The sequence below is a fragment of the Vicugna pacos genome, chromosome 15 (assembly GCF_048564905.1).
Source record: "Vicugna pacos chromosome 15, VicPac4, whole genome shotgun sequence".
Taxonomy (NCBI): domain Eukaryota; kingdom Metazoa; phylum Chordata; class Mammalia; order Artiodactyla; family Camelidae; genus Vicugna; species Vicugna pacos.
Window position 1 is genome coordinate 16,302,284 of NC_133001.1, and position 243,793 is coordinate 16,546,076.

General features: G+C 34.6%; 2 protein-coding genes and 2 non-coding genes across 6 annotated transcripts; 2 read left to right on the top strand and 2 right to left on the bottom strand.

Annotated features, from left to right (window-relative positions):
* Positions 1-12,862: 12,862 nt before the first annotated feature.
* Positions 12,863-12,938, bottom strand: TRNAN-AUU (transfer RNA asparagine (anticodon AUU)). Its single transcript is given in 2 exon segments — positions 12,863-12,898; positions 12,902-12,938. It is a non-coding gene; the product is annotated as a tRNA-Asn (tRNA).
* A 4,703-nt stretch (positions 12,939-17,641) lies between these two features.
* Positions 17,642-221,442, top strand: USP34 (ubiquitin specific peptidase 34). Of its 2 annotated transcripts, XM_072937674.1 has the most exons (81): positions 18,091-18,148; positions 33,569-33,632; positions 51,010-51,097; positions 58,748-59,165; positions 64,500-64,550; positions 64,702-64,851; positions 71,051-71,118; positions 73,706-73,898; positions 74,982-75,043; positions 83,208-83,289; positions 83,377-83,469; positions 93,121-93,246; positions 93,424-93,553; positions 94,242-94,277; positions 94,639-94,769; positions 95,056-95,666; positions 97,636-97,850; positions 101,144-101,259; positions 101,351-101,478; positions 108,109-108,198; positions 110,434-110,529; positions 114,826-114,908; positions 117,601-117,755; positions 118,896-119,009; positions 120,764-120,863; positions 120,998-121,157; positions 123,854-123,980; positions 124,077-124,224; positions 131,008-131,108; positions 131,323-131,532; positions 134,790-134,915; positions 136,090-136,212; positions 136,339-136,422; positions 136,916-137,002; positions 141,094-141,294; positions 143,729-143,811; positions 147,666-147,706; positions 147,844-147,968; positions 149,015-149,167; positions 150,082-150,186; positions 152,097-152,152; positions 152,237-152,357; positions 159,788-159,971; positions 160,406-160,566; positions 163,181-163,246; positions 164,570-164,716; positions 164,811-164,867; positions 164,960-165,037; positions 165,418-165,512; positions 168,274-168,446; positions 171,082-171,235; positions 174,701-174,779; positions 176,233-176,286; positions 176,417-176,512; positions 180,364-180,428; positions 180,522-180,597; positions 180,684-180,731; positions 180,822-180,887; positions 182,610-182,690; positions 184,571-184,656; positions 185,050-185,218; positions 185,318-185,392; positions 186,544-186,695; positions 190,259-190,307; positions 190,392-190,496; positions 190,575-190,619; positions 191,377-191,481; positions 192,516-192,663; positions 196,932-197,566; positions 199,536-199,693; positions 202,893-202,971; positions 204,530-204,656; positions 205,279-205,386; positions 206,565-206,669; positions 206,784-206,908; positions 207,917-208,040; positions 216,317-216,396; positions 218,576-218,716; positions 218,829-218,972; positions 219,851-220,010; positions 220,205-221,442. In XM_072937674.1, the coding sequence occupies exons 1-81, from the start codon at positions 18,143-18,145 to the stop codon at positions 220,810-220,812; spliced, it is 10,665 nt and encodes a 3,554-aa protein (XP_072793775.1). In that variant the 5' UTR covers positions 18,091-18,142; the 3' UTR covers positions 220,813-221,442. The 2 variants fall into 2 exon arrangements, with proteins under 2 accessions (XP_072793776.1, XP_072793775.1); XM_072937675.1 differs by lacking the exon at positions 33,569-33,632 and having other exon boundaries at positions 17,642-18,148.
* Positions 68,762-68,863, top strand: LOC116279441 (U6 spliceosomal RNA). The gene has a single exon (XR_004188805.2). It is a non-coding gene; the product is annotated as a U6 spliceosomal RNA (small nuclear RNA).
* Positions 220,078-238,725, bottom strand: AHSA2P (activator of HSP90 ATPase homolog 2). Of its 2 annotated transcripts, none has more exons than XM_072937678.1 (9): positions 238,509-238,725; positions 237,046-237,236; positions 227,297-227,382; positions 225,314-225,428; positions 224,316-224,404; positions 223,549-223,659; positions 223,055-223,156; positions 222,429-222,480; positions 220,078-222,291 (listed from the first exon to the last, which is right to left on the bottom strand). In XM_072937678.1, the coding sequence occupies exons 1-9, from the start codon at positions 238,586-238,588 to the stop codon at positions 222,119-222,121; spliced, it is 999 nt and encodes a 332-aa protein (XP_072793779.1). In that variant the 5' UTR covers positions 238,589-238,725; the 3' UTR covers positions 220,078-222,118. The 2 variants fall into 2 exon arrangements, with proteins under 2 accessions (XP_072793779.1, XP_072793777.1); XM_072937676.1 differs by having other exon boundaries at positions 223,549-223,665.
* Positions 238,726-243,793: the final 5,068 nt, after the last annotated feature.

A 243,793-nucleotide genomic window follows, 5' to 3' on the forward strand; every position in this document is an offset into this window, starting at 1 on the left:
AAAAGTAACACTGACGGGAAAGTATAGGTCAGTGGTAGAGTGCATGCTTAGCATGTGAGAGTTCCTGTAAAATAAAAATAAATAAACAAACTGAATCACCTCACCCGCTCCTCCAAAAAAGATAACATCAACAATTTCTAGAAATCAACGAAAAACCTGGTAGTTATAAGAACAATCTGATGAGCAATTTGTGCTCTAACTTCACAATGTTTATAATACATGTATTTTTAGTTTAGGGAGTAAAAAGTAATATGTTTAATTACATTTATATATTAATTTTGAATATCATTTCTGAATGTCATAAAGATTGTATATTTTTTCTTTATTTTCCTTCACAAGCAATATATGAGAATGCTTGTTTCTCTTTTTTTAAAAAAGTGTGTTGGTGGCTAGGATGTTTTGAGAATTTTCAAGGACAGAAGGTAAGTCAGATAGAGAATACTGATTAACTTACTTTCATTTAGTGCTTTATCCATTTGGCTCAGCTGCAAAGGTACTTTTTTTTTAGATAGTGCATTTTCATCTTTCATATGCTTCTTTGCTATTTATTTCAGTTTGGTGGGGATCCTGCTAATCAGTTGAATTATCTAATAGTGTGCACATGTCAAAAGTGAATTCACAGTGTCATGTTATCTTCTAAACTTCTCAGTGGACTGCAAGTTATTGTCATTCTTTGCTACCCAAAAGGGGGTCGGTGGTCTTGTGGTAGCCAGACCACCATGGCAGCATTATGAGCCAGAGCCCCTGGGATTCCTGAGAAGGTAAAATTTAGGAAAATGCTCTGTGAGTAAATGTTTTTCAATTCTACAAATGCTGAGTCTGCTTATTATGTGCTGGTTGGCTGTGTTAGTTGCTGCACTTGCAATGATGAGTAAAATATCTAGGGCTCTCTCTTCCACCAGAGATACAGAAAAAAATATTGAAGTGGTCACTACTATAATAATAGGAGTGTGCTCAAGTTGTGATGGGGTATGAAAGAGGGGCACCTAACCCAGAATTGACTGGGCATGTTGGTGAAGGCAAAGAACACTGATTTGAGTAGCCTTAAAGAACCAGGGAGTCGGCTTCGTGGAGAAGGCAGAGAGGGCAAACGAGGCAGAGAAAACAGCAAGAGTGAATGCCCCAAAGCATAGAGTGGTGTGATGTGTCTGCAGAACCCAGAAGTGAACAAACAGAGGCAGACAGTGGCTCTTCTCTCCCTTGTTAGCAATCTACTGTGTACAAAGGTAGAGTTATTGGGGATACAATGATGACTAATAATAACCTGCTGTAATACTTAATCCCCTCAAGAACCTTGTCAGATGTCATCATCCCTGTTGTACAGATGAAGGAATCTGGGCAGGGCAAGTTTTCACTTGTCCATGGTGACAGAATTAAGGAGTGACAGAGCAGCTAGGATACAAATCCAGGCCTTCTGGTTCCATGTATTCTTTCCACCATTGTTAGGAAGGCATAACACAGTCCAGTGAAGGAGGACAGGGATCTGTAAATATCAGACAGGAATACAAATATGGTATTATAATAATGCTTTAATGTCAGAGGGAGAATCCTGTCTGAAAGTAATGGCGTTAGGTCTTTTAAGAATGATCTATTGCTCAATCTCAGTAGTAATCTTGAAAGTACAACTTAAAACAATGAGATAGCATTTCACACAAAGATTAAAAAGGTCTGGTAAAACCAAGTTTGAGGAGGATATGAAGAAACAGGAAATCTCATGCCTGATGTCAGGAGTATAAATTATCACATCCACTTTGGAGAGCAATTTAGCAATATCTAGAAAAGTTTAAGAGGTATATATCCTCAATCCAGCAATTCCAATTCTGGATATATAATTCTGAGATTCCTTCACACACATATCCAAGGATGTTTATTGCACCATTGTCTCTAACACAAAAAACTGGAAATAAGCTACATGTCCAACAGGAGAATGGACAAATTGTGATATAGTCATACAATGGGTATCATGTATAGTTATAATGAATAGACCGATATATTTCAAAAATATGTGGAGTGAAGATACCAATTTGCAAAATACATATGGTATACCATCTATATTGGAAGTTTGAAAATTATGCCAAATTTTTATGCTACTTTTTTTTTCTTATTTTAATTGAAGTATAGTTAGTTACAATGTGTCAGTCTCTGGTATACAGCATAATATGTGCTGTATTTTTAAATTAATACAATCTAATGTATTAATATTATGAAGATGTGTGTAGGTATGGAAAAATGCCCAATTTAGATAAGAGATAATGATTCCTTGGGAAAGTGGGGGTGTAAAAGGGCTGTTGGGAATAGGGAGGCACAAGTTTTATTTAAGAAAAATGGAGCAAATATGGATGAAGGATTTAATAGAGCAGACTAGTTGATAAAATGGTGTTTGTGTTTTTGTTTATTGAAGTATTTTACAAAAATTTTGCAAAAAAGAAAACTGGCAGCTTAATTATCAGTAAAGTGAAGGTGTTGTCTTATCAGTGTTTTTCAGTTTAAAAACCACTGTAACCCATTAGAAGGTTGTGAAATCAGTTTAGTATTTTTTAAATGACTACTTTTTTTATTTAACATTTAACATTGTAAATTTAAGGTACACAACATGTTGATTTGATACATTTATATATTGTAATATGATTCCCATTGTAGTGAACACATCTTATAATTATCATTTCTTTTTTTGTGGTTGGAATAATTAAGATCTAGTCTCTTAGTAAGTTTGATGATTATATAACATCATTGTCTATGTTCACTATACTGTGCATTAGATCTCTAGTACTTATTTACTACTAGTTGCAAGTTTGTACCCTTAACATCTCTCCTATTCTCCACCTTCCCAGGCCCTGGTTACTACTATTTTACTGTTTTTATGAGTTTGGCTTTTTTAGATTACATGTAGAAATGATACATGGTATTTACCTTTCTCTGTGCAGCTTATCTCACTTAGTGTAATTTCCTCAAGGGCCATCCATGTTGTTGCAAAAGATAGGATTTCCTTATCTATCATGGCTGAATAATATTCCATTATGTGTGTGTGTGTGTGTGGATTTATATATATATCTATATAGATATCTATATCTCTATATCTATCGGTATGTCATCTTTATCCATTCATATGTTGATGGACAATTAGGTTGTTTCCATATCTTGGCTGTTGTGAATAATGCTGCAGTAAACATGGGAGTGCATATATCTCTTTGATATCCAATTTTCATTTCCTTTGGGTGATTACTGAGAAGTAGAATTGCTGTGTCATGTGGTAGGTCTATTTTTGACTTTTTGAGGAATCCCACACTGTTTTCCTTAGTGATTGAACCAATTTACATCCCACCAGTAGGGTACAAAATTTCCCTTTTCTCCACATCTTCACCAACACTTGTTTTCTCTTGCCTTCTTGATGATAACCATTGAAACAGGTGTGAGGTGTTATCTCCTTGTGGTTTTGATTTGCATTTCCCTGGTTATTTGGGATGTTGAGCATCTCTTCGTTCATCTCTCGGCCATTTGGATGTCTTCTTTGGAAAAATATCTACTTAGTTCTTCTGCCCATTTTTAAAGTGAATGTTTGTTTTTTTTGTTACTGATTTGGATAAGTTCTTTATATATTTTGGATACTAACCCCTTATCCAGTATACGATTTGCAAAAAGTTTTTCCTGTTTTGTAGGTTACGTTTTCATTTTGTTGTTTCTCTTGCTGTGCAGAAGCTTTAAGTTTGATGGAGTCTTCAGAAATGTGGTCTTGCCTGCCTCTTTGTTTCCATTCATCCACCCAATCCCCCAAGACAAACACAAACAAGTGATGGCATTTGAGAAACATTTTTGGATAATCTTTTGAAAGCAGTTGTTTAAAGGAATATAAATTAAGCTTCTAATAGAGCCAAAGGAAAAAAAGGAAAAATAGTCTTATATCTGTGGAGGCTCAAGAAAACTTTGGTTATGCTCACATGAAGAAAATACTTATTAAGGCTTCAATTAAAGAAAAGAATATACAGAGAATTGGGGGGAGTCATAGGGTGAGAGCACAAAGGGTAGAATTAAATTAAGACAAAAGGTGAAGGAAAGAAGAGAGAGATGGAAGGAAAGGGAACAGGTTGACCATACAGCAAATTCTAGGGCAAACGTTAGTTTGTGGTAAAGTTTAATTCATGGAACGTGCTCTGCAGTTCACTTGGGTTGTGGTAAATAAGTTAACACCTGTCATAAATGGTCTTCAGAATGTTGATCAGCAGTGAGATATACTTATTAAAGTTGGTCAGTTGTTCCATGCCCATACTGAAAGATCCATTATTTTTATCTTGCAGTGGCTGCTGCCAGGACACCTTCTAGTAAGGTCAAGTGAAATAATACTGAAGTCTTGTTTGCTGAATCACAGATGAATTTTGACACATATTAGCCTCTCTTGGACACCAACCAAATGGATTAATTTCTAGAAGTACCTCACATAATAAACTTGTTTTCTAGCATGGATTGAGGGGCAAAATTACAGGTAGGTACCACATCTTGGTATAAAAGTGTAGTATATGTTAATTTTATATTCTGCCTTATTCGGAATTTAAGTTACCAAAGATAGCTCTGCTTCATACTGCATATAAATTATGACTTTATAGAAAATAGGTAAGATACATCAGTTAGTTCAGAACATTTATGCTGGAGGATTCTTCATAATTCAGAATCAGAGACTTTAAGGAAAGTACCCAGGAAAGCATCTCCCTTCTGAGACATTTCAGCTAACTGGTCATTTAGTCACTACACTCTTGCATGTTTAGCTGATGCATTAACCTACTGGCACTGTATAGCACAGGGACAAGTGGTGCTCCTGGATCACTACTTCAAACTGATGAGATTCCTGAGAAACATTTTCCATAAGCATGAACTGTTAAATCACCTGGAAAGGGCAGGGAGGAATAATTCTTTTACCTAAGGGAGGGCAGGGTAGTAAATATTGAGAACAATAATGCAATTTATCAATAGCAGTATGTTGACACTAGTTCACTAAATGAGCTTTTTTCAATATACTACTTGAAGAGCATATGGAGTTTTTTCAAAATACCAGTATGTATCTATCTGCTATGTATCAGATACCTGAGATACAGATTAACAAGATATATTTCTTGCAGTTGATAAACTCTCACTTCATTGAGGGAAGGTGGATGTGGAAAAAGATATGCAACAAGGGATATGAAGAAAATATTATGGGAGCTACATGAATTCTATCGGAGATATGTTTCCCAAAGGAAGTGACATATAACTGTGTCATAAGCTTGCAACTGAAAATGAGGAAACATTTTTTCATCACTACTAGAAAATTAATTTGCCTCATATTATTCTGATACACCAGCTGGTATAGTGAGATTTAGCAGTAGCCCTAGTGCATCAGTCTATGCACTATAATACTTAGGTTTTTAAAACAGCTGTGATGATACAGTTTACACTCAAGAGTTCCTTGCTTGACTTTTAATTTCAGGTTATTTTTCCCAGTTAGAAATTTCCCCTAAAACTTACTGTTTCACAGTAATCTTAATTATTATTCCACCATCAGATGATTAAGAGTATTTGAAATAAGAGTTTGAATGACAGATTCAGGCTCAAAATACAAAACAACAACAACAATAACAACAACAACAACAACAAAAGCCTTGCCAGATAAGGTAAGTAAGACAAACAATTAAACAAACAAAAATTCCATTTTCACCCATCAGATGGGCAAAAATTTTAAAAGACTATATAGCCAGTATAGTCAAAATATAAGGAAATGGGAGCTCATTGCTGCTGACAGGAGTATAAAGTGATACCACCTTTGTATTCATTAATTTGACAGATGTTAATGAGTGCTTACTGTGTGCTCAGGATACAACAAGGCACAAAACAAAGGTCCAGTTCTCATGGAGGAGAAGACAGATAATCAAATATTCGTAACACAGGTATAGTGGGTGACTGTGGGAATTTCACATAGGGTAGGCAGGGTAGGCTTCTCTGATAAAGTGAGCAGGAAGGAAGCACACCATGTGATTGACTACCAGAGGAAAGAGCACTCATGGCAGAGGGAGCAGTGAATGCAAAGGTCGTAAAATGGAACATCCTTGGTGTATTAGAGCAAGATTCCTCAACCTCAGCACTACTGTCATTTTGGACAGGGTAGTTCTTTGTTGTGGGGACCTGTCCAGTGCATTGTAAGCTATTTAGCAGCATCTCTGGCCTCCAACTACTAGATGCTAGTAAAATGGCCACCTCCTCTGTTGTGACAACCAAAAATGTCTCCTGACGCTGACAAATGTCCCCTGGGGATAAAATGTCTCCAGCTGAAAATCATTGTGTCAGAGGAACAACAAGGGGGTTAGTGGGGTAAGAGTGAAATGAGTGAGGAGGAAGTGGTGAAGAACTAAGGTCAGAGAGGGATGGAGGGTCAGATCATGCAGGGACTTAAAGGTCATAGTAAGAACTAGGCATTTTATTTCAGATAAAAACAGAAGCTATTGGAGGCTTTGATCAGAGAACTGGCATTATTCAAATTATAATCCAGGCTGGAAGTGATTGTGGCTTGTATTAGGTGGGAGTATTGTGAAGAGGCCAGATTGTGGATATATTCTGAAATACCAGCCAACAAGATTTGTATTGTAGATGGAACATGAGAGAAAGGAGTCAAGATTTCTGGTCCAAACAATTAGTTAAATGAAGTTGCCATTTACTGAAATGTGGGTAGACCAGAAAAGGAACAGGTTTGGCAGAGATAACTGAAAGTTCAAATGGGGACCTGTTAAGTTTGAAATACATGTTAAGTAGAGATTTCAAACCAGCATTTAGATTCAGGGCAGAGGATGGGTTGGAGATATGAATTTAGTAGTTGTTAAGTGGTATTTAAAATCATGGGTCTGAATGTTATCCAGAAAATAAATGAGAAGAGGTTGAGCCCTGAACCCTGGGCACTCCAGTGTTCAGAGATGAAAAAAAGCCAATAAGGAAGATTGAAAACTAACATCCAGGACACAGAGGGTCTATCTGAAGACAGTCAGAAGCAATAACTTCATTTTTAAGAATTTATCCTAAGAAAATAAATGAAACCGTACACAGAAATGTACATATTACTGTGTTGCTCAAGAGGAAAAACTTGGGGGTGGGGAGGGTGTATCTCAGAGGTAGAGTGCACGCTAAGCATGCATGAGGTCCTGGGTTCAATTCCCAGTCCCTCCACTAAACAAACAAACAAACAAACAAACAAACCTAATTACCTCCCCACAACAAGAAAAAAAAAAGAGGAAAAACTTGGCAGACGATTTAAATTTTCACCAGATAGATCCAGTTTAATGAAATTGTGAATCTATACAGTGAAATGCTATACTAAGGACAACAAAAGCATTAAATAACTATACATGTTAATAAAAAATACTTGTCTCATTTAAACATTTTAGTCTTACTTTAATAAAAAAGATTTACATGCCTATTAAAGAATGAAAAGACATGTATTAAGATATTGATAGTGTCTATGACTGGGCATTGGATAATGGTATTTAGTTTCTTCAGATTTTTCTGTAGCTTTTACAATGAGTAATATTACTTTTATTTATTTATTTATATATTTTTAATGGAGGTACTGAGGATTGAACCCAGAATCTTGTGAATGCTAAGCATGCACTCTACCACTGAGATATACCCACCCCGCCAATATTACTTTTGTAAACAGAAGAAAGGTTACAATAATCATAATTGCAAAATATTACAAGTAGGGTTAAAAAAAACCAATTGCACAAATATAGGGGAAGATTTGGCAGCAGGACACGTGAAAAAGACCTAAATATTTTAATTAACTGTGGTTTAGAATTGCCAAATATTATGTGGCTACATCAACTGGAGTTATGTTGTCTACAACAAGAGATCATAATTTTATGCTACTCTGTGCTGCCAGACTCTATTTCTAGATACATATTTTATGAAAACATTGCTATTCTCTAGACAAGGCTTAATTTCTCAATCAGGATCATGTACAGACCTGAAATCATATTACATGTGAAAGAGGTCAAAGAGCTCTGGATGTCCTGGGCCAAAGAAAGGTCACTCACAATGGAAACCAGACTCCCTGCTTCCAAATGTAGGCAGGAGTATGTTGAAGAAATGGGACTATCACAGACAGGGTCAGACAAGGACCACCTGCACCAGAGTTACTTGGAATTCTTGTGAAAATAGTTGACTTCTGGCCCCAACTCAGGTCTACAGAACTAGAATTTCTGGGAAATAGGCAAGGAATATGCTCCCCCAACCGCCAGCCCCCCAAGAGAAACAAGGCACTCTAAACTATTCTCATGAGAACCAAATTTAAAGAATTACTGCAAACAATTTGAGAGTAACTCACCAGACAGCAAAATTTCTGAGGCAATTTTTTCCTCTCTCTCAAATAATAGAAGATCACATTTAATTCCGTGCTTATTATGAGTCAAACACTGTTCTACACATTTCATCTGCATTAATTCATTTAATCCTTACAACCTTGCGGTAGGTACTATCATTAATCCTCATTGCATAGTTAAACAGAGGCATGGAGAGATTAAGTAACATGATCAAGTATACGTAGTGGTGGTTATACAAAAAATTCTTTAGATGAAATGAACCCCCTCTGGTCTGTAACATCAGGACTGTAAACTAAGGATCAAACCCTGTGCATGTCTGGAATCTTTATGCCTCAATTAGGCAACAATGCAGAGATTTCAGAGCAGTGGTTTTCAGACTAGAGTACAGATACTGGGTTATATGAATGCTTTCCAAAGGGCCATAGCAGCTTTAAGGGCATCAGTTTCCAGATCTTCAACTTTTATGTTCATTACAATGAGGCATTGCCCTAATGTAAAAACCTAAAGGCGGGTAGGGAACAAAAGGACAATTCAGATTGGTTTTGGGAAAGTCTCCTATATGATTAGTTAAATCACCACATGCTTTTATAGGATCTTTTCTCTGTTACACATTTTTTTTATTAAAAATTCAAGCACTGGTCTGTAATCAGGTAATACATACTTTGGAGATACTGTGGGTTGGGTCCCAGGCCACTGCAATAAATAAGATATTATAACAAAACAAGTTATACAAATTTTTTGTTTCCCAGTGCATATAAAAGGTATGTTTCCACTATACTGGAGTGCACAAAAGCATTATGCCTAAAAAAAAAAAAGTACATACCTTAATTCAAAAATAGCTAATTGCTAAAAAAATTGCTAACCATCATCTGAGCCTTCAGTGAGTGGTAATCCTTCTGCTGCTGGAGAGTCTTGCCTCGATGTTGATGGCTGCTAACTGCTCTATCAGGTTGGTGGTTGCTGTGGTGGCACTGGCAATTTCTTACAATAAGACAATAGTGAAGTTTGCCTCATGGATTGACTCTTCATCTCATGAATGATTTCTCTGTAGCATGTAATGCTGTTTGATAGCCTTTTACCCCCAGTAGGACTTCTTTCAAAATTGGAGTCAATCCTCTCAAACCCTGCTGCCACTTTATTAACTAAGTTTATATAATCTTCTGACCCCTTTGTTATTTCAACAATTAAGTCCGCCATCTTACAAGGGTGCAGTTTGTGGCACCACAAAGAAGTAATTTAACAGTAACATCCAAGATCACTGGTCACAGATCATCATTACAAATATAATAATGAAAAAGTCTGGAATATTGTGAGAATTACCAAAATGTGACACAGAGATATGAAGTGAGCAAGTGGCATTGGAAAAATGGTGCCAGTAGACTTGCTTGATGCAGTGTTGCCATAAACCTTCAATTTATTAAAAAAAAAAAAAGGGCAGTATCTGCGAAGCGCAATAAAAATAAGGTACGCCTGTGTGTAGACTGGGCTGGTCAGTGACTTGTATCTTTCATTCCCAACAACTGTCAAAGAATGAATAGCTCTTGAGTGACCCTTGTACGCAAAGAAAGCATCAAATACAAAAGAATGGCTCCTCCCCCATGCTTAAAGGTATGCAATTTTTTTCTAGCTACTCAATTACTTATTTCTAAGATATACTGTTGGCTGGAAGGAAAATCACATTTGAAAAGCAGAAGCAGTATATTTGCTGATGGTCTTTCAATTTGGGGGGATTATTGGATACAATAAATAAAAATCAAGGTTAAATATTTGATAGAATTCCTTTTAGGTAAGGTGTAAATAAGTCAAGAAGGTATTTACAACTTATTTGTCAAATCATATAACATCTTTATTCAAATTATAGTCAATTCTTATCTTATTTCATCTTATTAAATGCTTTATTTCCTACTTCCATTAACAAAATAAATTATCTGCTAGTTACCAGGCCAGTTAGATTTTAGCAATATATACTTTTCTGTTTCACTAAATAGGTAGGAAGAGTTTGATCAGGATCTCTGGCAAAATTACTGTATTTGTTTCTGATTTTTATATATATTCTTAACAATCTGCAAAGCCTGATACCAATATTTGAAACATGCAAACATATCCAGTAGTCCCCCCTTGTCCACACTTGCTTTCTGCAGTTTCAGTTGCCTGAAGTCAACTGTGGTCAAAAAATATTAAGTGGAAAATTCCAGATATAAACCAATGATTTTGCCTTTTATTTCAGGAAAAAACCCAGGTCATCTGATGGGAACCCCCTCAACTCTTGATCATCAAATGTACACATGTGGGTACCCATCCCTTCCTTCTTCCTTATTATCAAAGGTCAATCTTTCCATCTGTGCAATGGATTCCATCTCCTCTCACTTTCTTTAGAAGACATAGCAACCACTCTGACTTTTCTGTTCTGGTATCATCACCCACTGTCTCTGGGACAAGTTGGCTCTCTGAGCCTTTTTATTCTCTTAGGAAACAGATCAATAGAACATTCCACACAAGGTGGTTGAGAATTAAAGGACTGCTGAAATTAGTATCTGTTACATAGCATGCACAATAAAAGTTACCTACTATTATTTTTGTTTCTATTAGCATTTATACATAATAGTCTTCTTCCTCATCTAGTTACCCTACCTTCTCTTTAGAGCTCAAAGTCTTAAAATAGTTTTCTTTTGGGGGGGTGGCAGAGAAGGTAATTAGGTTTATTTATTTATTTGCACCCTAGTGTATTTTATCTTTCCCATTTTTTAAATTATTCAAGTATAGTTGATTTACAATTAGTTTCTGATGTATAGCATAGTGATTCAGTTATATATTCTTTTTCATTACAGGTTACCACAGCCATTGAATATAGTTGCCTATGCTATATAGGATGACCTTGTTTATCTATTCTGTACTTAGTAGTTTGTATCTGCCAACCCCAAACTCCCAGTTTATCCCTCCCTCCCTCCCCGCTTCCCCCTTTAGTAACTATAAGCTTATTTTCTATCTGAGTCTCTGTTTTGTAAATAAGTTTGTTTGTGTCATTTTTAAAGATCCCACATATAAATGATACATGATATTTGTCTTTCTCTGACTTAGTATGATAATCTCTAGGTCCATCCGTGTTGCTGCCAGTGACATTTTTTAAATGGAGGTACCGGGGATTGAACCCTCATACATGCTAAGCACACATTCTACCACTGAGCTATACCCCCGCCCTCCAGGCTCTCTTTGGTCTTTTTATCTTCCCGTATTCCCTTCCCTCTCCCTGTAGGATCTCATGGTTTCATCTACCACTTGCAGCAGATACTGTAAACTCACTTTATAACCACTGCCAGCTAGCTTTTCCTTCTACCATAGAGGCTTAAAAGCAAAACGCTGGGTTTCCCAGCTTTCTTTGAGGCTTAAAGGAGGCCAAGTGACAGACTTTTGGGTAATGAGACCAAATGTAAAGTCAGCTGTAGGGATTTCTGATAAGTTTTTGCTATCCTGATAAGAGGACACTTGAAGGAACTGGTTCTTTCCTTCTTCATGCCTGGAACTTGTAATGCTAAACACTTAGCATTATCTTTTCCCCGTCAGGCAGAGGAGGCATAGTAAGGATTATTTTCATATTAACATTTCTCGTCCAGAACTTTATTCTCAGCTTTGGCTTTTTTAAAATTTTTTTTCCAGCTTTAGTTTTTTAAACAACTGCCTAATCAACAACTCCTTTTGGTCAACTCTCAGGTACCTGAAGCTGAGTACTTCTGAAAGTACCTGTCACTACTGACCACATTTCCCTCTGGTCCTCCTTTAAGAGATCTCTGTATCTTGGTGAATGGCATGGCACCACCATTACTCAGTTGTGCAAATCACAAATCTAGAGATACCATCTTTTCTCCCTATACCCATCAACCAAGTCTCGTTTTTTTTAACACCTCTAAAATATTCTTAGACTGGATTCTCTCCTCCATTTCTTTACTATTCCCCTAGTCCAAGCTATCATCATCTTTCTGGATTAATAACCCTCAGCTGTCTCTACCTCCAATCTATTCTCTACAGATTAGTCAGAGTATTTAAAATACAAATCTGATTGTGTTGCTTCCACACTTAAAAACTTTCCATTGCTTTTGGGATCTAGGCTAAAATCTTAGTAAGATTTGCAGTGCTCTGCTGTCTGGCACAGGCCCTCACCCCCAACTATGTTCTAGTTATACTGACTTTATTTCTGCTCTTAGAAGCAGCCAAGGAATCTAACATTTTAGAGGTTTTGCATAAGCTGTTCCCTAGATCTGCATGCAATTTATATTAATTTTTTTATTTCTGCTGTAACATATATTACCAAACATTTTGTGGTAACAAACATTTTAGTTCTGTAAGTTAGTAGTCCAATGTGGGTCTTACTGGGCTAAATCAAAGTGTCAGCAAGACTGTTCCTTTCTGGAGGCGAAAGGGGAGAATCTGTTTCCTTGTCCTTTTTAGCTTCTGGAGGCCCCATCTTTCTTGGCTCATTGCCCCTTCCTCCATCTTTTTTTTTGGGGGGGGGTAATTAGGTTTATTTATTTTTTTAATGGAGGTACTGGGGATTGAACCCAGGACCTCATGCTTGCTAATAAGCATGTGCTCTACCACTGAGCTACACCCTCCCCCCACCATCCTCCATCTTCAAAGCCAGGAATGTTGCATCTCTCTGGCCCTTCTTATGTAGTCATAGTTCCCTCTGAATAAAGTGAGAAAGAGTCTCTAATTTTAAACCCCATGTAATTAATTGAGCCTATATGAGTAGTTTAAAATAGGCTTCCCATCTTAAGATCCTTATCTGCAAAGTCCCTTTTGCTATGAAAGGTACCACGTTCTGGGGATTAGGACATAGACATCGTTGGGGGTGGGGAACGTTATTCTGCCTATCACAGAATTTTTAATGACTGCATTTGCCTACAAAAACCCCACTAGTGGCTTTAGGGTTTTATTTCTGTTAGATAACCAAATGTCTTACATAATAACGAGCAAGCAGTTGCCAGCACTGACTCAGCTTTTAAACAATGCCACCAAATACCCAGACCTTTTCTTTCTACTGTCATCTTCAATGCTTTGGCTTTTGCTTCTTGCCCATAGGCTTGTTTCAGGATTGCTGCAGCTTCTCCAGGTATCATAACTGTATTCAAGGCAGACAGAAGAGTGAAGTGTGGGTGTAGAAGATACTGTCAGTGCTCTGCCTATATTCCCTAGTTCTTACCATTTCATGCTCAGTGGCCAAACTTCCAACTACTAGCACCTGCATTTCTATGAGGGTTTTCTTTGGCTACCTGAGCAAAGAGAAGCCTGTTTTGCTGCCTACAAGCCCTCCCTCCTAACAACACTCAATGACTAAAGAGAGATAGAAATACAAAGCTTGTCTGTCAGGTAGGATGGTTTTAAGGCACATGTTTTATACTGGTTTGTAGTCTCCCAGTGGAATGAAGCTCCAGTTACTCTCAGGAGTAAAGAGCTTGATTAATCCTTTACTGATTAAACCCTACCTCCCTCCCATTTCCTGTCTCACTTTTCCACTATCCTACAGGTGTTTCTTAATTTGACACCAAAATAAACTATCTCTATTTGTGTCCTTTGTCTCAGGGCCTGCTTTGGGGGGAATCCAGCCCAAGATAGGCCATCATCACCTTTCTTCTTCTTCTTGTCTTTAAAGCAGACAGTAGGTGCTGTAGTGTAAAGTTGGTGCTCCAGTGGCTATCTTATAACTAGGGTGTGACAAGCCAATATGCGGAGGGTGGAAAGAATCAAAGAATTTGGGCCCATATCCTTGAGCCACTGTACCAGCCTTGGACTGTCTACTGTCTGTTACAAGAGAAAAATAAGCCATATTTGTTTAAGTCATTCTTATTGAAAATATTTTTGACTTGCAGTCCAGTGCATCCTTAATACAAATAAATTAATCATAGGAAGAGCTATAGTGGAAATAAATAAGAGTGCTGTGATAAAATACTAGAGGGGAGGGGAGTTATTTTTTGAGATGTTTAAGTTGAAACCTTGAGGATGAGAGTTAAGCTATTTCAAAATTAGAGAGCATGTCCGAGGAGGAAACAACATTCATCAAGACCCAGGGCAGGAAGTTGTTAGAAAGCATACCAGTGTGGTTGGAATGTAGTAACAGTGACATTAAAAACTGGAGAGGCTGGGGAAGGCCCAAGTAGAGTTTATTCTAAACCTAACAGGAAACACTGAAAGGATTTAAGCCAGGAAGTGATACAGTCCAATTTATCATAGCAATTTGAGAACCAAACAGCAATTTGCTGAGTTTATGTACAAAGCACTGAACTAGGTGCTGTGGAGAGAATAAAACAGCATACCTGCCTTCTAATAATGGCCCTAAGTTTCACAAGTCGATGAATGTGGGTGTGAGGGAGAAGAGTAAATTCTGCAGTAACTCTGGCTTTTCATAGTAACACCAGGCTTTAACCCCAAACTCCAGAGACAAAAATCTATATTCAATAAATGCAATCAGAATGCTAAGAGGGGCAAATAATTCCCATGGCAATATTGACTTTCCAAAGTTGTCTATGTGGGCTGTTTTTCAGGCAAGTACCTAGGAATATACTACAAATACTACAAACTCGAGAATTAGAGATTTCAAAGTAGATTGTCTAATTTTACTTAAAGCATAATTCTACCACTAGATGGTGACATGTATACAAAATATTGACAGTCATCTTTAACAATCTCCTAGCTATAGATGATTGCTGATTACTGGTTTGAAAATTGAGATTTTTAAGAGAAATTTAGGGGATATTTAACCAGAGATTATTCTTTTGGAATACACACCTTTCAAGTATATTAGAAGATCTCTATTGACACACACACCAAGTCAGAGTGAAGATTCTAGAGTTAGAGGTAGGCAACCTTGTTTTTGTTGGCTTCTCTACTGTTATCTGTTAACAAGCAGTTGAAAAAGATAAAGCGTTGGTAAATTGCAACCCATAGGCCAAACCTGGCCAGTTTTACATTTCTGTATGGCCTGTGGGCTAAAAATGGCTTTTACATTTATATATGGTTGAAAAATTCAAAATATGAATACCAAATTTCAGTGTCCATTAAACAACAAATTATATTGGAACAAGGCCACACTTACTCCATCATGTACCATCTATTGCTGTTTTTGTGCTAACGGAGTTCAGTCCTAGTGATGAGAGACTTGAACTGCTTATAACACCTAAAATATTTACTGTTTGGCTCTTCACAGAAAGTTTTTTGAGCCCTAAAGTGATGACTGAATGCCATGGTCATTTATGACAGTAATTCTCTAGGTTCTTAAAGCATTTCAAACTAAGCATCATTTCCACAGAATTTTTTAAAGTAGGAGGCAAGTGATTGTTAAGAAAATAATTCTTTAAAGATCAGAGTGTGTCTTCTATACATTCTAGTACTCCACATTTATGTAGTAGTTCTCATACGGGTTCTCTCTGGTCTTAAAATTATTTATTAAAAGAGTATCTGTTATCAGTTAGGAATGTGTTTGGTGACAAGTACTTGAAATCTAAGAGTAGCTTAAGGAACAAAGGCTTTATTTTTCTTGCAGCTCAAGGATGCATCAAGGTTCTACATCTTATTATCAACTTTATGGTTGGCTTTTACCCTGTTTGTGGTTTTACTGTTGTTTTGTTTTTTTTTTTTAACGGAGGTGCTGGGGGTTGAACCCAGGACCTCGTACATGCTAAGCACGCTCTCTTCCACTGAGCTATATACCTTCCCCTCCTCACTGATTGGAAAAAAAAATATCACAAACTGGATGCTATGTTGCGTTGAGTATCAAGACCATGCTTGACAGAAAGAAAAAAGTTAAGGGGCATGTCTAGTGAATGTCTTTTTACTAGGAACGGGAAATTCTTTCCCAAAGACCCACTCTGCAGATTTCTGCTTACATTTCATTGGCAAGAACTCAACAATATGGCCAACCCTAAGGAAACCATACAATGATGTTTTAAACCAAACACAAATATTCCTTTAGGCATTCCTTTCGGAGACTGAGCTTCCTAACCGTAGCTGCCACCTGAAAAACAAACAAACTTGGGTTTGGCAAGTTTCCCTGCAGGAAGAGAAGAGGGGTGGGTGGGAATGGATGCTGATGGACAATGCTGTTAACAGATCTGCAGAAACCCAAGTTCTGCGGGAAATATGGTAAGACGATGGCACAATAGCTACAGCTCCCAAGGATCACCTGCTCAGATGGAACAACTTAAAACAGGTTTAGCAGAAACTTCATAGCATCAACTTCAACCGGCAGAGAACCAAAGAATACCGGGAAGGTGGTCCTGGCGTGGCGAGCTGGTGAGACTTAACCTTGAAAAACTTGTAAAAGAATTACTATAAGGCTTCATAGCTGCTCTGGCTACAGTTCTAAAAATATTATGTACACTACTTTTGGACTTCTCGGTCACATCTCTCTATAAACGTATTGGATATAGAAATCAGTGAGGAAGGTATCAGTGCAGGTGTGAGGAAAATTTTCCCGAAGCTAACTAGTTGTTAGCGAGGCACCAAATTTCAGCTGAGCGAGCGTCCCCTTTCCTCCACCTGTTCTTCATTTTCCGTTCACCGTCTTAATTTTGCTCTTCGCGGAGAAGCATAATAAGCTGTTTCAGGTGAAGATTAGTAGCTGGGCAATTCGTAGGGGGCCCTCTTGCGTAAAAAGGAAGCGATGCCAAGCAAACACCCTTCATGCCGCCATTTCTGGTCGGATCAAGGTGTCTCACAGCTCGAGGACAGATGAGCCGTATTGAGTAGGGGCTCGTGAGAAATGCGCCTGCAGGTTAAGCCGGCCCGGGGCTCTTCCATTCTGATAAAACCTCGCGCGGGTAGAGAGGGCCGTGTGCTCCAACCTGCGCTGCGGCGTCGCCCCGGCCGGCTTCCCCCAGCCCTAGCCTCCCCAACTCCAAAACGCCGAGCACGGGGAGGGGGGGAAACAAATCAGCACCAAGTCCCCCTCGGGGACCCGGAGGAAAAATGGCGAAGCACAGGGGAGGGGACAGGGCGGCGCGAGTGACCCAGTGCTCGCTGGGCCTCGGAGCCCACGGAGTGGCCGTGGTGGGCGACGCCGCGCAACCGCGACCCGTTCGGTGCTCCGCCATCTTCTCCTACTCACCCGGACTCCCCCCGCGGCCGCGCTGGCTTCGCGTTTCCCTTCCGGCCGCTGACAGAGATCCGGGCTGGGCGGGGTGGGCGAGCGCGCGGAGGGGGTGGACCGAGGGCGGGGAGGCCGGACGGAAGAGGAAAGGGAGGGCGGCGAGCCAGCCGCGGCGGGGTGTGGGGCGTGCGGCGTGTGTGCAGAGCGAAAGGTGGGAGGGCGGGAGGCGAAGAGAGGGCGGGAGGCGGAGGAATGAGAGCGCTAGTCGCTTCTCGTCGGCTCCTTCGCCCGGACGGAAAGAGCCGAGCGCAGCCCGAACGCTCTATTAAAATGGCGGCGGCGTCGGCGGCGGCCGCGGCGTCTGGTCGGTGAAGTGACTCTGCTGCTTCTCTCCCCACCCGCCCCTCCCCCTTCTCCCCTCCCCCCGTCCTTCCCCCCCTTCCCCGCCGCCGGCGCCTCCGCGCCCCTCCGGCCTGCGCACCTCCCCTCGCCCCCCTTCTCTCCCCCGCCCGCTCCGGGGACCGCCGGCCCCCTCCCCCATTCTCTTGCTCCCCGCCCCGTCCCCGCCGCCGCCCGCCCTCGTCGCCTCCCCGCCCGGCCGGCCGGCCCCCTCCTCCGCCTCTCTCCCCTCCCCCCCGCCGGTCGGGATCAGTCAGTGCGATCCGAAGCGGGGGAGGGGGGGGCGGCGGCCGAACGATGTGCGAGAACTGCGCAGACCTGGTGGAGGTGTTAAATGAAAGTAAGTAGCCGCGGCGGCGGCCTGTCTGGGTTCACGGTTTGGGGTCCCCGCGCCGCTCCCCGGCCTCCCTGGGCTGCCGCGGCCTGCCGGAGGCGACCGCCGAGCCGGGCTGCGTGCGGGCCTAGCGCCCCGGGAAGGTGCGCGGTGGCGCGGCCGCCGCTGCGTCTTGGGCCCAGCCCGACCCGGTTACCTGGGCGCCCGAGAAAGGGCCGCCGCGGAGCTCTGGCCAGGCCGGGTCTGAGCGGTCTCAGCTCTCGGAAAGTTTCCTCATTACAGGTGTCAATTAACGAAGGAACTAATGAACCTTCGCCGCCTACGCCCTCCGGAATAGGTGAGGGGAGCTGGGGTCGGAGGACGCGGCTCTCCTCTGCAGTCTGAACCCTTCGACCCTCCGGCCGCCCTGTTTGAATTTTCGGCGTGCTGCCGAGGCCTCTCTTACCTGCTAATTTTCATTAAACTCCCTGGGAGGTGGTCGGTGGTTCTCCCCTCCCTTGGGGGTGTGTGGGTATATTAAACCTTTCTGCCAGTCCTTAATTAGCTGAAAATGAGCTGTAATAGTGATGATTGGAACCCTTATGCCTATTTTTTATATTAGTTAATGTTTCTTTTTTAGTGTGTACCATTCGTCGTTTTAATGATAAATTCTGTTATATTAAGGAGAGCACTGTACTACAGCTACCATCCCGGGATAGTCATGGCCTATCTTCTGGAATGAAGGGTCTTATACTTTTGATTATTAAAGGCTGTACCTTGATCTTTTTTAGTTAGATCTCTTTATTTTATTCCATACCCTTGTAAGATGGTATTCTAGCTTAAAGAAACAAGACATACTGCAAGTTAACTACTTCTGGGCCCAAAGGCCTAGTTGGACGAGGTGAATTAGATAAAAGATTAATTTACAAAAAGTTGATGGTTGAGAAGATGCTCATTTACGAACAGCTTTTATGGATTTTGGATTTGAGTTTTGTGTGTCATATTTCGAAAGACTTCCAGATTACCTATTTTCTAATACGATTCTTTAAAACAAATTGAGTATAAAATGTATCGTCTTGTTTGTGTTTGAATATTTACTTTATGTGTTTGAATTTCACTTTAATGATCAAAGACAATAGTAAAAAGCAGAATAAAAGTGGAAGGGTTCTAGTTTACTTTCAGCTCTGTGTTTACTTCCTGACAGGTGGAAGCAGGCTTTTGCACAAATTCAAACTATACTTTCCAATATTTGTGTCATTCTAGATTATTCTAGAATTTTGTTATTTGTACTTATTTTGAGGTAGTTTTATTTTTGATGTAGGTGGTTTATGATATGGTGATAAACTTAAGTCCTTAGTACTTTTCAGTGAACCATACTTTAAATATCTCAGATGTAAGTTGTGTGATTATGGCCTTGTTATTCTGAAATTGGAAAATGAATAGCTTTGCTACCTAATATATTAGGAAAAACTGCTTATAAGAATTTTGTTGGTGTTTAAAAATTTAAACTTTAACTATGAAAGTTAGTTTTAAACATAATATCTAAAGAAACTAAACTTTGTTCATCTTTATTTTTTGAAAAGAGACATAAAGAAAGGTTCAGTTGAGGATTATTTGGAAAACCCCCTAGAGCTTTGTTTGGAAGCACTCAAAAATGCAGTGTATATATAGAGTTAGAAATGTGGAAAATTGAAGTAGAAGTTAGCTTTTGTTACCATAAATATGGTTATTTGAACCAGGTTCACAAAATCTGCTCGTGCAGACCCTCTAAGAAACCTGTTTTAATGAACAGATAGCAAAGATTTTCTATTTGTGTATAAGCTTTTGGTCTCTGAAAATACTTAGTTTCTTAATATTTCTTATAAAGCTCAGTTTAAAAATTTGCCTTTCAAGTACTAATCTGACAATGATGTTTCATTTAAAAAAAAATTACTTAAGCAGTTTTATTTGTAGCTTATACCAAGTTGTGACAAGTTGCTTTCCCCCTCTTCATAGTTGTTTTACAATTGTTTTCATTTTTCCTTTGTGTAGTTCTTGTATCTCAAACATAAGACGCTTAAATTCCTTGAGAGCAGAGGGTATTACTACGTCTCATTATAGTAGCATTTATCCATGGCTGGGTAGGAACCTGGTGGTTGGAACTTGATAAAACTTGTTGAATTAAAGTAGGTTATATTTAAGTCTTTCATGTAATCTCACTCAGAATAATTATGTGTTAAGTCTGTCCTTTTTTCCCCCCATAGATTTTCTAGAGATGAGCTTTATTCATCCTTGATTGGAAATTCAGAGTTGAAGTCCTAAAATAATGAGCTTAGAATTCATCTCAATATAACTCCTCATAGCAATAAACTAAGAGAATAAATAAAATTAGAATGTTTTTAGGTGGTGTGTTTCACATTAATATCAGAAAGATAGAATTATTTTTTAGCTAAAGGCATTTTTTAAAATTTAATTTTTTTGTTTTGTTTTGGGGGCAAGTTAATTAGGTTTATTTATTTATTTATTTTAATGGAAGTACTAGGAATTGAACCCAGGACCTCTAGCATGCTAAGCATGCACTCTACTACTCAACTATACCCTCCCCCCCAGAATTGTTTTTTAAAAACACAGAAAAGATATTTCTTGTCAAATTTACAAACACTGATCAAACTTAAAGAAGTCTGCCTGGACAAACCAATAAATGTATAACCTAAACATTTTGTTTTTTAAATGAAAAGGTAGACTTAATGTGGATAGTATAGCTTTATATCTGATATGCACAGAGTTTTGATAAGGGTAAGCGCTTCCAATGAAACATTTATTTTAAAATCTGGCAGAATGTAATATATTTAAAAATCAAAACTGATAACAAAAGCTAATAAATAGCTTCCTTTTGTTACCAGTTTTTGATGAGAGTGTAAAATTACCAGTTATACCTCTAGTCCTGCTGAGAATCTGAAGCTCTGGGCATGGAAACACAGGTATATAGACAATTTTGCCGGCAGGTTAAGGGCTCATTGATCAGGCTCATTGATCAGTATGGTCTTGACAGGTATCCTAAAGCTTGAAATTGTATTTCCAAATAGCATTTTGTTTTAGTGTTAGAATTACCAGTCTGAACAACAGTAACATTTGAGTTTTCATATTCTTTTCAGTGCTTCTTTGTGGAAGACATTTTAAAAGCATGGAGTGTATTGAGTGAATTTTGCTACTATCACTTTGTGGGGTTGCATTCAGCTTAGAAGATGATTTTAAGTTTATATTCCTTTGTTCTGTTGAGTTTTATGTATTTGCTGCTTTTATAGGTTCTTTTGTGAACTAGTTTACTAAGTCTAAAGCATTTCTTGATGTTGATGAGAAGCTGGAGGCCTGAAGTTACGTTTTGAGTCATCCCCATAGCTAGCTTAGTAGTAAATTGAGGTCACTTTTTGCCTTGGTGAGGTAAATTTCACTGAGAGCAGAGGGAAAATGGCTTTAAACGTGCACCCATCTTTTAAACCATTTGTATGTTGTGGATTTTATTCTACGTGTGTGTTTAGTGAATTACACTTTACCAGATGTCTTAAATGGGAAATTCATTTCTTTCCTAACTATCCTTTGAGATGGACAGGAGCAAGTTATTAGTACCTCAATTTTAAAGGTGAAGAAATTGAACATCAGAAAGACTAAGTGGTTTGCTGAAGATCACCTGTCACCTGCTTAGTAGTCACGCCAAGCTAGATATTCTGATATCAGTATTTGCAGAATAATCCTGTCTGCATTTTTTTTTAAAGAATACTTTATTGAGCAATTGTGTTGGGAACTTTATCAATTCTTTTAGATAGATACTCTGTCACCCTTTTTAGATAAGAGAACCAAGGCTTGGAGTTTACATAACTTGTTTAGCGTCACATTTTATTTGGTGGAGTCAGGATTTGAACAGAACTTAATCCCAGGTCAAGCTAAGAGCCTTTGCTTTTTAACAGTTGTGTTATGCTATATAAACTTTGTGATGTTCTATTCAAATAGAACATATTATGGGTACACTGGTAAAATAAAAAATTACTAAATTTTTGTGTATTTTCACAAACTAGAGCATAATTCTTCGGTAATTTGTAGGAAGAATTTAGAGTGATGGTAGATGTAGCTGAATGGGAATCTATCGAAGTATCTTAATATTGTCAACAGTGACCTCTTGACACATTTCTAGGGTTTAAGATATAAGTATGTAGGTACGAAATAATCGTTTGTAATATAACTTTTTTAGGTAGACATTTAATACTAAAATTTGAACTAATGTTTTTTTTTTTTTTTTTTTTTGGTTACTGGAGGTCCTAGGGATTGAACCCAGGACTTCGTGCATGCTAAACATGTACTCTACCTCTGAGCTATACCCTCTATTCCCCTGAACTGATTCTTAAAATTAGAAATTTGATTTTACTACAAAACAAAGTCCCAAATTATGGTTTTTTACTTGTTAAATCTTGCTAAGTCTGTATTCTCTTAAAACAGGTAATATTTCACATAATGTTTTTCAAAGATAATAGCATTCACAATTTCAACTCATATCTTTATAAAGTAACTGATAAGCCATCAAGCCCTACAGTGCGTAGATTATTAACATGCAGACTGTCAAATGGAAAGTAACCTTTAAAAATTATGTAAAAATTTTAAAAATACGCAGTTTATCTACATTATCAATGATAACAATTGATACCTACCTTTAGCAATATATTCATAAAACATGTTAATTTTTTATAAGTTTAATAATAGTAATATCTGTGTATCTACAAGTATTTCTTATGTGTGGATTGAATATGTATTAATAAGAATTGGTATTTTTCCAGAAAGAGGAAGTCAGAAACTTTTCAATAATGATTTGACTAGGGTGTGACAGACCATTGCCAAATGGGATGGGCTACCTTTCTCTTTTTCACTTACTTTAATTTTTCCTAATTATAAAGGTTTCATATTTTTATCATAGATGTATTAAGAACTGTTGAAGTTTAAGTCACCCATAATCTTACCATCCAGTGGTGATTCCTGTTGATGCTTTGAAGTATTTTTCCATTTTACTTTTGTGTGCACATTTACATTTTTAAAATTGAGATAAATGTGCTTTAATGTCTAACTTGTTTCACCTAACATTGTTTGATCATTTCCCTTAACTTTTAAAAAAAAACATATTTTTGTCTGTATAGTATTCCAATTTGTGTACAACTTAATATTTCCCTATTGTATGTTTGTTTCCAGTTCTTCCGTATTATAAATAATGCTGCAAATGAACATCCTGGTGTATAAATCTTGTAATTACATCACTGGTTCTTTGAGACAGATTTCTAGAACTGATTACTGTTTCAAAAATATAGATATTTTGGAGGGGAGCGTATAGCTCAGTGGTTGAGTGCCTGCTTAGCATGCATGAGCTCCTGGGTTCACTCCCCAATACCTCCATTAAAATAAATAAATCTAATTACACTCCCCCAAATATGTATATATATATATATATATGGGTATTTTTGTTTATATTGTCAAATTACCTTCCAGGAAAGATACACTGATTTCCATTCTTTCAGCAGCACTCTTACTTGTGTTGAATATTTTGGCAAAAAAAATGTAATAACAGTTACTAGTAAGTTTAAACACTCATATTTTTATTGGCTATTTGCATTTCTTATTTAATGCAGTGCCTGTTTTCTTTTCCCACTCTTTAGGTTTTAATGTTTTGTATTATAAATACATTGTTCACTTTTTAAGTTTATCAATCCTGGCTTGTATTCATCACGTACTTTTTTTTCCTACTTTTTTGTTTGCTTTTTCATTTTGGTATTTTTGATTATAGATTTTTCAGAGATGCAGCTTCTTCAGAGTTGTCTGTCTAAAACACTATATGTGATTATCATATTGCCTGCTTAACCCGTCATAGCTTTTCATTGCCTGAAGAATTAAGTCCTAATTTCATAGCCTGGCATATACTCTGTATCATAGCACAGTTTGGCTCAAACCCATCTTTCTAGCTTCACCTTTCACTTTTTTGTTGAAGCTTTCCCAAATCTTTTCCAGTCTCTTGTAAAATGACTTTATACCCTTTAGTTTAGAATACATACTTAGGTTATAGTTACCATTCCCCCCCCCCCTTTTTTTTTTAAACAACAGCCTCCCTTGCTGGATGGTGAATTTCTTAGTCAGGGGCTGTATTTTGGTTATTCTTTTCCTAGTCCTAATACAGTGTCTTGTAGAGAGTAGGTGCTCAGTAAACATTGCAGTTAATGAAAAGTTTTTGTAGAAGAATGTGATTACCTAGTTAAGTCAGTGTTCTTGGGCCTATAGTAGTAGTGATTTAGATATGAGAGTTTCTGGATGAATTATGCTATAGCTGCAAATTGTATATTGCTTTTTTTATAAATCAGTAAGTATATGCTTACAAAAAAATCCACCCTATGTTTTAAAGTAATAGGCAGTGCAAAAAGGCAAAAACTTTTCTACTTAGTTGGTGAGATTTGGGTCTGTGGGATAAAATTTGGCTAAATGACTTTTATTCAGGACTTTATATACCAGGAAAATAATTGGACTTTTAATCTTTTAATATGATTAACTACTGTTAATGTTATTTTTCTCTCAAATTCCATAGAAATTAAAAACAGTCTCCAAATATATGTTACTCAGTTGAGAATTGATATAGTATAAACCTGGCTTCTTCTTGCACTTTCTTTGCTGTGATGAGACAGGTATCTCTTTCTGTCCTGGCCATAACCTCTTCTAGAGACCTTATCTAGCTTACATCCCTGAAAGGCCTTCTCTCTAGCCATTTATTGCTGATTGGATTCCACACAGACTCCTGACCTGGTGGATTGGTGGGGCTGTTGTCCATCAATCAGATTTTTCCTGTCGTTTGAACTAAAGAGTCAGGTAGCTGTGAGAAGCTAAACTAGAGTGAGTGCTTTGGCAAGCTGATGTGAAGGAGTAGAAACATGGAGCAAGTGGAGGAGGCTGTTCGCAAAAGAGAACTGGGGCAAATTTATGGGAAGAGTTGACATTGAAACTCTGTAAAGAGATAGAAGGCAATACTCTGGTGGCTTTCTAAGGGTCAACCTAGAGCTCATTTTGAACTGTCTCCCCTGTACATACCATTTGAATTAATGTGCAACCAAAAGAGTTTTGATTCCAGTGTTGCCCCATTGAGCTTTCCTGTATTGGAGATTAGGTATAATCTTTAGCTGTGAGTGCTTCATTATAATCCGGCTTACTGTCTTGCAACGTGTTGGGCAAGGGTCATCTGTAGTGTCTGGTGACAGGAAAAAACTTAGGAACCCCTGTTGTTGCTTACTCATCTCCTTACCCGGGTGTTCTTTTCAAAAGAATGAAAATAGCTTTGTTCTTTCTCATTTTAAAAGGGATACTTGCTTTTATAGAAAAAAATCAGATAGTACAGAAAATAATAAAGAAGAAAATTAAGGTAACCTGAAATTCTGCTCACCAAAGAAATCGTTCAGGTTTTGGTGAAAATCTCTTAAATCATTCTTTTCTCCCTTTCCTTAGACACACTATTTTATGTAAATAAACTAAGTACATGTTATTCTATATCGTTTTTATTAATAAGATGTAGGTGCCTTTCAATGGTAATAGGCATTTATATTATCATTTTCAGTGGCTTCAGTGTAGTATTCCATTATTTGGTCATACTGTAACTTAACCAGTCCTCTGTTGATGGGCATTTGGGTTATATAACTTTGTGTAATTGTTTATTACCTTGAATATATGTATAGTCTCTGAAATCAGATGCTGAGTAGCTCATACTGGCAATATGTTAAAATTTAAAAAATTACCCTTCTAACATCAGAGCATGAGTGTAGAGGCTTCATAATCTTAAAGTGTTTATTTTGACTCCTAAGTCTGTTGGGGCTGTTTTAGCAATATACTGATTCTAAACCACCAGAAGACAAAATAGGCAGGTACTTTTTATTCTAGGGAACTTTGCTCCCAGACTCATGAACCTTATTCTGATTATGGAGAAAGGCTCAGAAACCAGTGGTGAATGTAGAAGTGTAAGAGCTCAGAATAAATTGAGACTTAAGAAAATGCTTAAGACAGTAGGACTTTTCAGGTTGTGTTCAAAGTAAGATAAATAAGGATACAGTGGACCCACTGCTTGGTAGAGTGGTATAACAGAGGGTGGTGGTCAGCAGAATGTTGTTTTATTCACCCAATACTTTGTTACCATTTTGCTTTCTAAGAGGATCCCTAAACCCTCATGATAAAGCATATATTAAAAGGGACTCTAACCTCCAGATTGATGAGGAATACGAGAGCTTTGTTAGTGGTGATAAGAGTCAAAAATCTTCAGGTCTGGGCAGATTCCTTCCAGCGAAGGTGATAGAACTATGGTTGTGTGTGATTATAAACCTTTACCTTTTAAGTTTCCTGAAAAACAGAAATTGGCAAGTATTGTCTTAGGTTAGCTCCCCCAACCCCTCATCAGTTTGGGAACTCTAAGAGAAACTTGACCACTATTAATCAGTAAAGAATGAAGGGATAGTGAAAAATTGATGTGGCACTTGTAAATAACTTATGTTAAGTCAGTCTCATTTTTTTTTCTTTGATCTAGAAATCAAAATGTGGAGATGGTATTTTGATTACAGCAAGGCACTTGACAGAATCAGAAGCTGTCCTTGTGGGAAAAATGAGATGTGGGTTTTTTTTTGTTTGTTTTGTTTTTTTGGATCAACTTGGAGGACATCACTAGTGGCATGCCACAGGATCTTGTCCGTAATTCTTTTCCTCTTCGAGATTTTCAGCAATGGTCTTTGATTTATAAATGATTCCTTGGAATGAAATTGTTCCTGTTTCAGTGGAGTGAATGCGACTTTGGAATCTCTTTCCTTGTTTTGGAATGAAAAACTCATTTTGATTTGTTTTGCAAATTGGGGTTCACGTAAGATTTCTTCTGAGGAGAGAAGGGTATAGCAGCTTTATAAATAGCTTGAAAGCTGTTGACAATACTGATGCTCAAAAAGCCAACACAAAGTGAAACTCTCTTCAAGTATTCTAAGTATCATGCTCAGATTACAGGAGGTAGTAGTGCATTGCTCATGCAGTTGAAACACTGTGTTGAATTATCTATAACACAATGGTAATCTCCTTCTAAGTTATTTGAATACTGTGCAATTTCACATTTCTTCTTGGGACCTCACAAAAATCTGAGAAATCATGAGAAATAACGATGATTTGGCCAAGGTTACACAGCTAATAAGTAGTAGAGCTAGGACTACTAGACTTTAGTTCTTATTTCTACTCAGTATACTTTATACTGTTTTTGTTTTTTATTTCATTCTTTTTTTTTTTTTAAAGAGGAGTTTGACTATGGGAGTTGGGAATCTCATGAAAAACTGTTAAAGAAAGTATAGGGAAATTAATTCTGGCTAAAGTGAGTTAGGCAAGGTTTCAAGGAAAATGGAAGGTTGAACTGGGCCTTTACCTGGAACAGTTGCTAGGAATGAGGGGAGTAGAATAGTTTACCATGATTTGTGGAACTCTGCATGACACATAGCCACTGCTAACCTCATTCCTTGCTTGCTTTGCTTTCTTTCAGTAATGTTCTTTATTGCCTCTGAGCCTTTATTTATGCCTGGAGCTTAAATCACCTTGCCTTTGTTTTTTTCAGAGTGGCTTTTTTTGAACATCCAATCAAGAGTAGTTCTGATTCTTACCCTTCATAGCACTTATCATAGTTTATTTTCTTGTTTAATGTCTTTTTGTTATGTAAGACTACAATACAAGTTCTATGGTTGCAACTATCTTATATTAACTAAGTTTCACTGTGCCTGCATACACTAGGGTCACTACGTATCTGTTAAAATATCTGAAAAATCTTAAGATCACTGTTGGGGGGTAATGGAACAGAAGATGAGGATAGGCTGAAGGTGGTGGTTTTTCCTGTTTTCTCAGTTTTTTGGGGGATATTTCAACTACTGTCAATCACTGCTTTTGTGATGTCTGCTCACCACCTCCCTTCATAAAAAGGTGCTTCATTGATTTTTATTTTTTAAAAAAACCTTACTTTATCAAGTTTTTTTTTTTAAATGTTTGAGTGTCCATTGATATTAACACCTATGGATTGAAAATTTAAGATTGGGAGTTAACTTTTTGAACCCAAGTTAGAACTCTGTTGCAAGGACTAGAAAGAAGAAACATCCTATTTGGCAGAAACAAAATGGATTTTTTTTAAAGCTATAACTAAGCAGTCCAGATATGGATTATCTTTGGGTGTGGTCTGTTCTTAATCTACAGATTTGTAAAATCATTTTCTGTGGCTTGCTTTGCTCTGCTTTTGACCTTAGTTTGTCCCTTCTTATAGTAGCGGAAATGGCTACTGCACACTATCTTTCTACCACACCATTTGAAAGTCACATATTTATACTATGCAGAGAAGAAAAGAGACTCTTCTGAAACCTACTGTACAAAAACAAAGAAGCTTCTTTTTCCAAAACCTTGTTAGCAGATGGCACTTTGTAGATCATTGGCCCATATATCATTTGCCTTATTCCTAAAATAGAGTTCAAAGAGGATGGATTTTGCTTGGCTTAAACTAATGACCTATTCCTGAAGCTGATCCCACTCAAACCTCATAGCTAAAAAAAAGTTAGGTGTTTCCCAAAAAGAAATTTGGCATGTTGTGGTTATGAAGAAGGAAAGATTGTTTTTGGACAGCAAGCACACAGCTATGTAGTACATGGTGCTATATTGAGAGCCCCCCCCTTTTTTGCAGTTGTCTAATTTTATTTCACAGTCAGCAGTTAGTTCTCATCCACATTGACTGTAAATTTTTTGAAGTGGTGACAGATACCTAGATAACCAACATAAAGAGTTCATTCATTGAGTCTTTATCCTTTTGTGTTTTCTGGATAACCGCACACACATACAGTATGGGACATTCCTTGTTCCTTTGGCCCATACTGCTTTGGTGTTAAATGTGCACATCTAGAAATCCCATCTCCTTCATGGCAGATTTCAGGATCTCTTTCAGTGTTTGAAAGGCACACCTCTTGAAGCTCATTCTGTGGATGCACTTGTGCATGTTGATTGTGTAGTCTCTGTTCCCTAACCAGGATGGCTGAATGGCCCTGGTTCCCTCCAACCTTCTCTGTGGGAGCCATTCTGCTGGGCCCAGGTTGGAAAATTGAAAGCCATTTCTTAGCATATTTACTGAATTGATTATTATTTTTGTGTCTTACCTTAACTCTTTATGTTTAAATACCTTTTTCAGTATATAACAAATATATTGAATGTTTAATATGTGTAAAGCATTGTGCTGGACGCTGTCAGGTGTAGAAATAAATTCATTTAGATGTCTATCTACCGTTAAGGTTAGAGTACAATACAGATGAGGCCGTAGGATGGTAGTTGAGAGAGTGAACTCTGTAACTGGACAGACCTCAGTTCAATTCCTGTTTCTGTCATTTATTAAATCTCTAGCTTTGTTTAAGTTCCCTAATCTCTTAGTGCCTTTTTTCTTGGAAATGAGGCTGATAATGCCTTAAATAATACTTTACAGGGATTTTGTGAAGATTAAATAAGAAAATGCATATCAACTCTTAACACAGTGCCAGCCTATGAAATATACAAAAACCAATGGTATGGGAAGAAAAGTGGTAAATTCCATTAAAATATATATATAGCTGAAGTGCAGTGGGAGCAACTTAGTCTTCAAAGATTGGAGAAGGCTTCATGAAATTGATAGAATTTAAGTTGATCTTTGAGCAATTTTTGAATGATTGGATTTGGAGAAATGGTTATTTTTTGCTTTTAACATTTTTTAATTGAGTTACAGTCATTTTACAATGTTGTGTCAAATTCCAATGTAGAGCACAATTTTTCAGTTATACGGATAGATATACATAACATGAACATTCATATATTCATTGTCACATTTTTTTTTCACTGTGAGAGAAACGGTTATTTAAGGAAAAATAATTTTGTGATAATAGTAAACATAGTTGGTCTTTCTTGAAACTTCACAAAGAGTTGCCTCTGGTTTTATTTCCTTCTATTTCCTCCAGGGTCTTGCTCTTCAGCTCTTTTTCTTCTTCAGTGTCTTAAGCTCTCAAGCTTCACAGGTCACCAGTGTCCTCCTGTTTATCAAAGAAAACGGAGAGATTTTCTTTGACCAGGGCTTTCTCTTTCTATTTCACTTTCTTTTTTCCTGCTTATGGATGTAATGTATATGATCATTGTAGAAAGCTTCGGGAATAGACAAGTAAAAACATTCATAATTACATTGTTAAAACTTTGGTATATATCATTCCAGCTAATTTTCTGTGAATATAAAAAAATTGAGGTCATATGTACTGTCTATGAGCATTTTCTCATATCCTTGTGTATATCTATCTGAGAACAGAATTTAGTGGCAGCCTACTTTTAGTGTTTTGAATGTAACACATATTTAACTAGTGTTTTTCTGTGAATAAAAAAAAGTTAAGTATCCTTTAGCATAGAAATATGGGTCATGTCCAGGATCAAAAGGTAAAAACTTCTAAGACTTCTGATTGCTAAATTGTCTTCCAGAAGGGTTATACTAATTTATACTCCAACAGCAGTATTTGAGAGTGCCTGTTTATTTGGATTAGATATTTTTGAAAATCCATATAGTAGGGAAAAAAAGGATATAGTCACTATCCTAAACTGGTTCTTGCAAGAGTTCAGATATTGAGGATTATTGCATTATTTGTATTGACATTTGATTCCTGAGTTCTAATAATGAATAGTTTGTTGTTATTTAGAAAGACTTTTCCCACTCTGAGATCAGATATGCAATTTATTTTTTTCTAGTTTTTATGATTTAATTTTTAATTCACCTGGAATTTATTTTGGTGTAAGTTATGAAGTGGATCTAACATTAGTTTTCCAAGTGGATCTAACATTAGTTTTCTGAACTATTACTCATTGATCTTAGCATCCATCTTTTTTCCTCACTGTTTTGATATGCCACCTCTGTCTTACACAGAATTCTTTTTTTTAAATATACAGTTCTTGAATATATTCCTGGAGGTTTGTCTGTAAGGTTTTTATTGTTTAATTAATCGTTTGGCTTTAATTTAGTCGTTTGATATATTTTAGTACCTAATGCTATTAAACCAAATAGCTAGTGAAGAATGCTATTAAACCCAACAGCTAGTGAAGAGTTATTTATTCCTTGAAATAAAACTTCAGAATCCTTTGGTGTTGCCCTTTTCTTCCCTCATTCTATTGTAATTTTTATTGAAGTTACATGATGTTTATCAGAGCATGAGTTGACATCTTACGGTATGGATTCTGCCACTTCAGGAAGCATACTGTGTTTTCCCATTCACGTAATCTTCTCTGTTTCTCTGTGAAATTTTGTAGATTTTTTCCTTTATGTGGATTCTGCACGTTTCCTTAATATTTATTTCTAAGGATTTAAAATTTTTGTTCTTACTGTAAGTGGATTTTCACACACATTTATCATTATTTATTTTACTTTATTTTTGGTTTTATTGAGTTACATACCTTGGAACTCACCCATTGAAACTGTACAACTCAATGGCTTTCAGTGTATTCACAGAATTATTCAGTCTTCACTACAGTCAATTTTAGAATATTCATCACCTCAAAAAGAAGCCCTGCATCTTTTAAGTATCTAATTCTCTGTCGTCCCAGCCCTAAGCAACAATCTTCCTTCTCTATGTATTTGCCTATTTGAACCTTTTATATAAATGGAATTATATTGTCTTTTGTGACTGACTGACTTTCAGTTAGCACATTTTTAGGATTCATCCATGTTGGAGCATGTATCAATATTTCATTCCTTTCTGTGGCTGAATAATATGCCATTGTATGAACATGAACATACCACATTTTGTTAATCCACTCATCAGTTGATGGACATTTGGATTGTTTTCTATCTTTTGGCTATTGTGAGTAATGCTTCTCTGAGCATTTGTGTAAAAGTTTTTCATGGACTTAATTTGCATTTCTGACAGGTATATATTTAGGAGTGGAATTACTGGGTCAAATGATAACTCATTTTTACTTTTTCAAAAAAGTCAGACTGTTTTCCAAAGTGCTGCAAAATATTATATTCCTTTCAGCAGTGTATGAGGGTTCCAGTTCTTGGACATCCTCACCAACACTTGTTATTTTGACTGTTCTAGCCATCCTAGTGAGTGTAAAGTGATATCTCATTGTGGTTTTGATTTACATTTCCCTGCTGAATAATGATGATGAATATCTTTTCATATACTCATTTGTCATTTATACATACCTTCTTTGGAGGAATACCCATTCAGATCCCTTGCTCACTTTTTAATTGGGTTACTTATTTTTTATTACTGAGTTATAAGAGTCCTTTATATATTCTAGACATAAGTCCCTTATCAAATAAATGATTAGCAATTTTTTTTCTCCCATACTGTGGATTGTCTTTTCACTTCATCAGTAGTGTTCTTTGAAGCACAGAAGTTTTTAATGTTGACAAAGTTCAATTTATTTCTTTTGTTGCTTCTGCTTTTGGTGTCATATCTATTGTCAGAATCCATTGCTGAATCCAAAAGCATGAAGATTTACCCCCTGTGTTTTCTTCTAAGAGTTTTATAGTTTTGGTTCTTATGTTTAGATCTTTGATCCATTTTTGAGTCAATTTTTTGTACATGATGTGAGCTGAGGGTCCGACTTCATTCTTTTGCATGAGGCTATTCAGTTGTTTTAGCACTATTTGTAGAAAAAGACATTTCCCATTGAGTGGTCTTGGCACGTTTGTTGGAAATCAGTTGACCATGGATACCTGGATTTGTTTCTGGGCTCTCATTTTGGTTCCATTGATTTATATATCTGTCCTTCTGCCAGTACTACACTGTCTTGATTACTGTAGCTTTGTAGTAAGATTTGAAATTGGAAAGTATGAATCTTTGTTCTTTTTGAAAATTGTTTGGCTGTTCTGGGTCTCCTGAGATTCTATGTGAATTTTAGGATCAGCTTGCCAATTTCTTCGAATAAGCCAGCTGGGATTCTGATAGGGTGTGGTAAATTTATAGATAAAGCTGAAGAGTATTACTATTTTAATAATATTAGGTCTTTTGATCCATGAACATGGAATGTCTTTCCCTGTATTTAGATCATCTTTAACATTTTTCAACAGTGTTTTGTGGTTTACAGGGTGTAAGTTTTGCATCTCTTCTTATTAAATACATTCCCAAGAATTTGTCTTTTTGATGCTATTTCAAATGACATTGCTTTCTAAGTTTAATTTTTGCATTGCTTGTTGCTAGTGTATAGAAGTACAGTTGATCTTGTATATTGATCTTGTATCTTGCATTCTTGTTAAACTTGTTTATTAATTTTCTTTAGGGAGTCTTTAGGATTTATACAAGATCATGTCACCTGTGAATAGAAAGTTTCACTTCTTTTCAATTGGGATACCTTTTATTTCATGTAATTCTTTATTAATAAAGCTGTATCTTCATTTGGCTCCATCAGTGGTTCTCAAAGTTTGATATGTGGACCCTGGATGTTCCAGAGAGCCTTTCAAGGGGTCTGAGAGGTAAGAAATCATTCATAGTGCAAGGGTGTGGTGGATTAAACTCCTGGTCACATTGCAGAAAATAAGGCAGTGGCACTAAGTAGTTAATGTAATCTTTATTGCCACACACATGCTATTTAAAAAAAAATCAGTTGATGCCTTTGAAGCAATGAAAATTTTATTAAATCTCAGAAGCTTGTGTACATGTCTTTAATATTCTGTGATGAAATGAGAAACGCATATAAGCATTTCTTCTGTATACTGCAGTATGATGGTTGTATTAAGAAAGTGCAATCATGTGATTGAGTTATAAGTTGAACCAACTGCTTTTTTCATGAAACACCATTTTTATTTGAAAGAATGATTTACTCAGAGGTTATCCAGATTTGGGTATTTGGCGGGCATTTTCTGGAATGAATGAGGCAAGCATGTCACTTCAAAGAAGACTGGCAGTATTAGTTGCCAGTAATAAAACTGAGCTTTCAAGAAAAATTTACAGTTTGGAAAACTTGTACTGTCACTGTGAATTTGACAGCTGCCCAGTACTTACAAATTTTTAATGAATTTGATGGGAATATTGATGATAGAATTTTTTGTATTGTCTATTCAGAGAACAAAATGGATGAATTTTAATGTAACAGTACCAATAAGGTTTTAGATTTCACATTGCAGCTTATCCATAAGAAGATAACACTCTGAGTTTTGGTGTAATAACAAAGAAGAATACCCAAAATTATCTGTCAGGGCTATTAAAATACTCTTTCCATTTCCATGTTCAGACCTTTTAAGGACGGTTTTTTTTTTTTTTACATGCTTCACCAAAAGTACATGGCAACACATAGAATGCAGAAGTAATTAATGAGAATCCAACTGTTTTCTATTAAGCCAGATCCTAAAGATATTTTCAAAAATTTAAAACAGCACCAGTCAAATCACTGATTTGTTAAAATGGAAAACGTAATAATTTGTCATAAACTGATGAGCAAATAATTAAACGTTTTTGAGTTTTAATTTAGAACACAATAAATATTGATAAACATAAATCACCTTTTTTTAAGTCTTCAGTTTTTAAGTGTGTAAAGTAGATTGAAAAACAAAATTTGAGGACTGCTGAGCTGCATAATCTTAAAATTTTCCCATTCTTCTTCGTTATTCAGGGTTTTGTTACTCTAATCTCTTAAGAATGGAGATTACTCAAGGTTTAGTCCTTTGCTGTGTATATTATGAAGAAGTCGAATTAAGGATTCAATGTATTCCCATGACTTCATTATCTTTCAGACACTTTGAGAGTGTTTCTAACCCTGACCAATTTTCCAAGTGTCAGTCTAATGTTCTTAACTTAGGTCTAGAGGTTTCTACTTAAATATCATTCTTTGTCCTCAGATTCAACAAAAGTAAAACTGAGTCCTTCATCTTGTACTCATTTATTTTCTTGCTTGCTTTTTTACTTGAATCTTGGTTAACTGTGAATTTCTCACAGTGGAAGTTACTTCAGTATTTGTTCTACTTTCCAGACCTTAGAATAGTACCTCTGAAACTTTAATGTATATATGAATCGCCTGGAGATTTTCTTTAAAATTCAGATTAACTCAAGCAGTTTGAAGTTTTTCTTGAAATTGTTCCTTCTAACAGCTTCCGGATGATGCTGATGATGTTGGTCCTTAGAACACACTTTCAGTAGCAGAGCCTTAGAATACTTTAATTCTATTTATTCTGCTCCTGTCTTTTATACTCCTATTGTAGTCTTTTTTAATTACTTTTGTTTTTAAAGTTCTAGAAGACATTATTATTATAAAGTCAATATTCATTTAGATTTACCCACATTTACCCTTTCTTTTATTCTCCATTCTCTATTACATCTCTGGGCTTTCATAAGGGATCATTTTTCTTTTAGCATTTCCTATAGTGTGATTCTCCTGTGGATGATCTTTTCCAGGATTTACTTGTCTTTTGAAATGAAGATAAAATGTTTTCAGGCAAACAAACACTGAAATAGGATTTTCAATTAGATTGACAGGTACTATTTATTGCTTCTTTCAATAAGTCATTCCACTTTTTAGTATTTAATTTTTTTTGGAAGGGAGAATTAGGTTTATTTATTTATGTTTAGAGAGGGTACTGGGGATTGAACCCAGGACCTCCTGCATGCTAAGCATGTACTCTACCACTTGAGCTATACCCTTCCCCAGGTTATTCCATTTAAAAAATTTTTTTTGGCTTAAATAGTTAATACTGAGAAGTCAGCCATCAGTTTTACTATTGCTTCTTCAAAGGTAAGTTTTTTATTTGTCTGTCTGATTTTAAGACTCTTGTCTTAGGTCTTCAGTTTTACTGTGATAAGTCTACATCTGTTTTTGTATTTATTTGCTTGGGAGTCATTCTTGAATCTGGTTTGAGTTTTGAAAAATTAGTTTTGTATTCATTATCTCTTCAAATGTAGGTCCTGCCTCATGCTTTCATAGTCTTTTGGAACTCCGTTTATCTTTCATTATCTTCCTTGTCTCTTTAGCTCTCTTCTATATTTTCCATTCTTTTGTCTTTTGTGTCTCTCTACTTCAGACTAGATGCTTATTTTTGACCTATCTTCTTTACCTTAATCCTCTCTTAAATTCTATGTAATCTAATATTAAAGCCATCTTTTGAGATCTTCATTCCAGTTACTGTATATTTTAACTGTAAAGCTTTTAGTTCTCACATTTCAGTATTTTAAAATTTTGCTGAAATTATTTTTTTTCTTTTTCTTTCTTTCTTCCTTTTTTTTAATGGAGGTACAGGAGATTGAATCCAGGACCTCATGTGTGCTAAGCATGTGCTCTGCCACTGAGCTATATCTCTCCCCCTGAAATTCTTGATCTTAACATCTAATATCTTGAACATATTTACTACTGTTAAGTTCAGGTCTGATAACTACAATATCTGATTTTTTGTCTTACTATTCTTTTTTTTCACTCTTTGTTTTTGATTCTGTGGTTTATGGTCTTGTTTTTTGGTATGTTTGGTAATTTTTTTATTTTATTATAGAAAAACTAAAACATACAGAGTCATGTGTAGAAGTATAAGAAAGTTCATGGCAATGATAGTTATGAACCAGCAACCCAATCAGTAATTGCCAACTTAGACAATTTTGTTTCATTTCTATCCTGTCCATTCTCTTTCCCCCACCCATTGGATGACTTTCAAGTAAATTCAGATATCATATGTTACCTGTATATAAATTTCAACATAGTTCTAAAAGACATAGTTTAGAAATACATAACCATAATATCCTTAAAACTATAAAATTGAGTAATTTCTTAATACAAAATATCTAGTGGTCAAATTTCCCTCATACTCTAAGTTAAAAAAAATTGTTTTTAGAATTTGTATCAAGATTCAGATGAGATCTACTGAAGTTACTGATTTTTTTAAAAAAAATTTGGAATCATTGATGTGTAATTTGTATGCAATAAGCTGCATCTGTCTTCAGTGTATGGTTCCATTCATCTTGACAAAACGTGTACACCTATGTAAGCACCACCACAGTTGAATATTATCACCAACCTACCATCCTTGTAACTGCTGATGTGCTTTTTTTCCCCAGCTTTGTTGAGATATAATTGACATATAACATTGTGTAAGTTTAAAGTGTATAACATGATGAGTTGTTGCATGTGTATATTACAAAATGATTACCCCAATAAAGTTAGTTAAAATATCCATCACCTCACATAATTACCTTTTTTGGGGGTGGTGGTGAAAACATTAAGATTTATTCTCTTAGCAACTTTAAAGTATGTAATGCAGTGTTGTTAATTATGGTCACCATGCTGTCATCATGGTCCCAAGAACTTAATCATCTTATAATTGCAAGTTGGTACCCTTTGACCAATATCTTTCCATTTCTCCCACCCCCTACTCCTCTGGCATTACCATTTTATTCTTTTTTATGAGTTCAGCTTTTTTAGATTTCACATGTAATTGGGACCATACAGTATTTACCTTTCTCTGACTAACTTCACTTAGCATAATTTCCTCAAGGCCCATCCATGTTGTCACAGATGGCTAAATTTATTCCATTGTGTATATGTACCACATCTCCCTTATCCATTCATCCCTGGACACTTAGGTTGCTTCTGTTCCTTGGCTCTTTATTGTACATATTGCTGCATTGAACATGGGCGTATGGATATCTCTTTGAGATAGTAATCCACTTCCTTTGGATATTTTGAGATAGTAATCCGTTTCATTTGGATATGTACCCATAGGTGGGAGTGTAAGATTATGTAGTGGTTCTATTTTGCATTTTTTCAGGAATTTTTTATACTGTTTTGCACTGTGGCTGTACCAATTTATATTCTCACTTAACAGTGCATCAGGGTTCCCTTTTCTCCACATCATCACAAATACTTGTTATCATTTGTCTTTTTGATAATGGGCATTCTAACACATGGTGAAGTGATAGCTCATTGTAGTTAATTTGTATTTACCTAATGATTAGTGATGTTGAACATCTTTTATGCACCTATTGACTATCTATGTTGTCTTTGGAAGAATGTCTATTAAGGTCCTTTGGAATTTTTTAATTGTTTTTGTTTTGCTATTGAGGTGTGTGAGTTTCTTATGTATTTTGGTTATCAAAAACCTTTTAAATATTTTGGGAATCAACCTTTATAAGTGGTTTGCAAATATTTTCTTCCATTTCATAGATTGGTTGTTTCTTTTGCTGTGCAGAAGCTTCTTAAGTTTGATGTAGTACTACCTGTATATTTTTGTTTTTGTTGCTTGTGCTTTTGGTTGTTATAGCAAAAAAATCATTGCCAAGACCAATGTCAAGGAGTTTTTCCACTGTGTGTTTGGTTTCAGGTCTTAACTTTGAATCTTTAATCCATTTTGAGTTAATTTTTGTGTATGGTGTTACGTAAGGGCCCAGTTTCATTCTGTGGATAGCTCAACACTATATTGAAGGCTCTTTCCCTATTGAATATTCTTGGCTCACTTGCCAAATTTATTAGTAACCATTTATGCATGGGTTTATTTCTGACCTTTTCATTCTGTTCCATTGGTCTCTGTGTCTTTTTGTGCCAGTACTGTACAGTTTTGATTATTATTATTTTGTAATGTAATTTGAAATCAGGAAATGTGATGCCTCCAGCTTTGTTCTTTCTCAGGATTGCTTTGACTGTTTGGAGTCTTTTTTGGTTTCATGTGAATTTTAGGGTTCTTTTTTCTATTTCTGTGAAAAATGCAGTTGGAATTTTGGAGGATTGCATTGAATCTTTAAATGGTTTTGGGTAGTATGGACATTCTAGCAATATTCTTCTGATTATGAACACAAAGTATATTTCCATTTATTTGTGTCTTTAGTTTCTTTCATCATTGTCTTAAGTTTTCAATGTACAGATCTTTTTCACCTTCTTCCTTAGGTTTATTCTTAAGTATTTTATTGTTGTTGATGTTGTAAATGGGATTGTCGTCTTTCTTTTTAGGATAGCTCATTGTTAGTGTATTAAAATGTAACTGACTTTTGTATGTTGTTACTGTATTCTGCAACTTTACTGAACTTACGTATTCTAACATTTTTTTGTTTTGGAGACAGTCTTTAGGACTTTCTCCACGTGAGATCATGTCATCTGCGAACATGATACTCATCCAAGGGATGAATCCCACTTGATGATGGTTTATAATCCTTTTAGTTTGCTGTTGAATTTGGTTTGTTAATATTTTGTTGAAAAACTTTTGCGTGTATGTTCATCAGGGATATTGGCCTGTAGTTTTTTTTTTTTTCCTTTTAGCCTTATTGGGCTTTGCTATCAAAACAATTCTGACCTTTACTGTAAAAATGAGTTTGGGAGTGTTCCCTTTTCAGTTTTTTTTGAAGAATCTGAAAAGGCTTGGTGTTAATTATTCTTTTTATGTTTGGTAGAATTCACCAGTGAAGTCATCTGATCTTTGGCTTTTCTTTGTTGGAAAGTTTTTGATTACTAATTTGGTTCTCTAACTCATTATTGGTCTGTTCACATTTTCTATTTCTTTTTCTAGGTCGTCTAATTTGTCATCTTATAATTGTTTATAGTAGTCTCTAATACCTCACTTGTCTTGTCTTTCATTTTTGATTTAACTTTTCTCTTTTTTTTCTTAGTCTAGCTAAAGATTTGTCCTTATTTTTATCATCTCACAGAACCGGCTGTTAGTTTCATTGATTTCTTTTTCTTTTCTATTTTCCTAGTTTTTATTTCATTTATTTCTGCTCTGATATTTGTTATTTCCTCCTTTCTGCTAACTTTGGGCTTAGTTTGTTCTTTCTCTAGTTTCTTGAGGTATAAAGTTAGGTTGTTTATTTGAGAGGGTCCCCCCCCCCCTTATTGTACCATTTATCACTGTAAGTTTCCCTCTTAGGACTATGTTTGCTGTGTTCCCTAAGTTTTGGTATATTGTGTTTCCACTTCTGTTTGTCTCAAGATATTTTTTGATTTCTCTTTTGACTACTTTGGTTGTTCAGAAGTGTGTTGTTTAATGTCCATGTATTTGGATTTTCCAGCTTTCCTTCTGTTACTGATTTCTATTTGATATCACTGTGCTTGGGAAAGAGAACTTGATATGATTTCTGTGTTCTTAAATTTGCTAAGACTTGTTTTGTGACCTAACTTATGACCTGGAGAATGCTTCATGTGCACTTGAAGAGAATATGTGTTCTGCTGATGTTGAGTGGAATGTTCTGTTAGGCCCATTTGTTGTATAGTTCTAGTTCAGTGTTTCCTTATTTTCTGTCTGATACATCCATTGCTGAGAGTAGGATATTGAAGTTCCTTAATATTATTGTATTATTATCTCTTTCTTTCTTCAGATCTGGTAGTATTGGCTTAATATATTTAGATACACTGATGTTGGCTGTATGTATATTTACTATTTTTGTATCCTCTTAATGAACTGCCCCATTTATTATTGTATAATGACTTTCTTTGTCTCTTGTTACAATCTTTAGTTTAAAGTCTATTTTGTGGGATATAAATGTAGCTACCTCTTCTTTCTGTTTGCATTTGCTTGGAATGTGTTTTTCCATCTCTTCACTTTGAGTCTGTGTGTGTAAAGTTGTAATGAGTATCTTTCAGGCCACATTTAGTTGGATCTTTTTTTTTTTTTTAAATCCATGCAGCCAGGCAGTGCCTTTGATTGGAGAATTTAATTTATTCACATTTAGAGTGATTATTGATAGGTAACGACTGGCTACGGCCATTTTATTGTTTATTGGCTGTTTTTTAATTTCATTTTTCCTTTCTTTCTCTCACTGTTTTTTGTGAACTGATGATTTTCCTAGTGGTATGCTTTGATTTCTTTTCCTGTCTTTTGTATATTTACTACAGATTTTTGCTTTGAGATTACCATGAAACTTATGTAAAACATCTTGTAATTGTCCATTTTAAGCTGTTAACAACTTCAATCCATGCAATAGACTCTGTCCTTCTGTCTCAGAGTCCCAATTTTTGTTTTTGATGTCACAGTTTATGTCTTTTTATATTGCATATCCATTAACAAATTATTTTAGCTGTACTTATTTTTAGTAGTTTGTTTTCTAGCCTTTATGCTAGAGTTAACTGATTGACATGCCACCATATTACAGTAAGACTATCCTAAATTTGACTGTATACTACCTTTACAATGTGTTACATTTTCATGTACTAATTAGCATCCTTTCCTTTCAATTTGAAGAATTTCTGTCAGTAATTATTTTAAGGCTGGTGTACTGATGATAAACCCTATCAGTTTTTGTTTGTTTGGGAAAGTCTTTCTCCTTCATTTTTGAAGGACAACTTTTCTGGGTAAGGTATTCCTGATTGGCTTTTTCTTTTGGCACTTTGAATATATCATCCCATTCTTTCTGGGCTTGTAAGATTTCTGCTGAGAAATCCACGAATAGCCTTGTGAGGGGGTTCCTTTGTGAGGATTTTTTTTTTCCCCTCTTTTATATAGTTTCATTATAATGTGTATTGGAGAAGTTTGTTTTTTGTTTTTTGTTTTTTTTTTTTTGAGTTAAAATTATTTGGGGAACTGTGAGCTTCATGAACTTGGATGTCCAAATATCTTTACAAATTTGGAGAGTTTTCAGCTATTTCTTTAAACTTTTGCTCCTTTTCTCTTTTTTCTTTCTGGAATTTCAGTAATGCATAGATTGTTTCTCTTAATTGTATTCCATAGATTCTGTGGGCTTCCTTTACTCTTTTTCATTTTTTTTTCTTTGTTCTCCTCTGAGTGGATAGTTTGAATTGACCTGTCTTCTAGAATCTTTCTTCTGCTTTCTCAAGTCTACTGTTGAGTATCCCTGTCGTATTTTTATTTCATTCATTGTATTATTCAGCTCCAGAATTTCTACTTGGTTCTCTTCTGTGGTTTCTCTTTTTTTAACTTCTCATATTATTTGTGTACTTTTTATTTCACTAATTGTCTTTCTATGTTTTCTTGTAGCTCACTGAGCTTCCTGAAAACACTATTTTGAATTATTTATTGAACAGATTACAGATCTCCATTTCTTTGGGGTTGATTACTGGAAAACTATTGTGTTCCTTTTGTGATTTAATGTGATCTTTATTTTTAATGTTCCATGATGTCTTGATTTGCTGTTTCAGCGTTTGCAGTCATCTCCTCTAGTTTTTACTGACTGGCTTTGGGAGAGACATATCTTTTGTTAGCTCTGTTAGGGATTCTGAGGGTTCCTCAGACCTTTTCTGTGGCTATGCTTGCTCTTCATTTCTTGTTCTCTTTTGGGGCTTAATTCTTAAGGTTGTATGCCCTCTCCTGATCACGGACAGCTGGATTGAGTGCTAATAGCCCCCCATTTGCTTTCTCTACAGTGGTGCTGAATTCTCAAGTTTGTGTGCTTTCTCCCACTTACTCATTAACTGTTTGTGAAGGCTTGCTCATGCTGCCCTTAGGAGTGCAGGTAGGAAGCCATCCACAGGTGGATGTATGTGTGAGTGAGGTATGTGGAGAGTTGGGAGTGCCTCTTCGGAATTTGGGGTATCCTCAGGTAAGATTTCTCCTGGCACTGTGCTGTACTGTCTTCAGGGGAAGGTTGTTACAGATAAAGTGAAACTGCTCCTTTACTCTCTTCAGTGTTTCCAGTCTTGGATTTTGTGTGTGTGTGTGTGTGTGCTGGAACTTCTCTGCTGTACTCTCAGACTTCCACAAAGGCACTGACTTGTTACTCATGGGTGATTGTCATATCAGTGTTCTTTGGAAGGATTACAGTGGAAAACTTCTATTTTGATATCCTCACTCTCTACTGGTGTGTGTTACACGACCCAAACTAAGATTTGTTTTTTGTATATTTTTGTTAAAATGGAAATAAACTTTATGTACTATTTGTATCTGGCATTTTTTTGGCTTATATCATTGTAAGTTCTGTGTTGCTTATTAGTGTGTCAGTAGTCTGTTGGTTTTTATAGCTGAATAGAATTCCATGTGTAGATACATTATGATTTTTTTTTAATCAGTCCACTCTTTGGACACTTGGTTTGTTTCTGATTTGAAGCCTTTTGAAAAATTTGTTTTGCTTAATTTGCTTTTTGTTTTTGGTTTTCTGCTTGGACTAATTCTATAGATTCTGCCTGCCCTGCCACTTGTACCTCTGATGTGTTCTTTTAAAAAATATGTATATATGTGTGTGTGTGTATATATGTATTAATATGTGTTACATTATTATATATACATACACACACATAATCCTTTTTTTTTTCTTATTTTAAGGATAGCTTTCTAGGAGTCATTCCTCAGTTAGGATACCTTAGTGGTTTGCTTCTTAAGACTGTTTTAATCTCTAGGTACCTCTTCCTCCTTTTTTTCCCCCTTACTGGTTATTTTTTGAAGAAACTGCTGATTCCATGGATCATTTAGTCCACAGAGGTTTTTCATTCTGGATTGTATTGTATCCTTGTGGAATTATTTAACTTGTTTCTGTCTCCTCTATTTCTGTACTTTGATTATTAGATTTAGAAGCTTGATCAGATTTAGATTAGATTTCTTGGGAAGACTGTATTATATTCTTCCATCAGAGAGCAAATAATGTCATGTTGTTGCTTTTTTTGTAATACTGGCAGCCATCATCTAGATGTTGTATTTCATTACCAGTTGCAAAATGGTGATATTCTAATCCTATCATTTTTCTTTATTAGCTGGATTATCTGTATAAGGAGAAACTTCCTTTTATTAACTGTTTAGTACCTTGAATTACCATTATTACAAGAAGGCAGGATAAATGTCTGATTTTTCCCTTCTGATTACCACTTTTCAAACAGTGAGTTCTTTAACATTTGATCAGTGATCAGTCTTTTTTTTTTTTTGAGGATCATCATTAAATTATGTAATTAAAAATGTTTTTACCTTTATTCATCTAACTTTCAGGGGATTATTTCATATCAGCTCATAAATAGCATCTTCCCCTCACCCCTCATCCCTTTTTCTGATGCATAGTTTTCCACTGTCAGGATGAATTTAACTTGTCTTATGTTCTAGACATTTGGGTTGCTTCCAGCTGTCTGGTATTATGAACAGTGCTGTGTTGAATATCATTGACCATTATTTTGGATGAGAAAAAATGTGTAGGAAAAGATGCTTAATAATAGAGGATCAGTATATTTTTGATAAATATTGTCAAGTTGTTTTTACTGATGTATGAAAGTGCTTGAGTTTGTTTTCTCTTGCGTTTATAAACACTAGGTGTTATTTAAACTTCTTGCAAACTTGGTAAGAAAAATACAGCATTTCAGTAGTATGTTTGAGCCACACATGTATCATTTTTTCTTTCTTTATTGGCCCATTTTTCCTTGATTTTTTTCCCCTAACCTTTTTGTTTGAGCTTAGAGAGATTACCCTTTTGCAAAGACTTTTCCTAGTTTGTAGTTCTTTGAAGTTTGCCTTTTTGTTGTTTTTGCCTATAAACTTTAAACTTTATATATGATCAAATATATGATTCAGAACAATTTAAGAATGCCGTTCTTTATTTCTGCCATCTTCTATGTTGTTGCCTAGTATTTCTGTTGACTTTTAAAAGTCCCAAACTACAGATGGTCTCTGACTTAGGATGGTTTGGCTTACAATTTTTCAACTTTATGATGGTGAGAAATTACCATGCATTTGCTAGAAACCATAACTTGAATTTTGAATTTTGGTCTTTCCTGGGCTAGCCATATGGGTATGATATTCTTGGGTGATGGTAGGCAGCAGTAGTAAGCTGTAGCTCCCAGTCAACCTCATAATCATGAAGGTAAGTAACTGATACACTTAACAACCATTCTGTACCCATACAACCATTCTGTTTTTTCACTTTCAGTATAGTACTTAAATCACATGAGATATCCAACACTTTATTATAAAACAGACTTAAAAAAAAAGACATAAATGAACTTATTTACAAAACAGAAACAGACTTAGACATAGAAAACAAACTTACAGTTACCAGTGGGTAAAGTGGGTAGGAAGGGATAAATGGGGAGCTCAAGGTTTGCAGATACTAACTACTGTATATAAAATAGATAAACAACAAGTTTCTTCTGTATAGCACAGAGAACTATATTCAATATCTTGTAGAAACTATAATGAAAAAGAATATGAAAAGGAATATATATATATATACATGACTGAAGTATTACTCTGTACACCGGAAATTGACAAAACATTGTAAACTGACTATACTTCAATTAAAAAATAAGAAATAAATAAAACAGGCTTTGTGTTAAATGATTTTGCCCAACTGTAGGCTAATCTAAGTGTCCAGAACATGTTTAAGGTAGGCTAGGCTAAGCTATGGTGGTTGGTAGGTTAGGTGTGATAAATACATTTTCAGCTTAAGGTATTTTCAGCTTATAATGGATTTATTGGGACATAATCCCGATGTAAATTGAGGAGGATCTGTAATGAGTATTTTATTTTGTTAATTTTTCATCAGTTTGCTTATTTAAGTTTACCCACATGTTTATTTCTTTCTTTTCCCTTTTTTTCTTCATTCTTGCTCCTAGATTCATTTCCTTTTTCCTTTTTTTCCCCCTTTGAGGTACCTCTTAATCTTCTTTAAGTTTAATTTTCTATTCATGGCCCGTCAGTGGTATACATATATATTTGTCCAAAATTTTATTTCACCCTTTCTCTTGAGGTTTATCCTAGGTATCAAATTCTAGATTGAGGTTTACCTGGGTGTAAAATTCTGGATTAGCCCTTATTTTAATGTTTTGAAGATTTTAGTCTGTTCTTTTGATCAGAAGTCTGCCTCTCAATCTGTATTATTGTTACTCTGTGTAGTTTTTTATTAAACCTTTCATGACAAATTTCAAATATGTACAAAAGAATAATACACTTAGGATATAAAAGGTAAATTTTCTCAGTAGTTCATCCAAGTTCATAACTATGTAGTATCTTTCCTTAATGTTTGTTTAATTAACCCTTTGACTAGTCTTTTAAATGTGCTTGTAACTCCAGATCTAGGAATAGATCATTTCACACTTGACCTTCAAGGCGGCAGATTTTAAAGTATTTATGACTTGTGGCTGTTGATAGAATTTTCTGTCTGCATCTTGTTACATTAGTGAATCAAGCCTTAGCTGCTTCAACAACTTTATTTGATCTTCCCATTGCCTTATTTAGCAATTAATCTAGTACATTATGTTTCTCAGTTTTCTCTATCTTTGCAGGTGATGATCCTCTGACTAGGATTCCATCACCTTTGGGCTTCTTTGTCATCACCCCTTCTTCCTGTCCTTTTCCTACTGCGCTTCTTGCTTCCCCCTTTCCTAACTCCTGTCTTTCAGCTAAATTGTTCCTGCTTTTAGGAAATTTTTCTTAACTCTTTGTAAGACTGTGTTTTCATGTCCTGCTTTTTAGGTTAAAAAAAAAAAAGAGTTGATGAGTTGTATTTAAAAAAAAAGTTCTCTTCAGTTACGTGTGGTTGAAACAAAGATTTGGAAAATTAAAAATCTGTAAGGTGTTCTGCATTTAGATTGCTTTTCAGGTTGAGTAAGTGTTCAAACCTACTGTAATAGAAAGCTAGAATGGAAACTATAGCCAGTGAACTGCTTTTGTTTCTTTTTAAATGTAAGATAAGATGCAGACCTCCAGTCAGTGGACTGAAACCCTAAGGAAAGGCCCTATCTCAAAAGATAGGTGAATATGTATTAATAAGTTTTAAAATCAAACATTAGTCTAGTAATTTCTGTATACCCAGGTAACAACTTGAGCTGGGAGTGCTGGCCAGTACGTTTCCTGGAGCTGTTTTTACTCTAGCCATTTCACCCATCTGGGTTGACCTTAGTAGCTAACATTAGTGCTGGCTAAGGTTCTTGATAGGGCCCAGCTTCTTTGTAGTTCATGTTCTTTTGAGACTTTGCTGGTGGTACCTTTCTTACTGGCTTTTAAGAGATTATATTAGGTTGTGTTCAGCACCTTTGGCCTGGTCATTGGTCATGAATTTTTTCATCCAATGAGTTGTGAGATTTTATATGGGAATACTTAACCTTTGCTTAGGGTAAGATCTGGGTCATACTTACCAATGGTTTCTCAGTAGACTCCTGGGTTTTGCCCCCTATCTTCTCATATTTCCTCTTGAGGTTGTACTTGCCATCATAAAATCCATTTCCAATCTTGACGTTTTTATGAGCATTTTTAAAACCTAAGTGGTGAGACTCATTTACTTTTCACCCTATTTTCACCTTCTACCTCATGCTTTTTGTCAGTTGGGTACATTTCGTTTACTGTATTTCCTTTTCTTGCTTTTGGGGGATGACATCTCTGGTACCCTCCCTTGGGTATTACGCAGCCTTAATGTTCCCAATTCTACTTTGATCTCATCTGTTGGGAAATTTTTGGTGTTCTTTAAATCTGTGTCACAGTTCCCCCACCTTGCTTGCCCTCTTCCCTGGTCAGTTGGTTAGCCCTTTAGAGTTGGAATACAGTTCTTCCTCTATAGAGAACAGTGGAAGGATTTCTTGAAGTTGCCATCCTTCCTTCATTTATTTTACTGTGAACTTTAATGGATCTCTGATTTGTAAAGAAAAGTGGCTTCTGTGAAACTGCAGTCTGGGCTTCCATATCTCCTTTTTTAAATTAAAGTTTGTTTTTAATTGTAAAAAACACAAATTTTCTCATCTTAGCCATTTTTAAATGTACATTTCACTAGTGTTGAGAATACTCACTTTGTTATGAAACAGATCTTAAGAACTTTTTCATCTTAAACTCTGTACTCATTAAACAACTCACCATTTCCCTCTCCCCCTGACAGCCACCAGTTTACTTTGTTTCTATGAATTTGATTACTCAAGATAGCTCATTGAAGTAGAATCATACAGTATTTGTCTTTTTGTGACTGGCTTATTAGCATGATGTCCTCAAGGCTCATTCCTGTTGTAGCATGTGACAGGATTTCCTTCCTTTTTTAGGGTGAATAGTATTATTTTCTATGTGTACACCAGTTTTTGTTTATTCATCTGTTATTGTACATTTGGGTTACTTCTGCCTTTTGCCTATTGTAAATAATGCTATGAACATAGGTGTACAAATATATCTTTGAGATCCTGCTTTGAATCCTTTTTTAATGTATATATGTATGTATTATATATATACCTAAAAATGGAATTGCCAAATCCTATGGTAATCTTTTAAAAAATTTTTTGAGGAACTGCTGTACTCTTTTCCATAGCATTTGCACCATTTAGTATTCCCACCAACAGTGCAGAAGGGTTCTGATTTGTCCTCATCCTTGTCTACACTTGTTTTATGATTTTTTTTAACATTTGCCGTCCTAATGGGTGTGAAGTGATACCTCATTGTAGTTTTTATTTGTGTACTTAGCTTTGAAGTCATGAAGTATGAGTCTTCCAACTTTGTTCTTGTTTTTCTATATGGTTTTGGTTATTTGGGGGTCCCTTTAAATTCCTTATGGGCTTAAGGGGTGGAGTTTTCTATTTCTGCAGAAAACATTGGGATTTTGGTAGGGATTGTACAGACTCTGTAGATCACTTTGGGCAGTTTTGACATTTAACAGAATTAAATCTTCCATGAATATGAGTTTTCTGTTTATTTGCATCTGGTTTCTTTCTGCAGCTTTTTGTAGTTGTCAGTTTGCAAGTCTTTCGCCTCCTTGGTTTAGTTTATTCCTCAGTCTTTTATTCTTTTTGATGCTATTGTAACTGGAATTATGTTCATGATTTCTTTTCCAGACTGTTTATTGTTAGTATATAGAAATGCAGTGGATTTTTGTGTATTGATTTTGTGTCCTGTTACTTTACTGAATTCATTTATTCTGACAGTTTTGGGAGTATGTGTATGTGGACTCCAGAGTTTTCTACATGTAAGATTATGACATCCATGAACAGAGATAATTTTCCTCTTCCTTTCCAATTTCTCCTTGCCTAATTGCTTGGGCTAGAACTTTCAAAACTATGTTGAATAGAAGTTGTAAAGGGAGCTACTTTGTCTTGTACCTAATCTTAGAAGAGAAGCTTTCAGTCTTTCACCATTGAGTATAATGTTCGCTATCTGTCTGGAGAGGTCTGGCCCTGATAAGATGACTTTCCCTTCCCTTTCTGGTTATGAGGTAGATAAAATGAAATAAGTAAGCTTGTGCTGGTGAGCAGTTAGGTTGCCATATTGGCCTCAGGTGGAATAGGTGTTTCTGACCATACATATGCTTTTTCCAGAATTGTGCCATTTGTGTTTTGTGTTAAGAGAAGGATTTAATTCGTGTATCCCCTCTGTTCCCTCTGTTTTCAGGCTGGGAAAGAAAACTGGCAATGTGTACCATGATCTCTTCTTGGTAAAATCATGCAAACCAAGAGCTTAGTAGTTCTCTTAACTCATTCCCCACTACATCTTACTCTGACATGGTTGCTAGGTTTTGTGGTCAGGATCTTCTGCCTGATGGGCATTAGTGTCTCTGACATCCAGGGCCACAGGTGCCATTACCTTGTTACCCATTTGTTTGGCATATACTTTTTTTTTTAATGATTATTTTTAAACTTTTGTTTTATTGTTTTGTTTTTTGTTGTTTGGGGGGAGGTAATTAAGTTTATTTACTTATTTTTTGTTTTTAATGGAGGTACTGGGGATTGAACCCAGGACCTCTTGCATGCTAAGTAGGCACTCTGTCAATTGAACTATATCCTTCCCCCCTTGTTTGGCATATACTTTTGCCCTATGATTTTTCCTTCTCTCCCTGGCCAAGAGGATTTTTTTTTACCCTTCTAGTCAGTTGTATCAGAGAGGATTCTTCTAACCTCCTACTTGGACTTCAGGCATTTCTGGAGGTGAGTAGGTGAAGAATGTGGTGAGTTGCAACATTGAGTGTATAGTCTGGTCTAGAACAAGGTGGTTTGTTTGTTTTTAATGAACATTAAGCCATACACAGTTGGTAAACAGAGGAGTGATATTAGTATAATGGAACATCTTACTGATTCATATGGGATTTTCCTCCATCACATTAATGTTTTACAGTGATTGATGCAGTTTCTTGTGATTAAGAGAAGACTCTACTAATATATATATAACAAAGCTGACAGTCCTCAGAAACGCCTTCTTTTTGTGCATATAGTGATAGGGGTCCTTAAAGCCAATGTAATCTCCTTTGTAGATATATGTGGAGAAGGTGAAGTAGGTGGAAAGTCATCAAAATGATGGCTTCATGAGAATGGTTATTTGATCTTTAATTTTGGGGGAATGATCTTTATTACAATTGAGTGTCCTCAGGCACCTTTATGTCAAAAGGTGAAGCATGAACCTCATGGTTCAAAGCTGCAGAAGGGTTGATTGACACTGGTTTGGTGCAAACTGTGATAGTCTTTTTTAAAAATTTTAAATCAGACTAGTTACTGGTTTTGTCAGTGCTCTGGTTATAAAGTTTCATAGGTTTTGAACACTCTTCTTCTGATGTTGCTTTATTGTTAGTCTCATTTTCTTTATTGCAAGATGTGCTGCTCAGCAGTGCCTGGCATGACATAGTAGGAAATGCTTGTACAGAGGCAAATTCAGTGTTTTCAGTATGATACTCCTGGCTTTTCAGCTGATTTTCTAAAGCCCAGCTCTCTCTGGTTCAACATTTCCAGAGAGGAAACAGTCTTTTGGAGATGGGTGGGGGCGGTGCAGTGCAGAGTGAGGAGGTGTTTGTTTTTTAATAAGATTTTAGTATTTTTTAGCCTCACCTGTATTCCTGCTTTCTGAGGTACTCAATGTTTCCAATTCGTGGACCTTTCTGAGATTTTGGGGGACAAAATTAGCCTCAAATTAGTCATTATTTAAATAAACCAAGATTTAATTTCTTTGGCGAAAACAAGAAAAAATTATCCAAAATATTTGTATTTGTAAGTACAAAGGCTTTTAAGTATTGGCTTTAATTTTGGTTTAGTATTATTTATTCATAATTAAATTTTTTTCTACTTTATTTCAGTATCAGATATAGAAGTTGGTGATGGACTGCAGCTCAGAAAGGAACATACTCTCAAAATATTTGCTTATATCAATTCCTGGACACAGAGGTATGCATCTTTTAAGTATTTTGGAGACTAACTTTGTGAGTTGTGTTTTAAATTAGCGTAGTCATCAAATTTTCCTCAAGATGTTGGTTTATATACCTTTAGTCATTAAATGACAGTTTATCAATATTGAATCTTCCTCTTCTCCTTACTCATGGAGTCATTCTTGCTTTTGTTTTTAAACATGAAAATCAGTTTCTTTCTTTACCCCTTCATTATTTAGAAGTATACGATTGCTTGAAATTATAAAAATAATGATGATTTTGGAAATTATAAAAATAATTATTTTTAGAGATTAAAAAATCATTATGGCATAGCAGGAGATGTGTAACAAATTTAATCCTTTAAAAAAATCAGTATTATGGTAGAGGGCACTTTGACCTTTCTGGAAGCCACTTGCTGTTTGTTCCTTTTCCATAATAATTAGTATATTAGGTTGATTTTTAAAAATAATACATGTATTGAGAATATGGAGAATAAAATTTTAGGGAATACAATTATTAATATAACCAAAGTTTGTAAGAGAAATTTGCAAATTTCTGTTCCTCAACATGATTTTAGCTGGTCATGGCTAAAAATTTTCACTTGTGTACCTATTTGTTTAAACTTTAGCCCTTCTGAAATTTTTATGAGTAATAATGTTTGAAGCACTGTGTGATTATGATTAATGAACATTTTAAATGTATAGTAACATAAATGAATGTCCTGAGGTACACACTCTAGATGATCATAGAGTTTTATCAGGATAGTTTAATTTCAGATAGTTTGCCCCAAACTGTAGAGACCCTCTGCCTTTATCTCACGCTGTTCCAAAATGTCATGGTTTAAAGTGTGACCTTGGAGCTCGATAGATGTGGCTTCTAGTCCTGCTTTATCACCTGTGTACTAGGTGATTGTGACAAGTTCCATAACTTCTGTAAACTCTTACTTCCCCATTTGTGAATGGAGAATAATAATAAAGCTACTACTATCTTAATGAGGTTGTGAAGAAACAAAGTACTTAGCACAGTATCTGACAAAAGAACTTAATAAGTACCTACTTTATGATACAGATAAACTTGTTTATAAAACAGAAACAGATTCATAGGCATAGAAAACAAGTTTATGGTTACCAAAGGGGAAAGGGGAGAAAGGGATAAATTAGGAGATTGGGATTAGCAGATAAAAACTACTGTTTCTAAAATAGATAAACCAAGGTCTATAGCAGAGGGCACTATATCCAATACCTTGTAATAACCTGTAATGAAAAGGAATGAGAAAGAATATATACATATGTATAACTGAATCACTATGCTGTACAGCAAAAACTAACACGACATTATAAATCAACTATATGTCAATAAAAAAATTTGTTTTAAATACCTATTTTAACTAAAGTAAAATTTATTTCAGAAAATATATATTGAAGTATATGTAAGCTAAAGCATGAAAAGCAGAACTGGAAAACAGTTTGTAATACTTAATGATTCTTTTCACAATGTCAAAAAGTATTAACAGTTTTTAACTGATAGAAGTACCAAAAAGTAGAATGTTATACTCTTAATTGTTCATTCTGATACAAGAGAGAAGTGACAATAAAATACCCAGTTGGATCACAGTGCTTTATAGTAAAAATTTTATGCCTGCCTTGCCCACCCTCCTCCTGTTTCTGTCCTGGGCATCAAAAAACACTGTTGCCTAGATTAAGATTGTGGTTCTTGTAGGGGATAAATAGCTACTAATAGAGCACAGTTTACCTACAAAAGAAATTCTTAACCTGGTGGCCCATGACTATATGGACCATAAATGTACCATAAATGTACCTTAGTGCACGAATAGACCCATCACATTTCATACAAAATGTTCTTTATAGGTTTTCTGTGAGAAAAGTGTTAATTTTCATAAGATTATCAAGGATCAAAAATCATTTTTCTAATATACTGACCAGAATATAGGTAAAGGAGAATGTTCACTTAAAAAACAGTAGTGGAATCTGAAAAATAATAGAAATGAACTTATTTACAAAATAGAAACAGACTCACAGACATAGAAAACAAACTTAACAGTTACCAAAGGGGAAGCAGGGGAGGGATAAATTAGAAGTTTGAGATTAGCAGATACAAAGCACTATATATAAACTATATAAACAGTAAGATCCTACTGTATAGCACAGGGAACTGTATTCAATATCTTTTAATAACCTATAATGGAAAAGAATCTGAAAAAGAATATATATGTATAACTGAATCACTTTACTGTACACCAGAAACTAACACAACATTGCTATTGTCTTTCATTGTTGTAATAAAATTGTTATTAATTTAAATTAATAAATGTAATAATATCAGTTAGGTATTATATTTCCTTGATTATTTTTCTTTTTCTCCCCATCATCTTACTTTGTCTATTCTACTTTCTGGGAGATTTTTCCAGTTTTACTTTTGGACCTTCTATTGAATTTTACAAGTTGCTATAATGTTCTATTTTTTAGAGCAGTTTTAGGCACTATTGCTTTTGAATAAGTTAATGTCTGTTCTGCACTTTTTAAGGCTCTGCTTTTTATTTTGGCATTAAGCAATTTGACCAGAGGGGTATCGATACTGACCACTATCCAAAGTAGTGCTTTTCAGAAATTAGGTCATAAGTAAAATAACTTTTGCTAAAGTTGGATACTGTGTATTAACAGTCCTTTCATGTGCTCATCAGTACCAGGCCAGGGAAAATGTTAGATCCATTGGAATATTTGTTGTTAGATGGAATTATGGAATCCAGGTTAAAGTAATTTAATTTTCACATATAGGTTCCTCATGAATAAACTTTTAGTTAGTATTTTGATTATATTACTTGAAGCTACATATTTTATGCTAGTCATTTAGAAATTTTTATCATTACGTGTTCTTAAATGTAAGTATACTCTACTCAGATAGGCAACATAGAACTCTGCTTGGCTAATAGTCTTATCAGGCGTAGTGATAGGGATAGGGCTGAAAAGATAGGATAAGCTCAGAGAGTGGAAGGGTATTATGATACTGGTGTACAGAGTTTACCACTGAGCTGTACCCTCCCCACCTCGGTGTACAGAATATAGAAAATAAACTGGTAAGAAAAGGCCGATAATAAAAAAAGTCCATTATCACCTATCTCCTTGGCCTCGTTTCTATTTTCAGCTCTTTCAGATACTGGTTTTGATATTAACTTCTGTGTTGTGAAATAGTGTTATTATATTGCTGTTGCTTCATCTGTCAATTTTAGGTATAATCTCTGAATTTCCTTTTCTGTTATATAAAGATTTTTACCATTTTACCCTTCCCCATTCTCTCAGTATAGTTATATCACTTCTCAGGATAGGTCTAAAAACAAAAATAATTCCTCATTGATTAGCCAAAAAAGGTTCTCTGGTTTATTTTATATCTTAAAAGCTATAAATTGTTCTTTTTCTTTTGTTATAATTCTTTATTTCCTAGAGTTTACTGGCTTGTTTTCCATTTGATTAATTTTCTAGGTGTGGATCACTAATTCTTCCCAAACTCTCCAACCCTTCTTAGTACTAGTGTTTACATTTTTGTATACATTGCTAGGTGATCTGTTATTTCCCTCCCTTTCCCTTTGGCCTTAATCTTCCTAATCTAATCTGTATTGATCCCTCACTAGGGTTACTAAAACAGCTATCTTCTCTTTAGATCATCCTTGAAATTCCTTTTGCTTTTCTTTTGGATCTCTAGTTTCCTGGATTCCATGCCGTCTTCATTGGTTTACTTCTTTGTTTGGATGACATCTTTTTAGAGAAAAGGTACATGGAAGGCAAATGGTTTTTAGACCTTTCTGACCTAAAAAATAGTCTCTTGTACTCTTATCGATAACTTACGTTGTGTACAGAATTCTAGATAGAAAATTATTTTCTCTCAGAATTTTTAAAGTGTTGTTTCATTGCATTTTAGCTTCTAATGCTACTTTCAAGAAGTATTAGTTATTTTTATTCCTGAGCTTTTCCTTGTCACTCTTCAAACTCTCCCTGAAAGCTTTTAGGGTCTATATCCCTCATCGGCTTCAGAAATTTCATGATGTTACATGTTGTGGTGGGTTTTCAGTTCTGAATTTTTTTTTTCAGTTTTATAATTTGCTCAACTCCATATTTGTCTATTCTGTCTTCTTGAAAACATTATCAGTCAGATATTCTATTTCCTTGATTGTTTTTCTTTTTCTCCCTGTCATCTAACTTTGTCTATTCTGCTTTCTGGGAGATTTTTCCAGTTTTATTTCTGGATCTTCTGTTGAATTTTACAGGTTACTGTTACTTTAGTTGGTTTTTAAATTGTGGATGATACATATATATGCAAAAGCTATATAATCATATTTGTACACATTAAAGGGCTCTATTTGGTAATTGGAATGCATTTTTAAAATAATCGTTCGTTCTTGTTTCAGTAATCTAGTATTTTTCATGTCTCTGAAGATATAAATTAATTAAAACCTGTTTTCTTCCTGCATTTTATCTTCTTCTTCTGAATTTCTTTTTTCTGTTTGTTTTGATCTGTCTTTGGTGATGTAGCTTTTTCTTGAAAGTCCTTGGCTATCCTTTTATGATTAAGAGGGGATCACTGAAAAATGGATTGGAAGTTCTGTGTTAATGGGGCATCTCAGATGTTGGCCTGTATTGCATGATGGTAAAATGGTGAACAGACTTTCTTACTAGGGATAAATGGGCTTTTCTCTTAGATCACATTTTCTGAATCTTTGGCCATGAGATATGTTAGTTAGGTGGTTGGACAAGGGAGGATACTTTGGGAGGTTCACCATTCAACTTAATTCTCTCGCTTTCAGTTTCTTGTATCATTTCTATCTTCCATAGTGTATGGTGTTCCTGCGTTTATCTTGTTCACATTATGTACAGGAAGAACTTCTTGTTTCCCTGGGTCAAGTAGATAGTATCCTTGCTATCTGGAATGGGAACCTGCAGGTTTTAATGGAACCTTTGATTTGGTCCTATTTTCTACTGAGCTTCATTTCTGCCTTCAGAGGTATCTGAAGCTCTTTAGTCCTGAGCTTTCCGGTGTTCTATGGGGAGAATCTTTTTGCTGATTATATTCATCTATAGCCCCTTCAAAGTTTATTCTACACTGTCACTTATTATTCTTCCCTTTTCTTTTTTTTAAAAATTTTTTGTTTTGGGTTTGTTTTCCAAGGGGAGGGGAGGTAATTAGTTTTGTTTATTTACTTATTTATTTAATGGAGGTACTGGGGATTGAACCCAGGACCTTGTGCATGCTAGGCGCGCACTCTTAGCACTGAGCTCTGCCCTCCGCCTGTTCTTCCCTTTTCTATCATCCAAAATTTCTTGCTGTTTGTCATCTTTTCTTCCATTATCTCTTTTACGACTTTTTTTTTCTTTAGTATATTTGTAGTACAGTTTAGAACAGAGAAGAAATAAATGTGTAAAATCAAATTGGGCTTAACTGAAAGTGATGTTTTTTATTTAAAAAATAGCACTTTCTCCCCCCTTGCATTGTGGGTTTGGATATAGAGAGAAATGCTGTATTGAGAATTCAAATACTTAGACTTCTCAGAATTGAATATACAATAAAATGTATAATTTAAGTAATATATAATTATTTTAAAGGTAAATGTGTATCTTCACTTAGACTCTCAGCTCTCCTTTTTTGGGTCTGTAAAGATCTAGATCCACTTTACCTCTTAATTTGTTTGTGTATCATTTTTGTCTTTAAAGATTAGTTTCCTAGTCAGTTGTTAAGCAGTTTAATGTCCATTTCTTGACAGTGCATTTCTGGAGTAAATTTGACTGCCTTTTGGCTTTTGTAATCCAAAATCTGACTTGAAGGTCATTTTTCAGGGGAAGTTCAGATTCCATTTTCACTGAAGAAAGGTAGTCAAATATATGATCCTTCACTTTGAACTTGGTTTTTCCTAAATGTAAAGGAAGAAGCTGTTCATCAGAAAATCTTTGTTGTGTAATATGTTAATTTTTCTCCTTGTAGAATTGATACTATAGAATTTTAAAACTAGAGGAGGACTTAGAGATAAAACCTTTTCATTTTGCAACTGAGAACACAGTCCTGATGTATCATTTATATATTTCTGTGTAACAGAGTACTCTAAAAATAGTGCCTAAAACAACAAACATTTATTGTCCTCAGAGATACATTTATTATCTCAATTATAAACATGTATTATTTATCATTGTATAGATAAAAACTTGGGAATGGTTTAGCTGGTTGGTTCTGGCTTGGAGTTCTCATAAGATTGTAGTCAAGATTTGGCCAAGTTATGGTCATCTTTAGATGACCATTTGTGGGGCTGGAGAATCTGCTTCCAAGCTGACTCACTGCCATGGTTGGCAAGTTGGTGCTGGATGGTAGTGGGAGGCCTTAGTTTTTTCTCATGTGGACCTTACCATGGCCTTCTTGAGTGTCTTACAAGACTGATAGCCTCTGCCAGATAGCTGACTTCCCCCGATAGCTGGCTTCTTCCAGAGCAAGTGATCCAAAAGAGAGCAAGGTAGAAGTGGTAATGTCTTTTACGACCTAGTCTCTTAGGTCACACACTGGCATTTCTTCCACATTCCATTCATTAGAAGCTAGTCATTAAGTCTGATCCACATTCAAGAGGAGGAAAGTTGGGCCTCAGCATTTAAAGGGAAGAGTATTAAAGAATTTGTGGCCATGCTTCAAATCTGCCACACTTGGGGAAATGAGATTATTCTTTTATGGTTATACAGGAAGTTGGTAATCTATTTGGTACAGTGTAGATGTACCTTTTTTGATAATATATAATTAGGTGCAGATTGTAATTAGTAATCACTTAACTGTTATCTGTCATTGGATACATTATAACCTGGTACTTGTGTATCATTTACTTACTGATCCACCAGACTCTTGATAACTCACAGTATGCCAGGCATTATGCTACTAATTGAGCATGTCTAAAGAGAACTAAGTTTGTGTGTAATAATTATTGACTCTTACTGTTTTCATTTATTTTTATTTTTTACTGGAGCTGAAGTTAAAGAATTATGTGTGTTGTTCCTAAACACTTTTGATCTGCCAAGTAGGGTAGCTTCCAAGTAGCCTTTAAGCAAATTACTAATTTTTAAATGTAGCTTTTTTACTAGTTAACCACAAAATCCCTTATGTAAAATAACCAATTAGGTTTACTAATAAGGTATTTTATTAAAGCCAGTTTCCTGATATTTATTAAATATGTATTGAATACTTAGTACTTAGAGAAGCAAAGATAAAGCCACATTTCCTTTTTGGGGGGAGGGCAATTAGATTTATTTGTTTTATTTATTTTTTTAATAGAGGTACTGGGGATTGAACCCAGGACATTGTGCATGCTAAACATGCACTCTACCACTGAGCTGTACCCTCCCCCGATACAGCCACAGTTCCTGTCTTGAAGGATCGATAGATACATAAAGCTGAAGATAATAGCTGTCAACCTAACATGGTGACTGTTTACAAGTGATAGTTTTTGGTGTGATGCTATATTTATAAGTTACTATGGTGCTATACCATCAGGAAGGAGGAAATAAAAATCATTTGAAGAAAAGTATTTTAGTATTTACTTACTTGGTTTTTTTAATGTTGCTCATTAGAAAGATGTATTTATTTCCTCTCTTGGAAGCATTGATTTATTGAAAAATTTTTTCTCTTATAGGCAATGTCTATGCTGCTTCAAAGAATATAAACATTTGGAGATTTTTAACCAAGTAGTGTGTGCACTTATTAACTTAGTGATTGCCCAAGTTCAAGTGCTCCGGGACCAGCTATGTAAACATTGTACTACTATTAACATAGAGTCCACGTGGCAAGATGAGAGTAATCAAGCAGAAGAACCACTGAATATAGAAAAAGAGTGTAATGAAGGAAGTACAGAGAGACAAAAAATAGAAAAAAAATCAAGCTCTACAAGAATTTGTAATCTGACTGAGGAGGAATCTTCGAAGAGCTCTGATCCTTTTAGTTTATGGAGTACAGATGAGAAGGAAAAACTCTTACTGTGTGTGGCAAAAGTTTTTCAAATTCAGTTTCCCTTATATACTGCTTACAAGCATAATACTCATCCTACAATAGAGGTATGTAAAAATAAGCATTGTGAATTTTAAGTATACTAAGTCATGGTTATGTTCGTATTATCTCACTTCTGAATAAATATGAAGACAGTCATTATTGATAGAAAAATTGTAAAAATCACTATTGTTATGAAAATTATTCCAGATTTTTTCAGACCATTTCTTTAGCAACTTGTGTTGAACATTTGCTCAGCATAGGTCTATTAAGGAAAAATTTATAAACTGAACTCATAAAAGTTAAAGTCATTGATAGAAACATTTTGCTGACATAGATCTATGCTCTACTTTAACTATTTGAAAAAGTAATAACTGAGGAAAAAGAAGCACACAGAATTTTGTATTTCATTCTTAGAAACATAGGTTAACAGAATTTGGAATTGCCTTTGTAAAGAAAAAAACGGTTAACAAATTACGTTTAACTACTAGTTTTAAATAAAAATATTTTCTTTTGTAAGTCAAGATACTTGACCCATTCCACTAGTGATATTTTCACAAGTCTTCCCAAGAGATTAGTAACTTACCTTAGGTTTATTTAGATAATGGCATTTCTTTCTACACATAGCAGGAATTCAGATAGTTACATGACAATGTATTAATGGCTTAAAACAACTGTGATTTATTATTTCTCATTATTCTTTGGGTTGGCTTTGCAATTCCTTTGATGGTTTTGTGTGGCCTCACTTACGCAGTCGCATTTATTTTGAAAGTCCAAGATGGTGTCACTCACACGTTTGATGGTAGTTGGTGCTAGCTGTTGTTTAGGGCTCCTTGGATTTTTCTCCACGTGGTCTCTCATTCTCCACTACCTTACATGGTAATCCAAACATTGATCCAGGAAGGCAAAAGTGGAAGCTATAAGGCCTCTTACAAGGTCCAGTCTCTGAAACCACACAGTATCAATTTTTGCCACATCCTGTTGGTTGAAGCAATTCAAAAAGGCAGCTCAGATCAAAGGGGTATGAAGTAGACTTCATCTCTGGATTGGAGGAGAGGTAAAGTTTCATTTTAAACTTTAAAGTACATTCTCTTTTTATGCATGGAGGAATGGAGAGAGTTGCAGCTATTAACAAATCTACCACATGCTTTTTTTTTTTTTTAAAGACTGCCTATTTTCTCTAGCTTATTTGTTCTGTAACCTTCATACTGACTTCTCTAAGTTTCTTCATCTAGAAAAAAAAATAGCCCTTTACTGAAAATATTCTCACATTAAATTGAGACTATTTAAAAACATAGCCCAGGAGGTGGGTATTTTCCCCATGAGAATTCTCCATAATTTAAATCAGTTTGTACTCTTATATTCTAGAATTTAGTCTGTTACCTTCCCATTTAGTAACCTTTTAATGGATCTCTTATTTAGCATCAGATACCTATTAATCTTTCTTTAAAATGTCATCTCGGAATCCTTTTTCAACAGAAAGGGGATCCATTCATGCAAAGCTGCAAAATTTAATCTTAAGAACATCACATGAACAGTGTTTTTAGTGCCTTAAATTGATAATTGAAAGATGCTAAAAATAGTTTATTTAGGGACCTAGATATATGAAATCCATGGAGAGTTTCTTAGAAGTATTTTTTTCTCCAGTTAAAAATCTCTATAGATAGTTACAGAAATACTAAATCTGCCATTTGTTCTTAAAATCAATTTCCTTAGTAGTTTTTTTAAAATGATTTTCAGAAATGGTAATCTCCAAATGTAGGAATAGTCACACTCCCTTGTAGTTTTTCTTGTGGAATAAAATGCCCCATTATCACTATTCTTGACAATCAGTCCACGTGACTACTTGGTTGAAAGCAATGGCTTCGGAGGTCTTCAGGTAAAATTCTAGTAAAAACCACCTTTAGATATAATGAAGGAGGAATCTCCTTATACAAAATTTTAATCTCCTTATGCAGAATTAATGTATGCTTCTCTAATACTCTGTTCATGATAGTTTCCCAAATTTCTCTTATCTCAGTAATGATCTGTTACAAATACTCTAAAATTTCTAGTTTGTATCCTGGTGACCATGTTATTAAATATATTAAGGGCCAGCTGTTTCAAAGGTTCACACATCAAAACCTTGGTGTAGTGTACATATATATTATAAAACTGTGTGTCTATCTATACATACACAGATATCTTAAGGAAACTAATATTTATTATGCAGTGCAGTAGAATCTTACTGTAGACATTTTTATTCCTTCCTTTTTATAGGAAGGTAATCCATCCAGTCTTCTCATACTGCTATATGCATCTTTTCCTGATAAGGCCTTTTATTTTTGTTTTTGCTTTTTTTTAAGATGTACGAATTGGCCAAGACATGGAGAAGTTCAGTAATCTTGTGTTAGAGTTTTGATAGCTTGACTTTAGGTATTTAGTCAGTATCCTTACTTTATATAAGAGGAAACTGATCTACAGAGGTTAAAAGTTTTGGTCACATTTGCACAGCATATTGCTGAGAGAGTTGTAGAATTCAGCTCTTATTCTATTACGCTGCTTCTCAGTTATTTCAGACTATTTCAGACTATCACTAACTATTTATCCATTGCCAGTAGCGAATAAGATGGGAACTTGGAGCCCTTCCTTCTCCCCCTCGCTTCTTCTCTCCCTCTGTCTTTCCCTCCTATCGAAGTTGATAGTATTTTTAAAGATATAGTAATTGAAAATACGTAATACTAATTCAGGTTAAAAGTTTTTGGGTGGACCATTGGTATTGTTTTCTTAATCTTGAATAATATAGGTAATTCTATCAAATAAGGTAATGCCCTAGTGTAAATTATTTTTCCTAGAGTGAAATGAATATAAAAATTGTAGAAAGAAGAAAAACCATTGCTCTTTTGTTAAATGTATGTATAATATAATCAGGCAGATGAAATACGTACATTGTTATTTAATTGTCCAAATTTGCTGATTTTTTTCATGCCACTTTCCACTGACTTTTTAATTCGCTCTTTTTAAATTAAAAAATAAAATATTTTTAGTTTACCCCTTTAAAGTATACAATTTAGTTAGTTTTAGTATATCCCCAAAGTTGTGCAGCTGTCACTGCTATCTAATTCCAACATCAATGACTACTTTTTAAGCAATAATTTTATTCCTCATCCTCATCAGTTCTTCACAGTTGGATCATGGAGTAACATTTGCTTAATAGATATAGAATTACTTTCTCGTTACTCATTTATTTCTTTTTGTTTTCTCTTAAAGTAATACGTGAATTCCTCTGTTTAATCCTAGAAATAGAATGACATTATATTTAATAAATGTGAAGATTTCGGGAAAAAACGAAAACTTTAAAAATTCTTGATAGGTTTCTTAAAATCTTTTCAAGGATCATCATAATGAGAGCTTTTGGGGAAAAAAAAGATGTTGATTCAGCTTTTAGCAAGAATTCCTAGTGTTGGTCTTAGTATTATTTGTTACCTACAGATTTATGTTAACTGTTTATATATGACTTCAAGTGAGATTAAAATAACTCCTTAGGATAGTTGATTCATGTATGTAGGGTAGAAATAATGAAATCATAAAACAGATCTTCTGAGTAGCCAAAATAGATGTAACCACATCCATGAGTAACATTTTGCACATCAGAGTAGAATCCTGTTAGAGGATTTTCTGGCTGTGTCTATGTTAGGCAGTAGGTATCTTTTCTTTTTCTTAATACCAATACAAAATGTCTTACTCATTCTTTAACCAAAACAGAGGGAAAAAATACCACAGGTCCTCACAACACCAGAAAAGTGCAGGCATTAGAAGGTATTGACTGGCACCCACTTGTTATTTGAGAACCTGCATCTCTGGTGTGAGGCCTCTCTCCACAGAAACCAGCAGGGAAGATGCAGGTGCTCGGTATACCAGTGGGCTCTCAGTGCCCTAAGCCTTTCTCAGCTTCCGTGGGCCAAATGCAAAGTGCCCCTGGAAGTGTTGGCGCTAAAAATCTTGACTTCAGTTAGTATTCCAGCCTGGTCCATGAATCTGTGTTTAGTAATAATATATCACAGGAGTTTTTATATTCTGGACTTTTTGGAGACAAAAAGTTTGTTAAGAATAATTTAAAGCTTTAACTGTGGCCCTGGTAGTAGAGACTTAGGAATACATTTAAGGAGATGTAGTACACTTACTTTGACAAATGTTTTGACCTCTCTTAGGACAGTTTTTGATTATTTTAAAATGTTCTGAGAGTTTTATGCATGCTCTCAATCAGTTGTTATCAAACTTTATTTTAGCAGTAGAACTTAAATATTCTATACAGAGAACAGTAAAGAATGAATGTGGCAGCTTTTTTCAAGTTTTCTGATCATGAAAGTAACACTTTCAGTGTGACTGAAAAACAGATTATACAAAATACGGAGTTAAAAAAGCCTTGAATCTCTCTTTCCCCGTCCTCTGATCAAAAAGTTTGTTATGGAATACTTTATATATTTTCAGACATTAAAAAATTAGGAAATCAGATCATGTTCATAAATTCTATTTTTAACAAATATAATACAACATACTATCTTTCCATGCCTGTGCATGTGGATCCATCTTATTTTTAATAGCTTTTTAAAGGTACTTTATATACCATAAAAATTATTTGCTTGAAGTATATATTATTTTTCATAAATGTACTGTCGTGCTACCATTAGCACATTTTAATTTTAGAACATTTTCATTATTCCTGAAAGATGATCCCTCATGCCATTTCACCTTATTATTTTTGAAGACTGCACAAGACTCTGGATGGTTATGCCACCATTTAGCCATTCTATTGATGGATATTAAAGTTGTTTCCAATTTTGAGATGTTACAAATAATTCTAGTGAGCATCATTAGACTTACATTTTTCCAGCACTTTTCCTAGCTGTTTAGGATAAGTAACCAGAAGATGAATTGCTGTGTCAAGGGGAATGTTGATAGATGTTGCCAAATTATCCTCCAACAAGATCATACCAGTTTATACTCACACCAACAATGGATGAGTATGCTTTCAGGCAGTTTAAATCTTATGTATGGGATGTACATGTGAAACTCTTGAATATACCTCTGCGGAATTCCAGAGCACAGTTTCAAAACCACTTAACCAAAGTTAAGATGTATTCAAGAATTACTCCAATTCTTTAAGGAAAGGTTTTTGTTTAAGAAGGCAAAATAATGTATAGCACATAGTATAGAAAGATTTCTTTGGAAAAGAGTTAAAATATACTTTAAAACTAATCATATTAACTTCATTTAGGATTAGGAATCCTACCGTTTATGATGAGAAGTAATTGTAAAATACGAATTTTTGTAGAACCAGTATGAAGAAAATTGTAGTTTTAAAAAATTGTCACGTAGTACTATGATGTAATTGTATTTATTACCTTTTTTTTTTAAATCAGGATATATCAACCCAAGAAAGCAACATATTAGGGGCATTCTGTGATATGAATGTAAGTGTTTTATCTTTTTTTATTCTTTAGGCTTATGAAAAATTTGGTTTTTTGTTCATAAGTCTTTTGAGCTTATTTTTATGTCTGATCAGTGTCTTTCTAGTACTGATAATAAAATGAAAATTTTTAAAATTTCCTTTTTTTTCCTCAGGATGTAGAAGTACCATTGCATTTGCTTCGTTACGTATGTTTGTTTTGTGGGAAAAATGGCCTTTCTCTCATGAAGGATTGCTTTGAATATGGGACTCCTGAAACTTTGCCATTTCTTATAGCACATGCATTTATTACAGTGGTATCTAATGTAAGTATTTTTGTAATTGGTTTTAATCTTGGAAGTAGTCTCATATTTTAATAGTATGAATTTTATGTCCAGAAAAGGCAGGTTTTGAGTGATTTGCATGCACAATACTGTGTTTTTTTTTTAGGGTTGTAATTTGAAAAAAAAATTGAATACAGAAATCTTTTTAAAGAAAGTCTTTATTTTAATTGGAATTTGTATAAATGAGTTTAAGTTAAATAGGTAAATTTAGCCATTTTCCACTTTTGTCTAAGATATAAGATAGTTATGCACAGAAGTCTTATTTTGAGTTTAACTTTACTTGTCTGGGATTTTGTACTGGGAAATTTTTGGCTTTTTAGAGGTTTTAATTATTATGGTTAGTCAAGGGAACTACTACAGTGTGCCTCACTTCCCTGTATATTACAAGTAGAGACTCAACATTTCTTTTAGCCTTTGTAAAAAAGGTAATTCTTTTGTGTGTTGTGAATGTCAGTTACTGTGAAGCACAAAAAGTGTGAAAGCAGAGATAAATAATTTTTACTACCTATATATTAAAATTCAACCTGTAATTGCCTTCTATTTTGGTCATCATTTTTAAAGAATTGGTAAAGTTAGTTTTGCTATACCAAAGCCTTATTTCTTAACTGAATTACCTTAAATAATAATGTGAAATGTTTATAGTATGTATATATAGTAAAAATACAGAGTAAAAAAAGGCTCAACTGTGAATACTTTGTTGCATTGTTTGGAAAGAATACTGGGTTTACTCAAGTTTATTGAGTATCTGGACATCCATGTTTACGTATTGGAAATAAAACATTTGCATCAAGGTCATTTTTAGTTCCCAGGTTCCTTGGTTTCTGACAGGTTGAAAATATACTGCATACAATGGCAGTATAGCATGGTAGGTTAAAGAATGTACGCTTTGGATTCATAGTTGCGTTTGAGTCCTGAATCTGAACCTCAGTTTTTCAGTCTGTAGAATAGGAATGATAAAAATGGTGATCTACCCTTGGAATTAAGCTCTTATTATAGCACCTGATACATAGTAAGCGCTAGTGATTGGTAGCTGTTACTTATTTTAGCTATTAACATTTAACCAGATTCTGTTACTCTGATTGACCTTATTTGTTTGAAAGGAAGTTCTATGCAGTTTGTCTTCTTTTAGGAGAAAAAACAAGATAGAAACTTTTGAGTAAACTTTAAATCTTTGTTTACATTTTAATTTTACACTTTGGTAAATTTAGAGAAGGCATATAACTGAATTTGAAATCCAAAATTCACAAAATGATTTATCAGTAATTTTCCTTAATCAGGAATGTTACCTGAATTAAAATGTATTTCTTTAATTAATGTTATTAATTTTGGTTAAAAGTCTGTTATGGAAGGCTCATTAAAGACTAACATTACTATATCTTGAAAAATAATTCTTTACTAAAATAAGGTTTAGATTCTGTTTGATCTTTCTCTTTAACACTTTTTTATGACTGCTAATTGGTGGACTGTTGTCATTTAGCATAACTATCTTGTAACTCAACTGAGACCATTAAACTAAAGTTAAAATTAATCATGCTGTTTAAATTAATAATGTAATTGTTTAGATACTATAATCTATGTTTATTTTTTTCTGAGACTATAACATACGTACTTTTTAACCAAAGGTTTTATAACTCTATTGAGTAACTCATTTGGCACCTTTTCTTCATAAAAAATATTTTTTGATTTGGCCCTCTTTTATTGTAATTTTTTAAATATAGCTAATACTTTGGTGCAAAAAAGAGCACTTCTTTTAGTGATTAAGGTTTCTGCACACTGTTCGCCCACTCCCACCCTGAGTCTGGAGTTTTTTGTAAAGGATTGGTGACATTTAAAGCATTAGGAGTTTTGGCATAATTTGTGACCTTTGCTAGAGTTTTGATCATCCTGTCTGAAGTTTATATAAATACTTCCTGGTCACTTTAAACAGTTGATAGAGACATCCCTTTGCATTTTGAGAAATGTTAGGGCCTTTAAATTTCAGAATTTTCTAGTCACATACAATTAATCCTAGAACATTTGTGGTTTCTTCTAGTGGGTCATTGTACATTATAAACCCTGGTCGTTTCTATATGTCTCATTTCTTTTCTTGAGAAATAGCAGCTTGTTTAGTCATGTTACTTCAGCTTCAGTAAGGCTGAAGTTCCCTTATTTAGGAATCTGGTTTTTCATGGGCTTTCACAAAGGAACCAAAAATTGATATATTTAAATAATGAAAAAATTTATTGGATTTTTGGACAATTCTTTCCTTGAAAAGCAAAAACTCCATGAATTATAAACCACTCTTATGGTAAGATAGTTGGGGACTTACCTTATTGAGTACATGTTTCTTCCACAATTGATTATAGTAAATGATACCTTCAGAAGAAAACATGTTTATATAATTTCCTGGGAACCAAACCATTTTGTTTGTTTTCTAGGGTGGTTCCCTCACTCTTAATGAGGAAAGGTGACTTTATCAGGTGGGGAGTGTTATATCCTAGAACCTTAGGTTGCAGCATGGGAAAACTCACTTTACCTGAATTATCAATAAAGAAAGAAAACTCTCACTTCATCAGATTAAGGTTCACATCTGATAATAATCTTAAGCTCATGCATTTATTTCAGTCTCAAAAGTTTGCTTTAGCATTGCTAAACTAACACTGACTGTTAGGAGATTGCTCAGTTTTGCACAAACATTACTCCGCTATTATAAGGATCTGTTCTTAGTAGTAATGGCTGTATCCACAGGAAAGAAAAAATAGCAAAAATCTTTATGTAGTTTTCTTGGTTTGTATTGGCTTTTAGTTTTTAGCAAAAGCAGTTAACCAATGTTCAGTACAGGTTAGAGAAATAAAATAGAATGCAGAGTTCTCATAAAAGTTTCTCCACTGAGATGCATGGTGAGTTATCTTTGGTTTTAGCTCATAGTATCCTGCCTCAGCCCTCAACTCTTTGCTTGAGTTAGTCATCTCAGACATAACACCTTTTATTAATTTTAAAATAATTAAAGCCTAAGGATTTTGAGTAAAGAATGGAAGAGTCATGGGATTTATTTAATTAGCATGAATGGAAAAGTACAAGTGAGCCTTAATAAAGAAACCTCATGAATATGTGCTTTAGAAAACAGATATGACAAATTAGTAAGAGGTGTAATCAGAGATGCAAACTTGCAGTAACACATCAGAGAGCATAATAACAATTTCTGAACTCTGTATCCTAAGATTGCTTTTACAAAAATACTAACAAGGACTATTTAATATCCAGTTAGGATGGGAATATGTATTTCCACACCAGACAGGAGAAATTTGTTGACAATTCTATTAAGTTTTCATTTTGTAATTTTGTTAAAACTAGCTTTATGGTGCAGAGCATTGTCTGCATTTCTGCAGTTATGAGGGAGCATAGAACGTTTTTTGATTCCTGAAATTTTTAATATGTACTTAGAAGGGCTACTAGAATTCTCTTATTACCAGGAGAGGGGAAAAAGCAAACTGTAGAAGCTCAAAACTTATAGTGAGGAAAGAAAAAGGACATATTTCTTTTCCATATAGAAAACCACTGGTCCTATCACTGTAGCAAATTCAGTCCTTTCCCCTTTCTGTTTTGTCATAGATCAAATGTCTTTATGTGCATGGTTCTGGGATTTCTAGTATATTCCATTTAGTCTGTTTGATAAGTCTTATGCTATTTGCCTATCATCTTAATTTCTTCAGCTTTATAAGATTCTCAATATCTGGTAAAGTAAGTTCTACCTACGTGTCATTCTTTTTTAAATTTATTAAGGTGTAATTGACATATAACATTAGTTTTTCAGTATTTGTATATATTGCAAAATGATTGAAACAGAAAATCTAATTAACGTCTGACACCTTTCATAGTTAACAAGTTTTTTTTTCCCTTATGGTGAGAACTTTTACTTCGGCAGCATATATACTAAAATTGAAACGACACAGAAAGATTAGCATGGTCCCTGTGCAAGGATGACATGCAGATATGTGAAGTATTTGATATTTTTCTCATCAAAAAAATATTTAGGAATAAACCTGTCCAAGGAGGTGATAGACTTATATGCTAAGAACTATAAAACATTAATGAAGGAAATTAAAGATGATTTAAAGAAATGAAAAGATAACCCATGCTCTTGGATTGGAAGAATTAATATTGTTAAAATGGTCATACTACCCAAAACAATCTACAGATTTAGTGTAATCTCTATCAAATTATTCAGGAGAGTTTTCACAGAACTAGAACAAATAATCCTAAAATTTATATGGAATCACAGAAGACCCAGAATTGCCAAAGCAACCCTAAGGTAAAATAACAAAGCTAGAGGCATAACCCTCCCAGGCTTAATACTATAAAGCTACAGTAATCAAAACAGTGTGGTATTGGCACAAAAACAGACATACAAATCAATGAAACAGAATACAGAGCCCAGAAATAAACCCACACACCTACGGTCAATTAATCCTCAACAAAGGAGGCAAAAACATACAATGGAGAAAAGACAGTCTCTTTAGCAGATGGTATTGGGAAAGCTGGACGGCTGCATGTAAATCTATGAATATAGAATACTTCCTCACACCATTCACAAGAATGAACTCAGAATGGCTTGAAGACTTAAACATAGGGCAAGACACTACAAACCTCCGAGAAGAAAACATAGACAAAACATTCTCTGACATGAATCTTAGTAGTGTTTTTTTAGGGCATTCTACCCAGGCAATACAAGTAAAACCAAAAATAGACAAATTGGACCTAATTAAATTTACAAGCTTTTGCGTAGTAAGGAAAATGATAAACAAAAAGACAACCCATGGAATGGGAGAAAATATTTTAAACGATGTGACTGACAAGGGCTTCCAGAATATACAAACAGCTCATACAAGTTAATAGCAAAAAAAAAATCAGCCTAATCCAAAAATGGGCAGAGGATGTAAACAAGTAATTCTCCAATGAAGACATACAAATGGCCAATAAGCACATGAAAAAAATGCTCAGTATCGCTAATTATCAGAGAAATGCAAATCAAAACTACAATGAGGTATCACCTCACACCAGTCAGAATGACCATCATTAAAAAGTCCACAAATAATAAACGTTGGAGAGGGTGAGAAGAAAACCCTCCTACACTGTTGGTGGGATGTAGTTTGGTGCAGCCATTATGGAAAACAGTATGGAGATTCCTCAAAAGACTAAAAATAGACTTACCATATGATCCAGCAATCCCACTCCTGGGCATATATCTGGAGGGAACTCTAATTCGAAAAGATACATGAACCCCATTGTTCATACCAGGATTATTTACAATAGCCAAGACATGGAAACAACCTAAATGTCTATTGACAGATAACCAGATAAGGAAATTGTGTGTGTGCACGCGTGTGTGTATGTGTAAATAATGGAATACTACTCAGCCATAAAAAGAATAAAATAATGCTGTTTGCATCAACATGGATGGATCTGGAGATTCTCATTCTTAGTGAAGTAAGCTAGAAAGACAAAGAAAAATACCATATGTTATCACTTATATGTGGATCTAAAAAAGATACAAATGAGCTTATTTACAAAATAGAGACTCACAGACATAGAAAACAAACTCATGATTGGGGGGATGGAGGTGGGAAGGGATAAATTGGGAATTCTAGACAGATGCTAATTAGTATATATAAAATAGATAAACAGGTTTGTACTGTGTAGCACAGGGAACTATATTTAATACCTTGTAGTAACCTATAATGAAGAATATGAAAAGGAATACATATGTGTATGTATGACTGAAACATGCTGTACACCAGAAATTGACACCACATTGTAAACTGATTATACTTCAATTAAAAAAAAAAACTAAGATGGTTCATTAAAAAACATTTAGTTTTACAGTATTTGGGTTGCTATAATACAAAGAGGTGTAGAGTAACATTAAAATGATATTACTTGGATAGATGATTTTCCCTTTTCAGTGAGAAGCTAGTAGTTATTCTTCAGATTGAATTTTGTGTATATGTATTAGAAATGTATATAGTTTAAATTACTTAGCTGATAGATGTGTGGTTGTACTTCTTAGTTTATCCTTTTCAAAATAGATGAAATACATTTAGTTGTAGAGGCAGCAAAATACAAAATGTTCTTATTTTTAATTAAAGATGTATATTTTATGTATTCATTATACATTAATGTCATTTTTTGTGTTTCGTTATAGATTAGAATATGGCTACATATCCCTGCTGTCATGCAGCACATTATCCCTTTTAGGACCTATGTTATCAGGTAATTTTATAAAATCTTTTCCCTGGTTATCAATGTAATAATGTTAAAACAATTCATAGCATAGTACAGAATTTTATTGTTTGGAAGTCCCTTGTATTCACATCCTCCAGAGAAAATTTTAATTGATAATTTGATGCATAGTATTTTATGCACATATGTAGGTTTATATTTAATGTTTACTTTCAAGCAATTTATGTTGGAAGTTTTTTTACAGGAGTATATAAAAAATTAAAAAGTGGTTACATCATATTTCACTGTATTTATTCACTCAACAAATATATACTCAGTATTCTGTTGTAGGTACTGAGGATATAGCAGAGAAGAAAAAATTCTTTTGTGCAGTCTGTGTACAAAATATGTAAATCATACAGTTAATTATAAAGTGATGAGTATTACGAGAGAAATAGCAACAAGGGTGGGTTGACAGTTCTAGAGGGTGGGTCACAATTATGAGTCTGGGTATAGAGAAGGTCTTGTTGATGAGGTGACATTTGAGTTTTTTAAGTCCCAACCTAAGAAGAAAACCTAAGAAGAGGATAGAGAAAGAACTGCATTGATTAGACTTAGGGTGTAAACTGTGAGAGTTCTCAGATTGTATTTCTTGATAATATTTATGAATTCTTTATAATTTTTATATTCATTCATTTGCAAAGATTTGAGTGCCTGCTTTTTTCCTATTACTGTTTGAATTGTTGGAGAAAGTTCAGGAAAAGAGTCAGATAATGATGAACGCTATGCAAGTAAGATAAGGTGATATGGAGTATGAGGCCTTTCTGAAAGGTGACATCTGAAGAACATGAATCACCTAATCAGATGATAAGAAAGTATATTTCAGGTAGAAGGAACATAAAGGCATAGGCTTTGAAGTTGGAAATAATACGACATATTAAAAAACTAGAAGCAGACTGGTGTGGAGCATAGTGTATAAGCAGGTGTGTTTATGATATGAAGTTGCATAAGCCAGGGACAGATTTTTCAGGGCCTTCAAGCTATTGTAAGGAATTTGAATTTAATCTTAGCAGATGAATCATGATCACTTTGGCATTTAAGTGGATCATAAGTTACAGGGGGATTGGAGGAGAAGCTAGGTGACCAATTGAAAGGTTTAAGCAGTAGTCCTGGAAAGAAATGATGGTAAATTGTACACAGATTGTTTATAGTGATTTTGAAAATTGAATGGATATGTGTGAAAATGAAATCAAAAAGATTGGTGATTGTGGAGGTTAAGGAAAAGGGTAACATAGTGGATGACACTTAATCCCCCTCCCCTTGATTTCTCTTTTGTGCTATAGATAACTGAGATTTGAAAGACTGTAAGCATTTATAAAGATTTAATTTTGAGATGCCTTTGGGAAATTTAAGTGGCACTAACAAATTGGGAGTATAAGCCTGTAATTTAGAACAATAACATTAATTTAGGAGTTGTCAGCATAAAAATAGCACTTAAAAGCCATGAGAGTAAAATGAGGTCATCTAGGGATAGAATGTAGAAAGAGAATAGAAATGAGTCTAGGTTGGAGCCCTGTGTCAGTTTGCTTTTGCTGTGTAAGTAAACAACATGTAAAACTAAAACAACAGCCACTTATTAAAATAACAGCCATTTATTATTTCTCACAATTCTCTGGTTGGTTAGTTCTTCTGATCTGGGCTGACTTGGCTGGACCTGCATGCTCTAGGATATATAGCCTCATTCATACGTCCTGTGGTTGTCAGGCTGGTTGGTCTTGGGTAGGGATGGATGCTCGTATACATCTTGTAGTTGGCTAGATGTCGGCTGGGGCATTGGCCATACCTCCTTCATCTAGTATGCTGTCCTGGATCATTTTTTTGGTGGTGGAAGAATTACCAGCAAGAGAGGACAAGCTCAAAGGCTTTTTAAGCTTCTGCTTTTGTCACATCTCCTAATATCCCACTGGCCAAAGGAAGTTCCATGGCAAACCTTAGATTTAAGAGAGTAGAGAAATAAATGACACCTTTGATGGGAAGAATGGCAAAGTCACATTGCAGTGGCTCTTATATAAAGTGATGGGAGGAGTTTTGGGCCTTTTTGCAATCTATTATAAGCCCTGAGGAGCACTAATGTTGAAAGGTTGGGTAGAGGAGTTGTCAACCAAATAGAGTTGAAAGGGCCTGAGAGGAAAACCAGTGGTTTGTGATTTTTGGAAGCTAAAAGAAGAATAATGTTTAAAATGTACACATTCTGAAGAATTTTGGCTGTGTAGGGGAATACATGTACTGTTTATATATAAAGTGGGCTGAAACTTACTAAAACAGAAGCTGTATACATGACAAGTATTAGAGAATAGTAAAGCTTTACTGGAGATGCAAAATCCAATGTTAAATAAATCGGTTCTTACAGTTCCTGGTTCAAGTTGGACTCTCAGCAAAGGACACACTGCCACAGGTCACAATCCTTAAAGCATCATTTAGAAATAGTTTAAATTGGGAATATTAATCCCATGATGCCAAGTTTTACTGTACTAAACATTTTGGAGATATGGAGCAAAGGAATATTATTGAATTATTGAGTGGTCTTCAGAAACATTTTGCAAGTTTTTGCATGTATTTTATTTCTGAATCATTTCAGGTATTTATGCAAGCTCTCTGATCAAGAGTTAAGACAGAGTGCAGCTCGCAACATGGCTGATTTAATGTGGAGCACAGTGAAAGAACCATTGGACACAACGTTATGCTTTGATAAAGAAAGCCTAGATCTTGCATTTAAGTACTTTATGTCACCTACTTTGACTATGAGGTTGGCTGGACTAAGTCAGATCACGGTAAGCTATATTTGCTTTATTTTTGGTAATTTTTTATTTGCTTTCTCAGACTGTCATCATCATTATCATACCTACTATTTATGGAGCCACATATGTTATTGCTAGGCATTGTGCTAAGTATTTTACATGCATTACTTAGTATGGTCCTTACGAATAATTTCTGTATTTTCTCTTTTCTCCTATTTAAATAGGAGGAGACAAAGGCTTAGATTTAGAAGGATATATACCTTAGATCTTTTTGATTTGAGGGTTCAACTCTTTCACTGTTTTTTCTTTCTTAACTATTCAGTTTTTTACATTTAGAAAGCAGTGTTTTCAGAGCGAAAAAAATTAACGACTCTTAAGTAGTTAATTCATTTTCCAGGCAGAAGCCATAGATTATTGAATCAGAGGCCAGATTTGACTAACAGAAATGTTTGATTTGCACAATAGCCAATACTGTTTTAAACAGGGAGAAATATGTATTATTGGTTTCTCTTGGAAGGACAGGGTGAGAAGAAAGATCTGATATCTTTGAGTCTGTATTCTTGCGTGACAACAGTTTGCTGGAGTTAAGTAGTTAGCTGCATTCTTTAGAATGGATATGCTTTCTCTGGTTTACCAAAGTCTGCATTAGATTTACTCCTTTATGTTTGTTGCCTATTTTTGTAGTGTAGTTATTCTGAAGTAGCTAGATTTTACCCATTATTGGACTTTGTAAACGTATAAAACACTTGATGACAATTTCCCAAATCAGATCTTAAATGTGTATGTCTGAGAAACCTTTCTTGAAATTTTATATCTGTAATAATTGACATATTAACTTGCTGCCTTGCATTAGATTTTTTGGATTTTCCCTTGTTCAGTTTTTTCTCTAGCATTCGTAGTGGAGTAAAGCCTAAGTATTACTTGTGGAATGAATTAGTGCTTAAAAATGATAAAGGAAATAGCCAGGCTAACTGGAAGTATATGTATCTGATTATCCATCTTATGCTTTTGATCTAGTTGTTGATCATAGTCTACATATATCAATCATGTTTCTTGGCAGTTGCTAACATACACAGGAGTAATTTTGTAAAAATGTTTAATTTCTTCTAATTATAGAATCAACTTCACACCTTCAATGATGTGTGCAATAATGAATCATTGGTATCAGACACAGAAACGTAAGTAGGAGCATTAATTTATACATAAGTACACTGTTTTAATGTTTATCTGTTTGTGTGGTAATTATAATTGTGACTGTTAAATTTGAAGTGTTTACTAGAAATTCTTTGCCTGGTGGCTTCATTTGTACACTCTTTCGTAAACCTTCAGAATAATATATTGAAGCATTTCTCCTTTTTAAAAGCATATAGTGCTATTTGTCACACAACGCAAAAGGATACTATTTGTACAGGAGAATTTAATAGTAAAGAATATGGTACTGATAGTTTTCAGAAATCACGCTTGATGCAGAAAAAGATTTCATTCGATACATTTTTTTGGGTGGAAAAACCAGCTTAATGATGCTCTTGTAAGAAAAGAAGTAGTTTTTGTAGCTTAGAGCCTTTGAGTACTTAAAATATTTATTTATTCCAATACTTATCCCATTTAGTTGTTCATCCAGTATAGAAATCAGTTTTAAAATCTCAATTTGGTATTAATATTTTCTGCTTAAACAGAGTTATACATTTAAAAATCTTTTAAAATTTATTTTTGGTGGGGGGCAACTAGGTTTATTTATTTTAATGAAGGTACTGGGGATTGAACCCAGGACCTCATGCATGCTAAGCATGTTCTCTGCCACTGAGCTATACCCTCCCCTCTTAGTTACATGGTTTTAAGGTGTTAGAAAATTCATAATTATATGAATGAGTCATATTTTGCTTTACTGGAACTTTTGTGCATTGATCTTAGTTTTGCTCTGTGGAGCTAATCTCAGTTGAACCCAACCCTTCATGAATTTGAATACCAGTTACTATGTCTCTTTACTTTTTCTTCACATATGAAGTCTTTTAGATTTCTCACCAGACAAGTTACTCACTTATGGCAATGTTCTTTGTTTGTGGTCCCCTTAAAATGTGCTGCCCAGAATTGGTAGTAGCTTTGTAAATTCTGGGTTATACTAGGGGTGCTGTTTCACACAGTGAAGACACTATATAGAGTATATCCAGTGTATGTAAAGCTACAGCTCTAAATTTCCCTTTTTACTCCTCAGTGCCTCCCTTCCCACTCCTTTAGACTGCCTCTAAGAGAATCTTAAAATTGTCAAGGAGTAGTGACTTCTCATCCCTGCAAAAAGACAAAAAAAGTTTCTGGAATCATCAGTGCAGGAATCCCACATGTCCAGGCTGAGTCTTTACATTGCTGAGCATAGAAAGTAGGAATTCCATTTTAAAATGTGTAGGGATTTATACATTCTAAAGACATGCTTAAGAGGGAGGAGAGTAAAAGTTTTGAGGAATAGTGGGTAAAGACAGCTGAAGTTGGAAAGAGAAGGGTCTGTACAGTGTGAAAAGATTGGAGCAAATACATAAAGTATGATAAATACTGTTGGAGCCTGTGAATTGGGTCTCTTTTTAAGTAAGTTTTATTAAGGTATAGATTCTATACACAAAAATTCACCTGTTTTTATAATGAATTTTAGTAAATTTATAGAGTTGTACAGCTATCATCAATTCAGTTTCAGAAATTGACATCACTTCAGAAAGGTCTCTTTTGCTCATTTGTAGTCAGTCGACATCCTTACTCCCAATGCCGCTAATCTTCTTTCTCTCTCTAGATTTGCCTATTTTGGGCATTTCCTATAAATGGAGTCATATGATAGTGGTCTTTTTCAATTGTTGCCTTTTACTTATACTGTTTTTCTTGAGGTTCATTCATGTTGTGGTGTGAACTCAGTACTTCATTCCTTTTTATTGCTGAATAGTATCACATTATGCAGCTATGTCACATTTTTTAATCCTTTTACCAGTTGATGGGTATATTCGATTGTTTCCCCTTTTTGGTTAGTATGAATAATGCTGCTTTTAACATTTATGTACAAATCTTTTTGTGGACATATGTTTTCATTTCTCTTGGTAGATAAAGAGGAGTGTGATTACTGGTTTGTATGGTCATTTTATGTTTAACTTTTAAAGAAAATGTCAAAATGTTTTCCAGTGTTCCTGCATCATTTTACATTCTCAGTAGCAATGTATGAGGGTTCCAGTTTCTCCTCAGGATCTCCAGCACTTTTTCTTTTTACTATGGTATTTCATTATGGTTTTAATGTGCATTTGCCTAATTGCTAGTGATGCTGGACATTTTATAAGGTTATTTTCCATTCTGTTTCTTCTTTGGTAAATTATTTGTTAATTTTTTGGCCCAGTTTTTAGTTGGGTTATTCGTCTTGTTCTGTGGACTAGCATATAATCTCTACTGCAGAATGTCTATGTGTGCTTTTGAAGACCTTTTATTTAGCTGTTGTTGAATGGAGTGGTCTATAGATGTCTTTTAGGTGTAATGAGTTTTTACTACTGTCTGTCACCTATATCCTTGTTTATTTTCTGCTTACATGTTCTGTTCCATCATTAAAAGCAGGGTATTGAAGTCTCTAGCTTCAGTTGATCCTCATTTTGTGGAGTCTGTGAATTTGTGCATTTGCTGCAATTTATTTGTAGCCCCCAAATCAATACTTGCGGCACTCTCATAGCCATTGGCAGAAATGCACAGAGCAGTTAAAAATTTGAGCCTCCCAACATGCAGATTCCCAACTGAAGTCAAACAAGGTGATACTCTGTGTTCTTGTTTTAGCACTGGTTCCGAGATGACCAGGGAATGGAAGTAGTAGGAGGCAATACAGTGTAGTGCAAGCTCTTGGTCTGGGCCAGTTGGAGGGATATGAATCCCAGCTCTAGCACCTGTTATTGGAGCAGCCTCAGACAAGTCACCTAAACACTTCCGAACCTTATTTTCTCTTTTGTAAGATAGAGAAACTGGAATCTAAAGTTATTTTTAGATTTTAAGATTCAGGGGTTCAGTATGAGTTAATTCAGTGCAATGGTTTTATGGAATACAGCTGCTATGAATAACAAGAATTGTCCCTTCAATTCTGTGGTGTATATGTATACAGTGGAATACTATTCGGGCATAAAAAATGAATGAAATTGTGCCATTTATGACAACATGGAAGGACCCTGAGGGCATTATGCTAAATGAAATAAGTCAGGGAAATACAAATACCATATGATCTCATTTATATATGAACTTTAAAAACAAACAAAAAAAACTGAACTCATAGATAGAATAGACTGGTGGTTGTCAGAGGCGGGAGGTTGGGGGGAAGGCAGAACAAATGAAGGAGGTCAAAAGATACACATTCCCAGTTATAAAATAAGTCATGAGGATGTAATGTGCAGCATGGTGACTATAGTTAATAATATTTTATTGCATATTTGAAAGTTGCTGAGAGAATAGATCTTAAAAGTCCTCATCACAAAGGAAAAATTTTTAACTGTGTATGGTGATGTACGTTAACTAGACTTACTGTGGTGATCATTTAGCAATATATACAAATATTGAATTATTATGTTGTACACTTGAAACTAATGTAATGTTATGTCAATTGTATGTCAATTATAAAAAAAAGTTTTTATAAAACGAGGATCAAATAAAAGAAAGCAATGTTGAGAGATCACTGTAATATCCAAATGAGAGCCATGTCTCTTTTATCAGAGGAAACAGCGTAGGGGAAAGGATGATGATGATGGTCTAAATGGCATTTTTACTTAAGGGGAAAAGCCTTCCTTGCATTGCCCTGACTGAAGTGGGAACTTCAGAACAAACCTTTGTTTTCTGAAACATCTATCTTTAAAGGAGTTCTGCAAAAGGGTTGTAGAACAGATTGTGTATCTAAAGTTACCATAAAAAATTTGCATTTAATTAAACCCTCTGTCGTCTTCAAAGGCAAGCAGCAAGTCACATTGTTGCAGTGACTTACTCTTTCAAGAACCCACTCTAGGATGCACTTGATGCTAATGACATACTGTTTTTACCCTTTGAAGCAGTAGGTGATGGTAATTTAAAAGAGGTTCAAGGATTTAGTATTAGCTAACTCAGTGCAGTGACTTTATAGAATATAACTTCCCAGAGTAACAAGAATGGGCTGTATTATTTCTTTTTCTCCCTTTGATTTTGTTGGTTTTTGCTTCATGTATTTTAGAACAGTTTGTTAGGTAGGTGCATGTTAATTGTTGTTAGGTTCCTGGTAGTTTCATCCTTTAGTCATTATAAAATATTGTCCCTGTTTGTCTCTTTAAAACTTTTTTTTTTTTTACCTTAAATCTGTTTTGTTTGTCATTAGTATAGCCACTGCAGCTTTATAATGCCTACTGTTTTTAATGGTATATCTTTTTTTATCTTCTTACTTTCAACCTGTTTGTGTTTTGGATCTAAAGTATGTCTTGGAGGCAGCATATGGTTGGATTAAAAAAAAGAATCTAGTCCTACCATCTCTTGATTATTTAATACATTCACTTTTAAATTTTTTATATATAGTTGGGTTTATGTCTGCCTTTTTGCTATTAGTTTTTTATGTTTTCTTTTTAAAAATATTTTTTGTATTTCTCCTTTACTGCCTTATTTTGCAGTATGTAGATATATGGTAGTATAGTTGCCATTTGATATATGTGGGGGATTGGTTCCAGGACACCCTGTGGATGCCAGAATCTGCAGATGCTCAAGTCCCTTACATAAAATGATGTAATGTTTGCATATAAGCTGTACACATCTTCCCATATACCATACCATAAATCATCTTTTGATTATTTATAATACCTTATACAATGTAGGTGTTATGTAAATAGTTGCCAGCATGTGGCAAATTCAAGTTATGCCCTTTGGAACTTTATGGAATTTAAAAAATAAGTATTTTTGATCCTCTGTTGGTTGCATCTGTGAATGCAGAACCCATGGATACAGAGGGCTGACTGTATACCATTTTAATTGCACTGATTTATTTTTTTACATTTAAAAAATTATTTTGTTAGTGATTACTTTGTGGGTTAAAATAGGCATCTTAATTTATTACTGTCTACTTCAAATTGATAACAATTCTAGTAAAATACAGGAACATTGCTATAGTATAGCTCTATGCCTTTGTTTTTGATAAGACTTAATCGCTAATCTATTGTGTTTCCTTTGTATGCTCTTACTTCTTTTTTCCTCACTGTTTTTAAGGTTTTTCTGTCATTCTTTGGCTTTTAGCAGTTTGACTATGTGTCTGGGTGTGTATATTCTTGTGTTTATCCTAGTTAGAGTTTGTTGTGATTCTTGAATGTGTAGATGAACATTTTTCATTAAATTTGGTATGTTTGGCTATTGTTTCTTCAAATTTTTTTCCTGCTCCAATTCCTCCTGGGAGTCCCAGTATATGTATATTTCTAGAGTCCTGAATGGTTATTATTGTCAGTGTTGTCCGATTTTATGCTTGGTCAGTTACAGTTACAGTTCTCAGCTATTATGAAAGTCCCTGGGTCTCCTTTTAATGTCCTTTAAGAGACTGAAAGAATGGGGTTTATTGGTTAGCATTATTTTTAGTTGTTGAATTGTCATAAAATACTAGCAAATCAAATCCAACAATGTGTAAAAAGAGTTATACCCCATAACCAAGTGAGATATATCTCAGGACTGCAAGGCTGGTTCAGCATTTCAAAATCAACTAATGTAATCCATCATATCAACAGGCTGAAGAATAGTAACATGATCATATGAATAGATGCAGAAAAATTGACAAAATCAAATTCTCAGTAAACTAGGCATAGAAGGGAACTTCCTTGAGAACATCTACAAAAACCCTACGGCTAACATCATACTTACAGATGTAAAGTTCAGAGGTTTTCTGCTAAGATCAGGAACAAGGAAAGGGTGTCCCCTCTCAACACTGATTTTCATCATTTTATTGGAAATCCTTCCTAATGTGGTAAGACAAGAAAAGGAAATAAAAGGTGTATCGATTGGGAGGAAGGAAGTAGAACTGCCTTTGATCGCAGGTCATGATGATCTATGTAGAAAATCTGAAAGAACTGACAAACTTGTTAAACTAATGGGTATTTATAGCAGGATTGTAGGATACAAAGTTAATAATCAAAAGTCAATCATTTTCCTGTGGAACAAGTGGAAATTGGAAATTTAAGATACAACACCATTTACACATTAGCGCCACAAAAAATGAAATACTCAGGTAAGTCTAACAAAATATGAAGAAGATTTATCAGGAAAATTTCAAAACTGATGAAAGATAGCAAACAAGAACTAAATAAATGGATAGAGATTCCATGTCAGTGGGTAGGAGGACTTAAAATTGTAAAGATTGTCAGTTCTTTCTAACTTGATCTATAGATTTAGTGCATCTCAGTTAAAATCCTGGTAAGTTATTTTCTGGATATCAAGAAACTAATTATAACATTTTCTTATATAGAGAGCAAAAGACCCAGAATAATCAGCACAATATTGAAAGGAAAAAACAAAGTTGGTAGATTGATATTACCCATCTTCAAGACTACCATGAATTTCTAGTAATCAAGACAGTATGGTATTGGTGAAAGTATAGACAAATAGATCAATTGAACAGAATAGAGTGCTCAGAAATAGGCCCACATGAATATAATCAACTGATCTTTGACAGAGGAGTAAAGGCAGTACAGTATAGCAAAGATAGGCTTTTCAACAAATGGCACTGAAACAGTTGGACAACCAAATGCAAAACTATATCATCTAGACACAGATCTCACATTCTTCACAAAAATTAATTCAAAATGGATCACACACCTAAACATGAAATAACAAAGCAATAAAACTCCTAAAAAGTAACATAGGAGAAAACCTGATGACCTTGGGTATGGTGATGACCTTTTTTTGGATGCAACACCATGGTCCATAAATTGATAAGCTGGACTTCTTTAAAATTAAAAACTTATACTCTATGAAAGGCAGTGTCAAGAGAATGAGAAGACAAGCCATAGACAGGAAAAAGTATTTGCAAAAGACACATCTGATACAGGACTGTTATTCAAAATATAAAAACTCTTAAAAATTTAACAGTAAGAAAATGAGCAACCTAATTTAAAAATACGCTGACTTTAACAGACATCTCACCGAAGAAGATATACAAATGGCAAATGAACACATTGAAAGTTGCTCTTCTTTCATCAGGGAAATTGCAAATCAAAACAACAATAAGATTCCACAACACATCTGTTAGGATGGTTAAAATCCGGAACACTGATACAATCAAATGCTGACCAGGATGTGAAGCAACAGAAACTCAAATTCATCACTGGTGGAACTATTGATAAATGAAACAAAATGGATAAATCTTAATACTGAGTGAAAGAATCTAGATTATAAAAAGATTATATACTGTGTCTATTTTTAAACATAAAATTATATGAAATAAAACTCACCTATAACAACAGAAAGCAGATTACTGATTTTCTGAGCAGTGAGTTGTGGGAGCTAGGGAAAAGGTGAACTAAGGGGCATAATGAAACTTTCTAGGTTGATGTGTGTGTTTGTTATCTTGATGGTGCTGACATTCATATGTGTATACTTAAGCTTAAATTCAGCAAACTGTAGACCTTAAATATGTTCAGCTTCTTAAATTTCATGCATATCTCAAAGCTGTAAAAGACTAACTGGTAAATTCATACTACCTTATTGGTAATGTAATAGTTTAACTTCTCTGCCAATTATTTATTACTCTAAAAGAGAATTGATAGCACTTTTTTAAAATGAAGGATAATCAAAACTGTTCAAAAATAGAAAATTTAGCCTTTGAAATGAAGGGTGAGATATTGCTAAATGTAACTGAGTGTTCAGAACTGTCAGTTGACATCTTTAGGGACCACATTAGCAGAACCTTCATTAGTGTTAGGCAGGAGACTTGCAGTTTGGCTTGGAGATTATTCCCCCCCACCTTTTGGGGCTTACCTTTATGGTAAGATTACATCAGAAATGGAGAAACCTTCCCTGAATGCTTCAATGCGTACTATGGAAATTAAAAGGCATGATCTTTGAGTAAGAAAAAAACATTGCTTTTTAGATATTCTTGTCTCTGTACCTCATATTAGTTATCCTAACTTTCCAGAATTGTATTGCTTATTTATAAGTTCAGATAATGTTACCTTTTCTTGTGTTTTATTTCAGTTATTCTCTGTAGTACTATAAACAGTTGATTGTATGTAATAACTTCTTTATAATTTGTATGTGAACAAATTTAGGTTTTTAGCTGAGTCTGTCTTTTAGACATGGGGAAGAATGATACTGATTTTTTAAAATGTATTAACTATTTTTATTATTTGACTTTAGGTCCATTGCAAAAGAACTTGCAGATTGGCTTATAAGCAACAATGTGGTAGAGCATATATTTGGACCAAATTTACATATTGAGGTTTGTTGACAGTTATATGACTTCTGTGGTATATTAACAGAGAAGAATGTTTTTAAAAATTAACTATAATGAGTTTTTCTTTTCTAGATTATCAAACAGTGCCAAGTGATTCTGAATTTTTTGGCAGCAGAAGGACGACTGAGTACGCAGCATATTGACTGCATTTGGGCTGCAGCACAGGTAACGTCAACAGCTCACATTTATTAAGTGCTTCTTTATTATATTTTCTAAGTACTTTACTCCCCTGTAAGATAAATTCTGTTATCTTCATTTTGTAGCTAAAGAAACAAAGATTTGGATAAAGTTGGGAATGGAATCTATGAAGTCTGACTTCAGAGTCCATGTCTTACTATATTACTGGTACAATTGAGGGAAATGAGAGTCAGACAATTAGAAGTTCTTGGTTTATTAAGAGACATTTCCCTGTTAATTTTCATTTATACAGTGAGTGTTTTTATCCTGAGTGTTGTATTGGTATGTTTCTTTTCTGTTAAACTATTTTCTTTTTTAATTTAATTTTTTGAATAGGCATTTATCCATATGATTTAAATGTTGAAAAGATAAATTTCCTGCTTCCTGCCTTTGTCTCCCATGCATTCAGCATTAACCTCTCGGGTGCATCATAGATTTCTAAATAAATCACTAATTGTAAACATTTTTCTTTTCTTGTCCTCTTTTTTTCCACAAATGTCTCAAACTAAAACAGACTTGGCTTTTTTTCACTAAACAATTTACCCTGGTGATTATTATTCCATGTGAATATATAAAACACTTTTTTTTTTTTAGAACTTTTTTTTGGGGGGGTTGCATAGTGCTTCATTATATGCACGTACCATAATTAATTTAACCAATTCCTGTTCTTTGGCATTATTTTTTCTGAGTCCTTTCCATTATAAACAGTGCTTCAGTGAGTAACTTATACCATAGTGATTTCATCATGTTCAAAACTATTACGTAGGATAAATTCCTACTTATAAATAGAATTGTTAGGTCAAAGCTTATGTGTGGTTAATTTGTGGTAACTAATGGCGTGATAGCACCACTTTCACCTTATCCTCCTCAGTAAGTTTCTTGATATTTGCTAAACTGATGGGTGAAAAGTGATGATACTGATGTTTTAAATTTGGATTTATTTTATGTGAATCAGATTGAAAATCTTGTGTTTGAGCTATTTTTGTTTCCTATTCTGGGAATGTCTGTTTATATTCTTTGCCATTTATCAGTTGCTTTATTTGTGGGTTTTTTTTTTTTTTTTTTTTGGTAGGAGATCTTTATATCACATTGGACTTCTGTCTGTTATGGGTTATGACTACATTCTACTTTGATGTCTTTGCTTAAGGTGGCTTTTGCAGTTCATTTTCAAGTTTGTGATTTTGACCTTGTGGTTCAAATTTTTATGGCCTGTGGCTTTTGTGTTATGGTTTGAAATGCCTTCTTTGTTTCAAGATTATAAGAAAATTCCCCTTTAATTATTCCTGTACATTTTGTTTTAGTTTTATGTATTAATTTTTGATCCAGTTGGAGTTTATCATGGTTCAAGGTGTCATGTATGACAGTTCCCCCCATCCCCCGCCCATTGTTTTGGTTATGTAGTTGTCCATATTCCATTTGTTCAGTAACTCTTTTCTTCACTGATTTGAGATAGCAGTTTTATCTAGACTGGGTCAATTTCTGGACTTGTAGTCTGACCTTTTGGTATATCTAGTCATGATCTATATACTAGGGGTTGGTAAACGTATGACCTGTGGGCTGGCCATGTAATTTTGTAAATAGCTTTTTTGTAACATAGCCTTACCCATTCTTTTTCATATTGTCTAAGGCTGTTTCTATATTTCAGTGGCAGAGTACAGTACTTGTAACAGAGACGTGATCACCTGTAATTCTAAACTGTTTACTGTCTGGCCCATCAAGAAAACATTTGCTGATCCCTGGTTTTATACTAATTAGTATCTTTTCTCTTTTCCCCTTGTATTTTTTAGTATTGGGCAAGGCTGATCCTTTCTCCTAATGTTTTTTTTTTTTTTTAAACCTTTGTCTCATTTTTTCCATTTGATTTTTAGCATTGACTAGTCTTTAAAAATATTGTTGTTTTTATTGTTGCTTTTATTGTTAGAATGTTTAATATGAGAGTTGAAGTTCTGTCTTCTTATTCAAAGCATATGTTGTTTCTTTTCCTTTGTATCATTCAGCATTTCAAAGTTACTTGTATATAGATTTTATTTCATGTTAAGCTTATTCTTAATAATTTAATTTTATTTATTCTTGCTATTAAAATACTTATTTCTCCCACTATACTTGCTTTCATTCATTATATCGTTATTTCTTCTACTATATTTAATTGTCATGGCATATATATGTAAACATTTTATATATTTAATCATTTTAAAATTTCTGATTGTTAATAATTATGTGCCTTGAGACCTTATTGGTTGTAATTTTTCAAAACGGTTTTTTTATACTTAATATTATCTGTTTATACATCACTATCATTTTAACAAAGAGGCAGTTCCTATTTCAGAGTAAAGTGAAATTTTCTTTTCATACTTTCAGAAAATGTTACTTTAGTTGAGTTTTTATTATTTTTTTCATGGCAAGACAAGCCAAATATGAGAACAATGATAGTTAAGTAATAAAGGATAAATAACTAAGAATAGTGAAGCATTATTTATTGAAACTGAAATTGGTCAGATTTACAATTGATAATAATGGTGTGTTAAAACTATTAGCATTTACCCTAGCAAAAATTTGAAGTAACCTAATAAGGGAGTGATTTAAAAATTGTGGCCATATCTGTGATACTGTTTGAAATAACTTGAAATATCTATAAAAGAGAGTTTGACAAGAGAAAATAAATAAGTATATTTTAAAGGTTATTTTAGTTGGAAGTTTCTGTGGTTTGTTACAGCTTTACTTTTGAATGTACCACAAATTTAGAATGATCAGGAATTTCTAAATTTTGAGTTCTTTTAATTGGAGCACCAACTATAACTGATTTCACACTGTCTGGGGTAAGTTGGTTTCATATAGAGTCTTATTTGAGTCTTTTTTTCCTTTCCTCTGGAGTAAGTTTTTGCAGTCACTTTGCTCACCTGACACCCACACACATATACACATACTTCACCCAGTAATAACTGGATTGGTTGCTGTTCATTTCATTGATTGTATCCCAACTCTTATATCCGAATCCAAAGAGAAAATTGACAAAGGTGACAAATGGGAAATTGAAAAGAAGTTCAGTGGTCTATAAATATTGGAAAAATGCTTGTCTTTGTTTATAATTCAGTGTAAGTTTAACTAACATAATAGCATTTTCATATATAGGGTAATTCCCTTTATGTTTAACCATGCCATCTATTGAACAGTGTGGTAGAACTTTGGAAAAACAATATAGGTCTCTTTCTGGTGATTTATCTTCTAAATACAGGTACATGAAGATGTTTGGTATATCATTGACTACACTAGCAGATCACGAATGTCTGTCACCATAGGATTAGTTAAATAACTAGCTGGATAATAATTTTGAGAAGTCCATATCATAGAGTATTCTGTGGCCATGAGAAGGACTGAAATTGCTGTATTTACATGTTCATGTGGAACAACCTCCAAGAAATATTTTTAGTAAACACTGCATAGGTAATAGATTTTTTATTAAGAGAAACCAAGTACACAGTGTATTCTCCCACTGGATACTTAAACATTTACAAAAAGAGGATGCACATACATATATATTCTTTGTACTTGTGAATGTCTGGAACTATTTTGGAAAAATACACAAGAAATTTTAACAGGTTTGCTTTTGGGGAAGTGGCTTGAGATAGGTGGGAAACTTTTTTTTATTGTCTACATTTATGTAAGCTTTGAATATTTAACATGTTTATTAATTTTTCAGTAAGTATAAAAACTACTATATAAATTTCAGTAGACATTTTTACATTTCAGTGACTTTACCATTTAAAGTTACTTATTATTCTGGCTTGATTATCTCTCTACATCTCCCTCTTTATACCCTGTCACCATAAAACTTTTTAGTCATATGACAAAAAAATAAACTTCAGAATCTTTCCACTCTACAGGAATTTGTTGTTAAATGCTTTCCATACTTGAATTTAACTTTTCTATAAATTTCTGTAGCTTCTTGAGATAATAATTTTATCTTAGAATGCAGCTAATGGCTTTTTTGGGGATAGATTTTCATGTCCCAGTGACAAGTAAAATTCCCTAGGATTTAGAAGGGACTTAAATATCATGACTCTCAAATGTGCGTTACGTACATTTTGAGGGAACTGGTCCATTTTTCCCCAGATTCTCAAAAGGATTAGGTGATGACCAATTTTAGAAACGCTGATTTTTACTCTAGTGATTATTAGCTTCTGCATGTATATTTATTTGTACACATTTAAATTACTACTTTATGAGACATTGCATACTGTTAACCATGTGAAATTATGATTGTACCTCAAGTATAATCTAGCCACTGCAGTATCCTCTTCTATGTTACATCTTACGATTTGGATTCTGTTCCTTCCTGCCTTTTTAGGAGCTGTTAATATGAATGATGATTTCTTCTTGTATTATATATTTAAACCTCTTGTCTTTACTGTATTCTTTTATGTTGTTGGGTCTTTCCATATGCCTTTGCTATCTGCTCATATTTAAGAAAGACGACTGGTAGGTGGTCTAGATATTGTTGGATGTTGTAAAAATATTTTTCCATTAGAGCTCTCAAATGGACTCCTGGGAATGGGGAACAGAGGAGGGAATGGGAAAACAGGATTTCATGTCCATGTCTCACTCCTGCTGTCCATCCAACCTGGTACTCTGGGTTTAGAATTTTTTCCAGTTACATTAGGAAGATAGACCTATCTCTTCTGCAGCTCACTCGCTGCAGCTTTCCTTATCTGTACTTTTCAAAATATATTCCCATTCATTTTAGTCAATCAGAAATCTGTTGAAATTTCACATCTATTACTGATTCTCATTTTCTTTATAGGTTTGTTTCTTTTCCTTCTGAAATGCAGTAATGATTGATTCTCTTCTATGGAAGATGAGGAAATTTTCAACATTTTTCTCTTACTCACTTTGCAGTTTTTATTATGTTATTTGTGTTTTATCATATTATACAACTTTTAAGTTCTACAGTATAACCATACTTTCCACAATTGTTTAGTATTAATTTTGTATTTAGGTATATGATTCACCACAAATTCTTTTTCCTCACTTCTGGTTTTCTCTTTCCTTTTTCCTTATTCCAGAGTTAATTTGTGTTTATTCTTGTGAATTTTACAGAGTAGCCTTTCATTTTCCCTTATTGGTTTGTAAACTGGCCTTATACACAGAGGTGAGGGAGAGGCTGAAGAGACAGAAAGTGCTCCAAATTGGGAGGTACAGGTTAAATAAGCAGGGGAACTTTGGAGGCTTGTCTTCAGTGGCTGCAAGATGAGTAGATCTCTACACCCTCTTGCCAAATCTTGTTAGAGAGGCCTTAACTGGGTTCAGGCATGTATACCGTGTAGGTGGTTTCAACAACACCTTACTCTCTCTCTCAAGGTTATGTCCTTGGAATAGCTCCCACCGTGGGAACAGCAGGCAGAACGTATGTTCCAGCGACAGGGGGGCAGTGAGGAGCCTCTGGTTACCCAGTTTCAGCTCACAGGTCAACTGGCAGTCATGTCCTCTCGATTATATCCTCCAACATCCCTAAAGAGAAATTTGTGGATATTCTGGGTTACTGTACACTTGAAATGTCTGTTTTCTTTGTACTTGAAGAGTTTGACCAAAAGTGAGATACTAGAGCCATTCTTGTTTTCCATCAGAACTGTGTAATAGGCATGGATAGTATTCGATTGTTTTCTGAACAAAGAGCTTGTATATTTAATATTTTACAAAGATACATATCTAATATATAGCCCGTCCTTTTTTATCGGATGAATTTTTCTCTCATGTTGTTTTTCAGGTTTCATTAACCCCACGAGGATTTTTTTTTTTAAAACTTTGGGTTTTTGGTTGATGGCTTTTAACATGTTCTTCTTTTCTTTATTAAAATTACTTTATTGTGGTACAAATATATATAACATGTAATTTACCATTTTAACCATTTGTAAGTGTACAAGTTCTATGGCATTAAATACGTTCACAGTGTTTTTAATCATCACTTACCTGTGTCCAAAACTTTGATATCATCCTCCCAAAAAACACTGTACCTGTTTTCTATACAATAATAACCTCCACCACCCCCCTTCCAGGGGACTGTTGATTTCCTCTCTTCTACTTTGTGTCTCTATGAATTTGCCTATTCTAGGTACCTCATTTAATGAAATCATACTATGTTTGGCTTATTTTACTAAATACAGTTTTTTCAAGGTCCAACCACATTATAGCATACATAAAAATTTTCTTTTTATGTTATGGCTGAATAATATTCAATTGTAGGTATACACTATGTCTAGTTTATGCATTGATTCATCAGTAGACATTTGAGTTGATTCCATCTTGTCACTATTTCTTACATATAACACATCTGTGAACATGGGTGTACAGGTATATGTTTGAGTCTCTGTTTTCAATTCTTCTATAAATATACCTAGGGGTAGATACTCCTGGCTCATTTGGTAATTTGAGGTTTAACCTGTACAGAAAGTCACTAAATTTTTCCACAGCAACTGCAGTATTGTACATCCCATCAGCAATACAAGCAGGTTCTAATTTCTCCACATCCTTGCCAACAATTGTTATTTGTCTTTTAAAAAAAATTTTTAGCCATCCTACTAGGTGTGAAGTGGTATCTAACTGTGGTTGTAATTTGCATTTATTTGCATTTCTGAACAACGATGTTGAGCAGCCTTTCATGTACTTATTGGCTATTTGTATATCTTCTTTGGAGAAATGTTCATTCAAGTCCTTTGCCTATTTTTGAATTGTGTTTGTGGATTTTTTGTTGTTGTTGTTACATTTTAGAAGTACTTTATATATTCTAGAAAATAGTCTCATCAGGTATGGTATTTGCATACGTTTTCTCCAACTCTGTAAGTTGTCTTTTCCTTTCTTGAAAGTATCCTTAAGATGCACTAAGGTCTTAATTTTGATGAAGTCTGATTTATCATTTTTTTCTTTTCTGGCCTCTGTTTTTGATGTTATATCAATGAAGTCATTGCCAAGTTGAATGGATAGATAATATCCTTTTATTTCTGTTTTTTTTTTTTTAATGCTGTACTTATTTTGTTCAGGCATTGTTTTCCTGTCCGTTTTTTTCTTCCTTTAGCTCTTTGAATGTCTGTAAAGGTAGATGTATTACGATCTTTGTCAAGCATTTCCAATGGGTGAGCTTCCTTGGGTACATTTGTGTTGATTTATTATATTCATTTGAACGGACCACATTTTTATATTTTTATATTTTCTGTTGCTTTTCTTTCCTTTTGGGGTATGGGGTTAAAACAGCATCTGAATTTTATAATGTGCTGACTCTGGAAATGAGATTCTCTTCCTTTCTCAGTTTATTCTTTCTTTGATAGTTATAAGTGTTTTTGTGCTAGGGATTAATATAATGCGAATGCTTATGGTCTCCTCAGGTTTTTCTTAGCCTCTGACTTCCCCTGAGAATGTGTAGTGCTTCTCTAAATTATTATATACATACAATTTTTATTGGGCATCCAGAAAAACTGTAGTGTGCCTCCTTTAATTCCCCCAATAGTCACTAGCTGATTTGGGTTGAAACAGTGACAGCTAATCTCTGTGCCTGCATCTCAGCCATTAGAGGTAGAAATTGAGATCGGAACACAGAGGTTTGCTATTTGGAGAACAAGATTATTATTGCCCACCCATGGCTCCAAACTATACTAGAGTCATATTAGTGTCCCCTCAGCTGCCTGCCATAGGGACAGGGAGTGGGGGATGAATAGCTGCTATCACACTGAAGGCTTCACACTGAAATTGGCCAATATTTACCATTCAGGCCTTCTGTTGGGAGTGCAGGAGTTCAAAACAGCTACTCTATAGAGTTTCAGAATAGTTACATCAGACAGTTTCTGCCATTACAGTTGCTGTCTAGGTATAGAGGTGGATTCCAGGCATTTCCTGCTCTGCCATCTTTTTTGACATCCTTTTCCTCTCTTTTCTTTTCAATAACTAGTGAAGAAGAGTCTGAACCAACTACACATGCTATTTTTACCAGGAACTCAAGCCATCAATCTTAATATTTTTTCCTGACTTTTTGGATTTGTCTTCATAGTGTGTGTCTTGAAAAGTGCCTAGTGTATCTTTTGCCTCAGTTACCAGATTACATAGTTATCTCTTAAGGGTCTTATTACTTAAAAATAACCAGTAAGGTATTTGATTATGAAAATTATGTCTATTAAAGTCCCATTTTATTAATAATTGAACTGGCACACATCAGAAATGTATCACATAGTATGTTTTTATCACATTTTAATAAGGAAAAGTGTAAAATTAATAGTTATTTGTTGGCAAAAAAGCAATTATAAATTGTTAATATAGTCCAATTATAGTGTTAACATTATATTTAAATTAATAGTAATATTCTTAGATAAGATCTGTAAAACCAGCACTTATAATTGATGATTCACTTCTCAAAGTCAAATAATGTTTTTGGTCTTGAAGTACTGCAATTGGTTTAAACAGTAGTGTTGAATTAAATAGTAGCATTGAAGGGAATTGTAGTTTATTAGAAGTCGCCCTGACCTAGAGGAACTTTTCCAGTGTTATTTTATTTCACCTTCTGTTTCAAAATTAAGTTATGTATATTTACCCTGATAAGGGGATGCAGTAGCAGAGAGTTCATGTGATATACACCTGAAAAATGTAAAAGTTAGTGTTTTAGAATAGAAAAATTTGTGTTTTCTTAAAGACTTTTTATGTATTCAAGAAAAGTAGAATACCTTTTACCTTTGGAGTCCTGTAATTGGTTATTTCTGGCCTAGTCGCATTTGTTGCTGGATCTTAATTTAGCTATTAGCAACTTTATGGCTATAAAAGATAGTTATTTTACATGACATTGTAATATTTAGAGGTCACATTTTTGTAAATATTATACTTTCCCTCATATTTACATAATTCTGTTTCGTATAACAAAGGAGACTTTCTATCTCCTGGCTTATATTATGAAGATCTTGATTATAAAGGGAGTTCCTGTTGTGTATTCTAGTAAAATGAACATGTTATATAAATATAACCGCTTACTATGAGAAATACGATTGACCCTTGAACAATGTGGGGGTTATGGCACCACCCTCTATACAGTCAAAAATCAGCATGTAACTTTACAGTCAGTCTTCTGTATCCATAGTTCCATATCCGTGGATCATGTGCTACTATAGTACATACTTGGTGAAAAAAATCTGCATATATGTGGATCCACACAGTTAAAACCTGCATTGTTCAAGGATCCACTGTATATTTGATTAATATTTAATTTGATTTTCTTTCCTAACTGTATTTTATTTTTAATTGCATACATCTTAATTTACTATTTAATTTGTTTTTTTATGAATAATAGGTATCTAAATTTAATTGGAATTGTTTTTATACTTGAATTCCAGAAACTGTATGTATTGTGCACTTGGCGTCTTGTGGTTAAAAATTTAAGTTTATGGTTTGCTTGGATAAGCTGAAGTTCTGCTTAAGTAGGAATTTTATTTTCATGGTTTTATGTACTGTGATTCATGATATTTGGTTTATTGACATTTTAGCAAGGTGTTTTTAAAAATTAGTGTCCCAGCCTCCTTCTTCACTTTTAAACTTATATAACTTTTTTGGTATCAGTTTATTTATTTATGTAGTGTAATTCTTTTTGATTATTGTCTCTACTTTTTTTTCTAGTTGAAACATTGTAGTCGGTATATTCATGACTTATTTCCTTCACTCATCAAGAATTTGGATCCAGTACCACTTAGACATCTTCTTAATCTGGTCTCTGCTCTTGAGCCAAGTGTTCATACTGAACAGGTAATTCATTCAAAATACAATGGGTTTTTTTTTTTTTTTGTAAAGTGAAAATTTATTTGTGATTCAGATGATTTAACTTGTTTATTTCTGTTGGCATTTCAGTTAGGCAAAAGGATATTAAATTTGTTACAATGTTTCCTAAAACCTGTGATTTTAATCTTTTTTTTTTTTTTTAAGACATTGTATTTGGCATCGATGTTAATTAAAGCATTATGGAATAATGCACTAGCTGCTAAGGCCCAGCTATCTAAACAGAGTTCATTTGCATCTTTATTAAACACTAATCTTCCCATTGGAAATAAGAAAGGTTAGTAAAGTATAATGTAATTTGAAGTATAAAGTAATTTGTAAGTTGTCCAAAGTTTAGAACACAAATTTGAATTCATTTTTGCAAATTAGTTTCACTTCAGTCTTAATTTTGAAATAAGTTTGAATGGGAGTTGATGGTTTTGTGAAAAGGTTAATAAATTGGGATTGGCTCATATTTTGGGCTTACTATTCAAGTAAAGAACAGTGATAAAATTTTAGTAGTTAATGGATCTTCCCTCTCATTATGGTTGTTCACTTTAAAAAAAAAAACCCAACTATTTCATAAAAGCTTCAGAGCTTTTGGTTAGAAAACAAACAAGCAATATGCTTCGTTCTAGAAATAATTTTGAGAGTAGAACATAATGATACATTTCTCTGTGTTTTCTACTTCAAAGTTTTCTATCATTTCAGTGTTTTATGTGTACTTTTACGTGTATAGCTTTCCCAGGCTTTCTAACATTTTATCAGTTTTACTCCTGTTTTGGCCTCCTGACATTGTATACTACTATTAGGCTTTTCTATGTGGGCACCCACAACCAGTGTGGAAAGTGGTGGGGACTTAATTATTGCAGGTTTCCCTATTTGTGTCTTGTTGATTATATAATAAGAACAACTAATGTGTTGTCCCAAAGAAATTCATTCACTTAGAATATTTTCCTCCTGTTTTTTTTTTCCTTTTCCTTCAGAGGAAGAAGAGCTCAGAAGAGCTGCACCATCACCTTGTAAGTTGAGTCTTAGAAATGTATGGCAAGATGACTTGTAGTTTTATTTTGATGATCATCTGAGGTTGATTTTATATAATATATTTGTTTCAGAGTCATAGAGTTCATTTTGAGCAGGAGATGTAAACCCTTAACTAGTTATCTATCTTACCCTTTTTGTTTAAATCATTAATGTCTTGGCTTTTAATTAAAATCATGTATATCCTCTTTAGAAATGATTGGCAGATGTTAACATATTTCCGGATTATATTTTTTGGCTACTTAGCATAGAGCTTTGGTATATCACAGAATCGAAAGATAATGGCATTTTGATAGATCCATGTTAATGCAAATGAGAAATAACAAAATCTTTTTAATATAGGGTCACCTGCAGCCAGTCCTCAAAGCAGTGATAACAGTGATACCCATCAAAGTGGAGGCAGTGACATTGAAATGGATGAGCAACTTATTAATAGAACGAAACATGTACAACAGCGACTTTCAGATACAGAGGTATGAAAACAGATTTTCCTCCCCTTTTAAAGAGAGTTTTTGATTTTCAGGTTTGTGCCATGCTTATCCTTTGAACTGGGAATATAAACCTGATCCCTGTTAAGGCTTCTCTTTTTAGTATTACTGAGGTTCTTTACTTTTCTTTAAGTTTTTAATTCCATTTTGTATTGTTCGAAGAAATAAGACAGTTGCAGCCTTTTAAAAAAACTACAGTGTGTTAATGTCATTTACTTTTTTTCTTACTAGTTTTAAATATTTATTTAAATCTCTTTGTTTCTCAATACAGGAATCCATGCAGGGAAGTTCTGACGAAACTGCCAACAGTGGTGAAGATGGAAGCAGTGGTCCTGGTAGCAGTAGTGGACATAGTGATGGATCTAGCAATGAAGTGAATTCTAGCCATGCAAGCCAGTCAGCAGGGAGCCCTGGCAGTGAGGTACAGTCAGAAGACATTGCAGATATTGAAGCCCTTAAAGAAGAAGACGAAGATGATGATCATGGTCATAATCCTCCTAAAAGCAGTTGTGGTACAGATCTTCGGAACAGGAAGTTGGAAAGTCAAGCAGGCATTTGCTTAGGGGATTCTCAAGGTCCATCAGAAAGAAGTGGGACAAACAATGGAACAGGAAAGGACCTGGTTTTTAACACTGAGTCATTGCCATCGGTAGATAATCGAATAAGAATGCTAGATGCCTGTTCACACTCTGAAGACCCAGAACATGATATTTCAGGGGAAATGAATGCTGCTCATATAGCACAAGCATCTCAGGAATCTTGTATTACACGCACTGGGGACTTTCTTGGGGAGACTATTGGGAATGAATTATTTAATTGTCGGCAGTTTATTGGTCCACAGCATCACCACCACCACCACCACCATCATCACCACCATGATGGGTAAGTCTCCTTAAGAATAAACAGGTTATATTTCCTTTTGGAGGTAATTATAGCCTATTTATTCAACTAGATCAGTCCTGTCTAATAGGAATATAATGTAAGCTACAAATGCATGCCACAAATTATGTAATTTTTCATTTTCTAGTGGGCACATTTTAGAAAGCAAAATGAAATAGGAGATTAATTTTAGTTATACATTTTATTTAAAGCAGTAATGTCCACAATATCAGCTCCACATGTAATCAATGTAAACATTATTAATAAAATATTTTTCTATTTTTGAACCAATTCTTTAATAACCTGTGTATATTTTATACTTACAACACATATTTATTTAGACCAACCACTTTGTACATGTGCAGTGGCCACAGGTGGCAAGTGGCTATTACATTGTACAGCACAGATCTAGATCTTCAAATCCTTGTAATAATTGCCTGAAGGTAGATAGAAAATTGCTTCTGAAAACTTCCATTAAAGTGTGATCATGAAAAGGGAAATTTTATTTATACCCCTATTTTAGAGTATTAGTAAGGTTAAAGCCTCAGCATAAAGCTTTTTGATTATCTGTGAAATATACCTGTGATGTTTAAGTGATTCTGTCATTTACTTGTGTTACAATATTGGAAGAAAACTCAATTTTTCCCCCATCATTTTCTCATCTTAAGTAGGAAAAGTAGTACCTATCTCATAGGTTTATTGTGAGCATGTCATGGGCTAATCTGATTGGCATATAATAGCTTAATAAATATTAGCTGCTACTTACTGTTACTGTCATTGCAAGTAGTAATACTTGAGTTAATCATGAAATAAGAATATTGGTTTATCAGGATGAATTTTCTTAGACGTGACTATTTGCCAGGCCTTTCAGAATTCAGTATGGTTATCTGGGAGAAGTACATACCTATACATATTCCTACTTTATTTCTTCTACCTTTTTATTCTTAACATTAACCCTATGAATTTAAGGTAAACTTTCTCAATCTTGGCATTATTGACATTTTAGGCCAGGTAACTGTGTATTGTGGATTTGCAGCAATGTGAATACTGCTCTGTGCATTGTAGGATGAATGTTTAGCAGCATCCCTAGCCTCTAGCCCTAGATGCCAGAGGTATCTTCTAAGTTGTGATAACCTAAAAGTACCTCTAGACATTGCTGAATGTCCCTTTGGCCTTCTGATCAAGAACCACTGGTTTATGGTCTGACAGTACAAATATGTACATTCAGAGTTCTCCCCAAGGCAGCTCATACCGAAGACAAAGCATAAAACTGAGGAGGGTAATATATTCAGTTTGGCACATTGCAGTTCTTTGAGTCTTCACACCAATCCTCTACCTTAGAAGACCTAATGATTTTTTTTAATGTTAGCCCTTTCCGTATTCTCTGTGTATGGTACTACTTGTGAGTCTCTAAATCAATCCTGAAATTTTCTTCTTCATATTATTTTTCATCCTTATGTCTTTACATCCTTAGAGCACCCTATATGGTATGTTTTAGAAGTGAGTGCTTAATAGGTATTTATTTAGTTCAGAGTCCCCCAGTTAACATTAACCACATCTAGATTGCAGCTTTAAATTGAAATATTTTCCTGATAGTTACCTCATTTGATTCTGCAATTGTATGAACAAATGTAAACAAATTTTAAGGTTTTACTTTGTGATTTGAGTTTATAAAATAATTACATAACAGTAATTTTACTGATTTTCCCTAAAATTGTTGTCTTCGAAGTTATTTTAATAAGTGTATTGATGGGTCAGATAATATGTCAATATATTTGTAAAGTTAATACAATAATGCTGACATTGTGGAGTTTTTCATTATTATAAAGCTGTCAATATTCCATATTAAACAAATGTAGCTTTGTTCTTGAGTGTGTCGTTAACTTCTGCCAAATGGTTTGAGAGATTTTTTTGTGATTCACAAAAGTGTTTTTAAATTGGTAATTACTAACTATGTGCTTCTCTGTTACAGACATATGGTTGATGATATGCTAAGTGCAGATGATGTCAGTTGCAGTAGCTCCCAGGTCAGTGCAAAATCAGAAAAAAATATGGCTGATTTTGATGGTGAAGAATCTGGATGTGAAGAGGAGCTAGTTCAGATTAATTCGCATGCAGAGCTAACATCTCATCTCCAACAACATCTTCCCAATTTAGCATCTATTTACCATGAACACCTTAGTCAAGGTAAGGTTCTGTAGTAAGTAAAATATATTCTTTTATTTAAAATAGGGATAATTTTTATTATATTATTAAAAGGAATCAACAGTTAATGTTACGACATTTTAGTGTTTTCATACTGTAGTTTTCTTCTCAAGGGAATGAAATTATTATGAATACTATTATCATGAGTATGAAGGCTACAGTTCCACCAAGAGATATGTAACAAAGGAAATAAAATTAGTAATATGTATAAAAGTTACAGCTTTGTATTTGAGAAAATATGACTGTGTTAGATTTTATGCTCAGAAATCTTAGGACTTAAAAGTAGATTACACAGGATCACATACTTTATGATTCCATTTATATAAAATGATTAAGGCAAATCTGTAGATACAGAACGTAGATTAGTGTTTGACTGGGGCTAGGAAGTGTTGGGGGGAAATAAGAGGAGGGGGTTACTGCTAAAGGGTAAGGTGTTCGTTTTGTCTGGAGTTGATGAAAATTTTTTTTTTTCAAAAAGGTTCTGATCACTGTAAATCCATCTAAAAAAAAGTGATAGGACATGACCAATCTTGGAAGAATGGAGGTTAGAGAGGGCTAAAGAATAATAAAAGATAAAGGAGAAAAAATAAGAGGGGAAAAATAGTTTTAGAATTGGCAATTTAAAGGTTCATATTCCAGACTCTTGCTTGGTTACATATCATCAGCATTTGCCAACCTAGGAAGTGGGTTTTGGGATGCCAGTAAATTACAAACAAAGTAAACCTGATAGATTATGTTTATGCTATAAGGCTATGATCAGACTTGAAGATGCAATGTGGATCTTGGCATCAACTTTTTGATTTCAGATGTTTCTTGTCTATAATCTAGATAAGGTTATTTTGATGTTTTTGTTGTTGTATTACTGTGGTTGTTGAGAAATGAATAGATTAAGATTAAGATCAGTTGAATTTGATACTATATTTATTAAACTTTTACCATTCTGTTCTTACCCCGTTTTCCCTTTGTTCAGTATTGTACATATTTTTTTGCTATATGAAGTTAGAAATTGAGCAATATATTAAACGTATTAATGTTTTCCAAATCTTATAGACATATCGCTATATATTTAATACTATAAAGAACTTTTTGAAAACAGTAAGACAGTTTATAAGTGGGCAAAAGATGTGAATAATTTGGTTAATTCATAAAGATATAAAAATGGTCAGTAATTACATGAAAAGATACTCAATGTCTTTAGTCATCTGGGAAATGCAAAATTAAACCACAGTGAGATACTTTACTCACTTGGGATGGGTAAAAAAATTAAGGACTAATGATATCAAATGATGCTAAGGATGTAGAGCAACTAGAACTCTCCTTTGCTGTTGAGGAGTATAAAATAAGACAGCCAGTTTAGAGAACTATTTTATCAGTTTCTTATAAACTTAAATATGTACCCACCATAAGACCCAGAAATTCCTGTTCCAGATATTTACCCAAGAGAAATGGAAAATTATGTCCACAGATTTGTACTTGAATGTTAACACCTACTTCATTCATGAGCCTCAACTGGAATTAATTGACAGATAAACAAATTGTGGTATATTCACATAATGGAGTACTGTTCATCAATAAAAAGAAAAGAACTACTGTACTGATACTTTTCAACACCATGGATGAATATCAAGAAACATTCTAAGCAGATGAAGCTAGAGAGAAGAGTACATAGTGTATATCATTGTGCACTTCTAGAATATTCTAAAGTAACTTATAGAAGTGGAAATCTCAATGACTGGTGGTGGGGATTCATTGTAAAGGAACACAAGCGAACTTTTTGGGGTGATAGAAATGTTCTGTATCTTTATTATGTATTTACTTTAAAAAATTAATTTTATTAAAATTTGACACACCCCCCCCGAATCTTAACAAGTGAAGCCACCACATATTGGGAGAAATATTTGCAAATCATCTATCTAGTAAGACAACTTAATTAAAAATTGGAAATTGATTTATTTTACCAGAGAAGGTACACAAATGGCTAATAAGCACATGAAAAGATGCTCAGCATCATCAGTCATTAGGGAAATACAAATTAAAAACTACAAGATTCTACTGCACACCAATTAGAATGGCTAAAGTTAAAAGAGTGATTGTATGTGTTGGGGAGGATTTGGAGGAACTGGTGCTCTTACACACTGCTGTTGGGAATGTAATTGACATAGCCACTTTGGAAAACAGTTCGGCAGTTTCTTCAAGTGTTAAGCTTAAGTTTACTTTATGACCCAACAATTCCACTTTTAAGTATTTACCCAAGAGAAAGGAAAATATGTGTCTGTACAAAGATTTATTGCATCAGTATTTGTGGCAGCATTATTCATATTAGACAAAAACTGGCAACTCTCCAAATTTTCATTAACTGGTAGATATATAAACAAATGCAACATTTTCACATAATGCAATATTCTGTAATTAAAAGGAACGCATACTGATAGGTACTTCAACATGGATGACCCTCAAAACATTTTGCTAAGTGAACGAAGTCAGACATAAGACTATAAAAATGTATGGTTCCACTTCCATGAAATTTCTAGAATGGCCGATTTATGAGGATGGAAAAACAGACTAGGGCTGGGGAATGGGATCAGAGATTAAATGTCATTAGGTATGAGGGAATGTTTTAGGGTAATAAAAGTGTTCCAAAATTGTATTGTGATGGCTACACAACTCTCATTCTAATGAAATCAATGTATGTGTACAATTTAATAGAGAAATTTCATGGTAAAACTGTTAAGAAAAAAAAAAAACCACACAAAGCAAAGAAGCATTTTTGCTTAATATAACAGCCCTAGTGAGGATCTATAGTTTGGCACTTAAAATATAACTTATTATAATAAAATCTTTGAATTTAATTGGATGTTTTGAGTAAATCATCTCAAAAAAACCTTTAGGTACAAGACACTTTATAGGAGGTCATTTAGAGGAATGACCTTGGCTATATAATTATTTCAAATAAATCATCTTTTTTATGCTTCATTTGAATTTCAAGTATTTATATACAATTCTCTTGATATGTGAAAAACTTATACTTAGAAGAAATAGTGAAGAGGCTATGAAAAGAAAACTTTTTTCACTTTAGTAATATCAAACTCTAAACAATACTATTCTTTGCCATTCATAAAGCAACTATTGTGTTAATCTTGTTTTTGTCTTGTGATATAAGAAGAGTTTATCGTTACAGTTTACTTTGAATTTGTTAACTTTATGAATGCTATAATTTACTTTACAATTTCAGTCAGCTGCATTCCTCTATAGTGTGTTATATTTTGCCCCTTCAGGACCTGCAGTTCATAAACATCAATTCAACAGTAATGCTGTGACAGACATTAATTTGGATAATGTTTGCAAGAAAGGAAACACTTTGTTGTGGGACATAGTCCAGGATGATGATGCAGTAAGTTATTTAATAGAACCAAAAGATTACCAAATTACAGCAAAATACAATCAGTATAAACAGTAACTTTATGTATATACATTTTTTGCAGGTTAATCTTTCTGAAGGATTAATAAATGAAGCAGAAAAACTTCTTTGTTCCTTAGTATGTTGGTTTACAGATAGACAAATTCGAATGAGATTCATTGAAGGTTGCCTTGAAAATTTAGGAAACAACAGGTAAATAGGAATTTAAAATTTTTTATTAAGAAATCAAAGTTCATTTTGTGTATTCTTATTGACTATTTGTGGGGTTTCTTAGCACTTAATGTACCATTATCACCCTAGTTTTTAGTAATTGTGGTTTTTACATTAGGTTTAAATATTCCCTCACAGAGTTTATATTTTATCACTCTGTTATGCTTCTCCTGGCACATTTTGGCATTATGGATTAGATGCCCTCCAACAGAAACAAAGGAATAATAATACTCTCCTCTTGATTCTGGGAACATAGTGGTGATTACTTTATTTTCAGTTTACAGTTAAATGTTGTTGAACTGTTATGTTATATATAAAGGAAACTGAATAAGATAAGTGAAGTTAAGCTGAAATATTAACATTTGATAATGGCATTGCTCTTCCATCTGGGCGGATCTTTTAATTTCTGTAGTGCACAAAGAATTAGGTTAGTGTTTTTTCTCTAGTTTGAATTCTGCTATATATTTACATACTTTTTATTGGGGCTTAAATGATTACTACAAGTTTCTTGATTTTCAATTCTGTTCCATGGTACAATTTCTCTTTTCTCTTGTCTTATACTGCTTTGATAATGTTGTTCCATTCTCTGATGTAGTGAATTCAGTTAATAATTTACTTTATTATATTATATTAATGTTTCAGCTTAACATCTGCATAGGCCTGATATAAATGTCTAATTTTACTGAATATTTTATGGCTTCAATTTTTTTTAATGTAATTGATTTAGAAAAATATGTGCAATATTTCATTTTCTACTTTTGGTCTTTAAAGGGCTTTAATTTGAACAATCACAGTAGGAAAACTGCTTATTCATGCAGATATAAGAAACCACTAACAGACTCCTATTAGTGGATCAGTTGCCTCATTTGGCATATATTCCTTAGAAGGAATGCTTTTAATGGCCAGATGATATTTCTTCATTTATGTAGGTATTATAGAAGTTAATTTTAAAATGTTTTTTTAAAAGTCTTTGTGAAACCACTGAACAGTTTTTGGTGGGGGGGAGTAATTAGATTTATTTATTTTCTTAATGGATCTAAGAACCCAGGACCTCGTGCATGCTAGGCATGCATTCTACTACTTACCTATACCCTCCCCGACACTGAACAGTTTTTTAAAGTGGATGTATCAGCTTAGATTCCCTATATGTGCATCTGCATACTTTATGGCTTGGCAGTTCCACTGCTAAGCGTGTGCCTTATGATAATACATCCAAATGGTCACCAAAAGACATTAAAAAATGTTCATAGAAATAAAACAAGAAGAAAACCTACGGAATGGGAGAAAATTTTTGCAAGTGAAACCGACAAAGGCTTGATCTCCAAAATATATAAGCAGCTCATACGACTCAATAAGAAAAAAATAAACAACCCAATCCAAAAATGGGCAGAAGACCTAAACAAGCAATTCTCCAAGGAAGACATACAAATAATCAAAAAGCACATGAAAAAATGCTCAATATCACTAATTATCAGAGAAATGCAAATCAAAACTACAATGAGGTATCACCTCACACCAGTCAGAATGGCCGTCATTCAAAAATCCACAAATGACAAATGCTGGAGAGGCTGTGGAGAAAGGGGAACCCTCCTACACTGCTGGTGGGAATGCAGTTTGGTGCAGCCACTATGGAAAACAGTGAGGAGATTCCTCAAAAGACTAGGAATAGACTTACCATATGACCCAGGAATCCCACTCCTGGGCTTGTATGCAGAAGGAAATCTACTTCAGGATGACACCTGCACTCCAATGTTCATAGCAGCACTATTTACAATAGCCAAAACATGGAAACAGCCTAAATGTCCATCAATAGGTGACTGGATAAAGAAGAGGTGGTATATTTATACAATGGAATACTACTCAGCCATAAAAACTGACAACATAATGCCATTTGCAGCAACATGGATGCTCCTAGAGAATGTCATTCTAAGTGAAGTAAGCCAGAAAGAGAAAGAAAAATACCATATGAGATCGCTCATATGTGGAATCTAAAGACTCCCCTTGGACAGAGAATACAGACTTGTGGTTACCAGGGGGGTAGAGGGTGGGAAGGGATAGACTGGGATTTCAAAATTGTAGAATAGATAAACAAGATTACACTGTATAGCACAGGGAAATATACACAAAATGTTATGATAAATCACAGAGAAAAAGAAAAAAAAAGAAAAAGCCCCAAAGAATTAATTATAACTGTCTCTGGGTGGTGGAATCATAGAGGATTTAATTTTCATTTTTATATTTTCGTGAGATGTTTTTCTCACCTTATAATAATATACTTTACTCAATATCAAAAAACATTAAGCAGTTTTTTTTTTTGGTGCAGGGAGGTAATTGGGTTTATTTATTTTTTAATGGAGGTGCAGGGAATTGAACCCAGGACCTAAGCAGGCACTCTACCGCCGAGCTATGCCCTCCCCCAGCAGTATTTTTTTTTTAAATAAAAGATTACACCTCAAAAAAAAAAATGTTCATAGAAGCACTATTCAGAATAACTATTCTTGATGCTGCTATCCAAATGCCAAAAAAAGAATAGGAAGGTAAATTGTGGACTGTTTGTTGAATGGAATAATATGTAGTAGTAACAGTAAAAGAACTACAGCTACATAGAATAGTGTAAATGAATCTCACAAACATAATGTTGAGTGAGAGAAGCCAGATACAAAGAAGTATCTCTATTACTCCATTTATATAAAGTTTAAAAATAGGAAAATTGTTTTAATAGTCAGGATAATGGTTACTTTTGGATTGTTAGTGACTGGAAAGAGGACACAGCCAAGGCTTCTGGAACGCTGGTGATGATTTCTTGACGTGGGTGTGCATTGCACAGCTGTGCTCACCTCCTAATATTTTGAACTGTCACTTAGATTTATGTATGTTTTTACATGTATGTTATATGTCAATGCAAGGGAAAAAAAGCTATGTGAAAGATGAAATATCCTGTGGCCTTTAAGAGTCCTGATTTCAAAGGTTATGTAATGATATGGGCCCACTTGCTAAAAAGATTGCAAGCAATAAGTGAGTCTGTAGAATGGTTATTTCTGGGAGGATAGAGTTAATTTTTTCTTCTTAATGCTTTTCTATTTTCTAATTTTTTCACAATGAGCATTTCTCTTAAAAGTAGGGAAACTTAAAAGAGACAAAAGGGAAAAATTATGTATAAAATGGAGAATTGCCAGTTTGGATTTTTTAAGCTTTAATTTGTTCACACCCAAGTTTACTTGAAGACAAAGCGTTTTTCATTTTTTGGAGGCAATCCTGTACCCTAATCATAGTTACTTAATGGTTTATTGAATATAAATTGAATAGTTTATTGAATATAATAGTAAACATAACTAATGTACTGATGTTAATGTTGCCCTCAAAATTTACTCCTCAGAGGGCTGCTGTATTATGCTAGTCTTAACTGTGAATTAGTCATATGTGCCGGTACTTAGAGTATGGTGGCATTTTTTAGCCTGTGAAATATGCAACACATCCAGTGTATACCAGCTGAATGTACTGAAATTATCATGCAAATTTTTTAAAAATTAATTTTGAACATCATTAATTTCAGTTTCCTGATAAACCAGTGGTTTTTCAGTAGGGAAGATTTTTTTTCTAGGCAGTAATCAGTTTCTGGAGGTATTTTGAGTTGTCATACTAATAAGTGGGATTTGGAGATACTACTTTGGGCCAGGGATGCTACTAAATACTAAACATCCCTCAATGCAGTGGACAGCCTCCCACAGTAAAGAATGGTGTGGCCCAGAATGTCAGTAGTGACATCAGAGTTTGACAGATTTTATTCTAAACACAAGAATCCTTTCTCCAAGCCTAGCCGCCTGAGTGTGCCATCACAGTAAGAAAGGAATGTTGCACACAAGTGCTAATATTAATAGGAAAGCTATTCTTATGTTGAAACAAACAAATGGGACTCATTTACCATTTTCTTAACATTTGACCAAAAAAAAAAAGTTGTCTGCTTTTTGATGATGTCAGTTGTTTTATGTACTTTACAAAGGTTTTATGTGTGTTTCTTTTTAATTTTCTCTGTGCTTTTTCATTTTCTTTCTAGTTCCTCACTTGCTGCGGTTTGTAGACCTGTCAGCAATTTTTGTTTTTGCTTTTCTATGGTCTTAGACCAGCTTATTTTATAAAAGGAACTTAGTTTTCTTTTGAACAGTAATGTGGGCTTATTATTTCTCGAGAAGCACAGGGATCTGAAAAAGAAAATTAAAGTCTTCCATAAATTGCCCATAATTCTACCATTTATACAAAACCACTGTAAACACTTTTTAAAAATATCTTGTATACTCTCTGTGATATGTAGCATGTGTCTTGTGCACATTTAGCCTTAGGTAGATTGTTCTATAAAGCACATAATATCATTTCATCAGTTCAGGAAGTTTAAAGTTACACACAGAAACACATAGTAGACTGGTTTGCAAGATGTTGTCATAAAGTGAGGGCATGAGGTAGACATTAGCTCTCGCAATGAAAAGTCCATGACTTTTCAGTGTAGTAGTTACTGTTATTAAGTGAGTTAAGACTGCTGTCCAGGTAGTAGGGTGGAAGTAGTAGAGGTTGGGTTGTAATTAGCCCCTTTAGTATTTTATGTTTAGTAGAAGGTAGGTTCATATCCTATGCTAGGTATCTCCTGAAATTCTGTGGCTTCTCAAGAATTGATTTGAGACTCTGGAAACCTATCCAGTGTGCTGTTTTTTGCCATTTGTGATCCACTATAGATACTTAACCTGTGTGTGAAGTTTTTTGCCTTTGTATACAAAAGATTTCTCTAGTAAAATGATTGCATGTGTCAGGGATTTTGTTTACATAAATAAAGATTCATGTAATTAAGAAATGGATGGTACTATGTAACTTTTTGGGTTTTGTTTTCCCTCTGTAAAGACTATATTATATACAGCATTTCATGTCAACTTTTGAAGTATACTGTAATTAAAAGTGACTGAAAAGCATTTTGTAGAACACATCAGTCTTCTTAAAATATAGAGTCTAAGATTAGGAAAAAATAGTCCAAATGTGACCTTAACTGTGAAGACCACCAACAAGTGTATTCATTCTACTAAGGCAACGTGAAGTTAGGGTCTCAACACACGGTTGCCTAGTAATAAGCTTCTGGTTATAACAAAAACTTTGAATCAAGCAAAGAATCAGGATGGTTTAGGGTAATCAGATGATGATCAATGAAAAACGTCGGGAAGGAATCAAGGGAAATAAAGAGGTTCGTGGAGCATTGGAAGGATATTACTTAACATAGAGTTGTCAGAGCCATCCTTTCTGTTGATAATTGAAGAAACTAATAAAGTGAGGGAAGGAGTCCTTCAGGTAGATAACTTAGAGGTAAAGAATATTCCAAGTAGAGCTAGTAGCAAAGGCCCTAAGGTAGGAATGTGTTTGTTGTGTGTTGAAGGAATAGCAAAAAGAAAGATGGGAAGGAAATTAAGCTGAACTGATAGGAGGAATGGGGATAGGGCATACAAGGCTTTGTAGTCCCACTTAAGTGCTTTGGGTTTTATTTAGAAACAGGAACTTGTCTAATTTCTCCTACTCTATCCACCACTGTTTCCCTCCCACCCAGCAATGCAACCCTGTATTCTAACATCCCTGGTACCCTTCTCGAAAAGAGTAGGCATTTTTGAGGACTTATTTGTGGTAGGGTGCCAACTTTTTCTCTTTTCAAAAATCCTTTCATGAAGCAATATTGTCACCTGAGCTTAAAAATAAAAGAAATTCAGTACATTATTAGAGTTTGTTTTGCTTCTTTCAAGCCTCCTGCAGCCAACCTCCTTGCCTACTAGGACTTCGGGGATTTGTATGTCAGTATGTTCTCTATACCCCATTCCCCTCCCACCCCAAAAGATAGACATACTCAGATCTACTTGAGGTTTTAGAGTGGTTTCCTATCAACTTTTGGCCCCTTTATGCTTGAGGTATATTTTGTGCTTCAGTCATTAACATGGCTCATCATGCAGTGATTCTCAATTTAGATGCAGATTATATTATGTGAGAATTAGTGAGAAAGTGATAATTTGTATAATTTGAAAAATGTTTTCTACATTATTGCTGCTCAGAATATGATCCAGCAAACCAGCAATTTGACTATCACTTATGAGTTTATTAGGAATGCAATCCTGAACCTACCCCAGACCTACTGAATCAGAATTTGCATTTTAACAGTATCTTCCCAGGTGAATCAAGTGCACACTAAACTTAGAGAAGACCTGCTCTAGATAATTTACCTAACTAAGCTGCTGGTTCCTGTTTTCCTTGATTAAATCCTCAGAAACACCAATGACTCTTTAGAGAATACTTTCATGAAAAACAAATTTACATTTAAATGCTCTTTGCTTGCTTTTATACTCAGTTATTTATGTAGTATATTTTACTTTAAAAACCTTGAGTTGGATTTTTAAAACTTGGATTTCTTGACCCAATGTATAATAAATTGATACTTGAGAAATTTTTTTTAATGTTTGCATAGAAACATAGGTAAAGTTCATTAAATCTTTTTGCATTTAAGATTTCAAATAGTTGAATTTCTGTTAAAAGCTAGAATTATTGATAGTAGTCAAAATTATTTTATTCTACAAATACCTGTTCTTGCTGTTTCAGATCAGTAGTAATTTCACTTCGTCTTCTTCCAAAACTGTTTGGTACTTTTCAGCAGTTTGGGAGCAGTTATGATACACATTGGATTACAATGTAAGTAAATAAAAGAAACAGAAGTATTCATTTTAAATGCTTTTTTCAAATCATAATTATCAAAGTTTTGAGTAACTTACTAGCTTTTATTCTGCACCAGGAAAATTTGAATTTTGTGTAGTTTAAATGTTTTCTTACGTTTCTCAGAGTGCTATCTCTGCCGCTTAGCTCCCTCAAGATTATATCCCCATCAGTAGGAAATCTGACTTTTGTATTCTTTGTAGTTGGAAAAAAATACTGTAACAATTAATGCTATAATTTTAGGGTAAAGATTTTTTGTACATCTGGCCATGGGAAAGGACTCCTGAAGAAGATTCACACATTAAACACTTGAGGATGCCTTTAATTTTTCCCATTACTAGGAATTGGTTTTAGACATGTTAGGGATAATCTTGATCAATCACCCTAGTAATCCTTTACATATATAGAAAACTTAGGATGAATGTTAAAGAATTCTTTTAAGGAGAGTACTTTGATACGATATTGATCCAATTTTTGATAATATTTTGGAGAAAGTTGGCTGTCACAAACATGTCATTAACTTGTAAGAATGTATTTGTTTTATTTAAAATAGACTTTTTGGAGAGATTGCAGAGACTTTTAAATTTTAAGAAAAATTAGACCTTTTAAAGGATTATTTGTAAGGTCAGGAAGGATGGTGTTTTATCTAATTGCTTCTCACATCTAAGAGTAATTGCTAGGAGTACTTGTTTGCTTTCCGAATGAATATGATTTTTATGATTCTTGGAAGTCTACACTATAGTTGTAAATAGGATGAAGTTAGTTCTTCTGAGTTATAGCCCCTGCTTTTTATTTTTCTTTTAATAGGGGATCTATTTAGCCTGAACCTTTATTACTTTTTTTTTTTTAAAGCATCTGTGAAGGTCTCTTCTTCGGTTAATGTTACAGTATGACCCTAGTGACAGTTCTATTTGTGAGTACAAGGAGGGTCTTTGAGAAGCTAAACAGAGGAATGGGGGGAAAGCATTTAGCATCCTTTAAGTACAAGAATAGCATGAGTTTTATTTTATTGATTCTTCCCATAGTTTTTAAATGACCGAATTACAAAATTCAAAAGTATTACAGTGATTCATTGATAGCTAACTTGGGCAGGTTGGTATTGTTGTCATGTGGGGTTTATACTGAGGAGTAACAAAGGATAACATTCTTACAAAAGTACAAAACTGAATACTGAGTAACTCATCAAGTACCTGAACCTAAGTTTATTGAGTTGAAACCATTTTAGCTTATTCCTTGAATTAAATATAAAGGAGCTCAGTTAATTCCAAGATGAGGCTGGTATCCTAAATGTCATCAAGTGGATCACTTTAAAAAAAAACCTCTGCACTCCTATGGTTAGTTGGCATCAATAATAGCAAAAACTTCCACTTACTGTGAATTTATTATGTGCAGCAGCACTCAACATTTGATAATGTATTATCTCTCAAACTCTAATGGCCCATATTTTAAAATTGGAAATTGTTATCTTTGATCCTCTTAGTAAATCTTAAGGTAACCAGCAAACAGACTGGCAAGTAGTTGGCAAGGCAAGAGTAACTTATTTTGAAAAGAAGGCTATGGCAAAAACATGATGTAAATTACATCAGAAGTTTTGGAATTTCAATACTTCTACATCTATACATGTTATAGATACATTGCTAGTAAGTATTATATGGAATAAATTGTTAGTTATGAAAGTTATGGACCCTGGCATCTCTGATTATTTTTATCATTCATTATTTCTTTTTTTATTCTAGTGTGTGTTGGAGCGTAATACCTGAATATTTCTTTGCTTAAAAAATTATTTAAAACAGCAAATTATTTACCATAAAAAACCCAACTGATTCACTCGGTTAGTTCATGTTGTATGTGTTCTGCTAGGCACTCTGCTAAACAATGAACAAGGCACACAGTCCATCCTTACATGGACTGTATCATACTTTTTTTTAATATTAATTCAAATTAGTCATTTATAATTGGCATTCTGCCAGACATTTTTATCCCCTTCACAGAGATTATTTTGAGAGTTAAAAAACAATAGTACTTTAACTTCATCAAAATTAAGGTGCATTGCTTTATACCTTTTTCACAATTTAATTATAAATAGAACTTAGAAGTTTTTGATAATTGAGAGAGACTTTGCTTTTGAAGATTTTTTAAGATAGTTTTTTCCCCTATCCTAAAATAAATTTATTCTCTGACCCTTTAAAATTATTTTTTCTTTCAATTGGCAAGGTGGGCAGAAAAAGAACTGAACATGATGAAGCTTTTCTTTGATAATTTGGTATACTATATTCAAGCTGTAAGAGAAGGAAGACAAAAGCATGCACTGTAAGTATTCCTTAACTAGCAAAGTTATGTGTGTTGATTGTCTTTCCTGTGGAAGATAATTGTACAGTGTTCCTACTCTTTTTCTTTCGTATAGTAAATAAATGTAATGAAAATTTTACTTACATAATTTTTAAGAGAAAGAAATTCTCTTTAAGTTGAAGAATTTTATAAGGTTATTTTGATAATTCTTAGGGAAATGTAGGTTATATAACTTTGTTGATTAACCTTCACTTATTTTTTTTAATTGAAGTATAGTCAGTTTATATAATGTGTTACTTTCTGACTTACTTCACTGTTTAGTTCAGAGTCATTGCTTTCATGAATCAAAAGTAAATATTTTTTTCAGAAATCACCAAAATATCCTTTTATTAATGTATTACTCATGGATTCTAAAACTTCTGAAATATTTACTTCCATACAAGTAGATTTAACAGAGAATTATTTTAAAACACTTTCCTTTATTATTATAATTGGATACTTACATTAGAAAGTTCAGGATTTGTGAAAACTTTAAAAACTGTGATATTATAACTGGCTAATATTTCATCGTTAAAAATATTCTCGATATTTTGAAGTGAGTCTAGATAAGAGTTGGTAGAAATTGGCTAGTGTTATGGCTGTGTTTAAAGCTTCTTATAGAGAGATGCTTACCAAAAAGGAAACATGTAGAATTCAGAAAGTTTCTGCTTGTGAGTCAGTTAGTGGAAGCTGGTAGTCAATTCAAGAAAAGCAACTCAGGGTCAGTATCAGCGCACGTCAGTGAATAAGAGAAGTAGCCACAGTATTTATTGAGAAAACGTCCACATAGAAAACTTTCATATAGATCAGAACTGATCAGACTTTAGAAGTGTTCAGAAAAGTTGTAGACTTCTAAGGCATACTACTCATCTCCAAAAATGGATTCATTTATCTTCAACCACAAATTAGCTCTTTCTCCAGATTTTACTGTGCTCTTCAGAGTACCACCATCCTCCTAGTCACCTAAAACTTGGAGATTTGGGGCCTTTTTGGTATACTTTTATTTCCAAACATAAATAGTGATGATGATGATGATGATGGTGATAAAAATAGCCAGTGTTCATTGATCCTTACTATGTGCCAGATACCTTTTAAGTATTACTAACTTCAAGATACAGAACAGTTCATTCGAGGTAGGAAGTCTTATTTTAAAAATGAGAACATTTAAACTTGAGATGATAAATAACTCAAGAATTAAATTAATAAGCTGTATCTGGCACATAATAGATGATCTATAAATTGTAGGTACCTGGCTAAAGCAAACTGTGGTATAAAACAAACAAGAAACTGCATGAAAAATAAATTCCAGTTTCTTCAGTCTAGTATTCTGGGCTCTCTAAAATCTAAACTAAACTTTCCTGTTTTTTGTTCAATGATTTTTTTTTAAACATCCTGTTTTCAAGCCTGTCAAATTATTTTTGAGATTTTCTTAAATTTACTCTGTTTCATAGCTTTGCTTACAAAATTAGCTCTATACGAGATGCATTCTCTTTAAATCTTACTGAAATTCTAAGTGTTGTTCATAGTCTGTCCTCCTTTAATTATTATTCTTGAAGCAGTGGTGAGGATAATCGTGACCTGAATCTGAGCAACTCCATACATACTCTATAAAAGCTTTAAGATCAGCAAGGAGCAAAAATAAAAACCACACATGACCACCATGTTTAGGAGGCAGAATTCAAATTACCTGTCAGCAGAAAACACTTAAGTTATAAAAGAGCTCCCACCAGAGCCACAACTTGTGTGCTTGAAGAGCAGGAATGGGAGCTTAACAGAGGGGAGTGGAAGACATAGATGAGCCATCCTCAGAAACAGAAAGCCCAGCATTAAGTGCCAAAAATGAACGCAGATATGAAACTTGATTGTTCACAGCTTCGGCTACAGGGAAGTTGGTCACTTTTAGTGGAGCCAGAGGTAGAGCCTGATAAAAGCATTGTTTCTGCGGTAAAAAAAAAAATGTGATCTTTGGAGATGAGTTTTCTGCTTTTCTAGGGTACACAAGAGTATCCTTCCAATCCTCCAATCTGCCTTGTTCTCTGACATTTTAGGGGAATAAAATCTTAGAACAGAGAGTTGTTGTCTGGACTGTTTCAGTATAATTCCCTTGTTTGTCAGGCTATAAAACATTTGTACATTTGTAGCTCTTTGTTAAAGCATGCAGACTTCATTAGTTTGTGGCACATTACTTTCTATTCGTTCAGTGGAGATTATAGCAGGGAAAGTTCTAAGATTTTCACCTAGGACAAGAAGATTCTTGTGGCACTCTTGTGAAACACTTCATTTCATAAATGGATGTGTTAACACATTTCTTGAATCCAGTGGCTGCTAGAGAAAAATCCTGTGTTAACATTGAAGCTACAAAGAGAATGATTTTTTTTTTAAGTGTTAGTTTGTCACTAAAGTTTTATGCCTATAGGGAGATTATTTTTATTCTATATTTTCTGCAATGTTGGGAGCCATGGACAAGCCCAGGAGAATTTATCGGTACTGATAACACTGTTGATTTGCACCCCAGGAGACTTCCTGGCTGGTGATTTCAGCAGCCAGTGTGATTCTGACAAAGGCAGAGTCCTCTGAAGTGTGGAGACAGTGGCAGTACTGTGGAAGCTGAAGAAGGGAGGACAAAGGAACTGGATCCATGCCTTCTAGGATTCTAGGTCCCTTACTCGGAGATATAAGTATAGGGGAAGGAAGTATTCAGGAAGTAAAGGTACTTTGTAAAGGACAAGACATTATTCCCTTTTTGTCTGTAACCAACATTCCCTATACTTGGGCTCAGAGAAGTGCAATAACTTAAAATCACAGAACTGATGTATGATAGAACTTGCATTTGAACCTGTACTCCAAAGTTTCTGCTACAATATCTCTGTCCTTTTAGTAAAAGATTGAGAACTATTAAGAGTTGGTCTTGAATTTTATCTAGATAGCCTTCTAGTCTATGAGTTGCTTACTGTATTCCCCTCTCTTGCACTCCCAGTCACCTTGCCACAAGTACTTTTATCTTCATAGATACTGCAGCAGTAATGAGGCAGAAGTTCATCTTTTCTTTGCCAGTGTTAATATGAGACAGTAAAGGGAAGCAAAGATATATCCAGCAAATGTAATCTTTAGAAAATCTTAACTTTTAACTTTAATAGCAAATCTAGTGTAATTTTTGAAACAGCTAATTTTGGGAAGTGTTTAAAATTTTATTCTTTACCTTAAAGATTTTAAGGAATTGAATTAAGAGGCTCTTTGACTCTTTGCAAACTGGAATATATAAATCAAGGCTCAGACTGGCTGCTTCCTTTTGCTGGCAAAATAATTTGGGCAATTCATCCACTACCCGCCTTTTGATTTGTAACATAGATAAGATCTCATGATTGACTTAGTCTCATTGATTGGGGTGTTCAGGTGCTTGAGGGAACTAGAATGTTGGGATATCACAGACACAGTTCAATATGCAGTTCACAGTTGCTAAAAGAATCCTAAAATGCCAACCTGATCATTGCCCCTTTTCTCTCCTCCAACATCTGTCATTGACTTCCTTTTCCATCCAGAACAATAGTAAACTCTACTGTCTGACATTCAGACTGGCCACAGGTTGGCCCCGGTCTACCTTTTCAGACTCATCTCCTACCCTTCCTACACCACAGACCAACGCTTACTTCTTAAAATGCTGTTCCTTCGCATATTCCTGCAAACTGAATTCCCAAAGAACCATGTGAAATCACCTACTTAACAAGCTTCCAAGGCAACTCTTAGAGTATCCTTTGCACTTTGTACACATGAATTACAATTACTTAGATTTGAAATAACATTTAAAAATGCGAATTTGGTATCAGCTGTATTCTTTATGAAGAGATATTTTATTAATGTTTCCTGTTGAAGAAATAGAGTATTACCACTGGAGAGACAGTGGTAATGAAATATGCAATTTGTAAGAGGAAATGTAGTTTTTATTAAGTATTCTAACTTATGTACATACTGCATAATTTTTAAATGACTTATTTCTTTGTTCTAGTGTTTAGTTCTTATCTACTTTATCTAACTTGAAAGTATGTGCTCTAATAGTTTACAGATTTTTATAATATTAAATAACATAAATCTTAACCACATTTGGCTTTATGGCATTTTGTGTGTGTAACCAAAGTTATGTAGTTAACATGTTAATTATGAATTATTAAATGAAATTTTATGTATTTGGTATAATTTAATATTAGGGACTTTAAATCTTTAAAAGTAATTTAAAAAAATAAGATCTCTCAGTTAATTATTTTAATGACTTTTTAAATATAGGTACAGCCATAGTGCCGAAGTTCAAGTACGACTTCAGTTCTTAACTTGTGTGTTTTCAACTCTGGGATCACCTGATCATTTCAGTAAGTTTTTAAATCAATATTTTAACCAGCTTTTGGATGTTTATGGATTCTTCAAAGAGTCTAGTTAAATATACTCATGCCTTTAGATTTCTGTGGTGGTCAGATTACTCTTAATACTAAATGTCCTCTAGGTGTGGTATATGGTAATAGGAACTTGACCCTGATACGTTCTTTTGTCTCTGAAAATATCAGTTTCTCAGTGGCTGAAAGACTCATTTCAAGAATAAAATGTTTGGATAAACAAGATTACACTGTATAGCACAGGGAAATATACACAAAATGTTATGATAAATCACAGAGAAAAAAATGTGACAAGTGTGTATATGTCCATGAATGACTGAAAAATTGTGCTGAACACTGGAATTTGACACAACATTGTAAAAGGATTATAAATCAATAAAAAATGTTAAAAAAAAGAATAAAATGTTTGGAATAGGGGAACCTATCATGTTAGGGTGACTACTTTTTATTACCTCTGATTATAGAATCTTCCTATTACTCCAATTGAAAACACTTTCTGCATATTACTGTCAGGGTTAATTTTATCCAAAATTGCTTGGCTTCATAGATGATACTTAGAAACCCTAGCTTTATTTAGATAAATATCAAACTCAATTTCAGCAACATTTAATCAGGAAAAAAAAGAGATTGGTCTGGTATATTCAAAGTGTGAACTGTTTCCAAATCACATGCTTTAGATATTCTCACAAGAAAGGAGGAAGCTTGATTTCTTTTGGCCAGAGCTCCTTTTTTCTTGCTAGGCTGATTGTGTTTTCTTTCATGCTCCACCCTCTTTTTCTGTGTGTCCATGTCAGTAAACCATTTATTAGCAGGACATTCTCTTTCTTTAGTGGTGATTAATATATTCAAACTGGTGATGGTTTTACTAGACAAAGCATGTGTTTATCTTACTGTTTAAGTCTGTAATTTCTTATTTAAGTCAAGCTGTTTCTAATAAATGCCACTAACATTGTGATACCAATAGATTTTAAAATGAAGATACCTGTTTCTTGACAGGAAACTTACATTTCATGTTATTAGGTCATTTATTATACCCATTATGATTGATAACATATAAGAAAGAAATAATATAAAATATTTTAAAAGACCTTATATATGGAGAAGTCAAACCAAAACAGATGTTGTTAGCATAAATAATTTCACATCACCATTAAGTTTCATGTTTGTTGAGTATAGATTTTCACTGGAAAATGTTAACTACTCTTCTCAGTTTTTGAAAAATAAACTATTTTGCTTCTCCTGTCCCAGTGGGTACAGAAGATACTCTTTTTGTATGGGCTTTCAATAGCTACTCCAGATAAAATCAAATTGCAGGCTTCACTTATCATCATCATACATCATAATTATTTTTCTCTAACTGGCACAGTTCCTGTCAGGTATAATGTGGCTACTCTAAAGTTACATTTGGTAAGTTGATACTGATTTTTAATATACCAGTAACTGTAGTCTTCAAGAAACTTAGAACAGTGATAGAAACTTATATGTTGCCTATTGAGTGTGAATTGGTGGTTCAGCCAGTTCTATTTTGTCATGTAGTTTACTATAATTTACCTTGATGCTTTTTTTAAGGACTGTTAATCTGTTTTCTTCACTTATCTCTCTTAATTAGTTGATGTGAATTTATAACGTTTTAAGTTACAATATACACTAAAGGTTGTTTCTAGTTTTTTTATGTTAGCTCTTAGGGGCACAAAAATCTTCTTAGAACAGGTAATCAATCCATACCTTAACTGTTTCTGTGAGAAACTGATTGGACAGTTTTTTCTGATCCAGTTCTTTAGACTGATATTGCTACTAGGTAAGTATTTTCTGAGGTGTTTTTCTGCATTCTGGATCTCATCTACTTTTCCCAGGGGAGAAAAGTTTCTTAGGATTCTGTCATCCTTTCATATGCCTTCTCACTGGATTAGGATTCTGTCATCCTTTCATATGCCTTCTCACTGGGGAATATGCCCAGGCTTTTGAACCCCTTATAATATACTTTAGAAATCCCTTTGGTGTTTTTATTCTACTCTTTTGGATTGTCGCACATCAATATTCAGACTTGAAATTGCTCTAATGCCTTCTCTTTCATTCTGGGTAGTTCTTCGGATTCCTTCTGCCACACTTTGGAATTATGTAATACTTGGGTCAAAGTACCAAACAGATTTCATCTCATTACATTGGCCTCCTAGCTAATTGTATACCCTGATATATTGCTGTTCTGTTTTAGGCAATCAGTTCCCTTTTATTTTATTTATCATAAGGATCTTTCTTTTCATAGTTAACAAAAATAATGCTTATTGACATTTATTGTTTATCTCCTGTGTGCTTAGAATGAGCTTTGAACATGGTATTCACTCTGTTCTTAACCCCTAAACCTTAGGACTGACTGAACTTTGGGGATTACCTCCCTTTAATCATGTTTACTAGAATACAATGATAAGCTCATATTTTAGGGAGAATGATTATCAGAACCAATGGCTTTTCTGGGATATTATGTAAGTTACTTTTTTAAAAGATGATTTATATATATATAGTATATTTAACTATGTTTGAAAGCATAAGTTATATGAAATCTCTTATGAAATAATTTTTATATTTCTGTATATATTGGTGCTTCTAATACATTGAATTAGGATGAAAATGTTGTGTGTTGTACCATGATTTAAATTATGTAATTTTCATCTAGGGTTAAGTTTGGAGCAAGTTGACATTTTATGGCATTGTTTAGTAGAAGACTCTGAGTGTTACGATGATGCACTCCATTGGTTTTTAAATCAAGTTCGAAGTAAAGATCAACATGCTATGGGAATGGAAACCTACAAACATCTTTTCCTGGAGAAGGTAATTTTATTTCTTGACAGCTTTATTGTTTATGTCATTTTTCTATGTATCCTTTTTCTCTCTTGAAATACAAATTCTAATACTCACTTTTTCTTCTTTTGACATACTTAAAAAAAAAAGGACTGCTTTTCAGCAGTCCTTACGTAATTTTTGCCATTTAGATTAGCTTTAATTTTGTCCTCTACAGTGTTTATATCTAAATGAATGCTTAGTTTATATTTAAAAAATCTTTCTTAACTAAAGTACTTAAACTAACAGTAATAAAATAACTCTTCAGGTATACACTAATAAGAAATGTGGGGGGGGTTGGTGTGTATTTTTAAAATCATTGATACCATTATAGTTCAGGTTTTCAGGGGTGGTGCCCACACCTGCTCGGGTGAAAGCTATAGAATATATTGACTCTTCTTAGTTAAACGGTTGTGGTTTTTATTCTGTCTTCGGGCATATAGAAGCCAATCTTTAGATTTATAGATTCCTTGGAAGGCATTTTTAGGTAGTGCTATCATGATATTAAGGATACTGTTCTATCAATTTTTTTGTTTTTATCAGATGCCAAAAGTGATTCAGGTGATAATTTTCCATTTGAATTTTAAAACATTGATGATAATAAAGCAGTAGACTTTATTATTTCTGTGCTGGTTTTTGAGATTATAAAGGCTCTTTGTGAATACTCATCTCTGTGGTAGAATTGAGTACATATGAATGAATTTTGGTAATATAAACTAACTCAATAAATCCAAGACAAATCTACAAATAGACCTTCAGGTATCTTAATTTCAAGCTCTAACTTACACACAAGCTGTACATGTAGCTGTATATCTTACAAATGTGTCTGTTGTAGGTATACACTAAATGATAAACATTTTCGGTTAATTTCCTCTGATTTGGGCCTATGTATCTATGTACATCTCAAAAATTGAAACACGTATTAGATGGGTTTCAGTCACTATGTGAATAAAATTTTCATTAAATTTAATCTGTTTTTAAATTATCACTAAAAACCTGAGCTGATACATTGTCTTCAATATTTTTAGTAAAGTTTGTTAACTACTTAAATCTGTTATGTTAAACCCAATAAAATGAAATCTGTTAAATTAATTTTCACACTGAACTATCTTTAAAAAAATTTTTTTAAAGATGCCCCAGCTAAAGCCTGAAACGATTAGCATGACTGGCTTAAACCTGTTTCAGCATCTCTGTAACTTGGCTCGATTGGCTACCAGTGCCTATGATGGTGGTTCAAACTCTGAGGTATGGATTTAGACTTGTCACTTTATTAAATCAACTTGTGGAATTTTTTTTTTTATTCCTCAAAGTAGCTTAGTGAATTATATAGTCTACCAAGCGTTGAATTTACTAACTGTGCAGACTTTTATTCTAAGGTTTCAAAAAGCTTATTTTGGTTTTAAAAAGTTTTATAAAGCAAAGTTGATTTTTCATTACTAAAGATAACCTTGGTTGTACTTAATGAAAACTTGTGGTACAAACTTTCAGCTATAAAATAAATGTCATGAACATATGATGTACGCATAGATAATACAGTCAATAATACTGTAACAACTTTGTATGGTGACAGATGGTAATTGATCTTACTGCAGTGATCATTTCAATGTATAAAAATGTTGAATCACTGTGCTGTACACCTGAAACTAATATAATATTGTATGCTAATTGTAACTCAATTAAAATAACTTATTGCACATTCCTTGACTAATAGAGAAGAATTTTGCCAAGTAGAAGGTTGATTTGTCTAAAATCTGATTTTCATGTCATTCATCGTGGCCAAGCTTTTAGTTGCTCTTGGGCAACTCCAGCGTTCCTGTTGCAGACTTCAGTTTTGGAACAGAATCTACCTAAATCGTCTCTGACCATGAGGCATGATGATCAGTTAATTAACTGAAGACTGTCACAAATGGCTGGTCTTCTCTGGCTTAGAGTTCCATTTGCCTAGTTGGGTGGCTGTGAGGTTTTCTTCGAATGCATTATGCTTAGACCCTCCTAACACAGACTGTTACTTGAAAATCTTCCTTACTGGACATTCCAGTTTATTAATGATAGCTTTGATTTATGTCGTATCCACTCATATTTTTCGTTAATTTTCTTTGAAGATTGAGTTGTGTTATAAAGAGAGAGAAGCAGAGAAAGCTGATGTTAATCTGTGTTGTAAAGAATAATTTTAATTGTTTTTAGAATGCTTTTGTGGTATTTTCCTGCCTTCTTTTCCTTGTTTGAATAATGTTTGTTTTGTTTTGTTTGGTTAGTTGTTTTTATTTTTAAGTTTTTGGTCCTAACTGTGATAGCACTCTAAGTTTCAATTTGATGATTTCAGACAACTAGACAGATCTGATTTACCTAAGTAGTCATACTCTAATTTTGAGGTAATACTGCTTTTTAAGTAGATGATATGAACACTAAAGCTGTTCCGTCGTCTATCAGGTTATTTTTCTTCACTCTGCTCAACCTTTGAGAACTTTCCATTTCTACTTTTTTGGTACTTTTCAGTGAGAATACTCTTCATCTCATGGTTGATGTAAATTTAAGTGACAACTTGGGTTAGCATATCTTTTTGATTTCCTGTGAATAACTGAAAGGAATGACTATATTAGAATAAGTTGGATGAAAGCATTGACATTGTTATGCTAATAATTGTGTGTGTTGTTACTCCTTTGTAGCATATTTTGAAGATTTGAGGTTTTCCCACTATGTAGTCAGAACTTTTGAGTTAAACGTTACACACATACATAGTTAGATGCTTTATAAATAAGTTACCTTTAGAACCAATACAGGTATGTTTCAGTAATTGAGGAAATTTCCAAGGCTTTTATCCTTATTATTGTTAAACAATTAGCTAAGAACACTAAATAATTAGGAATTGTCTTTTAAATACTTTATAGGATATTAAAACTCTTTGATATTGTATGCCTTTTAAATTTGTTACTTCAGTCATATAATAATTTACATTGTTTGACAAATAATAACATACATTTCCTGTTTTTCTTTCTTAGCTGTGTGGTATGGACCAATTTTGGGGCATTGCTTTAAGAGCACAATCTGGTGATGTCAGTCGAGCAGCTATCCAGTATATTAACTCCTATTATATTAATGGTGAGTGATTTGAAATATTGTTGAATAGGTAATTTTTTATGTAAGTATTTTTTGTTTAGCTATAATTCATTTTCTTTAATACAGCTAAACAAGGATATAAGATTGACGTACATGTCTAAACATGTGATTTTCAGGTAAAACGGGTTTGGAGAAGGAGCAAGAATTTATTAGTAAGTGTATGGAGAGTCTTATGATAGCTTCTAGCAGTCTTGAACAGGAATCACACTCAAGTCTCACTGTTATAGAAAGAGGACTCCTTATGCTGAAGACACATCTGGAAGCATTTAGGAGAAGGTAATTTTTTTTAATTCCACATTATCAGAATGAATTTCAGGCTTTCTTATTGCTGATATGTCCAAAAGTATTCTTAAAATTGAAGTTTTTCTTGGGGGCAGGTAGAAAGCATAACTTACAAAAGTGAAGGGTTAGTTACAGAAGTAATTTTTATTCATTATATGTTCCATTTCGCCGTTGAATAGGCAATGTAGGTTCCTGGTAAATATTGCAAAATTTTAAAAATCATAAGACTCTGAGAAGATATGCATGAATAAGACTCTGTAGACAGAATTTCATCTCTAAGAAAGTATTACTATGATTGAAATGGCAGACCAACACTACCAGAAAAAGTTTCACTAAAACCCTCAACAAGAACATCGAATAATCTCTCATAGTTGAATCAAGTTGAGTCATTTGTTTCATTTGCTGTTTTTTTTTCTTCCTGGACTAGGAGACAGTATTTTAATTTTGAATTTCCATTTACCATGGAAACATGATCAAAAAATTCTGTGTTAATGAATATCTATATAATTAATTTAGACATACCCTGTGTAATACAGAAATAAAGCAAATTAACATTTATGAATATATCGACTGAATTGAAAGGTGAGTAGATAGTTTTAATTAAGAAATTCTGTTTGTTAAAAATCATGAGTAAATGTAAAAGTACAAAGAACTGTGTTAAAAAATTGTTAAAATTAATAACTTCTTTCAACTTCAGAGCTTAGTTTGATAATGAAAAACTTATACGATTGATATATATTGGCATTTTCTTAAAATACTAGGAAATACTGAATAATAGTTTTTCCACACATAACATGACTCCATGATTTAAAACATTTAGGCTTACAAAATTATTTATTTTGATTCTGATTGTAATTTATGGAAATTCTACTTTAAAAATTCCTTGTGTTTTTAAAGAATGTGTAAGGGAACTAAAAGTTTTTTGTGCAGAAACTTCACACTGCCTCGTAACCTTTATCACTTTAAAAAAATAAAAATAAAAAAGCAAATGTGATATGTCTTACTCAAATTAATACAAAATTATTACATACTCATTATAAAATTCAGATATTGTGCTAAAATAATACTGTAGAAAATCAGTCTTTATAATCCATCTTTTCCTATCAGATATATTTACTGTTAATGATATGATAGGTATTTTTCTAAAATTTTCTCTATGCTGTGGGGTCTACAAACTACAAACCAAAGATCCTGTTGGTTCAAGCCCTTAGTCCTCATACAGTGTTACCAATATTTGAAAAATGAGAACTTGTTTTAAAAGTCTTTAAAAATAAATTGTTCCTAGGATTCTGTGGTGCATTTTATAAGTTTAATGAATTTCAGTTTAAAAATCCCTTCTCAGACGTACAAATTTTTCTCTAACTCAGAAAAATTGATTGCAGTATCCTTGATAGAAATCTTTGTGCTTGTTCTTATTACTCTTAAAGTTAGTACTGGTTTTAACTAATTAATGCAAATATTTGTATTATGGGTGGCAAGTAAAGAAACTAGGAAACCAATAGAATTGAATATTCAAAAACTAAGAGCTAGTTTAAAAATTATCCAGGAATTTTCATGCAAATCCTTGTGTAGTATCATTGTACAATTTCAAGTGCTTAACGTGTTTAGTGCTACTCCCAATTTAAAACTGCCTAACGTTTATAAAATGACAATATAAAGTAATTATTGTATTTGTGTATTCCTTATGTTAAGAGAGTAAATAAAAGTGTCTTTTTAAAGGGACTTTCTTTTTAAAAAGAGATAAGGTTATAATCTTAAACAGGAGTTCTCAACCAGAAGTGATTTTGTCTCCCAGGGAACATTAGGTAATGTCTGGAGACAGTTTGGACTATCAGACTGCTTAAGGGAGAAGACAGTGCTATTGGCATACAAAAGGTAGAGGGCCCTGCCAAACATCTTACAGTGCACGAGATAGCCCCCTCATAACAAAGAATTATCTCAGACTTATCTAGAAGATTAAGATTACTCTTTTGCTTATAGAAGCTGAACATTGAATCATTTCCAGGAAATCAAGTCCATTTACTTCCTTATCTGTCCTCTTTTTATTCCAGAATTGCTGATTAGTTTTAGACACTGATAATTTTTTTCTTAACTGAATTCAGGTACCCTGGATCCTGTCTTCAACAACTGAAAATCAGTTATAAAATTGACAAATATTTAGTGAGCGTCATGCTAGATGCCTGTCTCCTTTGAAGTATTAATCTTTATACCTCATTTAATCTTTATAACTCATTTTATGATTTTTAGCAGTCATGGAATCAGCTATCAAGTTGTTAGGCTGGTTAACATATATTTACTAGAATACAGTTCTGTCTTTGAAAAGTATTTCCTAATACCTTTTTTCCTCTTCTGAATGTAGGAATGACAACTTGCCATTTCACTTACTGGATTAGTTTATTTAAATTCCTCCTGCTTTTGCTACTCCCCTGGGCCTCCTTCTTTTTTAAAGTAAATAATGTTCTTAATGGGATTTTTTTTCCTCAGTAATTTTTCTTGAAAATTATTTTTTAAGGAACTCTTGGCTTTATTTACATATTTAAGTTTGATTTAATGTGATGAAAAGTGTTGTAAATTGTAATGTGCTAGAATCTTTTGTGGGTTTTTTCATTTTGTAAAATAGTAAAAACTTTTGTAACATTAAAATGATTTAAAATGATATTCTTCCTCTGTGTGGTTTTTGTGTGTTTTAGGTTTGCATATCACCTCAGACAGTGGCAAATTGAAGGCACTGGTATTAGTAGTCATTTGAAAGCACTGAGTGACAAACAGTCCCTGCCGCTAAGGGTTGTATGTCAGCCAGCTGGACTTCCTGACAAGGTAGGTATATAATTTTAGTTTCCAAATTGATAACATTTCCCAGTTCAAATGTATGTTCTTTTTGTATTTTTAAATTGGTTGCATCTCATATTTCAGATGACTATTGAAATGTATCCTAGTGACCAGGTAGCAGATCTTAGGGCTGAAGTAACTCATTGGTATGAAAATTTACAGAAAGAACAAATAAATCAACAAGCTCAGCTTCAGGAGTTTGGTCAAAGCAGCCGAAAGGGAGAGTTTCCTGGTAAGTCCATCAGTTCAAATTTTCATATTTTCTAGGTTCTATTATATGTCAACTTTAAATCTTTACTTCTTTGGAGACTATCAGCCATGTTCATGGCTCGCACCTCCCCCACCTTCCCCTACCCTTGCTATGGTGCTACTGATCTTTAGGCAAGAGTTAATAGTTTCTTCAGGTGTTATTTGCAAACATTTGTCTTCATTTTTTTTTTTAGAAAAATTCTGCTTTTGGAAGTTATTTGAGAAACAATGTGGTAATTAATGTTTGTGTACATACACTGCCCACTACTCAGTTTTACCCAATAATTTTTTTTGGCCATTTTGATTTATTTTGTTCTTTTTTTTAAGCACGTGAAAATAACACACCCATGTGCATCTACCCTTCTCTCCAAAATTTTTTCATGTGGGCCTGAAAGATATATTTGATTCCTTCCTTACTATTAAACCACTAGTGCATTTTTAGTGTCTTTCCGTACATGTAAGAGCTAATCAGAGGAACAACCACGAAAGCTGTTAATTTTTACAGACAATTTAAGGGTCTGAAATTAAAGCAGGATAAATATATATTTAGGAAAAAGTCTTCAAGTATGAGAGGCTTCTTTGTAGGACTTTTAACCTGTCTCTGTGCAGAGTGATAATTCTTTTGCATCTTTTAGTAAGGTGCCAGTAATTTTACTACAGTATGCCTAAGATGAAAGCATCTGTGTCTTCTAAAGTTTATCAGATCTTAAATTTTGTTCTTGAGTAATTAATAAGTATTCTTGGTAAAGAAGAGTAGATGTTGAAAAGTCTCCATCCTACCCCTATCTCTAAACCACCCATTTTGCTTCTCCTGAGGCAAATTTTCTTATATAAATCTTCAAGAGATACCAAGATATAATGTAAGAATATTTGTATATATATAGTTGAGCCTTGAATTGCATGGGGGTTAAGGGTGCCAGTCTTCCACACAGTCAAAACTTTGTGTATAACTTACTGTTGGCCCTCTGTAGCTGTGGTTCTTTGTAACCATGGTTCATAGATTCAACCAACTGAGAATTGTGTTGTACTATAGTTTTAATATTGAAAAAAATCTGTTTGTAAATGGGTCTGCATAGTTCAAACCTGTGTTGTTCAAAGGTCAACTATACACTTAAAACACAAATGTAGCATTCCAGTTATACTCTGCTACTCTTTGCCTGTAATGCTTAACATTATCTTAGAGAACATTCCATATTAGTACATATAGAAAGTTACCTCATTATTTTTAAGATGTGCATAGTCCATAATATGGTAGTACCATGATTTATTTTACTTATTCTCTATTAATGGACATTTAGGTTGTCTCCATTCTTTTGGTATTATGGTGTTTTAGAGAGGATCCTTAATATATACATTAGCTAGTACATGTTGGCTAAATACCTAGCTAGGGAATTTTCAGGTCGAAAAGTATCTGTTTTGATTACATTGAAATGTACATAAAGAAAAGAATGTGAAATGAGTAATAATAAAATGAAAACCACCAATGTGCCTACCACCCAGATTAAGAACTGGATGTTATTAGTAGCTAGTTGTATGTCTTTCCCTGATAGCATCCTTTCAGCTTCCCCTTAACAGTATCTTGAATTTTTTTTGGCTTTTTTTTTTTTTTTGGTGTTCTGTGTGTGGTTTTACCTCCAGTATACATATTCCTAAACAGTGTATTTAATTTTGTGAAAGAGATAAGCAAGCACAAACTTGATGGATTAGGTAAAAGGGGGAGAACAGCCGCTATGAATAAAGGGTCACAGGAGAAAACAAGTTAAAGAGGTTATACTTTCACCTTTCTTTAAAACCTCATCTGAGGTTATCAGTGGAAGAATTCTCAAGTATAGGTCTTGGCACAGTGAAGACATATCTTAGTGCTATAATGTTGACAAGATGCTGAAATATCTAATAGAAATTACTGTCAAGAGTCTTTTCTGATCTCTTCATGATGTACTTTAGCTCTTAGGAGTAGATGAAAAGAGAATTTCTTCTCTGAGGTAATATGAGTGTCTTCTGCTGATTTAAGCAGAATCAGAGAGTAGAAACTTCACTAGCATATGGTAAAGAGAGTCCAGATACAGATATGAATCTGGGCCAGATTCCCTTGCCATTCTTTGCTTGGACAGAGAGGGTATTATGAAGGCAGTAGAGATTGTGGCCCTCAGTAATGGATTTTTCTAGTCACACTGATCCTATTGGTTGTCCTCCAGTTGTTGAATTGTGCTCAGCAGTTGAGTATGCTGTATCAGCTTCCTGATAATTCTGTCTGTCTGTCTCCTATGTTAAATATACTGTTTCTGATATTCCATGCCTTCTTTATTGCCCCCCCTAGTCCTTTTTTTTTTTGTGGCTGAAATACAATGTGATTGTCCAGTAGCTTCCTGAGAGAAGGTTGATATGGGGTAAAGATTTTGATTCTTTGAATGATCAAAAATATATTTCTTATGTTTTCATACTTTATGGTATGGTAATTTGGCTGGGTATAGAATTCTAGATGGGAAATAATTTTGTTTTAGAATTTTCGAGGTATTGCTGCATTGTTTTGTGATTCTGTTGTTGATATGTAGAATTCTGAAGCCATTTTGATTTCTGATATTTTAAAACCTAGTTTAGAGCTTAGTGGATCTTCTTACTCCTAATGTTCTGAGGTTTTATAATACTAGGTCTGAGTATGGCTCTGTTTTCAACAATTGTGATAAGTACTTTTGTATTTAGGTATTTAGTGGGCCCTTTTAGTTTGGCAGTTTTAAGTTTGGGGAAATTTTCTTGAATTACTGATTTTCTGTCTTCCATTTTATCATTTCTCTTTTTCTAGAAATTCTTTATCTACATGTTTTTTCTCTTGAATTGTTCCTAACTTACTTCTCTTTTTCTTTCCTATGTTTTGTTTCTTTGGGTCTTAACTTCTGGAGAGATGTTCTCAACGTTATTTTGCAACCTTTTTGAGTTTTTCATTTTTGCTGTCATGCTTTTTAATATCTAACATCTTTTGGTTGTTATTGGACTATTCTTATTTTCCTAGTTGAAATGTTTTTTGAAGATACTGGTATTTTTTCTTTTAATTGTTGACTTTTGTAATCTAGACTCTTGCTACCTGCACTTTAATTAGAATGGTTAGCTGTTTACCCAATTGTTTTCTATTAATCTCACCTTTTACCCTCTTTTACCTTACATTTGTCATTACAATACCATTCTAGCATTCTTCAGTTCTATATATAGATTAAAATTTCCATTTACTTTCTTTTTTTTTTTTTTTTCCTCTTCCTAATCAACTTCCTTTAAAAATGTTTATACTGCAGGTCTGGTGATGAATTTCCTCAAGCTTTTTATTTTGTCTGAAAAAAAATTTACTGCCTTCATTTTTGAAGGACATTTTCAATACATTCAGAATTCTAGGTTAAGAACTTTTTTCTTTCAAGACTTTATAAAAGTTTTCCCATTATCATTTGGCTTACAAAGTCTTCTGTCTTTCATGCTTTGTATACAGTATGTCTCAACATTGTTTGGTTTGAAAATATTTTTCTTTAATGTTGATTTTCAGAGGTTTGATTATTGATGTGCCTTGTTATATCTTTATGTTTATGCAGTTTGGGTTTAGTCCAGCTTCTTTGGTTTGTGTATTTATAACATTTATCAAATTTGGAAAAGGTTAGCAATTAAATAAAAGGTTATGAATTACATATTTTTTCAAAATTTTTTTCTTTTCCCTTATTCCTCACCATAGTTTCTGGGCCTCTAATTAAATGTATCTTAGACTGTCAGTGTGTTTCACATATCACTGAGGTGCTGTTCTTTTCCTTCTTTATTTTTTTTCTCTTCTCCTTTTCTCTTTTTCTTTCCCTTCTCTTTCTCCCCCTTCCTTCCCTCTTCTCTTTCACTCCTTTGTGAAATGGTGATCTTTCTCCTGTGCTAAATCAGTATAAATTGGATTATAAGTTATAAATTCATCTCTGGTTTGGGATTTATCTTTTTGAGGTCTTGCTAGTTACTGTAAGTTCATTTTGGTTTCCAGCTTGCAAACTTGGTTGATACTTTTTCCTTTTTTTTCCTGTCAGATGTACGTAAAATTTAAAAAATTTAGTTTACTGGCATTTCAGAAGGTAAAAATCAGATGTGTGTTGTTTAATATACTACTATAACCTAAAGAATTTTTAAGATTTCTCATTTCTTTTTCTTTGAAATATGCAGTGCATTAAGATTTTATATTTTTAAAAGGATAGTAACTTTTCCCAGAGCTTTTACGGAATAAGCAATTTTTAGGTTAAAGAAGATCCTCTCAAAAGTAGTAGAAGATGACACAACATTGTAAAATGACTATAACTCAATAAAAAATATTAAAATAAAAAAGTAGTAGAAGATACAGAGCTGCTCAGTTAACTGTAAAAACCAACTTAGCCATTATAATTGAACATTAACATGTTAAGCACACAATGTGTAGGCCTATCTCACATATCAAATAGAGCCCAAAATAAACTACTAGCCATCTTCGTTCTATTTTGGAACAGTTATGCATGCTTAGGGTATCTAACAAACTAGGAAGCAAATCAGCTCTATATTTTCTTAGTCCCTTGGATATTTTATTAAAACAAAGAATATTTTCTCTCACTGTTTACTGTAAGATCAGCAAGCATAGGTTGTATCAGATTATCTCAATAGCATAGAAAAGAAATTTAATAAAAATCTACCAAAATGTTGGAAGTTCAATATAGACTTTCTGTTCATCTAGTAGCCTATGTTTTTCTTAAGCACTGACTTTGTATTATATGAAATGATTTGGATAAAACACTATATCAGAAGAGGGAACTCAGTTATAATTTATGGGTAATATGATGAATAGAAAACTAAAGAAATCAAGTGCATTGTAGCAATTTAAAAATTAGTTGGGGTACTGTTAATATGAGGTCTTTGTTGCATATATGAGAATAAAACCCTTTGGGACATATAAATGAACAGCCGAATAAGTGGTTTTACCTAGCGTGTGTCTATACAAAATATTATAGAGGTGCCAAGTTAATTGCTTAATATATTTTACCTAGATCTGAATGGAATTTTTATTTAATTGGATGAAATTATTACAAATAATAAACCGTGTGAATTAACTGCACAGGATCAGAAGTTCTGAGAGGAAAACCCAAAAGGATAATAGATGAATTTCAATACCAGCTATTATACGTTTAAAAACTATAATAATAATATCTCATGAAGAACTGTTAAATACAATACGTAACCAAGTAATAGTTTTATGACATGTTCAGTTTAGGGGCAGAAATAAAAACTGTTTCTCTCTAATATTCAGGGTGAATTTAAAGTATTTTTTGCACAAGTGTGCACGCTCACACACACAATGAAGTATAGGAAAATTCAGAAGAAATAGAATTGAATATTTATCAAACCATTGGGAGAGCCAGCATTTCTAGGCTTAGAAATAACAAGAAGGGAAAGAATCTAATACAGCCACACAACAGCTAACAATTTTGCTACACAACAGTCATACTTAAGGAAAACTGCTGAAATGAACCTTATTGAAGACACTTATTTTCCTTCCTTGTGAATGAAATATTTTTTGATAGAGTTTTTTTTACTTGAGTGGAGGGAAAAGGTAACTTTAAAATGTTATGTGTCATTAGAGAAACCAGTAGTCCTGCTTCACTCATTCTTGAAAATAGCTGTTTTAGTGCCTATCCAATGGAATTTTCCTACATTGCTAATAAAATTGAATAATATTTGAGTTTAATTATTCATCAGATATTTCATTTCACTTAATTTTCCTCCAATTAGGCATTTCCTTTAAAAATTTTTCATTGATTAAATAATAATTAATTTGAATACCTATTCTAATGCTAGGAGTATTTCTGTGGTTGTAATAAAATCTGTCTTTGTGGAACTGGGATTTTTTTTTTTTAATGGGAGAGAGACAGATACATATATATATATAATGTCAGGCGTTAATAAGTGCTTTAAAGAAAGATTAAGCAGAGTAAGAGATGAATAGTGAGATGCGGCTCTTTAGATTTAGTAGTTAGGAGGAAGTCCTTTTAAAACTCATATTTGATGAAAAACCTGAAGAAAGTGTAGAAGCGATCCAAGTGATTCTAGGGAGGAACATCTTAGACCTTGAAATGGGAACATGCTTGGTGTTTTCAAGAAAGAACATACATGGGTAGCTAAAGCATATTTAGGTAGGGATGATGGTGGGAAATGAAGTGGACGATGCAGGCAGCAAAGAGGACTTTATGCATTCTAGAAATAAACTTCCTCAATCTGTTGAGTTCATTGAATTTACCGTAATCTAGAATGTTGTAGCTCATCTTTTCATGCCTGAGCTTTGGGTTTTTTTCTGCCTATAATCAATTTTATTTTGTTTTGATGGGTAATTATCAAAAGAAAGAGAGTACTCAATCATTATAAATACTTTCTGGTTACTTGTAAACTAAGGTTTAGTTAATGAATCTGATTCTCCTGCATGTATTGCTGAGGTGAAATGCTGTAGGTTCCTAGAAAGCTCTGTAGTGTTTGTTACTTGTACAGTTTTTTTATATTACTAAGCAAGCGCGAATTGATTTAATAAAACTGCTGCTGAAAGAGGATTTTCTTGCAGCTTTTACTGTTGAAGGCTGATCTCAGACAACAGAAAATAATGCAGGAAACATTTTTTCCACTTTGCTCAAGAATTACACTTAAGCTTAACGTCCAGTGCATTAATTGCTGTAACCATGTATTCATGTCAGCAAATTAAGTTAACTTATGAAAATGTTCACTCACATTTCCTGCTGTTTTTAAGGAGGCCTTATGGGACCTGTCAGGATGATTTCATCTGGACATGAATTAACAACAGATTATGATGAAAAAGCACTTCATGAGCTTGGTTTTAAGGATATGCAGGTACACGTAAATTGGTTTGAGTTTTGATCATCTATTGACTGTTATGCACAGTAGTTGAATAAATAGTCAAAGATATAGTTCAAGAACACTTCTTACTGCTTTTGTTGTATTTAAATTATAAGGAAAGTCATTTTCTATTAGATTTATTAAACCAAAAACTTGATGTATCTAATTATGTGTTAATTTTTTTCCACTGTTGTTCCTATTTTTATAGATGGTATTTGTATCTTTGGGTGCACCAAGAAGAGAACGGAAAGGAGAAGGTGTTCAACTGCCAGCATCTTGCCTACCACCCCCACAGAAGGACAACATTCCGATGCTTTTGCTTTTACAGGAACCTCATTTAACTACTCTTTTTGATTTATTAGAGATGCTTGCATCATTTAAACCACCCTCAGGAAAAGTGGCAGTTGAAGATAGTGAGGTGACTATATCATTTCATTTTCACAAAATCTTTTGTCTTTCTGTTGAGTAGAAAATAGTTTTCTTAGTAGTCTCTTCAAGGCAATAAAACCTAGTAATCCATTTATTCATTCATTAACTGTTTAAGTGCCTAATATCCAGGCATACAGTTTTAAGTATTATTTTATAAGGATCTAAATAGGCACAGTTTTAGCCTTCATTGAATCTAGTGGGGAAGACAGATAACGATATCCTTAACAGATAAAATAGTTCCAAGTAAACTAACAAATCACTAGTTTCCGGTAGAAATAGCCGCTGTGACTGAAGCATAAGGGACTGGTTATAGAGACCCATTTATATTGGTTAGGGCAGGTTTCTCAGAGGGATACCATACATAATTGGAGCCTGAAGGATAAAAGGAGCCTACTAAATGAAGAAAATGAGAAATGATCTGGATAGAGTAATCTGATTCCTGAAGCCCTTAATATAAGAAGGCAGGTCTGGGAATTGTTAGAGGGCTAGGAAATAAGAGTGTGGAGGGTGGTGGGAGAGTGAAATGAGAGGAATGAGACTGAAGAGATAAGCAGAGCCAAACTGGCCATTACAAGCCATTTTCAGTTTACCCAAAGTGAAGTGGACAACACTAAAGTATTTTAAGCAGAGGGAGAGACATATGTTCAGATTTTTGTTTTAAAATGGTAAGTTTGTTTTGGCAAGAATTAAAAAAAGCAGTAAGGAACCTAACAATTAGTCCAAGGAAGAATACCATCTTTTTAGTGATCCCCACAAACTTACTTCTCCAGACCAAACCTCAATCCTTTGAGTTCCATACTTATATATCCAATTGCTTTCTTGATGCCTCTACTTGATGTCCCACAGGCATCTATTCTTCTTCATCACAAATGGAAACCACCCAGTTGCTCAAGCCAGAAATCTGTACACCGTCTGTTTTCCTTTCTGAACTAGAGCCTATCCTTTCTCCTAATCCAATCTGCCATCAAATTATGTTGTTTTGACCTGTTGTCCACTTATTTCCACTGCCACCATTCTGTTTGAGGCACCATCAACTCTTTCATGGAAGAATAATAATTTTGAGACTGAGTGGCAAAGAAAATAGTGGTGCTTTTATGGCTCTCCTATGTTAGGCGAACTGTTCTTTCTTTTTCAAGAATGATAAGTGAATTTTTTCTGTGTTTCCAAAATGTGTTTGGTTGTGAATGCTGTTGTAGCTGCTGTTGGGTTGTCTGTTCCTCATAGCCTCATTTCTCTTGTGGTGGGAAGCTCTTAATTCTTAAGAAATGCATTTTTTTCATGCAGAATAATCAATAATAGATGACCATGAACCTCCATTTCCTCACCTTTTAAATTTTATGCTGTGAATATTTAATGACCTTTTACTTCATGTCAGCACTGTACTGTCAGTTTAAAAGAGAGAAAGGTAATTACAAGAATCCCAGTTTTCCAGGCAGAGGGTAATAGCTCAGTGGTAGAGTACATGCTTAGTATGCATGAGGTCCTGGGTTCAATGCCCAGTACCTCCATTAAAAAAAAAGAATCCACTAATTTTCCAAGAGGATGTTAATGTTCTGTGCAGTGTATGTTAAGGGAACAAAGGGAGGAAACAAATCTGGGGACAATTTCCTCAAAAGAGGAATTGTTTAAATTGGGTCCAGCTTCTGTTAAAGAGGGAAGAGAGGCATTGCAGATTCAAGGAAAAGTGAATGGCATAATTGAAAAACTGGGAGTGTGAGTATAGTGTAATTAAAATACAGGGTCTGAAAGGGAGATTGTAACCTATACCACAAAGGACCTTATGAGATTTTTATTCTTTGTAAAATGGATTGCCATTTTCATGGAATGTTTTAAAGCAACAAAATGAGATCTTTTCTGGACTTTTACAAATAAAGTTGAGGTGTTAGTGTGGGAGTTATATTGAGAAAACAAGGACTAGAGGTAGCAGGACCGGTTAATAGGCCATTGTATAATTGTCGTTGTGAGGCCTAAACCAGAGAGAAAGCATTCATTTATTGGCAGATATTTTATTAGACTTTGTGACAAGAATACTGCTGTTGATGTGAAGTTTCTGTGTTATTACAAGGCTGATTGAGTCTTGAAGAGGATTACCAAAAAAGTAAAGGATCTTCGCTGGATATGACCCCTATTTTATAGTGCCTTTCAGTCATAGCACAGAACATAGTCATGTACACTTGGGAGGGTTTTTTCCCTTCAAACTGTTTTTTGCAGAGTTCAGTTTCTCTCTCTCTCTGCCTCTCTCTCTCTCAGCTGGGTATGTACAAAGGAATAATTCTATTTTACTGTAGAACTCTCGGTGCCATGTCCCCAAATAAACTGAAAAGTTTACTTGAGTTGCTTCTTTCTTCATTATGGTTGTGAAAAGCAAAGTTGACCTTAACTCCTCCAGGTATATTCCCTTTCCTTCACAGTGTACCAGCTTTATACAATTATGCAAAAAGAACTAAATTACTTTTTGTAGATGTATAGAAGAATCCTTTGGCACCTCTTCGACCATATAATACCCCAAAATCATTATGACAGCAGCTAGTAGTACAATAATACTGTACAAATTCATACTCTGGAAAATTCCAAAAGTGTAAATTTTAGCTTTGGCTGCATAGTTACCTCATGGACTGCTTTAATTTTTTTAAAAAAGGAAAACTTGCCTATTTCTTACATACTTCCTGAAACATCTGTAGCTTACTATTACGTCAGTACCATATAGAGTTCAAATTTAGCAAGTAATAATGAAAAAAAAGTAGGTTTTTTAAGATTATTTACTTTTCTCTTAATCCCTACTTGTCTGACACTAGAATATAAGATATGAATTAGCAAAATATGAGAAACAGGTGTACTCTTTTCCCAAATGTAACGTCAAGGATTTAATTAACCATGTCTCTTGTTGTTCTTAGAATAGTGACTTGCAAAGAAGAAATAGATAGTTGTACTGAAATTTACTTGGATAACTTTATAAAACACATTTTCACTTCTGTTTGGAAAGTTTCCTGGTGAAGGTGGCCAGATCTGCAGGTCACTTTTATCCCTCAGAAAAGTGATCAATAACAAGTTGAAACACCACCACTTTGATGTAACTGTTAATTAATTGAATAAATGTATTTACTATATAAAAAGTGGTTTATTCTCACTTTTAAAGTAAGATCAAAAATGTCAAATTTGATAATCAGTCATTTTATGCCAATTAAACTTGTTTAGATTTTTTTTTTACTGAACTGTCTTGATAAGCAGTTGTTCTTATTTGTGTAGAGCTTAAGATGTGAAGAACTTCATCTTCATGCAGAAAACCTCTCTAGGCGTGTATGGGAGCTACTGATGCTTCTTCCTACATGTCCTAACATGTTGATGGCATTCCAGAATATCTCAGATGAGCAGGTGAGTTCACAATACTTTTTATTCTCCTGGAGGATGGTACCAGTTTGCATTGTATGAGATTGCTTGTGGACCTGTAGCCTCAGTAATTTTGCTCTTAAATAGGTAAAAAGTGCCAGTTCATGTTAATGTTGATGTATTTAATTATTAGTGAAGTTGACTAATATGGGTTAAATATAAGGCAAAGTTTTTTTTAAATTATCTTAAGAAAATAACAAATTTACCTGTATATCAGTTTTTTTTTATATTACTTCATGTTCTGAGTGTTGCTTTGTTTTCAACAACAGAAAGTAACATTTAGAGAAAATATACTATAGTTTAATGTCTCAATGCTTGTTTTAGATGCTTGTACAAGTCAACTGATAGAGTTAGGGGAAAAATTAGACATTCTAGGCAAAGAAATTTAATGTATATATATTAGTCAATTTTCCCATAAAGGCATGATCTCATGTTACTGTTAGATATCTTTGTAAAGACATCTGTTAAAATTAAAGATTATTTTTTAAAGTTGTATAATAAGGAATTACTTTGTGGAGATACCATTAGAACACCTGTAGGACGAATGGAAAAACAATACCCTAATGTTATGCTAATAATTACCTGTAATTTGGAATGTTGTTATGTGATTTCAAAAGGTCCTATGTCTCAGATGACTTACAAGTGAAGAAGATGGGCCTGGAAAATGGTGGTTGATGATTCAGTGCAGCTCTAATAATAATATTGTCAAGGATGCACATTAAGTGTAAATAACGCTTTCATAAATCGAGAGTAGAAAAGAACAATATTTTTAAGTTTATGTATTTGCATATATGACTTTTGAATGGGTAGGTGTCACTTACAGATATTAAACATAGACTGTGCTACTTCCATATCCTCAAAGTTCATGCATTCAACTAGGCTGCATTGTTTTTTTTCATTGAAAAGATGATGAATTACCTCAACTGTTGTGGAGATTAACAGCTATAATTTTTCTCCTGTGCTGCTGTTTATTAATTTTTTTAAATGTAATGAATAATTGGTGTTTTAAGCATATAATTTAGTACCAGTTGTATAATTGGTGATCAGTTGTTTGAATATATTTCAATATATATGTAGTGTCGGTTTAAAAGTTTTTTGAGGGGTGGTTCTCTTAGCAAGTTGGCTTCAGAAACCTATGTCTTTCTTTTTTTAATTTAAGAGTAATGATGGACTTAATTGGAAGGAACTGCTCAAAATTAAGAGTGCTCATAAGCTATTATATGCCCTGGAAATTATTGAAGCTCTGGGGAAACCTAACAGAAGAATAAGGAGAGAGTCGACGGTAATAGCATTTCCATTATTATCATTAGATATCTGTATTCTCTCTGGAGCAAAATTCCAGAGTATGTTTTCTTTTAATTCTCCTGCCACCCTCCCTTATTTTATTATTTTTTACTGTTTCTCACAGGGAAGTTACAGTGATCTTTATCCAGATTCTGATGATTCAAGTGAGGATCAAGTGGAAAATAGTAAAAATTCCTGGAGTTGCAAGGTTTGATCATATGTGTTGGCAGTATATTGGTAAAAATAATTTATCTCTATAATTTTCCAAACGTAGGTACCATAATTATTGTTTTAAATTAACTTACCATTTAAATAAAACATAGTTTAAAAATTACGCATTACCCTCATCACAGTAATGAACTGAGATTATTTAGTGCCTTTGTACTCCTATTTTTAGCACTTTTTGTTTTTTCTTTCATTGGAATACTGTGTTAAAACCTCTCAGTGTCTGGGATTAAATGGTTAATGGAATATAAAGATATGTATATAGATTTTTGCAAGAATCTTTTTAAAATTCTCGAAAGTAGGCTATTACTGTAGAGAAGTTATATTGGTTTTTTAAATCAAAAATTTCCTAAATGAAAGATATATAATACTTTACTTACATATACACACACATCCAGTTACTGAATCGAAAAGCAGGTCTTCACTACATTATGTAGCTGCTTTCCTCTTACCATTACTCTCACAATTGTTTACAGTTTGTTGCTGCTGGAGGGCTTCAACAGTTACTAGAAATTTTTAATTCTGGAATTCTAGAGCCAAAAGAGCAGGAATCCTGGACTGTGGTAAGTGAAAACTGACATTTTCTACTAGTTACAATTAGTAGCCCAACAAGCCACTTTCATTTCCCATTAGCAAGTGTAACTTTTGTTGCAAACTTTATTGTAGTAAAGGAGAATATGGAATACAGCAGAAATAAGTTTAAGGAAAAATAGGGAGTCTGATAAACTAAATATACAATAAGAGTTCTCCATGTCAACTTTGTTAAAAAGTTTTTTGAGTGCTAATATTAATGACTAAATTATAGGTAATTCAAAAACATTTTTTCTTTAGGTTATAAGTTATATATTAATATTTACATAGTCTTAAAGCTTGAATACTTTGAAAGAAAAATTGTTTTATGTCTTCAATTTTTTGAAAACGTCCTTTTTTGAGGGGTTTCATTTTGTTTTGACCATTTCTTCCTTGATAGCAATACTAAAAAATGGGTTTCCAGATGATTTGTGACTGGTCTGCAATGAAATAGATACAGAACTTGAGAGTAAGCCTTCAAAAATTTTTATAGCAATTGGATAATATTGAATAGTAATTTTTAATAGCATTTTGCAAAATTCTGATCCCCAACAAAATGGAAGTTTTTAAAAATGGTACTTTGTTAACTTGAAGAAGCACTGTCTATAATATTAGGAATATTAAATTGCTTGTGGAATATTTGAAAATTCTTAGTGCTGGACCAAACTGCACAATCCAGTTTTGTATTAAATGGAAAAGATGCTCATGTCCTGACCTCCAGCAAAACAGAGTAGCATTATCAAACATTCCATTCAAATATTAATTTCTTAGTACTTACTTTTTAGTTATTTTAGAACCTAGGAGTCAGGTGTTTGTGATTTTTCAGATGCTGCTACATCCAAAAGATTAATGGGAGAAAATACATTTAAAAAACATTGCTATCTACCAAGATTTTGTTGGTTTCAGTACTTTTTTCCATTTTTGTTTTACATATTTTGCTATTCATTTTGAGTTAACTTTTGAATCTGGTGTTAGGTAAGGGTCTAACTTGATTCTTTTGCATATGCATATCCAGGTTGCCCAGAACCTTTTCTTGAAAATATTATATCCTGCAGTGAATGGTTTTGGCACCCTTGTCAAAAATTATTTGACCATATATGTGAGGGTTTATTTTGGGGCTCTCTATTCCATTCCTTTGAACTTTTTATCTTTATGCCACTCTGTATTGATTACTGCAGCTTTGTGCTGTAAGTTTTGAAATCAAAACATGTGAGTCCTCCAGTTCTTTTCTTTCAAGATTTCTTGTCTATTCAGAGTCCCTTGAGATTCCTTATGAATTTTAAGATGGGTTTTTCTCTTTCTGCAAAAAACATGATTAAAATTTTACTTAGGGATGGCATTGAATCTTTGGATCACTTTGGGTAGTATTGATATTTTAATAAGTCTTCGAATCCGTGAACATGTGTTGTGTTTACATTTATTTTTGTCTTTAATTTCTTTGAGCAGTGTTTTGTAGCTTTCATTGTAGAAGCCTTTCAACTCCTTGGTTAGGTTTATTCCTAAATATTTTATTCTTTTTGATGCTATTGTAAAGGAAATTGTTTTTGTAATCTCTCTTATATTGCTCATTGCTTGTATAGAGAAATGCAACTGAATTATGTATGGTGACTTTGTATCCTTTTACTTTGCTGAATTCATTTACTAGTTTTAAGAGTCTTTGTATGGAGTCTTCAGGGTTTTCTACTTCAGTAACAGGTAATTTTGCTTCTCCCTTCCAGTTTAGATGTCTTTTATTTTTCTTGTCTAATTAGTCAGGCCCAAACTTCCAGTACTGTGTTGAATAGAAGTGGTGAAAGCAGGTGTCCTTGCCTTGTTCCTGATCTTCAAGGAAAAACTCACTTTCACCACTGAGTATGGTTTTCACTATGGGTTTTTCGTATATGGCTTTTATTATGTTGAGGTAGTTTCCTTCTGTTTCTATCTTGTTGAGTGTTTTTATCATGAAAAGGTATTGACTTTTGTTAGATGCATTTTCTGCATTAGTTGAGATGATGTCTTTTCCTTCATTTTGTTGATATGCAGTATTACATTGATCATTTCTTACTTGTTGGACTATCCTTGCATTACAAGAATCCCGATTGGTGATGGTGTGTAGAACTTTTAATATGTTGCTTAATTCTGTTTGCAACTATTTTGTTGAGGATTTTTGCATCAATGTTCATGAGGGATATTAGTCTGTACTTTTCTTGTAGTATGTTTTATCTGGCTTTGGTATCAGACTTATGCTGGCTTCATCAAATGAGTTAGGAAGTTTCCCCCTTCAATTTTTTTGGAAAAGTTTGAGGATTGTTCGTATTCTTTAAATGTTTAGTATAATTTACTAGTGAAGCTGTCAGGTCCAAGACATTTCTTTGTTGAGAGATTTTTGATTACTGATTCAATCTTACTAGTTACAGGGCTATTCAGATTTTCTATTTCTTTATGATTGAGTCTTGATGAGTTTTGTGTTTCTAGGAATTTGTCCATTTCAAGTAGGTTGTCCAGTTTTTTGGCATACAAGGATTGTTCATAGTACTCTTAACAATCCTTTTTATTTCTGCAGAATTAAACATTTTTCCACTTTCTTTTCTGATTTTAGTAATTACTTTTGTTTTTTCTTAGTTCTTCTAGCTAAAGGTTTGTCATTTTTGTTGTTCTGTTCAATGAACCAGCTTTTGTTTTCACTGATTTTCTCTAGGTTTTTATATTCACTGTTTATCTCTGCTCTTATCTTTATTATTTCCTTCTTTCTCCTAGCTTGGGTTTAGTTTGTCTTTCTTTTTCTAGTTCCTTAAGCATGAGTTAGGCTGTTGATTTGAGATCTTGGTTTGTTTTTTTTTTTTTTTTTTAATGTGAACATTTTTAGTAACCAGTATCCCCATTAGCACTTCTTTAGTGACGTGTCTGTTCATATTTGGGGTTTTTGTTTTGCTTTGATTAAGGTTTGTTTTTTTCTTAGTAAAGAGTTATAAGACTTTTTTTCTTTATTCAATTTGGACAAGTTTTTTGTCAGATATAGGTAGTAGGAATATTTGCATTCAGTCTTTGGCTTACTTTTTCTTTACATTGACAATGTTTTAAGTAGGAAGTTTTTAATTTTAATAAAATTTGTATCCTAATTAAGGAATCTTTGTTGCAAGTTCACAGAGATTTTCTCCTGTGTTTTCTTCTGTAAGTTTCATAGTTATCTTTTACATTTAGGTCTGTGATACATTTTGAGTTAACTGTTGTATATGTAGAGTGAATTTGAGGTTTTATTTATTTTTTCCATATGGCTGTTCAGTTTTTCTAGCACCATTTGTTGAAAAAAGTGTTCTTTTCTCACTGAAATTTCTTGGTACCTTTCTTGAAAATCAGTTATATAGTATTGTTTTCTGGTATATTAGTATAGCCATGCTATTTAGCAGTGATATTAGGTAAAGAGGAGAACAAGGACCATTGAAGAGAAATCTTCTGAAATCCTCATATATAAGTGACATTCTTATTAATTTATTTAAAGGAATCATTTAATTTTTAAATCTTTAAGGTAGAGCTTTAAATCAGGTAGAAATTTTACTTTTCATGCTATATAATATTTTACCAACAAAATACTTGTTTTATTTTAAATATATATATGTAAAGTGCAAATTTTTCAGTTGAGTTACTTTCTAGAATTATTGAGAATTTCCTTCACTCTCAAATATTAGAGTATATACCATTTATGTGGAAAGAAAATTTCCAATACTTTTGCCATCAGTTCTTTTATTTTGTAGGTAAATGTTACCTTCATTAGCATTTTAATAATTTTTTTAAGTTTTGTTACATTCTGAACAGTATATTTTTTAAAATCCTGTATATCGCTATTATATACCTTTGTATGAAATTTTCATGATAGAAATGCAAGTGTCATTTCCATTTCATTAAATACACATTCTAGTGTCTAATGTCTTTTTTTACTTTTATAAGATTGAATTGTTACTAGCCATAATACATGAGCAGCAAAATTTCTCTACCATATGGATTAAGTACTAGCTATAATAATTTTTATTTTCTATCCTTTAGTTTCAAGTTGTATAGTGACCACATTAATGAAAATAGGAAAATGACATTTTCTTCTTATCCACAGTGGCAGCTAGACTGTCTTGCTTGCTTGCTGAAGTTAATATGCCAGTTTGCAGTAGATCCATCTGATTTGGATTTAGCTTATCATGATGTCTTTGCCTGGTCTGGTATAGCAGAAAGCCATAGGAAAAGAACCTGGCCTGGCAAATCAAGAAAAGCTGCTGGTGATCATGCCAAGGGTCTTCATATACCGAGATTAACAGAGGTAAAGTACAAAAGTTGCCATTAAATTGTAGTAATAAATAAACAAGGACATACTGTATAGCACAGGGAACTATATTCAATTTCTTGTAATGAGCTGTAATGGAAAAGAATCTGAAAATATGTATGTATATGTTTAACTGAACCACTTTGCTGTATACCTGATACTAACGTAAACTGACTAACACTTCAATAAAAAATAAGAATTAAAAAGAATTGTAGTAATAGGTTCTATTTATGTTTTGAAAGATCTTATATATTTTTGTTTTTACGAAGTGAATACACTAATGTATACAAAATACTACCCTAAATTACAATATGACTTAACAGCTGAAGTGGTGCCTTCATTTTAAAGCAGTAGAAGTTATGAGGCAATAATGCTTTTCAGTTCATCATCTAAAATGCAGGAATGAATAATACATATGCCATTTAAATGTTACCTAACTGTAGAATTCAGTTCCTTAGTCATTCTCAGTAATTTTTATACTGAGTATATCAGGGTCCATTCAGGAAAACACTAGGTATTTTAACAGAGTAGATCTAAAATAGAGAACTGGTTTTACACATACGTGTTGGAGGGCTAAAGATAAAGGGAATGTTGAGGTAATCCAGACAAGTAACCATCCACCACCCCTAGGGTTTGAGGAATATATGGAAAATTAGGGTTATCAGAAATGAAAAGATTATAGGAGGGATCCTGTTGAACTAGAGTTTAGGCCTCTGAGGAAGTGGTTCTGTTACTGCTGAAATCAGTTGCTTCTTCTGGGTAAAATACTTCAGAAACAGTGCTAATAGAAAAAGCAAGAAAGTAATCTCACTAGTATCCCAGGTTGACAAACCTGAATAGGAAGCCAGCTGGCAGAGAAGTTTAGTTTATAATGTACGAGTCGTAGTGCCACAGAGTAAGTACATACATAATATGGTAGATTTAGAGCTGAAGATGGTACAATAACCAGCACATCTAACAATAAAATGAAAATTCTTTTTGACTGTAAATTCTGTTGTTCATGTGATCAAATGTTTGCTCTTCAGTGTCATCACTGAACTAGAATGTGGGGAGGAATGAAGATGAGTTTTTACTGAAATCTCTTCCTCATTTTGTAACCTTTTGAGAATGGCACCTCACCTCATACTTACCCAAGAAATACCAGAGTAATGAGCTGTTACTAATAAAGAAATAGAATACATATACCCATATATGGAATTTTTAAATAATTGGCTAATTCTTAAAAAATTTGTTCAAGTGCATACTTATTGAAAGTAATTGAGAATATATAAGTGAACCTTTCCCGAAGTCACAGGTCACTACCATTAATAATAGCTTTATATGTTATTTTATTATGTGCTCATTTTTCTGTGCATATGCCAATGTTAGATTTTTATAGCTTAGAAAAGGAGCATACTATACTTTTTTCATTTATTTATCATAATATTTAGAGTTTAGTATGTGAATCTAGGCTATTAGGGGGAAAATTTTTGCAACCCTAATTCTGGAGACGAAGTAGTTCTGTAGTAGGGAAGAACACTTTTTTTTTTAAATAATTTACTGTCATGCATTATTTCGTTGATTCTCCTTTAGTACCCTTTTAGAAGGTTCAAATTCCAAATTGGACTTTTAGATTCTAGCCTAAATATATAGCTTTTCTTGTAGCTATCCCAGTTTTGCCAGGGACAGGTTTAGTTGCTGCTCCCTTCTGTTGCTCATTGGGCACATTGCGTATACTTGTGTTACCGTGTTTTCTATGTTATCTGCTACACTGGACTAACATTTCCAAGATGGGAACAGGGCTTTTATAAAGTCACTGCTCAGAATGGGTTCCAATTTGCATAAGGGATTTAATAATTCTTTATTAAATTAGCGTTTTTTTTCCTACTATACAATTGAAGAACTAGACTAGAAATTAAGTATTTATTAGAGTCATGCAGCTTGAAAGCTAGCAAGCTGAATGTTGAACCTCAAGATTTTTCATCTAGAATCCATGCTCTGTATCTATGGTATATTGTATTGCTTTTCTATATTTGTTTCAGGATGGTTAAGGAATCTGCCAGTGCTTGACTTTTTTTATTCTTATTTCAAAAGTGAAAAATATTACTTCACCTAGTGCCCAGAAAGACCACTGACATGTGTAATATATAATATTTTATAACACTATTGGGTAACGTGCAGAGAATCTGTGGATCAAATATGAAGAGAGGATTTGTCTGTGTATTTCTAAATTTCCAATATTTTCTTATTAAAGTTGCTATATTTAAATAAGTTGGATTATAAATCTGATTTTTTGATATTTGATATTTTTACAGTATTTCCAATAACCATTCTTAGGATATTCCTTATCTTTTTATAAATAAAAATCAAAGTAATTTGGAATCTTTGGTTGAAAATGCATTTTTGTGTTTTAGTGTATTTATAGATTTTGTTAAATGTTTTTGTTTTAAAGGTATTTCTTGTTCTTGTCCAAGGAACCAGTTTGATTCAGCGACTTATGTCTGTTGCTTATACGTATGATAATCTGGCTCCTAGGTATGAAGTTTTTACATAATTTATGTATATATCTATTTATAGTAAGGATATAGTGTTTTAAAACTTCAATTTGAAAAAATTTAAAAACAAAAATTGTTAGTGTTTCAGTGAACTTCTATTTCATTCATCTAGATTTGCGTATTATTATCAACATTTTGCCAATTTTTTATTGCATAATCATGAGTGTGCATTTTCTGTGTTGTGTGCACACATTTGTTTATGTATAGTTCTGAATCTTGCGAGAGTTCAGACATTGTGACAGTTTATTCACAAATAATTTGATGTGTATCTCCTAAGACCAAGGATGTTTTCTTAACAACCACAGTAAAATACTCAAATTTAGAAAATTTAACATTGATATATTATCTAATACTCAAATTGTCCCATTAATATTCTTTAAAACTTTTTAAGTTTTTTCCACAATTTTAAAGGTTATTTTCCATTTATAATTACTACAGAATATTGGCTGTATCCTCCATGTTGTACAATACATCCTTGAACCTGTCTTACACCCAATAGTTTGTACCTCCTACTTCCTCTTCTCCCCATAACCAAACTACTCTGTGTCTGTGAGTCTGCCCCTTTTTTTGTTCACTACTTTGTTGTATTTTTTTAAGATTACACATATAAGTGATTCGTACAGTATTTGTCTTTCTATGTCTGACTTATTTCACTTAGCATAATGCCCTCCAAGTCTATCCACGTGGCTGCAAATGGCACAATTTCATTCTTCTTATGGCTGAGTAGTATTCCATTGTGCACATCTTTATCCATTCATTTGCTGATGGACACTTAGGTTGCTTCCATATCTTGGCAATTGTAAATAATACTGTTGTGAACATTGGTGTGCGTGTATCTTTTCAAATTAGTGTTTTTATTTTTTTTCAGATAGATACTTAGGAATGGAATTTTGGGGACATAACGGTAGTTCTATTTTTAATTTTTTGAGAAACCTCCATACTTTTTTCCACAGTGCCTGCACCAGTTTACATTCCTACCAACTGCGTAACAGTTTATAACAATTTTTTTCCTGGTCCAGGATCACATACTGTATTTAGTTGTCATATTTCTTCCATTTCCTTTAATTGAGGATACTTTCTTAGCCTTTCTTTCATAATACAGACATTTATGAGTAGTATAGGCCAATTCTTTTCTAAAGTGTCTTTCAATTTAAGTTTTCCTGATTGTTTCTCACGATTAGATTCAGACTACACATTTTAGCAGAAATACTCCATAAGTAATGTATCTTTCCCAATACACCCTGGAGATAACACTCTGTCCTATTATTAGTGATACTAATTTTGATCAGTTAATCTGGTTTCCTGCAAGTTTCTCTACAGTAAAGTTTCTGATGTTTCCTTTCTAGTTAATAGTAATCTGTGGAAAAATATTTTGCAACTGCATAAATTGGCTAGTTTTCACAAAACTGCTTTTCATTGACTTAGCATTCAGTGGTGATTCTTACCTGAATTAAATGTTAGCATAACGTTTGCAAACTAGTGATTTTCTAACTCTTACCATTCCTTTTATGTTTATTAATTCACATTCTATTATAAAGAAGAGCTTTCTCTTCCTCCCTTTTGTTTACTATCAATTTCATGAATTTTTTTCCATTCAGTATAATTCATTACTACTACTCTTTGCTCAAATTATAGCTGAGTTGGCTGCTTCAAGCTTCTTCATGTGTCCTTTGGACATATCCCCATTATTTGGATGGAAGGGAAGAGTCTCTTTTTATTTTTCCTATCACGATAGGATCTTCCAGGCTTACAGTTTCCCTGCCTTAGTTCTAGAATCAGCATTTCTTTAAGAATCCCTAGTTCTTATTGGTGGGGAACCTCTAAAATATGGATACTTGGCATACTCACTGTTCTTAGTGTTTCCTTGCTTCTAGGCCCTCAGTAGATAGAGCTGGAAATAATGTATATAAGAATATAGTTTAAACATGTAATATGATCCCATTTTGGTGGGCTGTGTTGGTGGGTTTTTTTTAAATAATGTACAGAATTTTAACAATATATAAATGGTAATTGCTAATACATGAGTACTTGATTGTATGCCTTAAATGATCACATAAATTATGTTAAAGTATGTAGAATTAATTTCCATGTGTTGTATTCTGTAGATGTTGTATTGGGCTGAAGTTTGCCCTTGTACTCAAATGATTTACAAAGATACTGTAAACACCTTTAAGAGTGCTTAATCTTATTTATGGCTAATATCTAGTTAGCTGTTTTTAGATGCTTTTAAAAGTCACCTTCATAGGCAGTGGTTGTATATAAGCATGATCATTTTAAGATTATTTTTAATGAAGTTTTTTAAGTGTCTGTCTCAGTTGAATTCACTTGATCAATATCTGCTTTACCCCACTAGACTTTTAAGTTCTGTTCGAACTATATCTGATTTTACCCACCATTATATTATCAGTGCCAGGCACCTTACCTCATTGTTTGTGAAACTAATGAATGGATAATGTGGAGAATCAAAAAAACTGCTATATATGACATTGATTTTTATGACAAAATACATTTTATACTCCACCTGCCAGTTGCTCTCCAGTTAAATAATTAACTAGTTCTCCTTGTTCTCTAAAACACATTCTGTATACCTCACTATCCCATGCATCACAGTATATTGAGTTAACAAGGCTCTTCTAGTCTTGTTAACTGCTTGTCAATAACTGTTCTAGTCTGCTTTTATTTTTTCAGCATTAAGAAATGTTGGCTTGATCCTGTTAACCTGACACAATGAAATATAAATACGCAGGTTTGATACCAGCTGCTGTTGTTCAGGCTGGTTCACTGCAGCAATTCTTTTCATTCTACCATTTCCATTCTTAAAAGATCTTGTTAAGATCTCTAATGTGAGCCCTCCCTGTCCCCCTCTAGTCTGTGTTTTCTTGGCTCCTGTTCCTGTGCCATTATCTTTTCATAGTCCTCCACCTTCAGTTTATATGTGCTAGGAGGTTTGTGTCAATTAAAGTAGCTAGAATGAACTTTTTCCCTGTTAGCAAAAATCTTCTAAAGCTACAGATTTTAAAAGTAGATGGGTAGATTCCTCCTGGTAAAGTTAAATGTATTAGATTAATATGATAAAAGTTAAACATGAAATATGGCCAAATACTTGATTCGTAAATTTTAACTTCTTAGTACTGTTTATTTTAAATCAGTAATACAGATGAGTCTTGCTTTTTGAGATTTTGAAAGTTGTTTTGTTCATTATAACAAAGTGAGGATGCTAAAGTCCTTTTTTAAAGATAGCTTATTTGTAAGGTGAATACTAAATCCCTGTTTACTGGTTTTGTTAACATGAAAATTTTTAATGTTTTGTTTTCTTTAAATTGAGGTAATGTATTTTCTAATGAAGTTACTAAAAGTATCGTGGGGAAAAAAATAGAAGTGAAATATAGAATTAAATTGGGAATTTTTCACTACTTTTCAGTGGTTTGCTTCTAAGCATTCCTGATAGAAATTTGCATTAACAATACAAAAGGAAGAACATTTTATGTCAGTGTATGATTTTTTTCTAAGGAGTCTGAAATTTAAACTAAAATATTATAACCTTTCTCTTTGTAATACATACCTCTTTAACCAGAGCTTTAGCACTTTTTAACAGTTGATTTCAGTCAATATAGGATTCACTCTCTGAGCAGTCATTTGATGTTTGCTATAATAAGATTTTGCCAAGGATTCTTTAAATAAAAAATGAAGACCATGGGAAAATTAATTATTAGCTTTTAAAATCTAATCTATCGAGGGGGCAGAGAAAGCTAAAGGCCATGTAGTGATAAATTGAGTTATTTTTAATTCATTGCTGAATTTAATTAGTGGTGGTGATGTGTTTTTACTTTACAGAGTTTTGAAAGCTCAGTCTGATCACAGGTCTAGACATGAAGGTAAGGGTTCCACAAAGTTAAATTTTAATAGATAAAGATTTGAATGACTAGATACATTTATATATATTTAATAATGAGCATTTTGTTTTCTTCATAGCACAAGCCTTTATAGTAATTTTTTTCCAATTTTTCTTTAGTTTCACATTATTCAATGTGGCTCTTGGTGAGTTGGGCTCATTGCTGTTCTTTAGTGAAATCTAGCCTTGCTGATAGTGATCATTTACAAGATTGGCTAAAGAAATTGACTCTCCTTATTCCTGAGGTAAGATAAAGATTGAGGGTTAGTCCTATTCATATTTTTTCATATTATTAGCATTGATAATAAAAAGAGAGCTAATGGAAACAAATGGATATGATTCCATAAATATATCACATTACCTGGAATGTACTTATTTAATCCTTTAAGATCTAGAGTGTTTTGAATTGTGTGGATGTTAAATATTCTATAACGTTCATATTTTCTGCAGTATTTGTTTACAGAGTAATTATTTTGTTTTAGGTTTGTTTGGGTTTTGGGTTTTGGTTTTTTTTTTAGTTTTTTTTTTTTTCTGGGGGTTTGGAAGGACTTGAGCATTTATCTTTTTTTGAGCATTTATTTTTGTAATTTATGTTTTAGAGAAGTTTCTTTTGCTTTTTCTATTTAATTAGAGTGTATCCTTAGATGCAAGAGAGACTAAGTTAAATATATTTTGATTTCAAGTGTTCACAATGAAGTCAATAGAATTTACACTAATTGTATGTTGATATTACTCACCCCGTATTTCTAAATGAAATAGTAGAAACACATTCTTACTAATATACTTAGCCACAATAGTCATATCCTTTTTAGACAGTATTTTCTGATATTAGCACTGTATTGAATGCATATGTATTCTTGTGCTGGCTGTGTCCCAGGTAACTATTGTGACGTTCGGACAAGTCCGTTAGAATCTTTAAAATATTCTGGTTTAAGTACTTTCTAAATTGCTTCTTTTGCTGAAAATATTTTTCCTGTTACTTAATTATGTAAATAAATTATTATGAATATCCTCTCTCAGTCCCTTTTGTATTTGTCTGTTGTATTTATTTGGGTTTTTTTATGATCATTTTGGGGAATTTCTAAAATGTTTTTACATATTACTCTGTGCTTTTGGGTACTTCATTGGATCATGTATTATTTAGGTGCATGAGTATGTGATCAGGACATTGCATTTTAAAATGTGTTGCTGAAGATTCCACCTAACATGTTATTTCTGCCAACATATTAACCTTAAAATTAACTTTTTAATGCTAACTCAGACTATCTTTGGAACTTGCTTTTTCATTTAGACTGCAGTCCGTCATGAGTCTTGCAATGGTCTTTATAAGTTGTCTCTGTCAGGGCTGGATGGAGGAGACTCAATCAATCGCTCTTTTCTGCTACTGGCTGCCTCAACATTGTTGAAATTTCTTCCTGATGCTCAAGCACTCAAACCTATCAGGGTAAGATTTTACTGTGTTGAGGGGCAGTTTCTGTTTCTGTAATTTCCTGTCCCAAGTATGTCATTGTATTATTGTTACAGTAATTCTGAATACATGTTTACTATCTATAGTTTTCACTGGGAGGATAGTAGTTAAATAGTTCTTAAAGTGACAGCATTGTGACATATTGTGTCCATAGAAAATACACGTAGAAAATAGCATTTGTTCTTACTAGGTTCTGGGCCTTATGTTAATAAGTTGAATGATAGAAACATCAGAAATGTAGCTTTCTTCTCATTCAGTCACACAGCTTTGGGGGTTTTTTTATCCTAATGATACTCTGAATTTTTAATTTTCTTCCTTAATCCAATGTGTATATTAGTCTTATAAAAATCTTTCTACCAAGTTACAAATCCAGAGACAATTAATAGACAGTCAAGGATTGTAATTTTACTAATCCCAGAAATACAATGCATTGGTGAATTTACATTTTTCTCCTCCATACTTACCTTCTATCATTGACTGTAAGAAATGTAATGCATTCTTTATTTTTCAGATTTCAGAACTATTAATAGACCATTGCATGTAGGTAGATTTATATATACTCATTTTGTATAGGTTCCTTTTCCAGATTTTAATTGAGTTCTTAGTTTGTATTACATTATTTAGCATTATACATTATTCATATCTTTTCCAAGTAGGTTATAAGCAATTTGAGAGTAATGTTTTTCTGAAAGCTTTCTTACTGTTCACTTATGTACCTAGTTCTAATTTCACAGAAACTAGGAGTGTTCTCTCCATATTTTTGTTAAATTTTGAACAATGTTTGTAGGGATTTAATTTTTTATAAAGCCTATAGTTTTTAGGATGTATTGTAATTTTCAGTTATTCCTCTTTTAAAAATGTTTTCATAAAGTTTAAATTTTTTTTAATAGATAGATGATTATGAAGAAGAACCAATGTTAAAACCTGGATGTAAAGAATATTTTTGGTTGTTGTGCAAATTAGTTGACAACATACATATAAAGGATGCTAGTCAGGTATGTTCAGTAAATTACACATTGACTTGTTAATAGAGATGAATTATGCACATATATGTTTATGACTTTATAGGTCTTTATAATTAAGGGCATTTTTCTCATTCTGTAATAAGATGAAAATGTCGTAATTTTTCTTCTGTGTTTGTATCTTTCTGTTCTGCTCTAATTACTTTCTTCTTTTTACTTTGACCTTAGTTGAAATGTCTTCGTTTGGTACTTATAGGTAATTTCCTGTGACTTATGAGTAAGATTTGTGGATGTAAAGTCTGACTTGGAATGTGAAATTTAGACTTTAAATATACAGCTTTCTGTAATAGGAAGTGGATACTGAATACATAAAATAAAATTGCAATTCAAATAGAAGTTACTTTAAAGAAACACTATCAGTTTACTGATCTACAAATATTCTTATAGTAGGCTAAAATGATACTTCCATTCAAACAAAGAAATATTTAAAGCAAATTGATTTCAAAGGCAGACTTGTCACATAAAAACTTTTTTTCTTTTTTGTAAATTAAGTAGGCTAAAATGCATCTGATTGAGCTCAGAAAAAATGAGAAACCCTTGAAGATGCTACATTTAAATATTTAGGAAACATTTTCTATCAGTTTTTTTTCATGTATTTCAATCAAAGTCCAGTATATATACACTTAACGTTTTTAAAATCCTGCAGTATTTGAACTTCCTACTTTAAAGGAACAGTTCACGTCTGAATTTTTTTAAATATTCTACTTTTCATTTGAGAAAAAATTATAAAAATTAATATTGAACATGTTTTAATTTTTTCTTCTAGTTTTGCTGAGTAATTGGCATACAGCACTATGTAAGTTTAAGGTGTACAGCATAATGATTTGACTTAAATACATCATGAGATAATTACCACAATAAGTTCAGTGAACACCATCATCACATACAAAATTTTAAAAATAGAAAAAAAGTTTTTTCTTGTGATGAGCACTTTACTGTCAGCAGTTTTCGTATAAAACATACAGCAGTGTTAATTGTATTTATCATGCTGTGCCTTTCATCCCTAGTATTTATTTATATCTTTTGACTACCAATTCCAGTTCCCCTTCCCCCCACAATGTGTTTAAATATACTTGACTTAAATACATTTAAGTCTGTTTTTACATTTAATATTGATTTCTTTTTGGTGGGAGTGGGGAGGTAATTAGGATTTTGTTTTCTTTTGTTTTGTTTGTTTTTAGAGGAAGTACTGGGGATTTCACCCAGGACCTCCTGCACACCAAGCATGTGCTCTACCACTGAGCTATACCCTCCCTTTTAATATTAATTTTTACATTTAATATTGTCTATAAAAATATTGATGCCAGATTTTTTTAAAAAAAATCAATGATTTCCTTTTTAAAGTAGGAATCTAATATTTTTTGCTTGCTAGTCAAAGTAATTTTCCTTCTTAAAGATCTGAATTTCTTTGAGAATCTTAAATTAGTTCTATTTTAATTTTATTTATTGCTCAGTATAATGAAAATTAAAGCTTTATTAAATTAACTGCACTTTTAAATTTATTTCTAAAGGTAGTGTTAAAAGCAAACCTCAGTGGGTGAATTATATGGTATATGAATTACATCTCAATAAAATTGTTAAAGAAAAAATGAAACAACAACCTAGTGTCTTCTCGATAAATTACTGTGACTCTCATAATTTATTACCAATATTCCATTGATTCTTTTTTAAAAGACTCAGTGATATGTTTACAACTAAAATTTTATTGATATTTATGTATAAATAAAGATTAGTTATATTATTTATAATTAAATTGGTATACTAATGATTTGAAAGAACCAAACTTTTGTTACTTACAAGGAAATGATTTTTTTTTTAATAATGTCTAAAATACTTAACATAAAAATCTTCACTGGAATTTTGTGTTTTCTCTTTGTACTAAGACAACACTCCTCGACCTAGATGCTTTGGCACGACATTTGGCTGACTGTATTCGGAGGTAAACTTTGATGTAAGATTGACAATTATTTTGGTGAAGAAAGAAAGGACATAATTATATAAACTATTGTATTCTTTTTTGTAGCAGGGAGATCCTTGATCATCAAGATGGTAATATAGAAGATGATGGGCTTACAGGACTCCTAAGGCTTGCAACAAGTGTTATTAAACACAAACCACCCTTTAAGTTTTCAAGGGAAGGGCAGGTGAGTTTTAAGACTTCCAAATATTTATATGAAATAAGATTAAACTTTTTTGTTGTTTCCTTATATGTGGGTGTGTTAAATTTCCTTAAACATGCAAACTATAAACTTTACCAAAAGTTTATTGCTGGCAGAAACAGTGAATTTTGAATAAAATGATCTCCTGAAATACAAATCTTAGCCTTATTCTTAGAATTTAGAAACAATTTTTAATTCTCATGACTGTATAGAAAGACAACCTCTACTTTAATGGTATGTTTTTATAGGATTGAATATTTTGAGTTAATAACTTACACAGTGGAATTAATAAGTACTTGTTAGAGTACTTAGCTCATTTGTTTCATATCTTAAAGGCCCATTTGACATAAAATCTGTTGACTATTTGATAACACCTAATGACTTTACACCAAGAAATGTGTAATTGCTCTTTAGATTAAGTTATGACTCTTCCATTGACCCTTTTGTCATTGCCTTCATTGAGGGAGGGAGTTACGGATTGGAGGGTTGTTTTCTTAAGGCCACTGATTGTATTAGGGAACACAAGAATAACCAAAAGAGTGGAAGTTTGTCCCTATGGGGACAGGCTAAGGGATTCTTGAGATAAACTTAAGGTGACAGTCTTATCTGTCTTAACTCTGTGCTACTTCTCCTATTTCACAAAGCCCCATTTTGTGTTTTTTCTTCTGGGTCCTTATTAAATTTTTTCATTACACTCATTGGGAATAACTTGATTGATTTATAGTCTTGATGATTGAAGTTTTATTTTATATATAAACCAATATGTAATTTATATTACAAAATATAAATATATTAACTGATTTTCTGATAACATTATTGTAAAGCAAAACTCATTTTAAAGAAAGAAAAAAATTTTTAGGTATTACTGACAAAGAGAAGATTCCCTTATTTTAATTTCACATGATGCCTTGGTAAATGGCCTTCTGGACTTTCTGTGGCTATATTAAACACACAGGTATATAATTTATATTATGTAAATACCATCCTGTGATCTGTGTTCTTTATTTTTAAATGAATACATCAAAAAAGAAAAAATACATTAAAAATCGAATACATGAAAGAGGGAAATAATTTAATCTTTATTAACATTTATGTTAAGAGTTTGAAAAACACTGTGCAGGGAACATTCTTGTACACCTGTCTTATTATACACTTATGTAAGTTCTTAAAAGTAAATTTGATTCTTTTTAATCAGAATACATTGGTTTACAAAAGGCTCTTGTCAGTGTATGCTCCCAGCCACACTACCTAAGAGTGCCAGCTTCTCAGACATCCTCACATTCCTTACATGACGTTTCAGTCTTTGCCACTCTCACTGTTGCTTTAGTGTTATTTCTTTGGTGAATGTTGAAGATGAGTGTCTTTTCATTTGTTTTGTCCACTTGTATTAACTAAGTTCTTCTTTTGGTTTTAAATTAAAAAAATTTTTTTTAAATTTAGCTTGTGATTTTCCATTCATAACCTGCATGTATTCTTTTGTTATTTTTTTGAATTTATTGTCAAAAGTTCTTTATTTTGAAAATATCAACTCTTTTTTCATATATACAGGGAATATTTCCAAAATTCTCATTTAATTTATCTTCATTATTCATCTGCTTTTTATACCACTTGTTTCTCTCCTCTCTTTTGTGTATTGGTTCATACAAATGATTATCTTAGGCAAAATGTTTAAGCTCTTATAAGGTAGATACTGTTATTAGACCCCATTTTGACAGATGATGGAACTAAGAAGGCAGAGAGGTTAAGCAACTTGCTTTACTGATGACACTCAGACTCTTTACCTGACCAAGTTTCTAACCACTATTCAGTACTGTCTATAGATGTTAAAGCCTTACGCAGTGTTCTATAATTTGCTCTTTTCACCTACCTTAGAGATTCCCCATATCAATATATATAGAGTTAATTTCATTCTTTGTAACAACTACATAATATTCTTTTTCTGGAACAATGTAATATATTCTAACTGGCTTATCTTATACTGTTACAAATGATGTTGCAGGGAAAATGTTCATGCATCCATCGTTTAGGAAATCTGTAGGAAAAAATTCTGGAAGTAGAACTGCTGTTTGATGAGTTACGTGCTTTTATGATTTTGGTCAGTATAAAACCATATTGTCCTCTATGGAGGCTGAGCTGATTTATGGTTCCACTTAAAATATATGTGAGCCAGGTGCCTATTTTCCCATATTCCTACCTATCTAGTGTATTATCAAGTATTTAATTTCTGCCAGTCTGATAAGTGAAAAAGATTCTCTTTATTTTTTATTTTTTGTAATTATGTGTAAGATTGAGCTTCTTTTTACATGTGTGCCATTTATTTGTGTTTTCTTTTCTCTGACCTGCTCAAATCCTGTTCTCATTTTCGTTTTATGTGTATACTTGGTCCTTTTCTTTAGAAATTGTAGGATTCTTGTATAAAGGAAACAGCCGTATATACTTGGATTTATTTCTGGACTTCCTGTTTCACTCTGCTTACCTGTTCATTCACCAATACCATACTCTAATTATGTAGATTAACAGTTGTTAGTATCTTGTAGAGATGATCCATCTTCCCTATTACTCCTTTTCAGAATTTTCCTGGTGGTTTGTTCTTTCATATGAACTTTAGAGTCAGTTTGTCTCATTCTTTCAGAAAATAAAATTCTAATACTTTTTAAAATTGGAGTTTGCTAAATTTATGAAAAATTGAAATTATATTAAATTTGCCTATACAAGAACAAGATTTATCTTCTTATTTATACAAAACCAATCTTCTTGTGTTTTTCACTTTAAAGTTTTCATTTAGAATTTGAATTTTAGGAATTTTTCAATGAGGTTATTCTTAGGAATTTTATCTTCTTTATTGGTAACATATATGGACTCTACAGTTGTGTTTTCTAACTAGTTGTTTATATAGAGAGTAATGATTTTTGTGTATGAATTTGTTGCATGCCAAAAAGTTCACTTACTGTTTGTAGATATTTTTTTAGTTAACTCTACTTTTATCTGTAGTATCAAAATCTTTATTTGCTTTTCATAATTGCCTTCAAGTAATTGTTTTATTTCTTTATTTTTAAGTCTTAAGTCTCTCCATCCTTTCACTTGTCTTATTTTGTCTAGAACCTCCAGAGCAATGTTAAATAAAGTTTTTATAGTTTACTAGTAGTTGTTTATTGAGAAGTTTTTAATGTTTGTGTAGTCAAAACTACAGATTCCCATTGTGTTTTGGATGAGATGGGAAACCTTTGGGAGCTTTTGTACAGGAGAGAGATGTGGTCTGAATTAATATTTTAAAAGCTTCACTTGTTGGGGGAGGCAAATAACTCAGTGGTAGAGTGCATACTTAGCTTGCTTGAGGTCCTGGGCTCAATCCCCAGTACTTCAACTTAAAAAAATTAAATAAAAGCTTCACTTATGTTCTCTGGGGAGATATAGACTAGGTAGAGAATTAAGAGGGCAGGTGTGTGTGTCATGGATCCAGTTAAGAAGTTTTGCAGAGAGATGATGGTGAAAAGTGGTTGGATTTTAGGTATTTATTGAAAATAGAGCTCATAAGACTTAAATTTCTATAAGATTGTGAGGTGGGAGAGAGAAATTAATCAAGAATAACTGGTCAATTTTATGCCTTAGAAACTTAAGAAATGATAATGCCATTTGCTAAGAAAGGGAAAGCTCAGGATAGATAAGATTGGGGAAGGCTGAGGTGTCAAAATCAGAAGTTCTATTTTGAACACGTTAAATTTGAAATGTCAATTAGAGATCCAGCTGTAGGTGCTTAAGGCAGTTGGTTTTGGTGTATTTTTATGAAAAGTCTTCCTTATCTCTAAGATACTAGAAATACTTTTTCTGCTATGATGTTTTACTTATTTAAGAATTTTAAAAAACTTTATTTGTAATTTGGTTTTGGGAGTCAGTAAATGTTTTCTGTAAAGAGCCTTATAGTAAGTATTTTTTTGGTTTTGCAGGCCACATTTGGTATCTCTCACCACCATCATCACTACTGCCACTGCTACTAATTCTTCCTCTCCTCTCTCTCCTCCCCCTCCTCCTTCCTTCCTCTTTCATCTTCTTCCTTCCTTTCATTCCCTCCTTGCTTCTTCTCATTCTCCTTTAAAAATATAAACCCCATTCTTATCTCTGCTACCTTGTATAGTATCTGGCAAATACATGTTGAATAATAGATGATTAAGACTCAACTCTGATTCTTAAGAACTGATGGTCTGATGGTTCATTTGTTCAGCAGGTAATTACTGAGACATCTGCCTTATGCAGAATTTGTATGTACCTTCACAAGTAATGACTGCTCATGATACTTTTAATTCATAGTTTTAAAAAAAAAAAGAGCCAGTAAAGGGATCCTGTCAGAGATATGGAAGATCAGATAACACTGACATGATTAGGAAAGGCTTTAAAGAAGATAAAGCTTTTGTAACCAGGACACAATTTTCTTAAGTAGAAAAATAAGGGAAGCATCTGATTTCACACAAAATAACATGAGTGAAAAATAAGTCTTAGGAAACCACTGGTTATGTGCAGAATATTGAGTGGTTAGTTCAGTTTGGCTTCAGTTTGAGGAAGTATAGGAGGTAACTCTGGGAAGCTGGGTGGCCATTATTGTGGTCACAGGAAATTACTTGTATGTGTACAATAAAATAAAAGCATTACTTTTGTAATTTAAAAACTGGGGTCTTCAAAGTTTTTGATCAAATAACAGGAATATGCTTTAACAAACTAGATCTGGTAACAGATTGAGAGCCAATATACTTTTTCAAACAGTTTTTGAAGTGGCTTTCAAACTGTTATTGTTCATATATTCTTTAAATAATTTTGGGAAATCTAGGTATCCTCTCACAGATTTTTAAATTTTAAGAAATTTCTAGAGCTTTCAGGTTTTTAACTTTTTTATTGTAGTTGATGCACAATACTATATAATTTACAGGTGTATAATACAGTGATCAATAATTTAAAGCTTACATACCATTTATTGTTACAAAATATTGGCTGTATTCCCTGTATTGTGCAATATAGCCTGGGCTTAAGTATTTTTAAAGGATATAATTTCCAGGTGATTGAAATTGATAAATACTTATTTTCTGTGACTACATGGTGGTGTCTTATATTTCTCTCATAAATAATTATTGTTACATGTATCTGGACATAGGTAATCAAACCACGTAAATACACTTTGAATTTTGCCAAATAAGTATGAAACATTAAAAATGCAATTTTATTCAAAATATATGCTTTAGGAAGGATATGTGGCTTTAAAATTAATTTATATAGTCATAGATGGCTATTACTTATTAAGCTAGAATGACTATGTGTCCATTAAGTCTTTCACTACTTTATATTTGTATAGGTATAAATTGTGAGAAGCCTTGTTTACAGTAGGAATGGAAGGAGTTTTGTTTAATAATGTTGTTTAGCTCTTTGAATTTCTTCTGAATTACATAGTAAAGATCATACTCTGATCTATCAAAGGAAATTATTTTAATATTCTCAGGTATCAGTTTGAGGGTCTTCTTTCTGTGAAGTATACCAAAATGGCTTTACCATTCTTTATCAAATGGATACATTAATATATACGTTACTCTTTCACTTAGAGATACCGGCTTTCCTGGTAAACTCAGAGGAAGCAAAATAAAAGTATTGTTCATTTCAACATGCTTTACCAACTCTTAATGTTTTGATAAAGTGTTTTTATCTTATCACAAGTGTTAAATTAATTTTGTCAAAACTTTGGCATTATGGGTGTTTAGGTCATTAAGTGTCTAGATCTAAACTGATTAGCAAACATTGTTCATTGTTAAACTAGTTATTAGCCAATTTCATTTCTTTTTTAGTGAGTTTGACTTTATTTTCCAGTTCATGTAAATGCGTTACTCTGTGTTTCCAAGACAGTCATCTCACCTCTCAGTTATAAAATACTCAAGGTATAATCTTACTATCAGTCTGTCAACTATGTAAAATAAGCTGATATTCACTTTCCAGATAATCTTTCAGATTTACTTCTGTAGTTCTTAGAAACTAAGCATTGTACTATCTTTGACAATAGTGAGATGGAAGAGGTGAGGTCATTAATGGGAAATATTTTAAATTTTCCTTCATTTGGTGCCTGTGTCAGAGATTCCCAGGACCACTCCCAGGTTCAGTAATTACTAGGATTCAAAGGACTCAGCACTGTAATTGTATTCATGACAAAGCTTTATTATGGTAAAATAATAGAAAATGAAATCAACAAAAGAAAAAGCATGGGTCCAAGTCTGGTGGAAATCAGGTACACCATTCTAAGCGCCTTCTCCCAATGGAGTTGCATAGACTGCGCTTAATTGCCCCAGCAATGAGTGTGACAACATGTATGAGGTATTGTCTACTGGGGAAGCTCTCTTGAGCCTAGAAGGCCAGGGGTTTTATCAGGGGATGGGTCACGGAGGTACATAATAACCTGCATAACTTACCACAGTCACTGAATTCCAGATTTCCAGGTGGAAAACAGGTATTCTGCATAAACCAAATACAAATAGTCACAGTGAGCCACTTTAATCACTTAGGGAAAGATTTATAACAGAGGAGGGAATTGTTTACCATTCAAGTGTCCAAATGACAGCCAGTAGCCAGCCTTACAATGCAGCCTCTCTAAGGATAGCAGAGTCTCAGTCTTAACGTTACCTCTTTTCTGCACAGTGCTCCTGGAGGTTTTATACCCCAGAACAATGTACCGTTGTAGTACTTGAGTTGGGTGAGGGAGATAATTTTCTTTGGGAGAGTAACAAAGGACCAATTAAAGAACAAGTGGGAAAGGTGACCCTTTCTCAGGCAGATTGAATTTAGGGAAAAGTACATCTAAAATACATTTTATTGCACCTTAGTTTGAACTTAACTGGTATTGAAGTTGAGAGCTTGGTGTTCTGACTGTGGCACCTGCTAACTCTGTGACTCCAGGAAAGATTCTTAACCTTTTTTGTATTTTGTTTTGGGGCTTTTGAATAGTATCTGGCACTTGTAAGTGCTTATTATGGGTAAGTTGCTGCTGTTGCTGCTCCTGCTCTTTTAATTATTAGAATGAAATAAAGAGAAACTTAAGTAACTGCAAAGAGAGTAGAGTCCTGAACAAAAACGTTTGTTCAATGAACGAAGTGGAAAATAATAATGTTGTAGATGGGACTCCTAAGAATGAGCTATCAGGTATCGAGGGGAGGGAAGAGTAATGGTTAGCCTCCCACGCCTACCCCACTCCCACCCCATTTCTCTAAGAGAAGTGAACATTGGGAATACTTTCAGATGATGGTATATGATGCTCCTTTAACTTTTTAAACAGTGTTTTAGTAAATTGTAGATTGTCATACAATCCAGTTTACTCTATGTAACTTACTATATTTGGAAAATAATTAATTTCCAAACTTAGGTAACATACTTGGTCTTTCTCTTTTTTCTAGGAATTTTTAAGGGATATCTTCAATCTCCTGTTTTTGTTGCCTAGTCTAAAAGATAGACAACAGCCAAAGTGCAAATCACATTCTTCAAGAGCTGCTGCTTATGATTTGTTAGTGGAGATGGTGAAGGGGTCTGTTGAAAACTACAGGCTAATACATAACTGGGTTATGGCACAACACATGCAGTGTAAGTAGTCTTCTTTTCCTCTAATCTTTCTAAGTTTTGTTTGCAGAAATGAGATTTTGGAGGGTATGATTTAAAGTATTCACTATTTACACGTTTTAACTTTATAAACTGTTCCTATTGTTGACATAATTGAAGTTAAAAATAAACACTGGTTTTTAAAAAAAACAGGTATGATGGACTTTTTATAGATATCTGAAATACTTCAGCATTTGGGGATTAAATAATTCAGTGCCAAATAAAGTCAAGTTTTGATAGTCCTTTGAATTTTTAGGAATGAACTATTTTAATTATATATTCTTACTAATTAAAAAATTATCATAAATAATGTCATGTATATGAACTTAATAAGTAATGGAGGTAGTAGCTGTGAATGAAAGCAAAATACATTAATAGTTGATTTGGGGGGCATCTTTTCCTTCCTCTTTTTTCAACAGCTCATGCACCTTATAAATGGGACTACTGGCCTCACGAAGATGTCCGTGCTGAGTGTAGATTTGTTGGCCTGACTAACCTTGGAGCTACTTGTTACTTGGCTTCTACTATTCAGCAACTTTATATGATACCTGAAGCAAGACAGGCTGTCTTCACTGCTAAGGTAGAGTTTTCCTTATTTTAAAAATTAAAACCATAAAGCAAAATTTTAAAATTTTGTTGATCAGTCTTGATTCACTGTAGTAAAATATTGTTTGAGAAGATAATTTTTGAATAAAAAAGTGACAAATTTGATTAAATTACTAGCTAGCTTATGTAAATTTCAATTATTTTTACATTTCAATGGGTTACTCCAAACAATGTAGTATATTTATCAAAGGAAAACACAGTTGTGGAATATACAGTGTATCCAGTAAAAATGACATTTTCAGTAAAAATAAATACAAACTTTAATTATATAGAAAATAAGCAAAGCCTAAAACAAAGAAGGGAAATATTACCAGAATCACTGGACTTGTTTCTTTTATACTTATCCTAAAGTAAATTTGATTGTGGGCCTACTTTGAGTAAACTCTGCTTCGTGATATTTTTGTTAACTTGTTCTTTCTAGTTTTCATTCTTTGCTAACCATGGGCTGTTTTTCAGTTTGCCTTCTGCACTGCTTTTATAATTTCTTAGCAAACTTTCTTATCCTTGCACTTTGGTTTTTGTTTTCCTCTATTTTACCCTGATATCCTGGCAATTTTCTCCTCTAACCAAGTATTGCAATTCTTTATGTATCTTCAGTGAATCCTTAATATGTTTAAGCTGTGCGTTAAGGTCTCCAATTTACTGTATACTTAAGTAGGTTTGTCTTTTGGCTTTAGTTATATTGATGTTTTTAAGTTTACCATCTGAGGCTGATTATGATTAGAAATAGTTGAATAATTGATTTCATTTAGTATGTGGAAATTTGTGAAAGCTACATGTATTTTCATTGTGGTAGAATATACATGGCATAAAAAGTATCATAGTAAACATAAGTGTACAGTTCTGCGGTATTAAGTATATTCACATTGCAACCATCACCACCATAAGTCGCCAAAATTTTTTCACCTTCCCCAGCTGAAACTATGTATCTGTTAAATACTTTACTTACCATTCTGTCTTCCCCCAAACCTTTGCAACCACTATTCTACTTCCAGTCTCTATGAATTTGGCTCTCTAGGTACCTATATAAGTAGAATCATACAATATTAGCCTTTTAGTGACTGGCTTATTTCACTTAGCATAATGTCTTCAGGATTTCATCCGTGTTGTAACTTGTATCAAAATTTCCTTTTTAAAGTTGAATAATATTTCACTATATGCATATACTACATTTTGTTTATCCATTCATCTGTCAGTGGACACTTTGTGGTTGCTTACACCTTTTGGCTATTGTGAATAATACTGCTATGAGGATGAGTGTACAAATATCCATGTGAGTCCCTGCTTTCACTTCTTTTGTGTATATACCCAGAAGTGGAATTGCTTGAATCATATGGCAATTACCATTTTCTATTTTCTTGATAATAGCCATCCTAATGAGCGTGAACATGTATTCTTTTAAGTAGTAAATACACACATATGTAGGGTGTATATTTACTTAGAAATTGTGTATTTGGTTTTATTGGATTTAAATAATTCATTCACTTCTGCAGCCAACTAAGAATTTATTCTCCTGAACAAAAATGTAAATCCAGGTCTTAATTCCTAACTATTTCTTATTCTGAATTACTAACAATTTGCATGTATAATGTTATATACTAGAAATGTCATTTAATGTGACTGTTCTCATAATCTCATGGAATATTAAGCCTCCCATATGCCAAGACTATACTGTAGTTGTTTTTGTCAATTTTGTTGATTCCTTTTATTCAATTCCTCTTGCACTTACTATCGTATAATTTAGTAGTAATTATATGATGAACAGATTTCTATTTCAGAGTCCTTGTCTTGTGCTATTTCACTTGCACTCCCCACAAAATTGACATAACTAGTGGATACTTTTGGCATATTTGAGACTTATTATTCAATGAGACTATCAGCATGTCTTCAAAATTATAACAGGTAGTAATTTGTAATGAGGATATTAACTACTTCATGGGTGTATTTTAATATTTGAATGAGATAGAGTATATCTAACAAGTGCCTGACATGAATGTGGGGCTCTCCTATAAGACTGGTGTTGGAGGACCAAGTCTATTCGTGAATGAGTCTAGCCAGAATCCTGAATCTCAATTAATGTACTTGAATATTTAGAAAAATTTTCAAAAGATCTTGGCCAGTATTCCCCTGCAGTGTTAAGAATCTGCTGTTCTAGAAAAAAGTAAAGATATGAATAGGTGAGGAGGATGGGTTGTCATCTGTTAATATAATGTATTTTTTAATGTATGGGTTTATTTGTGGAAAACAACTTTGCTGCACAAATAGAGGATGTTTTTTCTTCTTGCAAAATCTCCAACTTGTAAATCAGCATTGAACCGAGTAAGTGTTGATCTGGAAAGCAGTTTTTTAAGGTCTGTTTATTCAGTTTCTTTACATAACAGTGATGACTGTATTTATATCATGAACAAAATACTCCAATTTTTAAAATGTTAAAATTGCTAAAGGAAAAATATATTGTGTCTGTTTTTCCCACATATGGCTAAAAGAATGAAAACAGATAGTGTTAAGCACACTGTAATTCTTTTGTAGAATGTCTGATTTATCATCATCAGTATGTCTTAATGAAAAGTTTTTTTCTTGATTTACAGTATTCCGAAGATATGAAGCACAAGACCACTCTTCTGGAGCTTCAAAAAATGTTTACATATTTAATGGTATGTTTGAGAATTGTGTATGGAAAACTAACTAGATATACCCTTTGACCAAAAGTGAAAACATTAATTGGTGTTTATTTGTGTTGACTTTGTCCTGACTATATATTCTTATTTTTCAAATTGAATTTGTCAGTTACTGATGTTCTTTGTCATAATGAATTTTAACAGTCACATTTCAGTCATTTACATTTTGTTAATTTATCCTTTGGAAAATTTCTTGTATCTGATCCTTTTCCCATCATGAGGCCACTCCCCCAGTACTCCCCTTACCCCTTAGTCTTAGGGTTTTCTGACCAATTTCTCTTTATCTCTCTTAATTCCCACCCCTAAAACTATCAAAGTAATCAATCTTGAAAGAATAGCAAATCTTAAAATATTACTATCCTAGTTAAAGCTCTTAAGTGATTTTTTTATTATGAACAGAATGATATTCAGATTTAATCAGCATAGCGCATACCCCGTGTGATTTTTGCCTTTTCTCTTTAACCTCCTCTCCACATCCAGCCTTACCCTGTAGTAACCGTAAGCCTTTAGAAGTCCTTCACCCTGTTGCTTCATCACTTGTGCAGTTACTATCTTGCTCCTTCTGTCTGTGGCTCTCTTCTGTTAGTGCTCTTCTCCATTTTCTTCCTTTTGTTATCCTTCGAGAATCAACTTGATTTTCTTGAGAAAGCCTCCCCTCTAAGAGACCAAAAATTGCAGAATATCTCTACGTCACCTTAATTCTGTTTTACCATCTTTTGTATTGACAGTTACTTGTCTCACCTGTTAGAATCTTAAGGACAGAAATCATACCATATTTATTCCTGTGTATTTCAGCTTCTAAGATTTAATGAGACTTTTTAACAAAAAGATTAGTTGAGTCCACTTTTAAATCTCCTTTTTTAAGAGCGTTGGAACATGCCATCTGAATGACAAAGCAGTTTTACTGCTGTTTTAAACTACTCAACAAAAGTTTAGTTTATGGGAAGCTTAATCACTCTGCAGAGACTTTGTATTTTATGCTTCCCAATGCAAATCTGTGTCCTTTGAGTCCCATATTCCTTCCTAGACATTTCTAGACTTAAAAAATAAAACTTTCTTAACTTATGGTAGGTTAAGCATCTCTGGCACTGAGAATGTTAAACTGAAAATGCCGTGAAAATTAAAAAAATGAAATAGTAGAGAGTGTTTTAGTACTTCATAGATTTACTACCTGTTTTGTTGTTGTTTTTTATTCAAGAACCTTGTGATAATTTTTATTTCTATTTGCGACTTAGAGTTGTTTATTTGATTGTTTTATAATCCTACTCCTTCCCCCCGACCCCTCCTTTTCTTTTACAGGAAAGTGAATGCAAAGCATATAATCCTAGACCCTTTTGTAAAACGTATACTATGGATAAACAGCCTCTGAATACTGGGGAGCAGAAAGATATGACAGAGTTTTTTACTGATCTTATTACTAAAATTGAAGAAATGTCTCCAGAACTGGTTAGTACTAGAATATTGAAGTTTCTTTGAAATTTGTATGGATTTGCCCAATTTTAATTACTGACTTTTGTTTTTGTTTTGTTTTGTTTTAAAGAAAAATACTGTCAAAAGTTTGTTTGGGGGTGTAATTACAAACAATGTTGTGTCCTTGGTAAGTATTCTACCTATTCTTTGCTTTTTGGAAATCTTAATGTATATTTTAGCTTATGATAAATGACTAATTTTTTACTATTAACTGACCAGGATTGTGAACACGTTAGTCAGACTGCTGAAGAGTTTTACACAGTGAGGTGCCAGGTGGCTGATATGAAGAACATTTATGTGAGTAATGCTGTATATATTTGTTAACATTTTTCTGCTTTTAACTGGTTGTACATAGCAGGCTTATGTTGTTACCTTGAAAAAAACATTAATTTCGATGTTTTCATCTATTTTCTTCTTGTGATGCTACTCAAATAAAAATTAAAGGCAGACCACAAAGCTGATTTTTCCCAATCAAAAGTTAAATACTTGAGGTTTTGAATAACTTGTAAGATTCATAGAGCATCTTGTGTTTTTACTACATTTGAGTTCACTTTTTTAAAAACTTTGTTTTCCTCTGTGCATTCTACCCAAATTGTAATTAATGCTTTTTATATTTTTGCATGTTGTAAACAATAATATGAAATAATATTCATTTGAAAATATGTGTTTATACACAGGAATCTCTTGATGAAGTCACTATTAAAGACACTTTAGAAGGTGACAACATGTATACTTGTTCTCATTGTGGGAAGAAAGTACGAGCTGAAAAAAGGTTTGCTTTTGAAACATAATTTTTATGATTTTGATAAATCATCAAATGGAAGTAAAACACAGACTTAGGATAAATTAATGTTAAACTTCTATGAAAATCATGTGGTTAAGGTTATGGTCAGCTGCTTGGAGCTCCTTCTCATACAGCAATTTTTCATTTAGTTACTCAAGTAACCTTTCAAGCATTCTTACATTTTTTTCCCCTTATTATTAATCAAATGTTTACCAACATCTATATAACTGCTTAGCTTTCTACCATGCACTCAATAGAGCATGATAAAGAGTCTACTCTTGAACTGAATACCTTTTCTGAATCTCTAAAGTGAGAGATTTTTTTCTCAAGAGCCAGCCATAAGGTGGTTGGTTTAGGACAAAGTAGTTGGATAAAGATGTTTCAATTCTACAGATGAACATTGAGTGACAAATAGAAATTAGATTGAAAGAGCATCTTATGCAGTTAGTTACTAGGAACAAAGGCAGAAAATTAGAGGTATAACTTTGTATGTACAGGAAGTCTGGGATTGGGCCATCCCTGCCTCAGGTAGATGATTTGCACTTACCAATAATAGAGAATAAAATTGGTAATATACAGTGACATCAAATGATTAAAATATAGATTTGAGGATTATCTGCATAATTAATTGATTGAAGCTATCAGAACATCTGCCTGAGAAAACATAACTGTTGCAAAGAACTCAGACCTAAGCCTGACTAAAAGTGCAGAGGAAAAAGTGACAGAATGGAAGCCAGGAAAGAAAAAGTCAGGATAGATAGGATTGTAATGCAGAAACTGGGAAAGAGAATGTCAAGAAGTTACTCATTCAAGTGACATAGTCCACAGAGATGGGAAAAAAAATAACAGCTGAGTAAAATCACTGGATTTTTTTGAAAAGGTAGTTTAGTGATGTGTTTTGTGAGGCTGTAACAATAGAAGCAGAGTCATCAGAATATATGGTGTCAAGTATAGATCATTTTAGAAGTATGACAATAAGAAAACAGCAAGGAAGATGGAATCTAGAAAGAGCTTTGGGATCGAACAGAGGAGCTTTCTGCATGAAGTAGATCTGAGCATGTTTGAAGGCAAAGAATGAAAAGCCATGTCTTAGAATTGCTTAATAGATTTTTCCAGGTGAGTATACATTTGAAAAGAATATTTTTCTCAATCTCCAGAAGTCAAACTGGTTGCAAGAGAGAAAAATTGTAGGTGGACATGCTCAAAAGAAAGCATAGCTATACAGACAGTTAAAGGTAGAAGACAAACTTATCTGACTAGAATTGGGTCAGGCCAAGAATTAAGGACTTACACAGAATGGAGTCAGTCAAAAGTTTGTTACTGTGGAGGAATATAAAGAGTCAATAAAAGATAATTGAGAGGCTGAATTCTTTGGAGAATCTTTTAGTTGAAATAAATAAACTTATTGAATAAATCTTTGATGTTCAAAGATTTGATAACTTTTGACTTCTTGAAACATTACCTTCTTTTGGCTAATATGATTCTACTGTTTTTTTGAAATACTGTTAAATCTCTCCCAGGCAAAGTATTATTCAGACGTTTTGTGCTCTTATACTTTTAAATGTCTATAATAACATAGTAAGTGTTAAATAGAAATGGGCCAAGGATCATATTCTGTTCTGTCTTCAAACCTTTGGTTTCCTCAGTTTATTCATTCTTTCCTGAATAATTTTACCTATAAATTCTAACATCAATTTCTGCTGAAATGCTAATGAATCCCAAATCATTTTATCTAATTCAGAATGCTGCACAAGTCCTTTAATGATTCTTAGCTCTCAGGATAAAGTTCATACTCTAACATTATCCATAAGGCTGTTCATCTTTTGATTCCTTTATGCTTCATAACCTCATCATTTACCAGTCTCCCAAATAACCAGTAATGATGAATTTTCAGAGTTTTTTTCCCTCTGCTTGTGACTTAGTTCCCCTACCTTCCCTGTCTCCCTAAATTCCTATTTAAAAAAAAAATTAAGCTTGGTTTAAACAAATTCTGGTTTGAATCCTTTATACAGTGAAGAATTATTCCCTGAAATTCGTATTTTTCATAAATCCAAGTTTTTAATATGTATTTTATTTAAACTGAAATTTTGTTCTTTCAGACCTGAACTAGCAGTAAGTCACACCATAAAATTTAGGTAACCAGTTGACCTGCTGCTGCTATTGCTATTACTATTTTGGTTGTAATATCAGGCAACACTCATTGAATGCTATTTGCCAGGCAGTGTTCTAAAAGTAGTAAGGAGTAGGTACTTTAATTTCCATTTCACAAATCAAAGATTAAGCTCAGATGGGTTAAGTAACTTCTTTAGGGTCATACATCTGATAATTGAGACAGCCAGACTTAGCAATTCTAAGTGCACAAAAATTAATTCTTATTTAAAGTGGAGAAGAAAACTCTGAACCCAGGACCTCTTGCCTTTGGAATATGTTGTGACTCCTGTTTATGCATCCATAGCACCTCTACATGTCTTTGTCATGGTATATACCACAGTCTGCTATCGTTTTTTGTATTTTTTATCTAGACACAGGAAAGCCCTTTCATAATGGGAGAAGGCATGTAAGAGGGGAATAGATTGATTAGCTTGATTGATTGTGGATTTGATAAGAGCATGATTTTGAGTACTATTTATTATTTAGTCTGAGTTGAGTATTGAAATAAGTGTAATGTAAAGGTAATTGGTAACAGCTGGAGTACTTTTGAAAGATAATTTTTAACAAATTTTTTTTGTTTTTTTTGTTTGCCTTTCAGAGCATGTTTTAAGAAATTGCCTCGCATTCTGAGTTTCAATACTATGAGATACACATTTAATATGGTCACAATGATGAAAGAGAAAGTGAACACACACTTTTCCTTCCCATTACGTTTGGATATGACACCTTATACAGAAGACTTTCTCATGGGAAAGAGTGACAGAAAAGAAGGTAATTTTCCCTCTCTTTCTCTTGCCTATATTTATTGTAAGTTTCCATAACAAGATAATCATAATTATAAAGTTGCAATCAACTACACTTTTAACAAAATTAAATTGAATAGTAGAAAGGAGAATGTTTTTAAAAGACAGTATGGCATATTCAGTCAATTGACCAATATTTTGTGTCTACAAGGACTATGTTTCTGGCACCTTTCTTGGGCTTTGGGACACAGTAGTGAATGAGATAAACATGCTACCTGCCTTTGAAGAGCTTTAGTCTAGTGGGCACATGGTATATTGAATAAAAGTTAAAAACATGATGTGTTGTCAGATAGTGAATGTATCACAGATTGAGGGGAATCAGGGAGGGCTTTCAGGACAAGGTGACATTTAAGCAGAGCTTGAGTAAGAACCAGACTGAGTGGAATGGATATACTCTATGTTGGGGGTGGGATGGGGACAGCACTTAGTAGGTTGATGAGATTAGGCAAAAGGGTAGCAGCCAGATTTTGTTTGTAGGCCATGTTAGTAATTTTGATCTTTATTTCAGTGTGAAACAGTGGAAAGTTTTAAGCAGGGAACTGAGATAATCACATGGGATCTGGAAAAGGTTATTGTGACTATAGCCGTAGAGATGAATTAGAGAATGATAAAAGGAGTGTGGGGAGGCCATTATAGTAAACCATAGAAATGGTAGCATAGATAAGATAGCATACCAGTAGGGTTGGAGAGAAGTGTATGTTGAAAGAGTGAACAGAATTTAATGACTCCATGAATAAATAAATCCAACAAAGTTACTGAACATTTATCTACTATGTAACTTGCTGTTACAGGAATGGGAATTTAGTGACAACAGAGAACAAGGTCTTTGTCCCTATGAAGCTTACAGTTTTGTCAGTCTGCTATTAGAGGGAGGAGGAAAAGTTAACAGCGGTTTCTGGCTTGATCAGCTAGGTGAATAGGATGAGTATTTCAGGATCTCAGGAAAGAGGGAATGTGGTCAGAAGTATTAAATGCTAAAGAAAAGGAATAGTTCCAGTAATAACGTGACTGAAAATTAACTAATACATTGAAGGTCTTTTGGTTATCAGAACAGTTTAAGTTTGGTGATGCAATAGAAAGTCAGGTTACACTGAGTTAAAAATGGCATTTGGCTTGTAAGTAGTTAATTCTGAACTACTATTACTTCTGTAAGACCACGTAAGACCGTTGATTTTCAAACATCTGTGTATATATATGGCCCAAGAACCACAGTGAAGAACAGAAATAGATGAGAGGAGAGAAGAAAGCAGAATACCTTTCTTAACCTTTTCCATTCTTCTTTAGCCAGAGAAGTTTGATTTTATATAATAAGTGTCCCTGGCAATATTTTCTTTGTATAGAAAGTTATGCTGACTTAAATTTTTAAGATTCGAAGAGCCACCATATTATAAGATTTAGGAAAGAGAAACCATATTTTAATTTTTATACTGCATTACCTGACACTTAATGAGCATCCAGTAAATGTTTTACTCTCATTAAATGTGAGATTAGAGGTATAAACAATGACTGTAGGCTATTCTTTCCAGAGAAGAACATACCCTTTCTTTGAAGAGAGAAGATGGTAACTGTAGCTATGAGGGGTTAAGGGATTGAATTTTAAAGTTAGAATTTGAATAGATCTAGGATTTGTAGGAAATGACCCAGAAGAGATAAATTTGGAAATATAGACAAAGAAATGAGTATTGTATATATACATCATACTTTTTAGAACTTTTTCAAACCATTTGTAAAATTAATGCAAGACTGTGTAGTAACTGTGCTTTACTGTATTTTTCATGCTGCCTCCATGTGCGGAAGTAGCAAAAATTTATGTCAAGATAAAAGAATTTATTAGGCCACAAGTGACGCATTCAGAGTCAAATACTAGTGCATCTAAACTCCTCAGCCACTGCTTTGACATTGTCACCTACTTCTTCCTCTTCGCCTAATTGTCACTTCACTTTTCAGGTTAGGCTGTGCACTCACGTAGACCAAATCTGCTCTCATTTTTTGCTTCCAATTACACTCCTTTCTATGTGATGGTGGGAATACAGATAGTAAATCATACATCTTCTGTAAATTTTTCCTTAGTAACTTTTATACCTTTCACATTGAAATCTCCTTGGTTTGGAAGTATATATTTTATTTCTCTCTACGTAAAGCTTCCAATACAGGGTGTTTTCTATTAACCGATAAACAGTTGGAAGCATTCAACCATTTCCCTTAACCTGAGACTAACAGGCATAAAAATGTTACTGCCTTTCAGATTTTGTTTGCCTGCTCCTCATAAAGATAGTACAGAGTGTTTCATTCAAGTTTATCCATTTCAAAAGAAATAGCTAGATTAAACAAAAAGAACACATTTTATGTTTACATGTTACAATGAGGTTGTCCATAGTTATGCACTAACACGTGGTTGTTTTCCAACGGTTTGTATAAATGTTCCTTAAACTTGTAGGCTATGGATGGTGAATGACTAGCAAATGGAGTTGTTTTGTACCTGTTTTCATGTATAAAGTGTGCCTATTTCTGTGCATAAAAAATACAGTATGTAAAGTGGTTCTAAGGTGTCACTGTGTGCAGCTTTCAAAATTATTGCCATTGTTTTATGTAAATCATTTCAGGTTTTAAGGAAGTCAGTGATCATTCAAAAGACACAGAGAGCTATGAGTATGACTTGATAGGAGTGACTGTTCACACAGGAACAGCAGATGGTGGGCACTATTACAGCTTCATTAGAGATATAGTCAATCCACATGCTTATAAAAACAATAAATGGTGAGTTTTAACTATTTTATTCTTGGGATTTGAAAAAATCTTTTTTTCTGTTCTTAAAGTATAAGATTTTGATAGCTTTTTCTTGAAATAGTTTTCTGATTTTAGTTTTCTAAAAACTTTCTATAAAGTTGGGAAAGGGGGTACATAAAGTGTTGAAATGAAAGCAGCTTTCAAAAGATAGTATGAATCTGTTGTTCTTAAACTTCATAGATCTCCAGACTTTTGAGAATTTGGATGAATGCTTGCCTGAGAAAAATGAGCACAAAGTTTTGCACACAACTTTAGATTCATAGACAATATTAACACCTTCCAAATCTTACCTCTCTGTGTTCACTTATTCAAGAACTGTTTACTGAATACCTTCTACAGTGTGACCACAAAGTCCTTATATATTCCAGTTAAAAATTACCTGCATACTTCGTTCTTTTCACCTTACCTTTCCCTTCTGACACACACATTCTTTTTATCATCTTTTATCAAGTTAATGGTTGGATGTCACTGATAGCTGGTTTTTGGTTTTTGGATGTTGTTGGGTCAAGTCTCAAGTATAGACTGTTGCTGTGCTAGGGAATGTTGTAAGTGTTACAGATACTGCTTTGAGCAGGGTATACATAGATAAGTTGATCTGCAGTTGACAGGATAGTTTTGTTCAACTATATGTCACTCTTTAAGCCATCATGTCCATGGTATCTCTTACTTTTTTGTTCATGTGAATATATTTCTATATTTTGAATCTTTTTTGTTCATAAATTTTATTTTTTTATTTATTTTGGGCAGGGGGGTAATTAAGTTTGCTTATTTATTTTTAGAGGGGGTACTGGGGATTGAACTCAGGACCTTGTGTATGCTAAGCATGCACTCTACCACTTGAGCTATACCCTCCTTGCTTGTTCATAAATTTTAAAATGGTGTCTTTATCATTGTAAGTTCTCCATTCTCTTAATGTTTTCTAATAGCTTTACATGTAATGTGTATATTTTTCTATGTCTGTGAGTCTTTCTGTTTTGTAAATAAGTTCATTTGTGTCATATTTTAGATTATACATGTAAGTGAAATGTGCTATTTGTCTTTCTCTGTCTTACTAGTAAGTGACTTACTTCACTTAGTATCATAACCTCTAAGTCTATCCATGTTGCTGCAAATGGCATTATTTCATTCTTTTTATGGCTGAGTAATATTCCACTGTGTATGTGTATATATTTAGGTTGTTTCCATGTCTTGGCAATTGTAAACAGTGCTGCTGTGAACATTGGGGTGCATGTATCTTTTCAAATTAGAGTTTCATCCAGATACATGCCCAGGAGTGAGATTGCTGGATCATATGGTAACTCTATTTTTAGTCTTTTAAGGAACCTCCATACTGTTTTACATAGTGGCTGCACCAATTTACATTGCCACCAGCAGTGTAGGAGGTTCCCTTTTCTCCACACCCTCTCCAGTGTTTGTTATTTGTCGATATTTTTAATGATGGCCATTCGATGGGTGTGAGGTAATACCTCTTTGTAGTTTTGATTTGCATTTCTCTGATAATTAGCAGTATTGAGCATCTTTTCATGTGCCTGTTGGCCATCTGTATGTCTTTGAAGAAATGTCTGTTAGGTCTTCTGCCCATTTTTTGATTGGGTTGTTTGGTCTTTTGTTATTGAGTTGTATGAGCTATTTGTATATTCTGGAAATTAAATATTTGTTGGTTGCATCATTTGCAAATATTTTCTCCCAATCTGTAGGTTGTCTTTTTGATTTGTTTATGGTTCCTTTGCTGTGCAAAAGCTTGTAAGTTTAATTAGGTCCCATTTGTTTATTTTTGCTTTTATTTCTATTGCCTTGGGAGACTGACCTAAGAAAACATTACTATAGTTTATGTCAGAGAATGTTTTGCCTTTGTTCTCTTCTAGGAGTTTTATAGTATTATGTCTTATATTTAAATCTTTAAGCCATTTTGAGTTTACTTCTGTGTACAGTGTGAGGGAGTGTTCTGTCTTCATTGATTTACATGAGGCTGTTCAGCTTTCCCAACACGACTTGCTAAAGAAACTGTCTTCTCATTGTTTATTTTTGCCTCCTTTGTCAAATATTGATTGACCGTAGGTGTGTGGGTTTATTCCTAGCCTCCCTGTTCTGTTTCATTGATCCATGTCTGTTTTTGTGCCAGTACCACACTGTTTTGGATTACTATAGCTTTGTAGTATTGTCTGAAGTCTGGGAAGGTTATGCCTCCAGCTTTGTTCTTTTTCCTCAGTATTGCTTTGGCAAGTCTGGATCTTTTATGGTTCTGTATAAATTATAGGATTATTCTAGTTCTGTGAAAAATGTCATGGGTAATTTGATAGGAATTGCATTAAATCTGTAGATTGCTTTGGGTAATATGGCCATTTCAGCCATATTAGTTCTTCTAATCCAAGAGCGTGGGATACCTTTCCATTTCTTTAAATCATCTTCAATTTCCTTTATCAATGTCTTATAATTCTCAGCATTATAAGTCTTTCATCTCTTTGGTCAGGTTTATTCCTAAGTGTTTTATTTCTTACTGATGTAATTTAAAAAGGAATTTTTTTTTAAATTCCCCTCTCTGATATTTCATTGTTAGTGTATGAAAATGCAACAGATTTCTGTATGTTAATCTTAGGTCCTGCTAACCATCTGATTTGATCAGTTCTAGTAGTTTTTGTGTGGAGTCTTAGATTTTATCTGCATATTATGACAGTTTTACCTCTTCTCCAATTTGGATACCTTTTATTTCTTGTCTGATTGCTGTGGCTAGGACTTCCACTACTATATTGAATAGAAGTGGTGAGTGGACATCCTTGTCTTGCTCCAGATTTTAGCAGTAAGGCTTTCCAGTGTTATGTTGTCTGTGGGTTTGTCGTAAATAGCTTTAATTATGTTGAGATATATCTCCTCTATACCCACTTTGGTAAGAGTTTTTATCATGAATGGATACTGAATTTTATCAAATGCTTTTTCTGCATCTATTGAGACAATCATTTGGTTTTTGTCTTTTGTTGATGTGTATCCCATTGATCGATTTGCTTATGTTGAACCATCCTTGTGCCCCTCAAATGAATCCAACTTATTTGTGGTGTAGGATCTTTTTATGTGTTGTTGGCTTTGGTTTGCTAATACTTTGTTGAAATTTTTTGCATCTATGTTCATAAAAGCTATTGGCCTGTAATTTTCTTTTTTGGTATTTTTGTTTAGTTTTGGTAGCTTTACATGTTATATTTATGTGAACTTTTTGTTTCTTGCTTTTATGAACTCTTCTGTTCCTCCTAGGTTATAAATAGATCTGTCAGACTTTAGGGTAGTTATGACTACGTTGTAAAATTACATTCCCAATTTCTAGTAGATTAGAATTGTCAGAACAAGAGCTTGGAATTTATCCTGTTTTAATAAGTTTGACCAGTATTTGTGATGTGTTAGAAATAGTACATATATACTTGATCAGCACTGTGTGTTCTGCCTTAGGTATCTTTTTAATGATGCTGAGGTAAAACCTTTTGATTCTGCTCAACTTGCCTCTGAATGCTTTGGTGGGGAGATGACGGTAAGTTTTATTCAAAAATTATAAATGTTTTGTGACTTTCTAAGTGCTTTGCAGTATCATAAAATCCAATAGCTAAGTCATTCACTTTTTTTTATCGCCATGATTAAATCAAAAATTATTCAGTTGTTGCTTATTATTTAGTATTGTTTAGTATGTTTGGAACATATACCAGACATTAGGAAATATTTTTAATCACTATTTCTTTATCTAAGAAGTTTTCATTAAGACACTTAAGTCTTACAGTTGAACAATTAGATAATACTGTAAGTATTGAATTACATTGCCATGAGACATTATGATTGAGTAAGTTGTTTACTTGAATATTTTGAGATTAGAGCAGAAAGAAATTACTCTTTATTTAGAGTTCATATCAACGATCTTTGACTAAGAAGTTGACTTAAGCTGAACTTTTAAAGATTGTTCTTTAGTACTTTCTTTTTCTTTTCTTTTCTTTTCTTTTCTTTTCTTTTCTTTTCTTTTCTTTTCTCTTCTTTTCTTTTCTTTTCTTTCTTTCTTTTTTTTTTTTTGTGAAGAGAAGGTAATCAGATTTATTTATTTGTTTTTAGAGGAGGTCCTAGGGTTTGAACCCAGGACTTCGTGCATGCTAAGCATGCACTCTACCACTTGAGCTATACCCTCCCCCGCTTTAGTACTTTTTTAACAGCAGCAGCCACCTGCTTATTACTAATAACAGGATAGAAAAAGACTATCTGTTCTGTAATTAGCAGTTAAATATAAGAAAAGATAGTCAGGTTGGAGTAGTAGTATAATAATTTCACTTCTTCATAGGCAATTTACCCTAGTACCAATTTTCCGAAAACTTTAAAAGTACCTTGTTGATTTTCACAAATCAAGTATTAAAAAGTCATTTCTATTTCACAGGTAAGCTCAGATAAAGTTATTTTCCCCTTTAATAGCCATATTGATTGTGAAATAACTGTTCACATTCTGGATTTTAATGAAGAGGCTTTTTTATTGCTCTTTAGTGCTTTTATGAACTATTCTGAGTAGAAAAGAAAAAGTAGACCAATTGCTCACACTTGGAAAATGGGTAGAAGGAAGTAAATAATGAGTTACCATTGAAGCCATAACTAAATGTATTGCATCCCTAGATGTTATTCCATAGGATAGTTCCTTTAAAAAAAAGAAAGAAAGAAAGAAAAGAAACAAACTGTGTTAAACTCTTCTTTTAATTTAAAAGGCAGTTTTTCAGATTGCAGGTTCATTTTATTAAGCTTTATATATTTGATAGTAAAGTACCTTAAAAAATGTTTTGAACCTTTGTTTTTAAGTACATATTCCTAGCCAAAAACTTAAGTCATGAACTTTAGTGAATATAATGCTTTTTGAAAACTATTTACAAGGTTACTGTAAAGTATAAAATATTTCATATATAAATACAGTTGAGTGTACCCATGTTTTAAAGAAGGAAAACTTTTATTTTTTTAAACAGACCAAGACCTATGATTCTGTTACAGATAAATTTATGGATTTCTCCTTTGAAAAGGTAACCATTTCTTTCCTATACAGTTTTACATTATTTTCTGAATTTCACGTTTTCTAGTCTTACAGTTACACTGTGTCAAAATGAAAATACACCTTTTTGTTTTGTTTTGTTTTGTTTTTGCCTCTTAAAGACACACAGTGCTTATATGCTGTTTTACAAACGCATGGAACCAGAGGAAGAAAATGGGAAAGAGTACAAATTTGATGTTTCATCCGAGTTACTAGAGGTACAAGTAAATTTAACTTCAGCAGCAAATTAAAAACATATTAAGTATTTATGCAAGGATTAGTACTATAATATGAAAACAGGCTATAACATCACTAGAATCTATAATTGAGGGTAGACCTATTTAAAACTGTTTACAGATAGTCTTGGTAACACTGACATACATAGGTGAATGTAAGGTGAATGTAAAGTGAATGAGATTAACAGGAGTGGAAAACAATTACTAGTAACATGGTAAAAAAAAAATTGGTTGATGGAATCAAGGCAAGTTCACAGGTAACTTGGGTGGTTGATGATATTCTTGGATTGGGTGATAGGATTGCAAATGATCCTTTTCTTCTACATCATGTTACAAGTATATAGTATATTTGAAATGTATTTGAAATATGTATTATGTATATTTTAAAATGTGCCTCATTTGTAGTAATGAGGTTCTCATTGTTTCCTGATGTAGTGTTAATGCTACTTTAATGTTTTAAGATTTATAAAAAGTATTCACAACTCATTATGTTGTATCAGTGTTATAAATTCAGTCAGCCAAAAGTACAGAAAGTAAATCTCCAGAATGATTTTCTTGATAAAAGTTTGTTTCTACTATCTAGACAGTTCAGCTTTTACTATCTGATTTATTGATTGATATTTGCATTGTTATACTCAGGTATTAAAACTGAGTGGATTTTGTTCCACAGACACTCTTAGCTGGTATCTTGCCTACCTATAATTTACCGATTTATAATTTATCAGAAAAGCCAAGAATATTATCTTCTTTCAAACCCTTGAGTTGGATTTACCAGCAAAATTAAATGCTTTACTAGATTTCAAGTTACTAAACTCACCTATGTATACAAAAATTTATTTCAACTGCTATCATAACCGAAATTAAGTAGATTATGATCACCATTATGTATAAGACTTTGTGTCCCCAGGGTATTCAGACAAACATGTTCTAGATGAGAACCCAACAGTATTTAATGATAGCCAGCCCACTTGTGAAGTAAAATGAAATTTTAAATAAAACATATAGCAATAATACAATCGACACTTGAACAACACAGGCTTAAACTGTGGTGTCCACTTACATGTGGATTTTTTCCCAATAAATACAGTATCTGTAAGTAAGTATGAATTTCTTAAGTTACCTTTTCATTTTTTATGTCATAGTAATATGATGTCTATAGTGTTTTGTATCATATGACTATTGATGCAAGTATTGACGAACGATTCATCTTGCAAACAGACATAAAACCACAGTAGATAAATACAGTACTGTAAATGTATTTCCTCTCACTTATATTTTCTTAACATTTTCTTCTCCCTAGCTTATTTTAATTGTAAGAATACAATGTATCATATATATAATGTACAAAATATGTTTTAAATGACTGTTTGTTATTGGTAAGGCTTCCAGTCAACAGTAGGCTACCAGTAGTTAAGTTTTGGAGAGTCAAAAGTAATACACAGATTTTTTACTGTGCAGGATTTTGGCACTCCTCACCCCTTCATTGTTCAAGGGTCAACTGGAAATTGTTCATTTACATAAATGGTTTTCAAACTTTCTGTTCTCAGGACCCCGTTACATTCTTAAAAATTATTGAGAACCTTAAAGTTTTTAATTTTAATGTGGTTATATATATCAGTATTTACCATAATAGAAATTAAAACAAAATATTTAAATTTATTTTAAAATATCAAAAAATAAACCTGTGACATGCAATATAAAAAACATTTTATGAAAAATTTTTTTCAGAATAAAACACTTCAGTGAGAAAAGTGGCCCTGTTTTATATTTTTGTAAATGTCTCTAGTATCTGATTTAATGGAAGACAGATTCTGCCTGTGGTCTCTTGTGATCTCATTCATCATTGAGCCTCTGGAAAACTCCATTGTACACTCAGGAGAGAATGAGAGTTTTAACAAGACAGATAGCATTGTAATAGTATTAAGAAAATTGTTTGGACCTTACAGACACCCTAAAAAGATCACAAGAGACATCCGGGGGAGGGGAGGATGTTCTCTAACTCATTCTTTGAGAACCACTGATTTATGTTTGACAAAAGAGAATCCCAGACCTCTGCTCTACTATAACAAGAAAAATAAACTGAACTACATTACAACATCCTTGATTACAGACCTAACCAAACATTTTTCATATCATTGTTTTGGCTTATTAATTTAAAATGTTTGCCTGCATATACATTTTACTTTAAAAATTAAATAAAATATAATAATACTGCTACTTAATAAAGATTTTAAGTATAAATTAGAATCTTACGCTTTAGATTTGTACAGTTAAAATATAGCTGGTAGCAGACTTTCTCAAAAGGGAAAACAAAATTTTAGAACCATAAAATATATTAAGTAAGCAAACATTATAAATTGTAGTGACAGCTGTGGATAAAACAAGTAGAGTGCTCAGAAAGGGTTGTTATTTAGATCAGGATTGCTGAGGAAGGTGATCAGGAAATGCTTCAGATTATCCTAAAACTGAGACTTGAGAGTTAGTAAGGAGTTAATCATGTGACGAGTACTCCAGGCAGAGAGAACATTACATACAAATCCCCTGAGGAAGGAGCTTATTGGCGTGTTGTAGAAGCTGACAGATGACTTCTTTTGCTGTGATGATTAATCAGTGCAAGAGAGTGGCCCAAGAGGAAGTTGGATGGGTATATAGGAAATGTCTAAGAATGTTTCTATCAATGTAGTACAGTAATCTCACACTTAGTCATAACCCAGTTGGCTCCACATACAGTATATTGGTGCCGTGTAAGAAGGACCATCAAAAAAGATAAATATTTCTGTAGGATAGAAATGGAGTAGAATTAAAAGCACTGAGTTCTGATGGAAATCACAGGTCTACCAGGGTTTAGGTCCATAGCAGACAGTAGTGGTCAAGAGTTAAACAAAAATGACACAAAATCTAGAGCTGAGAGCTGTGGCTAGAAGCAAGAAGCTCAGAATTGGCTGTGTAAAGGCACTGAATCGGAATGGGTGAATGCTGTCAGACTGTCCTTGGGGCTGTACAGAAAGCTGTATGCCTGAAGATGCCAGAGGACCAAGAACTCTTAAGCTGGCCAGATCAGTTATGTGATACTGCAAGTATCAGTGTGATGCAGGAGCTCTAACACATGGTTATAAGACTTGGTTCTGTACTAGAGACATAGGCTAGGAAGGCAAGTAGAGGTGGTTTTAAGTCTTCAGTGGAATAAAGACAATCAGTAATGTCTGTAATTGGAGCATACATTTATTCTAGATAAAAATAATTATATGGAGCTTACTTGAGCATGCTTAGAGTGTTCAGAGAGAGAAAGGAACACAAAAATTAAAGTCTGCAAAGCCAATTCTACAGAACAAATGTCAGAAATAATCATTTTTCACAACTTTCATAGAGTAAACAAGAAAATCCCCTCGTTTAGGTCGGCCAACCTGAATAAAATTTATTTTGTCAGTTTTTAAACAAAACCTTTTTCTCTCATGACCTGTTCTTACCAAAATATCAACCTAACATAGTTTTCATGTATGTTATCAACATAACAGTTTTTTCATTATATATTTGCTCTTCAGACAGGTGGGATTTCAGAGTTCTTTCAAAATCCTCATAATACATTTTTTTTTAAATCATTATCACTTGAGGTAGCCAGAGAAGTAATGATAAATTGGATCAGGTTTAGTAACTACTTTCATATTCCATGTACCTGGGGAAAAACCAACATGAATTTTAAGTGCATGTATTTTTTTGGTTTTTGTTTCTTTTAGAGCAAGTCTCTGTGTGTGTGTGTCTAATAAAAATATTGGTAAAATGTAATAAAGAAAATATTTTCTGATATCTCATGTTAACATGTTTTTTCTCTTCAGTGGATTTGGCATGATAACATGCAGTTTCTTCAAGATAAAAACATTTTTGAACATACTTACTTTGGGTAAGTTTGGTAGATTTAGTAATACATTTTTTTGTTACACATTTCCTAAAAATCTTATTCCATAAGAATTTTAACGATATTTTCAAATTGCAGGTTTATGTGGCAGTTATGTAGTTGTATCCCCAGTACATTACCAGATCCTAAAGCTGTATCCTTAATGACAGCAAAGGTAATATATAACCTTAGATAATTTCTTCGACATTAGCTACTTTAAAATAATTAAATCTTTTTGCTTAATTTTATCTTTTCTTACAGTTAAGCACTTCCTTTGTCCTGGAGACATTTATTCATTCAAAAGAAAAGGTATGTGTTTTCTTTTGTAAATATTTATGTCATTTATGTTATTTATTAGCTATCTCTTAATGCCTTCAGTGACTTTTTTTTCTTTTTTAGCCCACAATGCTTCAGTGGATTGAACTGTTGACCAAACAATTTAATAATAGTCAAGCAGCTTGTGAGGTGAGGTGAATAATTCAACAAACAATGCATAGCTTAAGATTCACTTTTTTGTTTTGTTTTCTTTTATTCTTAACTTAGATACTGCAGCAAAATTGTTTTATCTTTTATAAATCATATGAAGTCCAATGTAAGTTATTCCTAAAATTACTTGATTGCTAAGAGAAAGTTATAATTATGTATCAAATTCATTATATTACTTAAATAATTGATTTTTAAGTTATTTAAAAATCCTTGCTGCCCCCTTGTGTATTAAAAGGAAAAAATATAGAAAATTCAGAATACTGTACCAGGTATTTCTTAAGTACTTTTGCATGTTATTAGAAAATATTTAAAAATGTGTATCGCCCTTCTCCCTCTGAGGAAAAAAATGCATATATCCCTGTAGATGAATTTATGTCCTATTTTATCTTCTCCCATATTGCACTGTAAGAGAAATACATCCCTAAGGATAATATGCTCACAGGTAAAGATCAGTTAGCCATATTGCTATCTTAATTTCATTTATGGTTATCTCCCAGAGTATTGTGTACTTTTCTAGGAATGTGAGTCTTATAAATTTCCAGAGGTGGGAGATAGCAGCATGATGAGGTTAGTTGAAGATTTTTTCATATATAGGTTTTTAGAAAGATTTTTTTTTAAAGTTTTCTTCAGTTCGTTTGTTTGAATTAGTATTTAAACAAGATTCACATTTGCTTTTGTCTCCTAAGTTACTTTTCATCTATAATACGGTTGACCCTTGAACAACACAGGTTTGAACTATGTGGGTCCACTTATGCACAGATTTTTTTTTCAATAAATATTGTGGTTGGTTGAATCTGAGGATGCAGAGGAACCTCAGACACAGAGAGTCAACTATGGGACTTGAATATCTGCACATTTTGGTGTATCCTGAGGCTCCATACCATAGAGCAACTGTACTTACCTTTTTTTTCCTTCCTTACCATTTTATCTTTTGTTCTGCAGGATTTTCCACATGCTGCCTTTAACCTATTGCATCCTTCTGGTGTTACTTAACATATTCCTCTATCCTCCTCCCTTTTCCTAATTTTTAAAAAACTGGTAGATGCAGACGATTGATTAGATCATAAGTTTGTTTTTGTTTTTCTTTTTTTAATAAAGTTGCCACTTCAGTTTTTTCACTAAGAATTTTCCTCTGGAATCCTCTCAAGGAGCTAGAATTCTCTACAGTTGTCTACATAATTACTGAATTATGTGTATGTATAGATAGGTAGTACAGTTCAATAGAGGAGTTACTGTGATTAAGAGATATCTTGAAATTATGCCTTAGATAAGCATAAAATAAGGTGTATTTATTATGTAGAGAACGTAATTTGTTTTTAAACAGAAAGAAAGTGGATCATACTCAGATCATGTATTAATAGGAATAAAATATTGTACAGTGTGACATTTATGAAGACTAAGAAGAAAATAGTATTCCACTTTATTATGATAAGACTGCAGATTGTCATCATGTAGCTTGTGCACTATAATGTAAGTGGTATCCATGGAATTCTGTAATATGATGACCCTAATTATGACTTAAGGCATTTTAGATTTTGGGCTAACAGTTGAAGAATCTCTTTTGGTAAGAACGTCAAATAATTCAGATGTCAACTGGAAGTAAAATCCTTATGTAATTTTTATTCAATTTTGTAAGTATTTGTTGAATGTTAAAATCACACTATTCTCTTTTTCTTTTCTTTTAAATATATATTTTTACAGTGGTTTTTGGACCGTATGGCTGATGATGATTGGTGGCCAATGCAGATACTAATTAAGTGCCCTAATCAAATTGTGAGACAGGTAAAAAAAAAATTTATTCGAAAAACAAGTGGCTTTCAAGTTAATTTGTTCCGAAGTTGCCTGTGAATATGTTTTAACCCAGCATTTGATAGCCTATCACAGAAGTCATTTTGCTATTGTTTTCACCAGCCTCTTTTGGCAAATCAGCTGTCATTCCAGTCAGGTGATTAAAATCATTCACATTTCCAAGTTACAGAAAAATAACTGCAACTGCGTATTTTCTCAGATTTTACTCTGACTACTTTAAGAGTTGTACTGATTCTTTTCAGATCCTTATATAGTCTAAACATGGTAGGGTACTGTGATGGCCTTGAAAGTTAAATGAACATAACTTACTGAATGTAACTTAAATGAATTTAACTTATTTCTGTGACGGATCCTGAACTGTCACATGAATCAATTTGCTTTTCTTAAATCATTGGAAAAATTAACAGGGAAGAAAATACATGCATATGTATATGTATGTATTTATTTTATTTCTTTAAAAAATTTTTTTGTAATTGGTTATTTTTATTAATAACTTTTAAGTTTAGTACAAAATTTAGGTGACCCCAGATGTATGTATTTATTTACATATATGTATTTTTATATGTATATGTACACACACACGCATATTTATGACACAAAAGCAAAAATTTAATCTGAAATATGCCACTTCCCAGTTACTCTTGAGATACAATTCTTATATCGTAAAACTTACCAAAACTTTTTAAAGTATAAAATTTAGTGGTTTTTAGTATATTCCCAAACTATGTGACCATCATCTAATTTTATAATACCCTGAGAAGAAATCTACCTACTAGCAGTTACTCCCGTTTTATACTGTCCCTTTTTTCCAGCCCTTGGCAACCATTAATCTACTTTCTGTCTCTATGGATTTGCCTATTCTGACCATTTCATATAAGTAGAATCATATGGTATGTGGGTCTTCTGTGACTGGTTGTTTTGATTTAACAGTGTCTTCAGGGTTTATCCATGTTGTAGCTTTTATCTGTGCTTCGTTTCTTCTTATTGCCAAATAATATTCTGTTTATCCATTCAACAGTTGATGAACACTTGGGATGTTTCCACTTTTTGGCTCTTTTGCATAACACTGCTCTGAACATTTGTTTACACATGTGTGGACATATGTTTTCAGTTCTTTTGGATATATATGCAGGAATAAATTGTTGGGTCATGTGGTTACTATATGTTCAACATTTATAGGAACTACCATACTTTTTTCATGATGTCTGCACCAGTTTACATTCCCACCAGCAATCTATGAAGGTTCCAGTTTTGCTCCATTTTCTTCAACATATGTTATTGTCTTCTTGATTTTAGCCATCTTAATGGGTATAAAGTAGTATCTCATTATGGTTTTGGTTTGCATTTCCTTAGTAATTAATGATATTGAACATCTTTTCATGTGCCTCTTGGCCATTTGTATATTTTACTTAGAGATTCCCTAGACATTTTTAATCCGTGTTGTTTTGGATAAACTTAAATCATATTTCCTTCTCCTAGTCATTGAACTTCTGATAAGCGGCTGTCCTGCCCGACTCCACTCTTCTGAAAGATGCTGAGTTTTCTTTTCTCTGTATCTCCACTAGTTAAGAAGGTTTTGGTTGAGCTTTATCTTGGGTAATCTCTATTACTGAATCGTGTAGTTTGTTGCTGCTTTTTCCCTTACGATAAAATGGAATATTGTTTTTCAACCTAACTCTACCTTGTTTCTTAAGTCTGTAGTTAAGACTCCAGGAAAGTTTTAGAATATGAAAAGATAATCTGTAGGCAGAATATAAATGGGTAACAAAGAGTTTTTAATTGTGTTAATTTTTCAGTATCTTTGTTACTTGCCTTCTGTTGACTCTTAGGTTGTTGTATCTTTTCATTTATAGATGTTTCAGCGCTTGTGTATCCATGTGATTCAGAGACTTAGACCTGTACATGCTCATCTCTATCTACAGCCAGGAATGGAAGATGGGTAAGAAGTATTCCTTTTGAACTGAATGTTTTATTTTTAAGCTTTTTGATGATCTGCCTATAGATCATCAAATTTAAATATACGTATTTAAATATTTAGGTTCTTCTATTTGAAGATAATATGTAATAATATAAATCAAGGACCAAAATTTTCGTCCTGTTTATTTAAGTGCATTTTCAAAATCCACTACAAATAACTTTGACTTGGTCTTTTTGTTTTAATTGATTTAGCCAGACACAATAACTGGAATCCAACTATTTGTATTATTGTAACTGGTGTTCATTATTACAAAGATAAAAGAGATAAATTCAGCTTTTTAAACTATTTCTCCTCCCAAATTATCTATCCCAAGACTTCACACTTTATCTAAGATATATTAAATTATGTTTTCAGGTCAGATGATATGGATGCTTCAGTAGAAGATATAGGTGGTCGTTCATGTGTCACTCGATTTGTGAGAACTCTGTTATTAATTATGGAACATGGTGTAAAGCCTCACAGTAAACATCTTACAGAGTATTTTGCCTTCCTTTACGAATTTGCCAAAATGGGTGAAGAAGAGGTACAGCTATATTTTGTTTATTTCTGGAATTATGTACTTATTTTCAGTATTTAAAACTTAATTGTTTTTGTATTTTAAAATCAATATTTTTATTTTTAGAGCCAGTTTTTGCTTTCACTGCAAGCCATATCTACAATGGTACATTTTTACATGGGAACCAAAGGGCCTGAAAATGTAAGTACAGTTATGTCATATCAGGAATTTAGAGGCCATGTCTTCAAGTTTGCATCATGGAAAGTCAATAGATACTAGGTTACTTTTAAGTCTATTCTAACCCTGATATTAAATAATTTTAGGGGTCTAAGTTGGGTTGTGTTTGTAATGGATATAGCAGGAAAAGAAATGATCAAGTGATGTTTCACTGGTATGGCCCTGCATCACAGAGAATAAATTGAGGCAAAATGGCCACCACCTACTTTAGGGTCCTATCAGTAGCATGTTGATTTTGGTAACATTTTTGTTGGCCATATTTTTTAAGCCCTTTGCTATTAAGTTTGTCAGAGTCTTCCAAAAATTCAAGTAGCTGGTGTATTCATAATATTAGAGTATTACGTCAATTTTGTGTTGTCTGAAATGACCACATTGGATTGAGTGCTCTGTTTTCACTATCTTATTTAATCCTTGTTGCAGCCCTAAGAGGTAAGTACTATTGTTATCTCCATTTTATAGATGGGGAACTTGAGGCATAAAGAAGTTACTTTAAAAAAAAAATAAGTTAACTCGTTTTAGATCACAGTGAGTTGGGCTTCCATCCTTGGTTAGACTCCTGAGCAAAACTGTTAACAACTATGCTGTAATGCTTGTCCAAATATGTACTATTATTATCTAGTTCCAGCCTATATGGTTAGTTGTTTAGACTGCGTTTCTTTTACTCTGTTAGATCATAAGATCTTACTCTTGCATTTCAAAGCCCAAATGATACTTCTTTGAGATACTATTTGGATTATCTGAAAACTGCAAATAAGGATTTCTTAATTCATGTAACTGGCATTTTTATTAAATAGGAAGTCTGTTTTATCATTCTCATAAATTTTTATTCTGATTTATCTTCCTATGTAGGCTTGCTGTAAGACAAAATAAATTATTATTAAAGAATTTGTCTCTTTAGGTAAGGTATATAGTCACAGTATTGGGAATTGTTGTTTTTCATGCTCTGCTAAGTCGAAAATTGTCCTAAATGCAGTTTAGACTTTGAAGTTAGGGTTAGGCCTATGAGTGGTTATTTTTCATGATACATGCTCCTGCTACCATCTACCCTGCTGTTAGCTCTCAACATAGTGTTAAAAATTAATATCATATTAAAAATAGATTTTGTTCTTCTCTAGCCTCAAGTTGAAGTGTTGTCAGAGGAAGAAGGGGAAGAAGAAGAGGAGGAAGAAGATATTCTCTCCTTGGCAGAAGAAAAATACAGGCCAGCTGCCCTTGAAAAAATGATAGCTTTAGTTGCTCTTTTGGTTGAACAGTCTCGCTCAGAAAGGTGAAATGTTTCAACATTCAAAGTGCTTTAAAGCATGTTTGATTTTATTCCTTTTACATAATTGTTTTACCACTATTAACCCAATAACTTTTGTTGCTTAAATCTTTTTAAATAACAACACTATTCATCAACTCTTGTAGCATAACTATTTCAATCCTTTGTATCAAACTCTTACTTTGCCTCCGAGTCATGTTAGAAAAATATACATTGAAGAAATATACAGTAAAGTATCTAGCAAAATTATATGTGCATTCATCTTTTAACCTAGCAACTCCACTTCTGGGAATCTGTTCCCAAAATACAGAAAGATGTATATGTAGTGCTATTTACTGAAGCAGTGCTTATAAATAGCAAAAGATTGAAAATGTCCACAAAGAGGGGACTAGTTGAAGAAACGGAGCATCCACTCAGTAGAGTAACCTATACAGAAAAAAAGGAAGTATGGAATATATCTGTACTACCGTGGAGAATAATTTAGGGTAGATATTACTATGTGAAAAAAAATAAGGTGGGGGAAAGTATAGTATGCTACTTTTTAGAAAAAAGGTGAGGCTGTGTAAAAGTGAGTGAGAAAGAGTGTGTTTGTGTGTGTGTACATATAGCCAGTCCTCATTATTCATGGATTTCCAATTTGTGTATTTGCCTACTTAGTAAAATTTCCTTGTAATCCCCAAAACACTACTTGTGGAGCTTTTATAGTCATTTGTAGTTTGTGTACAATTATGTACAGATTAGTAATGTATATGTACAGATTAGTAAAAAAAAAAAAAAATTTGAGTGGGTTTGACACATGCTTTCCCAGCTGAGGTCAAACATCATGACCCTCTGCCTTCCCATTTCAGTTCTCATATTGTAAACTAATGCTTTTGTGAAGTATATGCCACTTTTTTCACATTTATACTTTTTGTTGGTGATTGGCTGTTTATGACAGCCCCATAAATAGTGCTAAATGCTGTCTAGTGTGTTCCTAAGCCCAGGAAAGCCATAATCTGCTGTAGGTAGAAAATACACATTAGGTAAGCTCATTCAGGTTTGGTTACAGTGCTGTTTACTGTGCGTTCAGTACTAATGAATCAACATTAAATCAGATATCTAAAATTTAAACGAAACATAAAGCAAGGTAACATACTGATCTATTGATGAAAGTTGTGACCAGAGGTTCACAGGAACCTAACTGTGTTATGTTCCCTATGAGCAATGAGTTGGTATTCACTAATTCAGTATTCACTGATTCAGTATTTTCAGCTCTTTACAGAATATAAGTACTGCAAATGACAGGAATTGACTATTTTTTTAAATTGAAGACTAAATTTTAAAAAATAAACTTTAAAAAAAGTTTTCCAGTGGTTGTTGGAGGGGAAAACAGGCTGGAGGGGACAGGAATGGCAGTTTGACTTCTTTGAATATAGTATATTGTTTTGTTTTTTAGATTTATCTTTGGAATTATGTAAATGTTTCAATAATTATAAATAAATTAATAAAATGTAGTCCCTAAAAAATCAGAAGCAGACTGAAATAAATGAGCCTAACTGTCCATTGAGTTGGTGACATGGCCACTGGAGTGGAATTAAAGTGACTTTAGAATACATTAATTTAACTGTAATTTTTAGTAGGATGTACCTGAAGGACAAAAAGAATTGTTAAATTATCCTAAAGTGTTTCACTAATTATATTGTTAGTAGTACAATTAGAATTATCATTATGAAACTATTTATATTAGAGAATAAAGGAAGTAAGTGTTAATGTCCTTAGAAACCAAGATTTTCAGAAAACGAGATATACAAATATAAAATTGTAGGGTGTTTACTTAACTTTTAAAACTAAATTTGAATTTGGGAATGTCAGGAGACCTCATGGTATATTTTTTCTTAAGTAAACAAAAAATGTATTGTGTATCTCCATTTATCTGAAAAGGCCTAGAAATCCTGCTCAGCCCAGGATCAATGAGTGCCCCTGTCATGTAGATACCATTTCCTGCTGAAAAGAAATCAAGGTTCCTTGGGAAAATGGATAATTCTAGGTCTTGGATAAGAAATTAATGGGAAGCCTGGAACGATATGCATTTTGGAAGTCAAGGAGGCTGTCAAAGACTACTGAGGTCATGTTAAAAGGACTCAAGCATCAACTTGAGGTTTCTACTGGTCATAGATTAGACAACCTGAGTATCAATAATAGTAACTGTGAGTGGACTAAAACACATCATAAATGTTTACATCCGTGAGTTCATAATGATACCTAAAAAACAAAAACTTTTTAAATTTTGGCAACCTTTGGAGTATATTAAGAAACTGAACAATAATTTTGGAAACTTACTAATAAAGAAACAGTATCAAGCATTTATCTTACTTGCAAGAATTATACCTTGTGGCACCCAAATGGTAAATGAGAGGGATGTTCGTCATCAGAGGTATTTGAGCTAATAAATGCGCAAAAAATGCTGGAATTAGGATACATTATTTTGCATCCCTAATGAAATAATGCATCTAGGAAACAGTCATCGTTGTCTGAAAACATTACAAAAAGAGGGACAACTTTTCATTGTGTGCCTCCTAATGAAAGTTCACACCACCACCTATAAGGTATTCTTGATTAAAAAGTCAAACCTAGATCTGATCAAGGCTCTAGATCTGACTGCCATTTTATAGGAAATATGGGGACAGAGGAACACGTTAAAACAACACAACAAGGATATAATCAGCAAAATGGAAGTATGGGAAATTCTACAGGACAAACCACCTGCTTTCTTCAACAGATTAATTGCAAGATAAAAACAAAATTGGAAGGGAAACCAGTTGTCTAAATGAAATTTAAAAGACATTTCAACGAATGGCAACAGAGGACTTTGTTGGATCCTGATTCAAACATTAACTATAAAAAAAATTTTTTAGAAACATGAGGAAATTGTACATGGACTGGATATTGTATATTAATAAGAAATTGTTAATTTATTTTCAGTTGAATAATGGTAGTGTGATTATGTTTTTGAAATTTATGTTAAAGATGTACTGAGATTTATGGACTAAGTGATAAAATATGTGAAATTGCTTCAGAATAGTTCATGTTGAGTGAGTAGGAGGTACAAATGAAACAAGACTGACCATGAGTTGGTAATTTGAAGCTGAATGATGGAATACCTACACTATTCTATTTTTGTATGTGTCTGGAATTTTCTATAAGTTAAAAAAAGAAGTGAGCAGCAATTTTAAACTTGAAAGTGAAATTCTCTATTTCTTAGAAGTTCATTTCATTTTGAGGTTTCTCTTGTCAAAAAAAGCTCTCTAAATTAGACCCACCCTAGTATTATACTATATCAAAATACTGAGTTAATTAAATGGAAATAAAGTAGCCTTGAACTTCCATATACCAATTGTGGAATTCTGAAAAAATGTCTAAAAGATATCTAACAAGCAAATCTAGCTAGCAAAAAGTTCAAAAATCATTTTATGATGGTGGTTTGGCACACTTGTTATTGAATCAACAATTTTGTTGTGTGTCAAAATGCAAGTGGCTATGAAGTAGTACAGAGGAGAGAAAAACTTATTGCCACTAATGTTTTCTTTCAGGCATCTGACATTATCACAGACTGACATGGCAGCATTAACAGGAGGAAAGGTAATTCCTTTTCTATATTAGACCACTTGATAATCACAAAAATAACAAAATAGTACTTAAATGAACAACTTTTGCTTTTAACAGGGATTTCCCTTCTTGTTTCAACATATTCGTGATGGCATCAATATAAGACAAACTTGTAATCTGATTTTCAGCCTATGTCGATACAATAATCGACTTGCAGAACATGTAAGTGCTGAGAAATAGTCTTAAAGTGTTTCGGTAGTTTTTGAAGAAAATTCTGAAATTTTCCTTTTTTTGTTTTAGATTGTATCTATGCTTTTCACATCAATAGCAAAATTGACTCCTGAGGTATGTAGGCATTTGTTAATTCTTGTTTTTCAAAGTACTCTCACCACTGACAATGCTTTCAGATGAACCTTTCTAACTGTACTGGGGAAAAAATTTATCAAGGTTTCCCCCATAAACAATAACCTATTTTTAACCATGTAATTTGAATAAACTGTGTTACCTCTTCATGTCTTATCACAAATTAATTTTCCCAATTAAATACAAATTTCCGTATAAGTTCAACATATCAGAGTACCACCAAGATACTAAGCTTTAAAATTGTTTGGTTTGAAACATATGTTGTATCTCAGAAGAAATTAGATTTATCAGAACTGTGCTGGAGAAATATGTGGAAAATAGAATATAGGATTGTACAAAAGTATTATTGTGAAATGGCAATGTTACAGCTACTATGATAATACATGTCAAAAATTAATACGAATTATACCTCAGAGAAAAAGGTTGCTACAGGGAACTTTCAATCTAAATTTTTTAATTAACATTGTTGTGTCGTAACAGGAGTTTCGATTTTCCCCCCAAATTGACATCCAGAAAAATACATGTTTTCTGTTATGTGTAGCTCCCATGCAATTGACACTGTATCCCCAGCTCATCCTGCTGCTTTATGATAGTTCAGGTTCATATGCATGACTACTGAGCTCCCTGACCTAATATAGCAGACCTAAATGTGTTGTGTTGAAGACTTATATTTGTTTCTTTTCCACTGAAAGAGATGGGTTCAAATAGCTCCAAATACAGTCGTGTGTGTGTCTTACAGGCAGCCAATCCTTTCTTTAAATTGTTGACTATGCTAATGGAGTTTGCTGGTGGACCTCCAGGAATGCCTCCCTTTGCATCTTACATTCTGCAGAGAATATGGGAGGTAAGTCTTACAGCAGATGTTTCAGTATTTATTTTTTTAAGGTTTTTTTTTTCTAATATAATCACTCCCATTCTAAGTACCAGTTTCTACTTGCCTGGGTAACTCATAATGGTTTTGGTAAGTCACAGGTCACGGGAAGAAAAGGTGCTTTAGTCAGAAGACATGAGGAAAAAAAGAGTTCTTGGCTAGTTAGTGTCCTAGATGTTTAAAGACTTTCTCATGGAGTCATGGACAGCTGTCATCCCATCTAAGGTTCTCATTCCCCTACTCTCAAGAAAGATTCTGTAAAGTGGAAGCACTAACCACTTCCTTTTCTTCAAGAGTTACAGCTGAGGTTACAGAATTTCTCTTTATTGAGTGTTGGAAATGCCCACTCTCTAGACCAGGGGCCCAGCAAACTTTCTCTAACGAGCCAGATACTAAATATTTTAGGCTTTGTGGGCCATATGGTTTGGAACCACTCAATTACTGTTTAAGCATAAAACCAGCCATAGAAAATACATAAATGGGCATGGCTATGTTCTAATAAAAACTTAAAAACAGGCAAACCACAGAATTTGGCCCAAGAGCCATAATTCTAGCCCCTATTCTAGATTCCTAAGATTCCCTTTTCCCAAGAAAACAATCTTCCCAGCATACAGTGAGCTAGTTTTCATTCTCACTTATGGTAACAGATTGGGCAAACAATAAGAAAAGTAAAGATGAGAAACTAGAAAATTAAAAGCACTTTTAAATAAGTTTGTAAACTTAAGACCTAAAAGTCATTGGATTCCCTTATTGGTCCTGTTTTGGAGTCCTTGGTTATTATAATTTTATTTTGTAAACTAATGACAAATTCTCCTGAACATGTTCCTTTTGATAAAAAATAAGATACTTTAATAAATAGGAAAAAATATGGATGAAACTTCCTAGGCTCTAGTTTTAAAAAACTATTTTGGGTTTAAAGTGTTTAATGCATATTCTGAAAGTAACTTTGAAAAGTATTCGCTCATTCAGTTGGCCTTAATATTCTGTTCTTGTCATTTTACTTGCAGGTAATTGAATACAATCCTTCTCAGTGTCTGGATTGGTTGGCAGTGCAGACACCCCGAAATAAACTGGCACACAGCTGGGTCCTACAGAATATGGAAAACTGGGTCGAGCGATTTCTTTTGGCTCACAATTATCCTAGAGTCAGGACTTGTAAGTCAGATACTCAAAAATTAACAAACCATTTGTTGTTGTTCCAAGTTTCGTTTTGTTTTTTTGTTCGTTTGTTTTGTTTTTAAGGTGACCACAATACCCATTGTATAATGCAGACTCTTAAGAGATGTTGTTTCTAAGGCCAAAATTGTATTAGTATTTGAAAACCTATGGCAGTGTTTTACAAGTATCTCTAGTGTTTCTGATTTTTTAAGGGTAGGAAACTATGTCCTTTTTTGGGTGACATCACCGCCGCTATCATTTTTGTTTCCTTTCTTGATAGAGTGACAGAGCATGATTAGCCTAGTGAAGAGAGTGAAGGGTCAGAAAATCCTATCTGAAAAGTAACTTGAGAAGGCTAAGAATAAAGTAGCAATGAAGACACAAAGCATGCTGAGAGAAAACAATTCTCTGAAATTACGAGAGTCAAGTGATAAAAATCTTTATTGTACATAGGCCAGAAGGGAATAAACAAAGTTCTTGGAAGATAGATGGACAAACACCAAAAACAGATACTTCGCAGAAAAGGAAATTGCTCATAAGTAAACACAGAATATGCTTTCTTTTGATAGTATTAAAAGAAATAAAAAATCAAAATAGTTATTTTTCAGTCTTTAATCATGAAATTTAATCATTAAAATCATATTTCCTATTTTTCTGCTGAGGAGGCACAGAATCAATGACACTCCAGTAGCAGCAAGCACCTCAAGTACCCAGATCCATGTTTCTAAACATCATTCTCCAATAAAACAAATCACAGCTCCTTGGAGAAATGGCTGATTGTAGGACTAGGGCTGGGAATATACAAGATGAGCCTGGAGCATCTTCTACAACCAGAAAGAAAAGGAGTGCTCCAAAAACATAATGATGGCAGTATATCAAAGGGACATGGAACCAGCCAGAAAGCTTCCAGTGCTTAAAGCTGGAACAATTTGAGTGAAAAACAATAAACAGCAGCACTGAATTGTAATCCAAGTGTAAAATCCATGAGTCCTTTACTGATATAAATGAATGAAAGAATAAACAAATATGTGAAAAACAAACAAATCTCCCATACAGCATTCTAAATAATTTATTTACGTCTTCCCCTCAAGAAGGTGGAGCTTACTTCCACACTCCTTGAGTGTGAGCTTAGTGACTTGCTTTCTAAGAGTAGAGTATAGGAGTTGGAGAACTTGACAAACATTAACTCAGCTGGGTCATTAAGGATACAGTTGTCACCAATAAATCATGTTGACAGTATATGTCCTTGATACAGTATGATGCAAAGGGTACCTCATCTGTGTGATCTTCCTCCCAAAATTTCATAACCTGAGTTTTACATCAGACAAACTCATTTTGAGGGAAATTCTACAGAAATACCTGACACTACTCCTGAAAACTGTCAAGGTCATCAAAAGAAAGTCTGAGAAAGTGTCAAGTTCCACAGCCAAAGAGAGCTTTAGACATGACATCTAAATGTAATGAATTCAAAATGAGGTCCTAGAACCATATAAAGAACATGAGAGCACAACTATTGAGATCTCAAGTGTGGAGTTTAGTTAATAGTAATCTGCCAGTGTTGGTTCCTTAGTCACAACAAATGTAACATAGTAGTAATGTTAACAATAAGGAATATAGGGAGAAGGGTCTATGTGAACTGTCTGTTCTACTTCTTCTAAAACAAAAGGTTTATGTGAGAAAAACACCTTTTGGTGATGGGTACACATGGATTGGCAGTGGTACTCTGCTCATAGGTTTTTTCCCTGCCAGTATAGTTAACCCCACAGGAATAGGATATTTGTAAGAGCTGACACATATGCTGGTTGGTATTCATGTCCTGACTCCTGACCACAAAACAAATTAAAAACCTATGCTGAACCAATAAACAAAAGCAAAAAACAAAGCTTTTTAGGTAGCTGATAACACCCAGTATTTGTGATAGTGCTGAAGAGATAGCATTTTCATACATTGCAGTGACATTGTAAGTTAATACTACCCTTACGAAAGGCAGTTTAGCAGTATGTACCAAGATCCTTAATTTTTTTCCCCTTTTTTAACTCATTAATACCATTTCAGGGTTTCCAGTATAAGTGAGTCATCCACCAATACTGGTGTCCAGCAGCATTATTTATAACTGTGAAAAAATTAAAACGGGGTGTTCAGTTAGGAAATAAATTGTTACAATGCATTGTTTTAAAATTATAATAGTGAAGACTGTAGTAATATGAAAAAGTGCTTTTAAAATCATGTGACTTGAATTAAGGACCCAAATACTTGAACAAAATCAGTGTAGCTTGGAGTAAGAATTAGGGGTAACATGTATAGAAGAAAAGGTACAGAGAAATACTTTTAAATCCTATGAATCATTGTAAGGAATGACTGAGAATGTTTGGAGAAAAGAAAAATGGTGACATCATAGGTGTCTTAAAATAGCTGAGTTGCAGTGTAGAAAGGGAAGTAGGTTTGTTCTACGTTCTCTAGACCCAGAGACTCTTCAGTTGTAGCAGGCAGTTTTAGCAAGGTGGTCTGTTCTTCCATGTTGACCTTCCTAGTTGTTCTCAGAGATGAACATAATTAAAAAGTTATTTTTCTCCCTAGCAGAGCTTACTTCTTATTTAAAGCAAATATTTTTTATAGAAATGAATAATGGTTAGGTATGTGATAAAGCAAAACAAAATGTTAATGGTAGAATTTATGTGATGGGTCCATGAGTCATTATTTAGTAGAGTATTTTCAATCTTCCATTGTGTTCAAATTTTTGCAAAATAAAATGTTGGGGTGAAGGTATATAACTTAAACTGAATAATTTTTTAATCAAATTATTTTCTCAATTGCAGTTTTTTACAAAATTGATCAAGATGACACCTGCATGCCAAGTTTTTATATTTGAAACACATACCAAATTGAGTCTAACTGAAAACAGACTAACCAGAGTGACATATAGGTGGTAAAATATGTAGAAATGAAGTATTATGCAAAAATAGAGTTTAATTTGAAACAAATCTGTAAACTAGATTATAATTAATTTTGGAAACCCTAATTTTATTTGCTTTGGCAGTACAATGGAAATTATCAAATATAGGTCGAATAGTGGGAGACAAAATTAGTAAGTGTATTGCAGAGTTAGACTAAGGTTAATAGTCTCGAGGAGACTCTGTAGTGAATGTTGTTAGGAGCATTAACTCATGAGTCTGACAATCTAGGTTTGAATTCCAGCTCTGCCAATAGCTGTGTAAAATGAGGTAGTTTTACTATTTTAAGTCTGAGTAGAAGTGGAGATGATAAAAGTAGTGTCTACTACATTAAGTTATGATGTTAAATAATAAGCATTTGATAAATGTTAGCAGTTCTTGTTGTTATTGTTGTGGTTGTTTTACCATTATCATTATTGTCATCGTTGTCATCATCATTATCATCATCGTTTCTCAAGGCCAAATCTGGTCTCCCCCGTTTTATCTGTGTGACCTTGGTCTTTGCTTCTCCAAGATTCAGATTTTCCAGTGTTAACACCATCTACCTCCAGGATGATTGTGAGGATTAAATGAGATATTTATAAAGTACCTAGATCAATACGTTGCTTGTAGTAACTGCTTTTACAGATGGGCTCAACTAATGAGTCACTACTCTCTCAGAATTATGCCATAGGCTTAATAACATTTTTCAGGTATGTTAAAGAAGGGATTCTTTATTTGCATGCAAGCTTGGCCTAGAAGATTTTAAAAAGATTTTCCAAAGTTAATGTTCCATAATTGACATATTTATTATAATCTGTACTACAAAAGACTTTTAGATAGAAGATCTCATTCTATCTTTATAACTTAAGTAATTTTACCATTATCTTATTTTATAAAGAAGAAGAAAACTAAGATCCTAAATTAATGATGGGACCATGTCAGACAGCCTTAAGTAGGTCTTCTGGCTCCAAATGATGTGTTCTTTCTGTTAAACCATATTATTTCCTGAGAAGAAATGAAATGATAAAACAAGTGGGAAAATTCTACATCTTGGGAAAGCTAAACAAAATAGGTTTAAAACTGTTTCTACTAATGCAATTGTATTGCCACTTAAAAAATAACAATGACAGAATGGAAGGCGTCTGTTTTTGTCATTCCTTGGGATCTTTCTCTGGTACCAGTGGTAGAGCAGAAAGATATTAAAAGAGATGTTCATGTCCCTTAATTTTTATTTTAATTTTTAAAGGGAAGAGTGGCTTTGTGTTTAATGACTGCTCTTCAGTCTATTTTATATCTTGTAAACATCTGACAGTTTTGTTTTACATTTTATAGCTGCAGCTTATCTTCTGGTGTCCCTTATACCAAGCAATTCATTCCGCCAGATGTTCCGGTCAACAAGGTCTTTGCACATCCCAACCCGTGACCTTCCACTCAGTCCAGACACAACAGTAGTCCTACATCAGGTCTACAACGTGCTCCTTGGTTTGCTCTCAAGAGCCAAACTTTATGTTGATGCTGCTGTTCATGGCACTACAAAGCTAGTGCCCTATTTTAGCTTTATGACTTACTGTTTAATTTCCAAAACTGAGAAGCTGATGTTTTCCACATATTTCATGGATTTGTGGAACCTTTTCCAGCCTAAACTTTCTGAGCCAGCAATAGCTACAAATCACAATAAACAGGCTTTGCTTTCATTTTGGTACAATGTGTGTGCTGACTGTCCAGAGAATATCCGCCTTATTGTTCAGAACCCAGTGGTAACCAAGAACATTGCCTTCAATTACATCCTTGCTGACCATGATGATCAGGATGTGGTGCTTTTTAACCGTGGGATGCTGCCTGCCTACTACGGCATTCTGAGGCTCTGCTGTGAACAGTCTCCTGCATTCACACGACAACTGGCTTCTCACCAGAACATCCAGTGGGCCTTTAAGAATCTTACACCACATGCCAGCCAGTACCCTGGAGTGAGTAAAATTGATAACTCTTGTATGTGTATCCTCAAATTGATTGGAAATACCTGTTCTTTTTCCCTTGTGGGAAATAGTGACAAAATATGGGAATATGATCTAACTTTAACCATTCTTTCTTAAAGACTTAGTAACATGTATTTGTTTTCTTGAATACATGTATAAAATGCTGTATTATAAAATTGATAAGTATGTGGATAATTTTTCTTAGGTTGATGTTGAAATTTTTTGTCTAATGGAATTTACCTGCTTTGCTTTATGGTTTTGTTAATGAGTCTTTCATATGTATCTAATGAAAAAGTTCAGCTTTGTGGTACATTTTTAAGGAAGTATTTACTATTTAGATATTTATTATCAAGATCTACATGCTATGCGAAGCTGTGAGCTAGACAGTATTTTATCATATGTGTAGTATTCCCTAGGATTTTTGGGGGGGGGTTGTGAGTTTTTTTTGCTCACACTGTGTTCAAGTGAATAAAATGTTCAAGTGGTGGCCTATCAGAATACAAACATATGCTATCTAAATCTGATCCCTTTTTCTCTGCAGACTGTGGCTTTTATATTAACTCCTACTCTCCCTACATTAGGCTGTCATTCCTGGATATTTCTTTTCATTGTTACCTCTTACTCGTTGTTGTAAACTCAAGGTTAAACCAAGAGGGTGTAAGTCTGAAGCAGGTTGGAGGGAGTGCAGAACGTTTTTTCAAGCTCTTGTCAACTCAGAGGCCATAAACTGCTAATATGAGAAGTTGTTAAATGGGAGATGGTGGGAATGTACGAGTAGGAGCTTTTTCAAGACATTCAACATTTACTTAAGAGTTCAATCAGATGACTACTGTTTTAAGTATTGGTATCCTTGAATTATGTGCTACACTTCTTTGTCCTGTTGAAGAAAGGACCTTAACTGTCCTTTAGACATAATGTAGTGAATTGTTCAGAATTTCTCATCCAGAAAGAATAACCTAATTTCCTGTCAAGATTAGAATGTCTGTAATAAAGGAAAGAAAGTTAGTATATTAAGTACCAGAAAAGGTTCAAAGCTAAGGTGATAAGAATACAGTAGGAAAAGAATGAAAGAGTCTGTCTAACATAGAAAGAGTCAGGACAGGATTTATTAAGATTGAGCAGATTTGTCTCCATCACATTCACATCATAAATCTTTGGTTTAGTTACTGAACATGATATCCATAGTTGAATACACCTTCCATGAGTTCTGGGTATGTTAGAATATCCCCAAATGTTGTTTCTTGACATCAATGAAATGTTCCAACATCTTTATTTTAGAGCTTACCTATTAGAGATTTTCATGAAAATGGTGTTTAGATTAATTTTTGCCATGATAATGATAAAACTGGGAGTTTCTATTCATGGATAAGTATTAGGACAACCCTTTCCTAACATGTCCATGAGTAAATGAGTTTATAAAACCACATTCCGTTTCCGCATTTCATCCATCAGGTAACTTGACCTGGACCATCCATCAGTCTAGAAAGATCATTCCAAATGTTGGCACAAAGGATTTTCTCAGAAACAGTATTAATGCAAGTATAATTGAGGGGTGTAAAATCTTTGTGACAAAATAGTAATTACTCATTTGTTATAGAAAAGAGAACAAAGGACTGACACAGTATCTCAGGACATATTTGAAGTTACAAAACCAGTACTTTAAACAGTTTTAAGACTAAAAATGAACTGTATTGTAGTTTTTATTCTTCCCTGAAGTTCTATTTTAAAATTACTTTCTTGTAGTGAGTAATTTATTAAAATTTTTTAACAGAATCCATTGGTAATTTTATAACTATTCTTGGATGGTACTGCAGTAACTATTTTTGGATAGTAGTGCAATCTATCTTATTTGTGTAATTTGTAGAGCTGGCTAATGAGCATAACATTCAGATATGAGCAGATGACATTGTAAGATGTTGTAGGATTAAAAGGTCATCATAATGCTTATTTGCCCTTTTAGGCAGTGGAAGAACTGTTTAACCTGATGCAGCTGTTCATAGCTCAGAGGCCAGACATGCGAGAAGAAGAATTAGAAGATATTAAACAGTTTAAGAAGACAACCATAAGTTGTTACTTACGTTGCTTAGATGGCCGCTCCTGCTGGACGACTTTAATAAGGTAAAAGGATACTTTCTGAAGTTTTTGTGTTTTGTGTTTCCTTATGAGGGGATGGGGACCATCATTTTGACACTTAAAAGGGAATAATTTAAGTTGTTTGTAACTGAAAGTTTACCAGTTCTTTAAGGTTATTGGGGAAGCATTTAAACCATTAGTCACCTTGGATAAATGTGTATTTTGAGAGTTAATTAGCTACTTTTTAAAGAATTATAGTTGATTTATAATGTATCAGTTTCTGGTATATAGCATAGTGATTCAGTTATACATACATGTATTCTTCATACTCTTTTTCATTATAGATTATTACAAGATACTGAAGATACTTTCCTATGCTAACAGTAGGACCTTGTTTATCTATTTTATATGTAATAGTATCTGCAAATCCCAAACTCTCAATTTATCCCTTTCCCCTTTGGTAACCATAAGTTTATTTTCTGTGTCTGTGAGTCTTTTTCTGTTTTGTAAGTAAGCTCATTTGTCTCATCTTTTAAGACTCCACATGTAAGTGGTATCATAGAATGTTTGTCTTTGTCTGATTTACTTCACTTAGTATAATAATCTCTAGGTCCATCCATGTTGCTGCAGATGGCATTATTTTATTCTCTTTTATGGCTGAGTAGTAGTCTTGTGTGTATGTGTGTGTGTGTGTGTGTGTGTACACACCACACTTTCTTTATCCAGTCATTTGGACATTTAGGTTATTTCCTCTTCTTGGCTATTGTAAATAGTACTGCTATGAACATTGGGGTGCATGTATCTTTTTGAATTAGAGTTCTCTCTGGATATATGTCCAGAGGTGAGATTGTTGTATCATACAGTAACTCTGATTTTAGTTCTTTAAGGAATCTCCATACTGTTTTCCACAGTGGCTGCACCAAATTACATTCCCACCAACAGTGTAGGAGGGTTCCCTTTTCTCCACACCCTTTCCAGCATTTATCGTTTGTGGACTTTTTGATGATGGCCATTATGACCAGTATGAGGTAACACCTCATTGTAGTTTTGATTTGCATTTCTCTGATAATTAGCACTATTGAGCGTCTTTTCATATGCCTGTTGGCCACCTGTACGTCGTCTTTGGAGAAATGTCAGTCAGTTTAGATCTTCTGCCCATTTTTTGATTGGGTTGTTTGTTTGTTTGTTTGTTTGTTTGTTTTTGTTATTGAGTTGTGTGAGCTGCTTGTATATTCTGGAAATTAACCCTTGTTAGTTGCATCGTTTGCAGATATTTTCTCCCAGTCCATGGGTTGTCTTTTTGTTTGTGGTTTCCTTTGCTGTGCAAAAGCTTATAAGTTTAATTAGGTCCCGTTTGTTTATTTTTGCTTTTATTTCTATTTCCTTGTGAGACAGACCTAAGAAAACATTGCTACAATTTATGTCAGAATATTTTGCTTTTGTTCTCTTCTAGGAGATTTATGATGTCTTGACTTATGTTTAAGTCTTTAAGGCATTTTGAGTTTATTTTTGTGTACGGTGTCAGGAAGAGTTCTAACTTCATTGATTCACATGCGACTGTCTCGCTTTTTCCCAGCACCACTTGAAGAGACTATCTTTTCTCCATTGTATATTCTTGCCTCTTTTGTTGAAGATTAATTGACTATAGGTGTATAGGTTTATTTCTGGGCTCTGTATTCTGTTTTTGTGCCAGTATCGTGCTGTTTTGATTACTGTAGCTTTGTAGTGTTGTCTGAAGTCTGGGAGGGTTATGCCTCCAGCTTTGTTCTTTTTCTTCAGTATTGCTTTGGCAATTTGGGATCTTTTGTGATTCCATTTAAATTTTAAAATTATTAGTTCTAATCTGTGAAAAATGTCCTGGGTAATTTGATAGGGATCACATTAAATCTGTTGACTGCTTTGGATAGTATGGCCATTTTAACAGTATTAGCCACTTTTGAATAGCTTTTTTTTGGGTTTGGTTTTGGATTATTTGGGTTATGTTTTAACAGAATCATGGAATTTTTAGTGTTGGAAGGAACCTTAATGTAGAGTCTTCCACTATATCTTGAATCCTCCTCTCTGTGGCAATTCATCCTATCTTAAGCTTAGACAGTCCAGTTCTAGAGGCCTCCAGAAACATCTTCCTCCATCTTTGGATGAGTTTCACTGTTAATAGTTTTTTCATTTTACTTAGGCCAGATCTACTTATCTTTTTTAACTGGAGGAATTGGCCGTAATAACAAAACATGATCTTTATAATTAATTGCTCAGAGCTACGAAAGTTATTGAATGGCTATAAAGGAACTGCTATAAGTTACACTTAATTCCCTTTAACTATAGAAATAAAGTCCAGGTTAATTTCTTTTCTGTATATTATATCTAAGACTTGGGACTGATATCCTTTGTTAGGCACACATTTTTTGGCAATACTTTTTGAACACTGTAGTTAGTTTCTTAAGCTAATCAGTCTAAAATAAGGTTATTTCAGATAATCTTCTTCAGAAAAGTTTTAAATTAGAATCTTTATTAGTACACAGAATGAAATTAACTGTGCTTTAGCCAGGCCTCTTTAAAGGAACTCTTTTAAGTTTTGGCATTAATTTTGAATACATTGTTTTCCCAACATGTACTACTTAAGGCTTATCTTCAAAAGAAGATTTAGAACTTTCCTAGTTATTTTTTTTTTAAAAAAGAAAACATCTCATCAAAGTAGAAGGACTTCCAGTTGTACTATGTAACAGCACCATATAATGTATTTTTCCAGTACCAATAATGAAATAAAGTCTCTTAGGAAGAGTAATGCAACTACTTTTGGGTGACTATGTAAATTATTTTTAAGGCCAACATATGCCCCCCCCATGTTGCTCTTCCCAATAACCAGCTGATGAGTGCTTTGGTAATACCAAGTGTATTTTATTATGATCTGGAACATAGCATAACGTAGGCAGTAAACCCCTTATAAAAAGAAACATTGTTTTTACTAAAACTTTAAGGATATTCTCATGACACCTCTCCTTCACCATTGTGAATAATTAAGAGTTGACTAGTATGATACCAGTAGATGTAACTTTTCTCTACATTGCATTGAGGGTTTCTTATTTAATATAGTCTTTTATTATCTTACCAAGAAATAGATGTAGCTGTCTCTTTTCTGTAGGTAGGAAAGTAGAGAGCCTAAATAACAATTTACTTTTTTTTTTAACCATCTATGTGTTGTATTCTGATTCAGAGTTCTCAAACTGAATTCTGTGTATTTTTCTAGTGCCTTCAGAATACTATTAGAATCTGATGAAGACAGACTTCTTGTTGTATTTAATCGAGGGTTGATCCTGATGACTGAGGTAAATATTTTATTGCATTTAACTATAGATTTATTTCAATTCAGTGTTCTCAGCAAAACTTCTTGTATTGTGAATATTTAGAGTTTATGGTAGACTGTTTTACAGGTATCTGGATTTTAAATATGCAGATTAGTAAATGCTAATTTATATTGCAAGAATAATTAGGTCAGTTTTTAGAGTGCTGTTTTCTTTTTCCATAGTAATACATACTTTCCCCCTTATTTTGTATTTAGAACAACCACTTGAAATAGACTAGCTTTATTCATTTTATTTGTAAGAATAGAAACAGACAAAATACGTATGATTTAACTGCGGACATACATAATTTCTCAAGAGCTGGCTTATTTGACGGAGTTCCATCATCAGAGGAAGCAAGTTGAGACTGGGGTGGTTAAAATCAGCTGTTCATTCTTCCTATAATTATCTATGAGATGATTTTAAGTCCACAGAGGTGCAACATAACCTTTAGTTTAAATAGGATGAAACAAGATGAAAGAATACATGTCAAGGGCACGATGAGAATTAAGAGGTAGGGTAGTTTTTTTCAGTTAATGGTATTAATAGAATAGGAGTACAACATGTATAAAACTGTACTTTGAAGAATTTGGACTTGCAAAGATTAAGTGGGAAAGCATTTAGATAAATGACTTAATCAGCACAAAGGCGAGAAAGTGCTAGTTGTATTCAACAAATGCCAAGTATTTCTGTTTGGCTAAAACATAGATATGTGAAGAGGAGTAGTGAGAATTTCACTTCTTCATTCAACAAATGTTTGAATGTCTACTGTGTACTAGGCGTTTTGCTAGGCACTGAGGATACAGCAGTGGGCAAAACAGACATGGTTCCTGTCCTCACAGCTTACAAGTTAAATGCCACACAAGTACATTGTTTAGATTATGTGCTGCCACAGATTGTAGGCTACAGATTTTGAGCTGTGAACTGTGACTAGTATATAGGCTATGGGGAACTGATTTGAAGGATTAGAAAGAAGATGCAGTGGTGTAAAATAAAATAGGAAAAAAGCTAAGGGGTTTGTTAAGCTAATACAATTAAAGGAATCAAAAGATTGAACAAGCCAGTATGGTTAAAGGAATTCCTACCTTTAGGAGCTCTTTTACCTCTTCCAGACCTACTGTCTTGAGCGTGGCTGACAGCTGTTTCCCCACTGACTTTCTTCAGAAGCCCTGAAAAATTAGTTAAAGCAGTCACCTATTCTGTGCAGTCTTTCTGTTGTTGCTTGCTGCTTTGTAACCTCTAAGGCTTGCAATCTTAGAGCAGATAGTAACCAAAAAAAAAAAAAAAACCTGACTAAACAAATTATTCCTTCAAACTAAAATGCATACACAAAATATCAGAGCTCTGAAAATGAGGACTTATATTTTAAAAGAGCTGAACAGGGGGATTTGACTTGTAGGTAGAAAGCAAATACATTTGCTTTGTGCACATATGCACACATATAGTCTGAGTCTGAAAACATCTGTCAGAGGATGAGCAATACCACTGTGTGGCTCAAAGTAAAAGTGAAATGAAGTTTTCCGTTTTTTTAAATCACCTGTAGTCTTTCAACACACTGCACATGATGTATCATGAAGCCACAGCTTGCCACGTGACTGGAGACTTAGTAGAACTTCTGTCAATATTCCTTTCAGTTTTGAAGTCTACACGCCCATATCTTCAGAGAAAAGGTTTGGTTAATCCTACTTCTTATTTTTGTTAGTTTAACAGTTAAAGAGTGAAATAAGGCTTTTAAGTCAAATACTTCAAAGAATTTGTTTTTTATAGTTTATGTACAGAAAATAGGGCTGATGTTAGCTAACCATCTGAAAAACGTTTATTATCATGACCTCCTGATATAAAGCTGGAATGTTCTTGTTTATTTTCTTTATGCCTGCCTGAAAAACAGGAACGCATGCTTTGAGTGTCAAGATTTAGGAGATTGAAAAATACTTCCAAGCATAGGGATAACATGAGTATTTGAGTATTTGTGAAGCTTTTCTGGCTGAAAACTTCATGGCTTAAATTAGATCATTTACTTTTGAGAGAAATAACTATAAAACATAACTTTCTGTGTCCTGTAAGATAGTATGAACTCTGAAGTGCATATAAATTCCTAGAAAATGGAACATACTCATCTTTAAGAAATCTAGCAGATTTAACATCTGTAGTCATTTCATGAAAATAATCACTTAGCTTTTAGCAAAGTGTTTATGTAATTAATTTGATTTTCTTAGTGTTAGCATTCTGTAGCTTATAATAGAGGAAGTTTGACTTCAAGTGGCATGTTTATGTATGCTTTTGTATTTGCAGATGTGAAACAAGCATTAATCCAGTGGCAGGAGCGAATTGAATTTGCCCATAAACTGTTAACTCTTCTTAATTCCTATAGCCCTCCAGAACTTAGAAATGCCTGTATAGGTAAGTTACTTGGAAAATAAACCTGGGTAAAAACCTAGTGGAAGAACATTTTTGTGGGATTGTGTGTGTGTGAGATGTGATGTTAATTCTGTAGGGTTTGGAACACGTTTGTACTTTTTAATGTGTGACTCAAACACTGGCCAGCAGATCCTAAGAAAATCGAGTTCTGTTTCTTAACATACCAATAATTAACTATGTGATCATAGGCAGGTCACTTATGTATTTGGTTGGGCTCGTTGACCTTAGGTTATCTCTTGATCTCTTGCACTTCTGATATCTTCTGATCCTATATAAATGAGGTAGCATCATGCAGATGTTTACGAAGTAGAATTGATACTATAAAAGGTTGGAGTGCTTATTTCACTGAGTTCTTTTGCTTAAAAATACTTCTTAGTAGCTATTCTTAGACTCCTGAGTATTTCACCTTTATATTGATTGTATATATTTATAATAAAATGATAATTTATGTCTGTTAAAGGAACCCCTCATTTTAAATTCATATTGAATTTTTTACTCCCTTGGAATCCATTTAAATGATCACTAGAGACAATAACTATTTACAGTTTCTTAAAATGACATAACTGGCTGTCATGTATAAGCAGTCATTCTTGGCATATGTTGGTCTGATGTTCTGTGGAATTCCTAGTCTGTACTTCTCCATCAAAAAGTAAAGGGCATCAAGCAGTAACCTCTAATTGCCAGAAACTCTGCCAATATCCTGTCATCATGAGCTTTCCTCCTGTGTGGTGAGAGGATGAGAATCAGTCCAGCCAGCATTTGAAACATTGAAAGTAGATTAAGGATTCTCTCTCAGATCCAAAGAATTTTGAACCTTAAATTTCTAAGCTGCTTTGGTTGACTTTGTGAAGATATATAACAGTGTGCATTAAACACTTCCTTTAGTGCACTTCTCCATGATGCTTTCTCTTAATAAATAGTTTTAAACTTTGGTTTCTAAATGATGCCCTGTTGTCATTAGTAATTCTGCTGATCCAAATTTGGTTGTGTATCAGGCAGAATTTCTCCCAGTGTTAAGACCTTACTAAAACAGTTTTATACTCTAAATAACTTTTTAGCTGCCACACTGCAGCCAGTCACCCGAACAGGATTTGTGAGTTTGTAAGTAGCAGGTAACATGCTCCAATTTTTTAATACCCAAATTGTGTTTGTATTTTCAGATGTCCTCAAGGAACTTGTGCTTTTGAGTCCCCATGACTTTCTTCATACTCTGGTTCCATTTCTACAACACAACCATTGTACTTACCATCACAGTAATATACCAAGTATGTATTCATCTAGCACAGTACTTGAACATGGTTGGCATTTAATCTTTCTGCACACTGAGATGGAGTTTTATTTTTTCCATTTATTCTTATTGTACACTTTTAATGTCTTAGTGTCTCTTGGACCTTATTTCCCTTGTCGAGAAAATATCAAGCTAATAGGAGGGAAAAGCAATATTCGGCCTCCGCGCCCTGAACTCAATATGTGCCTCTTGCCCACAATGGTGGAAACCAGTAAGGTATGTTGGGATGCCAGGAAAACCATCTTTCTCTAGTACACAGTAATTTGAAATTTCCCCTCTGGCAGTTATGAGTATATTAGACTTAAATGATCATTTTGTGGATCCTAAGATTAGACTCATTTGGACTTTTTAGTGCTCTAAAATGTTGGTTGAATATTTGCAAAATCAACAATAAGCACAAGTAGTAAGTTTCCCCCCTCCTCAAAAAATACCCTAACAGAAAGTCTCATTAGTATTTGTCACTAGGCTAGATTATAACTGGGTCATATATATAAACCTGAAAAGTCAAGTTAGGTCTTACTATTGTTTATATTTTGCCATATAATCAATGACTTCTTTTACTGCCCTTTAACTATTTTCCTTTGACCTAAGCCTAACTTTATCACTGATTGATAGGTTTCTTCATCATTTGTAGCCTAATTCTTGTCCTCCAATACTTCCTCTAAAATAATGCTAATTCTAAATTATAGAGAGGGTACATTGACACAGGATAATTTATCTTAGTTCCAATGCCTCTCTAAAAAATGTTTCCACTTTATCTGTCTTCACCTCATTTTATTCACATTCTCTATTGCCCACTATCTTTGAATCTTAAATATATTTAAGAAGTTCTTATAAGATAAATATTAAAAATAATAGCAATGTAGTAACCATTACAGAAATAATTTGGAATCTATTTCAAAAATCAAATTTAATTCACTCTTCTTGATGATATGTCTGTAGAGCTAAAGTGTCACATTTTAAAATCCTACAGTAAATTTACTTTATTAAAGTATATAGAAATCAGGGGTAATTTTAATTGATAGCCTTTGCACACTGAAAATAAACTTGTGACAATTAAGATCTTGATTAACATTACTAGAAACTTGGAATTTAAAACTAGATTCTTATAGAATTTAAATACTTAATCAACTTTTTAGTTAAACTTATTACATTTGCACAAAATATGCTCTTTAATTTATTATACAATTTAAGTGCAACCATTTTATCATCTTTAACCTTCAGGGCAAAGATGACGTTTATGATCGTATGCTGCTAGACTACTTCTTTTCTTATCATCAATTCATCCATCTATTATGCCGAGTTGCAATCAACTGTGAAAAATTTACTGAAACATTAGTTAAGCTGAGTAAGTATAAAAGATGAGCAGTAAATTCCACTGAATTATTTTAAGCCCCTAGCCATTCAGGAAGGGGAGAAAAAAATGAGACAATCCTTTTTTTCTTTTTTAAAGTGAATGTTTAAAAATACTACTCATTCTTGGGAACATTTTAATTTTTATTAAGAAAACACCAACTTACTGGTTTCCATTGAATAGTTCTGCCTAGAGTTTCAGCTGGCTTCTAAAGGAGGGTGGAGTAGGGCTGATGACTTTTGTACATAGAAGCCCAAGTCCTCCTCCATCTGCCCAGCAGAATTTAAAACAAAAAACAAAAACTGCTCTGCTTAGGGAGGGAGGCTTAGAGATGGACTTCTCTAGCTCTGATGTGGAGGGTAAGATGAGATCAGTCGTGCCAGCCATGCTTTGAAGCTGGCAGCACCCAAGAGCAAGCTGAGTGAACTTGCCAGGGTGAAGCAGAGGTGCATATATGAGTAAATTAGGAGGTAAGTCTCATAAAATAGAGAGGTGAGTGAGAAGAAGGGAAGTTTGAAAAGAAAGACATAAGAAATAGAAAAAAAAATCAGTGAATTATGACGTTGGGGGAAGCCTTGATTTATTTATTTATTTTTGTGTAATGTCTGTCTAAGGATGTGCCTGAAAGCTGTTAGAGGACTGCTCCCTTTGGGTGACTTTTTCCAGCTGATTAGTCTTTGGAAGATACATAGCCCTCTGGATATCCCCTATCTCAGGGCCTCTAAAGTTCTCAGGCTCTCTGGAGCCCGTGAGTCTTTCCATCTTTAGGGATGACCCAGGATCCTTGCCAGTGTTCCGTAGTTTTGTTTCAGAGCGTGGAAAGTGAAGTACTCGTGGAACCTCTACCCAGGTCAAAAAATAGAGTATTATTGTACCCTGGAAGTCCCCTTGTGCTCCTTCTCAATCACAATCTCTTCCTTCCCATGAAAAGAGTTTTGATCCATTATAGGTAGGGCAAAAGATGTGAACATACCTTAGGTTTCATTATCCAAGATGAAGTGGTAAGAGCTGTCAGGGATAATTCTTCTTCAGAAAAACCATCTTATTGGTAAGTGATTAGAACATCTTCAGATTTGAAAGGTTGTTCCTTCCACCTGTTATCATTAGCTGGTTTAAATATATGTGGCTGAGGATTGGGGAGGGAGTGGGTGAGGATATGTTTAGATTGACTATTTCATGATTATGTAACTGAGTTGTGGCACTTGATAAAAAGCTAAAACCTAGTGGCAATGATCAAGTGTGGGGAAATACCCAAGAGTTCTAGTAACACAGCCTTGCTCCCAGATAAGGAGGAAGACTTACAAAGATGCTGATCTTAAGAAAAGTTCTTAGTAACTGTGTTCCTATGATTTATAGTAAAAATTATGTGAGGAGCTATTTTATCTACTTGAACAGCTCTGACCAAGTAGTGAATGTTCTAGTCTGTGTGGAATAGCCTTCCTCATCAACACAAAGACACAGTTTCAGGGAAATTCAACAGGAGGGAGGGTGGAGGGAAAGAAAGGACACACACTTAGCCATCCACATTAGCTGAATCAACTTTCATAATATTTTGTACTCTTATCACTCTTATACCCATGATGTGGATGCTATGTTTAGTTCTCTACATAAGCACTATTCTATAGAACTACCTACGAGGATGGACATATTCTCCAACTGCATCACCAGCCACAGTATGATAGACATTAGCCACGTGTGAGTGTTAAGAACTTGAACTGTGATTAAGAACTGAATTTTTATTTTAACCAAATTAATTTTAAATAGTCAGAAGTGGCTGGTGGCTACTGTATTGCGTAGGACCGCTCTAAACATAAACCAAAACCTTAAAAATTGAGCAGGAAAAGAAAATTTTCATGGTTATATCTTAGTTAATGCAGAAAATTGGACGTTATTTTGACTGTGAAGTAAAACAAAGACCTAAAAACAATGCCTTCCTTATGCCTCTTACAAATGGAGAGATTTTGTCCCAGTGTTAGAAGTTAACTCCCTCTTCTAGCTGAAATGACTATATCCAGGGAGAGGCCACTAGGAAAGTCCCTGAGAAAGCAAAGCCCACATTATCAACTATAATGGGAAGTAGAGAGTTGATAGGGAGTTTTAATTTGTATGATTTCTTCAAGAAATTTTATTTGGCAACAAGGAGGGGAAAGGGTGAGTTTAAATTGGTTATATCCTTAATCATTTTAGTCTTAAAGCTATAGGTGATCCAAGGGCCAGAATATTGTGATGATAGGTGGGATTATCTTAAGACCTATACTGGATTGTAAGTCATTTCCAGATTTGAGGAAAAGTCTTTGTGCTAATTCTTTATATGGGTAACTGAGCAGATTTTAAGATTTGTTAGGGGGATAAAAAGATACTATATAATAATTATAGATTAGAATTATAGGGGATAGAGTTGGAGGTCCTAAAGTTAAAGGGAAGGTAGGAATATTTTTGAAGTGAGGACAGTCAGGCATAGAGTTAGAGGAGACAGAAAAAGTGAGGAGAGAATTCAGGGAAGGTGAACAGAGCTGCTGACTGCCATGTAAAATAAGAGTGTGATCTCTCAGATACACTGTTAGAAAAGAGTTTAGCCAGAAAACTTCTGAAAAAGAATAATAGGGTACTGGCACTATTGATTTCTAAAATAATAAAGATACAGTAATTAAAAAAATTTTTTTGGTATGTAATAAATAGTTCACAGTTCAGAACAGTATCGAAAAGATATACATCACCATATTGCTCACAAACCTGTCCCCCACCAATTTTATTCATTTTTGAACACTTATTTATTTGCATAAAAATAGCAAATATGGGTTTATTTTCTCCCCTTTCTTATGTAAAAGTCCTTCAGATCCTCAGAGGACTAACTGTGAATTGAACCTTCCACTGTATTCATTATATATTATTCATTCATTTTATATAAATCTTGAACACCCTCTGGGGCTCCTGGAACCAATCCACCTGGATACCTAGGGAGTGGCTGTAAACTCTGAACGATTAATTCAATTATGCAATGCAGATATGAAAACACATAGGCAGAACAGTGGGAAAAGAGCCCCAAAACAAACATAAGGATACATGAAGATTAAGTAGATAATAAAGATGACATATCAGATTAGTAAAGAATGGGTAGTATTGCAATCATTGCATTGGTTAGCTGTCTGGGAGAGGAGGGGCAAGACTTTAATATCTTTGCTCCTTAGACCAAAATATATCCCAGGAGGAATAATTGTGAAAAATAAAATCCTAGAACTATTAAAGAAAAAACAGATCATATGGATACCACCTTGAGGATTTGAAGGACCATGTTAATTAAGCAGAACACAAAACCCAGAAACAACATAAGAAATTGAATATTTTGACTACATAAAAATTGAAAATACTGTATGTTGAAAATGCCATAATTGAATTATAATAAATACAGCTAATAGGGAAAATAATTGGATTCTTAGCAGGTAAATGGCTAGCACAAAAAGTTTTTAGGATTCAGTAAGATGGTCAAGAACAGCAAAGGACATGAACAAGGCAGTTCACAAACACACATGCATGCACAGAGTAAATGTTTGGTAACCATATGAGAAGTTGCCCGTCCTTAACTAATAAAGCAAACAACAATAATTTCTCCTTTTTCTCAACTATGAGATAAAATGTAGGTGATTATGCATACTTACACAGTTTTGAGGAAAGAGGAGATCTTAATGATGGAGTCAGTTTGGAGAGACAATTTGGCATTGTCACTTTAAATTGTCTGTGCCCTTTGACCCAGCAATACCAGATCTAGGAATTGACCCTAAATCTAAACTCATAAAAGTTACAATAACATACATAAGATTTTAATTTTCACTTAGTTTCTGTTTGGTAAAACTGGAAACAACCCAAATGTCCATCAGTAGAAGCTTAGTTATATAAAACATTAATCATTTGTATTATATAGTCTTTAAAATAAAAAAGGTAGGAATTGACTTGGATCACATGAAAAAAGCAAATTGGAAAATATATAGGATATGACCAGGGGAAAGAAAAACAATGATTTTTGTTTTTGTTTTTCAACAATTTTTGTTTTTCAACAATTCTTTTTGTTTGTTTGTTTGGGGGACAGAGGGGATTAGGTTTACTTATCTATTTTAAAGGAAATACTGGGGATTGAACCCAGGACCTCATGCATGCTAAGCATGCACTTTACCCTCTCCCCCCAACCCCCAGGATTATTCTCTTAACTGTATAAGGATAAAATTATGAGATGCTTTTATTTTCTAGGTTAAATATCTGTAAGATTCAAATTACTTGTAATGATCATGCATTGGTTTTATATTGGGAGAAAAATCAATTTTTCAAACTATTAGAAAACTGGCACTGCAAACTCTTAATCATACCGATTTTTTTAGGTACCATAGTGCACATGGAAAGTTAACAAGATGTTCAAGTAAAATTTAACAAATCCCTAGATTTCACGTTTAAATAATTTTAATTTTTAGAGACAAAACAATCACTGCTATTATTTGACATTATTATATCAAAAACATTTTTTTGAAAGTTATACTACTGCCTTAATAAGTAAAAGTTTTTTTGCAAGTAGCATGATGATGTACCTAGAAAATCCAAAGTCTCTAGAACTAAAAAATTAGTATAGTTGATAGAAGTAAACACATTAAAAATTCAAATTATAAAAAGCACAGCTCTGGTTCATGCTTCACCTTTTTGTGATATCAAGGTGGTATTGATTGGAGAAAAAACTGGTTAGCTGTTTCCCAGAAAGCTGCTTAGGATGAATATACTTCAGACAAGTGCCATCCATCCAGTGCGGATCAGAAGCCAGCTTTTACCCATCCACAAGGGCAAATCCATTTATCCTAGGCTAATACATAGTAATTATATTTAATAGACATAATTCAGAGGTTGGTTACCAGTTTGTTAATTTATAAAGAACTGGCACAGGGATCTAAATATTACATAGTAGGGCCAGCAGATTTTTTCCAGTAACCTAGACAGAAAGCCAAATAAACAGCAGTAGGTTGCTTAGTGGGCTTGAAGTCAGAAATAGGGGAATTAGAAGAGTCAAATGTGATATTCTTAAGATATCTTGATTCAGTCTTGAAGTGGAGCATTAGCCAAGGGCTTTCATACGGTAGATGAAGCTCCCACTTCCCATGGGTAGTGCTTGGATGGGATAAATATTCCTGTAGAAAGCTAGACAGAGAATCGTAACACAATTCAGATAGGAGAAACCCTAACTAGTAAATATATGTATGAAATATTTCATCCTCACAGCAATCATCTGAATTACCATTTTATCTCCAAAAGCAGTTTTTTAAGTTTTTCTCTTAATAACACACCCAGCAGCTTCTGTAGAGTAAGGTGCTGTTAATGAGTAAAGATATGTTTGGGGCAGCTTTTCATCATTGTATATTAGTTCCTTCATGGGTGGGAATGAGGTGGGGTTAAGGACCCTATTAAGGGTGCCTGAAGTCACAGGACGAAGAAAGATAAGTGATAACAGGAGCCAGTATGCTTGAGGCCTGCCCATCTTGTTTACTGAGACAAGGCTTGGAAGTGTGCCTGAGAACACTCATGATTGCGTCTCCCTGTACCTTGCATGCAGTAAGTGAGACATCCCAGAAAGTGTTGGAGGAGGAGTGTATGGAGTAGGACTGGCCTCTACTTTAAGTCACAGAGCCAAGATGGTGCTGTATCCTCAGTGCTTTGCGGACATGCTGGAAAGAAACTGATAACTCTTGCTCTTAAGGGATGGCCTGCCTTCCAGAGGACATGCAGCTCAGATAGGAAATAGGACTGTGAAAGAGATGTCTTTAGCTCACCATGGGTGGCACAGTGTTGTCCAGAGTCTAGTGTACAAGACGGTCCAGGGAAAATAATTTTTATATTAATAAATATGTATGGATCTGTATTACAAAATTACGTAACTCGCACAGCAAATCCATGATTTTCCTGGATGTTAAATTGCTGAAGATAAGGCTAATGGCAGTATTAGGCTTTCTGAGTGAATCTAAAGAACAGTACCAAGTAGACAGTGTACAAGTGACAGACAGGTAGGAAAGCAGTCATGAAAAGATACAGGGATGCCTGAAGTTTGGGGAAACACTGATTATTTAATAGATTATGGGCTTTGGCATCAGATAAATCTGGGGTAGGCACAACTGTGTCACTCACTGGCTTTTGGCATGAAGGTGGTCAGATCTCTCTGAACCTGACTTCCTCATCCAAAAGGGGGCGGGGTGGTGAATGAGGATAAAATACTGCCTCCCAAAGTTGATGAGAAAATTAAATGTGATTATCTGGCATACCTAGCACAATAGATGTCAGTATATGTTTATTTCCTTCTTCACTTGTAAAATAAAGATACTTGAATTGTATCACTTAGAAACAATCTTAGATTGTGGAAGGCCTCCTTGTGTTTTTGTTTGTTGTGATAGTGCTAGCTTTTCAGTAGTTGTGGAGAGTAGGAATAAAGATTGTTCTACTTTGAGGAATAATTGGGAGAAAAAGACTAAAGACTAGAGAAACTTAAATTGTAGTATAAAGCCTGCTCTCACGTGAGAGGGTTTATGCCAGGGCAGCCTCTAGTTTAGGGTTGGCAGACTCATGGGCTATGGGCCGAAATGCCACCTCCTGCTCTACTTTATGGTAATTATGATTCAGAGACATGGAAGCATAGAAACTCTCTTCCTTGTAGCCAACAGTGTTGGTGACATACTCTTGTTTGCTTATGTGTATGGAGATGTTACAATGGGTAAATGCCTCCAACCCCAACCACATTAGGTTAGGATCAAGGGGAAAGATGATAGTTTCTTTGGTTCTTGACAAAGGGCTTAATCTTGACAAGAAAATAAAGCAGTAGGCTTTCCCACGAAAGGGAGTTTGGGCATCCTTGGATGACTAAATTGAGTGACTGATGTCATTTCCCTTCCTGAGGTTTCCTAAGTCCATGGTCTGACACAGGGCCTGGAAAACAATGGCCTGCATGCTGCCTGGTTTTGTATAACCATTGAGCTACGTGCAAGCTAAGAAGGGTTTTATATTTTTAATGGGTTTTTTTAAGATTATTCTAAAGATTTTATACATGAAAATTGCAAGAGTTTCTAATTTCAGTTTTCTGAAAGTTTTATTGAAAGACAGCCACACCCATTCATTGAGTGTTGTCTGTGGCTGCTTTCATACTGCTTCTGCAGAGCTGAGCACCTGCAGTAGACAGAACAGGCTGCGAAGACTAAAATACAGGTATCCCCTGATTTTTGAAAGTTCACTTTATGCCACTTCGCTTTTATGAAAGACCTACATTAGTACCTGTTTTTGCTAACCAAAAGAAATCCAAAGAGGATTTTTGCTTTTACAGAAAATGGTTATTGCTTTTTTGCTTTATGTTGTTTTGGTTTATGAAAGGTTTCTTAAGCCAGGGAAGCGTGTATTTATTATTTGGCCCTTTACAGAAAAGGTTCGCCAACTTCAGGTGTTACTGATAATTTTTTTTCTTAACTGGAGGAGGATAACTTGTATTATATTTGTCTTCTCCATGGTTATACTTTCCCGGAGGTGGGAGTGCTGGAGGATGGGAAACTTACTTTACTGACTGTGGCATTACAGCTTCTGTGCTTTGGGAGATGTAGGAGGGCAGAGGGTAGGGGAACAAATTTCTTAAAAGATATGCGTGACATCTGGATTAATGAAGAAGAGGAAAAATTAAAACCCTAGATATTCCAAATAGGATACTGACATACAGCTAAGAATGGTCCATCCAGAAGATCCTGGGGACAAGGCTAGAAGCTGTTAGACCCAGAGCAGAGTTTACATAAATCTACTGTAAAGGTAATTCTCCCTGTTTTAGGAGAAACAAGATAAAAAAGGAAATAACGCTCTCTGTTCTAATTCTTCACATCCTGTTTGACCTTGCTCCCCCGTCCCACTGCAGTCTAGCTATTCCATGTAAATTATCTAATATGCAGAGTGGTACCTTAATCCAAGTAACCTTTGTTAAATTGTCTCAGGTGAAGTTCTAATACTCAGAAAGCAGGATCAGTTTAAGTTGCCTCAGGTCCTTCTGGGAATGAGGTATGGGATATGAATAAAGTCAAAGTATGCTACACTCTAAATTATTTCACTGGTTAAAACATCATAATGAATTCTTCCCCTTAAAGTACTTTATATATTTCTAAAACAGAAGATACAGTTATGATTGGAAATAGCTCTATAATGTTGTACCTGCAGAGTTTAATATACCTTAGTAGTATATTTATAATTATAACCTATTCTGATTTCTTTTCAAATATTAGGTGTCCTAGTTGCCTACGAAGGTTTGCCACTTCATCTTGCACTGTTCCCCAAACTTTGGACTGAGCTATGCCAGACTCAGGTAAAGAGAATGAGTTTTAGATGCCTTGGTCTTTCATCTCATCTGACCATGTAGTCAGTAGTTCTAGGAACAATGGGTTAAAGACTTGCTGGAAATTGGGGATGTTACAGACTCTTGATAGCTTAAATATTATTAAATGGAAGTAACAGCTATTAAGCAATGGGCATCTAGTTGGCCTTTGAGGTTTTTTTTTTCACTTCTGTAGATTTATTTGACAAAGGATATTTCAAATAAGCTGTTTATAATTAAATCCCTCATGTGTAGGTCAGTGTAAACAGTTGTGGTAAAAGTCTACAACAGGGAGCTATTAGGGCAAGAAGGCATATGCCACTTCTGGCTCTCCCTCACCTCCCCCATCTGTTTCTTCTCCCCTCCACTGTTCCAGAAGCTCTAGCAGAAACCATTTCAGTAGTCTGTCCTTTACCTTTTGCTGATCTATTACCTCAGGGAATTTTTTCAAGAGTCTGATACACTTATTTTTTATTGAGTCTCATTGAGAACAGGAAACACGGTACACACTACCTTAGAATCTTAAGAGCCAGCCCCTTAAAGTGATAGGCACCAGTAATGCTTGTTAAATTGTGGAGAGAGAATGGTGGAGAGAGGAGAAATCATACTGGTCCTAAGGTTTATTAGCCCATTCCTTACATCAGGTATCCCCCCGTCCTTAGACCCTAAAAAAACTGTTTTTATTGCCTGATTGCATCTGCCCATTCTCAGAGGATGAGATGAGTTTATTAATTCCTTTGACATAAACCTTTACCCACATTTAGTATCTGGAATACTTTGAGTCTGGCCCAGCCTCCTGCCCACGAGGTAGTGCTCTGTATATTCTCATAATGGATGTGTCACATGGTACTGTAATAGTTGATTATCTCCTTGCCCCAAACCATGAACTCAAGTGTAGAGACGTGAAGAGTCATCTCTATTCCCTGAAGTGTCATTCTGTTTCCTATAGTAGGAATCTTTGATAGGCTAGTATGCTTTAATCACACGACTTAGTACATGGTAGACATTCAGAAAATGACTGACTTTTGAGCTGAGAGTTCTGTCCAGTAAATTGGAGATCTCTGCTTTTCCCCTCTCTGCCACTATTGCTTTTTTCATTCTTCCTGGTTTGAATCGTTGCTGCTTTTGGTTTCTGTACTCTGCCACCGCCTATTGCTTCCCTGTTGCTTTATCTGCTTCTGCACTGTACTACTTCCTTTACTTGGCTTTTTTCCCACAGAATTCATCACCCCCCAGTACTTAAAGCTAAACCATCTAAGGCTTCCAGGGCTCCTGCCAGTCCTATAGGAGCAGCTGTGCTGTGCAAGAAACACAGGCAGCAGGCAGACTGACCAGTAGAATAAGACAGATTTTCCTGATACCAGGGATCTGAAGACCTGGGTGCTAGTCCCTCTTGACTCCTTAATTTCTTGGGTGACCTTGAGCAGTTCACTTACCACGGTGCTTAGTCTACTAAAACATATAAGTATATACATATGCATGTACATGTTATCTAAATTTTATCCTTTTGTTTTCCGTAATGATCTTATTAAAACACACATGTAAATAATCTAGGGGCTGTACCTACTTAAAGACATACTACTTGTGTTTAAGAGCCATGACCATTTGAAAACAGGAAAGCCAAATTTTAGTAAAATTTCCATATATTGGGACCCACTAATTCTGTGAGGTAACGAGGAAAAGAGGTTTGTTGTTTACTTTTGCAGGTATTTATGGGGGAAGGGTATTTAACAGACGGTTACTATTGTTAGTGAGATTACACAGTGAGAGTTTTAATGCACTTTAGAGAATAAATTTAATTCTTAAAATGTCTTTTTTCTACCTGTGATTTAGCATTGTTCCTGTGAAAACATCCTATTTGTCATTCTGACTTGGCCAGTCCTTATTCACTTTCATAATGCTAGATAAATAAAGCTGCATTTCTATTGAAACAGCTGTTCAATTTTGCCATTCAAACTTCTTACAAGTCTCTTCTTCTAACATTCAGCCATTTAGTCCAATTTAGTAATACTTCAATTTATTGGAAGGACAGTTGCTGACTGAAAGCTTAGTAGACAAAAGTGACTTTTCCAGTAGGATTTAAAATGACTTTGGATGTACATCATAAACAGTGTATTGAGGATATGCAGTTATTTCAGTGCTCAACCAGTGTGTCTTCTCCCCACTTTAGTCTGCCATGTCAAAAAACTGCATCAAGCTTTTGTGTGAAGATCCTGTTTTTGCAGAATATATAAAATGCATTCTAATGGATGAAAGAACTTTCCTAAACAACAACATTGTCTACACATTCATGACACATTTTCTTCTAAAGGTATGTCCTAAGTTGGAAACTCAGTCTGTTACTTACAATTAATTAATGGTTTTGTTTTCAGAGTATTAGTCTTTTGGAGCTTTTTTTTTTTTTAATCAATCATCTTTTTCAGGTTCAAGGTCAGGTGTTTTCTGAAGCAAACTGTGCCAATCTGATCAGCACCCTTATTACAAACTTGATAAATCAGTATCAGAACCTGCAATCTGATTTCACCAACCGAGTCGAAATTTCCAAAGCCAGTGCTTCTTTAAATGGGGTAAGGACTACGGAAGGGGGAATAGTCACGTACTTCAGAACTTTCCTTATATCAGCTCTAAATTTGGCCTTAGCATGATTTTACTTTATACATATAGTTTTATTATTTGAACTTTAGAAGCCACATATGGTGGAAAAAACTAACCAAATAAAAATGTGTTCACTCTGCTTTTTATGTATGTCGCACACACTTTGTTACCTTAGAAGACATGAGCCAATGTCATTAAATGCTAAGACCACTAAGAGGAAACATTCCCTTTATCTTTCTCACATTTTTTGAAACATTACTTGTGATGTTTATTAGTGCCTGTGACTCATAAGCAACTGAAAATCAATTAGTAATCCGAATATAAAGCCCGTTAAAACTAGGGGACTAGTTGCTTTGTCTAGTCTCTGTGACAGCCATGTCAAACAAGGAAGCACGCTGGAAACACGGGCTAGCACGCCATCCAGCAGCAGCCTCCTGAGGAAGGATGAATGCTTAGACGCCAGAACGGATTACAGAGCTGATTACAGACCCTTACCACTTGTGACATCCACCAGAAGTCAGCATATCTGAAAACTGATTCCTAGATTAGTAAGGCCTAAATTTCTCATGGATCATTCATGGTTTGTTTTTTAAATTTCTGTGTAAGTTCATTACTGGTATTTTCCTTCCTTTCCCATTTTTGGAAAGCATTGAGTCTTCAGTATGACTTAATACTGCTATACTTATACCACTACTTACCACACTGGCTTTCTAGTTTTAGCATTCTTCCAAAAATATCAGAGCAACCAGGATGGATTCTTGGAAAAGTGAACATGTACGTTAAACTGTTAATAGCTGTGTCAAAATGTTGGTTTTGGCATTTGAAATGTTCCCTGTCTGGACTTTTGTAGGACTTGCGGGCGCTTGCTTTGCTCCTGTCTGTACACACTCCCAAACAATTAAACCCAGCTCTAATTCCAACCCTGCAAGAGCTTTTAAGCAAATGCAGGACTTGTCTGCAGCAAAGAAACTCACTCCAAGAGCAAGAAGCCAAAGAAAGAAAAACTAAAGGTTAGCTTTATGGACTAATACTGACAGTAGGGTGGGAGAAGAGAAGAATATACTCTGTGCAACTGACTTTACAGTAGCTGTGTGTTTAGTTGAGCCTATATTTAAATGCTAAAAACGAAATTTCCCATAGACACCTCCCAGTGTGTGATCTTCATGACTCCTTTCAGAGAATTTCTTGCTGTTCATTTTCACAGATGATGAAGGGGCGACTCCTGTTAAAAGAAGGCGTGTTAGCAGTGATGAGGAGCACACTGTGGACAGTTGCATCAGTGATGTGAAAACAGAAACCAGGGAGGTCCTGACCCCGACCAGCACTTCAGACAATGAGACGAGAGACTCTTCAATTATCGATCCAGGAACTGAGCAAGATCTTCCTTCCCCTGAAAACAGTTCTGTTAAAGAATACCGAATGGAGGTTCCATCTTCATTTTCAGAAGACATGTCAAATATCAGGTCACAGCATGCGGAAGAACAGTCCAACAATGGTAGATTTGAAGACTGTAAAGAATTTAAAGACCTTCACTGTTCCAAGGATTCTAACCTCGCTGAGGAAGACTCTGAGTTCCCTTCTACTTCCCTCTCCGCAGTCCTGTCTGACTTAGCTGACTTGAGAAGCTGTGATGGTCAAGCTTTGCCTTCACAGGACCCTGAGGCTGCTTTATCGCTCAGCTGTGGCCATTCCAGAGGGCTCTTTAGTCACATGCAGCAACACGACATTTTAGATACCCTATGTAGGACCATTGAATCTACAATCCATGTGGTCACAAGGATATCTGGCAAAGGAAACCAAGCTGCTTCTTGACATTAGATGTAGCATGTCTACTTTTAAGGTCCCCCTTCCCCCTAATGCTGTTTGTATAAGTTTTGCTTATTTCTGTTTTTGTGCTTCAGTTCGTCCAGTGCTCTCTGCTTGAATGGCAAGATAGATTTATAGGCTTAATTCTTGGTCAGGCAGAACTTCAGATGAAAACATTTGCATCTTCAGTATACTTTCTAAAGGGCAATCAGATAACGGATTTGTTTTATGTAATTAAGAGTTCACTGTAGTGGCTTTCATTTAATATGGCTGTCTGGGAGGAACAGGGTTTCCTGGCCCTTACAATGTAATTTAAACTTAACAGCATTTTTACTGTGTATAATATGGTGTCCTCTGTGCCAGTTTTGTACCTTATAATAGAGGCAGATTGCCTCCGATCGCTGTGGTTCTTATTATCAAAATTAAGTTTACTTGTATACGGAACAACCACAAGAAATTTGATTCTGTAAAGAATCCTCTTTAGCTGTGGCCTGGCAGTATATAAATGGTGCTTTATTTAACAGAATACCTGTGGAGGAAATAAAGCACACTTGATGTAAAAATAATTGTTTTATTTTTATTGACATGACTGATTGATTGCTATTCTGTGCACTTAATTAAACTGATTGTGATGACTTTTTACTTGTTTACATATGTTGCTTCAGTCTTCTCAAGATGAAAGTAATGAGAAAACTGAAATGAGGGGAAGCACTTCTCCATTCTATTCTGTTTCATTAGAAGTGGAGTGGCAGTCCAAAAAGCAACTTACTTTTACCCTGTAGACTTTTCAATCCTCATTACCCCAAAATGCATAACTGCTGCAGGGAGAAGCGTTAACGGTACAGCCAGCTCGCCCTCACATCAACATGCTCCTGAGTGCGACATGCCACTGTTTCACTACCTAAGAGCTACTACATACCTTAAAAACCCTGAAATAAATAAAAGAAAGGAATAGTTATCAACATGCCATTTTTTTTTTGTCTTCCTGAACTAAAACTGTAGCTAAAAGTAAGCTTGTTAGGACAAGCTTTAGCTTGGGACACTTCAACCATCTGTACGTAGGGATTCAACCCAGAAGAGCATCTACAGGAGGTAAAGTTAATACCTAATTTCAGGTTGCTTGCTTTTAAACTCAATGCAGTCTAGTCATAAAGATTCAGACAATGCTTTCGATTCTGTACAAGTTGATGGATTTCATCCAGTACAAATTAACAGTACTTGTTTTCTTTTTTAAAAGGAGTAACAGGGAAGAGGTAAATGACACTTTTTCTGCTTACAAAAAGTAATGCCCTTATAAAATCTTCTAACTAATTCAACCATTTAGGGTGGTTAACTGCAGTAAACCTTTTATTTCTTCAAAATGCTGCTTCTGCCAACAGAATTTTATGTTCTCTTCTTTACAAACAGGAACTCCTTTACAGTCCAACTGTAATTCCGTTTGCCCTAGAGTAGGCACAAAATTCAGTGCAACTGTTGCATAGTGTTCTGGAAGAAGGAAAGGAAAGCTTATTACTGCATTATGAAAAGGAAAATTTACCCATACAGTACCACTATTTGCTTTTCACAGTAGGGGGAAAAACAGCTTGAGAGTTTTTGGACTCAAAACAGTGCTAATAACATACCTTCTGGCCAGTTCCTACACCTCCATTTCATGACGATTTTTTTATTTGTTAACTGAAAACAAAGGGGAAATTCCACTGAAAACATCTTTTAAAATTTCCTACAATACTGTCACAAATAACCAAATCCGTTCATAAAAGCCCCTACGTACTAAAAGTAATCGAAGAACAACATACACTCCCATTTTCCAGCTTATACACCGCACCACTGAGAATTCATTGTCCCCCATGCCAAAATGTTTAACAGTAGTAACACCCAAGGACAGAAGTGTAACAAGAACAGAGCCGATGTCAGTGGCGAGGCAACTGACATTTGGCAACACACACCCTAGTGATTAGGTGGCAGAAACCAGAAACCAACTTTTAGACCAAAAGTTGGAAGGAAATCTATAATTGTGCCTTCTGAAATCATCAATACTTGCAAAATTACTGTGAAACAAAGGCTTCATCTTTATTATACTTAGTATTTATAACATTTTTTATTTACCCTACAACCAACTTTATAAAGTGCTCAAGTTTCTGTGAACTCAGATAAAAAGCCAAAGCACATTAAAAACAGGATGAATAAAGCAATATTAACAGAAGAGTCAGTCCCAGCTTACCTTCCTTTAAACCAGAAGCTTACTTACCAGTTCTATATATTCACCAGTGATGTTCCCGTCAAACATTTGGAATTTCCCTCCCTTTTCAGCTTCTAATACAGCAGGAGATTTAGAAAATTTTTGCACCAGCTAACCAAGCAAAATGTACAACAGACATGTTATTCCAGCACATACTATCATGTTTTTAACCTAAATGTAAAATATTAATGTAACAATTTACTGTAGTTTTTGTTTTTTTAATTGTGGCTACACAGCTCTTAATTATAGCTTTCCTTCCCTTTCTCTCCTCTTTCAGAGGAAGAAAACTCAGTAAATTGCTCCAAACTCCTAAATGCTGATTAACTCCTCCAAAATGCCCATCTTTTCCCACTCAAATTTTTCAGAGACTATCCTAAAGATTTCTAGATCCTTTCAATCAGGAAACTATGGCCATACAGGAAACGAAAACCCAGCTCCAGTTCTTAGTGGCTTATTTTCTCCAAATGTCAGCATTTCAGATCCTAACTTGCAAAGTTACTTACATCTTTCACAGTAAAGATTCTATACAGCTGCTCAACAGCTGTATCAAACAGCTCCGTCATGTGCAGGGCCACAGTGGGAATCCTCACACCCAGTGCCACTGGAGAAGAGGTCTGAATCTCAAGAGAAAAGGTTCCAATATGACAAAAGATTTTGAAAATTCTTCTAATCTTAATAAAACACCAGAATGTCCCGAATTGCACACTACCCCCTTCCACTAAAGCCTTTTAGCACCACCAGTTCTGGTCTTTATTTTGAAAACAGTTCACTGTTCCTATAAGCTCTTTAGCTCTGTTCCAGTCACAGGCTATGACCTCACACCCCAAATCTTATTTGGACATGTAAATATGGCCCAGAGGGCAAAAAAGTGAAGCAGGTGAAGGACAGCAGCACTGAAGGCCAAAGGGCCCCAATTCCCCACCACCAGATTCCAAGAACAGGATCTAAAACCTCCAATTGACCAAAAGTCTGGAGAGGTTCTTCCATTGTTTCATGTGAACCACAAAGTCACCTGGTTTTGTATTCTCTGCTGCCTACCAAAACAACACTGCCTTTACAACACCATCTTGAACTAAATTCAATTATTTAGTTCAGAAAGGCCTACTTATACAATCCCTTCCATCAAGGATGAAAGTCTCATTTAATCACTTCTCCCCAAAACAGCAGAGGAAGTAAGGGTGGATTAGCTGGCCCTGGTCACTATCCTCTGCAGTTCGTCATCACAAGACTATTTAGAGCTTTGAAGCCTAGTGGCCACCAGAGGGCATACCTGCAAGGTATTCTCATTCAGTTTCCTTTTAATGGTCAATTCCTGCGTTGCCATAGCTTTCGTTGGTAAAATCATTCCCATTGTAAATTCTACAAAGAAAACATATGAGAAGTGGTTTTAATAAAGAATTTTTTCCCTTTCAAAACAAATAGTAAGGCAGAAAACCGAAAACAGTATGTAAGAATAAAAAAGAACTGATATTTATAAAAAGAATTCCTATAGCATTTTGAGAGTTTCAAGACCATTCTGTATTTTTACCTATAAAACTAATCATGAACAACACGAGATCCACAGCAGCAAATGCCTTTTATCCTTTCCTTTTTATCAAATGCCTTACTTTTATCTAGTTCTTGATAAAACAGCATAATTTTCAAATGTTCTTTTCCAAAAAGCTCCATTTTAAACGACTAACTACTAACAGCTTTATGGCCTTCACTTACTGTCAAAACCAGACACTTGCTCATTGCTTCACCACCACCTCACAAAGCTTGGCCTCCCAGTGTTCAAGCCTGTGGGCCAGCCACATGTGTGATCTCGTGAGAAAAGTGGCAACCCCAAACGCTTCTGTGCCAACACCTAGATGCTCAGGTAGCAGAGTCCAAGGATGAGGTGCAGACATACAGGCCCTGCTGGCCATTTTGTCCGGCAGGTAACTTCTCTAATTTAGGGAAGAAGACAATAACCTCAATTCCACACAGTATAGGGATTAACTAGATAAGTCTCAACTACCTGAGTCACTTTCATTCATTCATTCATTCAACAAAGATTTATTAAGCACCTACTATGTGCCAGGGCATTATGACAGATGCTGGAGAGACAGCAGTGAACAAGATAAACACACCTTCCATGCCCTCACGGAGCTTACAGTCTAGCAAGGAAGACAGTTGTTTCTGGAGCCTTGGACATCAGCCTAACCTGGGAATCCAGACCACAGTGCAGAGCATTACTTGGGTAAATAGAAAAGGGACCCTCTAATTCACAAGGGATGCCTTCTTTACCCGTCTTAAGTGCCTCCAGGTAATCTCCAAGGGCCTCCCTGACCTTGGCGGTGCCTGCAGTTTTCATAAGATCCTTCAGTATATCCCCATCTCCTTTCTTTTTACTCACGTTCACCTACAAATCAGAAAAATACAAACCTAAGAAAAATCTGGTTTGATGTATTCTCACAACACTGGGACATATGGATGAGAGAACTGTGATGGCGAGGGAAGGGAAAGAAAGAAATTGATGTAAGAGAGAGATGGCAGGTTTCTTCATATAGTTTGAGAAGATGTAAAGGGTTTCTTATCAAGGGTCCGTTGATTAGGTTGGTGGCCAGATCATGAAGGATTTCTTAGGATGTGAACCCCCTAATCTGTGTCTGTTTTATCTGTGTATATAACATACTGAAGATGTAGTCCATGGCTTTTATCAGGGTCTAGAAATGCGCTGTCCAGTATGGTAGCTGCTCAGCCACATGTGGCTACTGAGTACTTGCAATGTGACTGGTCAGATTTGAGATGTGCTTTAAGTGTAAAATAACACACAACAGACTCTGAAGACTTAGTACCAAAAAGAATGTAAAATAATCTCTTAATAACTTCGATATTAATTACATGTTAAATATTATTTTAAATATTGGGTAAAATAAAAAATATTAAAACTAATTTCACCTGTTTCTTTTAACTTTTTAAATATGGCTGCTAGAAAATTTTAAGTTCCTTATGTGGCTTGCATTACATTTCTATTGAACAGCGCTGGTCTAGAACCCCAAAACCAGTGTAATCAGGTAAATCACGTTTCCCCACAGCCTGGCCTTGGGCTACATTTTTTTTGGCAGGGAGGAGAGTTGGCAAAGAGGAAGAGGGGGAAAAAAGAGGGAGGGAGGGAAGAACAGGGACAGGTGAGAGGGGGAGACAGGGAAAGGAAAGCATCAAAGTTCTGCTCTGGGGACGCCTCCGTGGTGCTCTCAGGTGAGGTGTTGGCATGAAATCATGTAGTGTCCCTGTGATTCAGCTGAGTTGGGCCTGGTCCCAGGTTCCAGTTCCAATTTGAAGAGTCTGTTCTGTAATGCTACCAAGGGTTGAATCTAAAAGACCAATTTAACATGTTGATGAAACACTTCTCAGCTGATGGATCTGAACACAGCTAAGTGAAATTACAGCCCGAGTACAGCAACATGTCTGAAGGTATGTCCGAGACAGCCCCGCTTTTACAACATTTTATAATCTTTAATAGAGGCGGCTCATAGACAAGTGGCTCAGTACAACTTAGTTTCTATATCTCTAAAGCCTTCACACTGAATACATTCACAAATCAAAAAAGACCTTTTATCAAACTACCTTTATTTGGAAAATATGGCTGCTATACAAATGGTCTCAACTCACAACCAAGCTTTTAAAAAGGGCACTAACCACAAACCAAGCATAGGAGTTACGCAGGCTCTATCTCCCAAACTAGAGGAGCCAGGCAAAATATACTAACACACACTAACTAGCTTACAAAACACGCGTGATATAACCAAGGGAGATCACAGCTACAAGCTAAGAATTTTCACTATTAAAGGGAAGGAGCAAAGATGTAGGGAAAGAGAAACAAAACCCTGTTCACCAAGCTGTGCATCTTGCCTGAGCACTTTACAGTATATACACTGTCACATTTATCTAGTAACATTCTGAAAGGTCTAATTAACCCCATTTCACAGACGAGGAGGCCATGGAGGGTGCAGCCACCTGCCCAGCCCCACACCTGGTCTAAGGGAGAGTCTAGGGCTTCCCAGGATTACTCCTTCTCCCACACCACTCTGTCCACACCCCACGCTGCCCCCACCACCCCAGTACAGCTATTCTTCTCAGCAAACAAGCCCTCCACAATTCACCAAAACTACCGCACAGGAACCACACAGTCTGATAAAATTTTTCAAATGCCCAACGCTTATAACAGAAGCTTGATTTAAAAGAAAAATAAAGAAGAAGAAAAAGAAACTCCATCAGATACCTCACCTCGGTGTCATCTACTTCATTTTCTTCAGATAGGTTGGGTATTTCAATCAGTCCCTTGTGCTTTGCACCAGATTCTTTAATTATACCTAAAATGAGCAAAATATGTTTTTCAATCACAAAAGTAACAACTAGTTTCCATAAAACTGCCCTGCCTAACTGAACAGTCCACCCTTCTCACAGGGCACCACCATGGTGACAATGAGGCAGATTCATGGCTTCCCCGCCACACACATGCCAAAGCCGACCCCACTCTCCCGGCCCACATCAGAGGTAAGCACCGAAGAGGGGGACAGAACCTGGCCTATAAAAGTGCACACGAAATCGGGGCTGCACAGGGTTGGAGAAGGTGGGTCTGTCGACCAATGTTTCTTTTCTCATTTGCCAATACTCTTTAGCAAGTTAAAGCAGCATAAAGGGCTATCTTGAAGAGAAGCCACAAAAGGGACAGGAAAGCAAAAACAGACAATGAGTTCTGATCATGGAAAGAGTGAGGGGAGGGAGGCTGTGGCTTGAGGAAGTTTGTGTGGACTCCATGCAGCTGGATTTCTTTCAAGCCCAGAGTGTTGACTTCAGTGACATCAAGATGGTGACATATTGCACAGCAAAGGAAACCATAAGCAAAAACGACAACTTACAGAATGGGAGAAAATATTTGTAAAAGATGAAACTGACAAAGGCTTGACCTCCAGAATATATAAACAGCTCATACAACTTAATAAGAAAAAAACAAACAACCCAATCCAAAAACAGGCAGAAGACCTGAACAAGCAATTCTCCAAGGAAGAAATACAAATGACCAATAGGCACATGAAAAAATGCTCAATATCACTAATTATCAGTGCAACCAGCACTCAAATCTGGGTGGACAGCATTCCTGCTTGCAGCAGTGCACAAGCAGAGCTCAGCTGGCAATTCTGCCTGATTTGGGTCCCCAGGCAAAAGGCCAAAGTCGATGTGGAGCCCATTTTACTGCCATACTCAGGCAGGGAGGCAAATTCGCACCTCCACTCAACTGCTGAGTGTAGTCTCTCACTTGACCATCCAGGAGGCCCAACCAGAGACCCTGGGCAGCCTCGCAGTTCATCCAAATAGCCCCACTCAGGAAGGAAGCCAAGTCAGAAGCCCTGCCCAACTGGTGAGCATAGCCTCTGGCCCTGCACAACCAAGGGGCCTGAACAGCAACCCTAAGCAGCCTCCAAGCCCAGCCTACAGCCTTCCCCATTGCTTAACACAGCTTGTGTTAAGGCCTTGTCCAGACACAGAGCCCAGCAGAGACCCTACCCAACTGCAAACAACAGTCCCTAGCCCCGCCCACCCACAGGCTACAGCTGGAAGCCCCTCCTGTCCAGGGAGCCCAGCCAATGACCTTGTTCAACAGCAGAGCATACCCAGAAGCTTAAGGATGGTGAAGCCAAACCTGCAGGCCTGCCCACCTTCAGGGCACAGTCTGTGTCCCCACGTGGTCACAGAACAGCCTGAGGCAAGGTCCTGCCATGAAACCCTGCCTAAATACAGAGTCCAGCAGCAGCACCACCTGGTCAGAGAGCACAGCCTGAGACCCCATTCAACCAGGAAGGATTGACTGCGGAGCCCAGCCCATAACCCTGCCCAATCACAGAGTCCAGTGTCACTGCCCTGCCAGGGAACACAGCCAGTGACTCTGCCTGACCAGAGAAACTGCACAGCCCAGCTAGTGACCCCACATAACTGTGGAGCCCAGCCAGCAACCCCGGCCAGTCAGGTAGCCCACCCAGCAGCCCTGCTTGAATATGGAGCCCAGCCAGCCAACTCACCCAACCACAAAGCCCAGCCAACGGTAATCCCACCCTGGCCCTGGAGCAGAGGCATTGTCCCCACCCAGCCAGAGACCCCAACAGCAACCTCGCCTACCCACGGACACTAGAGCTAGCATGTCCAACAGCCCAAGCTGAATGATGAAAGTCTTCTCCTGCCAAAGCAAACCTGTAAAATCTGGAAAAGGAGACCACTTACTTATATATTAAGTCCCTATCTATCAATAATTACTTTAAACATAAATAGATTAAATTCTTCAATCAAAAGACACAGAATGGCTGAATGGGTTAAAAAAGACAAGATCCAACAACATGCTGCCTATGAGAGACTCACTTTAGCTTTAAGGACATGCATAAACCAAAAGTGGAAGGATGGAAAAAGGTATTTGAAGCAGATATTAACCAAAAGAAAGCAGGAGTAGGTATACTTACATTAGACAAATAGAATTTAAGCTAAAATTGGTCAAACAAAGAAGGCCATTATATAACGCTAACAGGGTCAATTAATCAAGAAGATACAACAATTACAAATATTTATGCACCTAGAACTGGAGCACCTAAATATATAAAGCAATTACTAACAGAACTTACAAGGAGAAATAAAGCCCCCAACTATTACTGTATCACTATTTAATACCCAATTCTTAACAATGGATATATCACCACAGAAAGCCAGTAAGGAAATACCAGATCTGAACAACACTATAGACCAAACAGACCCAACAAACATATGGACAGTCCATCAAACTGCAACAGAATACACATTCTTCTCATGCACCCACAGAACATTTCCTAGGATAAATTATAAGTTAGGCCACAAAACAGGTCTCAATAAACTCAAAAAGATAGAAATTATAATAAGTATCTTTTCCAACTACAATGGTATGAAACCAGAAAATCAGTAACAGGAGGAAAGCTGGAAAATTCACAAATACATGGAAATTAAAACACTCCTGAACAACTAATGGCCCAAGAAAATCAAAGGGACATTTTAAAAATATCTTGATACAAATAAAATTGGAAACACAACACATGAAAACTTATGAGATGCAGCAAAAGCAGCTCGAAGAGGGAAGTATGTTAACTATAAATTCATACCAGAAAAAATATCTCAAATAAAGAACCTAACTTCACACCTCAAGGAACTAGAAAAAGAACAAACTAAGCCCAAAGTTAGGAGAAGAAAGAAAATAACAAGCAACCTACAGATTCAGAGCAATCTCTTATCAAAACTCCAATGGCATGTTTCACAGAAATAGAATAAACCCTAAAATTTGTGTGGAAACATAAAAGACCTCAAATAGCCTAAGCAATCTTTAGAAAGAACAAAGCTGGAGGCATCATACATCCTGTTTTCAAATTACATTATAAAAATGTGGTAATCAAAACAGTATGGTATTAGCATAAAAACTGACACACAGATCAATGGAACAGAACAGAAAGCCCAGGAAGAAACCCTTGCATATATGGTCAGTTAAGCTATAATAAAGGAGCCAAGAACATTCAGTGTAAGGAAAGGACAGTCTCCTCAATAAATGATGCTGAGAAAGTTGGCAGCCATAAGCAAAACAACGAAACTGGACCACCATCTTACACCATACACAAAAATTAACTCAAAATTAACTAAAGACTTGAATGCAAGATCAGAAATCACAAAACTCACCCAACCACAAAGCCCAGCCAACAGTAATCCCACCCTGGCCCTGGAGCAGAGGCAGTGCCTCCACCCAGCCAGAGACCCCAACAGCAACCTTGCCTACCCACGGACACTAGAGCTAACATGTCCAATAGCTCCTTAACATTGGTCTTGGCAATGTTTAGATTTGACACCAAAAGCAAAAATAAACAAGTGAGACTAGTCAAACTATAAACTTTCTGCACAGCAAAAAAACCCATCAACAAAATGAAAAGGCAACCTACTGAATGAAAGAAAATATCTGCAAATCATATATCTGATTAGGGGTTAATATCCAAAAATATATAAAGAACTCACAAAACTCAATAACAACAAGAACAAAACAATCTGATTAGAAAATGGGCAGAGAATCTGAAGAGATATTTTTCCAAAGAAGCCATACAGGTGGCCAACAGGTACATGAAACAGTGTTCAACAACATTAAACATCAGGGAACTGCAAACCAAAATCACCATAATATATCACCTCACACTTGTTACAATGTCTCTTATTAAAAAGGGAAGAAATAATGCATGTTGGCAAAGATGCAGAGAGAAAGGAACCCTTGTGCACTACTGGTAGGAATGTAAATTGGCACAGCCACTATGAAAAACAGTATGGAGGTTCCTGTAAAAATTAAAAATAGAACTATCACATGCTCCATCAATTCCACTTCTGGGTATACATCCAAAGGAAACAAAAACACTAATTTGAAAAGATAAATACTCCCTCACGTTCACTGCAGTATTATTTACAATAGCCAAGACATGGAAGCAACGTTAAGTGTCCACTAATGGATAAATGGATAAAGAAAATGTGGTATATATACACAGTGGAATATTATTTAACTACAAAAAAGAAAAATCTTGCCATTTGCAGCAACAGACATGGACCTCAAGGGCATTATGTTAAGTAAAATAAATCAGACAGAGAAAGAAAAATACTGTATGATCTTACTTATATGTGGAACCTAAAACAAAACAAAACAAAACAAAAAATCTAACTCATAGATATAGAGAACAGACTAGTGGTTGCCAGAGACAGGGAGTGGGGGAATGGGTAAAAAATGGGTGAATGTCGTCAAAGATGCAAATTTCCAGTTATAAAAAATAAATCCTGGGGATGTAATACACAGTATGGTGACTATAATAATAATGTACAGTATATCTGAAAGAAAGTAAACCTTAAAAAATTCTCATCACAAGAAAAAAGAAAAACTTATAATTATATGTAGTGGATGCATGTTAAGTAGGCTTATTGTGTTCACCATTTCTTGATGTACACCAATATAAAATCATTACTTTATAACCCACTATGAACATAATGATTTATGTCAATTATATCTCAATAAAATAGAAAGGAAATGAAGATTAGAGCAAAAATAAATGTAATTTAGAGTAGGAAAGCAATACAAAAGGTTAATAAAACAAAGAGTTGGTTCTTTGAAAAGATAAACAGTACTGACAAAACTTTAGCTAGACTAACCAAGGAAAAAAAAGAAGATCCAAATAAAATTAATAATGAAAGGGGAGACGTTACAACTGAGCCCACACAAATACAAATGATAGTAAGAGATTACTGTCAACAATTATATGCTAACTAACTGGACAACCTAAAAGAAATGGATAATTCCTAAAAACACATCACCTACAAAGCCTGAATCATTAAGGACTAGAAAATCTGAACAGACCAATTACAATTAAGGAAACTGAATCAGTAATTAAAAAAAACTCCCAACAAAGAAAAGCCAAAGACCAGATGGTTTCATTGGGGAATTCTACCAAATATTTGAAGAATTAACATCAGTCCTTTTCAAATTCTTCCCAAAAATTGAAGAGAAGGGAACATTCTTAAATTCATCTTAAGATGCCAGCATTACCAGGATACCAAAGCCAGTTAAGTACACTATAACAAAAAAATTACAGACCAATATCTCTGATGAATACAGATGCAAAACTTCTCAACAAAATACTAGCAAACAGAATTCAACAGCACATTAAAAGGATCATATACTATTGTCAAGTGAGATTAATCCCTGGGATGTGATGATGGCTTAATAGCCAAGTCAGGTGTGACACATCACATTAATAGAATGAAAAATAAAGATCATATGATAATCTCAAATCACGCAGAAAAAGTATTTCACAAAATTCAACATCAACTGATAAGAACAAGCAACAAATAGGGTATAATAGAACCGTATCTCAGCATAATAAAGGCCATATATATGACAACTCCACTGCTGGCATCATATTCAATGGTGAAATGCTGAAAGCTTTTCCTCTAATATCAGGAATAAGACAAGGGTACCCACTATCACTGCTCCTGTTCAACACGGTATTGAAAGTCCTAGCCAGAGCAATCAAGAAACAGAAACAAAAGGCATCCAAATTAAAAAGGAAAAAATAAAACTGTCTTTGTTTGCAAATGATATGATCACATATAAAAAAAATCCTAAAGGCTCTACCAAAAAACTGTTAGAACTAATAAACAAATTTATAAAGTTCCAGGATACAAAATCAACATACAAAAATCAGTTGTGTTGCTATACACTAACAATGAGCTATCAGAAAAAGAAATAAAGAAAACAATCCCATTTACAATGGCCGCAAAAAACAGTAAAATATTTAGGAATAAATTTAACCAAGGAGGTAAAAAATCTGTAGACTGAAAACTGTAAGACAGTGATGGAAGATATCCTATGTTCATGGATTGGAAGAATTAATATTGTTAAAATCTCCATACTATACAAAGGCACTTGTACATTCAATGTACTCCCTATCAAGATTTCAGTGGCTTTTAAAGCACAGGGGAATATATACAAGATCTTACAGTAGTTAACAGCGAAAAAAAAAAAATATGACAATGAATATGTATATGTTCATGTATAACTGAAAAGTTGTGCTTTACACTGGATTTTGACACATTGTAAAATGACTATAACTCAATTAAAAAATGTTAAAAAAAAAAGATTTCAGTGGCTTTTTTCTTTTTTACATTAGTAGAAAAAAAAAATCCTAAAATTCACATGGAACTACAAAACACTGATAGCCAAAGCAAGCCTGAGAACAAAGCACAAAGCTGGAGGCATCACAATTCCTGATTTCAAACTTTAATACAAAGCTATAGCAGTCAAACTATGGTTCTGGTATAAAAAAAGATACATACCAATGCAACAGAATCAAGAGCCCAGAAATAAACCCATGCATGTATGATCAACTAATATATTGCAAGGTAAACAAGAATACTCAATGGATAAAAGATAGTATCTTCAACAAATGGCACTAGTATCCTCAATAAACGATGCTGAGAAAACTGGATATTCACATGCAAAAGAATGAAACTGAACCCTTATCTTACACCATACACAAAAATTAACTTGAAATGAATTAAAAACATAAATGTAAGGCCTGAATACACAGAACTCCTAGAAGAAAACATAGGGTAAAAGCTCCTTGATGTTGGTCTTGTGATAATTTTTGGATATATCAAAAGCACAAACAACAAAAGCAAAAATAAATAAGTATGACTAGACAAACTAAAAAGCTTCTGCATAGCAAAAGAAACAATCAATAAAATGAAAAGGCAACCTACAAAATGGGAGAAAATGTTTCCAGACCTTATCAGATAAGGAGTTAGTATCCAAAATATGTAAGAAACTCATACATCTCAAAAGCAAAAAACAAAAACAAATAATCCCATTAAAAAGAAGGGCAAAGGACCTGAGCAGACATTTATGCAAAGAAGATATTCAAATGCCCAACAGGTACATGAAAAGGTGTCCAGCATCACTAATCATCAAGGAAATGTAAATTAAAACCACAGTGAGGTATCACCACACCTGTTAGAACAGCTATCATCAAAAAGAGGTAAGTGCTGATGAGGATGTACAGTATTGGTAGGAACGTAAATTGGTGCAGCCAGTGTGGAAAACAGTATGGAGGTTCATCAAAAAATTAACAACAGAACTACCATATGATCTAGCAATTCTCCTTCTGGATATGGAATCACTGTCTCTAAGAGACATTTGCACACTAAGTTTAATGCAGCATTATTTACAGTAGCCAAGGCATGGAAACCACCTATGTGCCCACTGATGAATTAATCAATAAACAAAATGTGGCTTATTTACAAATTGGAATATTATTCAGCCACAAAAAGGGGAAATCTTGCCATTTGTGACAACATGGATGACTTTGAGGGCATTATGTGAAGTAAAATAAGTCAAAGAAAACCATATGCTATATGATCTCATCTATATGTGTAATCTAGAAAAACCAAATTCACAGAAACAGAGTAGACTGGTGGTTGCAAGGCAGGTAGAGAAGGGTGGTGAAGGTGGTCAAAGGTGTACAAAGGGTACAAACTTCCACTTACATGAGTAAGTTCTAGGAATGTTAATACACAGCGTGGTAACACAGTACTGTATACTTGAAAAATGATAAGAGAACAGATCTTAAAAGTTCTCAACATACACACAAAAAAATTGTAACCATATGAGGTGATGATGTGTTAACTAACTTTATTATGTAAATCATCTTGCAATATATACATAAATCAAATCATCACACTGCATACCTTAAACTCATGTAAGTCAATGATACCTCAATAAAGCTGAAAAAAAGTTAAATTTAACATAATTAAAATTGAATTTAAAAAAAAAAAAAGCAAGACAGAGTGTTGCCTCCTCTCCAGAGCGTCACACTAGCCACCTCCAGGACTCACTGCTAAAGGAGAAAGCACATGGGGTCAGGGCAAGGCCTGTTCCACCTGCCCTCTGGCTGCTGCCTGGGAGTAGCTGGGTCTTATCTTGCAAAGAAGCCGGTTGTTGCTTTGAGCTAAGGGAGATGGGAGAGACAAAGGACTATGAGCTTCCTTGGCGCCCTCAGAGCCGTGTCTTGGGGAGTTGGGGCATGTAAGGAGACAGTCCTGCTCTGATCCAGCCAGCAGCAGCCACTGAGGGAGCAACTGAGAGCAAACCCCCAGCCAGAAAGTTCCAAGGCAGGAATGGAACTGCTTTTGATGCTTGCAGAACACCTTCCTGGGCCCTGGTCTGGCTCAAGCCAGCAAGACAACCACTAGGGCAGAGGCCCAAGACCAGCTCTCTAAACCAAACTCTCAAAAAAGGAGCAGGCTCAAGTTGAGGCCCAAGCTTCAACACAGCACAATCCTCCAGAAACAGATCTTGCCCTCTCTCCTCTTCCTTTTCCCCTTTGTCTTCATACCCATGGTCATTTCAACAGATATTTACTGATTAGAGGCTGTCTACCCAGCCAGGAGGTAGGCACCATGGGAGAAATTTATTCATTCAACAAACACACAACGTTTTAGACAGTGATCTGGCCCTGGAAACAAAACCAATCAAATCCTGACGCAAAGACCCAAAGAGTGAGAACAACCAAAATGTCTATTAACCAATGAATAAACAAAGTGGGCTACGCCCATACCACAGAACATTAGTTGACCATGAAAAAGAATGAAACATGCGGCAACACGAATGAGCCGTGGAAATATTATGCTAAATGAAAGAAGCCAGTCACAAAAGACTACATACTGTGTGACTCCATTCACAGGAAGCACCCAGAGTAGGCAAATCCATGGAGATAGAAAACAATTAGTGGTTGCAAAGACTAGAGAACTGACTGCTGATGTGTCTGAGGGGAAGACGAAAATGTTCTAAAACTAACTGTAGTGATGGCTGCACAACTCTGTGAAAACTACTGAACTGTACACTTTAAATGGGCGAACTGTATGGCATGTGAAATTTATCACAATAAAGCTAATATTTTTAAAAATCTCCACCCTGATGAATGAGGGGGGAAAGGGGAATCCAGAACAATTAACAAAATATTTAAGTAACCATATGTAGTACACCAAATATCAGTGCTTTGGGGAGAAATAAAGCAGGGAAGGGAAACAGTACAAGGAAGGGATCTAAAATTTTTAGACTGGAGACAAGTGGCTTCACTCAGAATGAAAACCTGAAGGATCCAAAGGAGCCAGCAGGCAGCAGCTCCAGGAAAAGCTAGTGCTCACAAGTACCCAGCCAACTAGAGTCCTCCTGAGCGCAAAGAGCCCTAAGCAGAGCTGAGTACTGGGGAAAAGGGAAGCCCCCAGCTGGTCAGACAAGGAACATGCAGTTAAGGGTGTCTGGAACTACAAACATCAATTCAGGAGCCCACAGCAGGAGTTCTAAAAACACCTGCTGAACGACTAATGAATCAATCGTCTCCTCCCCAATGCTGCCTCCAGCCCCACCTGTACCTGGAGGCCCCTGTTACCTTTCCAGCCCAGCTTGATGTTCCACTCATAGAAGAAAATCAGCTTTCCTTTGCGGCTGCTGCAGGAAGCCTCGCCTTCCACCTGCTTCAGCTCACTGACCTCACAGCGCCCAGTCTCATTCTCCACGGCGATGCCCACCAGGAGCTCACGGAGCTTCCCCTTGGACCAGCTGGTGGCATCCCGCTCTGTCCTGCCAGGAACCAGAAGGGCAGGGCCATGAATGGAAGGCCCCATTGGTATCTACATGCTCAGCCTGGGGAACCAGGGTTAACACCCCAGCCCAGCCCAGATCAGCACAATTCCTCTCAAGCAGCCGTGAGAGGAGACTTCCAACTTCAGCACACTTCTCAAACCAGCTTTCTATCAAATATCTTCTAATCCTCCTGCCCAGTTCTTTAGGATACTGTTAGCCACTATGTAGGGTGGTGTTTTGTCTTAAAAACACTGGCTGACTTTAGGGGAAAGGTCTAGAAATCTCACCTGTTGGAAATGTAGGGGCAAAGCCTGGGGCCACGTGAAAAGGCAGTAATAACTGAAATTTCACCATAACAAGACAAATTTTTACACATATACTATCTCATATGATTTTCCCAAATAATGTTCCCATTTTAGGGGGTGGAACTGAGCTGAGAGAAGTCTGTTAAGTGCTCGTGGTGACAGGGCTGGGAAAGGAGAGGTCAGCTCACTCCTTTCACCCAAGGATCCCTTCACAGGCTGAGGCTTTGCTCTGCCCTGCACCTGCTTTAGCATCACCTTGAGGGCCTGAAGGGAGAACAAGCCCTCAGAGGAGCAGGGCAGAGAGCATCACTTCCTGAAGCTCTGGCCTAATGGGGAGGGGGGGTAGAAATCAGCCCATGTTTCAGATGAGGTATAAAAACGATGGGTAACTACAGTTCGAACTCCTAGAAAGCAGGGCTCACCAGAGGCGCATCAAGTTAGATGTGGAATTGAGTTACAATTCCTGTTCTTTCCACTATATACATAACACTAACACAAACACATTTTCTAGCTTCATTTTAACTCCCCAAAATTTCAAGTGGTTTGGGGGCGGGAGGAGTTTCTGAGGTCACAGACTGCCAAAGTTGAAGTGGTAAATCAGGAACTACTTCTATTCCTGGGGCCCAACCCATCTTTCAAAAGATGTCCCAAAACCGGTGCTGATAAGACCCCAGCCCAGGTGTCCACGCTCCACAGGCTCTCCCACGCCCTGAGGCCAGAGACAGCCTCCGCACCTGTGCGGCTCCTCCCGCCCCGCCTCCCCAAGGCTCACTCACCCAAGCTCATTCACCTGGGCTTACCCCTCAGGGGTCACCCCGGCCCACGAGGCGCCCTGGGCCACCCGGCCGCCCCACCTCGCGGGCACAGGGCGCCTGGCACTCGCCGAGGGTTCCCACCGCCCCTCCCGGCGGCTCCGGAGGGAGGAGGCCCGAAAGCCGCTGCCCCGGCCCCCGCCCGGCCTCACCAGTGCCAGTTGTTTACGTTGGTCCCGTCCTCCCGCTCCTCCACGATCCAGCGCGGGTCCCCCTGGCCCCACTTGGCCATGTCTGCGCGGCGGCGCGGCCTCGGCGGAGAAAAAGGGCCGCGGCTGCGGTGCGGCTCCGTCGCCGACGTTTCCGGCCTGCGAGCTTGGAATCAGAACGTTCGCAGCGCCCAGAAAGTGCCAGAAATCCCCGCCCCCTGCGCCACCCCGCCCCTCCCGCCCCGCTGCGGAGCGCCTGGGGAGCGGGAGCGCCGCATGTTCCGAGGGGCGGGGGCGCGGCGCGGCGCGGCGAAGGGCGGGCACGGGGGGCGGGGCCTGGAGGGCGGGTTGGGGGCGCCTGCGCCCAGGAGGCCCTGGCGTCGGGGGAGGGGCTCGGGAGGGGTCGGGCCCGAGGTGAGTGCGGGCAAGGAGGAAAGAGGTCTGGGCCCAAGAGGCCCAGGTTGGGGCGTTGGATGGTGGGAGAAAGGTCTGAGCCACGGCGCTGGGGAGGGGATCCGGGAGGCCAGGTGGGGTTTGGGGAGGCCCAGGGCCCGGCTGTGGGGCTCGCAAGTGCAGGGGCTGGGAAGGAGGAACCTCCGCCGCCTCCGAAAGGCCGGATGCCTCCCAAGGATTCATTATTATTGCAAGGATTACCTTCGATACTAGCAAGCGGGCGGTGAGTGAGGGGCGCCTAAGAGCGGTACGGGGGATGCGGACAGATAGCGGTTGTCAGGCTGCCGCCGGCCGAGCTGACAATATTCAGTTCTCTCGAGGACACGACCCAAGCTCTTGGTCACCAAGTTCGCTGTGCGACCGACATCTGAGGTCGGAGCGCGCTCATGGTGCGAGGTGGTCTCCTTGGAGCGGGCTTTCTCTGCATCGTATTCACGTTTTGTTGAAATGTTCCCACGGAGTTGGCGCACTCTGCTTCTCCCCTGGACACCGAGTCTCTCACCTTTCCAACACCTGCTCACAAAGCGCTAGCTACAAGTTCCCAGTTACTTCAGGAATGTTTGCTTTTTATTCATGTAATAATCCTTTATAGATGACAAATGAATGTGATTGCAAGTGCATATTATTGCACCTTGATGTAATTTTACAAAAATTAAGCGAATATTAACGATTCCTTTAACGAATTTTCACCTTCCAGCAAAAACTTTGCACCAACTGTTTGACGAATGTGGCTGACGGGTCTGTGGATATTTATTTCTCAGGGAAAACAGGCATGACAATTTCACAAGGGTGAAAGTAACTGAATGTTCTGTTCCACTGTAATAACCTGGCTTCTGTCTGGTCTGTGCTCATCAATGAGAGAAACTAACTGGTGGAGAGTATTTTCTCCCTTTGCTTACAGGAGGTACTGCATTCCAACATGATTCTCCAGAAAGCTACAACAATTTTGTAAACGAACTGCTTCAAAGTGTTTTGATCCCAAAACAAAATGACATTTTGAGTTCACCTTTTACACTTTACTTCACCAAAGGAATGGACAGCTAACATAAGGTATCAAACAGAAAAGAATTTCATTGACAATGCTAGTGAACACCATTTTCTTATGGATTAGCTGTTCATCTTTTATCCAATTCGTAAAGACTATTATCCATTGAACATCACATGGTGAGATTTAGCTGTGTATAACTGGAACCTGGGGGGAAATAAGACCTACCAGAAAACTTACAAAGGCATAAGCTATTATCACTAAAATTTTATGTGAACAAAAAATTTTGTATAATATATAAAAGAATTATCCGAATGTAAATATTTTTATTAAAATCTAATGTAAAAGGTATTCTATATAGATAATCAATCAATAATTAAATTGGCCAAAAAGAATTAGCTCCAAAAAGTAATTTAACAAAGAAATCTTCAGAATTAATATAATTATTAAAGTAATTGTCTTAAAAAACTGAGTCAAAGGTCTCATGGGTGTATTTATACACTCATAATCGTAGCAGCATTATTCACAATACTTAAAACGTGGAAGCAACCCAACTGTCCTTTGATGGATGAATGGATAAGCAAAATGGGGTATACACAAACAAAGGAGTATTATTCATCCTTAAAAAGGAAATTCTGACATACGCCACAACATGGATGAAACTTGAGATTCACATTATGCTATCAATGTGAGTTTAGCATATAACATTGTTACATGAAATAAGCCAGTAACAAAAAGACAAATACTGCTTGATTCCACTTATATGAAGTGTTTAGAGTGGTCAAAATCATGGAGACAGAGAACAGTGGTTGCCAAAGGCTGAGGGGAGAGGGAAATGGGGAGTTATTGTTCAGTGGGTATAGAATCTCAGTTTTGCAAGATGAAACGAGTTCTGGAGATGGACAGTGGTGATGGTAGCACAACATTATGAATGTACTTAATACCACGGAACTGTACACTTAATGGTTACAATGGTAAATTCTGTTATGTGTATTTTACCACAGTAAAAAAGTTTGAGGAAAAAACCCTAAATCAGTGAGTAAAGGATTACTGAGGAAGAGAATAGTCATACAAATGAAGGTATATTATACATACCCCTGCCCAATTTACTTACTAAATACATACAAAAAGGAAAAGTAATCTTTACAAGGGAGAAATCTGGTGACTAACCACCTTAACCGAATGATCAAACTCAGCATCACCAGTAATGGAGCAAACTGACATGCATACACCATCACCTCTGTGGCATTCCTGCCAAAAATGCTTATTCTGAATCTAATCATGCAGAAACAATCAGAAAAGTCCAAATTGAGGGAAATTCTGCAAAATGGATCTGGACTAGATTCTACAAAAATAAACATTTCATGAATGTCAGAAGAAGACTAAAAAGATAATAAATGTGATGCTTGATCCTAAACTAGCTCCTAGATCCAAAACAGTTTAAAATGACACACTTGGGGAAGTTTAAATTGCATTTCAGACCACATCCTGGTTAACACCTTGACAATGTTACATTTTCTGAGCATTAAATTTTGGTTACAGAGGAGAGCATTCTTGTTCTTTCGAGATACATGCTTAAATATTTATGGGTAAAGTGTCATGATTTCTGCAATTAGTTCTGAGGGAAAAACAGATAAAGCAAGTGTGGCAAAAGGCTAACACCTGGTGAATCTATGTGAAGCATATCTGAGGGTTCTTTGAACTATTGCAACTGTTCTGTAACTTTGAAATTATTTTCAAAATAAAAATTTTGGGGAAAATTGAGTCAAAACATCTTCAGTGTCAAATCATGGGTTCTGGCCTTTTGTAACCATCCAGTAGGAGGGTGGGTAAACATTACACCACGAGAGTTATCGAGCATCTACTCTGTGTCCAAGTCTGCTCTATGCTGGAGTGACTACAAAAATGATTCTCAGGCACTACCTAGGGTTCAAGCACTAGTGGAGGAGACCGGTGTGAATCCATCTTCCTGGTAAATCCAGTGTACACCTGGGAGCACAGAGGAGAAGTGCCTAATTCCACCTAGGGATTGTGGTGCTTCTGTAGTCTTTTTCTTAGAGGAGGCTTGCAGAGTGCAGACTCTTGTCTTCATCAGGGGAAAGGGGACACCAGGCTTCGGGAGCAGCAAGTCCCCAGGCACAGAAGCATGGCGAAGCACCTGGCACCGGGGTGGCTATGACTGAGGCATGTCAGGCTGCAAGGAGGCAGATTGCCCTGTCATGAAAAGCCTCATTTGCCCTACTGAGGATCGTGGGCTTTGTTCTGTGGCAACAGGAAACCACTGAGGTAATCTAAATGGAGAAACGATGCAATCAGACTTGGGTTTTAGAAAAATCATTCTTACGACACAAACGATGGATAGGAGTGGGATTAAAAACTGGAAGGGGGGTATATTTGTCAAGGTGGGGAGGAAGTGTTTTTCAGAGACTGGGACTTTCAGCTTGGTTAGTCACCATCATTCTGAGAGACTGGAATGAAAAGAGGCTGGGGGAGGGCTGAGGTTATAACTCTGGAGATAAGCATGGATGGGGTGGGAAGAGAAGATGGAGCCTGAAGAGGGGCACCAAAAGGAGGAGGAAGAAAGCAAAGAAGGCATTTCATCATGGAAGCCAAAAGCCATGATGGGGGGAGTGGTCAGCAGCGTTAGATAGAGAAGAGGGCAAGTAGAATAATAAATTGTTCCTTGGATCTAACAAGAAGTTCTTTGGGCCCTTTGCAGAGAGCAGTTTCAGTGAACTATTGGGGCAGAAGCCAGGTCACGGTGGACAAGGGAATGAATGGGAGGTGAGAAGGCTGAGACGATGCTTGACGGGATGGGTAAGAGAGACTGACAGTAGCTGGATAGGAATTTGAGGTGAAGGGAGATTTCTGCCTTTCTCTTTTAAATGTTTTCACATGCTGATGGGGACCAGCTGGTAATAAGAGGAACAGGTGGTGGAGCAAAGCCTCAGAAGCAGTGGGAGGAAATGAGTCCAAAGGTGGGTGGGGCTCAACCTGGGATAGGAAGACCCAAGGAGAAAGGATAAGGATGGATGCTTCTATAGCAAGCTGGGTTTTGATCAGTTTGAACTAGGAAGGTGGGGAGAGATGAGTGAGGTGGCAAGCTGGACCACTTCAGGTGCCATCTTTCCTGCAGCAAAGTGAGGGCGATGACACACCTGCCTCACACACACCAGAGTCTGTAGTGCACTGTGCAGTCATTTGCTTTCAGGCTTTGAGCTGTGCCCAGTGCCCAGTAGGCACCAGGCAATGTTTGTTTGCATAACTGAATGGAGAAATGAATGAATTTCTCTCAAACCTGTACGTTCCAATCTGTTATTAGCCTGTAAATCAGTTTAGCAGTCACTACCATATCATTTTTATCTTAATGAAACAGACTAGGACAGTTTAAATATCAGAGTGATTCCATGTGGTAAAGGTAAATATTGCTTCTTAAATGATCACATGTGTGTCGTATGTTATGATAATATTAAATGGGTTTTTTTTCTTGTTGCTGTTGTTGTTTTGGGGTTTTTTTGGTATGTTTGTTTTATGTTTAAAAGCTACTGCGGTAGCAAACGCATAGGTAAGTACAATAGCTTACAACTAACTGTAGATCTGTTTTGCATGTTGTAGAATCCCCAGTGCCCAGCACACAACAGATCTCAATAAATATTGGTTAAATGAATGGGGGCAGGGGCAAGAGCAGGGCAGGTTAAAAATTTTTATTTTAAGATGGTTCACATAAATGAGTTTATGTAATAACACCAGGGGCTTCTTAGCAAATAAATGTCCTATCTTCGGCTTTTCCATGTGTCGTAGATTGAGCAAGTCATTTATATTGTCTAACTTCAGTCTGCATGTCTGCTAA

What these genes read in the sequence shown, in the direction of transcription:
- AHSA2P (XM_072937676.1), bottom strand. Translation starts at nt 238,588, where the DNA reads ATGGCCAAGTGGGGCCAGGGGGACCCGCGCTGGATCGTGGAGGAGCGG. An exon ending in AACGTAAACAACTGGCACTG is followed by an intron (nt 237,237 to 238,508) that starts GTGAGGCCGGGC and finishes GGTTCCTGGCAG; the next exon opens with GACAGAGCGGGATGCCACCA. An exon ending in GAATCTTTACTGTGAAAGAT is followed by an intron (nt 223,157 to 223,548) that starts GTAAGTAACTTT and finishes TTGCTTGGTTAG; the next exon opens with CTGGTGCAAAAATTTTCTAA.
- USP34 (XM_072937674.1), top strand. An exon ending in ATAGTCAAGCAGCTTGTGAG is followed by an intron (nt 180,888 to 182,609) that starts GTGAGGTGAATA and finishes ATATTTTTACAG; the next exon opens with TGGTTTTTGGACCGTATGGC. An exon ending in GGTTGATCCTGATGACTGAG is followed by an intron (nt 202,972 to 204,529) that starts GTAAATATTTTA and finishes AATCACCTGTAG; the next exon opens with TCTTTCAACACACTGCACAT.